General features: G+C 40.6%; 1 protein-coding gene and 2 long non-coding RNA genes across 14 annotated transcripts; 2 read left to right on the top strand and 1 right to left on the bottom strand.

Annotated features, from left to right (window-relative positions):
• Positions 1–68,153: 68,153 nt before the first annotated feature.
• Positions 68,154–179,533, bottom strand: SATB1 (SATB homeobox 1). 11 transcript variants are annotated; one of them, XM_089776642.1, is made up of 13 exons: positions 160,126–161,671; positions 157,176–157,411; positions 153,091–153,267; positions 152,292–152,418; positions 151,437–151,560; positions 129,743–129,854; positions 121,963–122,417; positions 109,945–110,157; positions 99,010–99,165; positions 77,757–77,840; positions 72,628–72,831; positions 72,009–72,104; positions 68,154–69,862 (listed from the first exon to the last, which is right to left on the bottom strand). In XM_089776642.1, the coding sequence occupies exons 2-13, from the start codon at positions 157,384–157,386 to the stop codon at positions 69,386–69,388; spliced, it is 2,436 nt and encodes an 811-aa protein (XP_089632768.1). In that variant the 5' UTR covers positions 157,387–157,411; positions 160,126–161,671; the 3' UTR covers positions 68,154–69,385. The 11 variants fall into 11 exon arrangements, with proteins under 11 accessions (XP_089632768.1, XP_075778206.2, XP_075778208.2 ...); XM_075922091.2 differs by lacking the exon at positions 77,757–77,840 and adding an exon at positions 157,960–158,105 and having other exon boundaries at positions 160,126–161,662; XM_075922093.2 differs by lacking the exons at positions 77,757–77,840; positions 160,126–161,671 and adding an exon at positions 179,399–179,533.
• LOC112545308 (uncharacterized) lies at positions 161,640–172,987 on the top strand. Its single transcript, XR_012901964.2, has 3 exons — positions 161,640–161,769; positions 167,351–167,466; positions 170,801–172,987. It is a non-coding gene; the product is annotated as an uncharacterized LOC112545308 (long non-coding RNA).
• LOC106731783 (uncharacterized) lies at positions 179,467–189,841 on the top strand. 2 transcript variants are annotated; one of them, XR_012901963.2, is made up of 5 exons: positions 179,467–179,602; positions 180,317–180,384; positions 182,908–183,137; positions 184,424–184,602; positions 186,974–189,840. It is a non-coding gene; the product is annotated as an uncharacterized LOC106731783 (long non-coding RNA). The 2 variants fall into 2 exon arrangements; XR_016348944.1 differs by lacking the exon at positions 179,467–179,602 and adding an exon at positions 179,905–180,039 and having other exon boundaries at positions 186,974–189,841.
• The last annotated feature ends 98,517 nt before the right edge of the window (positions 189,842–288,358 follow it).

The following is a 288,358-nucleotide window of genomic DNA, read 5'->3' as shown; positions in this document are numbered from 1 at the left end:
ATGGAGAGCTGTACTTATTATGTGGTGAAGTTTACAACATGGCTAAGGAATGCTCAGGAAGGGAAGGGTGGTATGCCAAAAAGCAAAGGGGTGGCAATATTACAGAACCAATCAAGCACGTTGCATCCAAGATCACTTTGAATTCTGAATTAGCATTCGTGGGTGGATTGTTACAGAACTATAACTGATGCAGATTGTAACTGACTCCATATATCATTCTTCCATTTGCATTATGTTGACATGGCTAAAAATAACTTAGTTCAGACATGAAAAGTTATTTTTCCCTATATTTTTTGTCATCCGTTTCTGGTGCAGATCTGGGATGGGCACAGAAAATGGATGAAATAATCATGGCAAAGTCTGAGAACAAACAGCAAGAACCTCACCTAGTGTAAACTGATTCGCACCAGGTGAGGATCATGCCCATAATATAGAATGATAAGCACAAGCTATGAGCTTGTGTGATACAGTAAATGACTTTAATTTAGGATGAAACACATAATCTGAGAGGCATTCATAATAAATGTAAAAACCCCTTAATATACACAAGATTTTTTATTTCTTTTAAATATTTTAAATACTTGTAATGCTACTGAATACATCTTATCCATAGGAATGTTAAATTCCCAATTGCTAGGCTATAAATACATTAATAACTTATATACCTGCTCCTTTTCTCTGTGTGTATTGTTCACTGAAAAAAAAGCCCTGTAGCAAACATGGAAGAAAATGCACTGTTTCTTAAATAGTAAATTTTTTTAAAATGAAGTTGTTGGGTTGCCTGTTTCCTACTTGGCTATTTATGTTAATGTGTTATCTGAAACGCAAGTGGATTTGGGTGACTCTATTGCACCAAAGACACAACAAGGATTTATAAAGCATCATCACAATAAGTAGAGAATATTGACAGTTATTAAAGCTGCCCCTGACTCAATTGCAACACTCCATAACTTAGCCACTTTCTACAGAAAGTAATCATATTACTACTGATCAGTTCTTTCTGACCAGAAACCTGAAAAAAGTTTGCTTATTGATTCACTTAGTTCAGTAATTTATGGTACACTAACATTGATATATGGTGGTCAAAATAAATTATATTTATCCCATGCTCAGTGATGAGGATGGGGGTTCAAGCTTGTGATCCTGAGAAATATTACATGCCTTACAGTAGATGATCCCCAATTTAATCTCAACCTGATTTAACATGACCAGATATTGCTGGTTAAAACAAGCACAAAGCAGCACTTCTGACCTTAGCCTATAGGACATTTTGTCCTGAAAAGTTTAGTGCATTCTGGGAGATCCTTGGTCTAAGATGGACAAAAGAAGAGGGAGAGGAGGAGGAGAAGCAAGGTACAGGAACACAAAAATTAAATGAAAGTGAGTAGGAAGGAAGGAAGGAAGGAAGGAAGGAAGGAAGGAAGGAAGGTCAAAAATAAAGGATAAAGTAGAGAAAGTGAAAGGAGGAGAAAGTGAAAGGGGGAAACATAAGGATTGGGGAAATAATTTTACTATAGCAGAATACAAAAGCTACTTATAACCATTTGATGTGACTCCTAAAATATTTAATCTCTCATATTGATCTCTCATATTTTCCCAGGTTACTTTGGGGATTCCTATGACTAATGGCATGCACAGAAGCGGTTAAGAAATTTCAGAGAGAAAGAAAGCAACAGTTATGCAACAACAGATCTTTCATGGGTGGACTGATAGATTGCAGAAAGTAACAAGCAAAATATTATTTAGCGGAGACTGCCAAAAGTCATGACTTTGGTCATTTACATTTGATATGTAATTTCCTACTCTTTTGAATGCTCTGGAGCTGAGCTGAACACATGTCAAGAGGTAGCATTCACAGGAAATAGAAATTTGTAATTGTCAGGACTCTTAATTCAAATACAGTTTTGGGGGTGCCTTTGCAGAGCTAAAAGAAAGTCAGCAACTATGTATGACCTTTCCAGTTATTTCCCATGGGACGTCCAATGGGCCTATACTAGTCCCAGATGTGCAAACCTTCACCAACCTTTCTCCAGTTTCACTTAAGAGAGCAAGTTGGATTTGAAAAAGAGTGTCAGGAGTAAAGGTCAATGCTTTATTTACGTGAGCTTTATATGCTAGACTTCTCCCTCCTGCTTTCACTTTCATTCCCCAGGGATCACTGCCTAAACCACTTCACATCCTGAAGTACTACTCTAGTGACAATATTCCTCCATCCACAAGCTTGGATCAAAGTATGTCATCTTTTACAAGAAATTTCATCAGGCCAAAGTATGCCACTAGCATTTCTTGTCTTTTGTGAGCTTTCCCCCACTGCCTGGCTCTACTTGGGATTCAATATAGAGTACTACAGAATGAAGACTGACTTTTGTTGCCATGCTCCAGCATAACAGCAGAGTTTAGGAGAAGGAACATTTTAGTAACTTATCTCGCAGGGAAGGATTGAGAAACTTAACTATTTAATATTTGTAAATCCTGAGAATAAAGATACAGGCAGTCCCCGGGTTACATGGATCCGACTTACATCGGATCCCTACTTACAAACGGGGTGAGGCAACCCCGCACTAGCTGCTTCCCCCCAGCAGACCAGGGAGACGCGAAGCTAGCCCCCCCCCCCCCCCCCGCAGAAGACCAGGGAGATGTGGAGCGGCTTTTCTCAGCAGACACCTTAGCTTGAGAATAAAAGACTGAGGGAAGTGAGGTGTGGGAGAATAAAACTGAGCTCTGGAGAAATGTTTGGCTAGAGTTTCCCCTACAATATGTACCAGTTCCGACTTATATACAAATTCAACTTAAGAACAAACCTACAGTCCCTATCTTGTACGTAACCCGGGGACTGCCTGTACTCTAACATAAGGACATATTATGACAGTTGAAAAAAACCCCTTCAATTCTGATTATAGAAAAGCCACTCCTTTTCATCATTCTAAATCTAAGGCATGACTGATAAAGAGGGAAACCTATGTCATAATCTATGTCATAACGTAATAGGAGTTACATGAGGCCCTTACAGAACCATCAATTTTCTCTTTGAGCTTCTGGTACCATTCTGTCAAGCTTCTTAACCTAACCCTTCGTGACAAATCTGAAGCTGTCTTGGGAAACATTTTCCAGTGATTGTAAACTCTTTGTGGCTTCTTTTCCTTCTGTAAATAACCATGCCTGACCTACAGTGTGGTGTAAATATGAAATACTGATGGGGAAAGAGGTGTGAGCACTGTGACACCTTTTGCACAAATATTCATATTTAAAAACAAATGTCCTTTGTCTGGGCTTGTGCGGCTTTTTCTCTGCCTTTCGAGCCACTGAGATTCAGCTATGCTCTCAGAAGGGGAAGTTTAAACTCCTGCATTAGAGTACTTGTAGATGGCACAAATTCTACATGGTGGGGAACAAAAGGGGCTCGCCTCTTGTGTTGGTCTTTGCCTGAACGTGTCTTTTGACAGAGAGTCTCTCCATCCTCTGCTGCATTGGCTACTTTTCTTCACTGAATACTGATGACCAGTAATGGCATTTAGGATTTTTTTATGGGGCACTGCTTAACAGGGCAGAAGGGCCGGGTTCCCAAAACACTTTGCAGGAGCCCTGGCACAGAGACATTTAAGTGAGCCAGACAACAGCATAACTGTCCCCTTCACAGCCAGGGCTAAGCAGAAACCTGCAATTACTTTGTGTGAATATGAGGAGACAAAATTAAATATAATCTTTACAACCAGGCCAGGAAAATTTTCTGTAGCTTAATGATGCCTTGGGTACAACCAGCTGCTAATCTACTGTTTCTCCCTTAGAAATTTAGCCTTCCTTTAATTCCTTACTATGAGGGTTATTTTCATTGAGCTTGATAACAAGAATAATACCATGTGACTCACATGTCCAATCATAGAGGATAGAGCTAGAGTTCTGAATCGAGTATCAAATACTTATACTGGGCTGTTTGTGATCACACCACTGAGTAAAAAAATTATCAACTGTTATTGAATGTTGAATAAATTCAAACAAACTACAATCTGTTCACAGATGTACCAGGAGCAGGAAGAGAGTGAATTAATTAAATAAATGGTCTGTTGCATATTATCAACTCAGTTGCAATAATAATAACACTACAAGTGCATATACAATATACATATACAGATGGATATGAATTCATTGATATACATGTATGTGATGTGTGTGCATATCTTTGATTTTAGGTATCTTTTCTCCACATCGTGAGAGCATCAAACATTATTTTAAAACATTTCAGAAATTACTATGACATATCCCTGTGTCTCTTTTTCTAATCATTTTAACACCGAGACCCTTTCTTGGACCTTGGACATTCACAATATTCCCACCTAGTCTCTTAAGAACCATTGTAGTGCAACATGCATATGTGCAGATGCTGAACAAGCCCTCATAAAATGACTATCATATCATTATTTTATGTTTAAACGTTTTTATTTCTCCAGAGAATTTAAAATATACAAATATGTGACTCCATGAAGAAATTATCCAAAAGAGATTATAAATACAGTGATAAATGTCAAAGTTCTCAAAACATTTCACTGGCTCCATCCTCAGAAGAAACTGTTTACATAGAAAACACACGTCAGTTTGTTTTATTATTGCTATTATGTGTTAAATGGTACAAATGCAATCTGTCTGCCTTACACGTAAACTATAGTCTCCAAATATCTTAGTCACCTCTAATAGCTGCAAGCAGGGCCAGTAGAATAATTTAGTGGAATATTTTGCATTCTCCCCACAGCAGGAAAGAGGTTTGCAGCTCACACAACTCTTATCAGATATAGGCTATAGCTAGCCTTCTCCCCCTTACCCCACCCGCCCCGAAGTAAGTACATTGTAATGGATCATCACTTCTGGCTCTGTTGATTGTAAGTGGTATTGGAGAATTTGTAGCTCAAAGTTCTGACCTATTATAATGCGTTTCTTTTGATTCTAGAAACAGGCAATTCAGTTCACTTGTTGGGAATAATGATACAAATTTTCTACATAACATTTATTCACTTCCACTGCTAGCAGCCATCAATGTCAGGTCCCAGTGATCCCTCCCACAGAAAAGTTCAAATTTCTTTCCTCCTACAAAAGGTAGGTTACTTCCATAAATGATTCTGAATCAGAGAAATTAACATAACAAATGCTAAGGCTCTTGTAAATGACAATTGGTCTGAATTTGACATAGTATGATTAAAATTCCCAGCAGGGGAGAAAGGTCCAATTGCATAGTATAATCTAGAATATGTGTGAAGTCATATGGATGCATAACTTATGAGCAGGAACATGAGGAATGGAAGATATTTTTCTTTGGTTCGTTTGGCGGAAGATGGCAGGTGATTCCTGCAACTAGGAAAAACAAGGTAAGCATTCATTTCCAAATTTCTCAACTCTCACAGTAAGCCCACAGCCAGAGATGTTTGTCTTTATTAATGGATGAAGGAGAGACACTGGTCTTCTTCAGTCTGCTGTTGTTTCTCTTCTTATACACCAAGAAAAGGAAAGAGAGGTGGAAGCTTACTGTATTTGTCTTTCATCTAGACAAACAAGGGAGAGGCATCCATAAAATATTGAAATGGGATCTGGGATCTGTAATCAGAAATTATTAAACTAGATTTTATCTTGCTTTTCCTAATCCCAGTTCCCTGATTGTGGGTTGCCAGGCCTCTGCATAGCTCAACCTGGAATAATTTAGAGACGCTCCTGGGTTGCTCTAAGTTATGCTGTCTATGGCACCAAAGTGTCATTAGACCAGAGGAGAATTACTGAAGAGCTCTAGCAAGCTGGCCAGAGTCTCCTCTTATTATGTGGGCTAAAAGGAGTAGTAGGAGAATGTAGAGAGTTCTGGCAGCACAAAGGAGACACTTTATTTTCAACAGTGAAAATATATTTCTTGGCTGCAGCTAACTGGACCCAATAGTCTAAGAACAGAGCTTTAGTTTTGGAAAGTGAAATCTTTAAACCTTGTTTTGCTTTTACTCCGCTCCCACCAAGTCTGCGTAAATTGAGGTCTATGGTTGATTGGCTGCAGTTTTCCCAAGATGAAGACAGGAATGTATAACACTCTGTTCCTAGAAATCCAGCATTTTGCAAGGATTTCCTGACATTGTCCTGACTTCAGCTTCAAAATGACTCTTCTATTCTCAACCTCGGGTTCCCATTTTTACTCTCATGTCCTATCCACTTGTATATGCTGAGAAAGAGCATCAGAATCACCACCAGGCAGCCAGCTGAGGCAGGACAAAGAACAGGAGCAAGAGCCATTGCTGGCAAGAAGAACAGCTGATACAGGGGTGACCTCTTGAAATGTCTGGCAATAGGAATGCTCCTGGGCAGGTAGTGCTTGAACACGTTGAAGAGACTGCTTCAGGGAGCCCATATGCCTGCCTCCAGACTAAGGATGGTAAGGACTAGTCGACTATCCCCCAACTATATCAGATAAAGGCAGCAAAGGGGGAGAAAAGAAGGGTACTTCAAAGTGGCAGCACCTGGGGTACCAGGCTCAGTGTGGCACTGCTGCTTTAAAATGCCACAGAAGCCTTTCAAAGGGGCAGTGCTGCAGGGAGCCCAGGATCAGCTGTGCAGCCCTGCCCCTTTGAAACACTGCTGCGGTGCTTCAAAGTGGCAGCGCTGTGTGGAGCTGGGGTCAGCTGGGGAGTCCTTAGCAAATGCTGGTCTCTGGGCAGCACTGCCCCTTTGAAATTCCGTGGGTGACATTTCAAAGGGGCAGCATCCCCCTATTGACTAATCGAATAGCCAATGAAAAAATGCATCAAGTATTCAATTAGTGCAGTGGTCCCCAATGTTTTGGGGCTGCCGGGCACCTGGCGACAGGGCCACGCATGCACTGCGTGTATGGGAGTGGGGCCGCTCACAGGCCACGTGACTGGGGGCGGGGCCAAGCATGCACCGCACACCCGGGCCGGCACCGGCATGTGCCGTGATCCCGGAGCCAGGGCCGGCACCGGCACGCGCCGTGACCCCGGGGCAGGGGCCGCCCATGCACCCGGGGCTGGCACCTGTCGCAAGCCCGGGGGCGGGGCCAGCCCAGATTCTCCGTGGGCGCACATAAATGGCCCGGCGGGCGCCATGGCGCCTGCAGGCACTGCGTTGGGAACCACTGAATTAGTGAATTACATTATACTTAACATCCTTACTCTGGACCTCTCCAGTGGATTGGTTGAATAGCTGTCACAAAAACTTCAGGTAATTGCCTCTGATGACTAATCACACTCTCTGGCTCAGGAATTACTCATCAAGCTTAAGCCTGCTGAGAGCCATTGCAGAATGCTCAGACAGAGAAATTTTACACTCTACCATGCTAGTTCCATTTAAGTTGTTCAGAGCTAAGCAGGAAGCAGAATTTTCATTTTGAGGGAAATTCTGTGATTCAAAATTCATTTAATTCCAAAGTGGAAAGTAAACAATGATTATATTGAAATCTCCTGGGACATGACATTTCTGAAAAAATATTGTGGTCAATCAATTTAGGCATATTTGATATGTTTATAATTTAGATAAAACATTTCCAAAGGAAAACTGATTTTGATACAAAACAGAAATGTTCCAAAATGTCGAAATGGAACATTTCAACCTCATCAAAATGTTTTTGAAATGCAATTCCAAAATGAAATGTCACTGAAATTGACATGTTCCTGTGGGAAGTTTCAGCTTAGGAGAAAAGACTAGCTCTACTTGCTGGCCAAATGGAAACAATTTTACTTTGGTGTCTTGCAAGCACCCCTGGATGTGCTTTGAAGAGAAAGGGACATAGGAAAAGGAAAGAGAGAAGCTACCAGAGACTCCATACAACAGTGTCACATACCACCATGTAGCAGAGGGACATCACTTCCTGTTACAAATTTTTGATATAAACCTTCTGGCACTAATGTAGGAAGTCCCCTTTAAATAATGAATATGTCGTGTTAGAGCTATGGCATTTACTATACTATGAATTCCAAAATGTCCATACTGGGAGATGGAAGAAAATAGATGTTTACCACAAAGACCAAGGCTTTCGACAAGTGAATTATACAGCACCAGCACTAGGAAAATTCCTGATGCTGCTTCAATCCTGTGTCATCTATATAAATGAGCATGTTTACTCCTAGAGACTTTGGAAGATAACTCTCCAGTCTCATCACCATGGTAGAGAGCCCCAGGCCAAATTCCATTGGCCTCTCCTGATATAGCACTCTTTTTTCCAGTACAGCCTTAGGAATGTGCTATTATTTGGATGCATGGAGATACCAAGATACCAAGAGCTGTTTTTAGGTCTTTTGCCCCCCTTCCCCAGGAAAACCTTTTGTAAACAATGACTTCCAAGTCCTTGATAATGCCCATGTAAAATAGCTGTGCATTCACAAACCTTCTGTTGATGGACTTGGGGACTGTAAAAGAGTTCTTATTCACTCTTTCTCTGCTCTGAAATTCTCAAAGACTGTGATGCTCAAGAGCACTTTAATGGATGTCCACTCCTATCCTGAATGCCCTTAATAGGCATTCCAGTAGGATTACTTAATCACAGTACTTCATAGATTTGCCTAGTAATGATTTGCTGATACATTGATATCACAAAGTTCAGTCATCTCTTGGGCCAAGTTTATACCTGAAATGACCTCAAGGGTGACTTAGCACAGTCTTAGGGCGACTGTAAGTTATACCAGCTACAGCTAGTTACTGCTACCACCCAAGTGTCAGTTGTGCACTCTGACAGCATACTCCTTCCCCACGCATGTCACACTCATTTTGTGATGGGAGGGGCCTGGCTGGAAGGATTTAAACTACCTAGGGATTCCCTAGTGTCAGAGGAAATCCTCAGCTGCCTTCATCACTCCTACCTAGATGCTCTCTTGCTGCCCTAACAATACAAAATGGATAAAACAGGGCTCAGGGATTAAGCACCATTTTTCAATCTAAAAATACCTAGGCCTCACCCATTTGGAGAGTCTAGCTCTAGTACAGTAGTTATTGAGAGAGACTCCATCTCCCAAAGTGAGCTGGGAAACTGGGATGCACACCTTTCTAGTTCTACTACTTTGTAACTAAAGGCTGTTGTTTTGTTTTGTTTGGCATACTGTCTCGCTTGCCAGTGTTCAGTGTGTCTGAGAGCTTTGTTTCAGTCCAGTGGCCATGACGGCAGGCTATAGGCAGTGCGCTGAAGCAAGGAGATATTGGTGAGATACAGCAAATATATTTTCAAAAGGGAGCAACAAGGCTTGCTGGTGGGTGCTCAGAAATGCAAAATGGCCTGTTCACTGGGCTTAAAGGCTACGTCTACACTGGCCCCTTTTCCGGAAGGGGCATGTAAATTTCACGAGTCGTCGTAGGGAAATCCGCGGGGGATTTAAATATCCCCCGCGGCATTTAAATAAAAATGTCCGCCGCTTTTTTCCGGCTTTTAAAAAAGCCGGAAAAGAGCGTCTAGACTGGCCCCGATCCTCCGGAAAAAGTGCCCTTTTCCGGAGGGTCTTATTCTTACTTCAAAGGGGCCAGTGTAGACGTAGCCTATGTGTATAACAATAGTGTCTGGAGGCCCCAACTTTTAGAGAGAATCCCACTGTGGCAGGTGTTATATATACATATATTAGGAGAAAATCTCTGATCTGAAGAACATACAGTTTAAATAAACAAAAGGTGATAAGTATTATCTTGGATTTTACAAATGGGAAATGGAAATACAGACTAGTGATTAAGTGACTTAGCCAAGGTCACAAGGGAAGTTTTTAGCAGAGCCAGGAACTAAACTCAGATCTCCCGAGTCTTGAGCCATAGTCCTTTTCCTTTTGCCCTGCTAATGTTACAGTAATGTATGATTACAAAATCTCAATTGTTTTGGATTCTATTTATTTGCTCTTTCAATCCATAAAGGCACTATCCCAGGCAGGTTCCCAGGTAGCTGAACTATACCTGTAGACATTCCTACCTCATATGCAAATCCTTCTGGAAGCCTAGAATCATTTGACTTATTAGGTTCCTGTCTCCTATACACAAACCATTCATCTAATTTACCTATATTCAGCTGTTTCTTTGTTTACTTAGTATGCTATATGTTCACTTTTAATAAATTCACCCTCCATACATGCCCTGAATAGGGTATGATTATGTGTTGTTCAGGGGCTTTTCCTTTGTTTATCTCCTATCAATCCTCTGGTGATATACATGCTAAAGTCTCCCATATATCAAGCAAAGACTATCTCTATGCTGTATAGTGTGTGTTGTTCCTAGTTCATTATCTTCCCTTGCTGTTTGTCAAGCCCCTTTACTCTATGACTCTCTGTTTCATCTCTTGCTGGCAAATGAGATACTGATCTGTTTTGCATTCTTTATGTACACCAAAAACAAACAAATTACGAGTGACACACACCACAGCAGGATTAGTGGGTCAGAGAATTAGCTTACATACTGCTTAGAATCATTGAAAGAATGACTTCATAAATCCTTGAAGGGAAAACTGGTCTCAGGCCAGATCTGGGGGATAACCTTTGGCTACATATTAGTTTAATACATAAGTTCAGTCAAACAGAAAGTCTCTGCTTAAAAAAGCCTCAGGAGAAAAGGAAAAATAGGGGCAGTAATAGCCCATTTCTTTCTAATGAAGCGTATATTCAAAATTCTTACATATGGGTGTTCAATGTTGGACAGTAGAACCCATATTTAAGCACGTATATAAGGTGTGAGTCCCCTTTTCATAGACTGTAATGGGCTTTGGATGAGGCTGTATGATTGTATTTGTCTTGTAGACAAACAAAAACTTGAATGTCTCTTGTTTGTAATCGCTCATACCTGCAGAGAACAAAATTTGCTCAAGTCAAGTCAGGAAGGAATAAAATAAACATAAAGGTCATGTGCGCTAACAAAAGCAAACAGCAGGCCCTCCAAAATAGCCTACAAAAACCGACTGTGAGCCATTTTTGAGATTTGGTGCTATTTTCACATAATACACACTTTCTGGGACTACTGTGGTAATTGCTACAAGAAAAATAATGTTAATGTGGTAGATAACTGAGCTGGATTGGAAGCCAGTGGTTAGATCATCCTACAATACCAATGACTTCACATAAAATCTAAATCCAACATTGCTTTTGCCAGTTTCCAATGATTGTTATTACTCTTATTTTAAGTCATATATTTGGTGACATATATGCCCTAGTGAGAATGAGATAGAATCAAGAGTGTTCAAAGTAAAGGATAGTTTCATGGTCTGTTCTGGGAACCTATTAATGGGCATGTATCATATTTAACAGAGTTGACTGATCTAGAAAGACAGAGATAAGTATAAGAGGGATATTGTTTTTGCATCCCTGTCCATCCTGGCTAAAAGTCATTGGTGGACCTATCTTCCATGAACTTACTTAGTTCTTCTTAGAACCCTGTTATAGTCTTGGCCTTCACAACATCATTTGGCAAAGAGTTCCACAGGTTGTCTATGCATAGTGTGAAGAAATACTTCCTTCTCTCCCTTTTTAAACTGCTGCCTATTAAATGTCCATTTGCTTTTAAAGATTTTTATTTCAGCCTTAATTCCTGACTCCCCCTTATCTACAGCTCTCTGGGTATGGCTAGACTACAATTTTATGTTGAAAAAAGGAACGCAAAATGCGCTCCATATTTTGTGCACCTTTTTCCGATTCTTTTGTCAGAAGATGCTTTTCCAACATTTGGCCCATTAGAAAAAAAAAACCCTCTTTTGAAAGCCCCCTTCTTCCTTGTAGAACAAGGAATACTGGGGCTTCCAAAATAGCACATTTGCTCTTCCGCAAAAAAACCCAGAAAAGCAAACACATTCCCTGGATGTGGCGGAGTTTTTTTGGTCGGTATCCTGAAAAACCCTGCAGTCTAGCCATAGCCTCTGTTACTTCACAGGGATGAGACTGGTCAAATGGCTTCCTCCAAATTAAAGCCATTCTGCATATTGGACTGTTCCACACAGCAGGGGAAAAGGGATATAATCCATTCACGTTGTCTAGCCTTTCAGACTAAAGTGAAATGAATGCTTGATGTAGCATTCATCCCACTGTTTATCAGGACCTCAAAAAGAGTATTGGTTGATACAACACTTTTGGAAATGCTGAAGGATATTGGGGAGATTCCCAAACCTGAGCCATTCTTTTTAGGTGACAAAACTGAGGAATTGTCCCAGATTGAGATGTCATTAGAGGAGGTTTTGGAACAAAATTGATAAACTTAACAGTAAAGAGACAATGGGACCAGATGGCATTCATCCAAGAGTTCTGAAAGGACTCAAATGTGAAATTGCAGAACTATTAACTGTGGTTTGTAATCTATCCTTTAAATCAGCTTCCATAGCTAATACTGGAAAATGGCTAACGTGACACCAATATTTAAAAAGGGCTCTAGAGGTGATCCTGGCAGTTACAACCCGGTAAGTCTAATGTCAGTACCAGACGAATAAGTTGAAACTATAGTAAAGAATAAAATTGTCATGCACATAGACGAACCTACGTGATTGGGGGAAAGTCAGCATGGTTTCTGTAAAGGGAAATCATGCCTTACTAGTCTACTAGAGTTCTTTGAGGGGTTTAACAATCATAAGAACATATATGAGAATGGCTGTACTGGGTCAGACCAAAGGTCCATCTAGCCCAGTGTGGCGGGGAAGCTGATCCCTGCACTACACCCAGCTGGCTGGCGGGTGCCGGCAGCAGAGAGGGGCCGGGAACGGCTGTAGCAGCGGGCAGGTGGCCCGCAGACGAGTCCCGACCCGGGAGACCCAGGATGGGGGCGAACGCAGGGGGAAAGGGAGCTGAAAGCCCCGACGACCAGCGGCGGCCCGGCAGCATCCGCTGCCGAAGGGAGCGTGGCAGCCACTGCAGACACCAGGGAGCAGGCTGCCTGCGCAGACGCAGGCGAGTGTAGGCGCCACCGGGAGGGCGCTAGGACCGATGGCGGGGGCTGGAGCACGGTGGGCGTAGGTGGGCGGGGTGCTGCCCGGGACGTCCAAAAGGTCAGATGGGGAAGCCAGAAGGGGGGGGAGAGCAGGAGCTGGCTGTGCTCTCAACCCCCACAGGCGGAGCCGGAGCCGGAGCCGGAGCCGGAGCCGGAGCGGACAGAGGGCAGAGGGAGCCCGGGGCCACGAGTGCCCCCGATGCCGCAGCAGCCGACAGAGCGGGACAGGCAGGGAGCCGGCGTAGCTGCCCACCGGCCAGCGCTTGACCGGGCCTGGCCCGGAGCCGGCCCATACCGGACCAAGCAGCCAGATGGAGGACTGCGGTGGCCCCGGCGAGTGGAGGAGGCTGGAGTGAGCCGGGGATTTAGGGAGAGAGACTAAAAGTCAGGGGGCCATAAGACAGGACGGTACGGACCTTGTCACACCCAGTAGCATGTCTGCTGAGAGTGGCCAGCACCAGGTGCCCCAGAGGGGGTGGACCGAAGACAATGATCAAGTGATTTGTCTCCTGCCATCCTTCTCCAGCCTCTGACAAACAGAGGCCAGGGACCCCATTTCTATCCCCTGGCTAATAGCCTTTTATGGACCTAACCTCCATGAAATTATCTAGCTTCTCTTTAAACTCTGTTATAGTCCTAGCCTTCACAGCCTCCTCTGGCAAGGAGTTCCATAGGTGGCTCCGCGCTGTGTGAAGAAGAACTTTCTTTTATTAGTTTTAAACCTGCTACCCATTAATTTCATTTGGTGTCCTTTAGTTCTTCTATTATGGGAACTAATAAATAACTTTTCTTTATTCGCCCTCTCCACACCACTCATGATTTTATATACCTCTATCATATAGACAAGGCGAATCCAGAGGATATAGTATACTTACATTTCCAGAAAGCCTTTGACAAGGTCCCTCACCAAAGCCTCTTAAGTAAAGTAATTTGTCATGTGATAAGAGGGAAGGTCCTTTCATGGATTGACAACTGGTTAAAAGACAGGAAACAAAGGATAGGAATGAATGGTAAGTTTTCTGAGTGGAGAGAGGTAACTAGTGGGGTTCACAATGGTCTGTCCTGAGACCAATCCTATTCAACTTATTTATCAATGATCAAGAGGAAGAGGTAAACAGTGAGGCGGCAACATTTGTAGATGATACCAAAGTGCTCAAGATAGTTAAGACCAAAGCAGACTGTGAAGAGCTTCAAAAAGATCTCACCAAACTAAGTGATTGGGCAACAAAATGGCAAATGAAATGTAATGTTGATCAATGTAAAGTAATGCACATTGGAAAAATTAATCCCAACTCTACATACAGTATGATAGGGACTAATTTAGCTACAACTACTCAGGAGAGAGATCTTAGAGACATTGTGAATAGTGAAAAAGCAACTAGAATGTTAGGAGTTATTTAAAAAGGGATAGAGAATATGACAGAGTATATCTTATTGCCTCTATATAAAATCTATGGTACGCCCACATCTTGAATACTGCGTACAGATGTGGTCGCCTCATCTCAAAAAAGATATGCTGGCATTAGAAAAGGTACAGAAAAGGGCAACCAAAATTATTAGGGGTTTGGAATGGGTTCCATATGAAGAGAAATTAAAAAGACTTGGACTTTTCAGCTCAGAAAAGAGAAGAATAAGAAGGGATATGACAGAGGTCCATAAAATCATGACTGGTGTGGAAAAAAGTGAATAAGGAAAAGTTATTTATTTCCACAATAGAAGAGCTAGGGGTCACCAAATGAAATTAATAGATGGCAGGTTAAAAATAAATAAAAGAAGTCTTTCTTCACTCAGTGCACAGTCAACCAGTGGAACTCCTTGCCAGAGGATGTGGTGAAGACTAGGACTTTAAAAGGGTTCAAAAAATATATAAATAGATTCATGGAGGTTAGGTGCAGCAATGGCTACTAGCCAGGATGAGTAGGAATGGTGTTGCTAGCCTCTATTTGTCTGGAAATGGACGACAGGAGAGGGATCATGTGATGATTACCTGTAGTGTTCCCTCCCTCTGGGACATCTGGTGTTGGCCATTGTCAGCAGACGGGATACTGGGCTAGATGGACTTTCGGTCTGACCCAGTATGGCCCTTCTTATGAAGCAATGACACCCATATGATCACCCATGTGAGCAGCACTTTTACTGAGAACAGGGACAACTGGGAGAAAGAGCTTTCATAGACATGGGGGAACTTCTAAGGGTACATCTAGACTACAGGCTTTTGTCTACAGAAGTTTTGTCAACAGATACTGTCGACATAACTTCTGTCGACAAAGAGCGTCTAGACTACATTCAGTTCTGTTGACAAAGCAAGCTGCTTTGTCGACATGGCAGTGTAGACGCAAAGGACAGTTTAGATGCAATAACGCTTTCTGTCGACAGAACTCTGTTGACAGAAGGCATTATTCCTCGTAAAATGAGGTTTACCAGCGTCGACAAAACTGCTGAGTTCTGTCGATGTTATGTTGACAGAACTCAGCGGTAGTGTAGATGCAGGTTTAGTTTTGTCGACAAAAGTCCACTTTTGTCGACAAAACCCTGTAGTCTAGACACACCCTAAGTGTTCTCTAGAATCTTTCTGCCCTCTAGCTGTCCGTTCTCTTTCATGTTCTATTAATTTTTTAAGAGAAATGATACAAATTCATCTGTTTTATTAATATTTTTCCTCACAGGAGAATCTGAAGGGAAAAGGATAAGATGTGATTAACAGTCTTCAATCATCTGATGGTTGCTGACATCAGGAATAGAGAGGAATGTTTTAGGGTTAGCATGATTAAGATTAAACGTAGGCTGAATGTCAGGAAAATCTTCCTGAAGGAATTTGCCTGTGCCATAGCCGACGGTCAGGGCTCCCTATATCTGTCCCTTAAGACTGGCTGAAGTTCTTTTAAATTGTGCTTGGTTCTGTTACAGCAACTGAAGGAGTCAGGTTAAAACTTAAACAGTTACAGGTTTATTAGAGAAGCTTATAAATCATATGGTTACAATGGCTATTGCTCTATTTCTTAACTACTAGCAAAATATAGATCTTAAAAATGGTTACAAAGAAGATAAAGATAGAAAAATAGAAATAATGGTACCAAGTAACAGCTTACTCTTTCTATGTGTACACTTAAGACAGAGGACCACATCCAGGTACAATTTTTACCCCCTTCTGTGCCTCTCGACTCCAGCATGTCAGGCCAGGGTCGGTCCCTCAATTCCTAGGTCCAAATACGAGGTGGACCTCAGGAGGTCAAACACCCATAGAACCTCAGGAGGTCAAACACCTAACCCGACCAGCAGGTATAGGGTAGAATGACACTCAAAGTGAGTGTGAGCTGGACCCATCTTTTATACTCATGGGGTCACGTATTTCTCTTTCTTGTCTGTCATGCCAAATGGGGCTGGTCTGTCTTTTGTGAGACCAGTTCTTACAAGGGAGTTGTGAACTTAATTTACACTTGTAAAAGAGATAACTAAATTGGAATTACTGGGGATTCTTTACTCAGTGGGAAATTTCTCTTCCAGGGACTGTGTGTGTTCGAATCAACATAGGTGCCAGCCGGGGGCAGTTCTCGCAGCCTCGAGGCCAGCTTACTGATTGATTTAATCGCTCTCTCTCTCTCCACATATCTGTGGGGTTTTTTCAGCTTCTCAGGATCAGATGAGCCAGCATAGACTATGATGATTTTATTGCTCCTTCTCTGTCCTGTATGCTTCAGGAAGGCAAATAAGATGGATGTGATGGGAGGGGAATGGGGTGTCTGTCTGGCTACAAGAGGAATGTTTTAGGGTTAGCATGATTAAGATTAAACGTAGGCTGAATGTCAGGAAAATCTTCCTAAAGGAATTTGCCTGTGCTATAGTTACCCAATGGAAGTGTTGAAACTCCCCTCACTGGGAATATGTAAAAGTGGGATGGACAATATACAGTGGAAAAGATAGCCCACAAAGTAGGGATTTTAAATGGTTAACTGGCCATTGCCAATAAACTCTGGAGGTGTCCTGCCATGTCAGGCCAGAGCAGCCCCTGTCACAGAGAGCCCAGTGGGACAAGCAGGAGGACCTTATGATTGTGGCAGGGCCAGTGGCCGAACCTCATGGCTGTGGCAGTGCTGGACAGCATGCCAGGTGGCAGGTGCTAGGTTAAAATGGTTAACTGGTTTAGTGCTATCATTTAACTGGTTAACTATGTTAACATCCCCGCTGCAAAGGCCCCTCATTTTAAGAGGTTCCACTCATTTTTGTTACAAAATTACTCACAGTCCACGCAAATGTAGTGTCCTCTCTAAACTTTACTGTTAGAAACATTTTTTTACATCAAAAACAAAGGTTCACATATCAGAGGTTAAAGAATTATCTTGACACAGGGATGATTTCTGCAACATTTAACCCCCCCCCACCACCACCATCACCCACCTCCAGAGAAACAAAGGTTAGGGTTACCATTCCTACCCATCCAGGCTAATAGCAATTGATGGACCTAACCTCCATGAATCTATATCTCTCTCTTTTGAACCCTGTTAAAGTCCTAGTCTTCACCACATCCTCTGGCAAGGAGTTCCACAGGTTGACTGTGCTCTGAGTGAAGAAAAACTTCCTTTTGTTTGTTTTAAACCTGCTGCCTATTAATTTCATTTGGTGACCCACTTTTTCCACACCAGTCATGATTTTATAGACCTCTATCATATCCCCCCTTAGTCTCCCCTTTTCCAAGCTGAAAAGTCCAAGTCTTTTTAATCTCTCTTCATAAGGGACCCATTCCAAACCCCTAATCATTTTTGTTGCCCTGTTCTGAACCTTTTCCAATGCTAATATTTCTTTTTTGAGATGAGGTGACCACATCTGTACGCAGTAGTCAAGATTTATATATATCTCCAAACTTTTTAAACATAAGATCACTTTTTGCATTTAAGTACAATCCAAGATCTACCTCAAACACAAATCCCCTTGCCCCATCTCCTTCATGCCCCTTCTCCAATGCTCCCCCCCCTGCTCATTCCATCCTCCCTCTCTTCCCCCACCCTCACTTTCACCAGGCAGGGGCAGTGGGTTGGGGTGCAGGCTCTGGTCTTGAATTAAGGGATTTGGAGGGGCTCTGAGCTGAGCTTTGGGCAGGTAGTTGGTGTGGGTTCTAGGTACAGGCTCTGAGAGGGCATTTGGAAGGTCTGCTTGGGGCTAGAGGTGCAGGAGGAGGTTCATGACTCGGGTACGGTTCCAGGATGTGGACACCAGCTGGGCACTGCTTACCTCAAATGACTCCTGGGTGCAGTGGGGCTAAGGCAAGCTTACCCCTGTCCTGGGCCTGCACCACTCCCAAAAGCAGCCAGCAAACTCCATCCCGAGTCCTGGAGATAGGATAGAAGGTGGGAGAGGGGGCACCTTGATATCAGTGTCCCTCTTCTCCCCCACCTGCCCTTCACAGAAAGCAGGAGGCTCCTGAGGGGACAATTCCAATGAAAAGGGCAGGAGATGCGCAGCAGTGGGGGGAGAAGGAACTGAAGAGCTGGCACTTGATAGCCTCTTGGCCAAACCAGTCAGGATCCCATGTTAGAGGCTCTAAGATCTACCAGGAGATCCCGAGCTACTGGTTGGTGACCTCTGATATAGAGGCAATAAGATATACTCTGTCATATTCTCTATCCCTTTTTAAATGACTCCTAACATTCTAGTTGCTTTTTTGACTGCCGCTGCATACTGAGTGGATGTTTTCAGAGAACTATCCACAATGACTCCAAGATCTTTCTCTTGTGTAGCTGTAGCTAAATTAGTCCCCATCATATTGTTTATATAGTTGGGATTAATTTTTCCAATGTGCATAACTTTACATTTATCAACATTAACTTTCATTTGCCATTTTGTTGCCCAGTCACTTAGTTTGGTGAGATCTTTTTGAAGCTCTTCACAGTCTGCTTTGTTCTTAACTATCTTGAGCACTTTGGTATCATCTACAAATTTTGCCAACTCATTGTGTACCCCTTTCTCTAGATCATTGATAAATAAATTGAATAGGATTGGTCCCAGAACAGACCATTGTGGACCCCACTAGTTACCTCTCTCCACTCAGAAAACTTACCATTCATTCCTACCCTTTGTTTCCTGTCTTTTAACCAGTTGTCAATATATGAAAGGACCTTCCCTTTATTCCATGACAACTTACTTTACTTAAGAGCCATGTTTTGTTAGTCTTTAAGGTGCTGCTAGACTATTTGTTGTTTTATAGTTTTATTTGTTAGTGGGAAGCCTATGAGTAAAGCAAATCCTATTATATCCACTTTATATATGGTTGACTGAGATGTGCCGAGGATCACATAGGTAGTCACTAAAACAATGTTTTCTTAAACCGTGTTCTGGGTAACACTGGTGTGCCACGAGGCAATCAGAGGTGTGCCACGGAGAACAATAGAGTTCAAAATGGCTGCCCTTAAAGAGGCAGTTGCCTTTTTTTCCCCCTCAACAAAAATCCTTGGTGTTCCTCATTAAAAAAAAATATATATTGTTTGGTGTTCCTCGGTATTAAAAAGTTTAAAAAACACTGCACCAAAGGAACCAAGAATCTTCATGCCTACTTCCCTGAGTTAAGCACTCAAAAACTCCTTACTCCCTGAAATCTACTATGGCAGAATCTTCACAAGTAACAGAGAGGTAAGAAAGAATTTCAATAAAAACAGAGAGTGAGAGAGAGAGAGCGAGCGTGTTTGCTAGCAGGCAGGTTCTTGCAAGCTGTATTTTTCAACATACCAGTAAATAACCCCTGAAAATGTCACTTGTATTTTCCTTGCAAGCATCTACTTGCAATGGTTTCTCAGTAGCACAGTGGTTTCTCTTAAACATTTAGCACGTCTTCGTATGCATGAAGGCAGGGAATATTTTCTCCACATAACCTAGATGATTTGAAGTTTTTGCTAAAATAACAAATTAGCACTCACCTGAGCCAAACCCACAAATATTTGTACAATGAAACAGCAAGCTTTGTAGTCAGGATCAGGGTGGGGGGAAGCATTGTGTGGCGCCAAGCAGATTTTTTTTGTCCTGCTAGATTAAGTTATATTAACCAATCTAAGGAACAGAGCAACCCTGAACATATCAAACGATAAATTAACACCCCGTTTTTTAGGAATGCTTAATTCATAGCTTTGATATTTGGAAAGACTGAAATGCTCTGGAGGTGACAAAAAATGGTGGCTCAGAACTAAAGGAATAGAGAGAATCTTGGGTGCCTCCTCATGCTTCCTACATCTTTCAGAGTTCTATCCATTGTAACCTATCCTTCCCTAAACAAGTCGTCATTCACTCTTTTGTAGCGCTTAATTCCTGTCTATAATAGGTAGGGAGTAAGAATACGTCTAGATTGCAGGCTTCTTTCGGAAGAAGCTTTTCCAGAAGAAATCTTCTGAAAAAACTTCTTCCGAAAGAGAGTGTCCACACTGCCAAAGTGCTTTTTCGAAAAATAGCATCCACACAGAATGGAAGCTCTCTTGATTTAAACTGTGATTGTTATGGACGGAGTGGCCACCAGGACATCTGTGCTTTTTCCTTTTTCTTCTTCTTCCAAAGGAACTTCCTCTTCCCCATCCACACATGCCGTTTTCCAAAAGAGCTCTTTCAGAAAAAGGCTTCTTCCTCGTAGAAAGAGGTTTACCAATGTTGGAAAAACCCCTCTGTTCTTTCGATTTTTTTTTCAAAAGAATGCGATTATAGTGTGGACGTAAGTGAAAATTTTTTTTTGGAAAAACAGTCATTTTCCTGAAAAAAACTCTGCAGTGTAGACATACTCTGGGAGAGGATACAAAGGGAAGAGTGATATGGGCAGTGTTGGTGGAGCAAAGTGAGAGCTGGGGGAGATGAAGACTAGAATGGACTAGTGAGCAGCCTTACAGATTAGGACATGATGCCAGTAGACAGCTTCAAAGAGAGGGTTACTACAGTAAGAGGAGCAGGTGAGAAAAAAGATCTTGGTGTCAGTATTTTGGGAAGACTAGAGAGGAGCATGGTAGAATCATGTCCTGTGTGAACATGGATTCCATGCTTCTTCCATAGTGCTATAAGAAACCCCCTTACAGTGAGCTCCTTGGTTGGGTTGGGAGTAGGGACAACATAGTGGTTCAACATGCATGTTAGAGCCATTTAGGAGTTGGTAAACTTACTGCAAAAGAAATATCTTCATCTGACAGGAGGGTTTTGATTTGGAGAAGTAACTTATTGGTTATCAAAAGGAAAAAAAATGCTATTGTTATGTGTCACATCTGGTCTATTGATTTATATAAATTATCCTCCTCATAACATAATAACTGGAGGACAAGTGTTTCCAGAGTTAATTTTAAAAGTATTTTATACATCTGACAATAACAGGGCATAAAAGATCATTGTTATAATGTGGAAAGTGTTGACACATTCTGAACAAGTATTCTGTTGTTATAATATATAATTTCAGCCTTTCCATTACTAGGGACATTTTCATAAAGAAATGGTCTTTATCACTTGAGAGATCATCTGCTCCTGCTGCTTATTCATCACTTGAAGCCATATAACACACAGTCCTCTGTGACATCATAATCATCTCCAGATCCACTAATTATGATGCCACACTCACAGGAGTGACTTCAAGTGAGAAATAAGCAGCAGGAGCAAATGAACTTGCTAAGTAACAAATAGTCTGTTTTCAGGCAAATGTCCTTAGTAATAAAATACAAGGAGGGAAGAAACCTACAGAAAATATGACAGATGGACAAAAATGTTCCTAAATGGAATGTTTTATAAAGTTTTCCACGAGTACCTCTGTAATAGCATACATGCTAACTAGATTTCCTGGGCCAAATTCTGTTTTAATTTACATCAGTGTAAAACAGGAAATTTTATTCATTTGAATTGGCAGGGAGCATAGAATGCAAAAGCTTACTCTCAACTTATCCTGGTTGTGTCTCCCATTGAAAATACTGAAAGATTCACAATGCACTTTTAACTTTAGATAGGACAGAATACAAGAAAATAGATTGTAGGTCATAATCCTTTAATGGCAGGCACTTTGGTATATAGATAGTGGAGATTTACCCCAATGGAGCTGAGAGCAGAATTTGCCCATCTCTTGCCAGCATCTGAACACAAACCTATAATTGCCCTTCATGGATAGAAGTAAGAGTGAAAACATCTTTTCACTAATGTCACAAAGGCAACTGTACCCTTTAAATGACAGCTCTGAAAGAGAAAATTAAAATGCTAATGGCCACTTTGGCAAGATAATGCTATAGAAAACTTCAACTTCCTCAATTTGATTTCAGCGTAAGAAAAAAAAATTGTGGAAACTGATGACTTGGTGAAGGAGTAGGTTTTTTTTTTACAAAAAAGTACATTCTATATTGAACACCAGATGTCCTAGGAGTGAATGCAGGGTTGTAATTCACTCTCAAGGCTCTGCTGCTGTTCATAAACTGCTCAAGCCCTTTATGACATCAGCAGAGTCCCTCAAGTGAATTACAGTCTTCCATTCATTTTGGGCCCATACATTATTGTATGTAACTGGCAGCCAAGATGCAGTTGGCTCAAGGCACTAACTGGTTTTGCAAGCAGACTTATAATGAAGGAGAAATGCATGTTCTCAACAGGAGAGATTTTTTTTTTTCTAAATGCCCCTTGCTATTTTGGTGGTGCTTTTTGAGGTAATTGAGGTTAGCACATTGCTTGTTGTGTTAGCTTTGGGATTTACTACCAGATAGGAAATAAGGTCTAATGATGAGGGGCATCTGAGTGCTATTAAATCACCAAGACAATGTGGAACCTCAGTTTTTTTCTGGCTGCACTGCATGTCATTGGTGGGAATGTCCGTTACTCCTTTGCAACATGATATGTGGAAGAGGCTTTCTATCCTGCAACAGATTAAAATGGGTCCAATGCCTCTGAGAAACAGACATTGCACTATTACTGGAGAGTGGCCCAGATGGTGGATATTTTGATACAAGTGAAACTTTAATATTTTCTCACAAAGATTTCAAGTGCAGTCTAAGTCCAACACACTTACAAACTTATTTTGTAGCACCTAGCCAAAAAGCTCCATTACTAGAATATAATGTCTTCACTAAAAACTGACTTGTTATGCTCGACTTCTCTAAAAACATTGTCAGGAAAGAGTGATGAGGTTCTCAATGTTTCTCATTCGGAGTTTGCTTCTTCTTTTTGTTAAGTGATATAAAACTGCAACTCTTTTTCATCTTTCTACACATCTGAGATACCATATGTTGGAAGAAGACTATTTCGGGAACTTGAATTCTGTCCAGAACTTGAATTCTCCATTTAGCAGGTATGCAAGATGCCTTCTACAATCTCTTGCAGAAAAATACTTTCTATTCCTAGTGGGAATATAAATAAAAAGCCACCATTTGCAGAGTGTGTGTGTGTGTGTGTGTGTGTGTGTGTGTGGCGGAGGAGGGAGGGGGAAGAGATAGGGAACATCTGCAAATGTGTGTTTTTCAGGAGCTGGTGAGTCTGCTTTTAAAAGCACCCAGCTGGAGCATGCTCATTGGAAGGAGTGGGAGGAGACTGGTGACTCAGCAGTACAACTGAACTGTTATTAAACTCTATTTTAAATGTGCAGGGGAAAGTTAAAATAAGGAATATTTAAAAGTTCAAATATCATTTTAAAGGACATTTCATTTATCAGGCTTTGCTCTGCTGTGTTGCAAAGCATTGTGGGAGGCTACCATGGAGGGTGTTGCACTAGTATTGATTGAATTGTTGTTAGGAATAAGCTATGGTGTGGTGTTAATGGTGTGGCAGGTGGCCTTAGGGCTTTATAAGTTAATTCTGGAGTACTTAAATTATCCTGGTTTTTAGCTAAAAATTTACCTGCAATTTATTGTCAACAGTAAATTAATTGAAATTATTAGAGCTGTACCAGGAATTAATTCTGCCCTATGCTCTCTGAGGAGGAGGAACTATCTCATGTTCCTTAATTGCTCCTTCTGGCTAATGCATTAGGTAGAAATGACTAACTGGAGAGGCAGTGTTCCCACTCGTCTGCTGGAGTAAAAGTTTGTGACATAATTCTTTCAGAGAAGTGGATTTGGTGAATACAATAATAGGTATGCCTGTATTTTTTTTTGGAACAAACAACTACATACTAGAAAATAACTCATGTGTCTTTACCAATTAAATGTGTTTTCTTTTGGATTTTTTTTTCTGAATTGTATGTTTCATACTCACTTTGCACAGGCAAAAAACTATATAAGATACCTGGGAGTTCGGATTCAATGTCTGAAAAAATCTTATTCTCCCAATTATATAAAATTGCTTTTGTAGGAACACTGCCTAAAGGACCCTAAAAACAAGAGCAGTGGTAATGGTTTAAGCACTGTGGGAAGTGGCTAGGAACCAAGGGACTGATGTTAGGCATGGTCTTATTTATCACTTTCCACTAACAGTCTGGAAGAGGAAATCAATGACATGTTAATAAAATTCACAGTCAGCTGTTAGTAAATGGGAGGAATTACAAATATCAATGAGAACAGAAATAATAGAAAGGGACATAAAGAAACTAGAATCATCAGCAAAAAAAGAGACTTAGAGTGTAGGGCTGAAAGGAACTTCAAGAGATCAAATAATTCAAAACATTGTTTGGTAATAATCTAAATAATTGAAATTCAATGGGAAGAAGTAATGGTAGAAGAAAGAGACACCGCCACAATATATTAGGTGTCTTTGAACTGCAATTATGTCTGCAAATAAGGGTGAGTGCTATGCTGGGCAATATATGCGGAGACATTATATTATAGAGCACAGAGGTAACAGCTCTTCAGAAACTAGAGTTTTTCTTCTCTTCTGAGCACCACATTGGCAGAAAGCTGCTGCCAAACTTAAGTGAGATCAGAGAAAATGAGGAGGAGGCTGAAGGATTTGACTTAGTGTGTGAGGAAGGAGCAAGAATTAAAACTATATGTTACATTTACAGCATGCACATGCACACACTCAAATTAGTAACATAAAATGCTCTAGCTGGAATGTTGTAATATTCTATTCTGTTATTTCCTAGAACTTAGAAAAATGACACACAAGAACCCACAAAACAGAGAGAGAAAGGCTGCTACTGCAAACAGAGTGGTACCACTAACCTTACCTTCCTCTTGACTAGCTGGCTGCCAACTGACTTAGATTGCAAACTTCTTTACAGAATCCCCTGTTCTACACACAGGACCAGGAAACCTGCTTCTCGTGCCCCCAGAGCCCAATTGATAGCTTGCAATTCCAACACAGTCCTCAATACACCACAGCATTTACATAGATTATTTGGCTAAAGGTCTACTATGATTGAGGGAGCCAACAAATATTTGAATGGTGTGGATATTGGATTTGAAGGGGAATTACTCAGGACAGCAGATAGCTTGGAATATAATTTAGCAATTAAGAGTGGAAAAACAGAAAAGTCTCCTGGGAGTAAGCCGTATTGAACTGGAGACCATTTGCCAATGGAATCAGTTTAAATTCCATTGCTAGGGATGCCCCAGTGCGATTGGACAAGGATTCATAAGGAACAACTCTGCATTAGCAAAAGGAAAGACTGAATATTCTAATAGGTCAGAGTCATCTTATCTTCTATGATTCTTCTGCCAATAACCACTTGTATAATGGAGGTGCTGAGAGTCATTAACCAGTCAACCTTGTGTATGGTGGAAATCACTTCAAGTGTGGGGGACAGAAGCACCCCCAGCATCACAAGTTCCAGCGCCTATGGTTAGCAAGCTAATATGAAGGTAATTTTTGTTTTAAAAAAAAAAAGACCTTGGAAATTGTGAATGCTCCCATTCCATCAATACCACCAACCTGTTTGTTAAAGTAATAATGTTCCCATTGGTCCCTATAGCTGTGTTTGCCATGCTATTATAGAGAGACCCACCTAGCCTGGTCTAATGCTGAGTGGGCTCCCAGGTACCTCCTTTATAAAACTGCTTCTGTGCTGACATCCCTGTGCAAGTCATTACTGCTTTTTTTCAACTTGGAGAGATACTTTCCTCTCAAACCAGTCATCTGCATGTTAAGCTGTATTTAGAACAAATAATTTTAAAGCAAAACAACAACAGAAACAACAAAAGGGCCATACTTATTTTTTTCTAGATTTTTATCAAACTGTTTGATGTTGTAGAGATTTCCAAACAATTAATGTGAAATTGGGGATTGTTGTTCCCATGATTTATTTACCATCTATAGAGAACTCAGCTGTGGTGCTGCTGTTGCTGCTGCTACTTTTCTTCCTCTGCATTTAGTGTTTGAAAAAAACCAGTAAACTCTTCTAAATGGCATGTTTTCAAAGGATTAAAGTCGGCAGGAATCAGGAGGCTAAAGCTAGAGCAGAGTGAAATGCCAAAATAGTCCCAAAATGTGTGCAAAAGGTGTCTGGCTTTGTGGTTTGTTTCAAACTCAAAACTCACATAGATTGGTGGTTAAAAGGATCACTACAGTATGCAAATTGGTCAGAAAAAGCTTTGGGCCATTTTGATCCAATGTGGTCTGGCTATTTACAGATCACAACTATACAACTTTTGTGAACATGAAATCCAGTAAAAACTGCAAGGAGCATCTGAGTCCTAGTGGACTGAGCACAAAGGTGGCATAGAGCCCAGTTGTCTGAGATCTGGTTCCTTAAAGCAACTCCAGATGCATAAAGGGGCACTAAACCATCAGGTCTAACTAGTGTGAAATGCCCCTTCTGCAGTTTCGCCAGATGACTCTAAATTCTATTGACACTATACAACTCCTTTTCAAACCCAGCTGGCTGGAGCACTGCTGCAGTCTGATTATTTTCAGCTGCAACAACAGTCCCTGCTAACTTTGTTTTGGGGGCAAGGCACAGAAAACGGGAAGGCACCATGTGTATCTCAGAAGGAACAGAGAATCAAGCTCCAGGATTTTTTGATTTTGCCATTGATTCACTATGTAGTCTCAGGTAAACCACTTAGTTCAAATGTTCAAACATGGCTTCTCTTGCCCTAGGAAAGGAGTCAAGGAAGTAGTGCCACAGAGATAGTTGATCTCTGCCACCATACGGTGCAGGGGAGATCTGCACAAGTATCAGAGGGACATTATACGATGCTGGTTTTCTCACCGCACATCTAAAGCTGAGCACCCCAAAAATTAAAGAACCCTGAATCAGAAGTCATTTGATCATTTAGGCCTTGGTTATCTCATCTGTAGAACTGGGATAAGGATTCTTACAGACCTTGCTGTTTATGGATGAAAAGTGCAATGTACCATGTAATTAATTAATATTCCTGATATTTATGTCTGTTTGAGTGTTTGGATTTGTCTGAGTGCATATCGTAAGAGGGAAATGTTTCCATGAACTCCTGGGAGGCAAAAGGACTGTGTTTCACAAAGCCCAAGTTAAAACCAACACAATTCCTTGAAATGCTCCCCTGTACGGTTTAACAAAAAGGAAACTTGTGCTTTTAATGCCACATCTAAGATGGCTTTAATTGATACATAATGTTTTTATTCCTTAGATTAAGTGAATTGCTATAATTTGCTTCACTAATCTCATATATGACTCACTGCCAGTGTGCTTGTTCTCTATAGTATGAGCCAAAGTTCTATCCCCCTCCCCGTGCTGCTGCTCCTCCAAGGTCTCCATGAGGCAACCTTGATTTTAAAAATATTCCCCAGCTAATATTAAATTGTTAATGCTACCGGTGCAATGAGACACATTCAGTTCTAAGGTTTATGCCTCCAAGCCAGTTATGGACAATTTAATTTAGTAGAGGGCCCTGGATGACACTCTGACTGATGGAACTAAACTTTATTGAAAAGTAAAAATGTTTAGTTAAACAAAGAGGCAAACAATTATCAATTACACAGGTCCTACGATTATGCTCACATTCAAAGATGCAATGAGTATCAATGGGTGATCAGGCCATAATAACAGAATAAAGGATAGCTGTGTAACACTGTAAATTAACAGTGCTCATTTGTTGTTAATGGAGCTCTCCCCAATTTAACAAGGCCACTCCTTTTATAACCCATTGTCATACTAATTAACATTAAACCTACCCTTTGCCATATTCACATGTCTGCCACCTTTTTACTGACTCTGTACATAACACATGGTGTTAATTAAGATCTGCACCAATGTTCTTCCCAGGCTATCAGTACAGATAGCATTGTAATAAAACATTTACCATTCTCAAAAACACTCATTGCAAACCCTGCTAAAACCAGTTATACCCAGAACCTAGCTGAGGCATGGCCCTAGGTCATGTCTTTGCTAACTTCAATTTTCCCATCTTACCATCTCCCCCTTATCTCTAATTTTTACTCATGCCAACAAACCTAATTTCCCATGCTCCGCTATGCTTGGTGTGACTTAATCAAAACCTCATATCGATTTAGTTCTTAACCTAACACATTCTATAGGCTGCACCTGACTGCAGAGCCTCTTCTGGCTCTTTCCAGTTCTCTGACAGCACCAATCAGCTACAGATCTGTAGCTGGTCCCACTTAGGCTGCCCCAGGGATCCCTCTTAGAAGATTAAATGCACAGGGCTGCTGTGGGATGATGTGGCCTCTCTGAGTACGTGTGCACTCTAACTGGAAGCTAGTCTCTCAGCCTGGGTAGACAGACTCACCCTAGCACATTGGAAATGGCAGTGCAGATGTTATGGCTCAGGTTCTCAAGTCTAGTGGGTCAGGGAGGCTTGAGAGTATGAGTTGCTGTGTCATATTCATGCATGAGCAGAGCCCTGCGTGGATATGAAATTCGTATCCACAGCCGCATTTGCAAAAATGAGTGGTGGAGATCCACGTCCAAATTCATGGATGCAGATACCTGTGGATATAAAGTGGATCTCTATGGTTTTGCAGGGCTCTAAGCATGACTCTGCCTACCTGGGCTGGTGACTCATTCCCAGCTGTAGGGCAGACATAATCTCTGGTTCCCATTCTGAGGCCTGCCATTCTCTGTCCTCCACCCACTGTTGTCTGCCTGGAACCCCCTGCTTTCCCAAAGTGCCCTATGGACATTATTTGGTGGAGGGGGTCCCAGGAAGGGGCTCAAGGGAGCAATGCCATGAAGTTGGTTGATTTTGGCCACCATGTTGAGTAGAGATCTGCAGACATATTGGAGGGGATAGAAACATTAGGAGAAAATGGCTGAGGATGGACAGGGTGGGAGAAGAACACAGATTTTTTTTAAGAGCACTTTTTCTCAACTAAAAATGTTAATATTTCTTACCACCAATATTTTGAGAATTCCACCAATCCTTATCTAAAGATACACTGTATGATTACATGGAAGGACCATGATGTAGCCTGAATTAATTCTAACAACAGCCATCATGGATAGAATCTTAGAAATAGTGATGCATAGATAAACAAACTGGGATATTATAAAAAAGTTGAAATAAGGAAAGTGTGAAGTTAGAGACTTGATTTATCTGAGGAAATCTAGTGCCAAGAATATTGTTATGGGCCTGGCTCCTAGAGGCAAGATTTGTTAGCAGAACTTGTCTCTAAATATTTATGCTCGGATAAATAATTGCTAAATAATTCCAGTTCTCAGCTGGAAATTCAGGATCAGGAGTAGCCTAAATTAGTAGTTCAGTAAGATGGTGTATTGGTGTTTTATAAAGCAGTTCTCTTACTTTGTGACACTTGTAACTTTCAGGATATAATTAATATCCTTTTATAAAGTGCTCTTGAAGGGCTGACATAAGGAATACTACTTTAAGAAGTATTTCTTTAAAACAAGTGAAGCACTTAAAGGCAAGATATTCAGTGTTATTTATCTGAGAATTATTAAATAACCTGGAGTTTTCAGCTGTAATTGTACGCCCAGCTTTGCATGACTTCTCTATTTTTGTCAGCTACAACTTCGGGTGTGGGAGATTATACTATTACTGTCATTATTTAGGCTTCTACCGTTTAGGGACAAGATTCCTCCCCTCCCCCCCAGTGCTCTTTTTACCACATTAGCTATTGCTTACTGTGCTCAAGATTAATGGTGGACCCCCTGTAAGGAGTTTTTTATGGAGATACTTTAGAAGAAATTACCTGTTATGAACATACAGGGAAGCAAGATTCTCATCACTCAATGCAGCTGGGAGACAGACATCTACAGTACAATAGTCTCACATTGTCCTCAACTCAGAACAATGTGGCAAAGGGGATTTTTTTCTGTGTTTGATGAAGAAATGCAGAAACATTTAAAGAGATGCTGTCAAGATTGTGAATAAAAATAACAAACTCAAATTTGACTGACCTTTCTCCCCTATTCCCCTGAAAGCTGATTACATGAAATACATGAACATGAGAATTCACGAAAACAAAGTGGTATTCCACAGAAGGAAGACTATGGAGAAAGAAATCCACAAAATTGCCTACTGGACCACACTATCAAAATGGTAGAAGAAGAAGGAAAACTGTTATGTGGTATCATGAAGAAGTCTGTCAAAAGGAAAATGAAAAGATATCCTGGTCAACTCAAGCAAGCAATAAAATCACAAGATTATTTACATTCTGGATTTTAAGGAATATCTGAGAGTTATCAGATATATGGGAAGTCTTTGGACGCTGTATCACACCAGTCTACAAAGCAGCAACTAGTCTTCTAAAGCAGATATATTTTGAATGTTTATGCAAAAGGAAATCCTTTTTACATTTTTAAATGCTCCTGATCTGCTTTAATCAATTAACACAACTTTAAATGCATTTGAATATCTCAGCTCTTTCTCATATCAATATAATGCTCAAATATTTTCTTTTTGAAGCCCAAGGTGATGAAAAATAGATTCATTTACTCTATTACTCCTTATAATTGTGGTTCCAAGACTTTTTTTTTCTATTGCTGAAGCCACAAGAAGACTTTATATGGCTCTAAAACTGCTGTTGGTTTTCATACCACAATACACAAGGGCATCTCTCTCCTTCAGGCTGCGATTGCTTGCAATCTGGAGATAAAGGCACACTTGATAAAACACTTTTAATGATGTTAATATTAATACTTTGGTAGAATACTTTATCTGCTAGTAATCGTTTTAAAGAGTGTGAGATTTTGTCATCTCATACATTTTAATAGAAAATTAGGTTTCTAATTAACAAGAAAAAATACACCTACCTGTTATTTCATTTTAGTTACACTGACATGTAATGGCTGCCAGTGGACTAATGTATATTTTGTACCATATGTAGCTCGATACTCATGGTGAATGCTTGATGCTCCAAGAACAGAACTGGAGTGTAAACTAATTAAAAACATAGGACTAGGTTGTAGCATTTAGTGACAGCCCATAGGAAGGTTCTGTACAGAGTTGCCCTTCCCCAAGGGAGGGCATAGAGAGACATTTTGTCTCAGAGCGGCAGAATGTCTCTCAGAACTCCCAGGCTTACAGACTGCTTGCCCATTGTTGCACATGCTTTGTAGGGGAGTGTTTATGTTCTGCTCTGATGATAGACGGTGAGTTCTATGGGCCCATGGTGCCTAGGCAACAGGAATATTCCTTGCCTGGGGCACTGCTCTAGCCTTCTACTCTTGCACGCTCTGCCGGTGCATCCCCCAGCCCCACTTGCTGCCCCAGGGTGATTTAAAACAGCCTGGGGCCCCCACTGCCACAACTGGCAGCTCAATGGAGCTAGAAAGGTTTCCAGTCCTCACTCCACACAGCTGCCAGCATGTCCCTGCAGCCTCTGGGCATCTGTGTGAGGCTCCTCTTGTGGGGAGTCCCAGGAGAAGTGCATGCAGGACACGTCTGCTCCCTCCCCCAAGGCACAGGAATGCACCAGGAGTGAGCGACTGGAAGCTACTCTAGCCCCATTGCACTACCAGTGTTGGTGGCAGGGACACCTAGGCTGTTTTAGGCTCCCAGGACTGGAGGATGCACAGGAGGGGGAGGAGGGTAGCAGCGCATGGAGACTCCCACTCCCTCAGGAGCCACTGCCAGAGTAGGGTGCCCCAGGTAAGCATGGCATCCTCTCCCCCACATGTTCTGGCATACCTTCCTCTCTCCCAGAGGCTACACCCCGATCCACCCCCCAGTGCCTGCACCCCCTCCAGCTCTAAAACTTCCTCTCAGAGTCTGCACCCTTTCACTCTCGTGCACCTCCACCCCCTGCCCTGGGCCAGAGCCTGGAACCCCCTCCCCCCCAATCCCTCCCAGAGCCGTAGGAATGCAGGGGAAGGAGTTTAAGTGGGGGAGGGGTACAAGCGCTGGGCATTCTGGCCACCACTCCCCAGCTCTGATGCACCTCAGAATGGCAATCAAAAAGACATCAAAATTGAGGCAAGATATGCAGGTAGGCTGTTAGGTCAGCAACATGCTGGAGCACATTAGGTCAACAACTGTCTGAACAAAGCAGAACAGGAGCTATGTATCAATGGGCTCTGAGAAACTGCATACACTCACCAATATGCGTACACCTCCCCCCCCCGCCCCTTAGCCTGGAACAGGAACACTGAGTTCAGGGAGCAGGAAGGCAACATACACCAAGGAGGAACGAGCAACAAGGAGGACCTCTGATTCGGATGGAGAAGGTAGGGTGATCAACTGGTTATCTAAGGTGTGTGTACACAAATGCGACAAGCCTGGGAAACAAACAAGAAGAATTAGAAGCCCTGGCCCAGTCAAAGAACTATGATTTGATTGGAATAACGGAGACTTGGTGGGATGACTCACATGACTGGAACACTTGCATGGAAGGGTATAAACTGTTCAGGAAGAACAGGTCGGGGAGAGAAGGAGGAGTAGATGCATTGTATGTAAGAGAGCAGTATGATTGCTCGGAGCTCCAGTATTTAGAGGGAGAAAAGACTGTTGAGAGTCTATGGGTTAAGTTTAGAGGTGGAAGCAACAGGGGTGATGTTGTAGCTGGAGTCTGCTATAGACCACCGGATCAGGTAGATGAGGTAGATGAGGCTTTATTTGAACAACTGAGAGAATCTTCCAGATTGTAGACCCTAGTTCTCATGGGGGACTTTAATCACCCTGACATCTGTTGGGAGACCAATACAGCAGAACACAGACAATCCAGGAAGTTTCTGAAGAATGCTGGGGAAAACTTCTTGGCACAAGTGCTGAAGGAACTGACCAGGGGCCATGCGCAGCTTGACCTGCTACTCACAAACAGGGAGGAATTAGTAGGGGAAGTAGAGGTGGGTGACAACCTGGGAAGCAGTGATCATGAGATGGTAGATTTCAGGATCCTGACCAAAGGAAGAAAAGAGAGTAGTAAAATACACACCTTGGACTTCAAAAAAGCAGATTTTGACTCCCTCCGAGATCTGATGGGCAGAATCCCCTGGGATGTTAACATGAAGGGGAAAGGAGTCCAGGACAGCTGGCAGTATTTTAAAGAAGCCTTATTAAAGGCACAGGAAGAAACCATCCCACTGTGCAGCAAGAAAAGCAAATATGGTAGGTGACCAGATTGGCTTACCGGGGACATCCTTGGTGAGCTTAAACACAAAAAGGAAGTTTACAAGAAGTGGAAACTTGGACAGTTGACTAGGGAGGAGAATGCATTGCTCGAGAATGCAGGGGAATTATCAGGAAGGTGAAAGTACAATTGGAATTGCAGCTGGCAAGGGCCTTCAACTTCCTGAAGGAGGTTCTAAAGAAGATGGAGAAAGGCTGTTCACAGTAGTGATGGATGGCAGAACAAGGAGCAATGGTCTCAAGTTACAGTGGGGGAGGTCTAGGTTGGATATTAGGAAAAACTACTTCACTAGGAGGGTGGTGAAGCTCTGGAATGGGTTCCTAGGGAGTGGTGGAATCTCCATCCCTAGAGGTTTTTAAGTCTCGGCTTGACAAAGCCCTGGCTGGGTTGATTTAGTTGGGATTGGTCCTGCCTTGGGCAGGAGGCTGGACTTGATGACCTCCTGATTCCAGTTCTATGATTCTATGATAATCACTGTTTCCTTAGTTGCCTGTAGCCAGCTAGCTCCCCTGAGTTCTGGCACCAAGTGATGACCTCAGCATCAAGGCCCCCATCCTTTTTGGAGCACCATTTGTCCTCAGGGGAGCAGAGAATGAGAGCACAGGGGCTGTAATTCTGCCTGGATTTTAGCTATGGGGTGGCACTATAACATGATAGATTATCCACCTCTCCGACCTTGTGAAGAACTGAATATGCCCCACATGGATGATGAAGGGGCTAGAGAGGCCCAGGTGGTAGGGCCCACCCCATTTCTGTGGCACTGTCAGTCATACATGATAAGGAGGAATGCTCTAAGAGGGAGGAAGCTGCAGCTGACAGTGGGGGAGAAGGAAGACTGGTTAAGCTCCAGAATGCAGGAACAGCTCCTCGGGCTGCAGGAACTCCTAGGGTACGTCTAGACTACATGTCTCTGTCGCCAGAGGCATGTAGATTAGGCTACCCGACATAGTAAAATGAAGCGGCGATTTAAATAATCGCCGCTTCATTTAAATTTACATGGCTGCCGTGCTGAGCCGACAAACAGCTGATCAGCTGTTTGTCGGCTCAGCGCGATAGTCTGGACGCATGGGTGTTGACATCAAAGGTATTTGTCGACCACCCAGGTAAACCTCATCCCAGGAGGCTTACCTGGGTGGTCGACAAATACCTTTGATGTCGACACCCGCGCGTCCAGACTATCGCGCTGAGCCGACAAACAGCTGATCAGCTGTTTGTCGGCTCAGCGCGGCAGCCATGTAAATTTAAATGAAGCGGCGATTATTTAAATCGCCACTTCATTTTACTATGTCGGGTAGCCTAATCTACATGCCTCTGGCGACAGAGGCATGTAGTCTAGACGTACCCTTAGGCAAAAGAGATTTCCCCTGATGCTGAGGAGTGTATAGTGGATTCCCAGGCTAAGACTGACCCAGCTAGAGTGATTTTTACCAACCCATGACTTGGGGACTATATTATTAGTAGCACTGCAGACTTGCCCTCTTCCCATGGGACTGCAAGGAGGAAGTATCCCTGGGTGTATGTGTGTATGTGGAGCGGGTGGTGTCTATCATTTTGATCTCTTAGCTGGAGAGACCTAAGCAGACTCACAAAGGGAAGAATCTCCTGCTCCCCTATAGTGAATAGTTGGGAAGTGAAGCTGGAGATGTGACCACCCCATGTAGATAACTGGGTGCGGTCAAATTCCCTCCATTCCCTGAGGGAGGAACTACCAAGGACTCTGTCACACACCCCTATCTCCTCTAGGGCCACATAAGGGCCTGGCAGATGCTAGCCCATAGAAAGTGCATTAACTATGGAAGGACATATTGCAGCAGAGTAATCTTGAGATAGCAAAGGCTCAGATAATGGTGACAGAATCAGTAATAGGAAGACATAAACACATAGGCTACATCTAGACTGGCATGATTTTCCGCAAATGCTTTTAACGGAAAAGTTTTTCCGTTAAAAGCATTTGTGGAAAAGAGCATCTAGACTGGCATGGACACTTTTGCGCAAAAGCACTTTTTGCGGAAAAGCATCCATGCCAATCTAGACGCGGTTTTGCGCAAGAAAGCCCCGATCGCCATTTTCGCCATTGGGGCTTTTTTGCGCAAAACGGTTCTCAGTTGTCTACACTGGCCCTCTTGCGCAAAAGCTTTTGCGCAAGAGGACTTTTTCCTAAAAGGGAGAGTCATTGTATTTGCAGAAGAACTCTAACAATCTTACATTAGATCGTCAGTGCTCTTGCGCAAATTCAAAACGGCCAGTGTAGACAGCTGGCAAGTTTTTCCACAAAAGCGAGTGCTTTTGCGGAAAAACTTGCCAGTCTAGACGCAGCCATAGAGTCAGGCTTTGAGCAACAATTAGAAAACTCCCTGATCAGGAAGTTCCCCTGCTAATTAAGCTTCCTGCAGTGACTGCTGCAACACCTCTTGGTGCTTTTTAGAATGTGTGGAGGAACTCAATAACAACTACAGGTTCTGCTCATTTCATGAAGTGCAGATCAAGGAGGGTGGTTAGCATCTGCCCCTCTCAGGTGCTATTCAGGCTCTAACAAAACACCCATGTTAGTGCTTGTGTTATCAATGGCGCCATTGGCAGTTAAAATATGCACCTTTATGACAGTGTGAATTAATTTTGGTCATGGTGGATACTCTGTAACTGACAGTTTTAAAATCTAGGGATAATGGTGAGAAATTCTGTGGCCTGTGTTATATAGGAGGTCAAACCAAATGATCCCAGTGGTCCCTTCGGGCCATGGAATATATGAAGTTGTAGGTTCTACAAACTCCTCTGGTTGTCCTTTTCCACTCACCAACATTATCATGTTGTCTTTGTTAGGCCTTAGCCAGCTTGACCTCAAAGTTCCTGACATGTCCAATCCACTGGAATAACTGTCTCAGAGGTGTAGAGCTGGGTGAATCAAACTCCATGTCCCCTCACGAACTCTCCTAGAAGTTAGAGACACATTGAAGGAGGAGGCTGGCAAAACAAATCTGCCTTGGTACCCTTCATGAAAATGCTTTGGCCTACTGAAGCAACTGCCCACCAGATTGCCCTCTCAAAGACAGATCCCTGGTAAAATCTACAGGTGCCACATGGTCTATGGTATCAAAGGCTTCTGCCACCAAAAAGATAGGATCATCAAGTGTGTAACATTTTCTAGAGTAGGCATGTTTCACCTATATGCAGGAAAGCTTTAGGAGAAATTCTGCCTCCAAGAGTAAATCCCTGCAGGATTACGGAAAACGCCTTAGTTTTCCCTGCAGAGTGCAGCGCTGCACTCCCCTTACATCGGACTAACTCAATGGAATAAATGAGCAGAATGAGTGGCACAAGGCCAGTTGTGTAAGTCAATCAGTGTAGATAGTGTGACACTCATAGGCCTAATCTACATTAATATCTGAGTCTGAAATTAGCTCTCGAAGGTTAAATTTATAAGCAATGTGTCCACACTACCATGCCAATTATTCCCATTATTCCATGGAATTCGAACTCTACAATCCCGCTTTTCATGAGGAATTATGCTATTCCTGAACTTGGAAGTCTGAAATAGAGTTAGTGTGGATTCTCCGGTGCTGCTAATTTGAACTAATTGGCCTCTGGGAGGCTTCCCTCAGCTCCGCAGTGTGCTTCCTGGGGCTCTAAGTCCGAGGTAGCGTGCCCACATTAACGAAGCCTGCCTCGGACTACATTAGATTCTTCCCCGTAGTGAGGACACAGAATTTAAATTTGTAAAATCACTTGCCCAGAAGTCTAGCTTAATAAATTCAAAATAATCTCCTAGTGTAGACCTGGCTTTAGAGCATAGCTGATTGTGGCTGCCATGTGAGAATAATCACTAAGCTTACCAGTGCAAAGTACTGCACCAGTGATGAGTTTCACTTAAACAGAGATAGCTTTGAACATTAAGATTTTTGACACAGATCTTAATATTGAACAGCTAGAGTTTAAGGAAGTTTTCATCCGGTCTATCTAGATTTATAGTGAGTGAGTACTTCACCATTCTGAACTCAGCATTTCATGTTGTGATAGTTGATGTGGGAGCTGTTGACCAGCCACTGTTAGAGCAATAAATTGACCAATTTCTTGGCAGTTTAGAAAACACAGCCTGAAAAAGTATATGTTTTAAATGTCCTTTGGTCTTTTGTCAGGTCATAAAACAAAAATCTTTATAATAGAAATAAGAATTAATTACCCAGGTTCGCCTCTACTTAGGTGGGCAAAGCTATCGTCTTCTTTCCTTGAAATGCTCTTCGTGTCTGTTCCAAAGATAGCAAGCCACTATGAAGCAGATAAAATAAACATTTGCATCTTCCCTCTTATTTCCAATTTATCTTAACCAAGTTCAAGCAGGTTCCCACTTTCCAGGTCTTCTTTATACAGTGTGATTACTTCCTCATCTGAAGGAATTGCCTCTGTTCCTGACAGCAGGAACAACTTTTTGGGGGAGGGAGAAGTTTCCACCCCTCACATCTGGAAGTATTTTAATCCATTTGTCACTATGCAGGGTTTCTGTACTGCATTACAAGTTGCCACCCTGAATCATACTTAGACTCCAGCTATAGAAGTCCTTACAACAAGGATATTTTGTAGCTGATAAAAAATAATGTTTGCGTTTCCCTATAAATAACTAAAAAATGTTGGGAAAGCTAGTATGTCTCACCCTCTAGTAACTATCAGCTCAAATATATTTCAGGTTCTTTTCCTCTCCTCCCCCCCTCCCAATTTGTCTTGTGTTCATCTGTATCAGATGTGCACTGGTCACAGAGCTTGTTTATACAGAGCCCTGCAATATGTATCAAGCTGTTAAGTGTCTCTGAATCATATTGGTTTTCTAATTATATGATTTCCATTAGTTGCAACCGTGGTTGGTTTGGAATCCTTCTGCATCTGCAGAGTTTGCTTTGTTTTGTTCTTTCTGAAGAGTAAACTGTAGATGTTGACTGTTTCTGGTAAATTCTTCATTATTGGTCCCAGTTGCATGTAATCTGGGGCCTGGGTGCACCTTCATGACAGCTTGAGTTATCCATCCCTTTTTCTCATCTAATGTGACATGAACAAAGCCATCAGGTTCTAGACCTGACAGCTCTCTGAGTAACAGCTGTAGTGTCAATAAGTTCTTTTAAGCCTTTTTATCCACTTTGCCTATTCTCCTCACGTCTAACCACTTTTTTGGAAATAGGTTCTTTTCCAAAGTTGGAGCAGTTTGTCTGAGTTTTCCCATCAGTAGTTGTATTTGGCAATATCTAGTAGTCACTATTAGCATTGATCTGTAATTCAGGAAAGCAAAGAATAGATCTTCCTACTGTAGGGTTTTCTTGACAGTATGTTCAGCTCTTTTAGCCTCTCCATTCACTTGTGGGTAATGTGGGCTGCTATTGAGCAATCAAATATGATCAAACCATATTTTGCTAAGAATGACTTCTGCAGTAAATTATGGTGAACTGTCCTTCCCTAATTATTCTGGAATACCAACATGAGCAAAAATGTACTTTGAGGGTTTTTTTTTGTATTAATGTGAGGTCTTTCAAATATTTTTGTCCCTATCCACATAATCCACAATATCAAAAAATAATTCACAATGATGAGGTAATGTCCTCTGAATTTACATAAATCTGCAGCCAGTCCCTCTGGTAAGGATGTTTTTTTACACTGTAAGGTTCAACATTGTCTCTTAAGTTGATTTGCACTGAGTCAGAAGACCAAAATAACCAAATCTTTCATCAGCTTCTTTTAATTTTCTCACAAGTCCATCATGGCTGCCAGGCTGTGGCTGAGACAGTTGTTGGCCTTTGGCCCTTTGATAGCATGAATTCTGAGGCTACGTCTACACTGGCAGCTTCTTGTGCAAGAACTGTTTTGCAAAAGAGTTCTTGTGCAAAAAGTCTTCCATGAGAGCACGTCTACACGAGCATGTGCTTTTGCGCAAGAGTGTCTATGGCAGTGTGAACACTCTCTTGTGCAAGAAAGCTCTGATGGCCATTTTAACCATCGGGGTTCCTTTAGCAAGAAATTCATGTTACCTGTCTACACTGCCCTGTTGCGCTAGAACTCTTGCGCAAGAGGGCTTATTCTTCGTGGGGAGAGGAATAACTCTTCCGGAAGAAGCCCTGTTCTCCGTCACTAGATTGTAAATTTACTTGTGCAAGAACGCACATGCAGTGTAGACACCCGGCAAGTTTTTGCGCAAGAAGTTGCAGGTATAGACATAGACTGAATGAATAACTTCAAATTGGTCCCTTTCATTGCTATTTATGCAAACCTATCTGTTCGTGTATTTAACTGTGATGCTCTTGAGTGCCTTTTCCAAAGGAAGAGCTGTGTGTGTGTCTGTCACCAACAGAAGCTGGTCCAATAAAAAATACTACTTCAGTTACCTTGTCTCTCTAATTTTTGTCTTTGTAAGTTGCTTTCTGTGGTAAATTGGTCCATGCAGTTCAGAATGACTCCAGGGCAAGAAGGAGCTGTGTCAGATGACTTTAACCAGCACCCTCATGACTGGGAGGGATTGAAGGTGATTGTAGGTTTCTTCTAAGACTACCATGATGTCAGCTTCTCAGTCAATTTTAAAGTCATTAATCTTGCCATGAATATTCAGCTTCCCTCTCCACGCAGGCTCTATGTCATCATAAATGAGAGATCTCAGAAACAATGGCTCTTGATTGTCTGTAATATGAGTCAGCGCCCTGACCGCTTTGCTGAGGCAAACAGCTGCAAAATGCCCATATTTCATGCATATATTACACCGTATGCTTCTAGCTGGACGTGCATCATCTCTTGGAGTATAACTTTTTTCCACCCCTTGTAAATATAGTCTGGAATTCGCCCCTCTTAGCTTGGGAGTTCTCTCCTTGCCTCAGGGTTTTTATGATGCCTTTAAATACTCAAGTGTCTGTTCATAGCTTCTAAACTAGTTTCAGGTTTTTCAAGTTGCTCCTGTCTTTTGTTCTGTTAGAGAGATAGCAAAAGCAGTCAGAACTAGTCAAACAGTGGTTAGGGTTAAAGCTCTCTTCAGTTGCAGCTGCTAGGAAAGATTTTTATCTGTTAGACCAATAAACAGCCTGTCTCTGATATCTTCATGGCTTGCATTCCCAAAATCATAATTTTCAGCCAATGTACATAGAACTTTCATAAAAAATTCTACCAATCCTCCCCTTGAATTGTCTGGTGAAAACATGCTCTTTTATAGACCACATTTCTCAGAGGTATAAAGTAGGCATCAAATATATCCAGAATGTTTTCATTGACATCTTTGTGTTTCTGTCGTCAGTAAAATCACAAGCTTGAAGGGGTGTTCTGCCTGCTTGCCCATAACATAAATTAGAGAAGATACATCTATATTTCCACTTTTTGGTGGTGTTTGCAATTTGAGGTTTTGCAAAATATGGTTTCTTGGATGTCCATTGAGAATGTTTGCCAAAGCTGATGTTCTTTGTAGCATTGAAGAGTGACATGTTGTTGAGATACTGCAACATTTTGGGTGTGTCTAGACTACATCCCTCTGTCAGCAGAGGAATGTAAATGAAGCACTTTGAAAGTGCAAATAAGCCGGGATTTAAAAATCCCATGCTTCATTTGCATAATCACGTAATGGCGCTCTTTCAAAAAAGCGCTATTTCAAAACTGAAACCGCAGTCTAGATGCAGTTCTTTTGAAAACAGGGCACTTTTTGGAAAGGTTTACAGGATCTTTCGAAAAAGTGCCCCATTTTCGAAAGAACAGCATCTAGTCTACGGTTTTAATTTTGAAATAGAGCTTTTTTGAAAGAGCGCCATTACATGATTATGCAAATAAAGCATGGGCTATTTAAATTCCAGCTTCATTTGCACTTTCGAAGTGCTTCATTTACATCCCTCTGCTGACAGAGGGATGTAGTCTAGACACAACCTTTGTTACTGGTTTCCTTCTATGTCTTTACTTAGTTTACTCCTGACACCATGTCATGTTCTTCTATTCCAGATATGGCCAGCTCACAGAGCTTGCTTATATATCCCTGATGTCTTCATCATAAGATCCTTTAGTGCTTTGCCAGATGCAAACCTTTGTTTAAATAAGATGTCATTCACCTAATGGCTACCACCTACTGGCTGAATTATGTGTAATACAATTTAGCATTTCATTATAAGGGGCTTCTCACATTTTTGTCTCATTTTCCAATTTAACTACAGCAGAACCTCAGAATTATGAACACCTTCTGAATTGCAATTGTTCATAAGTCTGATATGCTCAGAACTTTGAAGAAAACCTTATCAGTGTTCTTTCAAAAGTTTACAACTGAACATTGATTTAATACAGCTTTGAAACTTTACTATGCAGAAGAAAAATGTTGCTTTTAACCATTTTAATTTAAATGAAACTAATACAGAAACAAATTTAAACGAAATAAATACAGAAGGGCTTGTCTATATTTTTAAACGTCCCTTTTATTTTTAATAGTTTACATTTAACACACTACTGTGCTGTGTTTGTGTTGTTATTGTTGTTTTTCATCTCTGTGGCTGTCTGGTTGAATATTTCTGGTTCCAAATGAGGTCTCTGGTATTTGTAACTCTAAGATTCTACGTTTACTCAGAGTATATAATTTAGTGCTGCCTGTGAAGTGATATGGTGAACCTCAGGATTATTGTTCTGTTGCAAAATAAATATTATTATTTGTTCAGCGATTTCAGCCTTGGTCTATTTCAGGTGGTTTCGGGTGGTATAGGCCCAAGAAAACAGACTACATCAGACTTCCATTCTTTAGTGGGGATCTAGATAATATTTCTTGAAATTTACAGTAAACTCTGCAAAATAAACAATTAGCAGTTACCTTGGCCTGAATGAGGTATCCCCTAGTACTTTCAAGGAATGTAGAAATATAGTTGAAAAATAGAATTCTTTCTTGATGAATATCCAGCATCCGTGATATATTGCTCTCTTTTAATCTGCTTCTTCTGAGATTAGTTGAATAGGATGCCTCATATCCTCCTTCAGACAGAGAAATTATTTCTTAGTTAATTTATTATTTGGCTTGTTGTTCTGGCTATAATTGTTATTCCTTGGGTTTCTCCTGCCTTTGTCAACTCCCTCCTGCCAGTCATTTCCTGTCGAAAAAGGCTCCATTTGTTCTTTTATGTAATTTTGCTGTATGGCACCCTCAAAGGCTCAATTCTAAATAATCTTATTTCCAGGAATAATTGTTAATCACCTGAGTAGTCCATATAGCTTCAGTAAAATAGTTCATTTGTCTAAGGGCTACTTTCCCTGTGTCTTTTTCAATCTAATAATCCAAAATTTAAGCTTTTTTTTTAAAGTAAATATTATGATACTTGCACTAAAAATACTACCCAAACAACTGTTTTAATCAGTTTATAAAGTTATCAATCTAAACATGAAAAACTTCACACAGAAAATTGTCCCAAAACTTCAAGGAAATTTCATAAATGCTTCCACATATTTTTTGACGAATTCTAGCTATGGTATTTCTAAAGTGCATTTATTAGATAGCTCCTGTGTTTGTACAGTGCTTGATCTCATATATTTTGTAATACCTTACTCTTAATTTGGTTCTAGGAAAGATGCTAATCTGAAGCATGTTCTTCTCTATTAAGAGTACCATCATGCTTTATGACTTCTGTTAGTTGTCCAGGGATGAATTTTTATGCAGTTGTCTCTCTCCAGTCATAGGAAACTTTTTCAAGAGCTGTAAAAAGATGTCTGTGTCTAAAGGACCCACAGGGTTCTGTAGCTAGTAACTCTAAATCAAGTTGTTAATGCATTCTTAAAGGAAGTGAGTTCCAAGAAATGGTCCTCCTCTCTGATGTAAAACAGTAGCTCACCAACATAGAATAGTAGCTACAGATGTTCAGGGATCATCGCTAATTATATGAAAAGCTGGCAACCACTAGATTCTAAGTACCATATGTTGTTTCTCAAAAAAGTTATGCTGCTCCCATCCAAGAGGCTGCCACCACTGTCAAGAAGATAATATAAGAGGCAAGTGTCTCCATGGACCTGCACTGAAGCCAAGGATATATCTTTGAAGCTGCCACATTACAGACATATTCTAATGTTTGTGTGCCTAAGACCTAGACATGAGTACAGCAGCCCAAGTCAAAACCATAGTGGGAGTTATTTATCATTGTTTATGACAGCAGTCTCACTAATGAGTATCTGTGATAGACTATCTACTGTGAGAAAATACATAACATAGGTAAATCACAACTGTCTATTATTAATACACATATTATGTTTTTTCTACACTTACTGTTTAATAGAAGTGTTTTTAAATTTGCGGGACACCATTTTTGGCTAGCGGGAATTTCAGATATGTTGCAACAGAAGAATTTGAGCTTGAGAAATACAACAATTTGTTACTACAACAGTATGACCATCTTGTTCAGTGACTTGCTTGTGTTCATGTCTCATACTGCCTTGACCTTTCCAGTGCATTAATTTTATTAATTTATTTAGGTCATAGGCATAGAAATGTCCTGTCTGCAGATTATGCCGTCAGTCAAGGCTCTTTGACAACTATTTCTTCTTTATTCAGTAAATCAATCTATATTCTGTTTGCAGGAACAAGGGGCCAATTGGATTAGTCAGTCACAAAATTCCCATTTATTTCCATGGGGGCAGGATTTGTCTCCAAGAGAGATGCAAACTCAGACCCATGAGTACAAAGCCTCATAGCCTTACAGCTAACAAACAATATGCCAAACATATTACAAAGTATAATTATAATGAAGATTTCAAATGATCTAGTAGTAATTGTAGTAATTTATAGAATAGAAACTCTGTACAATATATACATGTACTTTAGCCATTTCTATTGTAGCTTAGATGCTTTATGTAGCTTATACTCAATATTTTTTCCTTATGTGAGATATTGTGTTGAAAAGTAAATGGCAGTGCTCAACTTCAGCAACTTCAGGAAAGAAAAAGCTAATACAAAAAAATACAAATAGGATTTTTCAAATGGTGCCCAACAAACCTAAATACATGATCTGATTTTCAGTTTCATTGCACTCCAGGGGAGCCGCTGTGGCCGTGCACACTTTTTCAATAAACTAATTTATTTAAATACCCATGTAAGAACACAGATGCTTAACTTTAGACACCCAGGTTTGAAAACGTAGGCCTGTTTTTTTATAATTCCCCTTTCACTTAAAAAGAATTTATTAATTTCATTAGGAAGGAAATGTTTCCGCTAGATTTAAATTAGAAAAAAAAGTATTAATAGCACTAACTAAATACTGTAAAAACAGCTACCTGGCTCCACTCCTAAATAGTAAGAAAAATAATAGGCCAACATGGAACGTTAGAATAATAAATACAATCACTAAGTCTCATCAAACAACATGGAATTTAGCACATCAAAAGTAAAACCTTTACCTATTATTAATTATGACAGTAATTTCTATCTCACAACATTTCACATAGCAACTGTTACCAAGAAAATCTGCATTTTGTACTAAAGGTACATCATCTTATGTGCTGGAGCTAAAGCAAGAGTTGTTACAGTTGCACCTTCATCAGCTGCTTAAAAGTACAATGTTCATTGTCCTGTTTACACAGCTAAGATCAAGAAAGTTTTAACTCTTGAATCCACATGTTATGCCTCCTGTAGGAAATATATTTGTGCACTCCTACAGTATGTTTTTATGATGGAATTCATTAGTAAGTAGTGCAATCAGTGTTTCAACTATTGTGAATATCAGTGTCTGAGGTTGCTCCACCACTGATATTCACAGCAGTGATGTCTTGGAGCATCTTTAGTTCAGGAATTGGAGAATATGTTGCACTGCCATAAGGTCATCTAATTCCACAGCATAGTCAGTGCCAAAATCAGAAATCACGTGGTGCAAGTTAAACATGGTTAGGCTCCCTTATACTCAGTTTGAATTCCTTTTACTCAGACTCTCAGGCTACGTCTACACTGCAGGCTTCTTGCAGAAGAACTGTTTAGCGCAAGAGTTCTTGTGCAAAAGGACTTCCACAAGAGTGCGTCCACACTGCCATGTGCTTTTGCGCAAGAGCATCCATGGCAGTGTGGACGTTCTCTTGCGCAAGAAAGTTCTGATGACATTGTTGGAGTGAGGGGCCTACCGGTGCCAGTTTCGTGCACGTCTGGCCCGCCACTCACTGTCCTGCCGCCCCAAAGGGGGTCGGTTTAGTCCTGGGGTCTCCCCCGCACTGGGGTCACAAGTACCCTGAGTCTCGCACGCTGGTGTCTCCACTGATGAGACAGGGCCCCAGCCCAGGGCCCTAAGGACAGGTTCGATCGAACCCATACAGCCGGTGAAGGTCTTAGCCCGCAACTCGCCGGCTCACCGGCCACACTTCCAGGCCCTGCCCTGGGCTGCTTCCTACCCTGCGGTCTGTCTCCTCTCCCTTCCTTCCTCCCCCTTCTTGCTGAATCCTCCTCCTTCCCCTCTGGAACTGGCGCCCTACCTCTCCCTGCTGGGTTCCTCCATCGCTTGCCCGGTAGCCTCCTTTTAAACCCTCCCACCCTGCTGATGTCACCCGCCGACCCTGTTGACACGGACGTGCCCCCCTCGCCATGCTGACGTCACCTGCAGGCCCCGCAGATGCATCCTGCTGCCGTGTTCTGCCCGTGTGGCTAACCCTGCCCCCACTGCTCCGCTGGGCCGCCGTGGCCGTGCATGGCGGACAAAGTCTCCGCGCCTCCCAGTCTGCCCCTACGAGCGCGAGGGTGACTGTTGGGTCAGTGCGGGGCAGATCCGCCTTGGAGGGGCATAAGCAGTCTGTCCATCACAGACATTTTAGCCATAGGGGTTTCTTGCGCAAGAAAATCATGTTGCCTGTCTACACTGCCTGCTTGTGGAAGAGCTCTTGTGCAAGAGGGCTTATTCCTCGTGAGGAGAGGAACAACTCTTCCGGAAGAAGCCCTGTTTTCCAACACTGTACTGTAAATTTACTTGCGCAAGAACGCATGTGCAGTGTAGACACCTGGCAAGATTTTGCACAAGAACAGCTGTTCTTGTGCGAAAAGCCTGCAGTGTAGATGTAGCCTCAGACTCTGAAAGACCCATTTTAACCCCTTTACTGGTATGTGAGGTTCTCCAAAGAAGGCTAGAAGAATGGCACTGGGGGGAGGAATTATCTCATATGCTTCAACTGATATCATCTTACACTCTTCTGTTAGTTGCTTTTCTTGCTAAACATCTTTTCTGGGCTCATGTTGTAAGTAAAGCAAATTAGACTAAATTCAGCATGGGTTGGAAGTTGGCAAGTGGGAGTCAGTGGATGTGAGTCTCAGTGAATAAGTAAATCTAGAGAGAGTCAGCATCAGTGTAACAATGAGCAAACATCAAAACACTTAAGAATGGATGCGTCTACACTGCACCTGCAGCTTGAAATGAGCTATGCAATTTTCAAGTTAATTTCAAAACAGAGCGCTATTCTGAAATGCCCCTTACTCCTCGTAGAACAAGGTGTAGAGGGACGTCTGAATTGTGAGCTCATTATACTGCAAAAGATGCAGAATAGCTATTTCGGGATACTTCCGGTATCCCGAAATAGCTCTGCCGTGTAGACGTAGCCAATGTGTTTATGCTTGTGAGGCACTCCAAGAAAATGCTGACAGGACCTTAAATGGACCTAGCTAGGCAGACACAGATGATGATAAGCCAGATGAAGGTGTAAGTTACTACAGTGTAGGCTGATGCCAACTCTCTGAATTTATCCCTCTGTTTGTGCAGCTAAATAACTCCTGAAATGTATGTTTATGCAGTTAAATTCAGTTAGGCTAATATTTTAAAGTTTCATTGTTAACTTTTTTTCACTGACCTTCCAGAGAGAATTTTCCTGGTTGTTAAGCAGCAATGTAGCTGCCTGTGTTACCACACGCTTATTTTCTGCTATGTGGATCCTTCTAATTAGTTCTGTAGAAACAGGATACATTTAGTTTTTCCACTTACTTTTTCTTATACACAGCCTGAGATCTTGGCTCCCCGTGTAAGTGTCATTCCACTGAATTTAAGATGAAACATTGATTTACACAGGTTAAAGTAGAAATTTTGTGTTTGGCCATATATATAGGTTGTGTGTGATGAGATAACCAGTGTAACCTGGGAATGGGTGCATAGTCACTTTGCATTTGACTTATGCATCACATGCCAAACTAGCTTCTCTTTATCTAGAGATGTTTTAGCTACTTCCATTAATTAGGCAATTAAACAAAGTTTAAAGGAAAAGCTACAACTTTTCTGTTTTTACTTACATTTTTATTGTTTTGTATGTTTGACAACAAGCCATCCATAATGCACGCATAGTAACAGGATAAGTAATACTTGCAACAGTGCTAAGTTTGTCAAGAAAATAGTTTCCTCTCAAGGCTAATGTCAAAGCATGTACAACAACTAAAGAAAGATTTGCTAATTGCACAACTTGTGCAGAGTTCTGTAATAAAGCCATCCTTAAAGCAGTCCCTTGGAGAAATTCTGCAGTGACTATTCAGTTCTCCTTCTCAATTGAAACTCCCACTGGAGGGTCCTTTGAAAATCAGATCTAACCTATTTAGGTGCATAGCTAGACATTTAAGTGCCTAATATTTAGATACTACATTTGAAAATGCTGAGCTTTACACACAAGGATCAAAGAGAGAGACACTGATGACTGGAAAGAGAGGAGCCTTGGAAATTCTGCTTTACCTACTTAGAGATTTGAAGTTTATGCAGCAGCTAAGAAATGAGAACGAAATGTTTCAGGGAATAACCAGAGGGCCCTGTTGAGCCTGTCACTCACTTAGTTACTATCTATCAGCCTAAGTTGGCACACGTTGTTTCCCTGGGGATTTGAGATTGTCTCTGGTTATCGGTGTGCAACATGTCTTACGAATTGGTCCCCTCTACTGAAACTTTCCATACTGAGGTGTTGCTATTCTGGGTTCATATATGTCTGTGTAAGGGGTCTGATTTCATAGCCTGCCTCCTGACCTATTTCTCAATAACTTCCCACCCCTTAGAAACTATCAGCTGAAAAGATTGTACCTACTGAAATTAGCCTTCTGCCTATATTGCAGAAGTAATGGTTTTTCCATTGAGTTTGACTGTAGCTTTACTGTCAGTGTCCTGAACTGGATATGTTGTGGAACCCCCTTCTGTGGTCTGGGATCAGGAGGCATTGCAATCATATACATTTCTCCCATAGCTCTTTGGCACTCAGTGTATCTACTGCACTGAGAGCCTTCATTGCTAAAGCACGCCCATTTGTTCTGGAGATCAAAATGTCCTTTCTGAAAAAAAGTGAGGGTCAGGTTAAGTAGCCTTTGGATTTTAAGAACATATGAATGGGCATATTGGGTCAGACCAAAGGTCCATCTAGTCCATGTCAGGCATTGGAAGCCTTACAGCAGGATTGCCTGGCTATATAGACTCTCTCCTCAAGCTCTATGCTACCAGCACTACCAGATATCTTTGAGATACCACTCCTGAAGAAACTACAATCCATTGGTGATCTTCCAGAAAACACCATTTTGGCCGCTATGCATGTAGACACCCTCTATGTCAACATTCTGCATAAAGATGGACTACAGGCTCTCAGGAACTGTATTCCTGATGATGTCATAGCACAGTTGGTTGCTGAACTTTGTGACTTTGTCCTCAGCCACAACCATTTCAGATTGGAGATGAAGTATATCTTCAAGTCAGAGGCACTGCTATGGGTATCTGCCTGGCCCCACTGGCTGGGGGGGAGGCTAAGGGATCAATTGTCTGAGGGCCAAGCAATTTGAAAAGAGCCTGGGCCTCCCAGCAGTGGCTAAAGCCCCAGGCCCTTTAGATCACCACTAGAGTTGGATGACACACTCTGGACAGCACTGAGGGCTGGCTGCCCCAGCTCTGCCCCTTCCACATGGGGCCCTGCCCTTTCCAGAAGCACAGAGTTGCCCTCTCACCTGGTCATTCTGTTGCCCCCTCTCCCCTGCCTGGGACCTTACAATATGCCAACATTTTTATGGCTGACTTAGAACAATGCTTCCTCAGCTCTTGTCCCCAAACACCCCTCTGCTACTTGCTCCACATTGATGACATTGTCATCATCTGGACCCAGAGGAAGGAGGCCCTTGAAAAATTCCATCAGGATTTCAACAATTTCCACCTCATCATCAGTCTGAGCTTGGACCAGTCCACACAAGAGATCTACTTCCTGGCCACTATGGTGCAAATAAGTGACAGTCACATAAACACCACCCTATACCAGCAACCTACTGACCACTATACTTACCTACACACCTCCAGCTTTCATCCAGAACACATCACACAATCCATTGTCAGCTGCCCAGCCCTAAGATACAATCACGTTTGTTTCAATCCCTCAGACAGAGACAAGTATCCACAGAATCTCTATCAAGCATTCTTAAAACTTAAATACTCACCTGGGGAAGTGAGGAAACAGATTGACAGAGCCAGGCATGCACCCAGAAGTCACCTACTACAGGACAGACCCAACAAAGGAAGCAACAGAACGCCACTGGTCATTACCTATAGCCCCCAGCTAAAATCTTTCCAATACATCATCAAGGATCTACAGCCCATCCTAGATGATGATCCCTCACTCTCAGAGACCTTGGGAGGCAGGCCAGTCCTCCCTTAGAAACAGCCCCCCCAACCTTAAATAAATACTCACCACCAACTACACATCACACAACAGAAACACTAACCCAGGAACCAACCCCTGCGACAAACGACGTTGTCAACTCTGTCCATATATCTACCCCTATAACAGCCTCTTAGGACCTAAAACATCAGCTGTACTATCAGGGGCTCATTCACCTGCCTATGTACTAATGTGATATATGCCATCATGTGTCAGCAATGCCACTCTGCCATGTATATTGGACAAATTGTGCTGTCACTACACAAAAGAGTAAATGGACACAAATCAGACATAAAGAATGGTAACATTTAAAAACCAATAGGAGAGCACTTTAGTCTCCATGGATACACAGTAATGGCTCGAAAGTTCCTAAACTTGAGCAGAAAAACCTCCAAAACCACACTACTACATGAAACTACTCAGCTGGAATTCATATGCAAACTTGACACCATCAGAAAGGATCTGAATAGAGACTGGGAATAGCTAGCTCATTACAAAAAATTACTTTCCCCTTTGGGTATCTGTCACATTACTGGATTTTAAGAGGAGCAGCCACTGTTGCACCCCTGGGGGTGTTTGCCCCAAAAGTTGGTACAAAGGGGGCCATGTAAGGTGTCAAACAAAAGCTTACTTTCTACTGATTCTGTATATACGCTTCATATATCTGTATAATGTCTGTGTGTGGAGTTATGAATATGTACTCTGTATGGAGACTGGAAATTTCTCTGTATGTGGTTGAGCAATGGGCTCAACCTATGGACATGCTAATTAGCAAGGCTCCAGGGACAATAGGTCTCTTAAGTACCAGAGACCCATCTATGAAGGAATCTAGGTGCCTGGTCAGAGACCATGTGACTCTCTCCAGCTCGGAAGAAGCCGGAGAGGGGTTGGGGAGGGTATAAATATGCCATGTTGCCGACTCCCTCTTGGTCTTTAGATCTGCTCCTGACCCTAGATGTGGCCTTGCAGGGAATCATGAGCCGGAAAGAACTGTGGACCCATCCTGACATAGGATGTACACCAAAGACTTTTAAGCCAGCAGTTATAACATCTCTGCTGCAAGCCTGCATCGAGAACTGGGAGATTCGATGCATGTAATGTATGATACTTTAACAACCTTACTCTTATGATTTTCTTTCTTGAGTAATAAACATTTAGATTTCAGATTCTAACGGATTGCTCAGCGTGATCTTGTGGGTAAGATCCAGAGGGTAAATTGACCTGTGATCTGTGGCTAGTTTCTTGGAACTGGACAGAACTTGTTTGGGGTACGTGAGATTGGGCTCTAAAACCGATCACCTGTGTATAAGGCCTGGGGCCATCTGGGGCACAGATATTGCTGGTTTTGCTCGTGAGGCTTCCGGATGGCCAGGCAGGCAGCTGAAGCACTCTGTGGGACTGGTTTGTGGCCTATTTGGGAACATCTCCAGTCTGGGGGCTGTAAGGAGCCCCAAATTTGAGCAATTCGCCCTGAACGGATGCCCTCAGCTGTGCCCAGACCAGGCCCAGTCCGTTACAATATCCTCACCTTCCTATCAACTGTTAGGCTATATCTAGACTTCAGGCTTCTTTCGGAAGAAGCTTTTCTGGAAGAGATCTTCTGAAAAAAACTTCTTCCAAGAGAGTGCATCCACACTACCAAAGCGCATCAAAAAAGCAATCTGCTTTTTCGAAAGATTGCGTCCACACTGAATAGATGCTACCTTGCATTTAAACTGTGATTAGCACCTGTGCTTTATCCTCTTTCCTCTTCTTCCAAAAGAATACCCTCTTCCCCCTTTACACTTGCCTTTTATCAAAAGAGGCTTCTTCCTCGTAGAAAGAGGATTACCAATGCTGGAAAACCTTTCTATTCTTTCAATTTTATTTCAAAAGAACGTGATTGCAGTGTGGACATAATTGAAGATTTTTCGAAAAAATAGCCTTTTTTCCGGAAAAACCCTCTGTAGTGTAGACATACCCTTAGAAGTGAGCCCTCATCCACTCTGATTAAATTAGCCTCATTAGCACTGATCTTCCACATGTGTATGCCTACCTCCGAACTGCCAATGATTGACTGGCTGCTGTCATTGCTCAAAAGCATGGCAATAAATAGAAATACTTGTGAAGTTGTCTAACAACAAAATAGTTGCTGACGTTTCTCTTCTTCTAACTCCTGGCACACTGATATTCCTCTCTGCTCTGCATTCTCTACACTTTAGGTTTTGTGTAGTTGTGCAGTCTTGTAAAGCACTACAGTCTATATAGCTCCCCCCCCCCTTTTTCTCTTTCAAGGAGACCTAATGACTGACGCCTCAGCAGGAGGTTGTGGTGTAGGTGGCACTGAGTTTGTCCAGAATGAAAGCCCCAGAAACAGGACTGAATGTCTGATTCTACAGACGTGTACTGGGATGTGAAGCTGCATGTCCTCAGTGGGAGTGCAAGCAGGTTTTGTTTTTTTAAGTCTACGCTACGACTACATAAACTCCCTGCCACACAGAGCCACACCTGATACTGGCAGCTGACGTGACAAAGGATTTTTAGGAAGGAAAAATATATATTTATAGGAAGCTCCCAAAGTATGTTACAGACTATGGCGCTCATCCTGTAACTGGTTCCACTTCTGTCTATGTATAGGATGAGGCCCCATGTATATAATCACATCATCCAAACTCTATGGCTGTGTCTACATTGGCAAGTTTTTGCACAAAAGCGACCGCTTTTGCGCAAAATCTTGCCACCTGTCTACACTGGCCACAAATATTTGTGCAAGTACACTGACGTTGTAATGTACAAAATCAGTGTTTCTTGCACAAATACTCTGATGCTCCCGCTCAGGGATAAGCCCTCTTGCACAAGTATTCTTGCGCAAGAGGCCTGTGTAAACAGCAACGTTAATTTCTTGCTCAAGAAAGCCCAATGGCTAAAATGGCCTTCGGAGCTTTCTTGAGCAAGAGAGCGTCTACACTAGCACGGATGCTTTTGCGCAAAAGCACATGCCAGTGTAGACGCTCTCTTGCGCAAATACTTTTAACGGAAAAACTTTTCCATTAAAAGTATTTGCACAAAATCATGCCAGTCTAGACGCAGCCTATCTCCTTTCTACATCTCTCCAGCTACACTAGTTAGTGTTGACGGGGCTGCAGCCGTGAGTGTCTTGCCCACTGTGGGGCACAGGGACATCGTGTGCTATGGGAATGGGGGCAGTTGCCACCATTCTGACTTTGTCCCCTCCTTGCCCACTGATGCTGCAATGTCTTCAGGCCTGTGGGGGGTGGAGGTTGGGGATGGGACAGTGTGTGTGTGTGTGTGGGTAGGCGGGGAGTTATTGTGGAGCAAGCTGAGCTGAGGCTCCTAAATGTTATATTCACAGTTCTGAACCTTTTCCACAGTGGCAGACAGGAAGCAGCAGTGCTGGTCTGGAGTTCAGAGCAGAGTGAGCTGGGTCCCAATCCCTGCTCTAGCCTGGCCTTCTCTATTCCCTGGAATAAGACTGGCCTGCCCCCTCCATGCCCTCCTTTGGGTTCAGACTGACTGTGAAAGAGTAGCTGTGGCCTTCAAGAGGGAGCTGGAAGTGAGGCTGCTGATACACATTTGCCCACTCCCGCTCCAACTGATTTTTTCTGAAATGATGCCGCTGTTGGATGTCTTGTGTCCAACACAGCCAGCTGAACCGTGTTCGGGGCCTGTATGCTGCTGCCAACTGCATATGGATGAGGTACTCTGTTGAAGAACTTGCCTTGCTTGGGATTTCACTCCTATTTCAGGAAATGGTGCTTCAAGAGCTAGTGGAGCACAACTGTGGCTGGATCATGTTGTGGAAGGGGAAGAATGGTGGGAAGTGGACCAGGAAGGAATAGAAGGTTCCTAGTGCCCAATCCATCCCTGCAGGCTCCAATCCCAGCCTACCCTGAAATGCTGAAGGTGAATGAAAATGCTGAGGTAAAATAATGGCCCTGATCACTTGTCCTCATTAAAGCTACCATAAGTGACACATAACGTAGCTATGGCTCCCTGGTTACATTTCAACTGGTAACTATTTTTCCTCTGCTACAAAACCCTTCAGGGAAGAGACCATCTTGCTGTTGTAGATTTATGCTTATTTCTATTAACGCTGGAGGCCCTTTCTTAACACCATTGCATCTTATCAACATTCTTCCTGTGACTTTCTCCATTTAGGGCTTGTGTTCATAACACTGCCTTATGGTACATGTGCTCCGTAATAAAACTCTAATATTGTGGGCAGATTAGCTGCAGAATAATAAGCTTCATTACAGCTGGCCGTGACTCCTGCTTTTTACTTTTATCAATGCATTAAAAGCTCTTCATCTGCAGTTATTACTTAGAGAGGGCACAGCAGCGATGCTGTCTGGTTGAGAAGGCACTTCCTTTGTAATAAGCCTGGTCCCCTACGCATTCCATGATTTGGTAGGTGCAGAGCTCACTGCAGCATCCACCCTCACCCTGAATTATGTGCCATCACCAAAGCTTTTGTTTTTAAAAATCCCCATCTTCCAGCCCTTCTTTCGGTAAAGAGACCATTAAAAATAGTCATCCAATGTAAAGCAATGCACTGATGTCTGCAGACACCTGGAATCAGTTTCTCAGTTCCTGGATCCCAAATAAGGAAGATGTCACAAGAGTCATTATACCAGGTTTACGCCCTTTGGGAATCAGCCATCTGCATAGACAGTGTTCTCAACAATGGGAGCTCATCTTTTGCCTTCAAGCACCTTTAAGTTCACTTTGTGCTGATTTACCAATGGATGAGGTTCTAGCGTAGGGTCTCTATTATAAGCACCCTTTTCCCAGGTGCTTACATTTTGTGTATAACTCTTTCAGTTTTCTACTGAGGATCTGAGCTTTTAAAATTGTCCTATACACTGGTATTTCTCATGCCCATCTCAAAGATGGATTTGTAACCATTTGAGGATCTCTGAATGTGAGTAAGGTGTGGGGCTTTTTTTTTTAAACTTGTGACTATTTTTTTCATGTACACCTTAAAACAGCTGAAAGTTAAAGTGACTCCAAAGTTGCTATAAATTTAAAGCCAACTGGAAAGCCCACTGAAGTCAATGAAAGTCTGAGTCGGTATCCGGCTTTTATCCCTCAGTGTTTAGTGCTTGTGTGGAAATTTGGAATAGAATTAAACTTATAACAATTAGAAAATTGCACCTCTGAAGCAGCTAATATGAACCACTGCTGAAGCCCAAAGGCTCATTAAAAAGATTTCCCAGCCTCCTCTTAAAATCCTGGTTATGTGCCTAAATCTGCTGCTAATTAGAATTATTGCATTTCTTTCATCTTTTATTTTATTCCTGGGTCAAACAGCGTTGTCGTCACTTCTGGCAACAATACTTTTCTTTCCAAAACATTGCTCTTATCCTGCAGTCTTTGGACAGCTTAAGAGCTGTTGCCATGTGCCAGTTTTACTGAAGCAAGATGCCCTTCATTTTTCAAACAGGTTTTTTGAGTTTATTCCAGTGTTACATGTACAAATCTGATTTTATGCCTTTAGCTAATTGAGTGCACGTGTTTCCATCAGACTTCACTTCAAATAGGTGTACAGAGTGCCTGCCAAACATATTGGGTGGAGGGGTGGGTTCATCACCAGCCTCGCCAACCATCACGTGATAACTTTTCTTCCACATGATGCTTGAACTTCAAGAGAGCGGAGAGCCAATGGGATTGAACCACTGACTTCAAGTAGCTTAATGACAGGTTGTTGTTCTTCTGTAGCTCAGGAAATGATTTGGTTGTTGATTGACAATCCTGTTCCAACAAGGGATGGATGGATATATATATATATATATATATATATATATATATATATATATATATATATATATATATCTTCTCTCTCTCTCTCTGGGTTATTTTTTAAAAATGTCCACCAGTGTGAAAGCAAGTCAGCAGCTCCCATTCTCCTGCAGCTAGTCATCTCTCCCAAAATGGATGAAACGGTCAAAGTGCAACATTTGGGGTGGGGATGTTGAGGGCATTGGTTAGGAGTGGTAGGTGCCTGGATGGATGTTGAAGGATAGGAGTCTAGGAGAAGGTGAAGGAGCTTGTCCACTAGTGCTTTCTACCTGTTATTTCTTGTACGTTTACTAATGTCAAACATTTTCCTCTCTTCATTTAAGAGATTTGTCCTACACTGCTCCTATAATCAACTAGCTGTGTGCTTGGCAAAGGACTTCTTCTTGTCAGTGCCCATGGGGCTAATACAGGACACAATTTACTCTGGGCACAGAACAGTGGTCGAGATAAAAATGGAAGGGTTAAATGTAGAGCAGCTATATTTGACTCAGGGCGGTTGCTTCCATTTTCTGGGAAAGGATGGGATCACTAAACCAACAGGACTCTGAGAGCATTGCCAGGCTCTCTGGACCCAGGCCTGAGCTGCATCCACATTGCAAAATGATGCATTTTGGGCCTGAGTCACAGTGGGACTCAGGCTCTGATGCTCCCCCTTCTACCTCACTCCCCAGATGGGCCCAACGGCCTGAGTCCTGAAGACTTACTGGTCTAAATAAGTTTTTTTTTTTGTATTAACAATAGAGGGTGTGGGCATAAGCCTGAGTCTGAGCCTGGGTTTGCACTGCAGTATAGACATCCCTTAGCTCTAGTGGCCTAAGTTATGGCAGCCTCTTCAAGCTGCCTGTTAGAACACCCCTGCACGGAATCTCTTCAGCACTGTGTGCTGTGGCTTCAGTCCTGGTAAGTGCTCTGTGCCAGGGCATTTCAAGGGGCTTAGGAGGCAGGCTTAACGCTCTGTCTGCAATACCTGAACCACAGAAATCTGTCCCTGGATGCACACAGGGTTTTTAGGGACCCTTTACGGCACTCCAGCAGCTTTATGAAGTACAAACAGGCAGGAGCAGAGGTGAGGACTTTAGAACTGAATATAGGTGAATATGAAATATATATATAAATATAATTAAGGAGGAAAAACAGCAAAAATAAATGTGATGGACATAGCATAAGAACCTGTAATGGCAGGAAGGCTAGTTACTCTTCTATTTCACAGGTAAAGTCACCCTTAAAAATCCATTTCTCCCATGCTGCCTGCAGTAAATCGAATTAAAGTTTTTAAGTTATCCTTGACGTTTACCCTTGTGTGTTCCCCCCAACACTGTCTATCTTTTTGACTGTCCTTAGACTGAGTTCTTGAGGCAAGAACCATCCCTATTTGAATGTATGTAAGCTCTTGGTGCCTCATGGAAGTTACTGCAAATAAATACTAAATAATAATGACTGGGGCTGGGTCCAGTGTTTGGCATTGAAAGTATTTCAGCTGAAAAAAAAAAAGCGTAAAGTTTAAATTGTATCTTTTGGTAGGAAAATGTCATTTCCAATAAAAGAACCCTTCCCCACCATTTTTCTGCAGGAAATTTTGAAACAAAAATTAAAAGCAAATACGCCCCATGCGGCACTTTAAATAAAAATGAAATGAACACTTTTATTTTGTTTTGAATATTTTTCAGTCATCTTCAAATTTCTCCTGGGAAAACCAACATTTTTCAACAAAAAAACTGAAAAGAAAGGGGTTTTATTGTTTGAAATTTCTCATCAGAAACATTTGGTTTTCTAAGCAGTTGTAATGATAACTACTTAACACCAAACCTATTTTATCACGTCACAGATAATATACATGTTTGTATCCAATACTAAGTGCAAGCCACAGAAAATTTGCCTCTGCAGCTTCCCGTGGAGTTTAGAAGCAGAGAGCTAACTGATGGGAAGCTCTCCACTTCCTAGATATCCCTGCAACTTATTGTTAAAGAATTGATGGGGAAGAGGGTGGTGGGCTTTTGCAGCAAGCTAGATTTCCCTCTGGTTGAATGAATCAGTGACGTGGGTGAGGTGTCAGCATCTGTATGCCTTTAGGGCTGTAGTGGCTTTTCTAGCCCCCAATATTTTGTGCTGGATACGGACCATTCACTAGAGTCTGGGCATAAAATAGGAAACTGTTTTCATCTGGCTTGGGGTAATAGTTTTCCAAGGTACAGTACAGCCAGTTTTTTTAACTCCTTTAAAGAACTTAGGTTTGGCTTTATTTGAACTATGCTTGGGTTTCATTTGATTTCAACTGCATAGCCTTCTCTGGGTAAAGATAAGACAGGACCACCCTGAGAAGCAGCCCATCCTTGCTGGAGACAAGAAAACAAACATTTCCCCAGTATAATCAATCTTACGGAGCAGATGGATGTAGTAATTAGAGCAAAAACAATTTTGCCAAGACTATTAAAATTTCTACAGTTTATCAGAAAGGGGGTGTGGCCACTGGTCAATAATTTTCTCATTATTGCAAAAACATCATTACTTGTTGACTAGTTTGTGGAAATGGAATGAACTATTTTTGGCTTTCGGACTTTGTTTGAAGCAATGAGACCAAGATTTGCAACCCAAAGGCTTAAACAAAATTGTGTATTTTTCTTAAATTCAAGGTAACTTAAGCCATAAAATAATGCATGGTTGTTTGAATGTGTATTTACGGTGTGCTCATCCGCAAGTTATTTAGATGCATATTACAAACATAAACTGCTGCCAACCAGCCAGATTCACCCTTTTTTCTCCCACTCATCTGCATTGATGAGATAAGTATCATAGCTCTGGGTCCAAATTATTAAAAGGCCACAGAGGAATCCAAAATTAAATCCAAACCCCAGAATTAAAATATTGCTTCCACTGCATAAGGCGGAATCTCTGCTATTCAAAAGCCGATATATCAGCTGAATAATGAACTGGCAAATCTAAAATATGGGTGGAATAAAATATGGGTGGAATTTTGGTATAAAAATAAATTACATGAGGAAGAGAGAGATTATGGACTATCGGTACATGGGATTCCAGATATTCATTTATTTTGTATCATTCTTAAGGTTACAATTTAGTCACGGATATTTTTAATAAAAGTCATGCGCAGGTGACAGGCAATAAACAAAAAGCCATGGCCGTTGCCTTGTCAATGAATTTCACTAAAAATACACCTAACTAAATCTTAGAGGGAGGAGTGCCCTGCTATTGCTCCCGGGTTGCTGCTTGGGGAAGCCTGGAGCTACCCTAGCAGCAGAGGGTGCAGCTGGCGCCAGGGCCAACTGAACAGTGGCCAGTGCTTGGCTACTCAGTGTGGCCCTGAGGACAGCTGCATGTCCACTGAAGATGATGTTCTGGAAAGTCAAGAAATCCATGAAAAGACTCACAGCCTTTATCCTAATGCCACTATGTAAACCCATGCTATGTGCAAACCTTGAATACTGCATGCAGTTATGGTCACCCCATCTAAAAAAAATTAATATTGAAAATAGTACTATTAGAATTGGAAAAAGTACAGAGAAGGGCAACCCAAATTATTAGGAGTATGGACAGCTTCCATACTAGGAGAAATTAAAAAGAGAAAGACAGTTCATCCTAGCAAAGAGATGACTAAGAGGAGGATATGACAGAAGTCCATAAAATCATGAATATTGCAGAGCATTGTATATTTCTTCCTCTAACAGAAAAACCAGGAGTCAGTCAATGAAATTAATAGGAATCTAATTTAAAACACACAAAAGGAAGTATTTCTTCACACAATGCAGTCAACCCCTGGTATTTATTGCCATGGAAAGTTGCAAAGGCCAAAAGAACAACTGGGTTCAAAAAAGAATTAGGTACGTTCATAGAGAATAGGTCCATCAATGGCTGGTAGCCGGGATGTACAGCCCCATGCTCGGGTGATTCCAAGATGCCAACAACCAGAAACTGGGGCTGGATGATGGGGCGGCTCACACAATAATTACCTTGTTTTGTTCATTCTCTCTGAAGCATCTGGCAGTGGCTATACTGTCAGTAGACAGGATATGGAAGGGTACTGGTTGGACCCAGTGTTCTCATTCTTATGTTCTTATTTGTTTATATTTTCCTTTGGGTTCCTTTTCCCACATTCTGTTTGTCTTTTTCTGCCATCCTTCCAGTTCCAAGGAATTCCTTTCCATCTGCATGTATTATTGATATTGCATTTTTTTGCTATTTTATTATTGCAGATTCCAATTCCTGTGCAAGTATTCAAATGCTAGGGTACAAAGACCTCAGTGATGCATATAACACAAAGAAAACACACTCAGCACACGTTGGCTAAGGGTGCTTATCCATATGCTGTTGTGTGAATGTAATTTTAAGAGTGCATAGTGAGCACAGCCATGTAAGAGAAGCTTCCACAGTTCCCTCCTTCCTCAAACAATGTCCCCATTCCTTGGGTTACAGTTCCCCACACTTTTAACTGCCTGGGAGGAAAACAGATAAGCCATTTATTTCTTGCATTTCAGAGCAATGGATCACCCAAATGAGGCTCGAAGCTGCTGCTGTCGATCTTCTAGGGTTTGAATTAGTGGTCTAATTAAGACAGCTAATTCAAAGTGAGAAGGGCACACCAGTTGATGCCGATGACCCTGCTTTCACAAGGAGTAAGGGAAGTTGAAAGAAGAATGTTCTCCCTTCGACTTCCTGCTGCATGGACAGCACCAAAAGCCAAGTTAATCTACTTCAACTTCAGTTATGCAATTGACACAGCTCAAGTTGAGTATCTTAATTCAACTTTGTCCCGCAGTGTAGACATACCCAGAGGGACCTCCCCATTGGGACTACCCTATGCTTCATCACTAAGAGTTAAATTACAATGGCTGAGAGCTAGGTCTTGCAAATAAACAGCAACCACTGCTACTGTCTGCAGGGGGAAGAATGGGTTTCTGAAACAGCCACATGGAGTCAAGCAATTCAGGGCTTAGTATGTTGTGGACGCTCCGCATACTGCAAACAACCTGTTGCCAGCAATGAAACAAATCTTACAACTATGTCACCAGATGGCTATTCATAACCATACAATGTGACAGACCAGATTTGCTCCTGTAGCTGGGCTCTCCTTGGTGCAGAACCTGAAGAACAGAGAAAGTGGCCTGAAACCAGAATTGCACAGCCCTGGTCCCAGGGCTAGTCAAGGACAAGGCCAGTCCCTGACATAAGTTAGAACAGCATGAATGCTGCTCCAGTTTATCATTGGCTGCCTATGACCCATAGCAGGGCTATTCCAGCTGCTAAGGATCAGCTTAATTTAGCTGCTTCCTGGTCACTTTGGCTATGTCTACACTGCACTATTCTTCCGGAAAAAGCTATGCGAATTGCGAACCACAATTTGTGTAGCTTTTTCCACTTCTTTTTTCAGAAGAGGCCTTCACTGGGCCAAAAGTCAGAAAAAAAACCTTTTTCAGAATATCCCTTCTTCCTCGTAAAACAAGGTTTACGGGGATGCTGAAAAAGCACGTCTGCTCTTCCGAAAATTTTTTTGGAAGAGCAGACGCGTTCCTTGGACTCTGCAGGATAGACATAGACTTCCTTTTTCCCTTGACACGTCTATGTGGGAGCTTAGAAGTGGCAGCACAGTGCATAGGGGGCATATATCCATCTTGGAGACATGTAGCAGAATCTTAATCCTTGTCACCATAAGTACTAATTGTTTGGATTACAGCGGCACATTTCCCCCAGTGTTTTCTGTATGAACCACTTTAAAGGGTTTATATCAGATGAAAGTTTGCTTTGAGTTGAAATATGGCATGCCAGGACTCAGAGCAGGTGCACATTTTTGTTGCCATTCTTAGAAATGAATCATTTTGTCAATATTTTTTGTTGCTTTCAGGAAAAAAAGGCAGGTATGTAATTAAAATAGTTTCCAAAACAGAATGCAAAAACCACTTGTTTACACATTGAACAGTAACAGCCCCCTCTTTCAGGTAAACCGCACATGGATTTACAGTTAGTATAAGGGACATGTTTATTAAATTGTAGATAGATTCTAATTCTTCCAAAGGCTAGATCAGGAATGGCACTAGCTTCTGCAGCACAAGGCACCTAGAAATATCTGTAACAAACTGCAGTAGCCTGTCACATAAACTATAATATCACCATATTAGTTCTTATTCAATATTCTGTATGTAATCATTTATATTTCCTTATGCAATCATTTTAAGACACACAGCCTATACTGAACTAATGTGAAAGCTATGACACAGCAACAGTCCAGGGCCCTTTTAAAGAGGAAAAGTGAAAAATGGGCTTCTCTAAGAACTGATCAATATTTTTCATCTGACAAATTTCAAGAAGGAAAAATTGTTTGCACTGTTTTAATTAACTAAATTAAGATGGACAAAAAGGCATTATCCTTCCCTTCCCCATTTTAATAGGAAAGGGAAGGAGCTAGTTCCTTCTCACCCTTCCAATTTTTTGTGTTTGTTTAGGGTTTGTGGATCAAAAAAGGGGGAACTTTCAACAAAAGCAAAAGTTTTTATTTAGGCTGAAAATTTATTTTTGAAGGAAAAATGTCAGCCAGTTATTGGTGAGAGCAGGCTTTCTTGCTTGGGCAGGCAGGTAGTTTGAAAGACATTGCTACCTTTTAGTTTTAGTAGGAGTGTTTGTGGCAGAGTTGTAGGAACTGAAGTTCTGAGGCTGCTGTAGGAATGTGGGCTTCTCTGACCTAAAGCTTCTTTCTGTGTGTGGAAACTGGCCTTACTTGCCATTGGATTTGTCCTACGTCATATTTTGTACCACACTGAGTGTTCTTTGGGGTTCTAAAATGTCCTTCCCCCTCACAGATGTACCATCTAGCGGTATATACAGCCTCTAGAACCTTTGTAACTAAATAACTGCTGTATATGGAACATGGCAGGAGCAGTGATGGGTCAATTTCTTCTCAAAGATACTGTACAGCATCTCACAGAATTGCACTAGCCAAAGAGAAGCTGTACACGACTAGTGTCCAACCTTTTTAGCTTGTGGACTAACCCTATTATTCCAACATGTCAAAGGCATATAAACTCTTAGGGAGAGTTTTTGTACCTTGTTTCACTTTATTTTCACAATGGCCAGCTGGTGCAATTTAGAGCAGCCCCCAGATTACACAAATCCATGTCCTTGCTGAGGTTGCGGCAGAGAATCAGAGTGCTGTAACTGGTTAGTAGTTTTCAATGTCACCTTTTACCCCTCCTGGGAGTCTGTGAGGGAGCAAAGCCAGCTTTTGCTAGGCCTCCCTAGTCTCGTAAGAGACAGTCAGGCCATGTCTACACTAGGAAACTATTTTGAAATTACTAAATTTGACTTAAGAACTCTCAATTTAGGAAATTCGAACTAGCGTGTCCTCGCTATGGTGAAGAATTGAAATTAGTCCGAGGCAAGTTCCGTTAATGTGGACACGTTACCTTGGATTTAGAGCCCCAGGAAGCAAGCTGGGGAGCTGTGGGAAACCTCCCACGAGCTAAGTTTGAATTAGTGGCACTGGCACGTCCACAGTAACGTTATTTCAAATTACTATTTCAGAATTAGTGTAACTCCTTGTGAAAAGCAGGAAATTCAGAGTTTGAATTCTGAGGGCTATTTCAAAATAATGGGCTTGGTAGAGTGGACGCACTGCTTGCAAATTCAAACTCGGGGGCGTTATTTCAGAATAAGGTCCTAGTCTAGACCAGTGCTCAAGCACCTATCCTGTTCTAGAACAAGAACAGCTCTTGCCTCCCTCTCCTGCGCAAAAACCCCAGCACAAAAACAGATCAGCAGAAAATATGCAAATGAGATAACGGCTTATGCAAATGGTCCCTCATTAGCATATTTTTTGCAGAGAAAACTTGCAGTGTTGACGTAGCCTAAGAGAGTCAGTTCCCCCTCTCATGTGTACTCCTGAAAGGGCCTGGACCAATCTGCATTTGTGCAATCAAAGATAGTACAAGGCTGGTACTATCCAAACAAAGTGGAGAAGGTGCAGGTAGAGCAAGTATAGAGTGCAGGCCCTGGTTCTGAGCCTCAAGTCCTGGAACAGGCTGTAGCAGAGATTCCAAGGCTCCAGGGATGTGACATCTGCCTGTGTGCTTTGTTTATGCCAAATAAAGTACTTTCATTGTTAAGCATTGTGTCCACACTGCTCTGCACTTTTTTTGAATGAACCGTGCACCATTCAGGGCAGAAGCCATAGCACAATATTCTGCCACTCAGCTTTGTTTTACCATGAACAACCAAATATTTTTTTCTGCATCTGTCACTACGGGAAACATGCCTGCCATGCAACATGTTTGAATTTTAAACTCTGTGGCGCAACATCCTGAGCAAATGGGGGAAGGTCCTTGGGGGAAGTGACAGAATAGGATTTTGAAAGGGGGTTTGGAGGCAGCAATTGAGGCTGATGGTTGCAGGATTTGATACTGCAGGGAAAGAAAACTTCATAGCTTTACTTGTCTGGCAAAACACCATTGTGAGCACATGAGGGGAAGGAGAAGGGGGTTAAAACCAAGCAGGCAGAGAGGGGATCCTAGCTCTACTCAACATGGCAGCAGACAGTGGCTACCCAGAAAAAAAGTGATTTGACCCACCCCTCTATAATCGTATGTAGAACAGAACATAATATGTGTACACCTCTCCAGTATTTTCAGGCTGGCTGCTGGTAGAGCTAGCCTCTGGTACAGTTTCAGTATGGCTGTCATATGAGGTACTTGTATAATTGGGCAGATAGTACCATTCTTGGCTGCCTAGAAAAAGTTCCTTTTTGTTTGGTTCCCATGATATATGTGGACCAACTTTGATTTCCATAGGGACAATGATACATGCTGGAAAACTGTAACTTGTAAAAATGCAGTCCAGTTCCCCATAGTATGGGCCAGTAGTGCAATCATTTCTGGAGGTCCTGTTCCTTTTCCATCTTTTCTGGCACTTCTGCCAGATCTCCTTTGCTTTGACTCTGCATTTGGATAGCTCAGGGAAGGATCCTCAACTTCATTGGCTCTGACAGAGCCTTGTAGTTGTCTGCATTTCTGTGACTCTTCTTGAGAAGGGATTGATTGTGCAGCTGTCCTATGAGGGACTATAATGGCTACACGATTCCAGGTGCGTGAACTCATGGCTATGATTGACTGACTGCCAACACTATAAGAAATATGACAAAAAAGCACTGGAGCAGCTAAGACCACACAAGCACAGACAGACTGAGGCAAATGTGAAGCAGTGCAGGGTGGACTAGCAGCAGCAAAGTAATTACAAATGGAGTCATCCACACTTTAAGTGAACAAACTCCCTGCAAAGTTTCTGTTCCAATGAAGATTAATGAGTGTTACCTGAGACATGAAATAACTGATGATAAAAAAAAAGTTGCAAGAGCATGGTTACTGTAAGGTGAACACTCTGAAGTAACATCTCAATGTGCCTATATCACCCTTCCACTGCGGGCATGCCAGGCATAGTAGAACATTATGTAAAATCATGCAGTGTGAAGCCTCTGCAATATTTGGATATACTACAGTGCCTTGTGTATGCTAAAAAACTCTTTAACACTTGGTGCTAGAGTAAGACTTTCTTGGTCCCTGATTTACAGTGACTGCTGTTTAGTGTGTGAATGTCACAACACAAGGGAAGATCAGTAGCAGTTATGACAAGGTATGCCATATTCTTTATGGGATATGCTTATGAATAGGGCATAACTGGAATATGTAAGATTCTTCATGTGAGATATCATTGGAAGGGTTGTAATCTACCAAATATGATTACCCACTTATATGCATGTATCATTCCAGTATCTGAAGTTAGAAATCTGGAGTATAAACCTGTATATTCATCAGGCTAAATGAGGGCTATTAGCAATGCTCAAAGAACTTAATAGTCCAGGACTCAGGACAATAGACTTGTAAGCCTGGGAGAAGGAGCTGTGGCGGCTCTTACCAAGACGTATGGCCATGTCACCTGATGCTGGAATCCATCTTGGATGCTGTATTTTTCCACTGGAAAGGAGAAAAACAAGTTTAAACAAGATGACAGTAGCCTATGCACAGGTGGGGAGTGACGTCCCCTAGGTTGTCAGTTTCCTGTAAGCCAAGAAGACTGCTGGAAACACGTAAGACTAAACTGGGGAAAGGATTGAGTTCAGGCTGGAAGGTGTTCCAGTCTGCGAAAGCAGCTTAGTAGAACTTAAAGAGTGAGATAGTACATGTAACTAATTTCTTTAGTGTATTAACCTTAGCTTGCATGTTCTGTTTTACTTTATTTAGTGACCTACATTGTGCTATGTGCTATCTCTTATGACCACTTAAATCCTACCTTCTATATTTAATAAAATCACTGTTTATTAATAAACCCAGTGTAAGTAATTATAACCAGGGGTGGGGTGAGGGAGGACAAGTCTGTGCATCTCTCTTTTTACATAGAAAAAGAGGGCAAATTTCACAGATCTCTAAACAGCATAAGATGGATTTATCTAGGCTTCAGCTCCCAGAGGGTACTGGGAAAAGGTCTCATACTGCTCTGCTTTCAGTTTGTGTCTGTGGCCTGGTGTGTGTGGCTCTGACCCTGTTGCAGCAGGCTAGTGAGTCTAATTCAAGATACAAGTGGCCAGTGTGTCAGAGAAAGCAGGGCTCAGTGGGTCTTGACACATCATGTAACAATCCTAAGGATTAAACAAAGACTGTGAATAGGTAATCAACTACAAAAGCAGTTTCTCCTCTCTTGGTGTTCACACCTCCACAGCAGCTGCTAGAAGTGAGCCTCACCCTTCCTGACTGAATTAACTTAATCTCTAGCCTTATTCTGGCCTGCATATTTATACCTGCCTCTGGAAATTTTCACTACATGCCTCTGATGAAGTGGGTCTTTGCCCACGAAAGCTTATGCTCCAATACATCTGTTAGTCTATAAGGTGCCACAGGAGTCCTTGTCACATGTTCTCAATAGTACTTTAATGTTAAAGCAGCTCAGCTACCCAAAAGATAGAGGGCAGGAGGAACATGGGGTAATGGGAAAAAGGCAGCTAGAAACAACAGCCTGCAAGAGCAGAGGCCCATTCATCAGCATACAGAAAACTCAAAAGGAGAATTTATTAACAGTAGGGAAAAGCAGTTAATAATCTTGTTGATGGTATTTGCTCTTATCCTTGTATTATGAGGTGTGGTATCTGCTGCCTAAAGCAAGGCATTAGAAATACATGCTAGTTAATCAAGTGGCAAGATATATGTTCCATAGCCAACTACCACTCCTGTTCTAAACACACCACAAAATTGTAAATTATGCAGCCATAGTCAGCACTACTGGTACACTTCACAGGCAGCTAAAGGCAGTTGAAGTTAGCCTTCACACTAATATATTCAAGGTCTGATTCTCATCCCACTAGGTCAACTCCATTGACTTATGAGAGTTATTCCTGATTTATACCAGTGAACATACTCAGAAAGTGACCTGATGCCAGCCTGCTGTATAGCAATTTGAACCAGTAAACATTTGCCCCAGCTTGAAACCAAGGGGAGTTCCACTAGTGTAAACAGTGGCTTCTGCTGGTCTATGCTAGTGGTTTGCAGAAATGCTGCTCGAGTGATTTCTGGCCACCAACTGCTATTGCTGTGTCCAATTTCCTTAGCGACAGCAGAATCACGTACCAAGAGACCAGGAATACGCAGATTGTTGTGTCTGACTCCTTTTAAGCATGCAGACAAACTGCTCTTTTGCTATCTACCCCATGTCTCTCTAAAGAATTACATCTAGAGCAAAGGGGAAATTTTCAATGGCCCAAATGACAGACTCCTAGTTACACTTCGGCAAATCAGATTTGGAGAGATTTCTAAAGTTTTGGTCATTTTAGAATGACTACACTGAATTTGTTAACTCACGTTAAAAATGGAACTCGCTGGGTTTTTTGCACTTTATTTTGGTTAATCAACTAGGTATAGTATTATGCTGCAACTTTCAACTGTGTGGTTTGAACTCCCCTCCCCAGTACAGATCATACAAGCGTAGGCATGAATTCAATGCTCTCTAATCATGACCGCTCTAACAACCATTTTATTAATGATAATTAAAAATGCTTTGCCTAGTAAGGGACTATTGTACACAAGGCCATTTATCCTATTTATTTTGTGACTATTTACGGTCTTTTTAAAGATTATACCTTAGTGTAAGGAACACTTAACATAATTCAAGTAGCATAAAATAAAATCAGCTGCATCTAGTATATGTGCATTACTGCCAGGAATTGTAAATATGTTTTTGCCTGATAGCCTCTTGACTCAGTAATATCCTGCTATCTCTGCTGGGCAGGCAAGTTTTTAACCAAGTAAAGACAGGTTATGATTTTCATAGTCCGACTATGTTTTCTTTTTAAAGTAGGTTACTATATTCAAATTTTAAGGCAATTTAAAAAAGCCTGTTTGTGATAGAAGATTACTTTTCAGTTAAAGTGGTGGCAAGAAGCTACAACATGCACTTAAAGCAGAGATATTTCTTTAGGATATACACATAAGCAGACAAACGCTGCCATATCATACCATACAAACAATTTTAATTGTGTAGTTACAGTCAATAACCACTCCTAGTCAGAACATTTCTGCATAAAGAAAATTGTGATACACTTATAAAAACAGCCAGCTGTAACAAAATAACTGGTGTTTTCATAGCAATAAACTCATAAAAAAGAAATACACCTTTATACAGAAAATTTATACAGCTGTAGCTTTAAAATTGATTGTAAACCAAAGGAAGACACATTGCAAACATCAATTATTTTCACATTAATTGCATAAGTTTCTAAGGTGATCTATTAGTTTTATTTACCTAAGCTTATTTGCATGATAGTAAAAATTGCATACAACAATAAGAGTGAAGCTTATAGTATGAATTGCTTGGATAACATAGAGCACTTTTTATAGGCAACTGTGTAAAGCACATTTTCTCTATTTAAAACTTTTAAGACACTTTGTTTTACTGCCCATCAAAATACATTTATAAATAGAAAAAAAATCAGTATGATAACAAGAGAAGCAATATTACATTTAACGGAAACTTCCAAAAAAATTAATTACAACATGATGCTGCAGGATCTACAAATAAATAACGAGGACTAAGTTGTGTTTCACATTTTCTTTTCATTTTTTTAAAATCATGTAACAATGGGAATGGAAAAAATACAGTGACCTTTATTTCCAAAACAAAAAACAAATCTGAATTACGGCAGTGCCATATAATACAAGGCATTTGTTGGCATATGTTATCTTTAAACTGCATTCCACAGTCTATAGTTCTTTTGTAACATACAATAGAGCAAAAGTAACAAACTCTTTTCTTTTTTTTTTAAATAAACGTGAGTTTCCAAAGACCAAGTGTGGAGTGTTACAGTAATAATAATAATAATAATAATAATAATAAAAAAAAGAAACAAATCACAAAAGTTGTAATGCTTGTCTGAAGGCTCCAGAATCAAAATCACTGGTATCATGCTTATTGGGTACACCACAGTGTATCCAGTGAACACAAATTAATATCAAACAATCCTCAACGCTTCATCTGTAGCTCTGCGAAGCAGTCTGTAAAACAGAGTAAAACATCTAGTGCAGTCTGCATTATCCTTTTTTTTTTTTTTCAAACTTTTGTGCAAGTTTTGGAAGATTCATTGACCAAACAATGAATATGAAAGGTTTCTGACAACGCAAGATGGATTTTTCATTTCATTATTGAATACCAGTGGCACTGTTGAATGAAAATAATACTTTTTAGATCAGTCTTTCAAATCAGCATTAATCTCTGTGTTCCCTTCTACTGATAAGTCTTCTTCTAGTTTCACTGAAAAAAGCGTATTTGTAGTTTTGTCTTGAATGCTGTCTTCTAAATCCTTAAGCAGCTCTTCCTCCTTGTATTCTGCAACATCCACCTCCAAACCAGAATTGTCCTTCAGCTTCCCATGGTGCTTGAGATAATACCGCTGGTTCTGAAAGAACTTGATAATGGTGTACTTGGGTAGGTCAAGCTGAGCCGAGAGAGTCTGGATAGCTTCTTCATCTGGATAGAGACCTACATCTTGTATGAAACTCTGTAGGATTCCCAGGGCTTCCACAGAAATCTTTGTTCGTGGTCGGGGTTTCTGACGATTTTCATCCTCAGATTCAGCTGGTGATGCCACTGTTGGTTGCCTTGGCGGTAGTCTGGGACCTGGTTGTTGTTGTTGCTGCTGCTGCTGCTGTTGCTGCTGCTGTTGCTGGAAGACAAAATAAATCGTTTGGTAAATGTATTTTGTTGATATTTGTATCCTACCCCCAAAATCCAGATACCTAAATATAATTTGCAAAGCTAAAAAGAATGGCCCTGGAGATCTGAAAAAAGACTCACCACTGCCACATCCAAGTGAATCAAAATTAAAATACAAATTAGTTCTCCTCTCTGTGAATAGGTGGTAAAGGAAGGGAAGGGGAAGAATACCAGTAAAACACTCAAAATACTGTTTAGATTAAGATTTGAAGATATGGTGGTAGAAAGTGCTACCTTGTACTTGACTCTTAAAATAAGTGTTAATAAGCTAGGCTAATTTGAATGTGGTGAGTTGTAGCCTATAGTGAACCTAGAATTCAACGTTAGAGTCTATACTAGACTTAAAAACGTGTTAGGATATATTAGCAATAATATTCTGATATGGCATTTTAAAACCTTAGTTAGATAAGGACAAGAAAATCAGGAGCTGGGAACAACTCGTCACCCTGACAGTAACTTTTTCTGTGATCCTGTATCCTACCTGTGTTCCAATTTCCCAATCTGCAAACTGGAAACAAACATACTTACTTACCTCAAATGAGTTCATATTTTTATAGTGTTAAGATAATAATGCAACTTATTTGGCATTTTGAAATTATTATAAGTGAACATCCAACATTCCAAAATGTCAAGCAATAAAATGACCCAGGATGTACATCACAGAGGAATGAGATAAAACAAATCATGATGTAAATAATTAACAAGAGTTTAAAATGAAGGTTTGGAAGCAAGGAATTCAAAGACTTTAAAAAGGTGATACACTGAGCCCTAGGGACAGAAATGTTTTTCTCATCACCGGCTGGAGCACAGCACAATATAAGTAAATGTTTAAATCAAAAGTGAATTCATCAGCCACTGCTTTTGTTGAGAATTATGTTTTTACAACACAAAAAGAATAGTTTTGTAAGATGTTTTGGATCAGCAAGTTTCTTGTCATATGGTGTAATTTATTGCTTTAAAAATAAACAGCAGACATATCTCCATTTTCTCCAATAGAATATTTAAATTTTTCGTATAAAATGGTAAATTTAGATATAGATTCTATAATTAGCACTCCAGTCCTGCTAATACGTATGTATATTCTTATCTTTATGCACCGTAATTCATTCCAAATAGACATATGCCCCTATTTAAACCACTTAACTTTATGCTTAAGTCTTTTCACAATCATGGCCTATGTACATCTTTCAGAGTAAGCATATATATTAATTGCCCAACTGATGCACCTACAAACAATTCCAGCATATAAAAACACATTACCTACCATACTGTAAATACATATACAAAATGCTCAATCTTGCAACCCTTACTCATAGTATAATGCAATTACTCATATGAGTAACGTTTGCAAAGATCAAGGACATAATTTTTTATCACAAAGCAAGCCAAGCTGAGCAAGCGGCGTAATATTAGAATATTTATACTGTGCATAAGCTTTTCCTTTTATCCCCTTAAGAACTAATGTTATTAAAAACAATATACATTTTCAAACAAATGTTGCTTTACTACTTGATTCAAATATTCTTCTAGCTTTTTTTGCTAAATCAAACAGTAAGTTTCTAGGCTTTCACAATTATTTTGGTACTCAATATCCTAAGGGATTGTCTTGTTCAGTTTGTTTTATCTTTAATACACACTCATGTTGTTTCTGGCTGCCGGATGACTCTATTCTTCAGACTTGTAAATATTTTTCCATATTGGTAATACAAATGATCCACTAAGCTTCAGTGGAGGTTGGGAAATCTGAAAGTTATGGGTATTTTTTGCTCTTTGGAGCAGTAGTTAAAGGCTGACACCAGATCTTTAATAAAAAGGCATTAAATAGTTTCATCAGTTCAAATGGACACAATGGAACTATTCTACTACATTTAGCATAATAGTCTATCTTGCTCAGAAGTTTATGAGCTATCTGGTTCATGTGTAAGGATGCAGTGGAGCAGAGGGAAAACTTTTCTTCCATAGGTGAATTCTGAGGCCTACCATGGCTAGTTCAGTGAGTGTATCTTTTCTAAGTATATCAATATACTGTTTCTTGGTTATCCGGGAGTGGGTCCTAAAACCCCCCTCCCTGACACATTTAACTTGTGCCAGCTCACCTGAGGAGCAGCACCCAGCCAAGGTCCAGTAGTCAGCAGGCCTGGTAAGAAAGCGCCTCTATGCTCTCCTTTCACAAGCGTGGTGGGAGAGGGGCTCTAAAGGAAAAACAAACAAACATTGACTCCTCCCAAGTTTCAACTGGGGTTAAATGGGATGAAGAATTAGATCTGGTCCCCCTCCCTCCAGTTCTGCTTGAAATGAATGATTCTTTTAAGGATTTGAGAGCACGGTACTTGGATTTTAAAAGACCATACTTAAAAATGATCAGTTCCTTCCATTTTGTGGGTTATGTAATTATCGGAACTGAACAGAGTAACACCATCTTTCTGACTTTCCAACAGACTACGTGAACCTAGCTATGAAAATCTAAGCGAAGTCATTAATTATTCCTTCTCCTCCGTTTGGATACACTTGACCCACCAGGTCTATGAGTTTAAAACAATGAAGTGTGTGTTCACACTCTCCATTTAATTGTGAAGGAAAAGAGCAGTGCACTGTTATCACTTACTAAGAAGCCTCTATTTAGTCTGGCAGGAAGAAAAGAAATACTAATTTCCTTTGCTGCATTTAAAGTGTTATTTACTTAGTGCTATATTGGATTGGCCAAGGTAAACTAACCTGAATCTGCTCTGCTGGAACATGGATAATGTGGGACGGTCTGTCACCATGGTGATGAACTGCATTGCTTTCTTGTTCATAAATGGCATCTCGTTCAGGCTGAGGAAGACTGAGGAACCTGCGGATCATTGAAAGATTCTCCCATAGGGTCCTGTTTTCTGGTGAGGGATCTTCCTTCCAACGTAACAATTCACAGAGCCACCCCTGGAAGATAACATCAAAATATTAGTTTTCCTTATTTAATAAGGGATAGATTCTGCTCTTGCTTATACTGGCTTTGGAAGTGTAAAAGAAAAGCTTAAAGTCATTAGGGATGTTAAATTTCGATTAACTAATCGAATAGTTGATGGGATTTCCATCAACTATTTGATTAGTCAATAAGAACTTCTACGTTCTGCCTTTGAAATGTACAAGAGCCCCCGCTGGGGACTCTTGTACATTTCAAAGTTGGCTGCTGCTGCGCCCCTGCCCCCTACCACTGAGCTGGAGCTGGGGGGAAGCAGCTTTTAAGCTGGCTCCCTCCAGCCCCCCCCTTTCTTTTCCCCCTTGCTGCCTCTTTGTGATAGAGGCCGGGGGGGAGGGGCGGAAGGGGAGAGGAGAGTCTAGTCGACTAGTGTGTTGACTATCCAATAAGCTTTTGCTTATCGGATAGTCAACTGGTCACTTACAATCCCTAAAAGTCATCATAAAATTGTTAGTCTTTAAGTTGCCACAGGACTCCTTGTTTTTCCTTTGGAGTGAATGGGAATTCTACAGGGGTAAAGGGCGGAATTTGTACTTTAACGTTGCCTAACCATCCCCGCCTACCCACCCACCCACAGAGTCAAATTACTTTCATTCATTCTAAAGGCCTCTGCTGAAATCTAAAGTAAACACCACTGTGTCAAGAATCTATGTTATGTTATTTTACAGGCTCATCACAAAATGGGAACTTTCTGCATTACATGTTTTCAGTAGTTTCACATAGTTGTTGGACATTAAGAAAAAAACTGATCAAGGCAGAATCCCTCATATACTGCAGATATATAGAGCTAGTGTTCTGTTTCATCTGATTCCAGTATGTTTTTTCTTCTATTTTCTGTTTTTGTAAGCCAATACCCATTTCAGGGTATTTAGAATATATTTTAGTAGCTGGTAGATGTCTATTGCTACTTTCCCCCCTAATTCTAGCATGACAATTTTTCTTATTCAGAGTAAAAATACTTCAAAATATGTCTTATGTGGAGATCTGCCTAGTGTAAATAATTATGATAAAGGAACTACCATAATGTCCTTTTAAGAGAGAGAAATCCTTTGAGGAGACATTGTAAGACTTTCAGATCATCATCCTCATTGCTATGTACAGAGGTGGCTCTGCAGGTGAACTTACCTCAGGTGATAACTTTTCTCTTTCAGGCCCTTTCCCTTTAAAACAGACTTTAAATTCAAACTCTTTTTTATATTTGATATTGTTGATTTAAAAGGGGGATATGCTCATAGACATTGAAAGGAACACGTCCTTTACACAATTTCTAGATTATAGCAATTATCTAAGATTGCACCCATTCCAATTCTCAAACATGTTCCAGGCAAACAGACTACCGCTATTTGTGTGTCGAAAGACTGTCCATGCCAAATTAGCAATTGCTACATTTGCTTCAGAAAGAGACACACAGTTTTATCTTGAAGAGTTAGCCACTGCTTTTTATGATACCTTAACATTAAATCTGGGGATACATTCAGCCTTTGTATTTGATGTTTGAAAGAAATAACAGAGATGAACTGGCTAATATAGTGCACAGCAATTTTTCATTTCTTTGTAACTGTCTTCACATTTTGCAAAGACAGAAAACATTACAAGTATATACCATTCATAATTATTTTTTAGCTCAAGGATTTTTTAAAAAATAGTTCTATGCAATTTTATTTCATAGTGCTGTAAAAAAAGAATATGATATTCTGTTGGACCAACAAATAATTCAGAAGTGTTTAGACTCTTTCTTCAGATATTCATGATTTATTCAAACCAGTTTATTATATTTTCCGTGGTTACACTAATAATGGAGATTTATGTTCTCTTGGTTCCATGCATACTTTGTCCAGAAGTTAATTAAAAAATATTAAAGAAAACAGTAGAGGTAAATAATTCAGTTCATCCCTGTTTTCTTTGGAGGGCTGAAACTTTCAAATACAGAGTCTTGTTCACAGGTGGCAGATTAAACAACAAATATGGAAGAAAATGTATGGAAATAATGAAAAATACATGCTTTAAATAAAAGTGGTGGTAGCACAGCTGTGAAACTGAGAACTTAAACAGGGCCAAGTCTAGATTTGTGTTCAATAAGTATATTGGGTAGAGAAGACAATGTATTAGAAAACTGTCTTTTGTGTAAAAAACAGGATAGAAATCCAACCTCTTGCTCAAAAGAGTGCTAGTGAGAAAGACTGGCCACTGTGGTGTCCAGTGTATCACCAGCTAAATAGTCTAGGAAGCTGATTAGGAATATAGACCTTTCCCTTAGCACATATGCCATGATGTCCAGCACATGCTAGATGGGGGTAGAATACAATTCCTTTTTTAAAGCAGAAAAGTGAACCCGATTCTGCATTTCTCCTAACAACCTTACATCATCCTAGTATATGAGGGACCACACATGCACTCAGCATCATGCTGCTCCTTCCAGTCTTCCACTTATTCCACGGACAGAGGAAAACTGTACATCAGTTAAACTGATGGGCAATACTGATTTGTTTACAAAGTTTCAACCCTAATATTAATAAAAATACTGAAAATTGTAATAAACCAATGAAAACTATCTTTCAAATGTTTGCAGCCTACAATGTTTCCCATTCCTGAAGCAGAAAATGGAACTGATATGGCCTATTTATATGATAGGAAATGAAAAAGAAAAATAATCAAGTGGTAGTCATCTAAAGGTGTAAGTAACACAAACAAGGACATTTTTTAACCTGAAAATGTCCATTAAAACACAGGCATATTCTATCTAACGAACATGCGAGCCACAGATGTTCTTTAGAAAAGATTCATCACAATTATGGTGGTTTAACAGATATTTCAGAAAGAGAGCTTTGATTCACTTAGCAAAATATTTTTTTCCTCATATTGTCACTTCAGTGTTTCTATACATACTAGATTGATTCTTATTTTTATTAATTACCCATGATGAACATAACATTTCCAGTAGTTTGCTATTAGCCTTTGCCCTAAAATAATACTTCTAGTTTATCTAAAAATAATTTGATGAATTGTAAATAGAAGCACATCTCTTTAGCCTTTCAAAAAATGCAGTGATTTTAAGACACTGAAATCAGATGCTTCTGACAAATTATTTAAACTTGCAGCCATAGACTGCTATTCTAACAAAAATATCGAATTTTTCCATGTTATTCCTCACATATTTAAAAAGGAGCAGATAGATATTTTGCTGCAACATCTGTGTGGCAATATGGAAATAACTAATTTGTTTCTTCTAAAATTACCAGGGGTTAAAAAAAAAATGGACTGAACACTACTATCTGTTTCTGAATACATTTATAAAGCCTGATTGTATTAATGTTTAAATGCAGCAGGGGGTAAATGGGCACTAACAGAAGTTGTATGGTCAAAATTCCACTTTTTAGACGTTTTTAACAGTCATTAGTATTTTACATATTTCCAGGTTCAGTGTTCTGTACCAGATAAAATACTTTGATTGCAAAATTCAACACTTTGAGAAAGGATATGTGAAATGATTGTATGGCATTTAGATAAACAATAGGATGGACTTTCAAAACCTATGACTTTTTTAATCTGTTTTTTCTTGGAGCAAAACATGAACCTATGTAGTTAATGTAGGTTTTAAATTTAGACATGAACCCAACAGAGTCAAATTCTGCCCTTCTATGATGGTATATATCTGGAGAATTCTACTGACTTTCATCAGAGTATTTCTTATTCACACCAGTGTAACAGGGCAGAATTTGGTTCAAAGCTTTTTTGTGTTTTATTGCTTCCCCAAATTATAGGACAATAAGGTAATTTGCAAAGGACTCACTACTCAAATCAGATCACAATTGTTCTTTAGTGTGTACAAAGAACAGTGAAGAAGCAGCCTTTAAAAATTAGGCCAATTAAAAAACAGCAAGCCTAAAAAAATAACCAAACATCCATGGGAACAACCTAAACTTTAAATATAGTACATTTGCCAGGCAATATTACGCTGAATATAAAGAAGGTATAAGACAAAATATAAACATTTAGCCACATGTAAATACATTTGTAGAACTTTCAGGATGTTACTACTTTTCAAACTGACAAAGTTTAATGTGACACCTTCTGTTCTAAAACCTTTGTTTCTATTCAAAATCACGCCTTTAGCTGCTATCAATCACTATGCTCTCCCTATTACTTAAAATACTAGCATGGGCCCTGGATAAGCTGAAAATGCCATGCAGATGAATTCTGAGATAATATGTTCAAACCTGTTATATACAACACAAATCCTGTAAAGTTATGTATTGTAAACCTACATTTATTGAGAACTAAAAGTCTTAAATCCATCTGCCACAAAGGAAATACTGTATTGCACTTTAGAGTAACCAAGAACCATCTGTAAAGGCCTTGCTACAATAAGCAAAATAAAAAAATGTTTTAAAAAAATACATTAAACCTAACTATTTAAAAATATAGGTCTTCTGATTGCTCTCTGTTAGGATTGTATTAAAGAAACACAAGACATTAGAAAGCAGAGAAACTGCCAAAATATTGTAGGAATAAGGGAAAGCAAACACAAAGATGATAATGACAAATACTGTTGTCTACAACTCACACCATTGTATTCTTATTTTAAAGAAAAATTCAGAAGTTCTAATTTCAATATCCCAGTGATGTCTGTTTGTGAACATTTTAATTGTACCACATTTAAATACAAATCCTGACCATCTCCTTTACTCTCGCCTCCTACCTTTCCAACATAACAATTTCTGGTTTTCATATTACTTTTTTTTTTTTGAAGTTGATACAAGTCAGTTCAACATGGAAGGGGTAAGTACCAATTCTTTTTAAAATCAAGAAGGATTGCCTTTCTGCGACCAATGAACATTTGTTATGCAAATCCCTCTCGATCTGTGGCATGCTAGGGGACAATCACCTTATGTTTGACTGTGCTGAACATAATCAGTATAAAAGGAAAGGAATTCAGTAAAGAACAACTAAACTTCTTTGTTTGGTAAATCTGTTAATGATAAATGTCAGATTTCTACTGTATTAACTAACTCGGAATCAAATACATATTAAAAATAGCTGTAATAAATACTAAATGGCAAAACGTGTGTGTGTGTGTGTGTGTGTGTGTGTGTGTGTATATATGAGGAAGGTTTTCTTTCATGTATTACATGCATGAGTATCTTGTTGAAATCTCTGGGATATATAGTATAAAATCTATATGATATGAGAAGAAATCAGCCTAAATAGAGAGGTATTTGATACAAAAGATTTTAGTGGAAAGCATGAATTACATTTCTGCATCCAGTACGAATAAGGATTAAGCACATAATCCATTAAACAGTACTTCTAAACAAAAAATTCAGTATTATAAACTAAACTACAGTAGGCATTTTGAATGAGCACATTTTCAGCAATAACTATAAAGCTAACAATTTATCATTCAGCAAATAATTTTCTACTTTTAAAAGAATCTGTAAGTGTTACTTATGCTAATGAAGACCGTTTTTAATCTGCCCACAAACATGCTAATAGAGGGCAATTTTTTTTTATTTACAAAGCTGAAGGCACTCAAGTGTAATTTCATAACAATGTTCTATAAACTGGGTAAAATGGGCTCTTAATCGTCTGAGCCACCAAAATCCTTCACCTTTAACACAAAGGCTTAAAGACAGAACAATAGATGTAAACTGATGAACTAAACTTTTAAGACTGACTTTCTCCCTTTGAATCATTCAACGTGTTTTACAAGTCTCATCTTTGTTAAAATAGATTGATTAATCATCATTGATACTTCCATTTCTTTTTGAGCTATGAGGATATAATCCCTGCAGAGAAAAGAAGAAACACATGGTGGAAAGTATTATTACAGTGAATATGTTTTCCTCGGGCTTTAACTTTTGAGTTCTTTTTTTGCAGGAAGGTTGCTTTTGGAAAAAGAAGTCATAATACTTTGAACAACAAGATACATAATGGTGGCAAAAGAGTACTGAAAGCATTTTAAATTATTTACTAGGTTAAAAGGGTGAAATGATACTTTAAATACATCAAATTTCATCATCTGGACCATTTTTTGGTGGCAAAGTGGTATTGATCTTTCCAAATGCTTAAAATTAACTATTTCCAGAAGGTCATTATTTGATTAAAGGCATTAAAGTTGAGGGCAAGAAATGATGCACTTTGTCTTCTTTCCCATTCAAATAATCATGTAATTTAATCAGAACTATCCCTTCATGTCCTGTAATAAAAATGTTTGTCTTAAGATATTGTTCTTTACCTAACATATTAACCTTTAAATGTTATGAAGTTCTTAAGAATAATCTTTGCTAGAGAAGATTCTTCCATAATGTAATCAAAGACTCCCCAACATTTAAATTGATAAGGATGAATTTCCTCTCTACATTGATTAGAAAATCCATTAAACCCTTCAACCGTGATTTCACAGTGTTCAGCAGAACCTAGATATTCAGAGTTCCGAATAACCAAATTTGTACATAGTGTTTTGAAACAAAAAAGTGTTATTACGTATATTGCTACAACATTAGTAAATATCATAAAAGTGAACTATAAACTTGAAAGTTATATAAAACATTTCAGTTTGCATGAATTTTGTATTTGAGAATTATGATATTATATTTTTAGTAAAAAGAACAAGTAGTCAAAAGTTAGAGTTAATCACAAATTCATTTCTGGGCTGAGACCATGTAAATTTTACTTGTTACTGGGTGAAATCCTATGGGTTTACGCAGGAGGTCACACTAGATGATCACAAATGCTTCCTTATGGACTGAAAATGTATGAATGTACCTTTGAAATTTTCTGACACCTGAAAGCCTATTTCCAAATAAAGGCAGTTCTAGCTGTAGTCCCATTAATGGTTTGATCTAGAAGGAGAAATTGGACAGTCTTCCTTGATACAAGCTTGTCTATGGTGCCCAGTGTCTAGGTCTTCCTCCTTGAATAAGACTTACCTTTTCTCTGCTAACTTTGAGAGAGGGAATGGAAAAGAGCACCTTCTCTTGAGATGGCTAGTTGGCTATGATGGAGCAAGGGATACATATCTGTCTGGTCACTTTATCGAGCTTCCTCATGCATAAGATTTGAATTATCTGCTGACGAAGATTTAAGCCTCGCCCTTGAGGCTATATCTATGCTGCACGCTTACTTTGAAAGAACTCATGCTATTTTGAAATAACAGAGTGCCTGTCTACAGAGCAAGCCCATTACTTGGAAGAAATAACCCTCATTTCATGACAAGTAAGGCAAGTCAAAGGAAAAATGTTCTTCCTTCAACTTCCTGATGTGTAGACAGCACTAAAAGTCGAGTTAAAGTACTTCAACTTCAGCTACGCAATTAACGTAGCTGAAGTTACATATCTTAACTCGATTTTAGCCTGCAGTGTAGATGTACCCTGAATTAGCTGCCCTAGTTTTCACCATCTAGCTCTTAGAATATATGGATCCACCCACTAAAACAGTAGGGATGTTTTCTTTACTGTTGATTTGAATTCACCATGGTTTCCTCTCCTTGCAAATGTGTATTTGACAAAGGAACAGCAAATTGTTTTAGCTTTGTATAAGAAATATTTTGTCTTTATCTTGTTCACCTTCTCCTTACGGATGCATCATGGTTTTGCCCATAACCATCTTCTCTCTAGTGGTAGAAATGTTTTTGAGGGCTCTCAGAAACGACTGATCAAGAGCTCATAGAAGGAGAATCTGGAGGGATTTTTTTCTTTTGCTCTTTGGGGGATGGTAGATATCTCCATCAGACATCTGGTCACTTTTCCTGTGTGTGTGTGTGGGCAAGGGTGGGTGGGTGGGGGTGTTAGCCCAAGAGCGGGGGGTGGAGAAGAGGCAGACAGAGGTGCATTTGAGTACTCTTTATTCTCCAAAGTAAATTGGAGGAAGTGCAGTGGAAATTCAAGAAACTGGTTTGGCACACTGGGATCCCTATCTTTAGAGATGAATTGGACTAAAGTAAAGGGGGAATTTGATCCTAGCCCTGGAGGCTTCTACTTGGTGAAGATGTTATTTACAGTCTTAAGAGCAGAGGAAAATAGCCCTTCCCTTGTGCAGGTATTTCTGAAGTCCTAGTAAGGGAAATGGGAAAGAAAAGCCACAATAAACTGTAGGTGCTGTGAACCTCTTCCCTTTGCAAAGTGAAAAAGTCCATTGAAATCACCATCACAAAGCTCCCTTCCTGCTCTCAGTAGAGGATGTTCACATAGTCACATCCAGTGTTTTTTTTTTTTTTGTTAAAAAAAAAAGTGCCAGTACTCTAAGACCCAGCTGCATTTTCATTGCAGAGGTGCCGGTACTCTCTGTTCTTTCCAGGTAAGCTCTGACTGGAGGCGCCGGTATTGCGTACTGGGTAGTACCATCACAAAAAAAGCACTGGTCACAGCACATATTGACTTTGGGTTTTCTCCACTTAGCCTGCTCTGACATGGGGGAACTAGAAGAGGAATTTGGCAAGTGGTCCTTGTTTGAGAAATAAAGCCCCTGAAACTTTAGCTCCTAGGGGAAAAAGTATGGCAAAAATGATTTTGCTTGTTGTGACCCTCAGTCCGCTTTAGAATACAGACAAGGAGTAAGAGGATGAAAAAATCTGTGGTGAGGGTAGAAAGGGGCCAGACTAATTCCTGGAAACTCATGAACAAGCCTAAACTAGTATACTGTATAGAACTTAAAGAAGAGTAATGTTACCCCAGTCCTCATTTGGGAAGTGTGGTCAGGACCCAGAAATGCACTATATGAAAATAAAATGTGGCTGCACAAGTGTAGAACCAGTAACACAAAAAGGATACATAATTTTTTAAAACTGATTAAAACTAGTTTTCTTTGTTTCATTTTTTAAAAATGTCTCATCTAAACAAGTCAAATTTGAAGTTTCTAGCATCTAAAGTATTTGAGTTATCCAAATCTGAACTACATTTTAATTATCTATTTTCTCATACTGTATTTTGCTCTGTCTGTACAGTCTCCTCCTTCTTCCCTGTATCTGCACACATTTGCAGCACTTGTTGCAGCACTGAATTTTCCAACTATTTTTTCCTTGCCGTAACAGCATGTCAGGAAAACCATAGGCTTATACCTCATGTTTTAAGACTTTGTGGACACAAATATATTTCACCTGTCATTCAGTATGGTTTGCAAAGGTATTTAAAGTTAAAAAAAAACATATATATAATCTTGTTGACCATCTGTTTATTTGCTTTATGAACCCATAACAGCCATATCCTCCCCTACTATACTTTGAGGCTTCGTCTACACTGGCATCCCTTCTGGAAAAGGGATGCTAATGTAGCACGTTGGAATAGGCAAATCCGCGGGGCATTTAAATATCCCCCGCGACATTTGCATTAACATGGCTGCCGCTTTTTTCCGGCTTGGGGGAAAAGCCGGAGAAAAGCGCCAGTCTAGACGTTATTCTCCGGAAAATAAAGCCTTTTCCGGAGGATTTCTTATTCCTACTTTCAAGTGGGCAAAATTCATTCATTTCTGATCCATCAGAACAGCTGTAATTCAGTGAATAGAGATTACTTTTCAGTATATTATATGACCTCCATTGATCCAGCTGAACAAGAATTCATGTTTCCTCTTGAGTGTAGGCCTTCAATAGAGCAGCGATGAGAGGTGTCACAATAAAAAGACCATCTTACAAATGTAATTTTAATAGAGACAACCTGAGGGTCTCTTCTCTGCTCTTTAACCTTTCTCCAGTCCAAAACTGGACTAAAGCTGTTTATTACATAAACAGACTGATTCTTTTACATCAGCTACTGGGATTTTTTCAAGACCTAAATCAGGACATTTAAACTGCTTGCATGGAAGTGTTAACGGCATCAATGCACATATTTTACAGCTTGAATGAATCACTAGAAGACTGATTCGTTACTTATTAACTCCTCAGTTGTACCAATCCATAGTTTAACTGGATCATTTCTGCCAAAAAGGCTGGTTTCTTTATCTCCTGTTTTGGCTTTTGTTGCCAGAGGTGAGTCTAAATGTGATCAGCTGTGATCAAATATAATAAATGCATCTGTATCGGTCAGTAAAACTGTTGGGTATGAGTATACAAATGTGTAGGGCTTGTGGGAAGAGAGGTAAGATTCAAAGTTAAAGGGACTCTTCTCAGCTAGGGAAGGATAAAGAAACTGATGTTTCTGTTTCCTGAGGTACTTAATCTATTAACCAGACACACCATCTTGCACTTGTAATCTCTTACTGCACCCTCCCTTCCATATGAAAACACCCCCCAACTAATATTGGTATATAACCATATTCTGTGGTACATAATGGTATACTTTCCCCCTAGTATTTATCAAAATACGCATGGGACTGGAGGGGAAATGTTTACATCTTCAAGACTGGTCCGCCAGAAACTTAGTAAAATGCCACCAAATAAGGATATGGAATATTTTTAAAAGTAGAAAATTCATTTACAGCCATCAAGTGAGAAAGAAAAGAAATAAGCTGCACATTATTAGCTAGTTGGCTATTGTCCTGATTCTGCAAGCTGCTTTGTGTAGGCAGACCCTTGTATTTACTTGGATTCATAAGGAAATCAGGGGAGCTCCACCAAGGCAAGACATCAGTCCTGTGGAGAAGAATCAAAGCCTACAGCTATCAGATATGTACACTCCATGAACACACACACTTATGGGCTAGAATTCAAGTTCTTTTTCTTAAATCCTCATTCTGTGCCTAAAAGTGGAATTATGCAACCCATTTTGTACTAAGCTAAAAAAGTAATCTAAATTAAGAGCTGCCCCCAAACTTAGCTCCCTATCTCTCAGCCTCCTCCACCTTTTTCTCCCTCTTCCAACTATATTTTTCTTCCCTTCAATACAAATAGCAATGATAGGCACAAGCCCTAATCAAAATATAATAAGCATTCTTTTGCAAATCTTACATAAAATGCAACTACATTCATATGTAAAAAGAGAGAAAAGAAAAAATGGATTATTAAAAAAGGTAGGTGATGCGTTATCTTTCTTTTCCTTCATTCTTTTTTCTTCCACACATACAATACAAATGGCAGTGTGAGCGCAAACTACATTGGACAAAAATGTGCTCAAAATCAAAACAAGGAAAAACTGCCAATTTGTTAATAAAGTCTGTTTTAGGTTGGAACATTACCCCTTGGAGTGCAGGGCTATACAATCGGTTACTGGGTTTCAAAAAGGGTGACTGGAAAATACAATCCCATATCCCTTACATACAGCGAAGAGAAAAGTTGCATTTAAATGGGCCTGATTTCACTGCAATGGCATGGCTTTCTTCCATATAACTGAAAAAACTAACAATATGCTTAGTAACCCATATATTTATTTTTTGACTGTGCAATGCATTTCTCTTTGGCTGCTATACCTATATTTGAGCTAAGCAACAGTCTGTGTTCAGCAGAAGGGGTCTGGCAATTTTTCCAAACCATTTTACATTAACAACTTACAATAATAAACACTTATTGTTAGCTTAAGTTACTTATTGAGGTTTAACATTTGCTTCTTTGGAAGTGCCTTTAGTAAACAGACCTTGGGGACAGAACAGCTACTTTCATAATAACTTACACGTTGTTCTTAAAAACAAACACAAACACCCTAAAACTAAAAAAGGCTCATAATCCCCTTCTGTCTAGAAATTCATTCTTGATCATAGAAAAATGAACTACAAATTACAGAACAAGTCCAGATTCCTCCAATTTTCAAAACATTTTTAACCATAACATTCAATGACTGAAATATCCAGTACGTTCATCACCCACAAAAAGTGCATGTCTCAAAATATATTTCCATTTATCACATGCCATATTTTTGACCCAACTGTCTATTTTTTTAAAGCTTCATAAATGCATATTTAAAATCAGACATTTGGAATCACAGAATACTAGAACTGGAAGTGAGCATGAGAGGTCAAGTCCAGTCCCCTGCCCTCACAGCAAGACCAAGCACCATCTAGATCATCCCTGATAGATGCCTATCTAACTTGCTCTTAAATATCTCCAGTGATGGAAATTCCACAACCTCCCTAGGCAATTTACTCCATTTTTTAAATACTCTGACAGTTAGGAAGCTTTTCCCAATGTCCAACCTAAACCTCCCTTGCTGCAATTTAAGCCCATTATTTCTTGTCCTATTTAAATATTCTGGAACAAAAATGGCCTCTATATACCCTTTTGGAACAAGGTATGTTCAGTGGCTTTCAGTTTCTGAATAAATGGTATGTAATGCTATTAAAATAGGACAATAGGGGGAACATTGGAAAAAAGAAAATATTCACCTGCTTTCTTGTTTAGGTTCTGCAGATACAGAAATCTTACTACAGACAAGGTTAGTGGGCCTTGACAAGTTCTCTATCTCAAGGCCCCTTAGAACTCCTTTAAAATGCACATATTAAGAGATGATAAAACTCCAAAGAGATGAGAAGGGGACAGTGATGAGAACATATCCCACATACAACAAAGAAAAGTCCTGTAGTAACACATAGTGACTTGGAGAGTGGAAAACTGGGCAAAAATGAAATAAGAGGAATAATCTGTTCTCTCATATTCAGGCTGGCCCAGGCATGGAAAGCCTATGATAATTGTTCCTCAGTGTTTCCAAGTATTTTGCTTCTGGTCTGTGAACCTTAATACAAGCTCGGAGGAAAGGCCCCTAAAAAAGGCTAATGCTTGGATCTTTATTTCCCTTTTGTAGCTAATGACACTGCCTACCAACTCGCACCATCACTTCTGGATGTATTCACAAATGCATCTTCTCTAATATTTCCACTGCTGAGTCACTCATCTGGTGTTGGTGATCCAGGTATGGTTTCTTTCTTACACTTTATTTCCACCCAATGGCATTTATTTGGTGTTGCATGCACAAGTGAATAGTCTGATAATAAATCTTAAAAATCAAGAGCAGGTAGGTGCTACTTGAAGGCTAATGAAGTGAATCAAGGTCAACTCCCTTCTTTTATTAAATCAAGGTAGCAAATCATTAAAGGTGAACTAAAAAAAACAAAAATGAAGTTACATTTGAGCTGGTTTTGTTTTGAATATAGTTGGAAGAAGTTCCTGTATCTACAAAACTCCCCATTACACACGCTCAACATGAATATCCTGATTCAGTAGGATACTCAAGCATGTGTCTAACTCTAAGACCTTGTCTGCACTAAAAGGAAGCTTGCCACTGCTGAGAACAACCTTCTGGAGTTTGATTTAGCAAATCTAGTTAAGACTTGCTAAATCAAACTCAGAGGGCTGCCCCACTGGAGTCCAGTACTCCTCTTTTGCAAGGAATAAGGGAAGCTGATGGGATTGTTTGCTCCCATCTACCTCCCACTGTGGGGACTCTGCTAAGCTCAGCTTAAGGTAAATCAACTCCAACTACATATTCTACGTACCTTAAGCCGAGCTACTAGGTCTATTGTAGACCTGGCCTAAGCATGTGAATTAATCCCACTTTAGTTATTGATGTTTCAATACCTTCCTTCACTGGGGCCTAAAGCTTTAGATAAGTCTACTGAGGACATAGTCCAAATATTTCTCCAACTTTAAGCCTATAAGGTTCCACTGATTTTTGTATTTGCCTCTCAAAGGCCACCCTCATTTAACCTGAGAAGTCAAAGAACATTATACTATACAAAATAAAGATTAATTGATCCCTGAATGTCACGTTGGATAAACATTTGTGAGCTGGTATTCCTACCCACCTACTGTGTAACTTGTATTAGTTTATTCATTGGAACAATTTGGATGTGTCTCATCCAAATTCTGCAATATGAACAAAGATCTACCCTCCAACTCCACCTATTCACTTTAATTCAGATCTATCAATCTCTATCAAATTGCTTCTCAAAATGCCAATACTATCACTTTCACGGAAATTCCCTCGCTGTATTAATATACTTATACAATCAAATTTATCAGTCTCATAAATAATTTCCCTGGTCACTACTTTCCCTCAAACTGTATAGAAAACAACAAGAGTTGAACAAATCCTCAGTTAAATCTAGTACTTAGTCATTATTTCTGGTCATTATTGATTAGGCTCACTAGCTCCTTAACTTCTTTTCAGAATATTTAGTTATATTTGCATCTAACCCTCAGTGTATCATTAACATTAGTATAGTATCATTAATACCAGTGTGGCTTTTTCTGTTTTTCATCTCTTTCTATCAAAATAATATACTAATACACTTATGAGCCTCTTTTTTCACATCTACTACGCGAAGGCCCAAAGTCACTGATGCGTGGTCAAAAGGGAGATAATGAAAAGAGTGATCCTGAACACATATACACTTTCTGAACTGAACTGACAGATTGCTGTGTTGCTTCCATCTCTAATATGGATGCAGCACCAACCTGTCTGATTATAAAATCAGCCATGCCTCTGACTAGGGCTGTTCTCTCTCTACTGCCTGATGCATGTGTATCTAGCAGAACAGTACGCACAATGCCAATCAGAGGCACTTTAAGAGGAGAGCTTCTGCTGTAATGAAATGAGGGCGATTGTGAGAATGTTTGCTGGGGTAGAGAATACTTGTACAAAATAAGCATGCACATCAGGTGGGGTGACATTCACAGGCAGGTTTGTGCACGTATGTGGCAAGAGGGGAACAGAAAGAGAGAGAGAGAGAGAGAAAGGCAGAGTTGGTTGTAAGGGTGGGTGTAAAAGAGAAACAGGGAAACATAATAACGTGAAGAGGACAGACATTACTGGGGAATTAGTCAAGGGTGACAAAAGGGAAACAAAACAGAAGGTGAGGATACAGAAAATAGGAAGAGACATTAAGAAAATTCATCCTGCCAGAAACAGCATCTCGTCAGTCAGACAGCAGGTGTTGCCTCGGGAAGAGCTGATTTATGCATTCGGAAGTGGGGAGCCAAAACTCTTTACCCAAACAGGAAAAAATTTAAAATATAACAACTAAAAAAACAACGGGGGGGGGGGGGGGGGGGAAAGGCGTCACACTTTTTTATTGGCATTAAGGGACCTTCAGATTGTATGATGTGTTTCAGCTATTTTCTGAGATGAGAGCAAGATCTCTGAACCTTTGTAGAAACCTTAAACAATTCAACCTCTCTCTGTTCTCTCTTCTCAGCTGAATCCTCCCCTTATCCTCCGCTTTACTCCATCACCAATTGAATTGTGAATTAGTTATATCGCCAGAACCTCCAACAGTTTTTTCACATGGATTCTTCTGATGCATCCACTGGGCCAAGTTCCTCATTGGTGCAGCCATTCTACACGACCCCCTTGGGGGATTCTAGTCATACAGCTGGCACATCTCATAGCTAGGATCATCTCATAGCTAGGTTATCCTTCAGTGATAGTCAGCATATAAGCTCCTTTATCACTGCCCATTCCTGCTATCTAAGTGGTGAGAATGGCTGGAAAAAAGGGGACATGGCTGAGACACCCACTGATTCCTAGCTGTGCTTTCAGCACTACTGCTGCCAGGAACAGCCCATATACATTATAGCAGCCCTCCAGCAGTTCTAATTCAGGTCAGACGGACTTGTCGTGTATGCTGAGTTATGTGAAACTTGGCTGGCCCTAAGATTCCACTCATTGTACAGCCTAGAAATTCTCCTCCACCCACCCATGTGGCTCATATTGAATATTTTACTCTGTGTCACAGCTCCTATACTACCCAAGCAATCACTCCACTACTAAATGAGATACATAGCCTAAATGAACCTCTAATTCAGGACAAATGTTCACCTAACTTAGAAGCAGTGTTTAAATGAGGATATGCTGGATGAAAATGGTATTGTGTATAATGCCACTCACCTTGAGAGTATACCCATACATCTACCAGTCACAGCTATCCAATGAGTCTATTCAGTTTAATTCCTATCCATTATATAAATTTCTTGTTATAAGAATTGTTTCAATCCTTATAAATAACATCTCAAAATTATATAACCGATTGCGAAATGGAACAAAATAGCCAAAAAGATCATTAGTTTTAAAATGTCCACTTAGAACTAATCTAACAATGGTGAAAACTTTAACTACATCAGTTTTTTTCAATCTAATTTGAAAATTGGGGGTTGACAAAAAAAATTCTGCTATCTTTCATTTTCTTGAAAACATTTGAGTTTTTCCATCAGAGTTTGCTTTTTTTTCTTTTGTCAAAGTTTTTGACACCTCAAAATCTAAACTGGAAATTTGCTAGCATCATCATTTGTAAAACATCATGTTAGAAGCACATATTTAAGAAAAGGCGAGCAGAGATTAAAAAGTAAGAATGAGAGATGAAAAGCATATTCTTGTCTCATTTGTGTATGTAAGCAAGGAGGATTTCCAATAAAAGTCTTGAGCAAATGACCTTAAGTAAAACTATCTTGAAAAATTAGACAAGGTCTGTTTTCCTAAACAGGCTTTGATTTCACCTTCTTTACACGGAAAACCACACCTTAAAAAAGGGGGGAGGGGAGGAAACAAAACAACAACAACAACAAAAAAAGGCCTGAAATTTTAGTTACACCACATGTGGTTTTCATTTGTGAAAAATGAACAAGCTGTTTGTGGTTAAACTGTCTAATCTGCTGTTATCAATCTAGCACTGCATTCAAGATTTACAGGATACATCAGCTTCTGTGCCACATTAGCTGTAAAAGGGAGAGGGGGTGGGAGGAAAAAGGAGGAGGAGAGAGTTTATCCTGAGGAATAATATTTCCAATGCAGCCACACTCACACTACATCTGGTTGTGCTGGTAGCGGCAGTTAAATTGAAATATTTCACAGCGTGTGTCAGAAACATGCAGAATGGTAATTATGACAGATCTGATTAAGCCTGAGTGCCACTAGCTCCCTGGCCAGCTCCGGTTGTGCAGGTGTGACCTTGTGCGTGCCTGCGTGTGTAAATAAAATTAATTACAAGCGAGAGGGCGAAGGCTTCAGTGACATCACAAAGCGGAGAAACTCCCAAGGGGGAGACCTAATGGAATATTTTCCCTCAGTCTAATAATACAGTTCATATTGACTTGAGGTAATTAGTGGGATCATTAAAGCAGTTTTCCCGGCGTATTTGGCTGCCTGATCAGATTAGTGAAAATGTTCTTCAGAACAAGCCCTGTGTGGTCTGCCAAAGGAGGAGGAAATAAAAAGCAACAAAGCATATTTTAGAATGATAAGCAGTGCTGGACTTTCAGCCCTGCAAAATGCTGTACTGATCTCAGGAGTCTAGAAATCCTACTGTCCTGACCATTTCAGTTCTTCCATATAACTTGCAAATGCTCCTGTTTCATGTAGGAAGGGGCTCATATCTGCAAACGTCTTCACTGTTTAAAACTAGATGCATGGCATCTTCATGGTTAGTTTTAAAATGACTAGGTTCAATAAAGGGGGTGGGGAGGGAAACCATATAAACAAAGCTTGATAAATATATTACACTGGTTTCAAAATTTTTAACATTTTGATGTCCTAATAGGCTTAGCATAGCAAAAAAAAGTTTAACAAAATAGGTCTTCCATTTTAACAGAACATAGAGCCCTGATGAAGAAATGGACCATTTGTTTAAAAACATTCTATTGAGCATGCTCTATCTCGCAAATGGAATAAGCCAAGCTCTGTCACAGATGGCAGGCTTTGACAGTTCCCATCCGTAGCGTCGATACTCGACAGTTCAGCACAAGATCAGTGACATTCTGTCTCATTAGAGCCACGCTAATTATCACAGCTAGTTTCAGGGGAAACCATGTGTTGCAATGGTCAATTTGAAGGAGTCTGTGCATCAACAAACTGGTAATAAGGATCAGACACCTTATTATATGACAGCATGCTGCCTATGATCTGATTTACTGAATCAGAGGTACTGAGGCAACAGTGAAGCCTGATGGGTTGTGGAAACAGCGTGTACACAATGCATGTCTGAAACCATGCTTATGAAAAGGAATTACGCAGAAATATTATACATAAAGATTCCAAAACTGTGAATTCATAATAATTAAGACATTCCCCCTTTATTACAGAAACCTACTGAGATGGTTAAAATACTGTCAGTTGATCTGATTATTTGTAATCAAATAAAATGAGAACAGTACATTTATGTTAAACTACGTTTTACTTGATACTTTGGTTTCATCAACTGCAATGAATAAGCTGAATGTTTCAGTGTCAGGAAACACTGTTCAATTTTTGGATAGGACTTTAGATTTTACAAAATGCTTCCCCCACATACGACAATTTCTCTGTACACATTCACACACCTAACTTCTAATTTTCAAAGGAATTCTCTCCCCCCACCTCTGGACAGAGTCATTCAACTAGGCACTGTACTTTGCTGCTGCTGTTTTCATGCTGTTCTGCAAAAGGCTAATGGAGGGCCGCATCCTGCAAGATACTGAGTACCTTGAACTCCCACAAATCTCTATGGATGTCTTGCCATAAAGGTGTTAAAGTTTAACTCAGGAATAACGTATGACAGATATTCAACTCGTACTTCTAGAGAAGCTCTCCTTTGATCTTGTACACAATATTTTCTGAAACTGCAGTAGATACTTAAAATTGGTTCAGGCTAATGTATTCAGACATACAGTGAGATAGCTATTTTATAACATTGTTTTAAAACGCATAATATTGCCTCATCCACAGTGGACAGGCATGTGCTGCTAACCTGAATCTGCTGAAAGCCACATGTACAGCAAGTTCAGAAACAGTGTTAGTCTATGCATAGATAAGGGCAGAGTTTTTTCATCTTTATTTGGTAGAGGCATTGAGCGATCCCCAAAGATCTGTGGAGTGGTCAGGCTAGTCCCTGTATAGCATATTGAAATGCTTTTCATTATTTTCACTTCATACATTTTCTTTGACTTAAAGAATTTTAGCGTTGTTTAGTTAATTTTATTTATTAAGCTTTTCTAGGGCAATCAGCACCACAGTGAACAGACCGCCTCAAACATTAAGGAGTTTATCCTCACAACATCCCTGTAATGTGAAGAATATTACTATTCCTGTTTCACAGATGGGAACTGAAGCACCATTAAATCAAAGAACTTGCCCAGGGTCACAGAAAGAGCTTGTGATGTAGCCAGAATAGAACCAAAATTTCCTGAGTTCCACCCAGTTTAAACGGCAGTCATGTTATTTCCCCATTTTACTATTGCCTACAGTCTCTCCAGAAATGTTTTTAAAAGGCTACTCATTTCTGAAGTGCTTGCTTTTGCTTCTGAGAAGAAAGACTGTGAAAGTGAGAGAATTTGGGCAGAGGAAAAGTTTAGGACTTTTTTTGCTTCTGCTATCCAACTTGGAAATTTCACTCTCCATGACCCCTTTTAGAGAGAATTCTATGACTTGCAATGCGATGTTTTGTGAAAGAAACAAAATTAGCCTTATCTGCCAAGTTTCACAGTGTCACTGAACACCATACGGTTTTATGGAGCAATTCTTGATAGCAGACAGAAGCCCATCACTCATTCCAGTACATACTTTTTCCCCTCTCCGTTCCTGCTGACACCTAATACTGTCCTGACTCCTGCTGCCCATGGCACAAGTACAACTGAGTAACCACAGTAGGGCAGTCCAAAAAAAGGAGACACATTATATGAGGTGTTTATGCTGCTAACATTTTCTAGCTACTGTAAATAACTACCTATAGGAGCAAAGATTTGAAGGAACCTCAAAATGAAAGACGTAACAGTACATTTTATTTTTATCTAGTGTCTTTTATATGCAGTATCCCTACACACGTGAGATAATCCACTGTAAGCTAGCGATGAAAAAAGTTCTAAAGTAAAGATTTAAAAACAGGAAATGAAAGTCACTTCTTGGTCTCCTTCAGAGAGAGTAAATTTCATATAGATGGGGCATGACAATTATAAGATCAAACCCACTCTGGAGACTCATTGCCTGCCCAAAGCAGGGACAAAGGTTTATCTGGGCAGAATATGAGCAGAAGGGGTGGTGTCTCCAAATATATACTCAAAGAGCCCCTCCTTCCCTTGCTCCCATACTGTGACAGGGATGTCCTGATGATAGAAGGTTTACCTTCCTATTAGAAACTATTCAACTAGATCATTACATATGTGGCAATGGCATTCTCTTGCCAGATAAACAATATATAATACTTGTTTAGCAAGAGAAACGGTTTTAAATGACTTTTTTATTAGCGAATATAGGTTAGTCTCTGTGTGTAAAAAAATAGATCAGAGATACAGAATTTATAAAACTACTGGTTAAAAAGATGAAAGTGAGATAATAGACATCAATGTTTCACTGTAAATCACTAGGTTTACAACAACATTAAAATTTCCATTAAAAGCAATGTTTTATATGTACCTGAAGTCTAATGGCCTATTCTGACAATATCTGTGTCAGGAAAAGCATGGTATTTCTTGTCAGAATCAATTTTAGTGCCACTGTTTAGCATGCCCTTCCCAAATTAACTCTTTCCAAGTCCATGTCACAAACCCCAAAATTCTGTCTGCCATTTCTATTTTTACCCTGTACCATAATCTTTAATATGCATAGGTTAAAAAGGAGGGAGCTGAGTTGCCACAAGGAGAAGTTGGACAGTTTGCATGAAATGCCACAACACAAAATAATCATGTTAACAGCCCAGAATAGAATTTATAGTATGTCCTTAACCACTGGTTCACCTCAAAGCGTATGCATGCAAACTTATCAATTTCAAAGGGGCTAACTGCCTAACCAACTGGAATGACAAACACAGACGGACAGGAAATTAGGCAACACAGTACAACACAATGCAAAAGAAAGGAGTCAAAATGATCTCTGACTATACCTGAATTTTAGAAGTACAGACATCTTTTCCTTCTATTTCAAAATTAAATCTCATAAATCAGAGTTCAATTCCCACCAATTTCAACAGCAAGATGATATTATTCAGTGGGAGCATCTCAAAATGAAAAGCCCAGAACCCTGCAGTATTGAGCGCGCAGAACATTATCTCCCCATTTATATTTTTTCTTCCAGTAGTAAGGCATCAGAGTCAGCCTAGTTCCTCCTAAATAACAGCATTAAATTATGATATATTAAGCATTTACAGTAACTGAAAGCAATACTTAAAGTATAGTACCCAGGTTTTTCACACCATGTTTCCTGAATGTAAAAATCCCCTCCAAATATGAACTGATGTCACCTGACTATTTTTCTTTCCCATTTCATTTTAACATATGCAGGTCATACCTTTTCAGGAAATGTCATAGAGGGAGGGGTACCTTAAGTCTCAGAGCTCTCCAGTGTTTTTGTGTGGAATAAAATTAGATGTACACATCTGCCACCACGAAGAAAAAATTCCATCTCTGGCTCCCATATGAAAACATTGTAACCAACTAGCAGTTACTGAACCATAGTACCTTAATGATTATTACCAAATCAACAGGTTCTGAAACAATAAAATTCAGAATTGTGCTTTCATGATTATTTAAATCAGATTATCACATTACAAGTTTAATATCTCAAGATGATTAAATCAGAAAAGTACTGTGTAGAGTGCAAATATACATGTAGAAGTTTCTTTTGTATTTTGTTCTGACCTATTTTGGGGCTGTTTTGTTTAAATTTGAGCAAACAATGTGGTTAACCTCACAAGAAGAGCACAAATTGGCATATATCACATGTTCAAAATGTTTCATATTTGCATAGTGTTTTCTGACTTTAGATCAGATTTTATTATTATACTCCAAACAATATAAAAAGGTAACTGTTTTTTACTCTGTAATATGCTTTTCTAGTTGGTTACAATTCCAAGAAATACAGGAAAGTTACTATGCCAATTACAAAATTCTAAACTGTTTAGCTCCTCACTATAAATGCATTTTTTAAAACTGTACATTCTGAATCCAATATTCATTGTTCAGATAATGCATTGATATGTCCTAAATAAAATTGATATAAATAGAAGATATTCAAGTAAAAACCTCAAAACCTGGAAATACGCCATCCCTCTCTACCTATCATCCAAATTTCAGTGATCATTTAGTCTTACTTGACAGACTCATATCTTCCAGAAGGCTTCTGAATAGTTTATATTATAAAAAACAAAAAAACAACACACACCCACACCCACACACCACCAAAAAAAAAAAAAAAAACCCACTTAAGAAATGCATATTCCCTCATCTAATCAACAGCATATTACTATTAATACCCTAATCTCTTCCACTTTTACTTACGTTCTTGCCTTAGTTTGTACGGTAAATTCTGCTGAAGTGGGATTCAATATTCATCTGTTTTGTAAACTAGTAAGTAGGGATGTCAAATTCTGATTAGTCGTTAAGGGCGCTTCCACCTTTGAAGTATAGCTTCAAAGGTGCAAGTGCTGTGGGGAGCATGGGACCAACGGGGGACTCAAGCAGTCCCCTGCTGACCCTGTGCTCCTCGTGGCATTTCAAAGCAGCAGTTCCGCGTGGAGCCCAGGGTCAGCTGGGGACTTCCCCAATGTGGTATTTCAAAGTGGCAGCACCACATGGAGCCTAGGTTCATGGGAGAGTCCCCAGCTGACTCTAGGCTCCATGCGGCGTTGTCGCTTTGAAATACTGCGAGGAGCCTGGCATCAGGCTCCACAAGTGCTTCAAAGTGGCAGCACCTTGTGGAGCCCAGCGTCAACGGGGGAGTCCCCAGTTGCTCCTGGGCTCCATGCGGCACAGCCGCTTTGAAACTCTGCGTGCCGCCCAGGCTCCCTGCTAGCCCTCGGATGCACACAACATTTCAAAATGGCAGTGCCGCATGGAGCCCAGGGACTGGCCGCAGGCTCCATGTGGCACTGCCGCTTTGAAGCAATCCTTCCTCTCCCCCCTTAGTGCCTCTTTCTGATAAAGGCAGCAAGGGGGGAGGAGGAGAGCGACTAGTCAACTATTCAAAAAGCATTTTCCCATATAGATTCCTAAGTTTTCAGAGGCCCGAATACAATACAGTAAAAACTGAATATGTACTTTAAGTCTGCCTAATCATAGACTTCCTTAGTTTCTCTTAATAGACACTTTGTTCTCTAATATAGGTCTGCAGCCTTCTAGGCCATGCAAGTCCCACACAGCCTACATACAACCTAAGATCTTGAGGAGAAAACTTATTTTGTTGTAAAGTGCCCTCCTATAAAGAATTATCTTTGCCCATTTCTGAAACTGCTTGAAGAAGGAGAGGTCATGTAAAGGCGATCCTTACTACCTGTGAGTCCCTACCTTGCATACTTAATCCAGTGTGTGTGAGTTTGCTGGAGTGAGAGGAGAGAATAAGTTCTGACCTTTGACCATTTAATACCCCCAATTAAACAAATATGTTACTTGCAAGCAGGAGTCAGAGAAGGAAGAAAGTTCCTGCTCCCTCCCAACCAATGGAGAGTGGTATCCTGTCCTAGCTCTAACAATATTCTTGTTGATGCTCGAGTAATGAAGCACCTCACAACAGTATCAGTTTCTTTTTGTTTGAAGATGAGGAAGATTTTGGTCCCAATACATTTCTCCTTTGCATAGTTGTCAAGCTTCATAATACAGCTATAAGCCTAGAAGCTGTAGGCCTGATTACACATTTTAATGGAGCTATGTGTAACTGGACGGGACTAACAGTCAACCAGCTAGGGAAGGCACTTCTTTCAAGATACTCATTGCATCTTGGGATATTATTGCCATGAGCTAATGTTTTGCCACATGGAGCAGTCCAGCTAAATAGAGCCTGTGATTCTGTCCCTAAGAGAACAGTCTTATGAGGCTGTTTTATATCTAAATTAAGTTGATGCAGTCTGAAACAGAGGGGAAATAACCCCCCAGAAAAAACCCACCTCTACAGTGTAAGCCAATGGTGGGCAAACTGTGGCCCACAGTCCACATGGCCCATCGAGTGCCCCACAAGACATTTTGTTTACTGTTGCGCACACACATAGGGTTGCCTTTCCGCTGGTTTCCATCCATCTAGTTTTTTCCTACCGGTACTACTAAAGCGATACTCATGTCAAACAAGGGCACATGAAAAGAGGTACATGCTAACTGCACATAATATTGACTGTGAGAGCCAAGAGCTCCCTCTATATCCAATCAAAGTGCTGCTACCGTTCAAATAGCACAACCTGCAAATTCTAGGTATGGAAGCGCAGTTAGCAAGACTACCCTATCCTGGGAGACCATGTTGGTTACAACAATCTTGTGCCCCACTGAGATGGAGGGCCACTGATGCAGTACCTGCCTACATCACTGGCACAAGAGAATGAGTTCATGGCCACTACTCTCTGTTATGTTTTGTACAAGTCTCAAACATTTAAATTAACATAAATAAGAATAATGCTGACTTTTTTTTGTCTCTATTACCACTTCTGGCCATTTGTGCATTTTTAAAAGCAAATAATGGAAGGGCTACCCTTCCTGAATAGTTTAGAATAGATAGATTTAAGCAAAAACACATGTAAATGTGAAAAGATTTTTTAAAAATTACATGGGCTTGTATATGAGAATCACACCATAATTCTGACCATAAGGCAAAAGAAGATAGATGATACAGAGATAAACAAAATGGACATTTCTCTAACCTATAGTTTTGATGTGTTAATAAAGACATCTGAAGAAGCACAAAAGGTTTGAAGCTGCTATAACATTCTATCGTAATTAGAAACATTGCAAGAGCCCTGTAATTTCCAATCAAAATTACAGTTATTTCTGATATACCAGCCATGATTCATGACAGAATTTTACATTCCATGGGAGATTATAGTGGCCTGATGTATGACATACTGAGTACAGTACTAACATAAACAATTCAATTTAATGTTTAAACTGCACTTGGTGTTTAGAATCCCACAATAAAAGAAACAGATTACTGTAGAAATTATCACTTTGACAGATTAGAAGGGGAGGCAGGCATGTGGCATATTTTTATACATAATATATTTTACAGTCCACAGCTTGAGTTTAATAATTTTGATACAACATTTTCAAAATAGTCCTTGAAGTAATTCAAGGGATATTTAACTTAAAGAACATCCATTCTCTACAATGAGATGGAACAAGTCCAAATGCATGCATTTCCAAACTCAAAGAAGAAAAATTCTAAAAGGAAAAAACAATGCACAGTACTGCACTGCAGGTCCAAATAAACATTCACAAACCTGATCACATTTTATCAGCAGCTCAATGGGCACTGAAAGACAGCAACCTTCTCTCAGAAGCAGTTTTGGGGAACTAAGACAATAACTAAACATTTAGCAGACAAACCAGCAACCAGTGATGTCCCTTCTCTTTCCTCAATGTTTTTCCAGTGTTGGTGTTACTGTATCATTCCTTTCCATTTGGCATCTGACCATCCTGCACTCTACTTTAGTTGTGAGCACATTCTCACTTGAGTCTTGGTTTTGAGCACATTGGTGGGTTTTCTGAAAGCATGTTACCTAGGATCATAATGCAGCAACTGTCTGAGACAATAATACTCACAGGACTGGAGTGTCTCATTTTCCCATCTTCCCTTCCTGGCGTAAAATTAACATAGTTGCCGGCATTAAACTTAATATTTTGTTTCATTTTAAGAACTTATTATAAAAATACACCTAACACCACAGGGTTAAATGGAATACAGTCTTTTCTGTGTGAGTACGGTTTCACGGGGGCCATAATTTATGTCAATCCAGGATTAATTTACATGGCTAGTTACCCATGTTTTAAATTTGTACATAATATTTCATAAAATAATTTGCATTTTGGTTTGGAATTGTGGACTTCTGACGCTGAGTTGCCACTTTTGTTTGAAAACAAAACAGGTATCTATATCCATACAGCTACACTGTGTCCCTGTTTCCCCAAACCTCATTTCTGACATTTCACTGCCAATAGCTGCACCAACCATACCCAAAACACCAAAAGCTTGAACACTCTAATTATAGCACCTGTTATTGCCAGATCTAGAGTCACCTGATCAACACTGGAGAAATAGAGAGCATACACCACTTACTCATTTACAGCCACTATGAAATTATGAAAGTTTACAATTTTGGCCCTCCAGGATCTAATCTTTCTGCAGACAACAAACCTATCTTGCTGTTGAGGGCAATATCTTCGGTAGCTGCTTTTTCCAATTCTAGCAAACAAAAGGTAGCCTTTAGTTACCTTAGGACTCTGCAATAAATGTAAATAGTTGTAATACTACATATTGCTAACCCAACAAATTATTGAATTCATACAGAAAACCACACAAAGACTGCAAAAAAATCATACAAATGGTTGGTAACTGTTGAATCCCTACCTGGCTTTTAGTTGCTGCAACCTTTGCAAATAGTGCTTGTGACACTTTTGCTCTCTTCATTTCCTGCTGAATCTCATCATATATGGAAGCATTAATGTTCATGGTATTATTTTCTGGTTTTCCATTCCTCTCCGTTGCAACAGCAGCTGTTTTTACCTAGAAAACATTTTATGAGATTGTCAGTTTTCATTATAAAAGGATGACTTTTTTCCCCCAGGTGGTGTCTCCCTCCTTTGGGCACTTATTCTTAGCCCTAATCATATTCTCTTTTTACTTTCAACCTTTCAGTATTTTATTATGATCAATTAGCCATGGCTCAGGCAAATGGGTGCAAATAAAATCCTATGCATCGTCACAGTGACTGTACCTAAAATAAGATAGTCACCATCAGCTGATCACTACAAATCACAATATCACCAAACAAGTTAGTTGGAAACAGCAACACAGAAGCTTGCAAATCCTGAAATGAGCTCCCCCCCCCAACAATTAAAGTAAAAAATGTAACTGCAGTGTAAAAGGATCATCAATGAAATAAAAATTCAGACAAATATCTTGCTGGGTGACCAGTGCAGCCAGTTTCAACATGCAAATGTAATACAGGTGTCACTTTAGATTTAACCTGCTCTTTCCATTTATATTTCTATTTATCTTCTATAAACAACAGTTTACACATTGGAATGGTCTCCTCACCCACGAAATGGAAATAAGGAGGACCTTCTCTAGCCAGCATCATGTCTGGATAGTTGTATTTTACTTGTGTATGCCTAAGCTGTTTTTACACCACTCCATACAAGGTGCACTATGCCTCTACAGAATAGGCAATATGGTATGGTACGGTACTTCTAACTTACAGAAGTCTGCAGAAATGTGGGGAAAATCTGGCCTCCCCACTTCAGGATATCATTGCTCCCTATGCTGGTAATGCTTTTCTCTCTCTTACTGGCCATAGCGTGATGGGGTCAGGAGGCTCCTATTGAGCCACGTGAAGATGAACCTTTAGACCACACAAAATCCCACTGAGGGCCCCCAGAGCTGAAAGAGGTCTGGTCAGATAAATCAACTTGCAGGGTCAAGGCCAATCAGCTTTATCTTGGCCTGTAAATCTCCCAAGGATGTGATGGGAGATGATGATGGCATACATTTAACCACCCTCTCCCCACTGCAGGAGCTCTTATGAATGGCAGAGTCCAAAAAGTTTGAGTGGAAGGGTTTCGATAGGCGGGGAATGCAATTTAGGTAAACTCCTTGGCCTCTGAACAAACAATGGTCAATTTTGTGGATAGTTCGTATTATGCACCCTCCAGGAGAGTCTGATATTCAACTTCAAATATGGCCCATAAGCTAAGAGCGTACATCAGCGCAGCACCACTGAGGATATGCCTACAAGGCTTCTCAGTCACAGTGCAGACACATGAGCTGCAACTGGAGATGCTATTACTAAGCACCATGAGTCTCAGCAATAAAAAAAGCATGCACGTGTTTGTACTTGCCTTCCACTCTGAGGCATGAGTGCCTCTCAGTATGAACTCAGTGTCTGATATTAGTATGGATGCACAAATGAAAGAAAATATGCTAAAAATGCCTCCTTTACAGCATAGCGTGTGCATTTTTATAATTAGAATTTAAATTGTACCTAGTGGGTGACAGATTGAGATGTTAGATGGGACAACAAGCTTGTGCTGTCTTTGTACAGTGGTGAATTTCATCCATTGACTTTCAAGTACCTGATGACCAGGCTGTGCCAACAACTGCTAAGAAACATCTGAGATGCCTGGCAACGCGTAGCATAAGCAGTAGTGTGAACATTCATGTCTCACACTGCCACATGAGAAAAGTCATGCCATGCTCTCACTGGGAGCCATTTGCATTGAACTGGGATGGAGCTGGAAGAGCATATGGATGTTCTGTAGCATTCAGAAAAGTTACGTGCACACGAGTAATCCTTTAGCATTTTGAAAAGAAGGATGGATACTAAAAGGCTATTTACAACTGAAACCATGTTAAATGTATTATTGCAGAAATCAGACTGAACTTTAAGACTAAACAACAAAAAGTGGATGGTTTTATAGCCTAAATAGCTACACCGAAATTCGGGTCTTCACTGTGACCATCCTTTCAAATCTTGTCAAGATAGTCTTCATACTTCTGAGGCATGCAAAAATTCATTGGAGTGGGATAAAATAAAGATGTCCTGCCTACTCTGCATGGACATTAAAGCTTCCATGGTGTGTTTTGTAAGAGGTCAAGGGTTGCCTCTGTGGGCTTGGTCACAATTTTCACTGTTCCACATCCTCAACTGAAAAGGTGGCTGCATAATGCAGTGATGCTTTAGGATACTACTGCAGACATTACTCAATCAGTGAAGTGTACTGCCACAAAAGAACCCCAGCAAAACCTGAGGGAAATACAGGGTGTAGATGGTTATGTGAATTATAAAGAATAAATGCTCAATGCTATTGTGATAGGAACAATTGAAAACCCTATTGCTAACAGCACAATATTGACTAAAGGCCTGATCCAAAGCCCACGGAAAGACTTCCACTGATTTCAGAAGACTCCATTTTTTATTGGTCAGTACGTGATCCATTGACAGATAACTAAAATACCATAGTAGCCCACATTAATGTCAGAAGAAAAGTAAACAACACTTCTCTATATAAAATGGACTGATTTTTGGGTTTCAAGAGAATTTTTATCCTCCAACAATCCTCATCCTTGCAAACTTGCATAATTGGTTGAGTGAAAAAATATTCGCCTGCCTCCCCAACAATTCTCTTAAAACGTCAGTTGTAGGCTACGGCTAGATTAGATGGACCATTGGTCTGCTTTGGTCTGATGAATACTAAGCAACACTGCTAATTAACCTTTTGGTGAATATTCACATAGAAAAATGATTTCATAATTTATATAAGCAATCTTCTGGTCTAATCTTAAAATGTGACATTCTATGAATGTATTCAGAAGAGAAAGGTTTCATTAGCTTCAGTTCTTTTTTGAGATAAGCTTCTGTGCTGGGGTTGCAACTGAACTTACTATCATTTTCATTCTGGATGGAAAATATGATGTGTGGGCAGAAAGGAAAGAGGATCTCCTTAGGAATAAGCTTTTATAAATTATCCACAACTTCCATTTTTTTTTAAAAAGATCAAGATCAATTTAATGTTAGTAGATACTAACTAATCATTTTGAATGGTGACCAAATTAGGTTTATACTTGATGAAGGTGAAAAATGTTCTATCACAATGTTTAATATCATAAGACTAACCTCCTTCTCCCCCATACATTAGTCATTTCAAAAATATTTGGAAAAAAACTTTGGCCTTCTCAACAACTAGTCTGCCAATATATCTATATCTCATCACATGAGATTGATTACAGTCATGAGAAGTTATGGAATCATTCACTTTTCCTAAACAAAGGACAAGCGATTGATGGAATAGTGAATCTGAACAGTTTTTCACAAATATAGAAGCTTCCTTCCCTTGCCTTCCCACGCCCCCCTCCCCCGGCAAAAATCGAAACAAAAATCTTTTCTAAAACATTCTCATAAGTACTGTTTTAGCTTAGGAAAAAAAATCTTCTTTAATCCTGGTTTAGCTTTTAATATTACATCGTACATTAAAATTCATGAAGTAGTTCATTCCAGGCAAAACAAACTACTTTTCAGTTCTGCTCTGGAAATAGCACAGGAGGTATAATAAATGCAGTTGCTTTCAGAACTGCTTTTATCAGGACAAGGTTTACTACATCATTATTATAGTGGCGCCTAGAAGCAGAGTTATAGTTAAGTGCCAGTGTTTCCATTAATTTTCCTCCAGGGTGGTTTTTGTAAGGGTAGAGTATTTCATTTAATATTTTGTCCATTTTAAATTTTAATAAAAATGAAACTGAGCAACAAACAAAGATTGTCAACATAAATCAGAGAGATCATTTTTTATTTTAAAGGTGGGCCAAAAAGTGCAAGTTTCACCAGTTGTTAAAAGTGTCCTAATTTTTTTCAGGCATGCCTAGCACCCACAGTTAGTTAATGGAACTAAAAGATACCAGTGCCTCCTAAAATTCAGGACCCTCTTTCTCTAACAAACAGAAACTGTTTTGTTCAGCCTCTCAACTTTCAAGTGTAAGCACTTAGGCTACACATCTAGACTCTTTTCCAGGAGAAATTTCTGAAAAAGTGGATGCATTCTTTTGTCATCCCTGTAAAAATCTCATTTTATGAGAAAGAAGGGCTGGCTCGAAAGGGTTTTTTTCCGAAATTTGGCACCGTGTAGATGCGCCAAATTTTGGAAAGCCTCTTTTAAAAGAAAAGTGGAAAAAAAGTTTGCAATTTGCATATCTTTTTCCAACTTTTCTTTGTAGTGCAGACATAGCCAGAGAGATAAGGGGGTGAAGTATTATCTTTTATTGGACTAACTTCTGCTGGTAAAAGGACAAGCTTTCAAGCTTCCATAGTGCTCTTCTTCAGGTCCGGAGAAGGAAACCAGGGCATTCAAGGTGAATTCAAGGTGGTACGGACTGCTGAGCATAAAACATAGATGGCTAGCAGGCAGCAGAGTGTTACAAATTGCTATAGTGGCCCTTGAACAGTGACCCTGTTATGTCTATGGTTTTTAGGGTGCAGTAGAGCTGTGAATTTAAGTTCCTAAGCTCATTTTTTTGAAGATGTCATACAGATTTTCTTTGAGAACAAGGAATGACAGAGGTCAGATATTGAGTGGTAGCCCACAGGTAACAGGGTGTTTTAGACTTCTTATTTGTCTCTGAGTTCATACAAGAGCACAGTAATTATCTGGTTTTACCCCTATAGTTACTATTGGGCATTAGATGCAAGCCCGTGTACTTAAATACACTACTCTGCTGGACACTAAACAGCATGGATTTAACAGAGACATTGATTATATGGCCTACTGCAACAACTTCAAATGCAACTTCACCTGCTGCCTACTAACTCTCCATTGTCATACCGCCGCACAGATATTAACTGCCAACTTCTTTTTAAGTTGTCTCCTTCACCATGTACACGCTTATGCTTAATTTGTTTCCACCTTGTAATTTTGTTCAAATGCTGTTTTCCTTCTCCAGACAGGAAGACCTCAATCAATCTTGAAACCATGTCCCTTTCAACAAAAGTTGTTCCAATAACAAAAAAATCTGAAACACTTAAGATAAGGCCTCATATTCCAAGATGAAAACATCTACAGCAATACTATGAAAGCGGCCTGTAGGTTTTGTTTTTTGGTACTCAAGTTGAGACTACTTTTGCCCTGATTTTCACAAGTATGAAGGAATCATGACTTCAAGAAGCTGGGAGTGCTTGTAACTTCTGAGAAAAAAAATCAATACAAAACACTGAGTCACATAAAATCTGAGGAGGCTTCTGAAAATGCCAGCCTTGTACATTAGACTTTACCCTTGATCTGCACTAAGAACGTTAAATTGTGGTTATCAGGCCAATCGCGTAGACAATACAGTTTGTATTGACTACACTATTAGTCAATAAGAACCGCTCTGCAGAGCTGCAGCGGGAGTAGCTCCAGAAGCCGGCTCGAGCCAGGACTGAGCAGTCCTGGCTCGTGCCAGCTCCAGGAGCCACCTGAGCTACAGCTGTGCATTTTAAATGTGATAAGGGCTGCCAGGCTCTCACTACATTTAAAATGCAGCGGCACAGCATCCTGGACCAGAGCGAGCCAGGACTGCTTGGTCCTGGCTTGCATAGAGTCCCGCAGCCTTTGTCCGCTGCTAACAGGGGCTACTGCTAGAGCAGCCTCCGTTCGCAGTGGCTAAGGCTGGCCATGGCCAGGGGCTTCTCCAGCACCAGCCCCTAGCTGCATCCAGCCTTGTCCGCTGTGAACAGAGGCTGATCTGGCAGCAACCCATGTTCGCAGCAGCCAGCGGTGGCTGCAACCAGTGGCTGCTGCTGGAGCAGTCCCTGCACATGGCCAGCCTTTGTCCATTGGAGAGCCTAGCTGGATCCCCGGAGCAGCCTCCCCAACTCCCCCTGCTGCCTCTGATAGATGCAGCAGGCCGGGGTGGGGGTAGGGGTGGAGGGTAAGGAAGAGTCTCCCTTTTAAACTGGCTCCCTCCAGCACTGAATCCTGTCCACTCTCCCTTGCTGCTTCTCATAGAGGCAGCAAGGGGGGAAGAGAGTAGTCGATACTCCAGTCGACTACTTGCGAACATCCCTAATCTGCACACACTCAATTTCACAAATGCTGATTGGGGGAAAAGGCAGTGTCTGGCCAAAAGTATCCTGATCCTCTCTGTAGAGCTCAGAATGACTTTCTGTTTTGAAAGAGAAATACGCAAACCCATAATGGCTGCAGGGTGGCTCAAACATACTGCAAAGGAAAACCTGCAGCTCAGGACAGCCAGGGATAGAGAAACATGACAATCAGCTAGGGTAGAATCTTGTAGGAACTCTGGTCTGATCACGCTCTCACTTTCTCAGCACAGCAAAATAAATAAATAAATCTAGAATCCTAGAGATCGTTCTTTTAGCTACACTAGGCAATAGGAAGCAGCCACTCAAGAAGCTGCACTTCGAGGAAGGAACACACCATGACACTGATCAGGATGGAATTTCCTGATGGAGTTGTGAATGAAGTACATTCACTGAAAATAATTAATGATGCATGTATGTGTTACCCCTACTTCCTCATTCTCATTTCCAAACAACTAATTTCTTCTTAGCCACTTATTCCTTTGGCTTGTCTTGGTACTGCCCACGCCCCACTTCTAAGGTGGTGCACGTCTGTTTCATAAGTCCAGGGATGTGCGATGGACAGGTCTGAAAATGAGTGGTGGAGCATGGGGCTCATGTGAGGAGCATTTTTAGAACTGAGAAGGTGCTGTGAACAGGACGTTGGACAGGGATGCAAGAGTTGTAGGTTCTGTTCCCTACTATGTGAACTTCAGCAAGTCATCTCCCCTCTCACGCTTTGCCTGTCTTATCTATTTAAACTGCAAATTTGTCTGGACACAGACCGTCTTATTACGTATCTAGTGCAATGGGATCACACTTTCAGTAAGGGTTTTTAAGAGCCACTGTTATAGGAGGATATTAATTAACACCACCACCTACACGAGCAGAAACTTACTCGCCAGAATACATAGAGTTCAACAACTCTCCAATACAAGCGCTTTGCCGCTGATATAACTTAGGCCACAGGTAATCTTCAAAAGTCTGATGGGGAGTATTCGGGGGGTTTATTATTCGAAGGAGGAAGAGCAGGGGTAAAGGATAGAAGAGCTCATAGGTTATCAAGAAAGAGGTGGAAATAATACAGATACCTTAGCTCAGTAACAACTAGTGAGCATGTGATACTAGTGAGAAACTCAGCATAGCTTTTCTTAGCTCAGGCATCAGGATTTGCACTTGGTGGGCTGCTGCACTACCATTAGAACATCAGGGTCCCAAATGGATTTTTGCATGCAATTTTATGCACAATTCACACCCCCAATGAGCTTGGCCATTAACTGTTAAGTCTTCTCTAACATTGGGCCGCCAGTTGGCAACAGAATAAATGCAGAAGAGATCCTTTGCAAGATGTTTATTTTCACATCCATCCCAAATAGATACTCACAATTGCAAAATAAACCTTCCTGTCTGGCACATTAACTCCCAATTTCATGATTTCATGTCTTAATTGTTTCAAATCTTACTAGTCTTAAAATTTAGTATCAAAATATGTTTGCTGCTGTGTAACTACGTTGTCAGGCTAAATGATCGGCTTTGCCTTTAAACAATAATCCAAGATGTTCATTGCTGAAGGAGCAAAATACTATCTAACTTTGTTTTGATAATTTGTCATAAATATGCTATAGTGATGATGTTATTAATTTCATTGAGTTTTATTTAGTAAAATTAAAACTGGACACAAATTTTCTGATGATAAATATTTAAGTCACTACTCTCATCCATCTGAGAGAGAGATCATAATTCTGGCACTTATACTACTATGAATTATTTTCTCCTACAACGTATAGGATTTATACAGTAATTCCCCATTTAACACTAGAGATACATTTCAGAAAATGATCGTGTTAAGTGAAAACGTGTTATGAGGGGTCAATTTTCCCATTGAAAATAATGGAAAAGGTGGGGGTTGCGTTTCAAGAAGTGGCGTCTCTTGGGACCGGGACATAAGGTTGGGGGAAAAAGAGGACTGGGTTACAGCAGGGAGGGGAGGTGTCTGGCTCTGAGGAAGGGAAGGAGAGGAGATGGGAAGGGGATTGGGTTGGGAGTATGCCCCTGTGACAGGTCTGCTGGGACCCACACTGCGTCCGGCGAGGGGGTTGGTCGCTGGGGAACGGTGTGGCGAGCGGCGAACCCTCCGCCGCTTTGCAGGGAGGCGGGGGAAGCCCTGAGCAGCCGCCAGCGATAGGCCGGCTGGGGAAACCCAGCAGACGGCCTGCAAACGGGGGCGGAGGAAAGGGGGCAAGGCATCCGGCAAGGGGAAGTCAGCGGGGAATGGCGCGGCAAGTGGCGAACCCTCCGTCACTTTGCAGGGAGGCGGGGGAAACCCCGCGCACCCACCGGCAACAGGCCGGCTGGGGAAACTGTGTTATTCCGGGGACGGTTGTGCAATTCAAAAAACGTTCCCTAAAAAAAAAAAATCGTGCTATTGCAAAAATGTGTTAAGTAGGCACGTGTTAAATGAGGAATTACTGTACTATTTTTCAAGGTAACCAACAGAATGTAGGACTTTTCATTTTTGAAGTTAGGATTCAGGACATCACCATATGGCTATGTCTAGATGGGCAAATTGAGGCAAGTTACTCCAGGGAGCGTTAGTAGCAGCCAGAATCACAACTTAGGTATTTCTCTGCCTTGATCGCTAGACTACATCTCTCCCTCAGGTAAAACCCCTGTATATTTTGTAAGGCAACAAAAAAAATATTACATTTAGAAAATGGTCTAATGATCATTTGTATAGGACACAAATACTAATCCATGGCAGCATTCTGACATTTTCTTCAATGAGAATCAATGATACATGTAACAAGTATATTCAGTGCCTTGCCCAATATAGATACTGAATAACTTGGTGATTAATAGTATGTGTTGTCTTCACAGCATTATTTTTAACTTTTTGAAAGATAAAAATAATGCAAAAAGGTTTCATAAGAATGCACGAGGTTGCTTATGTGAGTTTAAAACATAAAACAAATTCAAAGTTAAAGCTCATCTTTTCTTTCACTTAACAGTCTACTAGTTAGTATCACAGTTAACCCAATTCCTCAGATCATCAAATGGTCCAAGAGTACTTGAGACAAAGTGGCATGACCTTAGTATAAAAGGGATAAGCTAAGAATGGAGAACCTGCCTTTATCCTGAATCACCTGGCTTTTGGGAACAGGCAGGGGAATTAAACAGAAGTCAGATATTATTTTAACAGTTATCTGTATTTAACTATTCTTCCACTAAAACATTACTATGTAAATAGTGACCCTCATCCTTCATCTTTAATGGTATCTATAGGGGCCTACACAGACTCCATTAATGATAACAAAAATAGGCTAGAAACACAATCTGTTCTGTTACAGACATTTTCCCTCTCATGCAATACATTAGAGCAGATCAGAAACTACCTCTGCTCCATCCTTTCCTACAAATTATTTGTTAATCAATCAGGATTTTTAGTATTCACTAGCTAAAAATTTTACAAAAATATTCATCACAAAGTACACTATATTCAAAATGTGTACATCACACAGCAATAAGTGTGTGTATTGTCGTAATCAGTATTACTACCCATCAAAGGCATTACAACAGAATTCCCATGACCCAAAGCCCTGTTCAATACAATTACTTTGGTTTGTGAATACAGATACAGATCTATATCCTATAGATATTAGTAGAGCAGTGCAGATATCTGTATTTCTGTGTTATTCTATTCTAGCAGTAGTACAACTTTGAGCCAGAGCAACACAGGAAATTTCAGTAGACATGAAATCTTTCTTAGTAAGATTTCAACACAAAAACCAATTTTCTTTTGCAAAAAACACTGCATTCCTGTGGTCAAATCCTGCACTCACCAAAACTACTACCAATGCCATTTATGTAGGACAGAAAATATGGGTCTGTTGTTGCTGAGAATTCAAACTTCGGTCTCTGACAGACCTTCTAATGAGGAGTTCTTATTTGAAAAAGTGATTCCCCTGGATTTCAGAGAAGTCAGTAGGTGCTTCACTTGACTGAGGGCTGAATAAAGACTTATGGATGTTGCCATAGGGCTGCAATCTTTCAAAAGAACCTTATGCCTTCTTGGAGATGCTGAAGGGACTCCATTTGGACATAAAGGTTCAGTGGTACAAATCACTGGAAAGTTGGAAAAAGATCAAAATGTTGATGCACAGGAGAGAATTTCATGAAACGTTTCAGGAAATTTCCCACATTTTTCAGCTTCTTGAACCCATCTCTGCGTTAAGAACCTCTGATCAGGTCCTTAATGAGGCAATGCTGCTTGCTGAGTGGAATGACAGGAAATGTGGGTTTGCTCGTTTCCATTGAAGTCAGCAGGAACAGGATGAGATTCTCAATCCTAGATAAGTACCTACTTAAGCTGTTAAATATAACAGTCCAATATTTACAGAAGAAGTGAGGCAAAAGCACCAAATCAAAATCCAGGATTCTTCATAACTGGTACCACAAAAGTTATACTTTGGCTAGGAATATATTACCAATACTATATTATTTTGAAGTTAGAAGAAATATATACTATTTTTGCTGCAATGGTAAGTCCAGATTTTTAACAAATAGAGGCTACTGTATTTTTCCTAAATTTAGTGTGTGGCATGCATTAAAGTTAATAATTTGACTAGAATTTTAACTTAATTGTATTGAGACGCTTCTCTCTTTTTAAAATAAAGGCTGCCAGTGGGGCATTAAGAAGGCACAACAAGCAGATGTGAAAGACTGAAAAAGTGGTTTACTTGTGGAGGACGGCTTGGCGGTGTGCTTATGAGAGGTGCTGGGCCCATAGCAGAGGCTGCATTCAAGCTCCTTTCCCTTTCATCCTGGTAAATTCGATCTCGTTCAGCTTCTGGCAGCTGCAAGAAGTTCTGCATAGCCCGAAGGTTTACTAGTAAAGACTGTGAGGCGGTCTTAGGGTCTTCTTCCTTTCGGAGGATTTCTGAGAGCAAGCCCTGTAGCAAAAACGAACACTGAAGAATTAGCCCGCACAATCTTTTGTAAATGTGCTCTGCAAATCCTTTCCTAATCATTCCTTTTTCTTTTCCATGATGTTTAGAACATGAACAGTCAAAGGCATTCACACTGCATAGGAATATATTAATGACAATTTAGGTAGTGGAGAAGAGAGCCTCAATTGTATTCTTAATTTTATTAAGCATCTGTTTTACATACAACATAAACTGAATCTGCCTAATTGGTCTCCTTCCTTTTACTGGCTTAACTCGCCATGAAATCTTTCACAGTCAGACAATCACAAGAAGTTAAGAATAAATGAAATCCACACAGTACAACAGCATTAGATTGTGTAGTTCTCATGCCAGCTAGACAAAGACTGTAGCGAAGCATCAGTTCAATCTTGAGCAATGGAAAGCCATTTCTAGAAACTCAAGCAGCACTTTGAAAATAAGTGATATTTGAAAATTAATCTAAGTGGGTTAATAACGTTCTTAAAGCATTACTTAATTGATTAAGGCCCTTATTTAATATATATCAGTATGCCCCCCCCCCCACCCAAAATAATTAAAGGAAAAATCATAATCAATATTAACTGGAATATGAAGGAAATTACACTGACAAGATACAGTTTGCAACAGCTGTTGCACTTAGGAAACCAAGCCCCAGGATACCTATCCTCTTCAGAATAGTATAGGAGAATACTCAATGGGAAATGTTTTGTCACCCGAGTCCAGGGGTGTGTGCATGTGTGAGGTTAAAGTAGTTGATTAAGCTCATGCAATGGGGGTATGAAGAAAGGAAACTGGTGATACTTGTAATGTTTTAGCAGCTGGATGGATTTCTTAGAGGGGAATTTGGGGAGAATGCCATTTTTGCTTCAGGACAGGAAAGAAAAAAACCAGGCAATATAGACAATGAAACAGAGAAAGGCAATCTGAAGCGAAGATATCCTTTTTTCTAAAGCAAGGACAGGAGGAACAGTCTTGGACATTATGCTCCTATCTACGCTATGGAGCATGCTGATGTTGGTAAAACCAAAGAAGTTAGAGAAGGTCCTCCATGAAGAGCACAAGTCCTTTAAAGATGCAAATGTCAGCAGATGATGATTGAGGAGTCCTCAGTAGCACAGAAAGAAAACTTCTAGCACATGGAAGTAGAGGTGGGGGGAAAAGCAGGGCCTGTAGAAGCACCGCAGATCAGAAGCTAGTGCAGAAAACAGCTGTGTGCCTCTATAATTGCCTATCCCTCTGTCGTATTCTCCATGATTCACAGGAACTAGTGGCCGAATCCTCAGTTATTTGTGATGGGGGAAGAGGCAAATGCAAACCCATCCCATGAGTCCCAAGCCTAAGGAATAATTTGGAGAACAACCCACATGGAATTTTCTTCATCCCTACCCCAAACACTCTCATGGGCTTTCTTGCAAGTGGGGATGATCCAAAGCATAATTTGACAGTTTTTACTCAAGAACTGAACCAGCATAGAATAGCAGCGTTACAAGCAGAGGTGTTATAGGGAAAGCTGAAAATTACCCTTCCCTCATGTTTGGAGTCAATATTTTCTGAAATAATTTTCAACATTTGGAACACTTGACATTGGATACTTTTGGAGGACAAGATGGTCTGACCCAATATGGCTGTTCTTATGTTTACCATTCATATCTATCCATCCATTTACTAGATCTCTGGATGCTACAAAAAATGACCCAGTGCAAAGAATGCTAGTTAGAAATGGGTCCCTGTAATTTGTCAATAATTGTTCAATGACACTGAACTGCTATGTATAGAGAATACAAAGCCAGTTTCAGCACAGTCAGGCTACATCTAGACTACAAGCCTCTTTAGAAACAGGCTTTTTCTGCAACCACTAGACTGCAACCATTTCTTTCGAAAAAGTAAGCCACTTTTTCGGAAGAGCACACAGACAGTCTGGATGCTCTCTCTCGAAAAAGCCCAGTTTGCATTCAAGAATGCCTTTTTTTGAAACAGCACTTTTGAAAAAAGGTGTTCTTCCTTGTAAAACGAGGTTTTCCGCAGTTGAAAAAACTGCCACGTTCTTTCAATTTACTGTCAAAAGAATACGACAGCAGTATAGACGCAGGGGAAGTTTTTTCGAAAAAAAGGCCACTTTTTTTCGAAAAATACCTGTAGTTTAGACACACCCCTGGGCCTTTTTAATTTGCCAGGTGCAGAAATGGAGAACCATTGCTCACAACTACTATTAACAAGGGGTCAACTTGACTGGAGATGATGCAACTTATGAAGCGATAAGGATGACAAAACGGCAAGTCTTAGGCTTAGCCTAGAATAGACAACGTTTCTGAGTGCAGCTATAATTAGCAACATCTCCCTATGCAGACACAGATTAAAATGGCAAGAAAGGATATTTTTGCTGGTACAACCTATACCAGTTCCTTGAACAAACTATATTATACTGAAAAAATGCTTTTATGCCGATATAAATTCTAAAGATTTTGTTGATTAGAAATGGTAAACACACACACCTAATCAACATTATTATATTCACAAAAGTTTCAAGTGTAGCTCTGGCATTCCCCATAAGCTAGAAAAGGAAATGCTGACATGGGGGAGGGGTCCCTAGAATGACTTGAGACTGAAAATTCTAGTATATACACATGAATACAGAGGACTACAGAAGGTGCATCAACAGAATTGGGACGTACTATAGCATTATCTGCCTGCAATATATTTTGCTAGAGCTGGTAATGCTAGTCCTTCACTTTTCTGGATGCTAAAATTCAGCTAAAAATTGTATGACAAAATATGAACAGGTAAATCCCAATGAGCATTACTGTATGTCAAACCTAACACCCTGTCTAATATCAACATGGATAGATTTACCATCCACTTAGACCCAGACATGAAGTGATTTGCCAAGATACAATTTGTAGTGTGCTTTCCTGATACTATACTTCAGAGTGCATGATAACCAAATGCAGTTTTGCATGTTCAGCTTCACTCTGTCAGCCTGATTGTCCAATGCTCTCTCCCCCACCCTTGAATGGAAATGAATTTTCTTAAGACACCAAGTCTGTTTAAAAAAAAAAAAAAACTTTACAAGTCATCACAAGTATAATTCATTAGTAATTGCACAAAAATGTTCAATAAATATTATCAGTGCTTTCAAAAGCTAATTATGAATTCTTTAAAATGGGAGAGAAATGAAAGTGTCTGCCAATATGAACAAAAACATTGCCTGTCTGGTCCCCAGTTAGTCTCCTCTTTGAACGTAATCACTGATTCAAATAGATTTTATCAGCCTCATGGAACTTCAAAGCTCACAGAAGAAAAATGTGATTTGCTGAAACCTCCCCAAAATATGCAGAACGTCCTCGAATGTGATCTGTCTCCATTACAGCGTTCTTAAATCACATGTCCAGGTGGAAGATTATTTGCAAACTCCACCCACAAGTTTGGAATCCTGCCAAGTAAGTTATAAGCAGACACATTTATCTATGTCGCTTAGTAGCAAGAGGAGAGCTGTCATGATAGTGTAATAGCACCTTTTTACCTTTTATTCAATAGTGATACGGATAGTGTGCTTTTTCTTAAATTACACTATGAAGAATTATATGAACACAGCGGCAATTTCTGTTATACTTAAGCAGGCAAATTTCCCTCCATCACATAATTTACAGAACTCAAATTCAATAAAACATTACATGATGGTCCATTACTGTTATCAATTTTGAATAATCCATCTTCATTCTTCATTTTACTGGAAAATAAAGTGTGCCAAAGACAAAATGAAAAAAGAAAAAAGCCTAGGAAGGTGATCAGCGTAAACTTCAGATTTTGTTTTAAAAGGACAGTCTATACTTTACTGCACCCAAATGTTCTTCCTTTAAAACAGTAATTGCCCAGGATTAGCACATGCATAGTCTTAAATATCTAGAAGACTTCACATATTTTTGTCGTACTCTTATCATAAAAATGAATGGTTGATCAACACTTGGCTTCATTTCTCTGGGAAAATAATGGCACAATGAAAGCTGATATTTTAAACAAAATAAACACAGGTCGAATGAAGGTGAGGAAGAGACGGTACCCATCAAAAACTTTCAGATATGTTCAGATATATGTACCCAGTGCCTGGAAGACCGCTAATGTGATGCCAATAGTTAAAAAGGGCTCTAGAGGTGATCCTGGGAATTATAGACTGGTAAGCCTAACATCTGTAACCGGGCAAATTAGTTGGAACAATAGTAAAGAATACAATTGTCAGACACAGATAAACATAATTTGTTGAGGAAAAGTCAACATGCTTACTGTAAAGGGAAATCATGCCTTACTAATTGACTGGAGCTCTTGAGGGGGTCAACAAGCATGTGGACAAGGGGGATCCAGCGGATTAAGTGTACTTGGATTTCCAGAACACCTTTGACAAGATCCCTCACCAAAGGCTCTTAAGTAAAGTAAATTGTCATGGGATAAGAGGGAAGTTCCTCTAATGGATTGATAACTGGTTAAAAGACAGGAAACAAAGGGTAGGAACAGATGGTAAGTTTTCTGAATTCAGAAAGGTAACTAGTGGTGTCCTTCAAGAGTCTGTACTGGCACCAATCCTATTCAACCTATTTATAAATGATCAGGAGAAAGGGGTAAAAGGTTGAGGTGGCAAATTTGCAGAGGACACCAAACTGCTTAAGATAGTTAAGACCAAAGCAGACTGTGAAGAGCTTCAAAAAGATCTCACCAAACTAAGTGACTGGGCAACCAAATGGCAAATGAAATTAAATGTTGATAAATGTAAAGTTGAGAAAAAATAATCCCAACTCTACATACAATATGATGGGGACTAATTTAGCTACAACTACTTAAGAGACAGATTTTGGAGCCATCGTAGATAGTTCTCTGAAAACATCCACTCAATGCGCAGCGGCAATCAAAAAGCAAACAATATTAGGAATCATTAAAAAAGGGATAGAGAATAAGACAGAGAATATCTTATTGCCTCTATATAAAACCATGGTGCACCCACATCTCCAATACTGTGTACAGATGTGGTCATCTCATCTCAAAAAGAGATACAGAAAAGGGTAACAAAAGCAATTAGCGGTTTAGAACCAGTCCCATATGAAGAGAGATTAAAAAAGCTTGGACTTTTCATCTTAGAAAAGAGGAGACTAAGGGGGGGATATGATAGAGGTCTATAAAAACATGACTGGTACGGAAAAAGTGAATAAGGAAAAGTTATTTGCTTGTTCCCATAACATAAGAACTAGGGGCCACCAAACAAAACTAGCAAGTAGCAGGTTTAAAGCAAACAAAAGGAAGTTTTTCTTCACACAGAGCAGTCAACCTGTGGAACTCCTTGCCAGAGGATGTTGTGAAGACCAGGACTTTAACAAGGTTTAAAAAGGAACTATCTATATTCATGGAGGTTAGGTCCATCAATGGCTATTAGCCAGGATGGGTAGGAATGGTGTTCCCCGCCTGTTTGTCATAGCCTGGAAACGGATGACAGGAGACAGATCACTTGATGATTACCTGTACAGTTCATTGCCTCTGGGGCATCTGGCATGGCCACTTTTGGACGACAGGATACTGGGATAGATTGACCTTTGGTCTGACCCAGTATGGCCATTCTTAGGTTGTCATGGTCAATTTTTTTTTAAAAAAAGTCACTTGCTGTTCTTAAAAAGACAATAATGTACATTTGGGCATGGAAAAAGCAGCAAAGCAAGCCTCTCTTTATGCAAAGGGTTTTTGGTAGATGAAAACAATGTGTTTTGCAGTCATGTGGTACAACAAAACCTGAGTTTATGCAATGATTATTATGGTTGACTGTATATAAAGAGAAAGGAAACCCAAAGTTGTGGTCAAACCATAACTAACTAATAGCTCCTTTCTTGAAATGTATATTGATTGCTATACTATACACAATTCAATGTATGCCTTAAAGCAAAATGTGTCAGGCTTATTTTTCGGAACCTAACCTTTTCTGTGACCAATGTGTATATGTGTAGTGCTGCATTTTTTAAAAAAAGGGTTTTTAAATAAGACTATTGAAATGATTGTGCATCAATAGAGTTGCCAGGTGTCTGGTTTTGAACAAGACAGTCCAGTATTTGAGCTTTCTGTTCGGGAAATAAATTGAGAAAACATAAATGAGAAAATATAAATGTCCAGTATTTTCTAACTGAGATGTAATGTAGATTGTGATGTAATGTCAAGTGTGTCCAGTATTTTTGTTGAAAGCACCTAGCAACCCTATGTATCAATCTTTACATTTACTACATTGATTGGTTCTTGGGTGGAAATATTTTTCAAAAGGAGTAGGGATGGTAGCGTATAGTCGAGTAAATGATTAACCGATAAGCCCGGGCTAACAGGTTAATCCTATCGACTACACACACTCCCCTCCCCCCTTACTGCTTCTATATCTGAGACAGCGGGGGGTAGATGAGAGGGACTCGCTGTCCGTGAGGAGCTGGCTTTAAGTAGGCTCCCCACGAGCACCAGATCTACCTATCTTCTCCTGCACTGCTGCCTTGGATATAGGAGGCAGCAGTGTGGAGGGTGAGGGGGGTAGGCTGGAGCTGATATGTGCGGGGAGCTGGCTTTCAAGCAGGCTCCCTGTGCATGCCAGCTCCACAGACCCACCTGCAGCCCCTATTGCTGCTTCCTACAGAGACGGGGGAGGGGGGGGGGAAGGAAGGAGCCGGTACTGGGGGGAGCCGGCTTAAAAGCTACTGACAGAGACAGCAGCCTGTGGGGGGAGGGGCTTGGGAGGCTGCTGTGAAGCAACCTTAGTCCACCATGAGGCTGGGCCCACCATGTGCAGAGGCTGGTCCATGGCAGCAGCCCCCTCTGTAGGGGGTCTGAGCTTCCCATCCATATAGATACAATGCCTGTGAGACTACCCTATGCCATCCCTTATCCTTACTGCCAACGTAAAGGGTATGGCCAAAGTGCACTGCACCCCCGCAAACTCTAGCTAGTGAGTAGCCCGTTACAATGGTTTTAGACGTGAAACTTCTCTACATTACTCCACCCTTGCAAAGTTCAAGAAACTACAACTGACTGGCTTCTATCTCCCCCGTCTCATCTGTGCCCAGTGAGGGATTAAACCCCAACCTATGTATTTAAATGGGACTAACTAACTATACAAATGTGTGTTATCTGTAAGATGCACTTAGTTTAGATAAAGTATGAATACAATCTAGTCATCCATTTACAACTCACGATTGAAATACAGCTTGGCTTATTTTTGTGCACATATCTAGACAGCCACTCTTGGGATGAAATTCACACAAATCTCATTTAAATGAGCTTAACATGGGGCATTACAAAGAGCCAGTGGGATGTAATCTAGTGCGCTCTCAGACACTGGGTTGGAATGGTAATGTCTTCTTTTTCACATCCCCTTAATATGGGTTCCAAGCTACACAATAACTAGAACCTTAGACTTGTATTGCACTGAAGCCCACCTTAAGGATCTCTGAGAATATTCAAGCAATAGAAAGGGGTTTTGACTCCTTTGCTACTTTAAATCAATAAGGCAAATGATGTATTGCATAGGTGAACGGGTTAATTTTCATTCGATTATAGCTCTATCAACTATTCACTTTTTTAAAACTTAGCCAAACATGTATTCGTAACAGAGATCTATATATGTACCAAACTTTAAAGTTTGAAAAAGTTGTGTTTGATTAATCAAGAAAAAAATAAAAGCATCTTGTCAATTTCCGTATGCAAAAAACCTCAACACTGTCCTCTAAAAGTCATGTTCAGATAGTTTAAAAAAAGTTATAATTTGACCAGATTCCTCTCTCCTATGGACTAGGACTAAGCACAAGAAGTTCTAAGCATCTATACAGCACCCCAAACTCGAAATAAGATATGCAATTTGCGCGATGTAAATTGAGTAGCTTATTTAATCATTTAGCGCTGTCTACACAGTGCCAAATTCTGAAATAAAGTGCTATTTTGAATCATCCCTTATTCCTCATAGAATGAGGTTTACAGGGATGGCAAAATAGCACATCTGCTATATTTTGAAATAGTGGATGACCTCTGGTATCCCGAAATAACTTTCCTCTTAGGGTATGGCTACACAGCAAAGTTTTCCTGAAAGAAAATTCCCCAGAGAAATGAAGCCAAGTGTTGACCAACTATTCAAATAGTAAGACAAAAGAAATTCCTAAAGCATACTTGTATCAGTATGACAATGTATTACTGACAGAGTTCAAGTTTCAAGATAGGAAGTGCTGACACCTACAGCAACACATTTAACCACAATTAAAGTCCATCTTGAATGCCAGACGGTTATGCTGCAATAATCTCATTGTGTAAGTCATTTCCTTCTTTAATTTCTATACTGAAAATCAAGTTTCTTCTCTGATTTGGGGGTCATATCAGACTATCAGTTTTTACACAGAGCTTCAGTTGTTTTTGGTGAAATCTGCTTAAAAACTGATGGTATGAGCAATTTCAGAACAAGGTTTAAATATACCTATGACAGTTTTTAAAATGTCCCAGTTAAAGCTGGGTTAGTTTTTATCTCAGAGTTTAGTAGCTAAAATTTAACGTTTTCACTTTGTACTACTGAAAAATATAAAGAGCATCTTTACAATGTACTATACTGTGCATATATTGTATTCTGAAATAACCTCTGAAAGATGTAAAGCATCCAATTTTTGCCCCTAAGTCTAGTTAAAGAAAATACATTCTGCATATACTGATTAAAAATAAGCAGCATACTTGTTTATAAAATATGGGTTTGTATATACAAGGTAGACATCAAATGCAGCAGTGATCCTTTAACTTGTCTGTTTTACCTAAGACAATTAGTAGGGATGTTGACATGTAGATGACTACACGATTAACCAATAAGCCTGGGCTTATTAACCAGTAAGTAGGGGGAAAAGGCGGGAGCTGGTTGGTGCCTGTGGGGAGCCAGCTTTTAAACGAGCTCCCTACAAGCACCAGATCTGCCAGCCCTCCCACCCCCCAACTGCTGCCTCTGTATCAGAGGCAGCAGTGTGGAGGGTGAAGGAGGAAGGCGGGAATGGATAAACGTGGGGAGCCGGCTTTTAAACTGGCTCTCTGCGTGTGCTGGCTCTGCAGACCCAGCTTTCTCTCCCTCTCCCCGCTGCTTCCTACAGAGGCAGAGGGAGCGTGTGTATGGGGGGGGGGAAGCGAGGAGGAGGGACAGGCAGGAGCCGGTGCTTGTGGAAGCCCCCAGCTATTGTCTCTATCTATGGGGAGCTCTGATTCCATAGGGACGGGGGCTGCTATATCAGAGGCAGCAGCGTGGGATGACAGGGGGCTCCTTGGGAATGGTGCCAGGAGCAACATTGGCCACCCGCCCCAACTCTGGCGAGTATAAAGTAGTCCTGTAACTACTAAAATTTGATGCAGTTGCATGACTATTCAATTATACACTAACAGCTCTACTAACTAGCTAAGGCCCAAATCTTGCCAACTCTGTCTGTCTGTGTGAGTGTGTGGTACCATTGACTTGAATGGGGTTTTGAAGGCTTGTACCTCTCTCTCTGCAAGATGAGGTATCTAAAGTTCCCTCAATAGCTACATTGTTTTTATCATTTCCCACCTTTTCTATATCAAATACCAAAAGTACTATACATACACAGATAACGTAAAGGCACTTATTTATTTAATATGTAAGGCAATTTGTAAGATTCTAAGGACAGCTATTATTTGTTCACCCAAACAAGCTGGGTGAACACTGGAAGTGGAGAGAGAAGAAGAGATTCTCCTCTTCATTTGACTTTTAAAACAAGTTCACTGGGACTGTATTCGCTCTTATTTTGGACCATTTTGAATATATCCTACTGAGTTTATCAGCAGCAATATTCCTTGAAACAGTAAATTTTGAACAAATTTCTAATTTGTGAGAGTATTTGTACTAGAAACCTAATTCTGTGGTTATGCAAATCCAATCACAAAATAGAAATATACTGTACTATCTGAGCTCCGTGTATAATCAAAATTAACCAAATCTCAGCTTGAATTTCAAATATAAAATACTAACAACGAACCATTTGTATGCAATCTACAGCTTGAAAATTGTGTACAAAAATTAGCTAGCAAATTTTGAAATACTGTACCAATGAACTATTTTTGAGAGGTATAGATCTCAAGCTGCTCATCGGTTCAAACAGAAAGAGGAAAAATCTACAAAATAAATTATTCTCTGAAGAATAATTCACAGGCAAAATAACTGCCCCAGGCCACCATAACTGGAAGCTATTATTTATTTCAACAGGAAATAGTGCCAATAATTAGAAATGTTAAAGATTGTAAGTGTGTTAAGTAAAAACGCTTCAAAAATCCCCCCCACATAATTTCACACCCCTGAACTAACACATACCCTGAATTACCCAAAAACACTATTCCACATTATTTCAGCGTGATAAAGCCCAAGTCTAAAAATCTCAACTACTCTTAAGAATTCATGCTCAAGTAAAACTACAATAATACAAAATATACAATACAAAAGCTATATTTTATTTCAGGTAAAGGAGGTTTTTTTTCCCAAAATTCAGAATGATGGGAAATCATGGGTCGATATAAACCTAATTATAAGTAAATTTAAAGTATAATGTCTTTTTCCTTCTTAAATTATAAAAGAAAGACAAATAAAAAAAGTTTCAAGAAATGTTCTTTATGCAGATAAAATTGTTAATTACACACTAGACAGATAACTCTCCACTATGTTTTTAAAATATAAAAATCACAATCCCATTTAGCTATTTTTTCATTCTTTAAGGTAAAATATCATTAACGTGACCTATAAAAATTTTATTTTTTCTTATGCTTATTCGATATATTGGCATTTCTTTCATAGTGTGTCTTGTTTCAATTCAAGTCATATGGGATTCAGTTAAAATCTTATTATTTTATAAATTATAGCAGCATTAGGCTTTAAATCAAGTTTAAAAAGCTAACACATTTTAGTGTTTTATCAGATTTTCTAGGGCTAAAGTTTGTATGGCATGTGACAACTGCAGTACACACTGTGGTCTAGATACTGGTACTCAGAAGAATTAGTGTTTTAATATGAAATTTAATTTGAAAAAGTAGAAAATCAAAAAAGCAAATAGATATATAATAAAAATGTATGTGGCTTTTTGTCAAGGTATCTTTAAAATTTTTAGTAGTAGTCATAGAACAAATCTTAGCAGGAAAAGAAAATAGTAACAGCCAGTAGCATGCTGTGGAGGCTAAGTATAGCTAATGATAAAAGAGAGCCTGAGAATACATTCGGGATATGGAGCAGCACAGTCTGCACCATGTTGTGGTTAGTTTGTTCAGCATAGTACGATGTGAGATAGACACAGCGTTAATTGCACAGCTGCATCTTTACTACATGGAAAGGGATTCAGTGAGTGGCTTTGAGCTTGGCTCTAGATAGAGTTGCTAGGTTTCTCTAGTATTGAAACTTACTACTCATTCAAGAACAACAGCTAGAGCGAGAAAGGAACCATTAAAGCTGCTTAAAAATAGTGAGAATTTCCACACACTGTGCATAACTTAAGGAAAATGCAGGACAATGTAGCACTTTAAAAGTGCTACATTGTCCTGCATTTTGCTTCAGCTACCCCAGACTAACACGGCTACATTTCTATCACTATTCTACATAACTTAAGGGTTATCTATCATATCAACTTAGATACAGATGTAGTAGCGCAAGCTAGTACTGGTGGTTCCTTCACAGGAGGAAAAGTGGGGAGGAAATTAACAAGACGGAAATGGTGGCAAATACTGAAAAGAACAGAATCTTGCATTTAAAAAAAAAAAAAAAAGTCTGACCTGAGTTCTGTTAAAAGCCACACGTGCAAATACTGCCTGTGAGATTCCTGCTCTTTTCAATTCATCACGCACCCACTGGTAGATTTCGGAAGACACCTCTGTGTTGGTTGAGACCTGCTGCTCCAACGGTTTGTTCATGGATCTACTGACGGGAGGAGGGTGGTTCAAGTACTGTTGATTTAAGGACTGTTGGGCTAGAAGTCTGTTCACTGCATACTGCTGGTTCAGCAACTGAGCCATTACTAGCTGCTGATTTACCAACTGAGGGCTAATAGGAGTTGATACAAGTCCAGGGTGCAGGTTTGGAAGTGGGGTCCGAACAGATGGCTGACTACTATGAGAAAGCTGAACAGGGGATGGAGGCTGTTCGGCTGTGTTCCCTGGGACCGGTTGCTGACCAAAGTTGACATGGTTGGCACCTTGTTGGGATAGTTCAGAAAGGCTATCCATTTCAACTAGAGTGGAAAAAAAACATTTAGTTAGACAAAATACCACTAAATACAGATGAACTGAAAATAGTACACTAAATGTTCTTCATGAGACATGCTATAAATTAAAACTCTCTAGCAGAAGGTCACTTCATTTAGGTTTTTGCTTACTTTATTTTACATTACATAAGAAGTTTAGCAGCAACACCATTCCTGCCTAACTTTACATTTTTAGCCTTTCAAGAAAATGAAAGAATTCTCATGCATGCACACATACAGACAGTAGTACCCAAGATGAACTGGTGGGATTCAGTAAAACTATCTTATTTAGTCCAAGTATGACAAGGGGGATCCTTTCCTGAAGGGCCAGAGTAACATAACAGCCACCAAATTAAATACCACCATCACAACTGCAGTGAAGATAGACATTCATATTAATAGGAGTCTAAAAGCATTGTTAATAACTAAGGGCCAAAAGTCAGGAAGCAACAACTAAACAAAGAGAAGAGAAGGAGCAGAGAAGAGGGAATGGGAAGCAGTGATTCTTTGATCTAAAGGAACTCAGTCCTGGTCTACACTAGGGAGTTATTTTGAAATTACTTCCCTTTTTTCGAAACAAAAGGGAGCGTCCACATTACCAAGCCTGTTATTTCAAAATAATGGGCTTTTTATTTTGAAATAATTACCTAGTGTAGACATGCCCTCAGAGAGCCTCTTCCTCCCCTGTAAGCATCAGAGTGCACAACTCTGCATCCCGGCATGAAAAGGCTAGCAGTGGCTGTTACTTTTACAGAGCAGCCTCACTGGCATATGGACCCACTGACGGCTTATGTTGCACCATGAACATTTAACTCCTGAAGAATCTTCCCTACTGTATTAGCAGTTCCCAGACGAATGGAGAAGGGCAATCTAGACACCCCTGTACCCTGTTAATTCCTGGATAATGTATCCATTCTATGACCTCTTTGAAACTAGAATAATTTATGTTGAATTATGATATGGGACTGTACAAGCACACACAGCAGGATCAGGACAAAGACCACCTTAATCCCTCTCACTCTTCAGCCATGCTCAGGAATCTGGATGTGTGGGGAAAGCCAGGATGTTTTATCTTATAGTCTCCCAGGCATGTATCATTGTTTCAGTAGCTTGAAGCACTGCTTAACTTTTTTTTTTTAATGGCACCTTAAGAACATAAGAACAGCCGTACTGGGTCATACCAAAGGTCCATCTAGCCCAGTATCCTATCTGCCGACAGAGGCCAGCACCAGGTGCCCCAGAGAGGGTGGACCGAAGACAATGATCAAGCCATTTGTCTCCTGCCATCCTTCTCCAGCCTCTGACAAATAGAGGCCAGGGACACCAATTCTATCCCCTGGCTAATAGCCTTTTATGGACCTAACCTCCATGAAATTATCTAGCTTCTCTTTAAACTCTGTTGTAGTCCTAGCCTTCACAGCCTCCTCTGGCAAGGAGTTCCACAGGTTGACTACACGCTGTGTGAAGAAGAACTTTCTTTTATTAGCTTTAAACCGGATACCCATTAATTTCATTTGGTGTCCTCTAGTTCTTCTATTATGGGAACTAATAAATAACTTTTCTTTATCCGCCCTCTCCACACCACTCATGATTTTATATACCTCTATCATATCCCCCCCAAGTCTCCTCTTTTCTAAACAGAAAAGTCCCAGTCGCTTTAACCTCTCCTCATATGGGACCAATTCCAAACCCCTAATCATTTTAGTTGCCCTTTTCTGAACCCTTTCCAAGGCCAAAATATCTTTTTTGAGGTGAGGCGACCACATCTGTACACAGTATTCAAGATGTGGGCGTACCATAGTTTTATAAAGGGGCAGTAAGATATTCTGTGTCTTATTTTCTATCCCTTTCTTAATAATTCCTAGCATCCTATTTGCCTTTTTGACCGCCGCTGCACACTGTGGAAGTTTTCAGAGAACTATCCACGATAACTCCAAGATCTCTTTCCTGATTTGTCATAGCCAAATAAGCCCCCATCATACTGTATGTATAGTTGGGTTTATGTTTCCCGATGTGCATTACTTTACACTTATCCACATTAAATTTCATTTGCCATTTTGTTGCCCAATCACTCAGTTTGGTGAGCTCTTTTTGGAGTCCCTGACAGTCTGCTTCTGTCTTGAGTATCCTAAACAGTTTTGTATCATCCACAAACTTTACCACCTCACTGCTTACCCCTTTCTCCAGATCATTTATGAATAAGTTGAAAAGGATTGGTCCCAGGACTGACCCTTGGGGGACACCACTAGTTACCCCTCTCCATTCTGAAAATTTACCATTTATTCCTACCCTTTTTTTCCCCCTGTCTTTTAACCAGTTCTCTATCCAAGAAAGGACCTTCCCTCTTATCCCATGGCCATGTAATTTACATAAGAGCTTTTGGTGAGGGACCTTGTCAAAGGCTTTCTGAAAATCTAAGTATACGATATCTACTGGATCCCCCTTGTCTGCATGTTTGTTAACGCCTTCAAAGAACTCTAATAGATTAGTAAGACATGATTTCCCTTTACAGAAACCATGTTGACTTTTGTCCAACAAATTATGTTCTTCTACATGCCTCACAATTTTATTCTTTACTATTGTTACGACTAATTTGCCCGGTACTGAAGTTAGGCTTACCAGTCTAATTGCCAGGATCGCCTCTAAAGCCCTTTTTAAATATTGGTGTCACGTTAGCTATCTTCCAGTCATTAGGTACGGAAGCCAATTTAAAGGATAGGTTACAAACCACTGATAATAGTTCAGCAATTTCCCATTTGAGTTCTTTTAGAACTCTTGGATGAATGCCATACGGTCCCGGAGATTTGTTAACATTAAGTTTTTCTATTTGTTCCAAAACCTCCTCTAATGACACTTCAATCCATGACAGTTCCTCAGATTCATCACCCACAAAGGATGGTGCAGATTTGGGAATCTCCCCAACGTCCTCAGCCAAGAAGACTGAAGCAAAGAAATCATTTAGTTTCTCTGCAGTGGCTTTATCGTACTTGATTGCTCCTTTTATAGCTCGATCATCTAGGGGACCCACAGGTTTTTTAGCAGGCTTCCTGCTTCTAATGTACTTAAAACACATTTTGTTATTTCTTTTTGAGTTTTTGGCTAGCTGTTCCTCAAAATCTTTTTTTGCCTTTCATATTACATTTTTACACTTGATTTGACAGTGTTTATGTTCCTTTCTATTAATCTCACTAGGATTGGACTTCCACTTCTTAAAAAGATACCTTTTTGTCCCTCACTGCTTCTTTTACATGGTGGTTAAGCCACTGTGACTCTTTTTTAGGTCTCTTGCTATGTTTTTTAATTTGGGGTATACATTTAAGTTGGGCCTCTATTATGGGGTCTTTAAAAAGTTTCCATGTAACTTGCAGGGATTTGGCTCTAGTCATTGTGCCTTTTAATTTCTGTTTAACTAACCTCCTCATTTTTGTGTAATTTCCCTTTTTGAAATTAAATGCCAGGGTGCTGGACTGCTGAGGTGTTCTTCCCACCACAGGAATGTTAAATGTTATTATATTATAGTTTCTATTCCCAAGCGGTCCTGTAACAGTTCTCTCCTGGACCTGATCCTGCGCTCCACTCAGGACTAAATCGAGAATTACCTCTCCCCTTGTGGGTTCCTGCACCAGCTGCTCTAAGAAGCAGTCATTTAAGCCATTGAGAAATTTTATCTCTGCTTCTCTTCCTGAGGTGACATGTATCCAGTCAATATGTGGATAATTAAAATCCCCCATTATTATAGAGTTCTTTATTTTGGTAGCTTCTCTAATCTCCCTCAGCATTTCAATGTCAGTATCGCTGTCCTGGTCAGGTGGTCGGTAATATATCCCTACTGCTAATTTCTTATTATTGGAGCATGGAATTACTATCCATAGCAATTCTATAGAACATGTTGATTCATTTAATTTTTTTATTTCATTTGATTCTACATTATCTCACATACAGTGCCACCCCCGGCCTGCTCTATCCTTGTGATATATTTTATATTGGTATGATTGTGTCCCACAGATTTTCCTCATTCCACCAGGTTTCAGTGATGCCTATTATGTCAATCTCCTCCTTTAATACAAGGTACTCTAGTTCACCCATCTTATCAGTCAGACTCCTAGCATTTGTGTAGAAGCACTTTAAAAATTTGCCACTGCTTATTTGTCTGCCCTTCCCTGATGCACTGGATTCCTTTATATGCGGTTGTTTGTCTGCTCTGGCCCATGGTTTGTCCTCTCCCCTCCTCTCTTTCTGACTATATCTTAGAGAATCTCTATCAATGGATTCTCCTCTAAGAGAAGTCTCCCTCAGATTTATGTGCATCTCCGCACCAATCAGCTCTCCCCCATATCTTAGTTTAAAAACTGCTCTACAGCCTTTTTAATGTTTAGTGCCAGCAGCCTGGTTCCACCCTGGTTTAAGTGGAGCCTATCCTTCCTGTATAGGCTCCCCCTCTCCCAAAAGTGTCCCCAGTTCCTACTAAATCCAAACCCCTCTTTCCTACACCATTGTCTCATCCACGCATTGAGACTCTGAAGCTCTGCCTGCCTGCCTACCTGGCCCTGCGCGTGAAACTGGAAGCATTTCCGAGAATGCCACCATAGAGGTCCTGGATTTCAGTCTCTTTCCTAGCAGCCTAAATTTGGCCTCCAGGACATCTCTCCTACCCTTCCCTACGTCAATGGTACCTATATGTACCATGACCACCAGCTCCTCCCCAGCACTACACATAAGTCTATCTAGATGCCTCGAGAGAGCCGCAACCTTCGCACCAGGCAGGCAAGTGACCATACGGTTCTCCCGGTCATCACAAACACAACTATCTATGTTTCTAACGATCAAATCGCCCACTACTAACACCTGCCTCTTCCTAACAACTGGCATTCCCTCCCCCTCAGAGGTATCCTCAGTGCGAGAGGATACCACAACATCCTCTGGAAGGAGGATCCCAATTATGGGATGGTTTCCCGCTGCTCCCATTGAATCCTCTGTTCTGTTGAGACTTTCATCCTCCTTAAGAGCACTGGGGCTCTCAGACTGGAGGTGGGACAGTACTACAGTGTCCTGGAAAGTCTCGTCAACATATCTCTCTACCTCCCTTAGGGTATGTCTACACTACCACCCTAGTTCGAACTAGGGTGGTAATGTAGGCAACCAGAGTTGCAAATGAAGCCCGGGATCTGAATTTCCCGGGCTTCATTTGCATAAAGCCGGGCACCGCCATTTTTAAATGTCCGCTAGTGTGGACTCCGTGCCGCGCGGCTACACGCGGCACGGACTAGGTAGTTCTGACTAGGCTTCCTGGTTCGAACTACCGTTACTCCTCGTGAAAGCCTAGTCCGAACTACCTATGCAAATGAAGCCCGGGAAATTCAAATCCCAGGCTTCATTTGCAACTCCGGTTGCCTACATTACCACCCTAGTTCGAACTAGGGTGGTAGTGTAGACATACCCTTAGCTTCTCCAGTTCAGCCTTCCTCTGACACTTCCTCTGTATGAGCTAATGACACTTTTTATTCTAATGCCTAGCTCCTCAGTGGACAATTTAGGTTCCCTTACAGCTGAGTAAAATACATACTTAGACCTGGAAAAGTCCAGGTTAGATCAAGACTCATTTAGGTTTTATTAATAAGCCCTCTTTTCCCCATCCAAATTTTTGAAGCCAGATTTATTTAAAAAGCCAGATTTATTTGAAATAGATCCTTGTTCGAATGTGTTTCATTTACTGGCAATATTCCTAAAAGGGCAATAAATAAAAATATCAGTGTAAGAAACTAATCCCAGTTTACCAGAAGGGGAAAAATCATTTTCAATTTTCACAGTAATTAATGTTCCTCACCCATTAGTCAGCAGATCATCCTTCTGAAGAAGGGAATTTGTAGGAAGAAATCTGAATACATGGATTCCCCTCACACTATCAAGAGTGGTATCTAGAAGGGGTTCTTCTACAAAGAAGCCCCATGCCTCCTAACTCCAGTGAGAACCTATAGCTTTCTGTCATTCATAGAGCTCTCCCTCTAGTTTCAGTAGCTATTGGGATTTTTGAGGGGATGTAGTGTGAACCTCATGGCTGTGCTCTCCTTTCAGATAATGAGACCCATTAACCCTGGTTTGCCTTCTCTTCAATTTTGTTTCCTCTGTAGACTCAGAATTCACAGCAAGATTCCCTGTTGGGGTGGGAGGTAAAGACCATAAGGAGGGAGTGGTGCTGTAGAGATTGCAAATCCCCTTCTGTGAAGTGGAAAGACTGGCTCAAGGATCAGGCCCATCAACATCAACATAACACAATAGGCTTTGGATCAAGCCTTTACACAGACCTCAGAAGGCAATACAGCTTCAAACTCTACACATACTGAGACACCAGACATTGCTGAAGTTAACATTACACAGAAGCTACAAACAAGTATAGGGAAAACAGCCTTCTGTTTTCACTAACTGAAAGCAGAGATCAACCCAAGTGTACCATTCACTTGGAACAGTAATTCAAGCAATTACCACAAAAGTGATGCATTGTCTTCATTACTGCCTTAAGCTATAGAAGGCAAAGAACCCGTTTTGGCAGATGAATGGTTTTGCTTTAAATATTAAAAGCTAGAACATGCTCAAAATTCAAACAAAATTAAACTATTTTCTTCATTACAAAAACTGTTTGAAAATTATGTAGAAACTGATATAAAATGCCCAAATATATATTGATTAAAAAAAACCCATTTATTAACACATTAAAGAATTAATATATCACAAACTAATTTATTATAATCCTATAATATATATACACACGCACAATAGTCTTCTTATAATCAGCAAAAACTTGTCCCAAAAGCTATAACAAGGCCCTTGTCATAATGAACTGAAGTTACAACAAGATACAGTTTGTTAATTCGTAAGTTTCTTGCAGGAGGAGAGTGATGGAGACCAGATTAGTCTTTGTTACAGTAACTACAAAATTGCTTCTTTAAAATATAATTTTAGCTTTTTTGGGGGGGGGGGAGGGGAATCAATCTTTCACAGTTCTAAATAAAGATTTTTTTAAAAAAACAATTATTCTAGTCTGTGGTAGGTCTCAGAGATTTACAAAATGACAACTTTATATCTTATTCCAATTTTCCAAATGTCAGACAAGCCAAGACAGTTTGGCTGGTTTAATAACAAATACTTATTGAAATTAATTCTCTGATTATATGCATACTTCCCATGCTCTCAGAAAAAGTGTACTACACATTGACCTTGAAGAGCTCTAGCTTCTAAGACTGAGACAGACCTTGGCACACATGTAATGGTATGTAGCCGCTACAACCACTGCAACTTTTTTTTTTTTTTTTGCTTACCCATCATATCTTTTGCCTTCTTGAAATGTTTATACCACCTTCCAAATTCCTGACATTTTGCTGCTGAGACATTTGCATAGTAAGTGCTGTTCACAATGGAAGAAATCATACTCTGCATGAAAAGGGGGGGGGAAAAAATCATCTGTAACACACAGCAGCACAAATTGAGAAACAAATTATTTCAGTTGTTGAAACAATATGTTGAGAGTCTGAGCATCATACTGCATTTTTAATCCTTTAGTCCAGAGCTTCAATTCCTTAAAATCCATTAATCAAGCTTACAACCATATACCAAATACATTATAAACGAGAACAAAAAACAAATCCACTGAGAAAAGAATGAAGTTATCAACTTTAAGAAACTTAGACTACTAGAGATGGTGTTGTTTCAATAGATTAAGAAAAAGATTAAGAATTAAAATCCTAAATCCAGTCAAGTATCATTTATTAGTACTTCTACGGCTTTCAACGGCAATTGACCCATCCTAGACTGACAACACTGCTGAGGTTATGCCCATTCCCTTCATGTCAACCTATATGCAAGCCCAGAACTGCGAGACTCCTGGGGCCAAAGATAAAAGATATAATAATGTCTTTTGCACTGCAGAAAAGTGGTTTTAAGCAATGACGCACTCTTCTTAACCACACTGCAACTCCTTATAGAACAACATTTGAGAAACCAACTCTGTCAGTTTCAACTCTAGGTACTATGCTTTCAAGTTCTTCAATCTAGGACTTTGGATTAATTATAACACACACTTAATAGCAGACATTAATAAACTTAAGGATGTCTTGAGAAAAAAAGTTGGTTAGATAGAAAAATGTGCCAAATTTTAATCAAATTAATTTATAAAACCATTCAATAAAGTACTCTCTCACACACTGATGCACTACACTCAATATAGGCAATATGTTTTTGTGATAGGATGTCTGATCAACAAAAATCAGAGTGCAAATCCAATAGACCATGGATTTCAATAGTATTTAATGTGGAAAATAACTTCTATTAGCATACTAAAGGAACTGTCCAGCACATTTAGAAAACAATGACTCTCCAGAAGACAAAATCCTGATTATTAAGTTTCCTTTGCTTACCTATAGTTGTGCTATGGTGAAATCAACATTTAGCATGAAGCCTTTTGTTATATGAATTGCAATAACCAGTAGAAAAGCCAGTTTGGGGACAAAGGCAGTACATATTCCTCCAAGTCTGTCTACTACAAAATATTCCTAATCTAACACAGTATTATCGTGATTATTGATTCTACTTAAATCCATTATAAGCATTTGTTTTACAACATACTGTTCAGTAATGTGAATTTCTTAGACCCCAAAACAGTTATGCTGACATGTTAATAAGTCAAACATACGGAAACCCTGGTACAGAAGCCCTGTAATGAATGCATCGGACAGTTACTACTTTAGGAAAAAAACATGAGGATGGCTATAAATCACCAAAAATACATAGTCCAAGTGCTTCTTATTCCCTTTATATTAACCTAGAGTTTTTCAAGTCAACTAGAAATCTACTAAACAGTGTAAGGATTGATCACTAACTACAGCCCGAATCATCTTACACTAAGCTTAATTGAATCCAATTTCTATTTCCAGGACCAAGGCAATATTGCTAATGTTCAATACTAATAAAATAGTGGTTTTAGGTTCTCTTAATTTGGCCACGCCCCATGGGGATAGTGGCTGTATGACAACATTTATAAAAAAAAGTGATATGCGCATGCAAAACATGACTGAATGAACAGGTTATAGTGCATGTAAAATCTGCCTCAGTACATGCAAAATCAGTAACTGAACAGGATACTTTGTCTACAAAATTAACTATTTGCGTGTACATGTACAAATTTGGGGGGTGCAATTTAGTTTTTAATTTTTTAAAAATCTGTCTACTCTGATTTTTTTGGGGGGTGCTCGAATAGGAGACCGTTACCAAGTATTAAAAAGTGTCAATAATACCACTTTCAGGGTGCCTCCTGCCATTAAAGAGGTCTGCCTAAGATCTGCTATCCTCCTCTTTACTCAAATGTCATTCAGCTTCATCTCACAATGAAATTCTTATCTTATGCTTATGACATCACAGTCTGTTACCAAAGAAATATGATATCATCAGCTCAACACTGTGACTTTACTGTAGGACCAAACAAAAGGAACCAATATGCTGAGCAAAAACTCTTATGTTAACGTCATGAGTAAAATCCTTGTCCCTTTGAATCTAATGGCAAAACTACGACTGACTTCAATAGGATCACTATTTCACCCCACCTATCTGAGAATTAGCAAGCATGGCAAGAGAAACAGTGAAAGACACAAACAATGTAGTTGCGACGAGGAGTCCTGTGGCACCTTAGAGACTAATAGATTTATTGGAGCATAAGCTTTCGTGGTCAAAGACCCACTTCTTTGCCCACAAAAGCTTATGTTCCAATAAATCTATTAGTCCATAAGGTGCCACAGGAGTCCTCGTCACTTTTGCAGATTCAGACTAACATGGCTACCCCTCTGATACTAAATAATGTAGATGTATCTGAAGTATTCCCAGTCTATAAGTTCCTCTAACAGTGGACTCTTCAAGAACACTTCACATTAATATGCAAACTGTTAGGATTCATTTGCTAATTCACTTAAGGTAACAGTCTCAGAGGGGTGTCCGTGTCAGTGTGTAATTTAAAACAAGTGGTAACAATTATTTATTTAGGATGGATGGATAAAGCTTTAAGGTAACAGTTTTACTAGATTTGTAAAATGTTCATATCTTCCTACTCTATCAAGTACCTTCATCAAATCTTTTCTTCGCTGTTTCTATCCTTGATTTGTCTGCCCTTGTTGTCAGAAGCTCATGGTGTGTTTGTGTCTTGGAAGATATTCCCAATATCCTTGAGGGAACCACAGTCCTGATCTTAGGCACACTGAGATTTCTCTTTCCACCACAGGTCACACTACATGCAAAACCCCTCAAACTCTTGGCTGGCGCCTTGTATTCCTCTGTGATCTCACAGTCCACAAGTGTTAAAATTGATTGTCTTGTGGTCTGAGGCTGAACCATGTAAATTCCTTATCCAGATACACCCTATATAGAGGCTATAGCTGTAGATGCTTCCCAGGAACAGGGAAGAGGAGCTAGCACAATGTGCAGCCTGCATAAATCTCAGACATATTCAAATGCATCACAGTACTCACCCCCATGATCTGGCCACAGCTTTCACACTTTCTGTGAAAGAAAATTGATAAACTGTATAAGTTGGCCATAGATCTCAAAACCTTAGAGTACCTCCCACAACCGTATGCTTCAGACCAAGTTGCTTTTGGATACAAAGTCTCTCACACACACCAATCCACCACACACACACACGCCCTCCTAAAAGTACACTAGCAGTACTTACAATTCTGTTTTGAGATTCTGATGAAGATCTAATCTGAAATGATGCCACCTTGACAGAAACCCCACTACTACCCATCTGTCGCAGTCTGCGCTTTCTTTTTCAGCCAGATACATTATTTATAATTAAGTCTTCGGTAACTGTGATGAAATAGGACTAGAATTGGTCTACCATTTCTGCTTAGTTTTCCTTAGAACATAGTTTTAAAAACTGATTCTCATCCCCTGAAAAGATTAAATATCATAGATATAATAGACATGAAGTGTTCCTCAAGAAGTTTCAAGCACTCTCTAGAAAGTACTATTTTTTTAAAATGTCCACTGCTTTATAAAAACAAGTTGCCAGTGTCAGCCATTTTTTTATCCTAACAGCCAATACATGAGGGGTGCGTCTATACTGGCAAGATTTTGCACAAAAGTAGCTGCTTTTGCGGAAAATCTTGCCAGCTGTCTACACTGGCCGCTTGAATTTGCGCAAGAGCACTGACGTTTTAATGTAAGAATTCAGTGCTTCTTTCACAAATACTTTGACGCTCCCACTCAGGGATAAGCCCTCTTGCGCAAGAATACTTGTGCAAGAGGGCCAGTGTAGACCGGCACCTTAATTTTTTGCGCAAAAAAGCCCGATGGCTAAAATGATCATCGGAGCTTTCTTGCGCAAAAGCACGTCTATACTGGGCATGGATGCTTTTGTGCAAAAGCACTTTTTGTGCAAAAGCATCCGTGCCAATCTAGATGCTCTTTTGCGGAAATAATTTTAACGGAAAAACTTTTCCATTAAAAGTATTTCTGCAAAATCATGCCAGTCTAGATGCAGCTGAGGTGTTTCACTAGGCAAGAGAAACAATTATATATTTGATTCTGTCTGGTCATGGTAGCAGCCACCGTACGTACTTTCGAGGAAGTATTCCTTTACTGTTTCCTGTATCACTATTCACTAACCAGGTAAAAACAAAAACAAAACCTGATCGGTTATGACTAAGAGTCTATTTTTGCCCTTTTTGCAAAACAACAACAGTGTTAATCAGGTTAATTCAATCATCCAAACCAAAATGGTTCATGCTTTCCTGCCAAATCAACCAACCACAGCAAAATCTGTTATCAGTGATTGCTCAGCTTCCAGTCGAAAACATTGAAGCCACACAGTCCCAAAACTTCCCCCAAAATAACCTTAAACTTACTCTTAGATGGCAAGACTGAAGCATAGGAAACAACCTCATCAAAGGGTATTTGGGATGCAGTATTTGTACAGAACAAATACATGGTAACAGATTTAGCAGAGGGAACAAGAGACAACAGTTCTCTTACAATACTCTGAGCTAGATATTAGGGATTATTTGGTATGAAATGTCCCTGTCAAAGAGGTATCATAACCAAAACTTATTTAGGCCTTTCTGATTGTTTAACTGGAAGGGCAGGAGGTGGGAGAGAAGAGAATCATTTATGAAACTGGTTCATCAGTGTTTAAAGCTTTCAAGCTCTATCGGTGGAGGGGGTAAGGGCTGCAACAACTTATTTACACAATTATCTAAATACGATTAAACAGCTGATGGACAAATATTAAACTAGAAAATGTATAGTCATTTCAGCTTAATGTAATCCTCTTTCTGTAAACACCCAAGATGATTTTTTTTCAACCAGAACAGTCCTGACATCTCATAAGCCTAAGGGTGAATAGCAAGAGATTGTTTTTGATAGTTATAAATATTCAAAAGACATGCAGACCATCTGCTTTCATAATACAGGTAAAGCAAGACTGAAATGGTGACTGCTGTATAAAAATGGTTCTTTTAACAAAGTCTTCTTCTCCTCGCAAACTATAAAGACAGATGTCAAAAACTGTTTATACAGGGTAATCAGGAGCGTGCAAAATGTAATACTCCTTTTACACACAGTGCTTGCTAAAGAGATTTTTTTTCTTTTTCTTCCCATCTGTGTGTTGCAACACATTTCTACAAGTTAAAAACATTTTTTCAAACAGAGATCTCATGAATACCCAAAAACATGCTATCTGGTTTCTGAATGCTAATTATTTTCAACCAAGGAATCTGATTTTTTCTATAGGAAGGAATGTATGCTTTTGAAATGGAGTACTATAGTGATAGCAGACATTGCACACTGAACATTAAAACAAGTTCAATTCTGCACTTTTTCGACACTGGCTATTTTCAACAACCTTGTCTTGCATGTAATCTGCATCTGTTAAATTTGGTTTGCCATAAATGGAACACATTTATTCTCTCCCTTTTCAATGGAATTTTATTTATGTTTTGCCATTTATCAAGCTCTTCAATATAAAGCCTTATAACAATGTAATGATTTTTGTCAAGTGGAAAGTAAAAGATATATCTGCCAAGCAGAATATGAATAGTACTGCCCATAAACCCCTACAGTCAATTTTCAGAATTGAAACACTAATCTTGACAGTAACCTTTTAATGTATTATATTAATGGTACAGAAGCGTTAAGCACCTTTTTTTATAATTCTCAATAAAACGAACATTGACTGAACAATCTGTCAAAGTACTGGCTCCAATTTTTTTTTTAAATTCAACTTTTAGAGTTCTATCTATTTTCGCTTCCATAAATTCACCACTTTAGATCTCTAGATATTTGGCAAGGAAAGATACTTCCTATTGTCACTATAATCTGCCTAACAAATATTCAAACTGTGAATCTCCATTTCAGTACTTAGATAACGTTTAAATGGTGCTGAATTTAAGAACAGAGTATAGCTCTGGATATGGGAGAGGTATTAAAGAGGAGGTACTATGCATATCTCAATATGTGCTTTACCCAAAGGAACAAAAGCCATCAACAGGGGATAACAATAAGGAAGTTTAAGATCATGTTTACATATTACTTAATGAATACAACAATTGTGCATCTAGGCCCAATCATGTAAATACATTATCAGAAATAGTCCTTGGCTCCAAGATCTATCACATCATTTGAGATTATGCTATTCCACACACTTGGGAAGGTGCAACTTGGTGCCTGATGTACTGACATCCAGATAATAATTCTGTCTCTTTAAAATTAGTTTTACAACTGCAAAACATCCATACACCATAAGTTGTTTTTAGGACATGGACATGTTAAAATGGGCTGGGTTAACAGACACATGCACCCCCCCTTAGATTCTTTAGTACCTTGAAATATAAGTGACACAGGGGTTTGCTTTGTCATTCCCTCTATAAATATGTTGAAGAAAAAAAATAGATGGACAGAGATACATTCCTGATGGTGAGAAACCTGTCCGTGCCTTTGGCAGTGCATATGGATGAAGATTTGACTCCTGTACTGTTGCCAAAGTCATGAAAACTACAGTGATCTGTAGGACTAGTGCTGGCCATATAAATAAAAAATTGCATAAAGGCGGTCCTAAAAATTATCAAATGAGGTTTTAAAAAAAATAAAGTACCACCTTTGCCTTCTGCATCCCTTCCTACATCATACAAGTAATTTAATTTAGATTAGCTCCTCCCCCTTTCCCATTGCTGCTAAAGGCTGTCTTATTACAGAGAGAATGGAAAATTACCTCCATTATTAGTAGGTTGTGGCAGTCCTTGTTTTTAGTCAAGTAATCTGAAGTGTAGTTTCCATTCTAAGAATTAACTACAGATTCTTGTACTGCTGTCTTCTTGCAATGTGAAGATTGGAAATTTAAATGACAGAGAAGCCATCTCCCCTTCTCCTAATGGATATAAATAAAGCCGAGGGAAAAAAAAAGTCTGCTTTCCAAGATACCAGCCTCATATCCACAGAGGCTAAAGGTTCAAAAATAAAAATAGAGGGGTGGAAGGAAATGCTAGTTCACAGATAATGGGAATACTGAAAATGGCAGAAATCCAAAGGACACCAACATTTTTTAAAGAAAATGGTGATTTTTGTCATCTTATTTTGGGGATCCTAGTTGGGCACCCCAAAATAATTGACTTTCAGAAAGGAGCAAGCACCACCCTTTGAAAATCATCCCTTCCCCTTTAAAATGTTTCAAGTTGGGCACCCATACTCTGAGATACCAAAATATCAAGAGTTAATCTTAAAATTACTGCCCACTACCTAAAGTATTAGGGCTCCAAATAGCAAAGGCTTGAATTTTAAGCATCCTGCTGACTAGACTCTTCCTGAAGTCAAGCTGGATAAAAATCTAAAAAATGACTAAAATAGTGGCAATAGAAGACAGGTTCCTAGCTTTATCTTACTGAATGAAAATGGCCTTGGGTATTTAGAAGTAGAGTCTGTTTCATATGAGAAGACTTAACTTCAGTGTTCACCTTCCAGTAACTTCAACTTTTGAGTTTCTGGGCTGGCTTCCAGCAGCGCAACCCATGAAAGGAGCATATGACTAGGGAAAGGGGCTTGAGCTACTATTTATTTCCAATCAGGAACCCTGGTTTTCAAATGCCACTCTGCCTCAATTAAGATTAAATGTGTTGTTTGTCTGCATAGTGCTCTCAGGTCTTCAGAAATGAGAGAAGAAGAAGAAGAAAAAAAGAGGGAACAAACTGAAAACTCTGGGTTATGGATACTGAAAACACATCTATTGCTAGAGCTAGAAGACACTGGTATAAATGGAAGGCTTGGGGCATCTGGTTTCCACAACAAAAAGCTGTCCATAGAATTTCACCTATCGACTTTGGAATCTTCCCCAACAACTCACCATTAAACTACAGATTTCCACAAAGACATATAATTGTAATTTTAAGACTTCAAGAGCGGGTAAATTTGTAACATCATCTCTTGATAATCTGCTCCACTGGTTAACTACCCTTAAAAACTTGTCTTATTTCCCAGTTTGAATTTAGTTGGTTGGAAAAAAGAAAAGGCCACTAATATGCTATCATTGCCATATGAAGTTTCAGGGGCTGAGTGTAAGTTACCTCTTAACCTTCTCTCTTCAAAAATCAAAATAGATGCATTAAGAGACTAAAAGGAGTTAATCTAAGACGTGTTTACCAGACCACCAATCCTTTTTACAGCTCTACTCTCAACTACTTCCAATTTTTCATGCCCTTTTAAAAGTATGCACATCAGAGGTGCGTGCAATATTCCAGGAGAGGTCTAACTGATACCATATAAAATGAGAATATCAGCTCCTTACTCCTGCAAGATACTTGTATGTTGATAGATCCAAGCTGTGAAAGCAGGGACTGCTGAGTGTGTCTAAAATGGGGCCACATTTCCCTTCAGCACCTCTTGGGACCCAAAACTGAATGGGAGACACTCACCCATTCTCTGAGGGCACTCAGAGCCAAATGGTTGCTTCTCCCTGCCACCAGGCCTTGCAGAAAAACTGGGAGGAGGAACCAGCCACCCAAAGGAGTTGTAGAAGCAACTGCAGAAGCAGGGACCTTTGGACATTCAGAGAAGTTTCAGCAGGACTTTCTCTGCCTTGTCCTGATTGGCTATTTCCTCCCAAATCTCCCTTTCTCTCTCTCAACTTCTCTTCTGATCTGCCTTTATACTCTCTTCCCCACTGTGCTGTTTCTGCCCACCTTTCCCTTCAATGTTCCCTCTCCCTTCAACTTTCTTTCCATTTACCTTGTCTTCTCCTAACTAGATCCAATTTTGGATCATGTCACTATCACATAGTTGACTCTGCTTGTGGCTTACAAACCTTTCTTTCTCGATCCTGTGTGTCCGACATCTTTAATTTTCTCTGTAGCAGGTATCATCTATAATTCTGTATTGGTACAGTGCCTAAAACAATAAGGAACCCTCTCATGACTTGGGGTTTATTGCCATGACCCATGGTAAACTTTATTATTATTAATTATGTTAGAGCGATAAGGTGTGTCAGAAAATATCTTCTGCTAGAAGAACAAGCTTCCAACTGCATGCGGAGCTATTCAAATCTCTTCTTTACTTAAGCTTGAAAGCGTGTTGCTTTCATGAATAGAAGATGTCCAATAAAAGACACTCTCGCCCTCAACTTGCCCCTCTGATATCCAGGAAGCAATATGGCTACAATACTGCATAAAATAATTAAGTTAGGCTTTTTGCCACAGCACTACATTAGGAGCTTGTGTTCAGTTTAGCGATAATGACCCCAAATCAAACAATACCCCATTCAAGTATGTATATTTAGCTCTATTAAGGAAACATGGAAGAATAAAGTCCACTTGGGCAGAAAGGGCAGAGTTAAAGTGCGCCAGTTACAAGGGATCTTTCCCATCTGTGTTACTGGCTTTAGTGATGAAAGTTTTCACAAAAAGTTCACCTAGTCTGGAAAAACAAAACCAGACAGGACACAGGAAACATTGAGACACACCTCATTGTTTTTTGATAACCACTTGCCAGAGTGACATGCATATTGATCAACTGTTGATTCCAAAAGTCCCATGGCTCTGCAGCAACAATTACTTCCTAGAGAGAATCTACTATTTTAATTCCTTGAATACCCTTTTAACAGACAGTGTGGCTACATCTACACTGGCCCCTTCTCCGGAACAGGCATGCTAATTTACAACTCTGGAATAGGGAAATCCGTGGGGGATTTAAATAAACATGGCCGCCGCTTTTTTTCCCGGCTTGGGGAAAAGCCGGAAAAGAGCGTCTAGACTGGCGCGATCCTCCGGAATAAAGCCCTTTTCCGGAGGATCTCTTATTCCTACTTGCAAGGTAAGTAAGTAGGAATAAGAGATCCTCCGGAAAAGGGCTTTATTCCGGAGGATCGCGCCAGTCTAGACGCTCTTTTCCGGCTTTTCCCCAAGCCGGAAAAAAGCGGCGGCCATGTTTATTTAAATCCCGCGGGGGATATTTAAATCCCCCGCGGATTTCCCTATTCCAGAGTTGTAAATTAGCATGCCTCTTCCGGAGAAGGGGCCAGTGTAGACGTAGCCTGTGGGTTTCATCATACACTTGGCATCTTTTCTTTTGGATGAACAAAGATTAGGGAATAAGCCCCTGACAACTTTTGGAGTCCTCAGTACTGCAAAATATATTTGAGTTTATTGGAAGGGGCATTCAGAGAACATCCATGAGAACAGAGCTGTGTTTAGGCCATCTACTTTTAGAGAATATTTTGATACGTGGGAAAACAGTTTTGGAGAGGGAGATAGAATTTTGAACATTAGACCTTTACACGATACACTTTTCCATGCTAAGCACTAGTCAAGCTGAGAGAGTGCTTTATTCCTCCTTGACCCAGAATAGATGTTAGTAGTAAGGGTCTTAGCAGAAGTTTCACACTCTCATCACGGAGTACATTTTTCCTGTTGATAATCTCTTTTAGAGCTACCAAATCTTTAAGAGATGGATCCTTTTTAGCAAGCTACGCCACATCAAGATCACAGAAAAGAAATAACTTTGCAAGCTTGTAAATGTTTTGAGGCTCTGGGTATATTATGTTTAGCGTATTCTCTAAACTCCCATACATGGTGGAGACCTTTTATATCTTCTCACCCTTGGGGAACACAGATTTCTTTAGATTGTTTATTCTAAGAATTGGAGGAAGACAGGTCTCAGGCTGCTGGCAGGTGTTTGAGGTTTGATTACAGTTCTCAGGACTAAAAAACCTGTCTTCAGATCAATGTTGCAAGGCATCAAAGGAATTTGATACTATTTTTTTCCTACAGAGGAGTCATGCAAGGAAGTAGATGGAGACCTCACCTTTCCCTAATATGTATTTTGAGGAGTCCAAGAGGGAAGAAAAGAGGAAACTACACATCCCTTTTTATTTAAAAAAAAATAAGCTTTATAAAAGAGGTTTTGTAGATATCAGAACCTTTAAAAAAAAAAAACCTCTCTCACCCTCTCAAATAATCTTCAGTGTGCATTCAAGTCAGAGTTGAAATCAATCTGACAAGGAAGGAAGTATTTGGTCTGTCAAAATCAGAGTGCTTATCTCTCTATGTAGCCACTCAAGAATTGGGTCTCACTGTGCTTTCATTCCTGTCAGGTGTAAAGGATTATTATGAGTCCAATTCTTCTTTTTTTTTTCTCCACGAGACTGTCAACAATGCATACCAGCACAGCACTCTGCATGAGGACCAGAATATGCTGTTAATACACTTGAGTCACTTCTATATGCTGGGAACATTTTATAGGGGGGGAAAAATTATATCAAACATTTGTGACAACTCCCCTTCTTCCCCCAGCCATGTTTACCTGTAGTCAGGGCAAAATGGACATGGTTATGGCAGCATGATGAAAAAAACCCATGTGATAAGTCAGATTAATTTTGTCCACTTGCCTTTTGAAGAGGACTTAAGTTGTCAGCCCAGATAAGAGTTTTTTAATGGACAGAAATAAAGCTTTATTTGAATTCCTTAAACTGACAAGTCACAATACACTAATTCATTACTGAATTTGGAAAAATACTTTATCACTCGCAACTACTAAGGGTACGCAACATAGAGGACGAAACTGGTATTAGTGTAGAATATGGAACTGACCTGCACTAACAAAGCTGTGAGTTGAAGAACATGTAAGTCATATATCTGTGCAATACCTTGCTCTAATCAGTGCTATCTTGTTTTTATTTAAAAAAAAAAAAAAGCCAAGGGACATATACATTAAGTTAAGGGAGTAACTGTTGACTAACATAACTGTATCAGAGACCATATATTTCTTCATTGTTAATGAAATTCAGTTAAAAGTGGAGGAAGTGAGAAAGAAAATACTGTTAGTAATGTGTTTTACATAAGAACACAATATAGAAAGGGAAGTGCAATTAAATCTTAATGTGGACTTTTTTATTTTTAGTTTATCATCTGGTTTACATTTTGAGCGCCTTCACAGACAGTAAATTATGCTGGCATTTCTTAGGGAATAACTGCCATGTTAATTTTGTTTAATAAAATAACTGACATAGAAAAGGGGAGAAACAAGCAAGAAGAGACACCCAACCCCCACTCCTTATCTTTAGCTAAGTATTCAAATGCTTTCTATAAGAATTGTCCGTGGTCCAACTCCAGCACCATGTAATAACACAATACATTACAACACAATACAATACAATCTTGGATTTCTGTAGCGCCCTTCATGCAAGCATCCCAGGGTGCTTTACAATCATTATGAGTTAAAATTAAAACTGGAGCACATACAATTCCTAATAGAATCATTTTAAGAATGCTAAACAGAACAAATAACTTTTAAGTCTAGATTTAAAAGTCCCAACTGTCAGAGCGTTCCTTACTTCAATTGGCAATGAGTTCCAAAGCTAGAGAGCAAAGCGACTAAAGGCTCTCTTATGTTATGTTAAAGGATCTCTGATGTTGTTTATACTCTTATAGTACTCACAAGCAACCAGTTTCCAATAAAAGAAAAATTGTATGTGTTATTTTCAAATCTTGTTTTAAAAGAAAGCTGGGGGAGTAGCTGGGGAATAACCTTCTAGTGAAAGTTAAGAAAAATCAGGGTTCATATTCAGACACTTCTATAGACACAATATGCTTAAGTGGTGCATTAAGAAACGGCACAAGAAAGCATTTATAATAAAATGCAGTTCTTGAGCAGTATATTATTTACTGTCACTAAATATGCTACAAAGATATGTATATGTGACACTTTAAAACAATAGTTATTGTACATGGCCTCCGTCAAGACTCTCATTGAAGTGAAAGTGAAATAAACTGAGTTCAGTTTTCTAATATATATACACAAGACATCTTCCCCGCCCCGCCCCCCCCCCCGAAATTAGCAGTGTTCCTTGTTTTACTCCTTCCACTTCCCTAAAACTTCACAGCCATATTATGCAGACATCCTTCACACGGGTACAGGCTGAAAACCACATAAATATAGATCAGAATTGGCCACTACTTGAAGAATGGGAAGAAGCACAGAAACAATATCACATGCCAACAAGCCATAGAACTTTTCCTCGGAGATTAGTAGAACCCCGCAAATCCATGCATAGCTGCTTTATATCCTTGGTACCCACATCCAAGGATGTAGATGCAGATATCTGCATCTCATTTTTGTGGATATGGATGCAAATTATGTATCCGTGCAGGGCTCTGCAATGTTAGGGTGAAAGGTGAGTAAAAGGCTGCTGCCTACAACTATTTATCAGCATTTATCTTTTGTGAATCAATAGTGTGAAGTGTCATGTATTACCCTTGCATGAACACACCCTTCCAAGATAGGAGTCCCTATACCAATGTGGAAGCAGATGCACATGGGGATCCCAGACAGAAGGTCCCTTCATCACTATACTAACGGGACCCTTTTATATCAGAGCCTACATTAATTTGATAAGGGACATTGCTGTCCCCAGTCAGTCAACCCAGGTACAGAAATGGACTTCTAGGCAACTTCATAACTTTTCTTTCTGAGAAGGATGATTTGACCCTTAATTACAATGTTTCAGATATGAATATGTTTCTACCTCTTCACAGCAATTCTATTTTCTTTCTATTAAAATTTTAAACTCAAAGGAAATTGTTTTATGTTGCGCACAGAAACATCTATGCATATTGTAAATATTCAAAAACAAACATTAAATCAATGTGGAGTCTGATTTAAACTAAAAAAAAAAAAAAAAAAACCATAGAAACACTTTGTCCTTAGGGCCCCTAATTACCTTGTTTAGTCCCAAGACTGGATCTTCATTTCAAAATGATCATTCCCTTTTGCATCCAGTCAATGCATGTTGCCTCCTCTACAGCCTGCAAAGTGGAGGTCTGACAGGAGGCAAATAGAGGTGATTGGCAATAGGGCTGAGGGAGATGGATTTACAGTCCAAGCAAAATGCTGCATGTCATGCTCTAAGACTATGTCCATACTGCAGGTATTTGTTGGCAGAGTGTATGCTAATGAAGCGCTCATTAGCATTTGTCGTGCTGTTATTTGCATATCTCTGCTGATGCTTTTTGCGGAAGAGGTTTTTGCGCAAAAACAAGCTGTGTAGAAAGGTCTGTTTTGCGCAAAACCCACCTTTTGCGCAAGATCTCTTATGCCTCATAAAAGGAGGTATACAGGATCTTGCGCAGAAGTTTTTTTTTGCGCAAGATGGACTGATATGCGCTGCTTGTTTTTGTGCAAAAACCTCTTGCGCAAAAAGCATCAGCAGAGATATGCAAATGACAGCGCAACAAATGCTAATGAGCGTGTCATTAGCATACTCTCTGCCGACAAATACCTGCAGTGTAGACGTAGCCATATTGCCCCGTGCACACCCTCCTGACTTGGTTTTGATATCTAGAGCACATGAATGCAGTCCAGAAGTCTATACGTAGGAGCTAGAGTGCTATATGCAGCCTGTGGTTGGAGTGGTTAATTCCCCAACCCCTTCACATTTTTCACAGCTTGTCTCCTCTCAGACACTCACCATGCTGTTTGTGCACGTGACAAAGGGATAGCGAATACACTACTCGCTCCCCTCTCCCCATGGGCTTATTGGCTGTATTTGCTGGACCAGCGTGGTTGTGAATAATGCACACATTTTACGTAAGTGCATATGTGCATGTGCACGCGCGCGCGTGTGCCTAGAAAATTAGTAGATTTAAGCCTGGATTATGTACATATCAGGAGGATTATGGAAAATTAGGGATGGTCAGCATCTGACAGATCCTTCGCCTCTCTGCAAAATGTTGTCACAAGGTGTGCCACTGATAGAGGCTTCTGTCCCACTGACATTTGCCCTCTATAACTAGATTAAGAGCAGTACCCATTTCACCTAAGCTACTGTACATACAACCTAGTATTTGCACTGTTTCTGTATCAGTATTGGTCCCAGGATATTACAGAGTCAAGGCAAGTGAGGTAATAGCTTGAAAGCTTGTCTTCTATCAACAGATGTTGGTCCAATAAAAGCTAACCGAGTTGCTCTTTAACTTTCAGACATTACTGTCCTTGAAGCTAAAGGCTCTGTATCCCATTAAAAATATCCAGGCCATAGAGATGACAGAAAAGATATAAAAAACAATAAAACTATTTAGCAATGTTAAACAACTCCCACCCCATAAACCAGATACCAAGTCAGAGTATATACTTAAGAAGTATAAAAACACAAAATGTTTTAAGTCAGTTTTTCTTTCACTAACCTGCCAAAATCTGAGTCCAGGCCCTCAAGGTTTTTGTTTCATATGCAATAATCAAGGACATCTTTAAAATCTAGAGCAATGTAAAGAACATAGCTCTCTGTTCTGTTTTAGATGCTAGCGATACCATAAACAGTTGCAAAAGAAACAGAAATCTGAAGAACTGAGCTCAGATTTACGCAGATAAAGTTAAAAAGGAGGAATCCATCTTTCAGTTCATTATTGAAAATAATATTAGTTTACACAAACAAGCATTATGGTCAACCCAAATCCTGGTCCCACTGAAGTCAGAAGCTAAACTTCCCATAGGTTCACTGGATCAGGATATTGTGGTTAATTATTTGCAAAGTTTCTCAGCATTTTAAAACAAAACATTACCTGTTCATTTTTAGTTTAATAAAAAGGGGGACCTTTTAATGCCTATTATTTACTGAGATGGATAGAACATCTACTAGTTTTTAAGATACTTAATTCCTGCGCCCACCGAACACAAGATCTTCATAGCTATACAATTACTTGGCATTTTAGTAGCTGGATATTATTAGGCAACATTCTGCTGCCAGATATTTGAGTAAAAGAACTCTTAAGGAAGAGCTGCTTAACTGTCTTGGTCTTCCTAAATGAAAAACGAATCTACTTCCTTTCTTCCTCCACTTCCCAGCCTCTGCAGCAGCTGGATTCCATTGCTCCAGCCACTTCAATAGAGAGGGGGACAGAACTCACTCTCTACTACTCTCCCACACACCCCTTGTCTACTGCAGGGAGTGACACAAGATCCCTGAAGATACCTGGGTGAATCTGGAAGCGAATTATTGGATGTCCCTCGGAAGGCTGAGATAAAAGGGAGAGGATCAGCTAGCCAAAGCCTGAAACTGTCAGATGTTGAGACTGAGGTGATATCAGCCAGAAAACCATAAATTATATGTTGCCCAGAGAACTCCTACATTCTGATTGTAACTGAGAACAGTCATTTCCCTCCAAAAGTGAGGAACTGTAAACATTTTGTGATACTACATATTTGGGCTTAGAATAAACATGAAAGAGAAAGCAGTCTAATACACTGGTATTTTGTGGAAAACCAGAGTTCTGAAGTGGGCAGGATATAGGCATATGCTAATCTCAGTAAAGACTATTTAATGCTGGTGAAAGAAACATCTCCTAATCACTTCAGTCCCAGATCCTGCAAAATGATTTGAGTAGGCAAACCCTGGCACTAGGCAAGAACCTCTCTAACCCTGCATGGGCCCACATGCAACAGTTGGCAGGTTCAGGGTTTGACATTTGAACAAAAGGGAAATGTGATTTTATATGCACACTGTGTTTGTGTGAAGTATATACAATACAGTGATACAGTAGAAAGGTTTGATCAAAATGCATTTGCAACAACTACATTAATTCCAGCTATTAAAATGCTATGTACCATTTTGCATGCGCCGCATATTTTATGAAAATATAACTTTGGAAATGCTTCTGAATGTGTGCACATTTGTTTTTACTTTGTTTCCTATCACCTAATAAGTCAGTTCCAGAAGAGAAACTAGAAAGGTTTCTATGAAAAAGGGCAGGGGGAAGGGAGGGAAGAAGCCAAACTCACTCCACTGATATGTAAATAATACAAGTCCTAAATAATATTAATTTGCATAAAAATATGACATATGAAGAGATCCCAGATGTTTCTAGAGCTAAAAGCAAATACTGCTTGTTCACTACAGAAGTGGGAATCTCCCCCTTTTTTAATTATATAAAGCTCCTTTACTAAATCCCTGAAAGGTTGAGAGATATCAAGCATTAACTCTGATACTGATAGCAGAACTGATATTGCTTATCCTGATCCGTAGGCCAGTGTAATCTGACAGTCTGGGAAGAGAAATTCCATGTTCGCAGAAGAAAGAAGCCCTCATTTTCCTCAACTATTTTTATGGCAGGTTCGTATAACATAATTCACAAGGGCAGCAGCTGGTGGCTATCTGAATTGTTTCAGAGGCTTGAAATGCTAGTAGTAGTCCGAGAGGAAACTGATAAGTTGGCAGGGCTCAGGTGAAGTGCTTGGCGGGCGTGACAACAGCCAAGCACTTCGTATAACCACACACACCCATTGCAACAATGGCCATGTGACAAACACATTTTCAAGATCATGTTCAAATACTCATTATAAACACCTCTGTGGGTAGGAAATTAGTTATCCTCATCACACAAAAGGGAAACTAAATGCAAGTCATATGCCCATCAATATGCAATGAGAACTATGGAGAGAACTCAGGAGCCCCTGTTTCGCAGCCTTAGGGCATGACTCAGGCCAACAGTTCATGTTGCCACTCTAACAGATCAGCTTATCTAAGAAAAAAAGTTGGGGGTAGTGAGCAAAAAATTATGAAAGCCTGGTGAGTAAAACATGAAAAGTTTCTTGCATGGCATGAACATATTCTGCTAGTCTATGGTAGTGTTTCTCAACCAGTGGTATGAGTACCCTTAGGGGTACTCGAGAGAAGTCTGGGGGGAGAAGAGGGTACATCAACAACTGAAATTTGGAGAAAACTGAATTTTTGTTTTAAGTTTTACAGCGCTTTATTATTTTCGTAATTTTTACACCCAAAAATTTCAACACCCACCCAGCTACGATTAAGTTGTTTTAAACAAATGTGTTGCAATGGTAGAAAAAAGTTCTGTGTATCTGAAAACTGTAGGTACTGGGGGTACTTTTTTTTAAGGGTTACTTTATTTAAAAAAAAAGATTGAGAAACACTGGTCTATGGCAAGTGAGAAAGAAGATAGGTGAGCTAACATCTACTGAGCTAGCTTCTGTTAGTGAGATTAGCTTTCGAGCTTACATAGAGCTCTTCAATCTTGTCAATCTTACTAACAAAAGCTGGTCCAATTAAAAAAAAAAGTAGTGGTGTTAGTCCCAGAATATTAGAAAAACAGGGTGTGGGAGGTACAACTTTGTATAGTCGGATTTGGCCAAACTTACTGGCCCTCTGAGTTGCTACAATAATCTTCAGCAGTTCAGACGCAGGAGCATACTCGCTACTGCTGAAGCCCTGAGGCCCTGCAGGGCTTATACCCTGAAGCCTTCTTTCCTGCTGAAATGCCTATCTCACTATATCCACCTGCAATCTAGAAGCGTGTCCTCATTCCCAGGATGCTAGGCAGAGTATGGGGGAGGGGAGCACAGAGGGCTTGTGAGCCATGCTGCAGTGGTATAAGACCTGCCTGTAGCTTACAAGTCACAATATAGTCTATGGTAATGACATTCACGAACCTAGGGAACTGAACGCAAATACCCAGTGGCTTAAAATTCACCATCTGAAGTTAGTAGCTGTTCTTTTTGCTTGCCTGCTTATGGCCAGATTTTGAGAACTATCTCTGATCTCTTAAGTATTTAATTGAATAGTAATTTAGGTTCAAGATCCTATCCACCCACAAAACATGATTTATGTCAATGAAAATTCCTTACAATCAAGGCCAGTATAGTAAGTGAAACTTGGCCTCCTTGGAAGAGTGGGAAATCAGGAGTAAGTCACAACATTCTCAAAGCAAGATAGTGACAGTAACTTTGAAACAGATATGCATTCCGTCCTTTTCACCAAAACAACAGTGTCACTATGTCATTTTGTGGTAGAAAATGCAGGAAAAAGGTACGAAGAAACATGAGGGCAACTCTTCATCCCTAGATGCCCTCAGTTATAGCAAATGATCAAGCAAATCCATGGCAAAGTAGAAAAGATAATAAAAAGAGGAAAAAGAATCAAGAAATAGAGCCTAATAACTTGGGGGTAAAACTGCATCACAAGCACAGCTTATATTTGACTTCAGATTATCAACCGTCCATAACGACGTCAGCATTTTCTAAGAAATATAGTTGGTTAAGGGTTTTTTGCAGCAAAGAACAGTTTGCATTCTGAATGAAATTATGTACAAATACTCAAGATTGACTGACTGAAGTAAACAGCTTTTAGTTAAGGACATCACTCTCTGAAGCTTTCAATTCTCAAATTGTACATTGGCAATGCTGTATATTCACATCTTACATAGTATATGAAAAAAGCTTCCATGCCTATACAAAATGTGTCTTGGCAAGGACAGCTTGACAGACAAAATCTGATTATTTTTGAGTTATTTTTGTTTTAATAAACTAGATGATTGTGTTAAAAAGCTATAATTAGCTGTCTATATGGTTGTTTGCTTTGATGCCACAGACATCTCCACTATGCCAGAGTAAGCATATAGTGGGAAGATACCTCTGCATTGTTCACATGGAGCTGATCCCAGGGGAGAGGAGGTTTCTAAGCTTTTTTACACTCTTCTTTCTTATCTCCAGACTGCAAACACATCAGTTTTGAAGCACTCCCAATTTCAATTGATTTAAGAAACAGTGAATGTCCAATGTTGCTCATAAACCAGTGTTTCCTACATAAGGAAGTAATATACAATTCATTATACCAGTCTGAATGTTTAACCATTTCTAGACAATTTAAGGGGAAATGAGCAGGTCAAAGATTTAGGTACCAAGAGTCTGATTCAAAACTTACTCAAAAGGAATGGAAAATTTACATGGAATTTTAAAAGGACTGATTCAAAGTCCATCACAGCTCATTTTTACAAGACTCAAAACTATATATTTATATTTTTAAACCTTATAATGGAATCAATTTTTTAAAACAAAAAAGAAACCTGCTTGTTTTCAATCTTTGTAACTAAATGTTACAACACTGGGCTACATCAAAAGGTAATGAAAGCAAAATCTGCAATAAAATGAAACCAAGAGCAGACATCTCTTTCTCCAAGCTGAAAGAAATGCAAACAGTAAATAATGATCAGGAGGAAAGTTAGGGTTTCGCAATTCTTTATTTTAATAATTCCATTTGTCATTGTTTAGGACCTTTGAATGTGATGTTTTACCTGACATTACTCTTCTAAATCATTGTTACTCAGAGGACACTGAATTTGCTACATTTAGTTGAAGGAAGTATTTATAGTATCCTCCCCAAAAATGTTACGATGTATTTCCTTTTATGTCTACTTTACTTCATATTATATTATTGTATCACACACGGACAAGTTGCAATAAAAATGTTCCAAAATGTAAATTAAATATTCTGTCTCCAGACAATCTTCTTTGCTTTCCATCAGTATCAAATTAAAATATAAAGCTGGTGAACCAAAGTAGAGCGAATCCTAAATTATCTGCAGTTTCTATGAGCCAGCAGTGCAAGAGCTTGCACGCTTGTATAGTAGGTACGTAAAAGATAGCTTTGCAAACATATTACTAGAATGGTTTGCAACCAGTGAAGATAATTTTGATTATTTCCACTCCAAAAATTCCTATATCGGAGCCACATCATTGAAGACAATGTTACTATAGGAAAAAAGAGTGATGGGAAAACAGTCTTTGCTAATATTCTATATATAGATATCTTGTCTAAATGAATTAAGGGCCCTGTTTCTCAAAAACTCCACAATTCTGAGAAAAGGAAGTAAACACTTTTAAAAACAACCTTTCTTCCTTCCCTCCACCCACATTGACCAATATCTCTGATTTATAAACAGAATTTCTGTCTGAAGTCTCACCTGTAGCACAACAAAATACATTTGAAAATTAAAAGGGAGCAATAAATCTGTTGTTTCCCCCCTCATCACCACCAGACACCGTACAATAAAGACGAATAAATTTTCCTACAAGTCAATTTAAATCAATGGCAAAAGAACAATGCAAAGCAGCTTCAAGGTAAGCAGCAATTCAGTACGTAGTAATGGGTAAATATAAAATGTCATCCTTGTTAAATGTATTTTGATTAGTTCTAATAACAGACTAATTTTTTTTCGTTGTTTGTAACCATCACCACCATACCATCGAAGAGGATTTCTTCCCCTCGCCCATACAGTGAGGCAAACAGACTGCATATGAATTAGCATTTAAAAACTACTATAGGTTATGTAACAAGCATTTAAATTCAGTAGTACTTTTGACAGCAGTAAGTAAAGACCTTTTTAATAACTTCAACACGTGCTTGAAAAAAGTAGTTACATCAAAGCAGTTCAAAAGACTGAAGACAAAAATCAGTAAAAATCCAGTTTAATCTGAGACTATCCTAGTGCATCCAGTGCAGTGAAGAGAGTCACTATTTTCTCTTGGGGAAATGATGAAAGACAATATAAAAGATGAATTCAGCATATTTTAAAAGCTTACAAACTGATCAAATTAATTTTATTTTGTCAGATTCACTTTTCAGATACTACTTGGGACAGTCTATAGAAATCTCAAATTAGTGTTGCCTACAGTGCTTCATTATTTATTACATGTTATGCTAAGTACCTGTGAAAGGGGACACTCCTTGGCCAATGAACTCTGGTTCATATCCTTCAATAAGTCCTTCAGAGCATTTCTTACTGTTGTGTGAGACCACTGTTCAGGAGGCAAGTCTTCTAGTTTAGGGCAACTATTTGAGACATAGATTAGAAAAGGGATTATTACAAGATTGCATCCTGCTGCAGAACATTCCTTTAAGACAGACAGATTTCATTTTGCGCATCAAGCAGATGCATCTGGAGATTGCTCTCGGTCTCCTGATTGTTCCGATTAGTTAATTACTTTATACAACACATCTGCTGTATTGATGCATGAATTATACATCAGCTGCATGTGGCGACTATTTTTTCATGTTACTTCTACCTTCCTGCTCTGATGCGCTTGGTAAAACAATTTAAGGTGTAATGCTTTCTCACAACTGATCATGAAAAGCATTAATATATTAACCATTTTTTTCTTTTTTGTTATTGTGAAATTTAAGAACCTAGACAGTAACAATAAGTGTGAGTAAGTCACTCTTTTACAAAATGCACAGATGGTACTGTTCATGATATGCAAAAATATTTTTCTCTTAAGTAAACTTTATGTAAAATGCCTTCTTGTAATGCATCATTTAATTGACTAAAATGTAATATACTTTTAATGAGATATGCAGAGAAAAATCTATGTTTCAGAGCTATATACTTAAAAGTTTTCCAGAGCAATATATTGTAACAAAATTATAGTGACTAAAAGGAATGTAGATAAGCCTTTGAACTTTAAGCACACAGCACAGTGGGAATCAAAAACAAGTGATATTACTAACTGTAACAGTAGACAAATAGTTGTCCATGTCCAAGGACTGGCATGTGTGTGACTCACCTGTGTAACTGGATTTTCAGTGTGACCACATGATATACATCTTGCAGCATATCTGCTACTGTAGCATCAGGGGCATCTGTCACATAGGAGAGTGGAACTGGATTCCACTTTCCAACCTGGATTAGCCCTGTGCCAGACAGAGAAAGTAAATTATTTAAATAAATGTACTTTATCAAACTTTAAACAATACCTGTGATTTTAAGCAGAGCCACGCTCATTTATTTCAAGACAAGCACAAATAAATTGCAAGTCATATCTTCATGCTATGAAATTATATAAATGTAATATAGAAAATTATTTAAAATATCTTCCAAACAAAACTAAATGTGTAGAACCACTTTTAATTAAGTTTCTGACAGTTCAATGAGGCAGTCTTCATACACATTATATAGGATTTTATAAATGGAAAATCTCAGTGCTGAAAAATACCCCACAATTCACAAAACCCATCAGTAACAGAATAAAAGAAACAGAGCTAGATATTTAGTCATAAATGCAAGTTGACTCTCAACAGTCCATCTGCTCAAATATGCTTTACACTTCCTTGTGGATTCTCAGTGGAGCAGATTATTAAGGTCAATAAGCATACTAATGATTCAGTTGAAGTCATTTTTTAAAAATTATAATCTACCTCAACATTCCATGAGCAAAACATATGTTAACTAAATAAAAATACATTAAGCAAAAATTTGAGAGAGACGATCTACAAGGAATAAAACAATGATTACACTGCATCGCTGAAAAAAACCCCTATATTTTCCCCATAAAATAAACAGTACAGTGTAGTAATCATATTTACCTTTTGCTTGGGCAGCAGAGCTATGAGAATATCCAAGTGATAGCAATGCCATTTCAATCAGTTGGTTGAATAGCATGTCCTTCCTTACCAACACAAATTCTGCATGCTCCTCCTTACAGTCATACTCAATGGAATTTTCATAATGTTCCACTACACAAAAAACTGGAAGCATAGTTCCTATTTAAAAAGGTAAAATATACAATATTAACTGGTATTATTGTAGGGGTAAGGAAGAAATCTAGTGCTACATGACTAAAAGCCTTGCAAACTTACAAACGAATGTCTAGGGGTATCCTGTATTTGGGAAAAACATCATTCCCCTCCCCCCAAAGAAAGTACTCTAAAATAAATATTATTTCCATAGAAAGTATTAATACAAATATAGCCCTACCACTACTTGATTTGCTACTGAACACAATTACCTGCCTGGAGAAATAAATAATAAGGCTGACAGGGAAAAAAATAAGTTGTTTGTCTCTGTCCTGTCTGATTTGTTGTGAGTAGAATGCAGCGTGAGAACCTAAATACATACTGCAGAGGTCTTCAGAGTAAGCCATCCTATTGGCATTTACATAATTTTGTCCATTAATGGTAAAACTTTTCTAATTGTGCCAAAATATTTAATTACACTGGTTTTAAAAATGTCACCTTTGTCTTTTGTCAAACCTCCATGCTAAAAAATTGTATCAGGAAACAAAGCAAAACTTACTGCTAATTGATGCAGCATTCAGAGTCTGGGTGTAACCAGATCACTACCAAACTGCAATTCCAATACTTGTATTTTTAAGAAACAACAATCATTTTAATCCCGTTTCAAATTTACTAGCAGTTAATACATTTTTGGAACATGTATTTTGCTGTTTCAGGCCATATAATTCTAGTTTTATTATAGATAGGATTTATATGGCCAAAAGTCATTTTCTTGTTTTTATTACTAAAAAAAAAAAATTGTTTTAGTACTTGAAGTTAAATGTTTCCTGCACACCTTTTGCTTAATTCAGTGCAATCTTCTACACCATGACCAGAAGATTATACTGCTGGGAAGAGCCCAGAAACACATACTGCTGGGAAGAAGCAGTCTTCTGGACATGAGAATTCTGGATTTCTTTAAAATTGTATTCATTTTATACAAAAAAGCAGGGTACTACAAAAAGACCTTTGAACTGCAGCCCCCAGCTTGGCTTTGGTGATATCGCATAATAGCAAAACACCTTTTGGCTTGTGACATGCAGAATCAGGATCCTTAATGAGAGGAAGCAAAATGGTTAAAAAGCAGATGCAGAAGAACTAGCTTATGGCAGATTGCCAGAGGGGTATCATTTTTAGTATAAATGATGACAAGGGTTACTTTAACAGGGCACCCAGGATCTCCAATTAGTCCTGCAATGTTAATGCCTCTGCAGCACTGCCCTCTAGACTTATAGAGTACGTCTACACTGCAATTAAACATCCATGGCTGGACCATGTCAGCTGGCTTTCTAACCTGCAAAGGTGCAGAAAAGATACTACAGTTGAAAAACTAATTTATTGCTGATAATATATGCTTTAAAACCCCCTTTGTTCATCTGTACTCCTGCTTGTAACAAAAGATTAAATTTAAAAGATTCCTTTTGAGCATATATATATTTAAACTACATCTACAATAAGCTGCTCACCAGAGAGTCAGTCTCTGGGAAACAAATCCCTTCAGGCTCATTTGGAAAAGCTCACACACTCAGCCCGGTTTGTCCAATAGGCTCAGCATGAAAGACAAGACTAAATGCTTGCCAACATTTATGCAGTTGGAGGGGTGGAGGGAGAGATACAGAGTTGCATGGAGGGGGTTCTGTTTTTGTAGTTAAATGACAGAATAAGACAAGTCAGGAAGACAAGATAAAAAAATAGCACATGTAAATGTAAACTGACAGTTTCTTCATTGGTTTTATCTGAGCTTTGTCGAGATATCCAAAAACATCAAAACAAAAACAAAAACCAAACCCCCCCCCCCCCCACACACACACACACTTCACTTGGGAGTATGTCTTTTCTCTCTCTCACAGTTCAAGTTTTGACCTATCACTACCTGACAAAAATGATCACTGTTAAATACCTAGAGGAAAATAAAGCCTGATGTAAATTTTGCATATGAAATACATAATATTGTTTCAAAAACCAACAAAAGGCAGGGAGTGAAATACTGTATTTGGTTTCTTCATTTTCCCTCTTTCCCCTACCTCTTGTAGTCTAATTTTTGTAGAACTATTACAATAAATACATATGTACTGATATTTCATTGTATGTACAAATGTTGTCCCACAAGTTGCAGCGCTCCTAAAAATGTACTACTGTAAACCATGATAGGACCACTTGACCAGATTTTGAATTAAATTATAGATATCAAAAGGTATATCCTGGAGGTGTGAAACATGTATCATCTGATTACAAATCAAACTGTTAAACCTTCTAGCAACTATTACTAATGTCCTTCTGCTAATGTGAAAAACGCTACGCAGAAGAGTACAATCTTAGCTGGCTGATCACTCTTGCTATTTTTTGGCAAGACATTCAAGTACAGCAACTTTATAACCTTCTAGTATTAAAGGGGAGAGCACTGGTCAGTGCTAAAAATATAACATGAGTTAAACATGAAGGCAGTGTTAGAGCTTTTGCTGAAGGTTTATGAGTCTGTGTAAACAGCACGTCTGCCATAAGGAGTAGTGAAGTCTGTAGAATCCTTGTCTAAAACTGTCCTGGCATTAAAGTTTGCTGTGCAAATATCACATAATACCAGAGACAGCTGAAATCTCCTATTTAGGAATTTATGGAACTTATATGTTTGCAGGCGTCAGAAAGTCCTTTTTATATAGCCCCAGTGCTTCACAGTACAATATTAATGCACTCTGTTTGGAAAGCCATAATAAATTATATTTTTAATGCTCTTACCCTGGCTTTCTTAAGATGCATACATTCTTGGCAAACAATCAATAAATAGGGTAATCATGAGCAGAGGCCAAAGAATTTGCTGAAGTGCTGTTTTTCCATTTTTAATAGATAAAGATCTAACAATACGGACTGCTGTGTCTGTTCATTTCGGGATCAATATATTCTTTGTTTTCGCCAAACCGAGGAAAAAATAAATGATTGTATGATAAATGTTATGCATCAGACACAATGAAATTCCACTGTCTTCTAACTTTATGTGTTTAATGGTCTTGGCTGCATTTTACACTTTGCTTAGCAAATACAAGAAAAATCTGAATTATAAACATATAGTAATTATACTGAGAAAAAGTAGAGGTCATTTTTAAACAAATGCCAAATCACATACAGCATGTTTTAATTTAAATTAGCAAATCTGTAGTATAAAGTCAAAAGATGTTTTGATATAGAAGATTAATATATTATGCAGAATTCTGAAGTATTTTAATACCAACAAAAGCCACACACACACACACACACCAATCAATGATTCTAAACATGCCTTTTCCTTGTGAGAATGTCTAATTACAGCAAACCAACCACTGAAAAATATGACACCCAAGATGTTCATTGTCAATAATGAATTGTACTTAAGAAAATAAACTAAAGATTGACATCATAAATTACTTTTCCAGTGTGATACCTAGTGATTTAAACTCTCTTCTTTAAACAACTTGCAACTGTTAATGAAATACAATTGACCGTTCCAAGCTTTGGACTATCATTAAGAGCAAAGGCAAGAATTGGGTTTTGGGAATTCTGTGCATTTTTTTATTTATTCCAGTGCTGATTAACAGAACAAACGCACTAGAGTTTATTATATTAACTGTCCTTGGTAGAATTCAGTTTATTATATTAACTGAATTTGGTAGAATGAGGGCAACTAATCTTAAGACCTCAACAAAAATAAGACTCCACCCTGGGAATCAAGATGCTCCACCCAAACATGAAGCTTACATTTCCCAAATGTGATTTACATCAGAACTAGGAATAAAATATTTTTAGAATTGTGATTCGGCACTGAAATGTAAATAACATTTGTGAATAGTATGTTTCCACACCTAAATGGCAATGAATCTATTAATAAATTTAATATTTATCTGATGCAGAATTATTAAAAATATTACCTTTTCTAATATTTGTTTTCATCAGGTGTCCAGAGTGTTTTAAAGGCACTCCTTGCATTTTAGTTCCTGTACTTCCAAGTCTTCCTCTTCCTAACGGGCTCCCATTCTGTTCCAAACGCGCAATTTTGGCTGGTGGACCCTTTGGATCGCTTATATTGTTAGACATTTCTGAATGTTCTTTCCCCTGAGTTGCCTCGTTCAAATGATCCATACTCAGTCCCGCCTCTAAAGATCACCTGCCATGATTTAAAAAAAAATGTATATATACACATGTTGTACACGTGTGCGTGTGTGTAGACAGTTAACACATGCACAGAGATACATATGTATGGTAAGCTCAGCCATGAGAAGTAAATTAATATTTTAAAAGAAGACATAAGATGGCTTTAAAGAATATTGACTTTATCCTCAGATAATGTTCCCATTCTCCAAAGACTGAATGATTTGGTAAAAATATATTGAATGTCACCCTCAGAATACTAACACAACTATGTAACCTAGGTAGTAATTTGAATTACTAAGGAGAATTAAATAGGTGGAGGTAGTTACCAAGTTATAGAGTCCAATCTGTCCTCTGGCTACAAACCTCACAAGTTTTGTTGTAAACCATGGAAGCATTTGTTTAAAAAAAACCACTATGAAGTGCTTTCTCTCTGTTAGCAAATAAATGCAAGTACAACAATGAAAAGAAGACTGAAACTTTAGGTAACCATGCAACAGATTTATTAGCAACATGAAATACTGTAAATGTACATCTTCTCCCTAGAAATACAATCTTAATTACCTTATAATTTTGATCAGGTTGGGTTTTGTTTTCTGCATTCTTCCAAGCTGTTTTATATTATGATTTATCAACTTTTGAAAACTTAAAATATGCAGATAATTTTAAAGATAATCAAGTTTTAAATATTAGGTCATAAATGGGGTCTTCTAAAATTCAAAACAAAACAGAGGAGGTATAAACAACTCTCAAATATCACATGCCGAAAGACCACCAATTCCTGTGGAACTCTTTCAAAAACCCTCCAACACAGAGACACCTTTGCCAATGCAAAAGTTGTGCGGATACAGATATTCAAAGTTTAATAAAAAGAAGAGAATTTTTATATCATCAATTTAAAATGGGTATTTTAGCATGTTCTTATTTCTCTTCTAAAAACTTGAAGAAAAAAAATACACATTTCAGCTAAATGACTGGATCATTAAAATCCCTAGTGTAAGACCCAGAGTAAGCTTTAGTGATTTTAGACACACACACGCACACACACCACACACAAATTTATTTTATCACTATAAAACAATTGGTTACTGAAAACAGATACTTATGTGGCAGTGATTTTATTCTGGATTAATATCATAGTTATTTAAGATCTTTTTGCTGACTGAGAAAGCTATGGTCACACTGTCAATTACATTATATAGATAATGTAATCACAAAGAACAGGTGACTACACATTCATTTTATGAACTAGTATTTACATTACTGAGTGCAAACACTAATACTAGGGGAGTCATATTTAGAAAGACTTGCATGAATCTGATAATTGCTACTTTCTTTCAGTTGCCTAGTAATTCAACACATTTTGTACATTTTTCATTGCAAAGCCATTTAGGTCTGGATTTCTTGGGAGACACCATATATTCCAATGATAATTCTGTAAACAATTCCATCGTGTTTGAACACAGACTGATTTGTCCTACTAACCTCCAGTTCTCCCCCCAAAAAACAGAAACCAAAACTCAAACTGGATGTTTACTTGCAACCTTAAGAATGCTGATTGAATAACTGTAAAGTTTAGAAAATAATTGTTATTTATTCTTATGCTGTAGGGTGACATGCTAAGTACTAAAGGTTTACCATATATCGTGGTCTCATCTGTTTTTGGTTAGGAGTCTCATTAAACAATAAATGTGCCTATTTTATCCACTTTTTAAAATTAAGATTACTCTATCATTTCATTAACTGCAGTCTAACCAAAAAGGGCAGACTTCAAATTATGGACATCTACCTATGTTTCCTTACAATACTGCTTTACTATAAGGTTGCTGTTCTGAAACTAGTCTTTCTTGAGAATAAGAGGATTCACTTAAACCCTTACAGAAGAAAATCCCTGTCACTTCTAGCAACTTAAAAAGCAGACCACAACTCCAAAAAAAGGATTCAGTCATCATCAGCAGCGTAGTACTACATCATATACAGTGAATAAAAATGATAGATCATAATTTAATTAGTGTATTGACTGCTACCAAGACACCAAATAGGTCATTCCAATTTGGCCTTAGAATACCCACCCATAGGCTTAATTTAACCACTTAGTCATCTTGTAAAAAGCTTTAAATTACAAAGAAAAATTACATGCACATAAAATACCTAATTTACTCATTTAAACTCCATGCCCAAGGCTAAAGTTCACTGAAATCTCAGTTTGGAATAGTGATGAGCAACAATCAGCATGGCCTGGCCAAAATGACAGCACTAGTAACCATTATCTCTACAGATGGCAGGCAGAGAGTTTATTCAGGTTTCATATTTAGACTTCCTTTACATTAACATTAGCTACAAGTTTCCATCTCAGACATTATATAAAATCACAGTTTCGACATATAGTTTCTAAAAGATCATGGGGCAGACACTCATCAACTAATTTATGAATGAATTCATTATAATAATTCCTATTCCAGAAACAAGGAGTCACCATTACTTTATTTCTTTAACTCCTCATGTATTAGCCCCCTCCCCTTTTCATCAGCCCTCCTCTTCCCTCTCCCCAATAAAACCCCATAATCACATTTAAAGCAGGCTCTGTTCTTATCCATTCCATATATCTGTCACAATCCAGGCCAAGCTTTCACTGTGACCTTTTAAAGAGACAAAGAAGCAAAGTACTATCTAGAAACAGAAACACTGCAGTTTTCTGAGTGAAATTAGCAAAACCAACCCGAAACTCACCACTTCAAAACTTGACAGCATATAAAAAACAAAAACAAAGGAGGTTTCCTTTGCAGCCCGAGCTCTTGAAGAGGAAGAAGTTCAAGACTGATGTTGTCTAGATCCTTTAAAAAAATGCACACACACACACACACACACACCCCCCCCCCAAAGAACAAAAAGCCACCAGTCCTTAAAGCTACTTCCCCACAAATTCTACTATGCTCCCCCCCCCTTATTTTGTTATTTTCCTCTATACAGGGGAGAAACAAAAATAAATAGCAAGAAGCAAAGTAGCCATGAGCAAAATGGTAATGGCCAAAAATATTTAATATGTTGAAGAGAACAGAGTTTTCAGGGTTTGGAAAGTGAAGAAGTCAGTGAAGATAAAAATTAAACAGGTAAGTGTAACGCTAAAATTAAAAAAATAAAGATTTAAATAGAGGGGGGCTGACTTGAGACTACCTATCCTTTCAAAAATTTCATCAATGAGGACAAGAGCAAGTGGGGGTGGGAGGAGAGGAAGCTTTCCTAACCAGAATGAAGAGTAGAAAGTCTACTTCTAGGCTGTCACACTATTATTCTCCAACAAGCATACGGAAGAACAGCGCACACAAAAATCAATCTGCTCCTCTCCCCCAAAACCACTAACAGCCCCTAAACTTTCTGCATGAATCAGTAATAGGGGTTTAGGGGTACTGTAGAGATAACAGCAGGAAAAGGCACCAAAATGCCACTTTTAAATTCGTCTTCCCGGACTGTTAAAAGAAAACAAAACAAAATAGAGAGAGAGAGAGAGAGAGAGAGAGAACCTGTCTCTTCTTATGTACCCGGGGCTGTTGTGAGAAAGAGAAAGAGGAGGAGGAAGGAAACGCGCACACAAGACACCACTATCACCAAAAGTAGAGAGATTTCACTCCCACCGAGTCCACCACGGGTGTGTGAGAGAGAGAGAGACAGAGAGATTTAAAAATAAAAATAAAAAAAGAGTGTTAAAAACAGACAACTCCACGGAGAGTTACTGCAAATGGCAAAGGAAAAACAAAGGTTGCAAAGAAAAACAAAAAACAAATCCTGGCTTTGAGGCTTGTTTCCCCTTGGCTGCCTGGCTATTTATTTAGGCCGATTTGGCGGCTGTGGCTGGATGTTACATGGATGTGTGTGTGTGTATGTGTGTGTGTGTGTCCCCGGACGGAGCTGCTTCGCTTTCCTCGCTCTCTCCCCCACCCCCCGTGTTTCTGTCCCCATTAAATTATTAGTTGACTCATCACTCCTCCTCCTCCTGCTGCTGCCGCCGCCGCCGCCGCCGTCCCCTGCTCAGAGCCTCCTCTCCGCTAGCGCTTGCTGCCGCTGCCGCGGCTTCTTCTTCCTCCTCCTCATTTTAATACAACAACCACCGCCGAGGCCAGCCGCCTTTTTGCAGCCCGGGACTAGGAGGAAGGACGCAGCCTCCCTGCTGCTGCCCGGAGCCCTTCCCCGGCGGCCCCGGATCATCCGACGCGTCCTGGGAGAGAGAGAGAGAGACAGAGAGAAAGTGGCAGAGGAGGAGGAGGCGGCGGCGGCAGCGGGTGGGGGCGACCGGAGGAGGGCAGCGAGCAGGGGTGGAAATGGGAACCGGAGTGAGAAGTAGGATGGAGGGGGATTAGAAACCAGAGATCCAAAGAGGTGAGTGGGGGAGTGAAGGGGGGGGGGGAGCGAAAGGGGTGCGATTTCCGGCCCAGGGCGCGCAGGAATTTGTAATCAGCTTGATTAGGGTGAGGCGGCTCTGCATTGATTACACACAATAGCCAGAATAAGAGGGGGCCGCGCGGCGCAGGCAGAGCGGCCGCGCCTGCAAAGCCACCTTCGCTACGCAGCAGGAAGGACGAGTCGCGGGGAGCCCAGCCGGGGGAGGGGGAGAGAGAGAAGAAAGAAACAAAGCGGGGGTGGGGAAGGCTGAACAATATCCAGACAACATGCCAAGATGTACGTAATAGTCCACACCCCTCCCTCTCCGCTGTCCTGGTGCCAAGCAGCCAACACGCGGCGAGGGACGGGCCCCGAGGGGATTGCGCACCGGAACCACAGGAGCGCGGGGACGAGGTATTTCTTGCAGGTGACGCTGCTCCGGCTGCCAAGCCAGGCAGCTACAGAGGCACCCTCCAGTGAGCAGAGGCTTCGCCAAAGAAAGTGCGCGCAGGGGCTGGAGCGATGAGGAGACCGAGAGGCGGTGAAGAGGCAGGGTGGAGAGATGCAGCCTGGAAAGCAGGTGCATGGTGCACACCAGTAGCAGGAGCATATGGCAGGCAGCTTACAAATCGAGATGGAGAATACAGAGTCCAGCATGGGTGAACCCTTGCAGAAAAAATAGTTCCCCTCTACCTCGAGTGAAAGAGCTTTTGTTCCTGACAAGGAACAAACTGGAAAAAAAGTTAGTGGCTATGTAGTGATGGGTGCACTCAGATTACTAGGAGAGTGAAGAGGAATGCTCTGACTTAATATTGCTTCACTTTAATCGAGGCTTGCCCAGCCCTTGAAAAGCGAACATGAAATATGCTCCTCTCAGAAGTAGTTGCAGTCTGGAAGCATACCAGAGAAGAAATGAACTCATCTAACAAATGAATGGAAAGAAATAATTTCTCTTTTATATTATCCCAGATGAAAGATCCACCAGGCATACTTTAAAAGACAGTAAGAGGCAGGTGGTGGAACTATTCAAATTGTACATGGAACCATAGTCAGTTGCATGATAATCTAGTTAAGTTTTACCTCCTGGATGATGGTAATGGACATATAGGTAACATTAAGAATCAAACAACCCTATATCACATATTATATTAAATCACAATATACTGGAAATAGTATCTCATCTGAAGAAGTGAGTTTTGCCAATGAAAGTTCATGATACTAGTCTCTAAGGTGTCACAGGACTACTTTTTTAAAGTTACAGACTAACAGGCCTACCCCTCTGAGACCTGATCAAAATGCAGTATAAGACAGTTGTAGCTACTAAGTCCAAAGCCATCCACAATGCAAACTACTAAAAATGGTAAATTATTTACAAAATAAATTGGTAATGTAAAGAGATTTTTTTCCCATGATGCACCGGGGGAAGAGCGAACTAACTAGATAGACTTGAAAGCAACAAGTTTGCACAAGCAATGAGAAACAGTATCAATACATGAGTTTAATTTTAAATAACACAAATTTAGAAATACTGCATATAAGTGAAGTGAAGAAAAAATTAACTGATTCATTAAAATATGTACCCAACTTCAGAAACAGCACTTTAGGGTAATGTTATGAAAAAATGTATTAAAGAGGCGGAGAAGCTGTAAAACAAGGAAGAGTTATTTTTTAACTAGGCAACAGGAAGCTAATATTAATCACAACATAGTAACTGCAAACTACAATAGAATTTCTGAACAAAGAAAATACAAATCAAATGCTGTGAAGAGTAAAAAAAATATCACCACATATATGTTGCTATAATAAAAGTAAGGCATCTAAAATAGACAACAAAATAAGCTGACAGCTCTTGAAATTAATGCAAGCAACACATAGGGCACACAGAAAAAGAAAATGGAAATAGGGTGAAATACATAAAATATATTCAGCAATGCACAAAATAATTACGGAAGCAAAGAAAGGCAATGCTTGAAAATGAATATAATATTCAAAGACATGAAAGTGTACCCAAAATTGTACCCATGTGCTTCATAAGGTTATTAAAATTACTAAAAGAGCATGCTTTACAATGAAAAAAAGAAAAAATGCAGATGACACTTTCTGTAACAGATGAGAAAGGGATTACCATCTTGCAGATTGTTTATATAGAAACATCTTTTTCCGCCACATAGATTGAAATTATTTTAGTCTTTTTGAGAGAGACTGTTTTGGGTAAAAATGCAAACACTTGAAAAATGTCATTTAAATAGTTGAGCCTAAATTTTCTGGAAATGGTGGAGAATACAACTGGATCAGTTCTCACATTTTCAGAATAAATAGTACTAAAGTTTAGCAGATGAAAAAGACTGACCACTGGAGTACACTAAAGAACAGAGGAGATGTTGAAAAATGAGAACACATCAAATGAGAATACGTCAAATGACAACACATATATACTTCGCCTTTATATCATCAAGAATAAGGGAAGTGCAAAACTTAGGGAAAGACAGATGTAGTTTAATAAATAGCTATTAACAAATCCTTGGAACTAGGATCATGGCTATAACACCTTGTAAATTGATCACCAGATGAGATTAAAACAATTTTAAGACAAAATTAAAATGTGTTTTAAAAATACATTAGCCTCAATATTAAAATACATGTAAAAAAACCCTTAAAATGCACAAGATTAATAATTTTCTGTTTTAAAACAGCAACAGTAAATTTGAAGTGTGCGAAAGTAAAAATCTGATAAAATTTTAACACAGGAGCCTAAATGATATGGTTATGGATACTAACCAAACTGACAAATATTCTGTGAATTATATAATAATGAATGTGTGTCTGGGGCTTGAGATAAATGGTTTTGAAAAATAACTGCTGTGAAATTGCATATGTGTACATATACCCAATAAATGCCATACCACACTAACATACTTAATTATTGTACATCACCTACCCCCTTAACACACTAATTACAGGCTCTGAACTTTGACTAGTGAAATACTTTCCCTGGTTTAAAATACCAATGCCACATTTGGTAGTGAAGATCAAAAATTGCTAACACTTTGTAAAAACATGTAAATGTAAACAGATCGCTTAAGTATATCAACTTTTAATATAATGCCCTACTGGAAAGAGGCAAAAGATACATAAATACAGTGGATTGTATGCAGTTAGTAGTCTAAATGTACAACTGCACTTTTCAGATTAGTTGAACGTCAAGTGAAGAGGTAAATACTTATATTAAATTTGCTTCATTATAGTAATCAGAAGTCAAAATTTCAAATTAGAATGTGTCTTCCCAAAGTTGTATAGGGGCACAAGGAAAGTTTGTATCCCATTTTTGAACTCTGGAATGAAGTGAAGTGCCTTTGTTAGTACCTGGATTACAGAATGAATGCCTTTAGAGTGGAGTGTTGCTATAGTTCTTTCTAAGGATTTATTCTGATCTTCTCTTTATTCAAGGTAAGTTGGTATAGATCTGCACGCTTAGAGTCAAAATCTGGAACTTGGTAGGATGGTTCATGTATAAAGCAAACAGGACACAACCTGGAAGCATCACAAAATTGGCTATAGAGACTGCTCCTTTAGTTTTAGATTTTTGTACAAATCTGATTGTGGTTGGATTTTCCACATTTGCATTTCTGAGAACGATGAGGCACTAGCATGGCTCAAGTAATGACCTGTGTTGGAAGTAGTGCAGAGAGGCTGCACTGCAGCAGCCATCAATAGGGAAATTCTGGCTGGTTCCCAGAGTGTTACATCAGAATGGCAGCTCCTTCTCTGTTTCAAGAGAGGAAGTGTGCACTCTTCCATGCCTGGACAGTTCTGCTGCTTAGTATGGGAAGAGAGAATACTAAGTCCTGGCTTTCAAGAAACTAGCATCCATGGTCACTAGAATGGCTCCCCACTTGCAGGAGCTTGTATGCAATGCTTCTCAGAGGTAAGGGAAACAAGAGGTGGGAAGGCCACTGCACTTCCCTTCACACTATCCCTTGTGCTCCTGTGCAGAGGTGGGCACAGTCGAGTCAATGGTGTTTAACTCGTACCTACGACCATGCATATTTTATACCTTTATATTAACATGTGCTCAAATCTGGTTGTTTAATGCAGTTACTTCTCCACTGGATGTAGCCCTGAATTGCACATTAGAAATGAAAAATCACTGTCTGAAACTACAGTCCAAACAGTTTCCCTGACCTGACTACCACAAACACAAATTACGTATTGTGTGTGTGGCCAATACGTACTGCAACATTTTGGAATTAGGGTTGCAGCAGTTGGTATCATCTCTCTCAAAGAATTGAAAAGTGTGTGTGAAACATGCATTTTGATCAGTGTGGACAGTATGTGTCAAAAAGTAGAAATGCTGTAGGTTTTGTTTAACTGAGAAGCATATCACAAAATGTTATAGGGTCCCTTCTCATTTTTATCTGTTTTTTCACATATGATATTCTGAAACATTGTATAAAATGACTTTCACGTATAATAGCAAACTATCCAACTTCAATTAATTGCTTATTAATTGAACTAAATTATCCTTACTATATCTATTGGAAGTGAAAAACCTACATATGATTCACTTATTCATTTATGTACTCAAAATTCCCTAGAAAATATCAGCTCCCGCTACATGATGCCCCGTAGTGTTGTATTTTACATTTAGATGTTTCAGTTAGTTTACAAATGTATAAAATCACACGCAGGCAGACATCCATCTCTCCCACTGCCTACCTACCTAATGAGGCCCATGTTTATTCCTGCAAATGTGTTCCACAATATATTTTAATCAAGGAACGTTCTTTTGATAAAATGGATAAGATTATGCAAATACAATTTAGGGCTAAATCTACTTTTACTCATACCACTACATGTCTTTGCATATATGCACTCGATAGTCATATTTTCGTTTGGATTGTGATAATTGCATGATTGGGAAAAACACATACTTTAGTTGATGTGACCAGTCTCATCATTTAGGTTTGACTATAGCTGCCACAAGTCACATCAAGGCAAATCACTGTGAGAAAATTATGGCGTAAGTACAAACATATCACATTTTTGTAAATTAAGAGAGGGGACTGGATGGCTAAGGAGACGAATAATGGTAAAACATGGAGTCTTTCACCTTTAGGTTGCCAATTCAAATCCAAGTTAGTTGCAATGCTAGTGGACAGGGGTACACATCACAAAAAAGCCCACAAAATTAGTACTAATGGGCACTCTTGTTGGCTCTCAGAAGAGAAATCTTGGACAGAATTGGTATGCAAACTAAAAACCCTAAAAATGGTCCTACTAGAAGATGCTTTTTGTTGGAGTAGTGTGGGAAAGCGGACCTTGTTGCTGCTCAATCTATGCCCTTTGTATAGACAAATAAGGAATTGAGTGTAACTAATTTACATCACCCTATATAAGAATGCTTTTATGGCACTGGGTTTGCAAAGAGTGGGCCAAATTTTAAAAGAGACCTCCATAGATCTGTCTCCTTCATAATTCTACATACCACATTCCCATTACTACAGGGCAACTACAATAATTACTTGCATGGAAATTTGTAATAAGAAATTATTTAAAATACTCTTTTAATGTAATTTAGCAGCTTGAAGCAAAGAGGAAAGCCAGCATCATATGATCTGCCTGGTCTTTTACCTTGCAAGCATTCCACAGATCACCAGTAGCCCTCAGGTCACAGTTTGAAGGCACTGTTTTAAGGTAACTTTTTCAAAATACATCTCCAGGAAAGAAATTTAATTTTGAGGGGTGCTCTCTGTTAAAAGTCTGATTTTCCCAGACACTAGATAATTAGTAGGCAAGGGATGGGGGTGGAGGGTTGGAATTGCAAACAATTATGTCAAAAGACTTGGTTAATAAGCAGTGTTATTTTAAGGACATGTTCAAGCAGCACCTGTATTCTTTTTGGAGCTTGTTGGGATGCTGTAAACATTACAGTGAATATTATAGAAGAGCTTAATATCACAGATGTAAGCAACTATCAACAAAAACACTCAGATCTTTTTATTCACTAAAGTCAGAGTTAAACTGGTATTTCCAAACTATTTTGCAACACAGTTGAGTGTTATTTTTTCGAACTACTGAATTTCTCTCTTGATCTTAAGTAAACATTGAGCTAATAAAGAAAGAGGCTTCCAAGCAACACAGAAGTTTAATCCAACACTTTTGAGTAAGAATGAGATTTTCACACAGTCCAAGCAAAGCTGCATATTATTACAATGCAAAACAGCCCCTGCCACTACAGTTATCACTACACAAGGACCATTCAAATACTATTAGCAAGACGTTTGATGCTTGCTCTGATGATTTCCAAATGCAGAAATTTGTTATGCAGAAGCTTGCTTCATCAACAATAAAACAATCTTTTTTTTCCCCAGATTTCATTGTGCTAATAATTCTCTTTCTTGAAAATCTACTGATAATTCTTGTTGGCTGGAAACAGACAGGGAAGAGTTTAGGTCTAAAAAAAATTGTTAGAACTGGTTGATGACTTGAACTATGTCAAACTTTCAGTATGAAACCCAAAACCACATGCAATGTACTGGTTTCAAGTTTCATTAACTCAAAACTCTGCCCAAGTTCTGCCACACTTTTTCTAAGGTTCAAAAAAAGTGAAAGGGTGCACCTAATTTTGATCAAACATGGATGGGGTCAATATTAGGTTGGATCTAAAATCCATTCAAAATATGTGCTTTTAGTTCAAACAAGGTAATGTGATGATTTCAACTGAATTTGCTTTGAATTTTGAAGTTTGCTCCAATTGAGAGCTCAGAAAATTTCACAAAACAAAATCTGAAGAAAAAATGTTGCACTACGTGAAATAGTTTTGAAAAGCTCCATTGACAAACAATGATCACACACCATTATCTGGCAATATGGAGGTACTAACATAAAGGGTGTTCTTTTTACAATATCCAGTGCCACTATCCTATATGTAATTTATAGAAGTACACAGGAACATAATACAAGAGCAATAAAGGAACCTAACATTAAAGCAAGCAACCTTAAAATATTACTTTGTCAGTATAAGCTTCCAGAACACTGGACTTAGCCAAATAAAAAGAATAACTAAAATAATGGAATCAGAACACTTAATAATGAAAGAAACGTGGTATTACAATACTTTTAATGTTTTTTACTCACCAAAACAGTGCTTCCTAGTTCCTGGTAAAAATTATGGTAAAGACTTGGTTGAGCAATTGATTCAGGTAATGAATTCATAACCTGAATAGAAATTCAGGTGAGAGTAATTAGAGATGGGATCCCACCAAAAAAATGAGTATTTTTAGGGTCTGTGGTTAGAAGTCAGGTAATAGATGGGAAAGTTTATACATACAAAGCCCTCAGCATAAGAAAAGAAATAAAACAAACACATCCCTCTAAATGAATACAATATTTTGGGGAAAATAAGTTTATATTTTAGTTGATATCTTTACAGTTCTTTAAAGAAATATGAAAACTGGTGTGCATTAACTTCCACCATCAAGCATCAATAGTTAAAACACATTTATTATTCATTTTATTATTTCTTATCAGTGTCTATATTTAATCCCTTCCATAGTACACAGTGATATACTATGTTTTGTGTTCAGTTTTCTTAAATCTCCCTTTATGATTTTTCCCATTTATAGAGATAGATAGCACCTTTGTGCAAAATTTTGAAATACATTACTCAAGAAAAATACGGAGGGTACTTTTTGTGTTATCTTCCAGTTCTTTATAATTTTATTGGTACAGTGTATAGCTGTAGAATTTATCTGCGCTATTCATGAAGGATCTGCAGTTTCATATGTGGGTGGAACCAGATATGGAAAGATGCTTTTTCATTTGGACATCATCTTTCAAACTATTTAAGACTGGTGTAAGTGAGTGCAGTCACACAGAAATACCTTCAGTACCAAGTTGCCCCTGTTTTACATAGCTATTTATTACAAGTTATATTTCTCCCAAATATTGTGTCACACAGTACATCACATAGTGCAGAATAAACATTTGTTTCTGATATACAGAATATCTTCATATACAAGCATACACCAATCTACTAGCATCACCAAATTGTGCTTTAAAAGGATTACATCACTCAACACCAAAATTTAAGTCTCCTTTTATATAATTTTCTGTTAAAATAGCTTTTGGGGGAAAAGCACACAATATTTATCAATTCTTTCATTTGCTACCAGCTTGTTGCCATTGTCAGAATGCAGCAAAGTGGTATGTCTTTTCTGTTTTATTTAGATGCGTGTAAATCTTTCCATGTACAAAAGGAATGTTACTGCCAGTCCATACTGGACTCTCAAAAATAAGGAATAAAAATAGTATTCTGTACTATCAAATGACTCAGAGAAATGTAAGGATGTCTGAAGTATATGCCTATTTAAGTATTATAACAATATGAGCACGTTTGTATGTATATGTAATACACGGCCAGATTCTATCCTGTTGCATCTATGTCATGTTGCTGAGGGTCACGGGCGTAGTTGAAGCCAGAATATGGCTCATTCAACTTAGTGTATTATGTTGACACAATTTTAAGACTAAATGACATTATGTAATTTATATCTAGTTAAAATGCCAGTTTCATGAGAGGATAATTTAACCCGAGTCAGAGCAGAAACCCCTGCAGTCAAAAAATTAAGAACAGTAAGTTAAGAACAAGAAAAAATGAGTTTATGCTAAGAAAAAAATACAAAGATGCATGAAAAGCACTATGCTATGTTAGATGTTTAACTATACATAAGAGACAGGTGTCACAAAAACAAACAAAAAAATCATGAAGTCAAAGAGAAACTTTAACTCACCAAGTTTCCATCTGTTAAATCTGAATCTATGCATAATTGATTATCAATGACTGATAAGTTCTTCTTTTTCTAGCCTAACACTCCACTACAGTAAACAGTTTTTGAAAAACAATAAGAACAGAATAAGGATTTTTAATGAAAAATTACATGTCAGTTAATAATACAGCTGACCTGTGTTTGACAATTTTAATCACGTGAATATTAAATATTAATAACCTAATCTGTTATTGTTACAGTATGGCTAAAAGCTGCTCCATGCTTAAAGAAAGAGGAAAACGTAGGAATATATAACAGTGGGGGAAAAGATACAGAAAGATGAGAAGCAGAGACATAAGGAAAATGTGTCAACAATAAACAAGAGGAAATGAGAAAGAAGAAAAAGATGAAGGTGGAAACTAATCTCTGTGTGTCATTATGACTGCCAGAGTACTGGCAAAGCTGCAGCATCCTTTTATTTCAATTTTAATCATTTCTGAATTTTAATACCCTGCTCCTTTTGTAATTCTCCTGGCATTCCCCATATGCATCCAGCCCAGCCAAAACACCAGTGTAAATTAAATGGCACACAACCACACTACTGATGTAGCTTTCCCAGAAGAACCAATCGAATGACCAAAAGCAGAAAAAGGTATGTCTACCTTGTGTGTCTGTGGATGGCTAGCCAATTAACTGACTTAATGTTCCCCTCTTTCTGTAATTTTGAAAAGAAGGGCAGTGGTTAAGTAACCTAGTAAAACAGAATCATTAAAAAAAAAAAAAATAAAGCAAGCCAGTAGTAATACAATAATCAGTGACCATCAGGGCCTGGAAAAATGAGTTTGCTCTCACTGGCACTAAGGAGCATCACATGATTATTTAATTACAGCTCTAATTTTTGTCTCGTGGATGGCAACATATCAACAATTAATAGGGCAAATAGAGGAGACTGCATTTTTAAAGAGACAGAACCAATATGAAATACTGCATGTCAAACAGTAAAATGCTGCTTGAGGAATATCTTTCTTTGTACCATACAAATAACTCTGCTTAACTATGGAAGAAATATATTAAAACTATCAACTCTGCTAGTATAACTTTATTAGGTGGTATCTGAAAGCATTTTTCAGAATAATAAAAAATAATAAGCACCTTTATAACTATCCTACTAATAACACAACCAGTGAAAGGTTTAAAAGAGAAAAAGCCTGCTACAGGATAAATCACCCAAATAGAACATTTAATAGGATTCCAAGTTCAATAAGTGAAAATGTTGTTCAAGTGAACACATCCTTTATGTCTTTAGAAAAAACCACTACAGTATTCTGCAGTCACCAAATAATTCCAACCTTCATTAAGTCAAATTAGCTATTACAACTTCAGTGGGACAGAATGACTTCAATGGATTTTCTAACACACAGGACTAACTGATTTATTTGGGCATAAGCTTTTGTGGGCAAAAACCCGCTTTGTCAGATGCCACGTCAGAATTAGGTTAAGTTAGCAATACTGCTGTGGTTAGATCTATTCCTGCAAAATACAGTAGTGTTGATTTTGTTTTGTTTTTAATCATAGAAAACATAAATGATGTAAGCACCCATTTTACCCTCAGTTACACATGTGCAGTTCCCATTATGCCTGACTCTATAAGTCTTCTCAGTGCAAAATGGCCATTGGAAACCATGGGAGTTCTGAATGTGGAACGCTTAATTATGGGGATCAGTGTAATCAGTGTAAACTGGACACACGGGAAAAACTGGCACTATATAAATATATTATCTTGCCTCTGGTTATGGTCATTTTTATAGAATGTAGTAGGCCAAATCATCGGTCACAAATAATTTTTTTACATAGAATGTATTTAAGACAATAATAGTATTTAAGAGCTAATGCTGGAAAAGAAGATTCCACATGTTAAACAAAAACTAATGAGCAAACAAAGAACAACCTACCATACTACAATTAGATTATTTTTGAAGTCTGTATACTCAATATGCAACTAAAATAGGTTTTAATTTCTAAAAAACGCTTGTGAATATATTTGATTTCTGTGGGCAAAGACACAGAAATTGTTTCCATGAACAAGGCTGGAAAGAAAATGAAACTGATAAACACCAATTTTTAAGTATATTTTATTTAAGTAAAAGTGTTTATAAATTTAAAAGAAATGACATGTTCCTACAGAAAAATTTGTGATATTGAAGGTGGCTAAAAGTCCTGAAAATTCTGGATTGAAGGTCTGAATCTATACTCTTAAAACAAGTGTTGGCAAGTCAGAGCCTGTATGTAAGAGTATATATAATTCTTTTCATGTGATAGTTCATATATAGATAACATGTCTCACAAAGACTGTAATTAAATGTCTAGTGCACTAGTGATGCTAATAAGCATATGGTATTTATATTACAATGAATCCTTAGAAAATAAAACTGTCTTTTTAAGATGTTTTTAATTATTCTTGGGACTTTTGATACCAATCAAGAGAACCAACTTATGAATCAAAACAGTCATAGTTTAAATACACTTTCCACCACTGTTCCCCATATAAAACTTATTTGCTTATACTTTAATTATAAACTTTTTAACACTCAGGTTGAAATTACATGTTTTTGCTTGCTGTTGCTATACGCATGAATATAAACTACTACATAAAACAGTATTAGAATTCGAAACACTGAAATCTATTCTGTTCAAAACTTATTTTTCACTGCAAATGGTTATACTCTAGTTACTGACAGGCATATTAAAATACTTAAAAGTAAAATCTTTTTAGTTTGGATCACGGAGTAACATGACTGCTTTTGCTCAGAGATTACTTATGGGGGCAATCATAATGGGAACTTATACAGTATAGAGTTTTTCATCCAAGTATATCAGAGTGCTATGCAAATAGAAACTAACTAAGCCTTATAATACCAATCATACAAATAGGCATTATCATATCAGTTTTGTGGGATAGGGAAAATAAAAGTCTTATTTGCAAAGAAACTGAGAACCTACAGTTTCCAGTGATTTCAGCTGAAGTGGTGAACTCTCAATTCATGTGAAAATCAGGCCCCAGTTGTGCAATTTTCAAAATCACTTAAGTACTTAACTCCCATTATTTAGGTACTGTGATTTGTCTAAGGACACAGTTTGAGTCAGTAGCAGAGATGCAAATGGAACCAAGGAATATTGACATGTTACTCTGTCTACCAGGAAAGGATTAAGGGATGATCCTTAAAGTGCAGTCCCAATAGTCTGTTGTGTCCCCCAACACAATACACAAATTACTACTGCTGGCCAAGAACTTACTACCAAAACAGGAGCCTGACTAAAGTGGATGCACTCTGGGTTTAAAGGTCCTGCCTGAACACCTCAGTTCATGTCATAATATGAGCAAAGGTAAAAGTCCAACTCAGCTGATATATGTGGTACACACTAACATCTCTCTGAAAAGAACAATTTTCAGTTCCACATAATCTTAATCCATGTATGTAGTTCATGAAAGAATCATGACACTGATGAAAAGGGTTTATTTCATGAACCATTGTTATCAAAGCACAGTTGCGGCAAAATAACTGAAATGGTATACATAGGCCAATATCAAAAAAAGAAACGTTATACTATCACATGGTATCCTCAATTCTTACATGTATAGACACAATCCGTATATATTTACTCTGGAACAGAATAACTGATTTCAGAAAAAGTATTTTTAAAAATAAACAGTAAAAGGTATAGTTAGCATACATTCTGTGGAACTAAGCATTGTTTATGTTTTGTTCGTACTATATAGGTAAGATCTAATAGTAATCTCCCACCAGTTATATGCAAATCTAACACCATTGCCTTAAACTGCATTACTCCTGATTTTCATCAACATGAGAGAAGAGAAGAGAATTAGGCCCAACAAGTTTTAAAAGACGTTTACTATTCAGAACAGCACTTAAGAATGAAAAGTATGTTATCAAACTAGAATAATTTTAAGGAGAATCACTTTGTATAACTGATCTGAATCAATATTCTACACATGGGCCACAATCTAGCTTTAATCTTTGTTCAGAATTTCATCCAGTGTTTCAGTGATCTGTACAAGGCCCCGATGGAGGGCTTGTAGAAACGATAAAAAAGTAAACATTTTCTAACCAGTAAACAGATACTACTTATATGTGATACCAAAAAATGCTAACTGTTGATCAACAGATACTTTTTAAAAATGGCCATTGTATATCCTTTTGTTGCAACAATCACAAATGGTGGTACATTATTGATGAAAATTAGAGTTGTTAGTACCACACATATGGAAGTGGACGTATACTTTTAATTTAATATTAAATGTAGTAAGTTTATAACTTGTTTTGAACCTCAGTGGCAAAGATTTTATGCGGAATGTCCTGACTGCCATTATATTCTCTCTCTCTCTTCAAAGTGGAAGCTATTTTTACTAATGTTATCAGCCAGAAACAAAGATTAAAATAACATAAAGGGCTTTTCTGAGGTAGGAAATAGACTTTAAGAATTTGTGCAATTTACATAAAAATGCTACAAGTTCTTATTTAACAATCAAACTGGAAAATCGGTTTGTTTGGTTTTTTTGTTAAATAATGTACAGCAACATTGGAAAAAATAAAGTTTAAAAATGCATTACATTGCATCGCGAAAAAGTTGCACAACATCTGTCTTTCAGTTATTGACAAAATGTCCCTGTCCTTACTGCAGTTGCCCGAAAATATAATCTCAGTGTTTTGGTAGGCATATATTCTTAAGGAATGTTTTCACCGTTTGAAAAAACTTAGGAACACTAGATAAAACTGAATACTGTTTCTTTAAAACTGGCTTCTGCATGCCACAGAAAAGAAGATGGAATCATATTTTTTTTAAAAGTTCCTCATGGTGTGGAATGACAACAAACTTCTTTTTCAAACAAGGAAGAGTCAGCTGCCATGGATAACACCACAGGTAGATATTAAAATGGAGACAAAACCATTATTTAGTGGCGAGAGCAATATAAATACATACACTAACCTATAAACTGGTATTTACTTCAGGAAAGTAAGTAATATTTTTCCTCCGATTTGCTGTGTTGTCAGTTTAATGCAGTGTAAATAAACAGTAGGTGCATGATAGCTTTAAGTAGAAAGTGTTCACTCCACAAGAGAAGCCGATTACTAAAGCCTCATGCCCATTATGGCAAAAATAGAACTTCCATTTTAACAGAAAAATATGTCCTCTCATGCTAAGTGATTTGTAGCTTTTCTATTAAATCAGTGTCAAAATTCTATGAAATATGCTATGCTAACAACTTTACCAAAAAGATTCATTTTGGTATCTGTATGTTTGAATAATGAAAAAAGTAAAATTCTTCTGTAATTTTATTATCCCGCTCCAAATGAAAACTTCAAATCATCATCCTAGTATAATAAAAAAAATTAAAATGATATATAGAACTACCTACACTTTCAGTTTTTTTCTCCTGGTGTTCCCTCATTGAAAAAAAAAAAAAAAAAAAACGCCAACAACAAAATTTCCGCTTTAGAAAAAGCAATGATTTCTAAGGAAATTGCATATACACTCTACATCTATTAACATAAATTAAAAAGAAACTAAAATGTTCCTTTTATGTTTAAAACTGTTCTAACAGGAAAGTTGTGGTTTCACTAGATATTTAATAAATATATCTAGAGACAGCAATGGCAGGTATGCATTAACAGGGGGGTAGAATTCCGCAGTAGTATCTATGCTAAAACAGAACAGCCCTTGGAAACATTTGTTAAACCACATTTTCCCAATTTTAAGAGAGATTTAAGTAGCCTAGAATGTTGTGTTATCATCTATAACAATTTATCTGTAGTCTAGGTACAAAATATTAATAAATTGATCAATATATGAAATTATTAAAACTTGGTAATCTGTCTCCGTCCTGGAATACAACTAGAAAGCATAACAAGGATTTCACATTAGTCTTATGATATTCAGTTACAAAACTGGCAAACAGCTATAGTTCAACAAATATATTACCTGACTGAAATCAAATTTTCCTTTAATTCAACAGATCAAGTTAGATTTTTCAAAAAATAATAAGGCTAAACTCTAATTGATGATTGCAAAAATGGAAGTAATATGCATGTAATGCCTTCTCCAACCAAAATATTAATGCAATACAAGTTGTGGTTATCTATGACTTGATTACATGTCAGAGAAAAACTTCTGTGGTTTGAAAGGGCACACCTGCCTACATCCCTTTGGAATTTTGTATTAGAGAATTATGGTGCTTTGAAGACAGCACCTTGTATTTAGTTTAGTACTATTTGTAACCACAAGATCTCTATAATAATACAGGGACAGGTGCTTATCAGGTGACCTTATGGGCCTACATTGCAAACGGTAACCTGTTCAGATAAAAATGATTATTACAATCTTTGGCTAATTAGGGAGATTCTCTCTTTCTTCTTACTCTGCAAATCAACATGTACCATTAACAAATCACAGATTGACTTTGCCTGTTTTATATTTCTCTCTCAGAAATAAGTATCAAGGGGACTTATCCTTAGATAGGTCTTGTTAAAAGAACAGAAGACAAGGAGGAATGCTTGTGGAGTAACTTAGCTATTTAACAGTTCAAGAACAAAGAATATAAAAAAAGAAACTAACTTTTTAAAAATGCATGAACAAAAAACATTCCACTTAAATATTTTTGTCCCAGTAAACTCATTTTGCATACAAAGAACTATTATTTATTACACATTTGCACTTGTGGGGAAAAGGAGGAATGCACTGATTCTAGAAAGAAAATACTATACAAGCTTTTTGGAGACTTCCCTCTATGTTCTTGTTTTACTTAGATTACTGTTTTTCCAGGGAAAAGAGGAATTCCTTGAAGTCAGTTGTTTCTTTTACATTAGCTGTTGGTATTCAGGACGGGGTACAACTGCAGACAATGATTTTATTTTTGTTATAGAGCCTTGTAATGTATGTGGGCTATCAATTGATATGTATATACACAAAACATATGTATGCATACATACGCTATCTTTTTACATTCACTTTTTACTGTACATGTTTACACATTTGTGTATAAAATATTTCCACTTGATAAGGGAGATATTAAAATCTGAAATAGGAAATGTGTATATAAAGTGTATACATAATATTAACACTGTAAGTGTATACGATGCACATTACAGCCACTGTACTATATTCAAGTCTTTACACAGTATGCATACAGTTCAACTTTCTTTATAAAATAATGCACCAGAATTAATATCGTTATATCTGGTGATTGCTTGAAAGACTTGAAGAGATAGGGAAATATCCAATCCAATCCCTGTATTAACTAACATTACAATTTTACACTTATTGTAACCTTTTCTAACAATGTGAGAAAAACAGAGTAAATATATTAAATTTGTTTCACAACAGATGCTTAGGTTGTTAATATTTAAGATGCTTATTCATGCTATTCCTGTCTGCACATTTGTCAAAAATGTAAGCTTGAATGCTAATGTTTGCCAGCAGACTGAAGCAGACAAATATATACTAATGTACTATACCAAATGATATGAAGTAGAAATAAAGGGCTGCTGCTAAATCCTGCTGCTAACCCTAGTACTGTCTACTACTAGAACCTTAGAGCTGTTGAATCTGAAATTGTGAATTATTTCCATAGGACAATTACATTAGGTTTGACTGAATAAAACTGATTATTGGCTTTTTCCATTTTTTTCTTCATTTTGGGTGAAAAGCTGTTGTAAAATATTTTAACCCAAGTTTTCAATGGGATAATAAGGGTTTCTCTGTCAGTAACCTAAGCACTTTAGATTTCTGGGACTAGCAGTATAAAACTTGGAAACTTGCAGGTGTCTGTCATTGGTTCTTCACCCTAGAACTAATCAAAGATTTCACCAAAAATGTGATTATTAGAGGAAGTTTTCTGTTGGACTTTTAAAAATATCTAAGGTATAAAATACTTGATTTGAATTATTTTCCTTTGAACTAAATGAACCTTATATAGATTGCAAAACGTCGTTTCAAATGAGGCTCTGGGGTCTTTTAAACTTTGGCAGTATCTCGGTGGGACGCTTTGGCTAACGTACTTAAAACTACCAACTTAGGGGGGATTGTCTAAGTGCCTGTTCCCCTGTGGGCCCTTCGCTGCCTCTTCATGGACCAAACCAGATCTGAAATGGAGAACGCCAGGGGAAGGAGGTGCAGAGGAGAAGAGATAGCGTACCTGGGCTTACTGTGCTTCCTCACCACTAAGGTCACTGACACGCCAGCTGCCACGACGCGTGCTGCGAGGAGAAACCTTCCCCTCTCAGAGATCACTGCCAAAGTTGATCTTTTCCGCCTCTCTCCTCCCCCTTCCCCCATGAAGCCTCGCAACACACGGTCTTCAACAACTTTGCGTTTCAGGTTAAACACGTCGGCCAAGTGCCCCTCAACACAACCCAGCCCACGCACGTTTAACAAATGCATCTTCGCAGCGCGCCAAACCCAGGCAACCTGTCGCCAAGGCGGCTGGCACCTCCCGAGCCCAGCGCGTTCTCAGGGGAACGTGGGGGGAAGTTTGCCAAACTTTCAGGGAACTTGCCTTTAGGGGAAGGGGGCTACCGGGCCAGTGACTTCGGCTCTGCCCCTCCGCAGGGGTTCAGCAGCCGGAGCCGAGGCAAGACTCCCCCCGCCCCCACGCACACCCCGCGTTTATGGCACGCAGCCCTGCCAAGGCAGCAGGTGTGTGGAGCCCGGCTCGGGAAGGGCTTCCCCTCCACGCTCCCGAGCAGTGCTCCGACCCACAACGTGACTTAATAAAAGACCCGAGGCGCGCTGGGGGGGGGGGGGGCGGGAAACCAGAGAAGGAGGAAAAGAGACCTACTCACTCATGAGAGCGCCGCGGGCGAGGCTGGGCGACACCTTCAGCTTCCCAGGCGGCGGCGAAGTTAATCGCGCTGAAGTTCAAGTTGTCTGTTCCCCCATCGGGAGTGGGCGTCTAGAGGACGGAGAGGCGGAGGGGGGGAGCCACGCACGCCCGCCCGCCCCCGTTGCCGAGCAGCTCCTCAGGAGCAGCCGGGGTCGGCAACAAGGTACCAGCGCGGGGCCGGCGTGTGCCCGGCTTCCTCTCTCTGGAGCCCTTGGGCGGGGAAGGACGCCGGGCGCAGGCTCCAGCGAGCGAGCGGAGCTCGGCCGGAGGCTCCGCACCCGTGCGCCGTGTCTCGCTGCCTCTCTCCCCCTGGCGGACGCTGCTCGCGCCTGTGCCGGAGCCGAGCTGAGCCGCGGCGGCTGCTGCTGCTGCTGCCCTCCCCGGGTGCGCGGTGGCGGCAGAGCCGGGCTAGGGCGGGGAGAGGCTGAGCGCCGGCGTAGAGCGGAGCCGGGAGCCGCAGCCGCGGGAGCCGGGTGTGCGTCTGGCGCTTGCTCGGTCCCCTTCTTCTGGCCGGTGTGTTTTGGGGCTGAGTTGGGGAGAGTGGTTTGTGTGCGCGCGTGTCTCTGCCTCCCCCCGGCTCGCGGTGGAGGAGGAAGTCAGGTGAGAGACAGATAATCCCCTCCCAGCCCCTGTGCGATGGGTAGGAGCTAATCACTGTTGTTGTTGGGCTGCTGCTGGTTGTTGTTTTTAATGCTATTATCTTGCCTCCCCCCCCCTTCCCTCCCATCCGCTCCTGGAGAGCAGCGCCCCTCACAGGAGCACCGATCACCCCCCCCCCCCCACGCGCGTACACACACACACTCTCTTTTTCCTTCCCTCCCCCCTCCCTCCGACTCATTTATTTCAATATTTATACCCCCACATGCTTGGCTGTCAGCTGCTGCTGGCTTCGTGCGAGTGAAAGGATGAGCGAGCAGGGGAGTTTCCGAAAAGGATCTGACAAAGGTGATCAATATTTTAAGGGTCAGATCGCAATTGGGACCGGAGAAGATGGGAAAGCTCAGGGCTCCCTCCCTCTTTCCAGATGGGCCGCGTGCGCGATCCTCTGCCCCGGCCGCCGAGACCCGGGGTGGGGAAAGAACAAGCTGGCGCAGATAAAGTTAATGGAAAGTGTGTGCACGGTGAAGTGACTCTGCAATCTGTATTGAATATGACAGCAGGCAACTTGTATTGACTTTAGATAAAGGAGGAGGGGGGGGTGTTGGATTTTTTAGTTTGTGTGGATGTGTGTTTGTTTTTGCAACCATTCCACTTGTCAGACTCATGCACGGTGTCAGTTTGTAACTAGCTGGAGCTACTTATTCTGTGTCTCTGTGCTTTTTAGAAGCTGCCCTTAATTCTGTAGTTCTTTCATAGCATGCTTTATCTTGCCAAAAGTGCCCTTAAATAATTGTATTTCTGACTTTTCTTCATTAGTGTTATTACCACTTGGAGAGCCTTTAGACTTGCAGTCCTTCCTTAGTTGCTGCACAGTTTGTAAGTAAAGTTCCTGGAAAGTGAACCTGGCAGCGAATTCAGTTTTTCCTGAAAGCCAAGACTGTTCGTTTCTTTTCCTCTAGAAGCTTATGAACATTAGGGATACTGAATATCAATTCAGTCACATTCTTCAGTCTTCAGCAGATTTGATATCTCAGTTCCTAGAGCAAATGAAAATCCTCTAGACAGTTTTATATGCATTTTGAAATAAGAAACCTTGACATTGTTAAGCTGATACACCGTTCATTAATAAGTCATTGCTATTCTACTGTGTTTATTGGCATGAAAAGCTGCTCCTTTGTGGCACAATTTTTGAATAATTATTAATCCACAGAGAATTTCTGAAGCCCAAATGTCACATGATAGTAATAAAATAATAATGAATAATATTGACCTTGCCAGCAGGGAGAACTCTTTTAGGACATTCCCATGCCTATAAGACGTGTTGGGGCAAAATCAGCCCTGGTGTGACTTCAGTGGAGTTACAAGGATGAATTTGGCCTACTAGCTGAGCCTTCAAGTAATGTCATTCCCTTTCCAAGAGTATCAAACTCTGGCTTTTGTTAAATAGAAATGCTGAAGGCTCTGCCCAGTTCTGGCCTTCCTATCTAAGAATATCTAGCTTTTTAAAGCATATTCAGACTTCTCTGCCTGTGACTATGCTATCCCAACACAATTTTAGACTTGTTAACAATTTTAGGCATTACAGAAAAATAGCGTGTTGAAGCAAAGAACCCTTCACACATGTCCATTTAAACACTTCTTGGAGCTGCCTACCAGATGAGCTCCTAGCATTCAGAGTGTGGCATATTTTCTCTTGTCAAATATTTTGCTTTGCTTATATCAGTCACTTTTAACTTGCTGGTCAATGGTTCTTAATAAAATATAGTGTTTCGCTTTTTCAAAGTCATGATAAATAATTAATTCTCAACTCCCCAGTGAGCTATTTCAGTAAGTGATATTATCCCCAATTTACAGGTGGGAGAAGGAAGAAAGAAGATTGATTAAGCAATTTGCCTGAGGCCACACATTGAGTTAGATATTGAGATGGGTCTAGAACTCAGGAGTTAGTGGTTCCTCCTAATCCTGTATAAAGACAACACTGCCTCCTAAATACCAAAAGATGATTCATGGAAAATATTACTTTACAAGACATTTCTAGAGTTATATGCATATAATCTTTTTGTTGTTTTAGAAACAGATATTTGCATAAAAACAAAAGGCAATGTAAAAGTGTGACAGGGTGTTCGCCCTGCACTGGCCCTTTAAGGGCAAACCCCAGCCTGAAGCAGGGCTGGGGAGTTTAGCCCCAGCTGGGGCTGCATTAGGGGATGAGGGCCCAGCTGGGGGCTATATAAGAACCTGGGCCGCAGCTCCCAGGAGGAAGGTCAGTGAGGGCCTGGCTGCTGGGGAAGCAGGAGGCTCGCTGGAGCTGGAGCTGGAGCTGGAGCTGGAGCTGGAGCTGGAGCTGGAGCTGGAGCTGGAGCTGGAGCTGGAGCTGGAGCTCGAGCTGGAGCTCGAGCTGGAGCTGGAGCTCGAGCTGGAGCTGGAGCTGGAGCTGGAGCTGGAGCTGGAGCTGGAGCTGGAGCTGGAGCTGGAGCTCGAGCTGGAGCTCGAGCTCGAGCTCGAGCTGGAGCTCGAGCTCGAGCTGGAGCTCGAGCTCGAGCTGGAGCTCGAGCTCGAGCTCGAGCTCGAGCTCGAGCTCGAGCTCGAGCTGGAGCTCGAGCCAAACAAACCCCCAGACTGCAGGGCCTGCATAATGGCCCGGTAGATAAACAACAACCCCTGGAAGGGGGGCTCAGAGACGGACTTGGGCACTGCCGAAGGGCAGTGTGGTGAAGAGGACGACACGGCCTGGAGGAAAGAGGGGAACCCCCACCAGAGGGAAGGTACTCTGCCAGCAGAAGGAGCTGATTCCGGAGGCAGACGGCAGACCCCCGCTACGGTGGTGAGTGGATCCCCTCACAAAATGCTTATCTTTTTATTTCACAGGTGACAACTACTCACCTTTTCCAGAAACATGGTGATATCTGATTTTTGCAGCAGGACCCAAATTCCATAACCAGAGAGTTCTCTCTGAACACAAGAAAACAATTGACATCAAAATTACAGAAATAAATGAAATAGAATTTCTCCCAGAGCCTACGCTTCCGAGAACATGGATCTCAACCTTAAATGTGGCCATGCAGGGCCATGAAAATGGTTAATAAACAAGCTGCCCTGTATGTTGGACTGTGTTTTGTTTTTCTTTGGACTGTATTTTGTTTGTTTCTTCAATATGGGTTCAAAATACAGAAAGGGTTCCTTAGTGATTCTGTTACAGGGCATTCCTGCTATAAGTCTCCCCGGTATATGTTGGTTCTGCACTAGCATTGTTGACTCTTGTAGGAACTCTTCTGTTTCAAGTCCTCTAGATCCCTGCTCTTCTATCTCTCAAACAAAAAAACCAATTTGTGCAAACAGAAGTCAGTCGTGGGAAAAAAATTCCCTGCTTTAAGTCCTTTGTCTACTCATCCACTTTTCTCAACATACCTTGGACATATAGCGGAGATTCCCTGTACCTGAAAAGAGAAGACCCAGGTGTGGGGAAAACATGATCCAAAGCACACTTGATCTTGTAATGAAAGATTGCTCTATGTTGGATTATTTTAAACAATATAATGGCCTTTGACTGCAGTACAATATTATGGCTAGCATAATGTTGCTAATCTGTAGGCAACAAGAGGTATCTATTGACTTTAAATATATAATATGTTAGGGCTCCTTCAATGTTTTCAGCATAAATGTTTACAATGTTTCACAACACTGAAAAACATACAGGTCCGCAGCGAGTTTCACAGAGCTTTCTTTCATATCAGTGAAACGAGAACATATCACATGCTTTTTGACTGCTATCATGATGAGACTGTGCCATCATACTACTATTTTACAGTATGACAGAGCACAGATGGCATGCCTGAAAAGCAGGTGTACAATATAACTTTCATTTAACTGACAAACAGAAATTTCCTCTCACGGTATGTATAAGCAATGTCCATTCTCTGTTTGCTTTCATATAAGAATGAACAGAAAGTTCTTCTCCTCTTGCTCATCCCTGAAATCTGCAGGTTTCAGAAGAGACTCTGCAAGTCAGTGTTCATATATATTTATCAGTTTACTAATGTTGAGAGCTATATTATCTTTTGAAATGTCAGAGTGATGCTAGGGAAACAGGAGCAGTTCTGTTTAAGTAACATGAATGTTATTAGAATAAGATCTGCCACAGATTAAAATGGCATATGAATCCTATCTTAATCCATTCATTAGTTTATGGATTCAGAGTCTTCCAGGGAGTGTCACAAATCCATATGATAGCCCTTCCTGGGTGTTAGATTTTTTTCATATAGATATTAAAAATATATAAGTATTCAGAGTTTCCTATTGACCAAACTTCTAAAGGGAATTGTGGGTATAAAGTTTTCAAGATAACTGGCATTAACAAAAATATTGCTATTTCTTCCTGTGTCAGACACTGTTTTTGCCATCTCCACCCATTTTTGGTCAGACATGCCCTATTTTGGGGTTCTACTATAATAAATCTGAAGGACATACTGATTTACAGATGTCTGTATGTGCAAGAGAAACCAGCAGATCCTCAGTGAAGACGCCATTGTCAGCTGCTTAACGGGATATATAAATACAATCAAGGTTGGTCTGACGGTAGCATCTGGTTATTAGCATCCACATAGATTTTGGGAGCAGTAAAATATTTTTTCACTGGCAGGATCCTGAAATGAGACCATCAAAAGTCATAAGAAATATCTTAATTTATAAGTATACTCAAGATACAAGTTGAACTCTGGATTATAAAGAAGGCCACGCTATCCAGCATTATAGATGTTCAGTATAATTTTAAGTCCAAACATCGCTCCATAGTACTGCTAAGCAAATTTCTCTCAAAGAACAACTCTCAGGCTGCGTCTCCACTGGCATGATTTTGCACAAATACTTTTAACGAAAAAGTTTTTCCCTTAAAAGTATTTGCGCAAGAGAGCATCTATACTGGCATGTGCCTTTGTGCAAAAGATTTGCTTTTGTGCAAAAGCATCCGTGCCAGTGTAGACGCTCTCTTGCGCAAGAAAGCTCTGATAGCCATTTTAGCCATCGGGCTTTCGTGCTCAAGATATTGATGTTACCTGTCTACACTGGCCTCTTGCGCAAGAACACTTGCGCAAGAGGACTTATCCCTGAGCGGGAGCGTCAGAGTAGTTGTGCAAGAACCACTGATTTCATACAGTAGAACATCAGTGTTCTTGCGCAAATACTCACGGCCAGTGTAGACAGGCAGCAAGATTTTGCGCAAAAGCAGTCGCTTTTGTGCAAAATCTTGCCCATGCAGACACAGCCTCAGTAATGTGCAAGCTGATCCTGAATCAAATGAATTGCTTGAATCATTCCCAAGCAATTTGTGCCTAATAGAAATATGATTCTTTTCCCAGATCCTAAAGTACGAGTGAGGCCAGAGTAGAGAAACACTAGCTCAAGATATCTGTTTTGTGATTCCTTGCTCTCACTGTGATTTGATTTAAACTCAGCATACCAGAAACTGAAAATAACACATTGTGCTTTTCCTTTGGCATCTAAGAATAAATGCGGCGAGGAGTCCTATGGCACGTTATAGACTAACTGAAGTGTTGGAGCATAAGCTTTCGTGGGCAAAGACCCACTTCGTCAGATGCATGTAGTGGGAAGTATAAATATGCTGGCCAGAATCAGGCTGGAGATGACGAGGTGGATCCAATCAAGGAGGATGAGGCCCACTTCTAGTAGCTGATCTGGAGGTGTGAATTCCAAGAGAGGAGAAGCTGCTTTTGTAGTTAGCAAGCCAGTCACAGTCTTTCAAAGAGAAACTGCTGAGCTACAGTTCATCTTCAAGTTTGACACAATCAACTCTGGATTAAACAAAAACTGTGAATGGCTCGCTAACTACAAAAGCAGTTTCTCCTCTCTTGGAATTCACACCTCCAGATCAGCTACTAGAAGTGTGGGCCTCATCCTCCTTGATTGGATCCACCTCGTCATCTCCAGCCTAATTCTGGCCAGCATATTTATACTTTCCACTACATGCATCTGACGAAGTGGGTCTTTGCCCATGAAAGCTTATGCTCCAACACTTCAGTTAGTCTATAACGTGCCATAGGACTCCTCGCCGCTTTTGCAGATTCAGACTAACGGCTACTCCTCTGATACTTAAAAATAAATGGCTGCTCTTGGGCTTTTTTGACCATGTTTAGAACTTCTGAAATAATGTACTATATATCTAAGAGTGTGTGCACCTGTATGTCCATCTAGACATCTGTGAGTCCATTTGTTCAAGAACACCTCCTAAATGGTAAAATCTAGGATCACCAAATTTGGTATATGGCTTCTTTTTGTAACTTAAAGCAAAGTCAGGGTTTGGTTGTGCCAAGACAATGGGATGTGTGTGTAATGTGATCCTTTCTCATCAAATGGAAAGGGAAGGGTGCGATAGCAGGGACAGCTATACTTACTAATGACACGGGGCAGCAAGCTTAGGGCACAGTTATATCCCAGAATGACCGTAGTGTGGGCAGCAAGTACTCCATCCCCTGAAAGCAATCACCAGCCAGCCAGTGCAGCCCTAGGCTGGCCCCAGGGAACAGCCAGGGGGGAGGGCTGTGCAATCCCTGCTGACATGAGTTGGCTTCAGGTTGCAGCTGGCAGATGGTCCTAGCTGGCCTGGGGGGAGGGGAGGGGAGCGCCCTGGACTCCTGGACTTGCCACATCCCCAGCTTCTTGCTCTGAAGTACCCAAGCAACGTCACATAAACCTCTTAGTGCAAACATATTATTCAATATCAACACTTATCCATAGCTGTTTTGATAGCTTAATGAAGTGGTAAGACAATGACCACTCCCAGTAAGAGTATTGAACATATAAACAGGACAGTACAGGTTCAGTTCTAAGGATTGTTATCTACTATAGCTTAGCCTTCTCTGACTGGTCTACATGAACTACTAAATATTAGAACTCATGCATTTTTTTTTCTTCCTACTAGTGCATCAGTGGAAGGGACTTCAGGTGACTCTCACTGGGATTTCAGCTTTTGCTGTTGTCCTTTTACTATACTGGAATCTGCTGGAGTGATCTTATTGGACCAGCTATTCTGAAGTGGGGATGATGAACACTAACCTCAACTGGAATTATATCTCTCTGGAAAGCCCATTCAGTGAGAGATCTAACATTTTCCTTTAAGGAGGTTAGTTATTCCTCTTCCAAATGGTGTTAGTTTCCACTAATCATTCTTTTCCAAGAGAACCATATTTCCTTTCCTTGATTCTATACATCTCCTTGGTCCATCAACAGCCCCAAACAATAACCTCCTTTTGGTCAACATCTCTACTACAGAACATGCTTCTGATTTGCTTAGAAAGACAGTCGCATCTTGCAGACTGCCTCTTCAATCTTCTGCTGAAAGAAGATAGATCCACCTGCTGCAGGTTCATAAACAAAACACATTCAACTCCTATTCGTTTGTTCTGAGTGCCTCCTCGGCCTGCTGTCAATTTGAATCTTTTATCAAAGAAATGGATTAAGTTGTGCTGATATGTCTGTGTCTCTTCACTTGGTGCCTGATCTATCTTAGCTGCTTAAATGACTGGCCTCCCTTTCAACTTAACGTCATGTGGAATAGATACAGATTTACATTTATGCATTTTTTTTTTAAATCACATGATTCTGCTAGCCCTGTTTGTAGAACTACTTATATATTTCTCAACTGATACTTAAACTCATTTAGATAATACTAGTCTGAATATGTAACTAGAAGGCACAAGGTGTGTCACTAGAATTTCATAACTGGGTTTGGAAGAGGAGAAGAAATACTGGAAATTCAGCTTTTTTCTCACTTACATGCCAAGTCCTAAGCACATGAATGGCTCTCTATGCCATAAGTGGTGACATCTTAAACACTAAAACACTGCTGTGCTTGGAGTTGGCTAGAGAACCCCCACTAGGCTTTAGGGACAGTTCTTTGATAAAGATGAACCAATGTATTGCCTATGTTCATCATTCAAAGTTTTAAATCAAACTTGCCTGAGCCTAGCAAATGTACTTCGCAAGACCGGCAGTGGGAAGAAATTAATCAATGTCAAAATAAACATTTTATTCAACAATATGAAGGATATTTTATTGAATAGCATACATTAATTGTCAGGGCATTTTTAGTTTAGGGGTCCTTAATTTTACAACTTGCTTCCCAACTATTTGCTTGAATTCATGGAACCATAAGCTGAGCTGGACATGTAATTATGGTATGTAGTGTTATGGTATGTAGTGTAATAGTAAATGAGTCTCAGTGATGACAATGATCAAGTTAAGTATATACATTTTAAATATTGTTAGGTATGCAGAGGCTACATGATGGGTACTTTCCTACATTAATAAAAATGAGAGATTTTGATGAGTACAAAGATGTTTCAGTCAATATTTGTCACTAAATCTTGAAAGTCAACATCTGTTTGTTCATATAATATGTACACTGAAGTTTGTTTAATATTTGCTAGTAACCATTCTGTTAAGTTTTAGAAACTTTATTGAAAAATAATGTTATTCACATTAAGCTCTCCAAAACCTTTTTTGAGACATCTACCCATCCTTACAACTAGTTTCTTTCTGTGCCAAGAGTTGGGCTTCATGAAGCATATGAACATGAGTGTGTGTGTAAAGCAATCTTCTCTTGGTGAGAAACGTATTTCACCTGGCCAGTGTAACTGTTTGGGTATTTTGTGTATTTGAACTTAAACAACTTGACTGTATCTATAGAGACTTCCTGTGCACTTGTTATTTATTGGCTTGTCAAAGAATCATGTTTTCCTGCTAAACATAAATATTTTTAAACAATTAACTGTTCTTTACAAAATTAAGTGTGATTTATAAAAGGCTGCAGTGTCAAAAGGCAGTAGCAAATGCTGCTCGTGTATGCCACATGATTTTTGTGTTCCTTTCATACATGAAAAAACAATGTACTTGATTTGATGTGTGTTATACTGTCAATTGTATTTAGCGGTGTTCTGAGAACTGCACCAGAGAGTGGGCCAAAATGTAAAACATTTAAAATAAAAATTCTTGATTTGCTGACATTCTGTATTGTGATGAGCTAGCAAAGCAATACCCTCATTTTGGTTTGGGACAGGTGGATGGCATGCCTAAAGATATGGTTCAGTAAAAAACAGATATAGAACCAAAAGCCTATAAACAGCCAAGTTCATAGTTTTCTTGACTTTTAAAATTTGTTTTATAGGTTTCCAAAACTAGGGGGGAAATATTGCAGTGCTTTCAGAATGCAACTACTGCATCCTATGCGTACTGTTTTGGCTTGTCCACAACACATCTGATTAGTTCTGCTGAGCCAGGGAGAGGGACCACGGACTACATAAACTTGTTGAAGGTGTCTGCAGTGCTTTGCAGCATTGTGCACATATCAGGGAGTGAAAAAGGAATCTTGGGGAAGGGTTTATTATGGACTCCTCTTACTCCCACTCTCAACCTGAAGTGCTAGGACAGGGAGAAGACTATTATAGCCATTCCCCTTTTGCCTTGCATCCTGCAGTATGGAATATTCCAAATCCCATGGACTGTCACCAGCAAATTATCTGACTGCTCTGGCCGTGCACTGGAATACAGATTTTGTCCGTAATTAGCATCTATAGTTAATCAAACAACTCATAGACTTTAAGGTCAGAAGGGACCATTATAATCATCTAGTCTGACCCCCTGCACAGTGCAGGCCACAGAATCTCACCCACTCTCTCCTGGAATAATCTTCTCACCTATATCTCAGATATTGAAGCCTTCAACTAGTTTAAAGACCCCAAGATACAGAGAATCCTCCACCTATGATCTGTGCCCCATGCTATAGAGGCAGGCAAAAAACCTCCAGGGCCTCTGCCAATCTATCCTGGAGGAAAATTCCTGCCGGACCCCAAATATGGCTATCAGCTGAAACCTGAGTATGTGGGCAAGACCCACCAGCCAGACACCCAGGAAAAGTTCTCTATAGTAACTCCTATCATTCCTCCATTGGCCTATTTACCACTGATAATGAAAGGTCAATTAGTTACCAAGATCATGTAATCTCATCAAACCATCCCCTTCATAAACCCATAGCTTAATCTTGAAGCCAGATAGGTCTTTTGCCCCCACTACTTCCCTTGGAAGGCTGTTCCAGAACTTCACTCCTCTAATGGTTAGAAACCTTCATCTAATTTCAAATCTAAACTTCTTACTAGCCAGCTTATATCCATTTGTTCTTGTGTCCACATTGGTATTAAGCTTAAATAATTCTTCTCCCTCCCTGGTATTTATCCCTCTAATATATTTAAAGAGAGCAATCATATCTTGCCTCAGTCTTCTTTTGGTTAAGGTAAACAAGCCAAGCTCCCTGAGTCTCCTTTCATAAGACAGGTTTTCCATTCCTCGGGTCAACCTAGTGGCCCTTCTTTGTACCTGTTACAGTTTGAATTCATCCTTCATATGAACTGAGAAATATGAACTGCAGATTTTCTGGTTTCTGTATAGACAATTGCTCTAAACAAAGGGAATGAAGGACTTAGAATATATACTCTATGCCTTGTTCATGGCAGTTGTGACATCTCTCACAAACTGGCAAGTCCTGCAGCTCAGATTTCTCAGGATCTTCAGGTTTTTAAGGTAACACATTTTAAAACAGTGTAGATCTATGTAACCTTTTGGGCTCTTTGTTCTACTTCAAAGACTATACTCTTTTCTTATGAAAAACCTAGTGGCACAAGAGAAAGTTCCAGTGGGTGCATTTCTTGCAATGCTCACTTGTAACTGAAGTTTCTGTCTTGCAATCATTGCCATGATTATAGTAATCAGCGGCTTCATTTGTGTTTCAGTGTCAGTACAATTCAGACTTCTATATTCATTAAAATGGCACAATTACAACATTGGGTTTCATTTGCTTTTAAAAAGTAAGGTTAAGCAATGTTTGTTATTGAGTAAGTTCTCTGGCTCAGAAAAGTACTATGATGGAATAATTAAGATATATTTTCTTAGGTGCATTTGCAGTGATCATGTCATATGTTAAACTAACATAACTGTGAGGCTTTAAAAGAGTAATGTTAAGAAAAACTGTGTTCAGTAATTGTTTTTCCAACCATGTGGTCCAAAGCTTTGTATGGTAGAGTCATTGGAAGTTCAGGAGAGGCAAGTGTACTGGGCATGAACTTTTTAAAGATCTCATTAGTTGGCAGTATTCCTGCATGTTCTAAGTTGTTGAGCTACTTCTCTAGAAAGAGACTGGTTATTGTAATTGTTGCATCCAACTCATCAAATGATCAGGAGCAAACTGCACAGTGAGCTATGCGAAACCTGAAATTTATGCATTTTTTTATTTTTATCAGATGGTTACTGGTTCTGTAGATGTAAACATCTATGTTTATTTCATACTACAGAACAGAATTCAGCAGTCACTGCTCCTCAGTGCATGTGTTTTATTTGTACTGTTCTGTAAAGACATCTTGGGGTTTCACATTACCACATAGTAAAGAGTTATGTAAATTTCTAAAATAATTAAAATCTTCCACAAAGCTTTATTCTTTTAAAATAATTCTTTTTCTTTTAAATCTAGGAGTTTTTGAAAATCTCAGATTGCTATCCAAGACCACCAATGTTTTAAATTCACAGGAAAGGTACTGAACAAAATTACAGCTGTTCAAGCTTCCCTATAATGAGCCACTTTTAAACTCTACTGTAGAAGAACCAATTCTATGGGGTTAGACCTTTCAGTCTCTGTGCCTATTCAACCCATGGATAACCTTTGAGCAAGACTCCCTGTTGCTTGTAAAAGTGGCATTGGATTTATATATGAATATTAGTCCAGTAGTAATTGGATTATGAACACCAACCCACTACCTAACTGCCTCTGATCAGTTGTCTTACAGTAATAACTGTCAACCACTAATGATATCTGCCTTATTTGACCTGGTGACTTGCATGTAAAATATTCCATATTACATTACCAACCTTTCTGAGTACAAGCCACCAAGTCTCACACAGTGCTTTAGTTTGGACTACCAGCGAAGAGTATCAAAAGCCAATAGATGTTGAATCATTTTTAGAGCTGAAATAATTAGATTTTTCAGTCTTAGAAAGCACTAGAGTAACAAAAGAAGGCAGCATAACTGCTGACTATGCTAACCCAATATCAGCAGTGTGTCCAATAACCAAGAATGAAGTGGCAAATATGAATATGGCAGTGTGAGATGTTAAAAACTAGGCAGTCAAACTATTGCATTGGTAGTCATATAATTACAGAAAAACAGGGCTAGAAAGGACCTCAAAAAGTCATTAAGTACAGCCCTCTGGACTGAGGAGGACCAAGTAATTCTAGATGGTGCTTGGTCCTGCCATGAGTGCAGGGGACTGAACTTGATGATCTCCCAAGTTTCCTTTCAGTTCTATGATTCATTGACTGCCTCCTTCTTCTTTTTCATGGCGTTCTTTTCACTGACGTGGGATTTACCATCCCTGACAGGAATATGTTCATTCTTAATAGTCTCCAATACTGGGGATTGTACAACCTCCCTTGGAAGCTTATTCCAGAGTTTAACTACCCTCATGCTTAGAAAGTTTCCTCCCTAATTTCTAACCTAAATCTCCCTTGCTCCAGGTTAAGCAAGTTGTTCCTGTCACACCATCATTGGAAATGCAGAATGATTGATCACTATCTTCTTTATAACAGGTGTTAATGTATTTGAAGACTATCATCAGGCCCCAACTCAGTCTTCTTTTATCAAGACTAAGCATGCCCATTTTTTAAAACTTTCCTCATAGTTCAGGTTTTCCAATCATGTTTGTTGCTTTCTTCTGGATTCTCCAACTTGTCTACATCTTTCCTAAAGTATGAAGCTTAGAACTGAAAACATTACCTGTAGCTCAGGCCTTCCTAGTGCTGAGTAGGATGGGGCAAATATCTCCATGTCTTACAAATAACACTCCTGTTAATACGGTGCAGAAAGATATTAGCCTGTTTTGCAATTGAATCAAATTGTTAACTCAGATTCAATTTGTGACCCACTATAACTCTGAGATTCTTTTCACAGTACTACCTCCTAGCCAGTTATTTCCCATTTTGTGTTTGTATGTTTGATTTTTCCTTCCTAAGTGAACTACTTTGTTCTTACCATTATTGAATTTCATCTTGTTGAATCCAGACCAATCCTCCAATTTGTCTTTAAATTCTACTACTGTCCTCCAAAATGTTTGCAACCCCACCCACCTTAGTGTCATCTGCAAATTTTATAAGCACAGTCTCCACTGTTTGAGAAGTTGTGCACCCACTTTCATAGTAATTTACTCTAGACCACATTTCTCTCTTTTGCTTATGAGAATGTCACGTTAATTCCTTTCTAAACTCAAGGAAACTACTTCCACCTTATCCATTAGTCCAGTAACCCTGTCAAAGAAGTATGTTAGGTTGCTTTGGCATGATTTTTCCTCTGAAATCTATTGTGGATATTCATTATAATCCTATCATCCTCCAGGTGATTACAAACTGATTGTTTATAATTTGAACCACTATCCAGGTATCAAAAGTTAGGCTATTTGGTTTATAATTATCTGGGTCCTCTTTTTCCCCCTTAAATATAGTGACTGTATTATGTTTTGCCTTTTCCAGTCTTCTGGGACCTCACCCATCATCCTTCAGGAATTCTGAGATAATCATTAATGGTTCCAAAATTGCTTCATCGTGCTCTTTCCTCTTCCCTTCATAAGTTAGTCTCTGACCACCAGCACCAACATCTGCTCCTCTCAAGTGCAGTGGGTAATAACCTCCTAGCTTTGGGAGGTGAATGACTCCTTGTCCTCAGCCATTGAGGTCTGCTCCTCATCTCCTGTTGCCAGTATGGCATGTTGGCTCTTCAACTCTTTGGGTAGGGAAGTAGGCTGGGGAGTAGAGCATTGCCTGCTGCCTGAGGTAGTCAGCAATCAGTCTCCTTGCAAAAAAGCCACTTCCTCTTCTAGCACTGCTGCAGCACCTGTACTTGGTTAACATCCTGCAGGTATTTTCATTTGATGGAGCATCAATGAAGTCTCAGACTCACAGTGTTAGGAGGGACTGCCAGGATCCACTAGAGATATATGATTTATTGAGTCTAAACTATCCAGGACAGACTGTCATCTAGCCCTTTTATGAAAACCTCCAATGAAGGAGTTTCCATGACCTCCCTAGGCGATCTATTCTTTTCTTGCAGTTAGGAAGTTTTTTCATGAGAATTAATACAAATCTGCTATGCTGTGTTTTGAACCTCTTGTCCTACCCACTGTGACAAGAGAAAATAACTTTCCTCCATCTTTATTAAGGCAGCCGTTCAAGTATTTGAAGACCACTATCATGCTCCCCTTAATCTTTTCCAAATTAAACATATCCAGTTCTTTCAGCCTTTTCTCACATGGCTTGCAGTCTAGCCCTTTGATCATCTTTGTTGCTTGCCTCTGGATCCTTTTCAGTTTTTCTAGATCCTTCTTGTACATTGGTGATCAAAATTGGACAGAGTACGCTAGTTGAGGCCTAACCAGTGCTGAACAGAGGAGTACTAACACCTCCCGTGATGTCCATGCTATACCTCTGTTAATGCAACCTAAAATTGCATTTGCTTTTTTGGTAACAGCATCACATTGCTGACTCATGCTGTGGTTGTAAACTACCACAACTGCCAGATCTTTTTCAGTAGTACTGCTGCCAGGATATTTAACCTTCCATGCATGTGATTTTTTTTTCTTCCCAAAATGTAGCACCTTACATTTGTGTTAGATGATTTTCTGTAGCCCCGTTCTCCAATTTATACAGATCCCTTTGATTTTTGGCTCTGTCCTCCAAAGTGTTTGCAACACCACATGCTCCCAGCTGCTATGCAGATAAGACACATCCCCCTGCAGCTCTCTCAACCTGATTTCTGAGGCACTTCACCATCCACATGCCTCTCACACACAGGGCTGGACCGAGCCATTCTGGCACCCCGGGCAGACAGTTTAATTGCGCTCCGGGTTGGGAGAGGGCGCATGCGCGGCCCCACCCCCCCCTGGTGCATGGGGGAAGGCACGTGGAGCTGGCGGCAGCAGGACGCATGTGCCCAGCCCAGCCCGGCTACTGCCACTGGTGTGTGGCCCGGGGTGGACCAAGCCTGGCCATGCAGGTCCCCGCAGCCGCGTGGGGAAGGGTGCTGCTGGCTAGCGATGTGGGGGTTAACGCAGCCCCCACCCCAGGCAACCGCTGCAGGGTGCCACTGGGAGCTGCTTACAGTTGCCATCAGGTGCCCCCCATAGGTTGGCGCCCCAGGCAGCTGCCCGGCTAGCCCATGCCTTAATCTGGCCCTGCTCACACAGAATGGTCTCCCCTTGCCTGGCTTTCATCAGTGGGAATATATGCAGAGCACATTTCCAGCCGATCTGTGCCTGGGTGGCAGCCTGGGAGGACCCCACATGTGCAGCAGGAGGAAGAGTTAGCAATGGTTTAGTGATATACCATTTTCCTCCCATGGTGGGTTCTTCTTTATAGAGTACCTGCAAGTTAAGGAAATAAACAGCAACACATAACCCCACACTTGCCTCCCTCCACTACCAAATTCAGTTGGTCACAAGTGCCAACTTTCTGCTTTCCCTGGCGGTACTTCTCCTTGTTCAGCTCCAGGCCCATCACCACTCTGCCTCTTTCCCTAAAGTCCCACACTCACCCTGCCTCTTCCTGCCTACAGTCTCTCCCCTGAGGCTCTGCCCTTGTCCCACCTTTTCTCACCTCTACTCTGCCTCTTCCCACTCCTCCTCCTGCCCTTTTCCCCCAGTGATTCCTGCCTGGCACCCAACAGTTGATTGGCAGCAGGTGGGAGTCCGTGAGGGAGAGGAGGGAGGAACTGATTGATGGGGCTTGCCAAACAGCTGATTGGTGGACAGAGCCGTCCCATCCACAGGATGATTCAGAGTAGCAGCCTCTGGCCCTGTGTCTTGGGAGGCCTGCAGCAGCTGCCTCAACCATCCTATGGATGGGTCCCAGGGTGGCCAGAGGGATTACCTGGAATTGGAGTGAGCTGATGTGGTGGCAGCAAGGATTGGGCCCCACCGCACTCACTGTGGTGATGGGAACTGGAGCAACCCAGTCACCTGCTCTGCTCTGTCTGTCACCTTCGCCCAGCCCACTCTGCTCAGCTTGATTGTGAAGCCAAGTGGGACAGGCTGGGAGAAAATGGCAGAGTAGGCTGCTGGGTCTCTCTGGGTCCTGCTGCCATGGTGCGTGTGGGAGAGGGGGATGACCCCCGCTGACACCCCACATCAAACCCCCTCCAGTAATCCCCAGCTCATGTTGATGGTGGAGGGAACTTGGAGGATGGGGTGGAGCAGGGTCAAGGCTTGGGGGAAGGAATGGGATGATGGTAGAATGGCAGGGAGGGGACGGGCCTGTTGGCAGGTGGCTGGTGTGCAGGGTTACCATATTTGAACTTTCAAAAAAGAGGACACTCACACAGAATTAATGTATTTATATACTATACTATATATATATATATACACACTAGCCAATTAGCCTGTCATAAGACGGGATTTTCAGGTCTCTTTTCCACGTTGGTCGTCTCTCGCTCCATGTCTTTTTTTCTCTCTCTCCTCTTCCTACTGCCTCCCCCTCTCTCTCTCAGCTCTCCTCTGCCTTCTGCCTCTCTCTCCGTCTCTCTCTTTCTCTTCTCTCCCTCTTGCCTCTCACTATCTCGCCGCTCTCCTCTGTCTCTGTCGGGGATGCACATGTCCAGGCCCCCCATTGGCATGTACGTCACTGCCCCGCCCCCCTTCGTGGCGCTCGGCTGACTTCTGCGCTGCTCAGTCGTGCCGCTGAGCAGGAGCAAGCAATGCAAACGGCCTCTCTCTTTCTCTCTTCTCCTCCTCCTACTGCCTCGCTCTCTCTCTCTCTCTCAGCTCTTGTCCGCCTTCTGCCTCTCTCTCTTCTCCCCCTCCCGCCTCTCACTCTGTGTTTCTCTTCTCCTCCTCCTGCTGTGTCTCTCTCACTCTCTCTCTCGCTGTCCTCCGCCTCCTCCATTTTCCTCTCTGTCTCCTCCGCATCCTCTGTGTCTGCTCCGCTTTCCTCCTTTTGAATCCGGCGCCCTTTCCTGACATCAGAGATGCACGCTCGTCCAGGCCCTGCCCCGTGGCTGTTCCCTCTGGGCGGTGCTATTGCCTCCTGCCATGGCACTCAGCTGACTTCTGCACCACTCAGCCGGGCCACTGCGCAGGAGCAAGTGGCTTAAGTGGCCATTTGGGGTCCGCGCTCCCCATGTAGCTTGCTCCCACGTGACGGCCCAGCTGAGTGGCGCAGAAGTCAGCCGAGCGCCACGGTGGGAGGCAACAGCGCTGCCCAGAGGGAATAGCCGGCGTTTCAGCGTTACAGAGTCACAGACATTGGGCTTATATATATATATACACACACACACACACACACACGGCTTCACTATATAACACATTAATACACGTGAGTTGGTAGATACTGATACAGATACACTGCCTCTCAGGAGTGTCCTCTTTTTTTGAAAGTACAAATATGGTAGCCCTACTGGTGTGTGCTGTGCACTCACTTTTTTTCCCCCCCATGGAAAGCCAGTGCCTATGAGCTGGCTAACTGGTTCCAGGGAGCCTTTGTTTCACCAGCCACATTGTTTACCATCTTTAGTATCATCAGTCATGTCCGAAGCATAGTAGGGAAATGATAATATCTGCTGGTGGGATTCATAAACTTGGTCAATTGTACAAGGGTCTCACATATTATGGAGCTAAAATCATAATGGAAAATCTGCAGATCCCTCTCTTTTTATGCAGAAAGATATCACTGCACTTTAACAGTAATTAATTTTATTTATCTTTGCTAAACCACATGTGTAAGTGATATCGTTACATACATGCAAAAAAACCGCTAGTTTTTTATTGCCTGAAAAAATTTTATGTCATGAGGAAGGACAAAACAGAGGTTGGGAACAAAGTAAACCAGTTGGATCGCACATGCAAATGATGCATCCTGGTTGAACCCACAATAGAACAGAGATTTCCTTGAAATTTTGCAACATCTGTTCTGATTGCTTCTGCTAATCTTTGCTTCTGGATTGTGCAGGGTGTTGTTTTAAGTATTTAATATGTATGTAACCCCCTTTTTCCTCCCTGGGTTACTCAGGAGCAGGTCACACTCACAGGTGTGCCTGGGCACCTGATGGTTTTAACATAAAAGGAGATCCTGAGTAACCCAGTGGTGATGTTGTTTAGTTGGGGAAACCTTATCCACCCTTTTGCTGCAGTCCCTTGCTCATAAAGAACATATAATGGCGGTGCCTCCACCTGGCTGGCCCTGTACTCCAGGAATAAACTTATTCCAGCAATAAACTGGATTTAACTCCAGAACAACAATTACAAATCATAAATAATATACATCTAATAGATTGCATTAGAATGAACAACCTTAACTTAAAGAAACAGGATTTAACAAATTAATAGTGAATAACATCAATTAACAAAGTACACAAGTAAAATGAACTTATCTAGCTGCCATTTGCACTATCAACATTTATCCCACCCCAGAGCGTGCACACCCCTGGACTCAGAGTCCCAGACTCTTGTTTGCATGGGCATGCTTGAAGGAACTGCAGCTGTAATGGAGATTCTCTACAGGTAGTGAGTATGTGGGTCCAAGCTATGCAGCAGCTCTGGTTCACAGGGTTGGCCTCTCTGCCTCTCTTTGAACCCAGAGTTAGTCTGTATCTCTGAGGTCTGTCCCAGGCAGCATTTTCCCAAAGATGCCCAGTTACTCACAGTTTCCTGTTTGCTGGATACAGAGTAGCTTCTAGCCACAAGTACAGCCAAAGGGCCTCCCCTTTAGGGCAATCAAAAGCAGTCTGCTAGATCCCAGTTCCAAAGGCTCGCTGTCCCAGTCTGTAACTGCAACATACCAGCTCCTGAACTGGCTCAAACTCCTCCACAGCAGCCTGGCTCCCTTTCTGCTCCAAAAACAGAGGGAAGAGTCCACAGACTGCTGAGTCTTCCTTCACACACGTGGAGAGACTCAGCTCTCCCAAACAAAAGTCACTTTCTTCCTGGTTTCCTCCAGGGCTCATGGGAATTGTAGTCTCTGGGACTAGATTGCAGCTCACAGGATCTTCCCAGAGAATAAGCAGAGGCACCTTTAGTAAGGGGACTACATATACGTTTGGCTGAGGAATGATTTTTAATTTTCACTTTTTTCCTCTGTTTATATCATTGAAGTTTTGAAAGAGACACTGCATTGGTCTATCCGTCATACATTCATTAAAAGATCAGGCAAGCAGTTATAGAACAAATATGAGTTTAAGCAAAATGTCACTAATTTAATGTATAGTTTTCCTAACTTAATTTACGATAATACAGTGCAATAGTCAAATCAGGGTTCTAATTGTAATAATATCAATATAACATCAGTTCAGTTTATCTAGTTCGCCAATTACTATAATAAGTAATTTCATCAAATGATAATGAACAATTTAAGGAAAACAATTCTCTTAAGGTCTTGCAGGAAGGTTAAGAGTAGATGTTGTTCTCTCTGATTTAAGCCATTTAGCTCACAGTCTGTTTAAGGTAGAGGCCAATTCTTTTCTTCATCTTAAAGAAGTGCTGCTCTTATAATGATTTGGTGGTAACTTTTTCCTTTGGCTGTTCTCTCCCTGTATGCTTCATTGTTCACAGAAGTCGCTTAGCTTTTGTTTACTTCATCTATTTGCCCCTTTTTAACACAATGGCTGTTAAAATGGCTGTTAAAAATTAACAGTTTCAACATATTCTTCTGTCAGTCTTGCACAGATACAGAATGATTTCTAGAAACCCACACCTTCATCAGCTTTAGGATAACTTTCATTTAACCCAGAGTTACCTTGCTTTTTAGAAAATGGATTTATGTGATTTAGTGTCTAGTTTGGGGAACTGTTTGTTATGAACCACACAAATGGGCACTGGAGCAATTTGAGAATCTTCAAATTACTCTGCAGAGGGATTTGTCCTCTCAAAGTCTTTAAGTTATATAATTGGTCTTAGTGTGGACTTTAGTTGATATTTACTTGCACTTCTATCAGTGATAGGAAGGCCTTAAAGCTTTTCAAATGCAGAAGGGGGTCCAGTCTCTTCTCACTGTTGTAAACGTCAGGGTTGGCTTAGCCAATGGTTAGAATCTTCCATCTCTCTTTCTTTGGATGGCAAGTCCAGGGAAGACAGTAGGCTACAACTTCATATGTCCGTGGTGATGCAAGAGACTCTTCCCCCTCCCCCCACTTCCTTTCACACAGTTAGGATGTTTTGGTAGGGATCAATATGCCCTTACTGTGCCTGAGTGGTGACCTCAATATATTCACAAGCCAATAAGGTGTTACAGCCTGGGACATGTAATCTGACATGGGCGAATAACCTAGCATCTTGATCTTGAAGTTAAATTGAGTAATCCAGGTTAGTATGTACATATTTTGCAACAATTCATTATAATCACAGTGTAAATGTCTCTTGGAAATAGGATACAAAAAAGCGCCATGCGATAAGGGGTTGATAGGCAAACTTCTTCCTAGGCCCAAGACATAAATGTCTTAATTAATTAAATGTAATTAATGACTCATCAACATTTGCATGTCCACATAGTCTCTCACATCCTTATGACAAGAAGTTAGTTATAATACTGAGAAAGCAACTCTGAGAACTAGGGGGCAGAGTCTAGGGCAGATGAATGACTTTTAATAACCTTTTGCGTCAGAAGGGCAGCTGTGTTAGTCTGTAACTTAAAAAAATGTAAACAACCATGGTCCTGTAGCAAATTAGAGACTAACAAAAATATATAAACGGTATCATGAGCGTTCATGGGTTGTCATCTGAAGAAGTGGGTTGTGCCCACTGACGCTCATGGTACTGTTTATATATTTTTGTTAATCTCTAACATGCTACAGGACCATAGTTGTGTTTTAACCTTTTGCTTGTAAGTCAGACAGCAGTTTTGGACATCTTCAGGTAATGCCAACTTTCATTAAACATTTTTGACCTACTAAAGTTAATTAGCCCTAAATCCAAATGTGGCCTATGTTCCTTGCAACTGACTCACGAGAGAGAAACTAGTTTTATTCATCTGCTTTTGAATATACTTTTTAAAACACAAAGAGGATCTCCATAAGACCGATTTCTGATGAAGACACTCAGAACTGAAATACTACTCTGATTCATCCTGATATTGCTCTGGTGCACCTTCAAGACCATGATTTGCTCACCTACCTTGAAGGAACGCTCTCTGCCATGTTTATCATACGAGGACTTCTGCTCTTGCTGAGCATTCTGTTTTGTTGAGCAAGAGCTAAAGAGTCTCTGATGGTGTTTTGCAAGTTGCCTACAAAATCTACAATTTTAGTTCTTGGAGACGGGGTAGCCCCCTCCTGTTGCTGCTTCACTAGTTGCAATGGCCCCTTAACCTCATGGCCATAAACAAGTTCAAAGGGAGCTATCCCAAACTGGGATGAGGTACATCTCTGTAGGCAAACAGTAATGGCTGCAACTCCAGGTCCCTATCATTGGAGTGTTCATTTACGAATTTGCGAATTATAGCTCCCAAAGTTCCATTAAATCTCTCCACCAGCCCATTTGTCTGGTGGTGGTAAGGGGTGGCAACCAAGTGGTTTACCCCATGAGTTTCCCAAAAAAGTTCCATGATTCCTGCCCGGAAGTTAGTTCCTGAGTCTGTAAGGATCTCTGAGGGCCAACCTACCTTGGGAAAAATATCTGTTAGTGCCTGGCACAAGCTCTTGGCTGCGGTGTTCCCTAGAGCTACTGCTTCAGGCCATGAGGAGGCAAAATATATGACAGTCAGGATATATTGTTTTCCTCTGGGTGTCTTTCTAAGGAAAGGACCCAGAATATCCACAGCCGCAGGCTAGAATGGAACCTCTATTATGGGGAGTGGCTGGAGAGGTGCCTTGCCCCAGTCTTGGGACTCTCCTACCTGTTAGCACACCTTACAAGACTGGACATAACTAGACACATCCTTACTCATTCCCTCCCAGTGGAATGACTTTCCCAATCAGTCTTTGGTTCTGTTTACCCCAGCATGGCCAGTAGGGTGATTGTGGGCTAAGCTCAAGAGCTTTTCCCTGTACTTAGTTGGAACTACCAACTGTTTGTGAGGATGCCAGTCCTCCTTGTGCCCACCAGAAAGATTCTCTTCGTATAAAAGTTCTCTTTCTGCCATAGACCTGGACATGTTAGAAGAGCTGAGAGGCAGTGGCTCACTCTGGGTTCCCATCTGAGCTCCCTTGAGGCTCTCATCTGCTTCATGCTCTGCCTGGAACTGCTCCCTTGATGCTGAAGACATCAGCTCCCTGCTGGGTTGTATGCTTGGGGTTGCTTGTTCTGGAAGTGATGCGGGTGTCTCTTCTGGTGGTGAACCGTTCTTGGCTGGTATACTGGGTTGCGTTGCAGACTCCGGTGTTGTCTCTTGTGCAATTGCCGCTATAGGCTTGGTGGTGCCCTCTGCTGTTGGGTCCGATCCAATTCTGGCTCTTGGGCTGTGTAATGGGGAGTCCTGGTCCCGCACTATAAATCAATATGGGTATGTCTACACTAGCCACCCTAGTTCGAACTAGGGTGGTTAATGTAGGCAACCGGAGTTGCAAATGAAGCCCGGGATTTGAATTTCCCAGGCTTCATTTGCATATTGCCGGGCGCCGCCATTTTTAAATGTCCGCTAGTTCGGACTCCATGCCCGCGGCTACACGCGGCACGAACTAGGTAATTCGGATTAGGCTTCCTAGTCCGAACTACTGGTACACCTCGTTCCACTGTCAATAGGGCCCTGGGCTGGGACCTTTGCATGGCAGGCATCTGGGCCTGAGGATTCTTGGTGTGACCCCGGTGTAATGAACAGCGCTCTGCTGATGCTTTTGCGGTTGTTGGCTTTCACATGCCCTAGCTCATTTTATTTAAAACATCACCCAGCTTGCTTGTCGCTGGAGCGAGTTGGATTGCTAGAGAATGGAGTGGTGGGTTGAAATGGTGTTTTGGCTTTCCTTGTGGTGCAAAACATTCCTCTCTGCAAGGTAGGCCCTTGGATTGCCCCCAGTGGTGGGATGCCATCTCTGAATGCCCCTTCTGATAATCTCTTTACTGGCTGTCAATTTTGTTTTCCTTCATTACCTCCATCCACTTGGCTCCTGTTTCTCCTTCCTCTGTTATGTCTTTAAGCTTCCTATCTCAGCTGAATCTCTGGAGCTCCTGCGAAGGGCATCTAGGAGCTGTTCCATTTGCATCAAGAGAGCTAGCTCTTCCATAGTCTTAGCATTTGCTCTTGATACCCTGGCATCACAGTTCCTTCTAATCTCATAGGCAATTTGGGGCACTCTCATACCGGGTTTCTACCTTAAGGCTCTGAAGTGGCGATAGGCATGTTTGGTGGTGAGCCTCATCCTAATTCTGACTTTTTGTTTAAAAAGTTCACAGTCATTCATGTTTTCCCTGGGCCTTTCAACTGCCACTTCTGTTGGGGGTCCACTGAGTTGTGATCTCAGCCCCACCATGTACTGGCCTTGGGGGATGCTATACCCAATGCAGGCTCTTTCAAAACTTTCTAAGAAAGCCTCTACATCATCTCCTACCCAGTACATTGGGTATTTCCTGGACTGGGAGCATTAGTTGGAGCAGGGTGGTTAGTTAGTGTAGTTGGATTGCCCAGCTGCTTAGCTTTCTCCATTTCAACTGCTAACTGCCTCATTTCCACTTCCACTTGCTTTTGCTTCTCCTCAGCTTCTAACAACATCATTTCCACTTCTCTGTCCTTTTCCAACCACTTCATCTGCAGTAAGAATTCCGTCTCGGCTTGAGTTAGAGATCTGCCTGCCTTATGGACATTCTCCCACCCTGAAGACGGGGTGGGAGAGAGGTATGGGTGTTACCTCCTGCTCCTGAACAGAGACATCCTCCTGTTCCCCTCCTTGGGGTATGAGTCTTCCCTGGAGGGGGACATCTTGCCCTGATCTGAGGCTGTTTTCACCTCAGTATGTCACTAGGAAGGGTTGATTGCTTCAGGGCTAATTTGCCCAACCGAAAGTGCATGCACTGGGCTGCTTCCCTGCCCTACTCTATCCTAGCTATCCAGTTGCCCTGAAAGCTAGTAAAAAAACAACAACAATAAACAAAGAACTGTTTTATTTGGACTAGCTGACTGTGAAGATTTAACCTTCTGGGTGCCTTTTCTCCCCCAGGCAGCAAAAGAGAAAAAAAGTCTCAAAGCTTCCATCCAGCAAAACAGGAAAAAAAGCGTCCTTTAAAAATCCTGAGGTCTGTGTTTCTTGTTCAAAATGAACCCACGACTCTGCCCCCATGTCAGGGCTGTTCCCCACTCTGGCACGACAAATGCAGAATGTGGGGGCCCGCAAGAGACCTTAAAAATAGGTCCTTGCCTCCTATAGGCTTCTGCTTAAAAACTCCCCAAGGCCACAAATTTCCAGGCCTTGGGAGGCAGCTGCCACCACCAAGTGAAACAAAAGATACCCCTTTCTTGAAACCAGCAAGGAAGCACTTGAACTTCCAGAGGGTATCCAAAGCTCTTTTATCACAAGAGAGCTTGGAAAAAAGAGAAAACAAACTGCAGTCTCTGCTAGCTGACTTGTCAGTCTTAGGCATGCATACATAGACACAGACTTGTTTCCTTCCAGAACACAATCAAATCATCACCTTAAAAAAAGGTGATTTTATTAACACAAACAAAAAGATATACTTAATAAAGCATACTTGATTGCTAGGTATTACAGAGAAACTGAGGGAAGAGCAGATTAAAACAGAGGAAAAATGATATCTCTGGGCACAACTTAAAAAGTGAATGTAGGGGAGGGGAGGGGAGAGGTGAGGTAGGGTGGGGAGTGAGAGCACACAGATTTTACACAGAGAAGTTTTACCAAACAGCAAAATAAAGAAAAATAACCTGATCACAATTAAATATATATTTTTCCTCTACTCATGATCCATACTTGAAGGCTCAGTTCACCCCCATATCCAATATTTTTATAGGCATGGTAATTCTGATCACTGCATCTGCTCCTTCCAGTCTTTAATTTATAATTCCCACACAAAAACAGCAGGCAAGGTATGTGTATGCAATTCAAATTTCAGCACTGTATTTCATTGGTTCTTCTGGCTCCCTGCTAGCTACCTAAATGTAACCCTTTAGTCACCGGATGTTGTCCAGCACTACTCCTATCCACCACAGGGTTAATTCTACTAAAGTTGATAGCTGTGATTCCTATGTATATCAAGGCTCTTTCACATAGAGAAAGTGATGTAAAGGAGCTTGAGTGTGAATGAAAATCACACCATAGAACTTTTTCTGTTTTACACTAGGGTAACTGACAAAAAATTGGTACTCAGACTGTATTGAATGTAACTATGTATTTTAGGCCACATATTCCTTAAGGTGTGCTAAAGAAGTGAATGTGAACCCAATAAATGTCCTTCCTTCCTCTCCTGCCACTCTTGCATCTGTCAACTCATCTGTGGAGAAGCAGTGGAGAAGAGGCTGGATTTACTCCCTATGAAATTAAGATTTTAAATCATAACCCATGCAATTTGCCAGGGCCTTGACTGAAGGCAGATTTTGGTTCTTATTGTCTCTTATGCTAAATATTGATCCTGTCCAATAAACATTTATGAGTCTACTAAATTGGATACATTATGAATAAATCTAGCTGAAAATACTAGGCATAGCAGAATAAAAATGCTATTTCTTTTTGTTTAACTCCTCTCCTCAGGTTATATTTTTATTTTTTAGAGATCCTCGTAATTAACTTAAATGGGCTCTTGTTTTGTGCCCCAGCTATGTGTTTTGTTTTGTTTTTTTGCTAGGCTAATGTATACGAGCCCACTCAGGATTTTTCTACCACCCACAACCTTGTTTTATAATCAAAGGGGAGGTAAAAGGAAAAGCAGCAATGCTAATAGGCTTTCCCATGCAGTCTCTCTGGAAATAGTCTTTTTATAAATGTCTTGAACTTGACCTCTTTGAAAGGCACAAAGGTCCAACACACGTTTTTAAAGTTATATTTAAATATATATTTTTTAAATTCCTTGAAGACATTTTAATACTGTGAAATCTGGCCCTCAAAACACAAAGCATAAATCTTTCAGGATAGTCATACAGTAAAAGTGATATGTGAAGCAGATCATTTTAGGAACCACCCTAAAACAGTTCTGTCGCTTTGCTTTGCATGCCATTTTATAGATACCTTCTCTGCACACTATCAAAATTATCAAACACAATCCAATGAATACTATTATGATTTCATCACTTTGGCATTTAAACTTGCAAATACAATTTAGCAATAAATTAAGAGGGAGAAAAGTTTTGCCTGCCACACCCTCATTATAAAAATGTTTTTGGGAGCCAGACATTCAGGGTATTAGAAAGATTTACAATAACTGTGTAAGTAGCTACAATAAACTTGTGAGCAAGAGTGTTATAACACAGATTTTCGTGCTGAGGTTTTGTACTTAATCTTACCAATGCAAAATAAATATACTTTTTCCTCAGTGAATCTGTACACTAACTACTAGTAAAGTTGATAGGAATTCTGTTAAGATAGGACTATCCATACATCTTAGTTCTTGCATTTTGTCTGGTTTGGATGTGTTCTCATTGAAAGTGTTGACTTGACAGTCCTGGATGCCAATGTCCACTGTCCATGAAAATGGGTACACCTAGCAGCAGCAGTGCAAGCTTCCCCACTGCTCCTCATCTCTTAAGAAAGTAAGTCAGTGCTTAGTCTGTTTTTCTGAGACTGCCAATTACAGCATTTGGGGTGGTGAAATTTTGTAGTGTGGATGCTTACTTGGAACTGAACTCTTAGGTGGTAGCAACTGTCAGTTGCATAGAGTTACTAACTTGGGCAAAACTTGAACTAATTACCTGGAGATGAGGGGCTCTATAGATCATCACCAATACAATGTCTTGCTGTCTGATGTGCTTTAAAATAGGTATATCGACACGCAAGAGTTATTCATATTTTCTCTTAATCTTCTAACTGTATTCAACTGGGCAATTGTCCTTAGATCCAGATCCTGAGCCATGTCAAAGCTCAGCTTTTTGTAAGTGAGGAGGAGAGAAGACATGGAGCAGTTAAGTTACCTTTGGTTTTCACCTCTTATCTCTAGTGCTGAAATTTCACCAAGTTTCAGTGACCCCTCCCGTGCAGTTGGAGTTGCTGAAATGCCATGTTGCCTCCCACTCCTATTATGTAAGTCTCCTCACTGCTGGGGAAACTGAGAAAGGGGACTTAATAGCAGGGAGTCCTTAATTACTCCATTGAGACCTGATCTAAATCCCATTGAAATCAATGGAAGGGCTCTCAGTGAGTGTTGGGTCAGGCCCTTGGGGCAGCCACTGGGTGTAGCACAAAGACTAGAATTGGATCTGTCTGCTAGTGTGAAATGTTCCTGAACATGCTTCTAGAAACCATATCAAGGAGAATGTCTGCTCAGACATAGTGAGAGTCAGATTCTGAGCTCCGTTGCACTAGTGTCCATTGCCTGACTCAGGCAAGTAGAATTTACAGGACTAGCATTGAAGACTTTAAGTCACAAAGGGAGCATGAAAGAAGGGTAGAGGTATAAAAGCTAGTGGAACATCTTAAGAGAGACAGGCCTATCATCTTCCTTAATCAATATTCTCTGTAACTAACTGATAACATACTCAGAGTGATTCACTGCTCAATATGATTTTCTGCCCTAGGCAAAACTTTAGAGTAGTGCCCCCTGCTAGCCACTATATCAGAGGTTCTCAAGTAGGGGAGTGTATCGGATATAGGGGTGGTGGTGGTGGAGAGCGGTGCTTCATAGTTATGACAGAAGAGGGGAGGGAACAAGTTCCAGGTTGCAGAACCACTTATGTTTGGTTGGGTCCAGGCCTGGGCAAAATACCCTCCATGGGCTGGATCCAGCCCGTAAAGCTGCCAGATCCAGCCTGCAGACACAGTGGGGAGCCTCAGGCGCAGACTCACTGCCTGTCCCCCGCATGCTGCTGAGAAAAGTGGCCGTTACAGGGTTCTATTTGAGCAGCTGTGAGCCCGGGGGGAAGTGGGGAGGCTTCAGGTTCTGCTCCCACTTCCAGCACAATCCCATTGGGTGGTTTTCCCTTAGGCTCATAGTGGTTCAAAAGCCACGTGACCCCTGAAGGTAAGTCTCCCAGCCAGAACCTAACTCTGGCAACTCGACCCTTTCCCCCCTACCACACATAATCAAAAACCTCTGCCCCGCTCCTGTGCACATATCCCCTCCAAGATTCTGTACCCCAAACCCCAGTCCCAGGTCATAACTCAAACCCCTTTACTCCAGTTCCCTGCCCCAAGCTACAATCTCCCCTTGCCCAAGGTCACAACCCAGATCCTGGCATCCTAATGCCCTGCCCCAGGTCACAACTGCCTTCTTTACCCAAACTCCTTCCCAGATTCCACACCCTTTCCTGCACCCCAGTTGCTTACTGTAAGCTCCCTTCTGCACCCAACCTCCATCCCAGACCCTGCACCTCCTCCAAGAGTGCAGCTCTTCACCACTTTCCACATTCTTGGAGTGGCCTCCCATGAAAAATTATTGCCCTCCCCTTTCGGGCCAAATTGCCACCTCAGATAGTTGCTTAGTTTGCTTATAGCTAGAGCAGCCCCTGACTAAGCTTCGAGACCGTCTAGCTTTACACTTCATTATGCTTTAGTCTAGCTCTGTTTGGATTTTATAGAATGCTTAGTTTGTTTTCACCTGCACCAAATAAATGTTATTTTTATTTACTTTTAGATAAACAGCAGGAGTGCAACTCTTATTGTGTTCCCCAGAGAGATGGAAACTCATTGCCTTGTAACCATAAAAAAGGTAGAATCAGGAGAGGAGACTATCTGAGCCTCTGGCCTAAGGCAAGAGAACATTGATTCTCCTCCTGAAACAGTGTTTTTAGATAGCTGGCAGGGGCCACTGTGAGAAGTAGGAGACCTGAAGAACCTAAGCTGTGCTAGGTGTGGTTATGTTATGTATTTTTCAGAACACATTTCCTTGTGTCTGCATACAGTAATGGAAAAGACAGCACCATGATCACTCACATCCAGGCAGCAACATTAGTTTGATTGAAGTGTGATGCTATGACAGAAAAATTAGTCCATTCCCCATCTAGGTTATTCAACTCATGCTTTGAAATATCTGTAAAGATATTGGACATGAGCATGTGGTACTTACGTAGGTGCGTAACAGCTGAAAAGTCCCACCAAAGTCAAGAGGAATTTTTCTGAGTTCGGATTGGCCCTTCCTGAGTTTTGTTGCTTGTTACCCATTCAAGACTGTTCATTATTTGCTGATCATTGACTTGCTGTTGCCAAATTAACTTCTTTTTTAGAGAAGTCTTTGCATGGCATTTTTTTAATTTTAACAGATTAAAAGCAAATCTCATTTCTTAAATAGCTATTTTGGTGTTGCATATCTCAGTCTGCAGTGGAATAGAATAATACAAAAGAAATAAGAATCTGGGTTTATCCTTTTTTTTTGGGAAAGTTTTGAACAAGTTAAAACAAATCTAAACTGTATTCACAGTAAATGATACTAATTAAAATGTTGAGGCTGCATTTAAAAAGAAATGAAAAGCACTATTTAGAGCCTTATCTTTTGCAATTTGAATGTTTTTTTTTTCATGCTCAGCTTTACGTATTCATGGAAGTATTATGCTTTCTACTGTTTCCCTGGTAAATGCTGTCGCTATTTGGCATTTTATGGGGTGTGGTTTAAACAACAGATGGAGTTGATAACTTTATAAAAGATAATATAGAATGTTTTAAAAGTCCCTCAAAATGCTGGTGTACATACAGATTCAATAGCAGCATTTGCAGTTCACAATCTACCTTGCCATCTACCTTTACATAAACCTGATTCATAAGGGAGTCGGCTCAATTTAACAAATCAAGAGTCTCATAATGCACAAGGGTCTCCACTGCAAATTAACCATTATCAGTACAAAGACACATTGTGTGTCTGAAACAATATTTGCAGTCAGGTTTCTTTTAAAAGTGTTAACGGGCAGGGGAGTCGGAGGAATGAAGGTCCAGACTGTGAAAAGGGGAGATAACATGAGAACTGCATGATGTTTGCACCTCCTTTAAACATCAAAAAGGGGACAGTCTACCCACTGTACTGGCCCATGGAGCTAGCCTGGCTTGGGTGAGAGCATACACTGAATCCTTTTGAAAGGTATCATCTTTCCATTTCAGGAATGAAGGAGTAGGAAGGCAAGAGTAATACGACCCAGTTCCCTAGGCACAGGACAACATGGGTTTTCAGAAATACAGCCCACACCCTCATTTGACAAAGCAGTGGCAGGGAAACTCCTAGCCAGGAGCATTGGGGTCACTCTCCTCTTCTGCCTAGCCAGAGAAGCAGGGCTAACAACATTTTGCGAGTCTGGTACTTGCCATGGAAGCCAAAGTCTGCCTGCTTTGCTTTGGGAAAACTAACCCCCTTCTCCCAATTTGGTAGGTGGTGTGGGGGTGAGTATCCCAGTCCTTGTTGGTTCCAGCTAGCTCAGCAGCACTACAGTATGTTTTCCTGTGAATTGCTATGGTTCTCAATTACTTTGTCAGGAGAAATAAGGTATTTGTATGGCAAAGCAGTTATATGTGAGGTGCAATGTTCCCTCTAAGCTGTGCAGTGGCACAGCTTCACAGGTGATTAATCAGCTCCACCCAGTCAGAGGCTCAGGGCTCTGTGCAGCTTAGAGGGAACAATGGTGAGGTGCAGGATCAGGCCTGTAATGGCTCCTCTTTTGACCTGATCTTTTCTGAAGTGGTCAATGAGCAATTATAACAATTATGCAATAATTTAATAAGTACAAAGCAACCTTGGAATGCATATTTTATGGGAGATTAAATGAACACTTCTAAAAGATATACATTTTAAAACCATTATACCTTTATTTAGTATTTTACTTAAACTGATTTCACTTTATTTTTGCAAATGTCATGGACTAGATTCAGCCTTGAGTTATGTATAGTTTTGCCAGAATAATACAGAACATAGGACTTCTCTGTAGAGGTAAATCAGCATTGAGAAAAGTTGTGGATGTGAGGTGCCTGTCACTGGTCAACACAGCCCTAAAGTGAATTGTAGTGCTGGGCCTGCACCACATGAAATGGACTTATCTGGCATGTTCTTCAAGAAGGACCTGTGAACAAGAAGGACCTTCTGGTTACCTCTCTCTGGTTCTTATTGTCCTCTCCCCAGTGAAAATGCTGAGCGAGGGCAGAAGTGCACATACAGCCTGCCTTTCACATCCTGGGCACAGAAGACAACAATGCTACCTGTCACCACCTATCACAAGATTTCTGCCAGGTGAAAAAAGTGGTACTCATGTGAGCTCTATCCTCAAACTAAGCTCCACTGCAATGAGATGTGTTCACACTAAACATATGACATATGATCTTGTGTACCCCATACAGCTCTGTAGGCTCCCCTCTCTAGGGTTCACATGACACCCAACAGGCTTGCTGAGCTGGTCTCCCTTTGCGGTATAGTATGGGAGGAACCAGATACCCCACTGGTCTCCTGTGGGTTATCCTTGACTGAGGGAAAATATGGTGGGGGGTACTCTGCCAAGCTTTGACCACTCGTGGCACCATATTGAGATGTCTCTCAAAGTAGACTGTGCAGATTTTAACTCTCACCTTTCTCACATGCTTTGAACATCAGTGTTATAGCTTACATCAATCAATGATGAGCACAGAAGTCAGATCTTCAGACTTCCAGTCTCATGTTCTGAGCACCAGATCACTCCTCCAATTATCACACTTTATCAGACTGTAGCTGTGATCACCTCCTTGATTATGAAAAGAGACATTTAAAATGTGCACTATTTTCTTTCTTGACTTTTTTCACTTGATGCTATCTCCTTCAGTCTGCAAATCTGTGACCTGTGAGCATAGACTAAAACCCTTTTTTTGTCACTTGTTACTTATATTCTGGTAGGGGCAAAGGATTACCTGTCACTTTGATTACCTAGATGACTGGACACTCTCACAATTCAAGGACTCTGAAACTACATATAGCTTCAAATGACATGAATGTCTTTCCCTTCAAGTCTGTGCCTGGCTTCGTTCCTGAATGTAATTTTGGGTCACTATGCAGAGTATGTTCACTTTCTAACACTTTCCAAGATGTAGGACACAGAGTCAGTCTCTAACATCTCTGGTTTCCCTGTTGCATTGGTTATGGATAATACACACCGGCTACGTCTACACTGGCATGATTTTCCGAAAATGCTTTTAACGGAAAACTTTTCCGTTAAAAGCATTTTCGGAAAAGCACGTCTAGATTGGCAGGATGCTTTTTGCAGAAAGCATCCGTGGCCAATCTAGACGCGGTTTTCCGCAAAAAAGCCCCGATCACCATTTTCGCGATCGGGGCTTTTTTGCGGAAAACAGTACTATGCTGTCTACACTGGCCCTTTTGCGCAAAAGTCTTTCAGAAAAAGACTTTTGCCCGAACGGGAGCAGCATAGTATTTCCGGAAAAGCACTGATGATTTTACATGAGATCGTCAGTGCTTTTCTGGAAATTCAAGCGGCCAGTGTAGATAGCTGGCAAGTTTTTCCACAAAAGCAGATGATTTTGCGGAAAAACTTGCCAGTCTAGACACAGCCACCAAGTAATCATAGCCCCCTGGAGGGGAACACAACTCAAATATCCTGCTGTTGAGAGATCTGATTTTCATTCATAGAAGCTTTCAAGAACTGAAAGTAGTAAATCCTGTTTCCATGTGAAAACTGACTGCCTCTACTGATTGAGGTTACTTCAAAAGCCCAACCATCTCATTTTTAAAGGTAGGATTTCAGTCCGAACCACTGGAAAGTGAATGGCCAAATGTGATACATCATCTTTTACTGGACACACACAAATTGAGAAACAGCCATCTCCATTCTTCAGATCCGCTATTCCCTTTGTTTCAGTAATACCTGACTTGTTTTGAATTTTTTCCTCATCCAAAATGTTTATGTAAATCTACTGACCCAAAGTTAATGAAGTCAATAAAGCTGCTGTGGATTATCAGCCATGTAACTGAAAGTGGAATTGACCTGGTATAGTGCCGGGTGGTAGTTATTTACAAAAATGTATCTTGCTTGATAGAATGTACGCAACTCCATTTTATTCCTAATTATTCCTAATGTTTCACCTCTGCTACTGAGCTGTGTCAGAAAATAAAAATAAGCCACCATTGTGCGTAAGGTATAAACAGAATCTATTTAAATGTCACTCTGTTCTTACAGCCCCAACAAAAAGTCCCTTAAGGTTTAGTTTTCTCAAAAGTCTGTGAACTTTACGTAAGAGTCAAGGTGCTGTCATCCCCTTATGATTCATAAAGAAACACTCTTAGTTTACACAGGCACATAAACTGCCATAAGTGGAGTTTACAAATGCTTTGAAAGGTGGTAGAGAAATCAAATGTAATAATGAAAGCATTTGGTTTTCCCATAAAAGTACTACAGTAGAACCTCAGAGTTATGAACACCTCAGGTAGAGGGGTTGTTCATAACTTTGAACTGTTTGTAATGCTGAACAAAACATTACAATGGTTTTCAATGGTTTATAATTGAACATTCACTTAATATACTTTTGAAACTTTACTATGCAGAAGAAAAATGCTGCATTCACTTTTTATTCATTTACCACACAGTACTGTACTGTATTTGGGTTTTTTGTTGTTGTTAATGTTATCTGCTCTTCCAAGTGAGATGTATAGTTGATCAGTCAGTTTATAACTTTGGTGTTTGTAACTCTGAGGGGAGAAAATATATGTATAGGATTTTAGCTTATATTGTTGGTTGTGGGAGTGGTGGTTTCTGGAGCTCTTTAAATTTAGGTACTAATTTTTTTTCCCCATAGCATTTGGACGTCAGCTTCACCAAATGCTACAGAAAACATACAAGATACGTACCCAGTCCTGCAAACATTTGTTCATGTGCTGAACTTTACACACATAAATAGTCCCATTACACACATGTACAGTTAAGAATGTACATACTTTTTATACCTTTTTTTGCAGAATTTGGATTCATCATAACTAAAGCTAATAGTTACTGCACCGTAGCCAGTGCAATACAGATACATAGACATTTAGATATAACCATTTGCTGCAGGGCCAGTTTGGATAAATATTCAAAGAGTAAAACTTTCAGAAGCACCTCAGTGACTTCTCACCTTATGGTGTAATAACACACACTTTTTTTTACAGTAATTTTGAATGATAGTATGGGGACTTACACCGGAAATCATGGCTTACTTTGAACCTCCTACCCTTTCGTCATCTATATCTTAAAATAAGTAGACTCTGTTTTCAGTCTCTTGTCAAGACTTGTAACTTGTCTGCAATAACAAAGTTAACTAGCAACAGCAGTCAGTGCTCAGTTGTTGCATGAAAGTAAAGCACTGACAAATTGAAAACTATAATGAGAATGACTGCATAATGAATATGCCCAGCTTCTTATCAGTTTTACATTAGAAGCTGCAGTCATTTTAAGTAGCCTTGTGTTAACCATCCTTTGTCCCGTGAAATAGGGGCTCCTTTTAAACCTACCATATGCTGTAAAATAGTAACAGTAAATTATTCTGTAACTCTGGGGTTCTCATGATATGATTCAATGTGATTTTTGCTGCTTGGTGTATTCCAATTGACAACTTCCTAACTTATTACTTAACAGTAAATAAGATTGAATATGAATAACAACTGTGCCTCATAAATGAAAATGTAAACTATGAGATTTAATAGTAGTTTTAATTCGAGAACAATCAAATCTTCTAACAATAGATATTCTGCTATGTTTCTTTTATTTTTGTTGTGTTTTAACTTTTAAACTATGCTCATACAATTGTTTACTAATAACATTTTGAAAACCACTTTCTAACTATGAACTTTCCTAAAGTAAGCTTTGTGGCACTATTCTTTAAATCACACCTAGGGTTCCATGAACTAGAGCAATACCTTTAATTTTTTTATTACATATTTTTAAGAACAGCAAGAGGTAAAACAGTGGGACAATGTGTTAATTCTTCACCTGTGAAACTACAAGTCTAAATCTTGCAATTTCTATTTAAAAGTGAAGTGAAATTGGTAGCTTTGTTCCACTCCACAGTGTATTTTAGTTCAGAACACAAAACAGCACTATGAGATATTGGGTACAATAGGCAGCCTCTGGCAATCAAAAACACATCTCTTAGCAAGCAGAGATGTCAGTCAGGAGTGAAGTAGATCGACAACGTTGTGAAAGGAGGTTTGCACAGTGATTGTCAATGCTGGGAAGATGCAGTCAGTGTTATTCTTCGGATGTTTCGTAAGCATTACTAAAAATATTTTATTTTTTCCATCCATTTGCCAAAAACCAAACTAACCTTGTGCAACTCAGTTCTGGACTTCTGGGAGACACAGCACACTGAAGCAAGGCTCAGGCATATGAAGGCAAATGTGGCTTTAAAGCCACCTTGTGACTGCTGGATTCTGAGCGTGCTTTGCAGCTGAAATGGCCTTTGGTATGAATTAGGCAGCCCAGGAAGCTGCTGTCCACCACAATTGCTAGACCATCTGTGGATGACTGCAACCCAGAAGTGCCCCAAATTTCCATTCTGCATTGTGTTATGAAATTCCTACTCTCAGCCTTGTCCTTGACATTCACCCTATACCAGGGCTTGTGAGGGAGGCTTCACAGGCCATTCTTATGCAGTACTTGAGCAAGGGGAATTCTTCCCTGCAAGCTGCAGATCTTTTCATGGTCCTTTCATATCAGAATACAGGGGCCAGAAGGTAGAGCAGAATGCCTCCCAATAAGAAAACCATTTACGGCATGGACTGTAAGAACTAGGTGCTGCTTACTATGTCAGTTACAGTTGTTAAAGCTAAGTCCATATAACTAGGCCTTATACACCGGTGTCAGTTTGTGAGAGAAGGGGCCCTTGAATGAACAGCGGGAAGGGAGAAGCAGCATGTAGGTCTCCCACAATAGCAGTCCCTGCACCTCCTTGGGGAGCAAAAGCTGGGGGAAAGACCAAGCCTAAGACCCTCTTCATCAGCCTGGAAAAGCTGGGTCTGGATAGGTAGGGAACAACCTAGAAGAGATTTCTTACCTGCTACGGAGCTGATGTACCTGCTTTATAACTGATAAGTTATAAGTTTTAAATACTAAATGGCAGTGGTTGGAAGGACAATAGTGCCCAGGATTCACATCATAAGTATATCAGAAAAAAAATTCTGAATGAATTCTGAATGAATGCAGGCCTACTTCATTATAAACTTTTTCTTTTTTAAAAAATCAGCACTTTCAAGGAGAAGATTCTTTATTTTAGTAGAAAAAAAAATCTCCATATATTTCCTGTAAAATGGTGAGCTTCTTTTTCAAATGGGAGCTGAAGTTTATCAGAACCTCTCAAAAATCGGTTCTAACTTTCTAGCAAGTCTGCAAAGAAATAATCAATCAACAGGAAAGGATTAAGGCATCCTGAAGCCCTAAGAGTAGCATTATGAATCTTCCTCTTATTGCTCCACCACATGCTATGCCTGCCTAGTTGGAGTGGTGCCTGAGGGGTGTGGAGCCTAAATGGTCGCTTGTGCCACTTGCTCCCACCTGGCTGAGCGGCGCAGAAGTCAGCTGAGCACCATGGCGGGAAGCGAAGGGGGGGCGGGGCGGTGATGTTCATGACCAGGGGGCAGGGCCTGGAGCTGCTGTCACGCCATACGTCACCACCCTGCCCCCCTTCGCCTCCCGCCGAGGTGCTCTGCTGACTTCTGCGCCACTGAGCCAGGCCACCGCGGGGGAGCAAGCAGCACAAGCGGCCGTTTGGGCCTCACACTCCCCATGCAGCATGGGCCACCCAGAGGGAACAGCCAGCATTTCAGCAACAGCTCTGCCCAGAGGGAACAGCCAGCATTTCAGCAACAGCTCTGCCCAGAGGGAACAGCCAGCATTTCAGGCAACAGCGCCCCCCAGAGGGAACAGCCAGCATTTCAGTGTTACAGACTCTCAGACACTAGGATACTATATATATAATGAGTAACAGCTGCCTCTCTCCACCCCCTGCTCAGGAGCAGCCATGGAGTGATCTCCCAATCTCAGAGGCAGGGCAGAGAGCTATTTACCAAACAGTCAGCATGAATGTGCTTGAGTGAATCAGATGCTTTAAACTGTAGAAAAATGATAAGAAAAGCAAAGGGACATAAGGAGAAATCCATGGCCATCAGAATTTAAACAAGGAAGGAGTTTTAAATAATATATTTTTTAAACAAAAAGAATCCTGACAATGGCATTGGATCACTACTAGATGGAAATGATGGGATTATCAATAATGTAGAAAAGGCAAGTGTGCTCAATACATATTTCTGTTCTGTATTTGGTGAGAAAATAGATTATATAGTATGATATGGTGATAATAACACTCCTTCCCTTTCACTAGTATCTATGGAGGTTCATTAAAGGTACTGAAGGTAGACATTTTTAAATCAGTAGGTCCAGATAGCTTGATTGTAAGAGTTTTGAAAGAGATGGCTGAGCAACTTGTTGAACCATTCATGTTGATATTTTTCTATAAGCCTTGGACCCCTGTGCAAATTCCAGAAGACTGGAAGAAGTGTGGCAATTTTAAAAAAGGTAAACAGGATAATCTAGGCAATTATAGGCCCGTCAGAGGTCCCAGGCAAGATAATGGAGCAGCTGATATGCAATTGGATTAATAAAAAATTAAAGGAGGTTCATGTAAGTAATACAAATCAATCTGTGTTTATGGAAAATAGTTTGATGCCACTAATTTGATGCCTTTTTTGGTGAGATTACAAGTTGATAAAGATAATATTGTTGAAGTAATATACTTAGACTTCTTCTTTGAGTGGTGTCCCCATGGGTGCTCCACTGAAGGTGTCGGGCTCGTCCCAGCACCGCAAACGGAGAGTTTTTGCCAGCAGTAGCCCCCTCCGGAGGACTGCGCATGCGCAGAAGTGCCTCGTGCCGTTCGCGCTCTTTTCTGCGTTGAGCGGTCCGACGCGCCAGTTCCTCCTAACTGTCCACGGTCGCAGACGGAGTTAGAACACGCTCCTCCTTTTCTGAGGAGAATTAAGATTATTATTAAGATTATTAGTATTACTAGTTCTATTCCCAGTTAGCCCCTCCCCCGTATTATTAGCTTTATCTAGTTAGTGAGTTAATTGTTTAAAAAAAAAAAAGTTAAAGTTAGAATTAACGGCCTTCCTAGGCCTCTACCAACCGGCCCCTCTAGTGCCGTGGTCATGCCTGGATCTCCGGGCTTCAAGAAGTGCGCCTTTTGCGCTGACCCTATGCCTGCCTCGGACGGCCACTCCCGCTTCATCTGCTGTCTGGGAGAAGGCCATATCCCACAAAAATGCAGTCACTGCTCGAAGCTGACTGCTAGGGCAAGGCGTGACAGAGAAATGCACCTGAAGATGTTGCTTTTTAATAAGGCGCTCCAACCTCCGTCAACTGAGCAACAGGAGGCTTCAGTCCCACGTAAGTCTCGGGACGGAAAAAGCTCCGCTCCCTCTAGGAGCGTAAGTGCAGGAGAAGCACAGAGCTCATTGGGCTTCTCTCCCAGACAGGGAGCGGATAAGGCACCTAAAGCCCGCAGTACATCGGCGCCTAGTCCCACGCTTTCTGTACCACCGGCACCGACAGTGCGTCCGGAGTCGGCACCGTCATCTACGGCACCGAGCCTCCACGCGGCACTGCTTGCCATCACGGCGCCCACGGCACTGGGGCATCGACCAGCACCGTCGAAGCACCTGCCGGCGATGGTGGAGTCGGCACCGGCGGGCGGCACCGCACCATCAGCTAAAACGGCACAGATAGCCAGCCCGGTGCCGAGAGGTCAAGAGGCGCGCCGATCTGTCCCAGCGCCGAGAAAGCAATCGGTGTCGAGACCAGCCCAGCCTCATTCAAAGACTGGGGAGCAACCCACACGTCAGAGCGAACACCAGCACAGCTCTGTCGCACCAACCTCTGCGGAGCCTGCTCCCGCGGCCCAACAAATTAGTGCATCAGGAGGGGATACGGCACCGCCATCCCCAACCTCGGTGCCAAGGTCACCACACCTCTCCAATTCTGTCTCAATCATATCGGTCCAGGACAGCCCAGTCTCAATGGCTCCTCCACCTAAGAGTATTTCAACTAAGGCACAGAGGAAAACACACCATGTCCGTATGCCCTCCTCCAGCCTGGGCAGAGCAGTCTTCTCTCCTGAGCCTTCTCTCTCACCTCGTCATAGGGGACGACATTTCTGCAGTCATTTTCCCTCTCAACACTACCGGCAATTCTCGAGGCAATCCTTCTCACCTCGCTACCGCTACTCATACTATTCGAGGTCTCCATCTCACTATTCCTGTTGATCACGATCTCCACGATCACCCTCCTGCGCGTATTATCACCATCGCAGGAGCGCCACCTCACGTTCACCTGTCTACTCGCACCACGATTATCACTGCCGGCGAGACACCTCACACTATCGTGACCGCTCACGCTCCCCCACAAGGCTCTCACAACCCTCGCCTCTGCAAGAGCGTCGATCATATTCACCACAGCCAGAAACCCAAGACTCCATCCCACCGGCGCAGCGCCCTCCAATGCCCACCAGTGATGCTTCCCATGGAGGCACTCCTCAATCCCTGGTATCAGACCAACAGCCTACAGGTTCCTCGACAGACCTCTCCTCCTCCTCCCCAGATGATGCAGTTTTTAATGATGAGCCCTCTCTGGGGGATGATTATAAACAATTTCATGAGCTTATTAAAACGGTCGCCTATTCACAGAATCTACATGCTTCGGAAGCACCTCAGAAGCAGCACGCGCTCCTTAGGAACCTTCAACAATCCAGCAAATCAAAGCTGGCCCTTCCTTTTGATGCGGCAATCCTTGAAATCTCCAATGACATCTGGCAGATGCCAGCATCCACACCTCCTACAAACAAGCACACGGATAGGAAATACTTTATTGATGCAAAGGATGCGGAATTTCTTTTCACCCATCCCGCCCCCAACTCTATCGTCGTTAAAGCTGCCCAACAAAAGGCGAAGTCTACACAATCTAGAAATTCGGCAGCGGACAAGGAAGCGAAGCGTCTAGACCTCCTCGGCAGGAAGGTCTATTCGTCTGCTACGGCCACCCTGAGGATGGCCAACTACTCCGCCCAGCTCGCTAACCACAATTTCGACAACTACTCTAAGCTGGCTCCCCTCCTACATCATTTACCGGAGTCCAAGAGAGAGGTACTAAAATCCATCGTGCAGGAGGGCTATACAGCGGCCCGCACCGCACTCCAGATCTCTCTCGATATTGCTGATTCCGCTTCCAGCACCACGGCGACGTCTATCGTCATGCGACGTGCCTCTTGGCTACACCTGGCATCCGTACCCAAAGACCTACAACCCAAGGTGGAGGACACTTCCCTTTGACCATGCCTCGTTGTTCGCACAGAACACCGATCAAGTGTTCCATTCGGGAAAGGATTCCCGAACTACATTGAGAACCCTTGGCATGTATACCCCGCCTTTCAGACGCAAGAGAGCTTGGCCCTACAACAGGCAGAGGCCCTCCTCCTCCTATACTGCCCAACGCTTTAGACCATATGAGCAACACAGGCAGAGGCAGCGCCCTCAGCGACAGCGCCAACTACCCAATAAGCCGCACAACCAGCAACAACCTCGACAGCAGGTTTGACGCCCTTGTCGAGGGACTGCGCGCCATACCCTTGTTGGAACCCTACCCGCAGGTAACCAAGTTATTCCAGTACCGCCTGAGGCCCTACTACTGTCGTTGGTTCGCCATCACCATGGACCGTTGGGTCAGGGAGATAGTCACTTCTGGCCTCGCTATCCCCTTCAACACCCTCCCCCCCTCCAACCCTCCATCCCCGTCCCTTTTCAGGGACCCCTCTCACGACCTTCTACTGCGCCAGGAGGTCTCGCGCCTACTTACTACCGGGGCAGTGGAGGAGGTTCCTTCCCACTTCAGAGGCAAAGGCTTCTACTCCCGGTACTTTCTCACGCGAAAGAAGTCTGGCAGCTGGAGACCAATTTTAGACCTGTGTGGCCTCAACCGCTACCTACGGAAGCAAAAATTCAAAATGGTTACTCTGGGTTCCATCATACCATCACTACATCAAGGGGATTGGTTTGCGTCCCTCGATCTCCAAGACGCGTACTTTCATATCTCCATCCATCCGGTACACAGGAGATTTCTATGTTTTACCCTAGGCACCGACCACTACCAATATGCCGTACTTCCTTTCGGTCTTTCTGCGGCTCCCAGGGTATTCTCAAAGACCCTAGCAGTTGTAGCCGCATACCTCCAACGCACTGGCATCACCATCTTCCCCTATCTCGACGATTGTCTACTCAGGGCCCCTTCCATGCAACAGATCGGAACGGCAGTTACCATCGCGAAAGACATCTTCGAAGCTCTAGGACTGGTAATCAACGTACCAAAATTGTCTCTGATTCCATTCCAGTCCATCGAGTTCATTGGGGCCAGGATAGACTCTATAACCGCCAAGGCGTACTTACCCACGGACAGAGCCCATGCCATCCGAGACCTAGTGAATGTCCTGCGCACCACTCCGGCGGTTTCGCTCCTCACATGCATGAAGTTATTAGGTCACATGGCTTCTACGACGTATGTCGTCGCACATTCGCGTCTCCGCATGCGGTGTCTGCAGCACTGGCTCCAGATGGTATACACTCCCGGCATCACCGATATACACAAGCTGGCATCCATCCCCGCTCGTGTCAAAGACTCACTGACATGGTGGCTCGATCCGACCAAGGTACTTGTCGGTGTCCCATTCCGCGCTCCAGCTCCATCTCTACAAATTACCACCAACGCATCCCTCGTGGGCTGGGGTGCTCACATGCTACAACATCAGGTCCAAGGTCTATGGTCTTACCAAGAAGTCCTACTCCACATAAACTTTCTGGAGCTCAGAGCAGTGTTCAATGCATGCCGTCACTTTGTTCAAGGTGCCTCAGTACAGATTCTTACGGACAACATCTGCACCGTATACTATATCAATTGCCAGGGCGGAGCCAGATCCAGAACCCTGTGTGCAGAATCAATACGCCTTTGGAACTGGCCAATTCACCACGGCATCATGCTCAAAGCTGCTTACCTACCGGGCAAGAGCAATACCATTGCGGACACACTGAGCAGATCTTTCCACTCCCAACACGAATGGGAGCTCTGTGGCCTCTTCCAATTATGGGGTCACCCGCAAGTGGACCTCTATGCCACTCGAGACAACAAGAAATGCCGTTCTTACTGCTCGAGAGCTGGCATAGGCAGCGGATCGATAGGAGATGCCTTTCTGCTTCATTGGGGGAAGTACCGTCTTCTATACGCCTTTCCCCCAATTCCCCTCATTCCTCGGGTGATAGAGAAGATACTGGCAGACACAGCAACAGTAATCATGGTCGCTCCTTTTTGGCCCCGCCAGACTTGGCTGCCGAAACTTATGCACATGTCGAGCTCTCAGCCGCTCCAGCTCCCGCGGCAGCCCAACCTCCTCTCCCAGCAGCACGGCACCCTTCTCCACCCCAGTGTCAACTGGCTGCACCTAACAGCATGGCTCCTGACTGGCTCCAAGGACCGTAATCAACCTGTTCTCAAGCAGTCAGAGAAGTCCTCATACAAAGCAGGCGCCAATCCACCAGGAGATCCTACCACTACAAGTGGCAGCGCTTCCACACGTGGTGCCACTCACAGGACACGGACCCTCGAAGTGCACCTATACAATCAATCCTGGACTATATGCTCTACTTACGCTCACAGAGCTTGGCGATAACTTCACTTAAGGTTCATCTGGCTGCAATCTCAGCTTTCCATTCTCCCGTAGACGGATCTTCTGTCTTTGCACATCCACTAGTGAAGAGGTTCATGAAGGGAATTACCAACCTTTACCCAACATACAGGCCCACTCCTGAGACCTGGGACCTTGCCTTGGTGTTGGACACTCTTACTCGGCCACCATTTGAACCGCTGGCAACTTGTGACTTGCAGACTATCACCACTAAGGTCACCTTTCTCCTGGCAATCACGTCGGCTCGCCACGTTTCTGAACTTACAGCACTTTCTGCCGATCCTCCGTATACATTATTCACCCAACAGGGGGTCACATTGCGCTGTCACCCAGCCTTCTTGCCAAAAGTCAATTCACCATTCCACGTCAACGAGCCCATGGTTTTTCCCATTTTCTTTCCAAAACCACACGCTAACTCCGAGGAGGCATGCTGGCACACACTAGACATCAGGAGAGCGCTCGCATTCTACTTGGACAGAACGCGCTCTTTTCGAAAGTCCTCACGCCTACTACTATCCTTGGCAACACGTTCTAAAGGCCAACAGATCTCCTCGCAACGCATCTCCTCACATATTGTGAATTGCATCACTCGCTGTTACACCATCCGCGGCAGACCGCTGCCCTGTAGACCAAAAGCACACTCGACTAGGAGCATGTCCACTTCCATTGCATTCCTGAAGAACGTTCCCCTGCGGGACATATGCCGTGCAGCTACTTGGTCGTCTTCATCCACGTTTGCTAGGCATTATGCCCTGGATCGCTTCAGGGCTACAGACATAGCAGTCGCTCAAGCAGTTCTCTCTTCTGTGCACAGATAATTCCGAAGCACGACGTCTCTGTTTGGGCTACTGCTTCCTACTCACCTTCAGTGGAGCACCCACGGGGACATCACTCGAAGAAGAAGAAACTGTTACTCACCTTGTGCAGTAACATCTCTTCTTCGAGATGTGTATCCCCGTGGGTGCTCCACAACCTGCCCTCCTCCCTGCTTCGGAACTCTTACGTTTGTATCTTACAGATGTTCCGGCTAGGAGGAACTGGCGCGTCGGACTGCTCAACGCAGAAAAGAGCGTGAATGGCGCGAGGCACTTCTGCGCATGCACGGTCCTCTGGAGAGAGCTACTGCTGGCAAAAACTCTCCATTTGCAGCACTGGGACGAGCCCAACACCTTCAGTGGAGCACCCACGGGGACACACATCTCGAAGAACAGATGTTATTGCACAAGGTGAGAAACAGTTTCTTCTGTAAGGTGTTTGACTTGATATCACATGACATCTTGATTAAAAAACAAGAATGATATAAAATTAACATAGCACATGTTAAATGCATTAAAATTGGCTAACTGATAGGTCTTAAAATGAGAGAGACAAGGCAGGTGAGATAATATATTTTATTGGACCAACTTTTATTGGAAAAGAGAAAGACAACCTTTTGAGCTGCACAACTCTCTTTGCTTCTGTGAAAGCGATCAGATAAATACAAAGAGGAACTAATTGTCAAATTCAGGAGTTAACACAAGTTGTAAGGGACCATATAAAATGAAGTGAGACACTAACATCTGCACAGTCATAAGCCAAAGGAGGGTTAGTGGGATACATATTGTGGCAGGACATAAAGCCAAATTCCCTATTGAGTCCATGATTAGTAGTGTCTAGCATAATTACGAATTTAAGCTCTTCTTTTCAAGGTGTTGTATAGGTTTCCTTTGAGCACAGGGATCAAGAGGATATGGAGTAACTGTTTTGTGAAGAGTGTTTGCTAATAGGTAATTGGGTGTTTTTGTCTTTTATAATCTTTCTGTGTGATTTCATTTCCAGAACTCAGATTGTCTGGTTTCACCCACATGGCTGTTGTTGAGGCACTTTGAGTTGGATGAAGTACACTACATGTTGTGACAAACGTGTGAGACCTATAGATTTTGGAAAGTGGGATGTGGAGGGTATTAATCATTGTACTCATGGAGGTGAGTTAGCAGATTTTGCATCTGTTGTTATGGCGCAGGGCCTCATGCTGCCTTGAGTTGGTGAGCTTGCTTCTGAAGATGAGGCTGGTGAAGGTGTGGGGTTTTGTTTTTGAAGCCCAGAAGAGGAGGTTTAGAAAAGAGTTCTTTCAAGATATAATTGTAATTATAAATTCCAGTGTGGGGCTGGAGGTAACAACTAGGACTGAGAAGATTTCAGGGTTTTATTTTTTCTGTATTGAGCAGCCTTTCTTGGGGTATTTGGGTCATCCACTTCATGATACACTGTACTTCTCAGGTGAAGTATCTGTTTGATAAAGTGGGTTTAAGTGTGTAAAGATGTGTATTCTGGACTTTTTCATTAGACCACCTTCTGTGGTATCTGAGTGGGTGGCTGTAAATAACAGATTTTTTGGTGTGTCTGGTGTGATTACTGCATCTGAGGAGGTAACTGTGATGATCCATGGATTTCCTGCATATTGTCTGTACAGTTCCATTATTGAGGTTAATCATGCTGTTTGGGAGATTGATGTCCAGGTGTGGAAGAATTCTATAGAAAATTGTGGTTGTGGTTTTTGAAGTTGTGGAGGAAAACTATTAGGAAATTTATGTAATCTATCCAGAGGATGAAATGAGAATCACAGTAGATTCTCCCTGCGACCTGATCTATTGGGGCAGGCCATCAGTCTGCCGTCAGTGAAGGGTCCACCCAAGCAAAATGGATTTTTCAGTACAGGTCAGATTGCAGACTAGGGCCAATCTTCATCTTCCTATTTCATTCTCAACTCTGTCCATGAGGAAAAATGACCACTATTTTCCTTGCTACTGGGTTTAGGTTTATATGAATGCAGTTTTCTGGATTTTTGTCAAATTTTACTCCTTGAATAGAAATGATACCTTTGCTTCTCTCCCACACATCAGCCTTAATTCCTTCCTTTTCAGTAATTAAAGAAGTTGGTGGCATTGGCTTGGCTCGGAACTCTGGAAAAATGTTGAATAAAACAGATGAAGGGGTTGAAGGGACAGTATTAATTTACTCATTACTCCTTCAAAAGTTATTAAATACGGAAGCTATGTTCAAGAATAATTTTCCCCTTAAAGAGCTGACAGTGCTAGTTAAGCATTTCACACAGGAATATCTTTATTAAGAGGAATGAACTTTATTAAAGGTTGTAGTTACCTTCTCTGTCAGTTGACTTACTATCAGTGACATAGTGAAGGACGGTAGGGGGGGCAGTTGCCCCTGGGTGCCACGCTAGCGGGCACCAATTTAGCTGCCAAAAGTTATGTTGACAGCCAGACAATGAAGGGAAGGATGCCGGCTGGACAGCGGAGGAAAGGCTGGCGCTAGGACCTCACAGGTGCCAGCCACTTCCGCACCTGCAGGAAATTGAAACTGAGTGCAAAGCGCCTGGTGGGGACAGCACACAGAGCAGGGTTTCAGGCTGAGCAGCGGCTGGAGCCCCACGCCCTTTAGAATCACCATGGAAGTGCTGCAAGGCATGCTCCAGAGCCCCATGCCATGTGCTCTGGCCAGCTCTGAGGGCCCATTGTGGGGGTGCAAATTTTGCCTTTACCCCCAAGCACATAACACCCTTGCCACACCACTGATTACCATATTGACAAGTTCAGTACAAATTCTTGTGTTTCTCCTCATGCTTGGGAAAAGCTTCCTGTAAACTAATTATTCACATGCAAAACCTAGAAAAATCAGTTTTGCTCTGAGGCCTGCATAAAGCTTGACAACTATTAGGCTACTGGTGTGAGGAGACCACTGCTGAATAATATTGTGTAGGCTTTGGCTATGTCTAGACCACAGTACTTTTCTGGGTGTTACAAGGAGGAGCGAGAAAAAATATTCTCTTTGGCCTCTGATGATAGGTCAAGAAGCAATGGGCTTAAATTGCAGCAAAGGAGGTTTAGATTGGACATTAGAAAAAACTTCCTAACTGTCAGGGTGGTTAAACACTGGAATAAATTGCCTAGGGTGGTTGTGGAATCTCTATCACTGGAGATATTTCAGAGCAGATTGTATAGATACCTATCAGGGATGATGGTGACTGGTCCTGCTGTGAGGGCAGGGGACTGAATTTAGGATAGCCTGGTGTCCAGTTTTGAACCAGACAGTCCGGTATTTGAGCTTTCTGTCCAGGAAACAAATTGAGGAAATACCGGACATATAAATGTCTGGTATTTTCTAATTAAGTTTTATTGTTATCATGAGTATCAGTATATAGTTGCTGTGTGAGCGTGTCTACCAGCCAGGCAGTATGCAGCTACGCAGTAGAGACAAGAGGAGGGGGCGGGATGGAATCCCCGGGGCTGGACTTACCCACACGTCCTACGGGGACCAGGGTGGGAAGCAGGGCAGACTGGAAGAGGGTTGGTGGGAAGCGGGATGGGCAGCACCCCAGGATCTGTGTGCGCCCGGGTCAGCTCTGCTCCCCGCCAGCCAGTTCCCCCCCAGCCAGCCCCACTCCCCCGATCCCCTCCCAGCCAGCCCTGCTTCCCACCGGCCGGTTTCTTCCCCCGATCTCCCCCAGCCAGTCCTGCTCCCTGCTAACCAGTCTGTTACCCCAGCCAGCCCTGCTTCCCGCCGGCCAGTTCCTTCCTCCAGTCTCCCCCGGCTAGCCCCACTCCCTGCTGGCCAGTCTGTCCATCCCCCTCGCCCCCGATCTCCACCGGACAGCCCCGCTCCCGCCAACCCCCTCCCGGCCTGCCCTGCTTCCCACCAGCTGGTTTCCCTCTGGCCTACTCGGCTCCCCCCACAATCCTCCAAACCAGCCCTGCTTCCTGCTGAGTGGTCCCGTCCTTCTCCCCTCCCCCCACAGTCAGCCCCGATCCACCTAACCCCTTCCCGACCAGCTCCACCCCACTACCCTCCCCTCCCAAACGGTCCCCTCTCCCCCCTTCCCATTCTGAGATTATGTGTGTCCAGCATTTTTTTGAAAGCCATCTGGTAACCCTAACTGAACTCGATGACCTCTTGAGGTCCCTTCCAGTTCTAGTATTCTATGATTCTATGACAATAGTGTCCTGGTCCATGACTAAAGCTCCTAGGTGCTACAGTAACACAAATGAATACATATTTAATCTTAGTGGGAGTTAGGGAGAAATCTGCATGACCCTTTAACTTTTCCTTAACTATATACTAATAGTCAAAAGGGGATTTATAGCTGATTAACTATAGATGTCATAAAATTAAGCATTTTAAAACAAGACAAGAGCAAAGTTAACCTCATGTAAAGTTTATCTTTATTAGACTTTTAAAATGGTTCTTACTGTCTTAGCTTTCTTTTGAGAGGGGTGGAAAGACATAAAGCCAGGTATTTTCCAGTTGGAATTTAGAAAAATATAAATGCAAAGCTTTGTAGTGCAGACAAGTTCGAAATCAATGACAGAAAGTAGTAGCAGGAACCACATCAGTGAAGGCCGTGCTTCAGCTTAAGCAGAGCAGGGGAAACAAAGCAAATGTGATATGAAGAAACAGATGAGAAAATTGCCCTCAAGCTTCCTAAGCAGCAAAGATTGAAAAGGAGTTTTAAACAGCTGCTCCACAACTGCATTCCCCTGCACAGGAAGTAATGCTGCAGTGAATAGCAGAGAGTTGCAGTCCTCAAGGCAGGTCAAAGTCCTATAATTTTTGCAGAGACTACCTTGTCTGTCAGGGCACAGATAAAGTCAAACTCCTGGTGATTTATTCCACCAGCTTCTATTCTCCTTTTCTTTCTGAGATGTCTCTCTGAGAAACTGTTTCCAGTTTAAATAGCATAATATGCATTATTGTGAAAGTGAGAGAATTACAATAGACTAACTATAATGCAAGCACTTCAGCAACCAAAGTGCCATTGCCCAAATCTATTTCATCGAAGGAATAGTCACAGGACCTAGCTATTGTTCTTTTGGATTGCAAGAGAACTGGCTTTGACAGCTCTCCCTACAAAGCATTTAAACAGGCGTTTATTGCTAGGTAATCTGCTTCCTTCCCAGTGTTGCTTGTTTCTCTTAAATGATGCACACTTCTGCATTTCTATTATTTAGTGGTTTTTGAATGATCTGTTTAAACTACGTTGAGACAGCCTTAGCAAGCAGTATCAGCAGGGTAAATATATTTTTCCTTGCCCGTATTCTCATTATTACAAGCATTCTTTCTTTCTCTAAATCAGCAATCTTGCAGTTTTTTTAAAAGTATCCTGCCAATATAGTTGTCACTTTAAGGTGCCAGCTTTTAGCCCTCACTCAAAATCTGTTTCACTTATTCTCCATGAATTTGGAATCAGCCTCAGATGGTTTTGCTCATTGTACACATTTTCACATATCTAATTATATGTTACCATATACATACAGTCGATCTGTGCAAATGTAGTAAAGATGTACTAGTTCAAGTTGAAATTATGGGCCTGATACAGGAACGACTGGGTGAAATTCTATGGCCTATGTTATGCTGGAGATCATTTAAGATGATCATAACGGTCACTTCTGGCTTTAAAAATCTATGATCTGAAGGAGCATAATGTGTTTCATTATTCTATTTAATTATTTAGAATTTCATAAGATGATTAATCAATGTTTGCCCTATATATTTCAAAGACATTGCATGGGGAGGATAAAAAATATTCTACAAAGGCTCTAGAAGGATGATACTTCAGCTTTAGGATCGTCTGAAGGGGAAAAAAACAGGAATAATGTGTGACATAGAAAGACAAGGCTAATCTATATAGCTGCATAGAACCAATTTTTTATTTGTTCTGTAAATTGATCATGAAGGTCTATGAAGATGTTCATGAAATTCAAGATTCAAATGAACATAGTCCCAAGTCAGTGGACTTATATCACCTATACACTAAACATACATATCCTTAATTCAAAAGTTTCATAAGAATGTTGTGATTTTGGAAGCCTTTTATTATTTTCTCTGTGTCATCATTGAAAGTCCTGACCTGAAAGCAATAAAACTAAGCATCGCTTCATAATTACATATTTTTTAACTGTAAGGGAAAAATGTATTTACATTGAGTAATAGTTTCCTTCATGAGTAATCTCCAAAGAGACTACTCAACAGGCAAGTTGCAAGGTGCTAGTTGATCGTAAGTAAAGGTGACAGTGCAAAAGAAAGGGTATGTCTTCATGGCAGGCTATTGCTCTTGTTTTGCTGCTGTCCTTTTGTCCATCTATGCACAGTGACCTCTAACTTGGTTTAGCGATGCTTTCAACCTTGGCTCACATGTGGGTTAGAGGCTGGTTTCACTCAGGCTGGTTACCTGCCCACTTCTCAGTGAGAGGATGTTTACCCTGTGCAGATCTAAAAGGGATTAATCTCAGTGGGAGCTGTGGAGGTGAGTCTTCCAAGCAGCCTAGAGAGGTTGCTTTGGCTGCAGCCAAATGAGGACAGGCTGCAGGGAGCAACCTATCAGGCACAGAGGTGGTTGGTTGCTGCTGGGAGCTCAAGAACTCAGCACTGTGGGGTCTCAGGCTCAGAGTGCTGTGGCCTCATAAGCAGAGCAGCTGCCGGTGGAAACCAGGGGAGATGGAGCTTCTGACTGGCTCCTAGTGTAACACTGACTGGCAGAACCAAATCGGGGATCTCTGGAGCTCAGCTTGCACTAAAAGCCAGTTGGCTCTCAGCTAATGCTGTAGAGGTCACTCATTCTTTCTCCCTGTAAATGGTCTAAGTGCCCCCTACGTAGGACAGCGAACTACACTCAGAAGGGGTGTGAGTTATACTAGGACTGATATGCCGAGACCCTAAGGTGAAGGTGCTGGGGCCACAGGGAAGTGGCCCAGGGAAACATAATGAGCAGCTAGAGGAGACACAACACCTGGCTTCCATCTACAGAGTCCCTGGGCTTGGACTCAGTGCAGGCTCACCAACAAGGTGGGGGGCAAAGAGGGTAATTGCCCCAGGGCCCAGTGATTTTAAAGGGCCTGGAGCTCCAGCCACTGCTGTCACAGTAGCAGCAGCTGGAGCCCCAGGCCTTTTAAAATCACCATGGAAGTGCTGCATGGCATGCTCCAGAGCCCCAAGCCATGTGCTCTGGCCAGCTCGGGGAGGGGAGGGGCGACTTGTCCATCCAGGTGGTGCTGGGGACTGGCCGCTCCAGCTCTGCCCCTTCACCTGAGTTCTGCCTCTTCCAGGAGTAGGAAGCTGGGCTTTCTTCCACATTGCCCAGGGGCTTAGCAATCCTGTCAGCTTCCCTGACCCAGAGTGAAGTCCCCTTCGCTTGCCACTAGGGTGTGGCTGCACTATGAGAGTGCGATACACTGGAAGGATGAGGCAAGAAGAAGGCCCTGTGATTGCTACCAGAGAGGCTGCAGACAATTGCAGTGATGGCATGCCAGCCAGTACAGGGGGGAGAGTGTCAGCCTTGAGCTAATCCTCATAGAGACCAGGAGGAAGTGCCAGTCAGTCAGCCAATGGGAGATGCAAGATTATGTTGGGGGCAGGGTCAGCACATGAATCCCCTCCCCCCTGGAGTGCATGGTGTGCAGAGACTCATATGGCCCCCACAACTGGTTGGGGACGCGAAAGACAGGGTGCCTTCCCAAGAGTCCTCCTGGGCCGTGGGATGGTGACAGGCCAGATTTGAAGGTTTGGTGGGCCAGATCTGGCCTGCAGGCTATATTGTGTCCACCCCTGTGGTAAATGTAGGTGAAATTGTATTATTTTTTTTGAACTGCTGCTGACATGCTGCTGACAATGGTATCTCTATGTTCTCTTTCTCCAAGGTAGAAGGTACAAATACAGGTCATCCTCGCTATAAGTCCAAGATATGTTCCAAAAAACTTGGACTTATAGTGAAACAACTTAAAGCAAGGAATTTTTTCCCATCGCTGACTTCCATTTGCGCAAATTGGTTTTTTGCGTGACTTAAGAACAAGGAATGGGAGGACATATAAGGCATCAGTTTCTACAAGTGTCAATGATTTTAGTGAGGAAAGGATGTATACTGAGGTGACTTATAGCAAGGATGCCCTTGTATATATTTAATTCATCACCATTAGAAAATAGATTTTCGTGCAATTCACCACCACTGAGTGTAGGGATCTGATTGGACAGCGCCAAATTACAAAATAAGCTACTTTGAAATAAGATTGAAATAAGATACACAATTTGCATAGCTCAAATTGCATATCTTATTTCAAGCTATGGTGCAGTGTAGACGCACCCTGAGATTGTAAACTCAGGCAGGATACTTGCACTGTAACTACATTATATAAAATACTGTTAATAAGAATAACAGGTAGAGTGTGAGTTCTTTTGGTCAAGGATTGTCTTTTTTGATGTACTTATACAGCATTTAAGAGAATGGTGTCCTAGTTTTGACTGTGGCCTCTGGACACTACCAAAACACAAAACCCCCCAACAACTGAAATCTAATATTCAAGATAATACTACTTCAAGTCCAGAGACCTAAGGGGAGTCCCACAACAATGATAAAAGAGTCTTAAGTAGTGAGGTGACCAACATTTTAAAAAATATATCGGAACATAAAGCTTTTGCTGAGCAAATGATAAACTTACATGCTATTGCAGAATGACTATCAGTTCTTGTCTCAGAAACTCTGGCTGTGGCTTTTTCAAAGAATTCATCTAACTGAACCGCCAAGAATAGCTCATTTCAGGAATCACGATCAATGAACTCAGTTGAACCAGCTCAGCTGCCACCTATACCTCCAAACAGCTGCACCATTCATTGCAGACGTAGTGCCTTCTGCGTTGCCCATCGCACCTCTTCAAAAAATGGGGAAAAGAACTGTTACAGCTTCAGAGAAGTTCACAGAAAGGTTGACACCAAAGATGTGTTTTTCCTTTCTTGATGTGCTAATTTTCTTTTCACATTTATAAACAGCGGCTGGTATAAATTTTGGCAGGATTGCGCTTCTGGGTTTATTTGCATCGTTAATGACAGTTAAGTAAAGTTCTTCCAAGAAGTTCAGATCATTTGTGGTTAGAGGACATTGACATAACAGCTTAAAGAGCTTTGTTATTGCAAGATTTCTTTTTCCATCTAGAACAATTTTTTACTAAATGAAAATGTCATTAACTAGACAAAATCTTTAATAACTGTATGATTAATTCTATTATTTGATTTTTATATGTATATTTCTCGATTTTTAAAGAAATATGCCAAGAAACAAGGTTGCAAACCAGACTAGTGCTTACCTATAGTGATCATCCGTAAAAAAAGAAATTGTCACTTGTCTCTGTAACTGAATATAATTGCAATATTTTCATTATTCACTAGATAATCCCTATACCACCACTGAGAGTGCCATGAATATTACAATAATGTTATTTAAAGGAAAACTGGAACATTTTAAAACAATGGGCCAAATTCAGAGAACATGAATGGTGTTTGGAATGTAAATTACACATTGGTAATGGTTGTGAATGCAAGTGATTTTGGTTAATTAAGGAAATCTAAAGAAGTCCAAATACATTGAAAAATACCCAAAGACAGTGTAACAAACTTCTTCAGGTCTGAAAGCAGGTGTAAATAACACCAGCTTAGACTCACCTTTGAATTTGACCCAACCACTGCACATCCACTGCTGTGTAAATTCACAAAGCCAGCTATCACAGGCTGTCAGTTTGTTAAATGTTTTAATTAAAGGGATTCTGTCAAGGTATTTCTCATGATTAAGATAATATTATATATAAAAAACTAGGGATGGGTGAACTCATTTTACCTAATTACAAATCCATCCAGGCATAATTTTTGCACATGAAATTTTACTTTTTTTTTTTTTGGTTCTGTTTTGTAGAAGCTGAAAAGGGAGCAGTCAGAATAAAATCCAGGGATACAGTAAGGTAAAGAATAGAGCCAAGAAAGCAAGAAATCTTGGGAAACAAATCTGCACACAATATGAAAACTTGTGTGGAAGTGAGGAGACAGAAATATCCCAATGAAATTATATATACACAACATGTAGGACCAGCATGCACACTTACTTGGGGGCCGTCTCCTGTCTCTTGTTTCTCAAAAGAGGCTAACTATTCTCTTGGTACGTCTACACTTGCTCCCTAGTTCGAACTAGGGATGCAAATGTAGGTGACCGAAATTGCTAATGAAGCAGGGATTTAAATATCCTGCACTTTATTAGCATGCTCTTGCTGTCGCGTTACTCTGCTCAATGGCTGTTTCGAAAGTGAAAGTGCACGCCGGGACGCGTTAGTTCAAACCAAACCCTTTGGTTCGAACTAATGTTACTCCTCAAAAAATGATGAGTAACGTTAGTTCGAACCAAGGGATTTGTTCAAAAAATGAGGAGTAACGTTAGTTTGAACCAAGGGGTTTGGTTCGAACTAATGCGTCCTGGCGTGCACTTTCACTTTCGAAACAGCCATTGAGCAGAGTAACGCGACAGCAAGAGCATGCTAATAAAGTGCAGGATATTTAAATCCCTGCTTCATTAGCAATTTCTGTCACCTACATTTCCACCCCTAGTTCGAACTAGGGAGCAAGTGTAGACGTACTCTTGGAAAAGAAATAAATTTAAATTACCGCCCCCCCCACAAAAAAGTGGCAAATTCAAATTAAACTTGCATATCCTGAAAATCATCATAATGATTTTATAAAAGGTTCAGAATCCTTAAGATTCTCAGTTTGCAAGGCCCTAATCATAATTCCCTGAGAAATGTAAACTGATATTTTTTCAGCTACTGAAAGCTTTTTTCCCATCATCCATGGTATATACATACATGCTGGAGTGTTATTGTAATATATTTGAGTTTAGGTCTCTCTGATTAAATGAACACTATGACTGAAGAGCTGATTTTAAAAATAGATTTTATATCAAACAATAATCAACTCAACAGACAGAAATATGAATTAAATGGACATCAATTAACAAGGTATGTCGGCATGGAACTGTGTACTTTGAAAAGCCTGTCTGTTAATTTGAAAGCTAAATAATTATTTTATGTTTCTTGATTATATGCCTTTATATCACAGGTAATCTTAACTGGACAGGTCATGTTGATGCAATACATTAGAATGACATCTAGATTTCCACAAAAATCTCAGTGTGGTATACAAAGAAGAAAATTTCAGGTATAAGTCCATGATACCTAATACCATTTTAGCAGGGTTAAAATATCACTGTGATCTGGACATGCAACTTCTACAACACAGTTACTAGAGAGTGAGAATTGGCACAGATGTACATGGAGGGTGTTGCTTGCCACTTCACAGAGAGCCCTGTGTGAGAAATCAAGTTGCCTCTCCCTGAGGCGGATTATAAAAATGGCTCCCAGTGAGTGGTTATATATCTTTAGGCTTAGTGCGGGGTGTCAGTATTTTTTGAGCACAGGGCATTGATGCAGTTTGCACTTAACATCATGCAGTTCATCATTTCCAGGGATCAACATTTCTTGTGGCAATGGATATATTTTGTGTTCTTCATTGGGTTTTTTAATAAGAAGCTACTGCTTCTTTCAGTCTAGTTGTTCATGTAAATCATTGAACGAGGCTAGACCGCCTTAGTTCTGAATCTTGTATATGGAAGTACACGTAACTATGACACCTCAAGAGGAATCTTGGGAAGGAATTATGACTCAAAACCACAATTCATTTCCAGCTATCCCTTTGCATCAGGGAGGAATATCTATTTATGGTATTTATCTATTTATGGTAAGTAAATAGAAGTATCTATTTATGGTATGTATTTGCACCCCCTCCCCATTACCACTGTATCTGAGTGCCTCAAACTTTAATGTTTCTACCCTCTCAACACTCCTGTGAGGTAGTGAAGTACTGTTAACATTTTACAGCTGGGGATCTGAGGCATGAGAACACTGAGAGAATTACCCAAGGTTACAGAAAATGTCTGTAGTCAAGCAAGGACTTGAACCCATATCGACAAGTTACAGACTAGAGCCCTAACTACACATTCTATTTACCACAGCTTTGAAAAAAAAGTTACTTACTTCTCCCCTCCTCCTGCCAGCTCAGTTGAGTTGAGGGAGGAATTACCATTCCTGTCATTCCTCTCAATCCTTTCTCTGCTCACCTGTTTTGGGAACTGGAGTGTTGAATATGCTCTCTGCTCCTTTACCATTCCCCTGCTAAGAACCATGATGTCTGTACCTCTAGTGCAGTTGAACAATGGAGCAAACTTGTGGGTCTTTTCCCCCTGAATGTCTATGTTAGGGTCAGTCACAATCTGGCCCACTGTGTGAAAGAGCACATCTACTGTGGCAAATTTTGGAGGAGGTGGCCAACATGTGCATCCATTTCAAATTACCAACTATACACCTACTTCAGTCACTTTCCTTGTATGCTCTGGAGCTGTTGCTTGGAGAATTTTTGTTTTTGTTTTGTTTTGTTTTGTTTTGTTTGTTTAGGGAGCTATTTTTCATAGGTCAGTGCTGGAAAAACAGGTTCCATTGGGTACTTGATTTTAACACTCTGGAAGTGCAAATTATGTGAATTTTCCATTTCCTTAAGCTCTCAGTTTTTACCAAGATGGTAGCAAGCTGACTGCAAATGTTCTGATGACGTTGGCTCTGGAAGGAACAGGTTGGTTTGTTTCCTTTTCACATGTTTCTTTGATAGAAGATTTCAGATTTACCCTCTGGAAACAGACCTAAAAACCAAAAATCCAGGAGCTCCAGCCTAGTCTCTTTGGCTCATGTCCCTTTCCTAAGCACAAGACCTACATACAATTACCTGTCTTTTTGGTTGAAGCAGACAGAGTCACAAATCCTGCAGCCTTTACTCAGACAAAACTTCCTTTGGCTTTTACTTAACATATCTTAATCTAAAGAGTGGGTATATTTGCCCATGAATATTTGTCAGTATTTTAAGAATTTATCATAATGTAAAATGTAATGTCCTTTTAATATACTTACACTTCTGAACATGAAGTCACAGTTTTCATTTACAAATATCTTTTTCCTATGGCCAGTTCCCACTCAGGCAAATCTTCCATTGAAGAGCATGGTGTATTGTGAGTGGCATGTGCATGAACATAAAATGGTGGAAAGGTAAAATGGTGGAAAGGTAAGCAAGTAGCTTCCACCTCTCTTATGCAGGTATATCTGGCCCATGAAAAACTGCAGTACCCATACTCTCACAAGCATAAAGAGTTCTGTTGGTCGCGAGTAGGAGTAAGGAAATGAGATTGGGAGGAGGTTAGGTCAGGTCACAGACTGGCTCCATTCCTATGAGATGTCCTGCAGAGCTAAGCCAATATGCTAGGGGAGAATCCTGTGCACAAGGAGCAGCATGGCAAAAGACTGTGGGTTTTTTGTGACAAGTCTGCACTGTCTCTTTTCCCAGGACTGCAGCTAAATAGCCATACTCTGCTGAACTGCAGTCAGGTACAGAGTGATTTTTATCTTTGCACCATTTTGGTAGTAGCTCTTCCTGCGTCACTACCTCAGTCTTCTTCCTTCTGTTTGAGTTACATTAGCTTACATTAAATTGCACCGCCATTAATATCACCAATGGGTCTGTCTGCTCTGTGAAGACATCAACAAAGAAGATAGTCAATACTGAACGGAAGGGAGGTGGGAAAGACAGTTCTGACTATTTCACCTCTTCATAAATTAAATGAGCTGGAAGAATGTCACAGAAAGGGGTAAATGGAGGGAATGGAGAGAACTAACAAGGCTGAAAAGTGTGTGTAAGCTTAAAAATACCCTGTCATGTGCTGGTTTTCATCTACTTGTCATTCTCTTCACATGCCACAAGATGGCTCAGTTCAGAATGGCCTGAGCATAAACTGAATTCCCAGAGGCTTCAGGAGGTGAGGAAAACATTGGTGTTTCTTGTTCTATCACATTTCATAGGCGCTGCCTCATCTCTTCTTACTGCATTGCAGGCACACCCCTTTGGCAAATTATAAACTATACTAAGAAAATAGGAAGACTCAACTGAAACTGTGCTGTGATTTAGGCCTGTGCTCAGACTAAACACTCTGTAGCCTTACAAAGCCAGAGAATTATCAGCAGTGCTCTTGTAGTTCTACACGGAAATAGCTGATTAATTTGTAGGCAAATACATACATGCCTTGGTTTTAAAAATAAACAGTGAGCAGTAGAAAAAGGGTGGGGTGAGCAAGTAGCCAAATGAAAAACATTTCAAAGATTTTTATTAGCCTAGAAAGTTAGTATCAAACTTTTTTCTCACCCTTTGAGACAGAATATTTCTGAAAAGAAAATTCTGCTCACATTATGGAAAGGGTATGTCATGGGGTTTGACTGTCATTGAGGTTGAAATGAACTTTGTCACCCTGTTTAAATATTTAAAAACTGCAAAATCTCCTGGTACAGGCAAATACATCATGAAGTGCTAAAAAAAATACATCTGCCTTTGAGATTAAGAATTCATATCCCACCCCCCCACACACCGTATCATTTCACTTTGTTCCCACAACCCATGAATTGTCCGAAGGATAGTATAGGGCAAGAAATATTTCACCAGAGAAGTGGCTCCATTATGCTATTGGAAACTGAGTCTTGTGTGTCTGACGTTCTCAAGGTCAGTTTAGACTTATAGTTTCAACTAATCCATTAGCTTTACTGATTTCCAAAAGCTTGTGCATAGTATTGGTATGTAAGAGTGGCTTTTCTTACCAATACCAACAGGGTAGCTGACAGCCTATGCAGGCCCCTGGGCAAGGTGGCGTGGGGTGGACTCTGTGTCAGCAAGGTGTGGGACCTTGGGCAGAAGGGGTCAGTCAGCTCTCAGCAATGCCTGGAGCATGACAGCCCTCAGAGACGCACAGAGTGCATGGCATAGTGCTCTGGTGGTGATTTAAAGGTCTCGGAGCTCTGACTGCCACAGTAGCAGTGGCAGTAGCCAAGAATCCTGGGCCCCTTTGAATGGCCAGGCCCTGGGAAAACTGCCCCCTTTGCCTCCCTCCCCCGCCTGGTCTGTGAGTCTGGATACCAATCGCGTTGATGTTCCATTTCATATTGCGGTTATATTTTTGACCGAAGATTTAATAGATTTTAAAGTTATGTAAGGGGACGTTTTCTATTTTCTCTTGCACATTTGTTCCCATTTCCCTGCACAAATACAGGATTTCCCCTACCACTACTCCCCATTTGTAAAAATAAAGATTTGTCTTGATTCCATCAAATGTCAGCTCCTTTCAGGATTTCTACACATTATTTCACAACCTGATTTACTTCCCTGTGTAACAGGGAGCTTGGAGGGCTGGGCTTCCTAGTGGTTGGAGGAATTGATTTCCATCCTCCTGCTTGATGAAGGTACCTCAGTCTTTAAGTGAGGGGAGTTAAGGAGCTCTAGGCTCTCCTACTCCATCCGTCCCAGCTCAGGGCACTATGTAAGTCAACCCCTAAGTAGGGAAACTCCAATCAGTCTAAGTCCAATCAGTCAGCAGTCTATTTTCTGCTGTTGTCTTTTCAGTATGGGGCATCGCCCTATAATCCAAGTCACTTATTTCTAGTGGTGCCCACTTGTAGACTTTAAGCGGTGCCCTGCTGCAGTCCCAGGTTCCTCCAGGCAGGACAGCTGTAAATTTCACCAGGCCATAACCCCATACATTCTCCAAGGTTTCAGTCGCCTATTTTTGTCTTTGTCTGGGTGCTCCTAGGCCTTTTCTTCAGTCTCTTTCGGCCAGGGAGATGGTGCTTGTTCCCTGGTGACTCCCTTGTCTGGCAGGCTAGTGACCGTTCCCCTCAGGTAGGGGGGTATCTAGCGCCTGTGTCTTTGCCAGTCAGCTCCAAATTGAGCCAGGTTCCCTCCTTTTCTCTCTCTTCTCTGCCTGGCATTGGTTACTAGCTGTGCTCAGAGCTTCTCTTTAACTCATTACATGCTGACAGGCAGTTTCTCTGCTTCATCAGAAGGTTAAACACTGGAATAAATTGCCTAGGGAAGTTGTGGAATCTCCATCTCTGGAGATATTTAAAAGATAAATATCCATCAGGGATGGTCTAGACCAGTGGTCACCAACCAGTAGATTGGAATCTACTGGTAGATCTTGGAGCCCCGACAAGTGATCCTGACTGGTTTGGCCAAGAGGCTATCAAGTACTTCAACTGCCCCTTCCCTTACTGCTGTGATCTCCTGCCCTTCTTAGAGCTTGCCTCCTCTCCCCCAGGAGACTCCTGCTTTCTGTGCAGAGCAGGGTAGGGAGAGGAGAGGGCATTGATGTCAGGGTGCCCCTTTCCCACTCTGTATTCTGTCTCTACAAAATGGAGGGGGGGGGGCACAACAACAGGGCTTGGGATGGAGGGAGTTTGCTGGCTGCTTTGGAGAGTGGTGCAGGGCCTGGGCAGGGGTAGGCCTGGGCAGGGGTGAGCCTGCTTTAGCCCCACTGCATCACCACCCAGAAGCCACCTGGGGTAAGCAGTATTCAACTGGAGCCAGCTCTGAAACCTTGCCCCAGTCATGAATCCTCTTTTGCATCCCAAGCCTCTGCCCTAGCCCTGAGCTCCCTGGACCCAAATTCCCTTACAGATCCTGTACCTTGAACCCCCTCCATCACCCCAATCCCCTGCCCTAGGTTCAGCTCAGAGCCCCTCTCACCCTCCAAATCCCTTAGCCCAAGACCAGAGCCTCTGCCTCAACCCTCTGCCTCTGTCTGGTGAAAGGAACAAAGGATGCGGGGAGGGAGGGAAGGAAGATGGAGTGAGCAGAGGTCGGGCCTCAGAGAAGGGGCACAAAGGAGGTGGGGCAAGGGTATTTGGCTTGAGGTAGATCCTGGATTGCACTTACATTCAAAAAGTGATCTTGTGCTTAAAAAGGTTGGAGACCAATGGTCTAGACAATACTGGGTCCTGCCATGAGAGCAGGGGACTGGAGTCGATGACCTCTCGAGGTTCCTTCCTGTCCTAGTATTCTATGATTCTATCACATACCGTTAAAAGTATTCCTAATGTAATATTGCCAACCCCATGTTCGAAAGTCAGGAGCCCAGTCCCCAAAAGATCATAAGATTAAAACAAATACCTATATTCTGTTTCATTACTTTCTAGATTTAGAGCCATTAGGATGCAATGAGCTCGCATGTTAATTTTTTTCTTCACTTGACACTTTTCTTTAAGAAAATGAAGGCTGAAATTCTCATGTAATCACATGTTAGAGTTACATAAATCATCAAATATTATAAGAATTGAGGTAAGAGCATCAGAAATGGCAACAGTGTATCTTGTTTTGCCACACTTTTCTGTCTGCTTTGGGTTGACGGCACTTATGTCCAGTTGAAACTGGGTCTTACGCCAGTGTTGTTTAATGAAACACTTTCTTCTCCTCACAGTATGTTTTGGAACAAAAAACAGGACTATGTAGCACTTTAAAGACTAACAAGATGGTTTATTAGGTGATGAGCTTTTGTGGGCCATACCCACTTCCTCAGATCAAATTGTGGAAGAAAATAGGCATGACCATATACACCAAAGGGATACAATAAAAAAAAAAGTGAACACATAGAAAAAGGACAAATCAAATTTCAGAACAGAGGGGAGATGGGGGGAGGGGAGGTAAATGTCTGTGAGCTAATGATATTAGAGGTGACAACTGGGGAAGCTATCTTTGTAATGGGTAAGATAATTAGTGTCTTTGTTAAGACCCAGGCGTAAAGTGTCAAATTTAAGCATGAATGACAGTTCAGAGGTTTCTCTTTCAAGTCTTGTGTTAAAATGTCTTTGAAGCAGTATGCAGGTAATCAAGTCATTGAGACAATGCCCTTTCTGGTTGAAATGGCAAGAAACTGTTTTTTCTTTGTGATACTGTCTGATATCCGTTTTGTGTGCATTGATTCTTTGGCGAAGCATCTGAGACGTTTGTCCAATGTACATAGCAGACGGACACTGTCGGCACATTATGACATAAATTGTATTTCTGGATGAGCAGGAATATGTGTTCTTGATCTTATAACTGAATTGGTTAGGTCCAATAATGGTGTCAGCAGAGTAAATATGTGGACAAAGCTGGCAACGGGGTTTGTTGCAAGGAAAAGTTCCAGGGTTGGTATTAGTGTGGTATGTCCTGTGGTTGTTGGTAAGAATCATCCTGAGGTTAGGTGGTTGTCTGTAGGAGACTATGGGTCTGTCTCCCAGAGCCTCTCGGAGTGTAGTATCCTGTTCTAGTATAGGTTGTAGTTTATTGATAATGTGTTGGACGGGTTTAAGTTGGGGGCTGTAGGTGATGACAAGTGGTGTTCTATTGTTGGTTTTCTTGGGCCTTTCTTGAAGTAGATGGTTTCTGGGTATTCGTCTGGCCCTTTCAATTTGTCTTTTTATTTCTCTAGGTGGGTAATTGAGGTTTATAAATGCTTGGTAGAGATCCTGAAGTTTCTCTACAGATGTTTCACCTCTAATATCATTAGCTCACAGACATTTACCTTCCCCCCACTCATTCCCCCTCTGTTCTGAAATTTGATTTGTCCTTTTTATATATGTTCACTTTTTTTATTGTATCCCTTTGGTATGTATGGTCATGCCTATTTTCTTCCACAATTTGATCTGAGGAAGTGGGTCTGGCCCACGAAAGCTCATCACCTAATAAACCATCTTGTTAGTCTTTAAAGTGCTACATAGTCCTATTTTTTGTTTCAGCTAGACCAGACTAACACGGCTACATCTCTATTAGTATGTTTTGGGACAGAGATTTATTAAGACAATACTGGGCTACAGAGTTCCCCCGTTTTTAGTTGTATTCAAAGTGCTGATTTAATTTAGAATACAAGTATTCTTTAAAACCTGCACCTTAATATATTCTTGTTTATGCTGTGGTGCAGTTGAGGAGATTTCACTGGCACAGAGTGAAAGAAGAAAGTGGTAAAGAAGAAACAGACTGAACTTTAAAAATGAAGGGTCAGTTTCCTAGAAGGAGTTTGGTAATGTGTTGTACTGCAGCATCCAGTTTGTTTTCAGTCAGTTCTGCTAAGTTCTCAAAGACAGACTCAGGAAGAGCAGAGGCCTGTTAAGTGACAGAGGGTAGCAGATTCAGCTGAAATGGAAGCAGATGGAGAGATCATTTATAATTTTATCATAGGACCTAACTGTACTCAGAAGGGGAGTAGCACAGAAGTGGTGCTCCATTCAGATTTCCCCCATCATAGGAGTAGGGAGTTGAGAGTGTGGTCAATAGCCTCCAGGACCCCTTCTATCTCTTCTCCAGGACCCCATTCTCTGTAGTGTTTGAAACCCATGCTCTGGAAGGGACAGGAGGGTAATGGCTAAGGTTAGTTCATATAATCCCCAAGGACAGTGGTGGAAATGCTACCAGGAAATCATTGTAGCCTAATAATAACAGAAAACCACAATTATGCCCTTTAAATGCCTGAGATTTCCATAGCAGTGTTCAGATAAATTATATTTTCTGTTAGCTTTTAGGATTTTGTTTACAAATGTATCAAGTAATGATAGCACTTCCCTCTAGAGAGAGGAGACTTCTCAGGACATGCTCTGCATTTCACAGCACGAAGGCCCTATAGGCCTAATCCTAAAAAGTGCCAAGCCTCCTGCAACTCCTGTTGAAATTAATGGCATGAGGCATTAAGAAAATTATATCACTGCACGTTTCCTTTCTAATTTGCTTATTTGGAGTCTGAGACAATATCAAATCATACTCCGTGTTTGATCTCCTTCATGGTTTCCAGCTGTATGACATCACTTCTCACTTATCTCAGATTTGTTCAAGCTAAGCCAAAAAACAGAGCCTGGATCTGAACTTTAAACCTTTTATTAAAACCAAACATCTCCTTTAATGAATGACTTCAATTTGTATTTCTCTTACATTTGTTCTACTGAGAAATGAACAAGAATTCAAGAGTTAAGGCCAAAGCTAAAACATGAATTAGAGAAAATAGTAAACAAAATGAACACACCTACATCTTGAGCCCACATACTCTGTCTTTTATTATATAAATAGTCCATACCTAAGTAAGTATTCCCAAATGGATTGGATTTTCTTAAATTAATGGAGCTTATCATGATCTGTATATAGGATTGCATGATTGAGTGCCATTTATTTTGCCCAGAAAGACTTGATTTGCATGTGTGGGTAACTGTGGGTTTTGCACATACTCAGAAAAACTGGAGGCTCTTTAAAAATCTGAACAAGTGGTTTAAGTTATCTAACACAATTAATTTTTCCTGTTCATGAATCTATATCTGGTATAGTTTTATGGTTCATGAATCCAGCTATTCACATATAATTACGTGTGTTTTATGCTGTTATTAATCTCTGTTTGTCTATGTGGTATGTGAAAACCTCCCAAATTTATAGAAAGTCTATTAAAAAAAAGTATAATTTTCTGTTTTGCTTTCCAGTCAACAGAGTAGATTTTGTCTATTTGCACTTATTTGTTTTTTGTTTTGGAAAGCTTCAAGGAAAGAGATGATGTAATAGATTGGGACACACTGCTGTAGTGCCCCCTACTGGTCACCTTGGGAATTAGCTTAGGCCTCAGCAGGGCTCCCCTTTCTGGCCAGCGTCTCACCTGATGTCTCTTTGCAGTCTGCATCATCTGCTCTGTGCCCACATCACTCCCAGGATCACAGCATCCTCTTCAGGACACTGCCCTCTGACACTGCCAACCAGACTGGTCTGCCACCCCTCTTCTGGGGGTATCAGTCTTCAATCTGTACACCTGCCACTGTGGCCAACTGCGGCCTCAGTCTAGCCCCTCCCCTTGGGGCAAGTCACAGTCTGTCCATGTCACACACTAATGTTGGCTAGATGTGATGCAAGAGGAAGGGGGGCGGGTCCCAGCCCAGGGATCCTCTGGCAGCAGCTTTGTCCTATTCCCTGAGTTACTTCCCTTGTGACCCTTGCACCTCCTTGGTCCTTGTGTCAAGGCCAGCAGCCTGGCAGTTTATCAGGCTGTGGAGACTCTCTCTGTAGCTCCCCTAAGCCTGCCCAGCATTGCTCTCTCTAAAGTGCTTCTCTGGGAACCAGTCCTCCACCTTCCTCAGTCAAGACCCAACTGCTCCTTATAACCAGGGCCAACCCAGCAAAGTGCTCTCTCATTACCTCCCTTTAAGCCCCTCTCTGATTGGCCAAGACTTTGTGCAGGCTCCCTCCTGCCTGCTTTAATCCCTTCTGGCCAGGATGGGGCAGACATCCTGCTATGGATGGGATTGCATGTTGCTGTGAGGTTCATGGTCATTGTGAGTTCTTCTGGAAGTGAGTTCGAAGAATGTGGTCAGCTGCTCTGTCTCCTGTACTCCTGAGTTTCAATTTTAAGACTGGCAGATCCCTTGTTCTTATGGAATGTGGCTGGCATGAAAGGTTGTGATCACAGAGCCAGCTACAGTTTAGCTACATATAACTTCAAAGATGAGGGCCAAGACTGGAGTTTGACCTTAAATTCAATAGCAAATCAGCAAAGAGAGCGGAACAATGAAGTGACGTGTTCTCAACAGCTGATGGTATTCAGCAGATGGGTGTTGTGATCTGAACTAGTATTTTTAAGGCTGGCGGTTTCATACCTAGATACAAGAACAACAGTAATACAGCGTGGAGGTCATGAACACATGAATCACTGTGACCAATTCTAAGATGATAGCATTGATTGGAAAGAGCATTTCTGATGACAATGGCTGTTTTGAATTTCTGAATCTAAGAGAAGTCAAAGTGAATACTGAGATTTTTAATGATCTGAGGGCAGGTACTTTGGCCATTGAGATGGTGAGATCTTCAAAGTGCTTTCTTCTGATCACCTTTGCTGCCTACTCTAATGTGACTCTGTCAGTGCAGTAGTGCCTGATAGAGAAGATTAAGGAAGCAGGGAGCATCTGGGAGAAGGGAGAAAAGGAAAGTTCAGCAAAAAGGCAGGGTGAAAGGAAAAAAGAAAAGACCTAATAATTAAAGGAGACAAATTATGAAAAGAAAAATATAAAAAAAATATGTAGATGGGCATAAGATAGAGATATGGAAGAAGAGAGGGAAGTGTTAGGTGAAATAATTTAGTTTGATTTATTTATATTTATACAGTTTATTTTATTTGCTGGAAGACAACAAGATCTGAAAAGTAAGAGAGACCAATTTAAGCCTAGGGTGGAGCTCATAGGCTACTTGCAACCTGGGAGGGGAATTTTCAAGTCAACTGTAGCCCAGAGTGGGAGATAAGTATTTTTAGGGTTAGTCTGGTCTAGGAGAGAAGATCATACTAGCACTTTCATTTTTCAGTTTAGACACTGGTGTGTGTGTAATTTTATACACAAGCCCCCCCCCCCCCTCCAGAGTAATGAAATAGATAGCATGAAACGAACTTAATTACAAATTTTCATGATTTCTGAATCATCTGGGTTTGAGCATGTATATGTGTCTGTGAGTCTGTGTTTATTTATGTACTAGAAGATTAACCCGACATTGCTCAGGTCCTTAACTCAAATAAGTTTTCTTTTTCTTCCTTTAAATCATTGTTTTGGGGTGGGGCTGGGGATGAGGGGTTAAGTATGCAGGTTGCCCTGGGGAGAGAGGACAGCCCAGCTCTTTCTCATCCCAGCAGTTTGGGGCAAGGTGGGAAGCAACTGTCCATGGCTGCTACAGCTCCAGTGGGCACAGCTGGGGGAGAAGTGTATGTTCCCCTCCCCCAAAGGAGGACAGACAGATACATAAAATCTCTGAAATATATAGTAGATATGTCTCCTTTCTCCACTATTGCGCCCTGCTGGGGTTATAGCTGCCTTAGGTTGGGGTACGTCTACACTTGCTCTCTATCTCGAGATAGGGATGCAAATGTAGCCGACCAAAATTGCTAATGAAGCGGTGATTTAAATATCTTTGGTTCAAAATGAGGAGTTTGACTCGAACTAACGCATCCTGGAGCGCACTTCCTGGTTCGAATCAGCTGGCAATCGGAATAGCGCGCAGGCGAGATTATGCTAATGAAGCGTGGGATATTTAAATCCCCACTTCATTAGCAATTTTGGTCAGCTACATTTGCATCCCTATCTCGAGATAGGGAGCAAGTGTAGACGTACCCTTGGATATTAGGAAAAACTATTTCATTAGGAGGATGGTGAAGCACTGGAATGGGTTGCCTAGGGAGGAGGTGGATTCTCCATCCCTACAGATTTTTAAGTCCTGGCTTGGCAAATCCCTGGCTGGATGATTTAGTTAGGGTTGGTCCTGCTTTGGGTAGGGGGCTGGACTCTATGATCTCCTAAGGTCTCTTTCAGTCCAAGGTTTAGATGATTCTATGGTCCCCATCTCTGGCCCCTTGCTTGCCCTGCTGTGGTCATTTTGCATTCCTGCCAGATCCCACCCTTTCCATTTTATGAGAAACAATTGCATTCCAAGCACATCCAATTAGTGTGGCACAACCAGACCTTGACCTTCCTTTAAGTTATGATAGGAGGAAGCTTCATACCAAATTTTATGACCCTAGCTCTTACTGTTTAGGAGGTATTCTTGAACAAATAGACTCATGAATGGACAGACAGGCAGATGCACATTTCTAAACTATGTAGTAAGACAAATATATTAAACATTTCTCACTGGAGATTCCATTTCCTGGAAGAAGCATTCCCAGAGAGTAGCTATCAGTGGTTCACAAGCAAGCTGGAAGGCTGATCAAATGGGATCCTGCAGAGATTGAACCTGGATCCAGTTTGGGTCAGTATCTTCATCAAGGATAGATAATGGCATAGATAGTGCATTTATAGAGTCTGTGGATTATAACAAGCCGGGTGGGGTTGCAAGTACTTTGGAGAATAGGATTAAAATTCAAAATGATGTGGACAAATTGGAGAAATGGTCTGAAGGGAAAAGAATTAAATAAAAAAATGGCAAAGTACTCCATTTAGAAAACAACAATCAACTGCACACATGCAAAATGGGAAACAACTGCCTAGACTGGAGTACTGCAGAAAGGGATCTAGGGTCAGAGCAGACCACAGGCTAAATATGAGTAAACATTGTAATATGGTTGCAAGAAAAACAAATATCGTTCTGGGATGCATTAGCAACAGTCTCGTAAGCAAGACATGTAGTAATTCTTCTGTTCTGTTCCATATTGATTAGGCCTCAAATGGAGTATTGTGTCTAGGTTAAGGCACCACATTTCAGAAAAGATGCGGACAAATTGGAGGATGTCCAATTCTTTCAATCTTTTCTTATAGGTTATTTTTTCTAGACCTTAACAAAAATTAGTTACAGTCTGGAAAACTTAACCTATAAGAAAAGATAGAAAGAATTGTGTTTGTTTAGTCAATGGAAGACAAGCGTAAGAAGGGACATAGTAACAGTTTTCCAGTACATAAAAAGGTGTTACAAGAAAGAGAAAAATTGTTCTTGTTAACCTCTGAGGAGGTTAACCAAGGGAAGTTTAGGTTGGATATTAAGAAACTTCCTAACTGACAGGGTAGATAGGTACTGGAATAAATTGCCTAGGATGGTTTGAATATCCATCATCAGATATTTTTAAGAGCAAGCTAAACAATCACCCATCAGGGATGGCCTACATAATACTCAGTGCAGAGATTGAACTATAAGACCTCTCAAGGACTTTTCCAGACTTATCATTCTTTGATGTATCTATGTACCACGAATAACCCTAAATTAATTCAGTGTGTGCTTTGAGGTTTTAAAGCACAGAAGTAAAAAAAAAATTCAAGTTATTATTTAGAGCAACTTTAAGATACCACTTCCTGTTCAGGCACAGTGTATGGTTTTGTTGTTATAACCTATTACATTTGGGATCTGTCTGTGTATAGGCAGCTGGGCTGTGTTTGAACGTTTGTGCATTTAAAATACTTTGCATTTTCATATCATGTTACATTTAATTTAGATTTTACAGAAAATAGAAAAAGAAATAAATAAATAAAGATCTGTATTTGACTGAACAGCAATCAGCACGTTTGGATTAAATCACAGTTCCAGAGTGTGGGAATTTTTTCAAAGGAGTTGATGTAGGATGGGGATTGGCACACAGCATAGAATTTATCTGGCATGCTGGTCCTTTGCTGATGTTATCTTTATAGTAGTAAAATTCAAGTAGTTTTGAAGACATAGTATGATTTGGGTTGGTCTGTGAAGAGTTCTAAGGATAAAGGTGTGTCACTGTATAACTATCTCTGTATGCATGTTTTGTTGTCTCACATATGTATGTACCTATCTTGAGGTTTTACACCAAGCCATTCTGAGAATACAGAAAACATCTGAGGAATTTTCCTAAAGTGTAAAAAAACAATAGTTTTCTCTGTGTTTAGAAGATCTCGCAAATAGCTGTATGCACTTGCTTTGCCTTTCCATCAAAATGCTCTTTAGGCACTGCCTGAGGGCCAAATCTTACTCACCTCACACCAATAGTTGTAACTAGATCTACTGGGATAAATGTCACAAGTAAAATGTGGCCATTTGACTTTTGTATTGTTTTATAGAGTGTTCCAGTGGTGAGGATACTTAATTGTTTTTGTCCACAGCCCCCCTGCCCAACCTGTTTGGTGGTGGTTTGTGTCTTCCAGCGCCATCTAGTCTCTATTAAATAACACAGGGTAATTTTAACAGAGATACTGATATGTCATGAATTGAAACATCATTAATCCAGACAAAGGAAGATTTGAACTACTTGAAATTAATTGTGTTTGATCAAATTACTATTATTTAATGAGAGCCAGTACAAGCTTCAAAAGGTGTGAATGATTCTGAATCTGCTGCAGTTTATAGCAAGAATACCCCTGACTTCAGGGGGAGTAGGAATATGACCATAGACCTTATTTTGAGGAACCAATTGTCAAACTAGACTGACAGTACAAATTAGGCATACAAAATACCATAAGTTTCCTTAGACCCCAACTCACATGCTTAAATTTAAGCATGTGAATAATCTTGTTTTACTCAAGGGGCTTGAAGCGCTATTTGAAGCTAAGCACACATTTATGTGCTCTGCTGAATCAGGGCCTAGGGGACCAAACTTGGTGCAGTTCCTTTCCTAAGGGGAAAAAGTTTCAGAAATATGTGTAATGGAAGTGAAAGGCAGCATAAGGATTTGAATAGTGGAATCCTGGCTTCCTTAACCATAGAGAGGAAGATGATTTTTAGTTAAAATAAATTCATAATATGGTATTAAAGTGCTGCTATTGTGTTAAGAATTGAACCAGGAGGTAAATTAGATCTTATTCATACACATCCAGATGTGGGGTAGTTGATCAGCCATCTTTAGTGTTTGCTGATTCTTCCTGACAGTTTTTCTCTTAAAAATATGAAATAAATATTACATAAATAGTGAATGTTGTACTGTGGCTTTATAAAGCAATAGGACCCAAGCCGTTTTGACATCATTGGAAATTTTTCCTGAATGCAGACTTCAGAATGGATTTAGCAGAACCAGGATTTAGCCCTTAGTTTCTATCTAGCTCTATAGCGTTATGCTTTGTGGCCTCCCCTGATTACTATTCAGAGATTTGATAAGTCCTACAAAGATCCAGAAACGGGAACTGTCTCCAGCAGAATGTCTCTTATCCTTACCCACCCCACTTGCTTTGGCTATATTCCAGAGTTCAGGGTGTTGGTCCAGTTTCCTCATCTGAAATGGCATACATTCAAAGATCTCCCTCTAACATGGAGATGGAAGGGAATGGGGAAAAGAAGAAGGAGGAGGAAACCATGAATTCTATCTTCCTGATTGATTGTGAACTTTTTTTCAATTTCAAATTTAACCAAAAGCATCCTTCCTGGCCTTTGGGCGCTACGGAGGAGTTAAAGTATGGACAGACCACAGACAGAAGACCGCTCAAACAGAATGCAGAAGGAAAAGCAGCAAGGGAGGCAGACAGCCAGTGTCACTGATGCATGAAAAACTGAGGCCTAAAAAGTTTTAGGAAAGGTATAATTGGCTGAAAATAGGGGCTCATAACAAAAAGTCCCTTTTCAACTATGCAAGTAATAATTGTACTGGTAACTTGTTTCCGTGATGGAAACATTCTGTTCATTGCACAAGTGCACAAGGAAATTTATCTGTAAATACAGTTTTTTAAAAAAGAGAAAAGTATTTACATGGCTATAGGTGTACAGGCATGGAAATAGAGATATTAATCTGGTGTTCATGCATGCACTGTACATCTTTATACTAGAGTTGCAGCATAAATGACCCCATTAAATCCTGTTATTTTCCTAATCCAATAAGTGCTTAATCTCATTGCAAGTGTTGGAAATAATTATTCATTTATACACTTGTTTTTGACACACATTTGATGTCAACAAGGAGTATGCCTTTGACTAATCAGTTAAAAGAGCGGGTGGATAAAATAATGAATGAGGATCAAAACTATGTTGTTCATAGAAAGATTATTGTTAGCTTTCCTTAGGTCTGAGATGTTATTGCATATACAGAAAGAGCCTTTTTTTACACCTATTGGAAAAACTTAATGAGTCATATTCTCTCCTACACTAAGATTCACTCAGGAAAAAAAGAGGAGAAGTAGGGTGCCAGGGAGACATAACCAGTTTGTATAAATCTCTGGCTGCCCCAGCAGGGCCTCCTAGGTTGCTCTAATTTACAACATTGCCTAGTTTTTAAAGAACCACAGAGCGGTGAGTTAGTGTAGCAAAGTTCTACCCTCTTACCACCCACTCCAACATGCAACATGTCCTACCAGGTTGGGGTGAGGCTAGTAGGTATAGGAGCCAGATTTACATCTTTTACATCTGTTGAGAATTCCCCTTCAATGGAGGAATGTTTAGCCTGGCCGCTACAATGAGATTTCAGCTCCTTTGCATTGCTCAAACAGCACAAACCAGGACAGAGGCAGAAAATCTGTCCTGGCAATTACCTTTAGCTGCACTGAGATTCAGGAATGCATCTTGCTGCTCTTTCCAAGTTTTGCACTATGATGTATTTTTAGGTGAATTCAGACCAATTTTACAATTTTTCCCAGAATGCCTCCTCTCCCCAGTTTGTGGGATTTGAATACCTGTTGGAAAGAATTGTTGTGGACTTTAAGATCATTCTTTGAAACTACTATCCCATCCCTCCAGTCTCTTAGGATCCAGTCCGCTGAGGTGCTTAGTATCTCCTGTGAAGAGCTGAGCACACTCAATTCCCACTGATTCACCATTATGGTGTGACATGATCATACCATCTTGAGCAGGTTTGGTATCATTTTCAGTAAAGGGCAGCGTCACATGTATACCATATAGGAAGGCAGACATATAGACAGTATTAGATACAAGTACAGATGGCTTCATCCTAATTTGGCCCTTTGTTAATCATCTTTACAGATGGAGACAGATACATGTGGGTATGTAATTAAGCAGCTGTACTCTACCTTGTTAGAAGTACAGAAAAAATGTAAGATGTTTTGCTGCCTCTTCTATACAGCAGAACAAAATGCAGCCATAAAACCCAGCTCCATTTAAGAAATGAAACATTTAGAAGGCTAAGGATCACTTCACACTGGATCAGCATGAAGCTATTTTTAACATGCTTGTTTCTGTAGTGGAGATATACTGTATCAGGAAACTTCACAGTTCTGAATGGCACTCAGATTCACTATTATACCTGCATAGAATGGTTGCATAGTGTTAGTAATGTAGGCTGTAATGTAATACATGTAGGAACATTGGCAAGCTCTATTACCCCTACAGATGTTTTCCTTTGCACAGCTTTGCTTTTTTGCATCAGAGATTATTTCTGTACATATATTTTAAAACATAAGAATGGCCATACTGGATCAGATCAAAGGTCCATCTAGCCCAATATCCTGTCTCCTGACAATTGCCAATGCCAGGTGCCCCAGAAGGAATGAACAGAACAGGTAATCATCAAGTCATTGATCCCCTGCCACCCATTCCCAACTCCTAGCAAACAGAGCCTAGGGACACCATCCCTGCCCATCCTGGTTAATAGCCATCAATAGATCTATCCTCCATGAATTTACCTAGTTCTTTTTTGAACCCTATTATATTTTTGGCTTTCACAACATCCTCTGGCAAGGAGTTCCACAGGTTTCATTATACATTGTGTGAAAAAAATACTTCCTTTTGTTTGTTTTAAATCTGTTGCCTACTAATTTCATTGTGACCCCTAGTTCTTATGTTATGAGGAATAAATAGCACTTCCTTATCTATTTTCTGTACACCAGTCATGATTTTACAGACCTCTATCATATCCTCCTTAGCTGAAATGTCTGAGTCATGTTAATCTTGCCTCATATGGTGGTAATTCCATACCCCTAATCATTGTTGTAACCCTTTTCTGAGCCATTTCCAAGTCTAGTATATCTTTTTTGAGATGAGGTGACCATATCTGCACCCATTATCCAAGATATGGGCATACCATCGATATATACAGAAGCAATATGAAGCAATTTTCTGTTTTGCTTTCTAACCCTTTCTTAATTATCCTAAACATTCTGTTGATTTTTTGACTTCTGCATTTACACACATTTTTACAATGTTGGTTAGCTATATGTGTGGCTGAGATTTACCTATGCTACATGCAAGCTGTGGCTGTACTCTACCCCAAAAGTTGACAGTGGGAAAATGAGGGGTGGGTTGGTTCAGAAGCTACAATGAGAGTGTTTCAAGGGCACTGTCTGAGGTTTCATTTAGTAAGTAGTTTAATCTATGTGTAACCAGCGCAGCCCATCTCAAATCAGATAGATTTGAGATAAGCCCAAGTCTCGGACAACTTATAACTAGCCAAAGAAAACTGATATATCTCATTGGTAGGGCCCTGCCAAATTCGTGGCCATGAAAAACATGTTGGGCAAGGTGAAATCTTGTCTCCCCCCATAAAATCTGGTCATTTGTGTACTTTTACCCTATACTATACAGATTTATTGGGGCAGACCCAGCAATTCTTGATTTAGGGATATCCTGACCCAAAAGGGAGTTGTGGAGGCAGGGGGTTGCAAGATTATTTTAGAGGGCTTGCAGTATTGCCACCCTTAATTCTGTGCTGCCTTCAGAGCTGGGCAGCTAGAGAATGGCAGCCGCTGACTGTGGTCTTAGCTCTGCAGGCAGTAGTGCAGAAGTAAGGGCGTCAATATGATACCAGGCCATCCTTAACTTCTGTGCTGCTGCTGGCAGTGGCTCTGCCTTCAGAGCTTGGCTCCTGACCAACAGCCACCTCTCTAAAGCTGTCCATCTCTGAAGGCAAAGCTGCTGCTAGTAGTAATACGGAAGTAAGGGTAAGCAGTACTGCAACCATCTCTACGATGACCTTGAGACCATCACACAACTACTTTTGGGGTCTAGGTCCCTTACAATTGCAACACCATGAAATTTGTGAAATAGCTGAAGTAATGATATTTATGGAGATTGCCTATCTCCAAGAGCTGGAAGGGACCTTGAAAGGTCATCAAGTCCAGTCCTCTGCCTTCACAGCAGAACCAAGTACCATCCCTGACAAATTTTTGCCCCAAATCCCTAGGGCCGTGTCCAGACTCAGGGGTTTTTTCGGGAAAAGTAGCCTTTTCCCGAAAAAACTTCCCCTGCGTCCAGACTCAAGCCGCATTCTTTCAAAATTATTTCGAAAGAACGCGGCTTTTCTTTTGATGGCGGTAAACCTCGTTTCACGAGGAAGAACGCCTTTCTTCGAAAGTTCCTCTTTCGAAGGAAGGCGTTCTTCAATGTAAAGAGGCCGTCTTCGAAAGAGAGCATCCAGACTCGCTGGGTGCTCTCTTTCGAAAAAGCGGATTTCTCTTTCGAAAGATCTGCCTGCAGTCTAGACATAGGCTGGCAGCAGAACCTTGGACTCAGATTCCATAGTTTTTTAGTCCAGTTCTTATAGGAATTTCTTCCTATGCCAGTCTATGGAAATTGCTGCATCATGCTGATGTCTCCAGGGTGGCTGCCAGGTGCTCGTCAGTGATCTCATCGGGTGGACCTCCAGTACTTGGTTTTCTCCACTTGACACCTTTTGGTTGCACTGGCACCTAACGCCTTCTTCAGCCCTTTGTTGCTGTATTCTCAGACTGGCACCTCTCAGAACCATTCATTCATCGTCCAAGCACTCTCTCATACAGTCATACAGTATTTTGTATAATAATAAAAGTTGTAGTTACAAAAGTATTGCTTAAAACATTCTCTGAGTGCTGAGTAAAGTTACAATGTTTTAAAGAGAACAGGCGTCAATTATGTAACAATGCCCTTAGTCAATTACAGGGCTTGGCTCCCATAGCAGAGTTAGTGGCTTGACAATGCATTGTTACAATGTATCTCTGCAATGTCAATTTCAAGCAGCCCCTTGCACAAGCTTGAGCATGCCCTGGAGCACAGAGCCCCCCTCTGTTTTTGGCTACATAGGATTATATTTTTAACAGTTCTAAGTTACATGACCTCATACATTATATTCTAAAGGGGCAATAATAATAATAAATCTAAACATTTAACAATCTTAACAAATAATAATAATATTAAGAAGAATTAATAATAAATCTAAAACACTTTAAGTTATGGGGAACAAATTATGGGGAGTCACTTCCATTTGGGGGAATCATATTTTTAATACATTGATATGTTATCCCTACACAAGCACTGGTCCCACCTGATTCACCTGTGATTCCAGACCACCCAATCATTTTTAGATAGAGTCTCTTTATGAATAGTTGTCAAGATTTTAAAAAGATTTTCAAATAACTATTTTCCAAATAAAGGTGATGTTTAAGATATCCTAGTCATCAAGCTACAATTGATTTGGGGATAAATTTTCAGGACTGCAGTCTTTTGTGTGCACAGTTCAGACCTGCTCCCTTTCCCCCCCCATGTGCAATTTAATTATGGATGGAAATCCAAGTAAGTGTACCATTCACTAACAGTCCGTGAAAGTCGGGTGCGTAGAAATGCAACTAGTAAATGTGCAAATTCTTATGCAGGTATAAATATGAGGCAATAAGTTTTGCTGGTCTAAATTTGCACCTGTAGACAAGAAGGCAAAGCAAGAAATACTCCATTTTGGGTGACTTAGCCAATGACAAAGGGGGAGTCAATGCCAGATCCATAATTAAAATGGAGAAACCCGTTACTCTTCCACTTGCGTAGTCTATTAACATTGCTTTGTATTATTGATCTGCCCTTTCTTGTGGTCAAAGGCAGTACTAGCTTCTTAGCCAAGAAGAAATTTCATCTGCAGGCAAGGAACCAGGTGGGGGCTTGCAATCATCTTAGTGCCATTGTCTGAACCCTAGGTACCAATAATAGCTGTTAAATGATCCGGGACCCCACCTAAAACACAGCCACACATTTTCATAAATCTAAAGGCCTCTTCTGAGGGAAAGTAGAGAGAATGAAGACCATGAATAACCTAGGATATTTAGGAAAATTTACAGTGAATAACTTCCCTGGTGTTTGGTTTGCATCAATAAAAATATCTCTTCAAGAAAAAGAGCAAGAAACTAACTTAAAAAATCCCCACAGGAATAAGATTAGCCATGACATTTACAGAGTCCTAGATAATTAGCGGGAGGGCGGCAGTCATGAGTTTTGTGGGTCCCAAAGGCTGGTTATATGAGAGATTATATTAAACATTTTGAGACCTGCATGATCCATTCTGCATTAGAGAAGATTTACAAGATCCTCAGAGTATGCTTGAAACATTTGACTGAGAATCAATCTGTGGACTTTTTACTTTTTTTGGTGCAGATTCTCAAGGGCATGATTAAGGAATCAACACTAGAGATTAATGGAAAAATAAAGAAATTGAAGAAGAAATGAAGACAGACTATATTATGGACTTTTTCCTGCAGTCCCACGATGTCTCCAAAATTAAGTGATTTTGGCAGATAATTTCTGCTCTGAAGCATGTGGATAGCCAGAAGGCTATTAAGCAAGAATGATGCTGTAATATAAGCATTGAGGATTCTTATAAAGTGTATCTTTTTCTCATTCAAAGTATATGATGAAAAATGATGTGTCCAGAGTGTTAACAAATTATAACAAAGTATGAATTCTCCTTATATGTAATACTTACAATCTCTTCATCATAGTAAGTCATGGTTGGAAATTTTTTTATCTTTCATTTCCTATTTATAGTTTTAGAATTAATTCTGAATATATCTTTTATCTAATCATGGATAATTAGAATAGGTTGACTGTTTGAACAGTATGCATCTAGTCAGCTAGACCTTCTCATGGTGTGTGTAAAATGCATCAATATGAATGCAGAATTCTGACGGTGTCATGTTTTACATTCACTTTGCACTGACATAAGAGGCTTCACAAGATGGAAGACAACAGAGAAATTAGACTCCATCTTTGTGTGTGATGTATGACGGGGTAAGCAATAAAATAGGGGCAGTTCTCTAGCGTTAGCCCCTGGCAGGCTGCCGCCACTCTATCCACCTGTGCCTCCGCAAGTAATGGAGCTTGCAGCTCCTGTTGACCACGGATCACCATTCTGAACCAATGGGAGCTGCAGGAAGCAGTGCAGACTGGGAAACCGCTTCCAACAACTCCTATTGGCCAGCAGGAACAATGATCTGCAGCCAATGGTAGCTGCATTTGCTTGTACCCATGGAAGCGCAGGTAAATATAGTGGTGGTGGCATGCAAGAGATTAACCCTGGTGAACTGGATCCAGCCTGTGGGCCAGTATTTGCCCACCCTTCATGTATGCAAGTCTCTGTGTGTATGTGTATACACACAATGTGTAAATATGTATATAAATAATATGGAGAATGTATACACACACATTTTAGATATGAACTATTTGCAGCGGGTAGTCTGTCCAAAGAATTTCACCTTTTATTTTTCTGTGAATTATTTGCAAATAGATTTAATTTTTATTAATGTGTTCATAATTCAATGCAATTCAGTAAATGTTTCCTGCAAACAAATTGCAGCCTATGGATTACTCAAGAATTGTGATTACTACTGTGTGATTGGTCACCTTGGACATGGTACTGATTCTGCTCTCTGCTTGGATAAGTGGAAATATGATGACATCGTAAAGAGTATGCTCATTCACTGTCTTTTGATTCTGTTGGAAAGAGCGTTGGAGCAGTTTTTGCGTTAAGGAAAAGTGAGGCTGGCACTACAGACAGTTTTTCAGGTGTTTAACACTTTTTCTTTCCAGGCCACTTCAACCAGGGTTCAGTATACACCAGGGCTACTCAACACAGCCCATTTGTTTGTGGCCCCCGGTGTAGTTTGTGTTTACATGGGGCTCAGCATGAAGCCTGCAGGTGGGAGCCAAAACAAAAAAGTAGTCAATATAATGGTCTTCTGTTGACATGTGTTTTAGTAGTTAAATTCCTAGACTGTCATTGCTCATTAAAAGTGCTGTCATATGGGTGGAAACTGAGTAAATATTGCATTTTATTAGTATCAGCAGAACTGACTTAAATTGGGCCTGTGTGTTGTGTAGTCATGCTGGCATACAACCATATAACTATTATAACCATATGACTATTTTCTTTGACTATTTTCTTCCACTATTTGATCTGAGGAAGTGGGTCTGGCCCACGAAAGCTCATCATTTAATAAACCATCTTGTTAGTCTTTAAAGTGCTACATAGTCCTGTATTTTGTTTCAGCTACACCAGACTAACACGGCTACATTTCTATCACTATTCTACAGACTGGTCCTTATAACTGCATTTGTGCCCAGGATCTGGCCTTGGATTTTTTAAAAAACACATTCTCTTCTTATGGTGCTGCTGATGTTAGGCACTTCATAGAAGTATTTCACATGCATTTCCTGAATGTAATAGTTTACCCTTTTCTGTCACCATTAGTAATGAGCATTAATACTTAGGTGCAAGAAGCCTATATGGGTTTGTTTGGTGTTAGGTTGGAAGAAAAAGGCAAGACTTTAACTGCATAATAAGTGACTAAGGATTGGGCTAGGATTTATGGAACATTTTGACAATTTGTTTGGTTAATTAAGTCTTGGCAGTTATATTTGTATCCACCTTTACTAATCATCAGCACACTCAGGGTACATCTACACAGCAACATTATTTCAAAATAACTTAGTCCACATCTCCACTGCAGGCAGTTATTTTGAAATCATGTTGAAATACTGTCAAGCTGGAGGACTTCTTACTCTGACTCCTGTGATCCTCATTGTATGAGGAGTAAGGGAAATCAGAGGAAGAGTGCTCTATTTCAAAATAAATGCTGTGTAGACACTCCCAATTTTGAAATAAGCTATTTTGAAATGAGCTATGCAATTGACATAGCTCAATTTGCATAGCTTACTTCAAGTTAAGTCCTGCTGTGTATACGCCCCCACAATAGGGTTGCCAGATGGTTTCAACAAAAATACCGGACACAGCTGACATTCCATCACAACCTACATTCCATCTGATTTAGAAAATACCGGACATTTCTATTTTCTCAATTTGTTTCCCGAACAGAAAGCTCAAATACTGGACTGTTCGGTTCAAAACTGGACACCTGGCAACCCTAACCCATAAAGTGATCAAGAGAGAGAACTGGGGGGAGAAAGGTCTGGTGAAAAATTACCTTTAGTTCCTTGCAGAAACATAGAAAAACACTAACATGAGCAATGTCAGGATGACTTTTTCTTTACAGTTTGAATCTTATGCTAGTGTCAGTCAGATCATGGTGACCTGTAGTACAGAAATACCACACTTTTGTGGACAAGTATATTCAGAATTATTCACTTTTTAAAAGCCTAGTTCATATGGTAATAGATGGGTAGCATTTGTGACCTGCACTTCATGTTTAGAATGCTTAATGAAAAGGTTTACTTTGTAAAAGGTTAACTATTTTTCTACACTAAGTTTTTAAAGGAAAACTAGTTTTGCCCCTAATGAATAAAATGCATATCTTTGCTCATGTGTGTGGGGGGGTTTTTTTTTAATAAAATTCAGTCATATCTTTCATTACATTAAGACAGAGGGATTCCAGTTAGTGGAGACCTACACGTGGCAATTAGAATTATTGTATATGTCTCCTGCATATTGGCACAGCCAATATTCATGCCATCAAACTTACATTTTATGAGAAGCCGGTGTACCAAGCAAGTTTCCAAAAGGAGTTGTTTTCCTGTGTCTGAGCCAGTAGGAGCTAGGTGCTAAACTTGTTTCCGCTTGACATTGCTCCATGCATATTTGTTAAGGCAGAACATTCTACCTTTTCACCTTTCCAATAGTGGGTGTGAAACATAAGCCTCTAGGTGTTTCCTGGTTGGCAAGAATTCAACACTATTAAAACTACTAGTAGAATAAATGTTTTAGCAGCAGAATTATCTTCTCTTACTGGTTTGGAATTTTTTAGTAATTATTACAAGTGTGTTTTAAGTACGCTCACTGATTGTAATCAGTTGTATTCCCAGAGTTTATATATATCAAGGTTTGTCTCCCACAGAATAATAAAATGATAGCCTAACCTAGTGCAGAGTGATGAAACACTGAAGACTGATGTTATAACTACTAGCAGTAGTTCATCTTGTAGGACATTCCTGCATTATGACTGTGATTCAAAATTCATTGAAATCAGTTTAAAACTTTCCATAAACTTCAGCAGACTTTGGACCAGGTCCCAAACTGTCTTCTTTGGAAGTAATCTCATTACTGGTATTATTAACAATGTATACATCTTCCAAGGTGTGAATGGTACAGATGTTTTTCCTCTCCCAAGGAGTTTAGTGTTAAAGTAATATGATAGGGCCAGATTCTTTACTTATATTTCCCCTGCTTTATTCAAGGAAACATCAGTCAGCTTCCATGAGTACTGGAGTCAATGAGACCATTCAGATGAGTAACTGCTTATCTATGAGAGTAAATGATTCACAAATGGGCCTTAGGAAAGAAGTCAGGTCTGGGAAGATGCACGGAGATCTACAAAAATGATAATTTCATTATTAGTTATTAGATTAACAAGTTCTAATTAAAATAAAAACTGACCCAGAGCAACACCTTAAACTCAACCTGAACCAAGTGGGACATACCTCTGTCCCTCTTTTTGTCCCAGATGAACAACATCTTACAGGTTGTAGAGTTTCCATTATGGACAGTAAAAGTCGATATCTTCCATTGTTTGTGCTATTGTTGTTACTCTGAGTATTTTCCCCAGATCTGAAGAAGAGCACTGTATAGCTTACATGCTTGTTTTTTCAACCAACAGAAGTTGGTCCAATAAAAGCTATTACCTCACTTGCCTTCTCTATTTACATCTCACATAAATTTAGTGCCTTATCGCTTTTATTGTTGAAAATTTACATTAAGAGAGGAGACTCGAGAAAGTAAGAGTATAGAGAGAGTCATTTACACTAAAGGAATGCAGCATTTTACATTTCCTGCAAGGATAATTTTCTGTGTCCCTCTTTTAAGGTATCTGTTACACCTGGTATCCTACATTTGGGCCTCTGCAGGTTGAAGTCGTGGAATTGGAATGTCTCTGAGCCTGATAAAGTGGGTTTTGTTTTGTTTTGTTTTGGAGGTGAGGGATTACAACATGTCCTTCTAAATTTCCTAGTTTATTGAGGACTGGAACCAGACATATCAAAAGACTGTTCAAAGGGTAAATAGTGTTTGTGAATGTGTCAGACTGAGCAAGTAACAACAATTTTGAAACAAATGAAAGATTAGATTTTTAATAGCAACGCTGATGGACCTCTAAATGTAACAACACTGCTGGATGCTAGCATTCTATGGGCAAGTATCAGATAGGATTTCGCATCATAACAGCTACTCATAAAACACCTAATAGCCTTGTCTAGGAGATAGGGTTTATAAATATGAACAGTTAGTGTTTGAAAGTTCTTTATTCAAAAAGACGCAGCAACAAAGCTATCTAATAGAAGCATCGTCTTCTCACTTTCAAACTCAGAAAGTAATTTCTCTAAAGCAAAACTGACATCAAATGCTTTTTTTCAGATAAAGGTTCTACAAACTAGAAAGATCCTTTAGGAGAAACTTTAAAAACTAGGAAGCACAAAAAGCGCATAGGTCGAGAATCAAATTTTAGTCTGTAATCTGTATTCACACTTTCAGCATTTCAATCTCATGCGCCTGAGCTGACCTTGAGAAAGTCATGTCTTCAGGAAAGGGATGTTATGCTATTGTCACCATTTACCCACCTCTCTAAACCCTTGGTATCAGCCAAAGTTCAAAGGAATCAAACAGTTCACCCGACCCTTTCAGAAAAAGCAGTGGCAACATTAGGGCTGTGTCCAGACTCAGAGGTTTTTTCGAAAAAGGTAGCCTTTTTTCGAAAAAACTTCACCTGCGTCTAGACTGCAGCTGCGTTCTTTCAAAATTAAATCGAAAGAACGCGGCTTTTCTTTCGACGGCGGTAAACCTAATTCCACGAGGAAGAACGCCTTTTTTCGAAAGTGCTCTTTCGAAAAAAGGCGTTCTTGAAAGCAAACAGGGCTTTTTAGAAAGAGAGCATCCAGACTCACTTGCTGCTTTCTTTCAAAAGAGTGGCTTGCTTTTTCGAAAGTTCCACGTGCAGTCTAGACGCTCTCTTTCAAAAGAGGCTTGCAGTCTAGACATAGCCTAGGGCTACAGGGCAGCACTGAATGGAGAAGAATGGGCATCAATAAGCAGTAATATGTGAAGCAAAGAGTGTTTAGTGGTCAGTGATTCTGGTGCTTCCAGAGGTTTAAAATACTGTGTTATGATAAAAAAAAGAGTTTACTTATTGGGTATATTGTATTTGTAAATATGGGCCTTTTGCTTTTTCTGGGCCTGACAAATTGCCTCAAATTAACTAATATATGAGTCAGGGTAAATTATACCTATGCTTCTGTTAATTTCATACCTGAAAATATCTCAGGGTGAGTGTAAACAGCACCCTTACCTCGAAATAAGCGACACAATTTGCACTATGCAAATTGCGTAGCTTATTTCAATGTTATTTCAAAATTTGGTGCTGTCTACACAGCGCCAACTTTTGAAATTAGGTTCTTTTCCAAAACGTCTCTTATCCCTTGTACAATGAGGTTTACAGGGACGTTGGAATAGTGAGCCCATTGTATTTTGATATAACGGGCTTCCTCTTAAGACACAGAATAGCTATTTCGGGACACAGAGGTCCTAATAGTTCCACTGTGTAGAGGTAGCCTCAGATATTTACAATGCAGGAATACATAGTATCTGTAAAGTAAGAGAAATGAACAAGTCACAAAAGCACACCAAGATGTTGACAGACTCCTTTGAATATCACTTCAGCTATTTTTGCCATGTGAGGAATGTAAATACTAAATGCATTACATGCCAAAGTCCTAGAATTCTAGTAATTTATCAAGAAGTTACTCCAAAGTGCCAGTGTAGTTCATTTGCCAATATAGGAAAATGAAATGAGGACCAATGATTTTGTGGACATCTGACATGTCTTGTGAAATATGGACTTTACATTAGTGTAACACTCATGACATGATTATTTTTAGTTTATTAAAAACACTCAAACCAAAGTAAAATGTTATAGATATGTTTTAAAAAGCAGCGAGATTCCAATCTCAGTAACACTGGTGTAAATCCATTGTGTTTGAAGAAGTTGTTCCAGATTTGCACTGATGTCATTGAGATCTGAATCTGACTCTGGAGTGCCATAAAAGTGACTCAACAAGCTGAATTGTTGCTCCAAATAGTAGCTATCAAATGCATCTTGCCTTTGCGTAAATGACTAATATAATTAGCTTATAACATCACCATAGGCATTGGCAAAAGTAATCATCATTACTATCCATTGTGTTCACAACATCTGAACCATTCATTTGGAAGGCTGCAGAACAGAAACTTCTCTCCATCTCAGGAGAACTTTGCCCCCTCCCCCCCATAGCTCATTTTCCATAGGGGCCTGTTTTCTATGCCTCCCCATCTTCCTGCCCATTCTTAAACTGCAAGCTAACCGTAATTACCATTGTTCCTATTTGCATTGTCTTTTTTAAGGGACCGAGGCAGGAATCGGGAAACATACTTTTTTACAAATCAAAAACTCCTTAGTACACAAAATCGAGTCTTGCATGGTCAGCCCAATTGAACACCTGCAGAAATAAGCACACAAAAGGTGTTTTGTTTTGCCCTCAGTTTCACTCATGCAGGTTGTATGGGTATAACCAATGCAGAATTTGATCTGTGGTGTGGCAGAAAGTGTGCATTGGTACAATTTGATTTTTCACTTTTCTTACACAGTTTATGTAGTGCATTAGCCATGAAAGAATGAAGGTATGGTTTTAATGTGTCATCATCAGCAGAATATTGATAACTTACCTGTAATTGAAGTTTTTTTTAAAGCACCATAACTACTAAGATCGAGGCAGCAATATGATAATATTGTCTAGCACTATAGAGATGTTAAAAGATGCCAGTTTCCCTGGCTCTGTTGTAAAGAACATACATCACACACTTTTTAATTAAATAGGAATTTTGTTATAAACTCAGCTTTTGAGTTGGTTCTGTCCATGATGATCAGATAAGGCTTGACCCTCCAAGTTTTTGCTTGGCTTCTGATCCTGAACGATGCTTAAGCATATGCCTTCGTGTTTTCCTGGATTGAAGCCAACATGGTGAGCACTTGCAGGATTAAGTCCATGCACCGTCTTCTGTGATATATTGAAAATTGAGATCTATCACTTTAGATTCTCATGGGGTGCTGGTCCTGTGTAGACAGACAGACCCCCGCCCTCCCTCACATCCATCTTATTTGCCTCTCTGAGGTTCCTGAAGCATACAGGACAGAGAAGGAGCAATAAAATCAGCATAGTCTATGCTGGCTCATCTGATCCTGAGAAGCTGAAAACATAGATATGAGGAGAGAGCGATTAAGGCAATAAGCTGACCTTGAGGCTGCGAGAACTGCCCCGGCTGGCACCCATGTTGATACGATCACACACAATCTCTGGGAGAGGAATCTCCCACTGAGAAAAGAATCCCCAGTACTTCCAATTTAGTTCTCTCTCTTACAAGTGTAAATTAAGTTCACAACTCCCTTGTAAGAACTGGTCTCACAAAAGACAGACCAGCACTATTTGGCATCACAGAAAAGAAAGAGAAATACGTGACCCCATGGGTATAAAGATGGGTCCAGCAGCACAGTCACTTTGAATGTCAATCTACCATTTACCTGCTGGTCGGGTTAGGTGTTTTGACCTCCCGAGGTTCCACAGGGATGCCCACCTCGTATTTTCGTCTTTCCTAGGAATTGAGGGACTGGCCCTCGTCTGACACGCTGGAGTCGAGAGGCATAGAAAGGGGTAAAAATTGTAACTGGATGTGGTCCTCTGTCTTAAGTGTACACATAGACTTAGAGCTCTTTAAAGATTAAGCTGTTACTTGGTACCATTATTTCTATTTTCTATCTTTATTTTCTTTGTAACCATTTTTAAGATCTATATTTGCTAGCAGTTAAGAAATAGAGCAATAGCCATTGTAACCATATGATTTATAAGCTTCCTTAATAAACCTCTAACTGTTTAAGCTTTAACCTGACTCCTTCAGTTGCTGTAACAGAACCAAGCACAATTTAAAAGAACTTCAGCCGGTCATAAGGGACAGGTATAGGAAGAGCTTGGGCGTTTGGATTGTGTCACTCCCAGGTGACAGATCTGTTGGGGCATCTCTCAGTCTTTCCTAGACTGCCCGCTGCGAAGGGATCTTATAATCTAGCAGCTAAAATCTGAGATGTAATAGGCTCTTCCTATAAGCCCAGGGCATCTGTTAGCCTGTTGGCTGCCTTCTGCGATGGGACCCCGGTCCTAGCAGTAAAGTCACGGACGTTAAACCTTTTTCTCGGTAACACACACACACACACACCCTGCCCTGACCGTTAGCTGACATCCTGCTTACAGGAATGGGACTCTATAGGGAAATTGTAATTCTAGCAGAGGGTCTAGCAGCAGTCTGCAGAGAGCCAGACTAGAGTAAGGTCAGGTGAGTGGTACCTCTGTACTTCAAGGAACAATTGCTTTGTCTTGCTGTCTTGTGTGTCAGAGTTCTTAATTCCAAGAAATAAAGTAGTGGTATGTTGCAACCTTCCATCAAGAGTATCCCCTGCTTCCCACCCAGTTTCTGTGTTTGTATGTCATGAACATAACATCCTCATCCTAATTCTTAGTATCTTATATGAAACAGATTATATTTCCTCATGTTGGATAACACCTTATTCCATGCATAGTCTTATTGAAGTCAGTGCAATTATTAATGGAGTAAGGTGCTGCACAGCATGAATAAAGGTACCAGAATCTGTTCCTTTATACTCTTAAAAAAAAGTGAAAGAGGATGTTTCTGTCCAATTCCACTGGAAACTTCTCCCAGTGCCAGCTTTACAACCCTTCACTTCTGCTTTGCTCGTCCTTTGATTTTTCTTAGCAGAAGTGCATGGTGGATTTCTGCTAAGCAGCAAACCTTTTCAGAATATCCGATTCCCATAGAATCCAGTCCTAGTAATCATTCAAATGATTTTGCAAATAGTCTCTTGTTCTTTTAGAAGACACACTTGACTGGACAGTTAGACATTAAGCTTCTTTGTGTAAGATCAGGAGGTGCCCTTCTTTCTATTGTTTATAGGACACATGGCTTGATTATACAGTCACTGAGGCAGTGCTTTTTATGAATAATGGAAACACTGTGCAATACTATTGGTTTATTGCTAATTTGTGTAAAAACAAAGGTTTAAAAAACACCTGGCATAACTGCTGAAGTTTGAACAGGCCATGCAAATTGCAATAAAATAAATTTGAACTTAAATAGTTCTATAAAAATCTATGAAGCCATTAAATATATATATATTTTAAAAACCAACAAAAAGCCCAAGGCCCAAGAATTCCAAAAATGGGTGTTCAAACCTGGGTAACTAAATCATTATTCAGACGAGGAACTGGGAGCAGATCTTTCAAAGAGCTCAGCATCTGGAGTCTGAGAAGAGCTCACTAACCTTTTAAGTGGTCAGATTTTCAAAAGTGCTTGTGACAGGGTGCCTGCCCTGCACTGGCCCTTTAAGACCAGGACTCAGGCCCTGAGCCAGGGCTAGAAAGAAAGAGGCCAGCTGGAGCGGTTTAGGGCCAGAGAGAGCCCAGCTGGCAACTATCTAGGGCAGCACAATTGGCTTGTGGAAGCCAGCTGAACCCATTAGGGGAGTGAGAGCCCAACTGGCAGGTATATATAGAGAAGCACAGGTTACTTAGGGAAGGCAGTGGAGGGCTGACTGCAGAGGAAGCAGGAGCTCCTTGGAGGGAGATTGTAGCCAGCTGGGCAAGTCCAGGGGAAGGAAGCCCGGGGATCCAGGTAGGAAGTGGCCCAGGGCAGGAGCGGGAGCCGCCCCTCCCGGCCTGGGAACCTCGGTGCGTTTTGGCTGGATGGCCCCGCTGAGGGAGTGACCTGGTACATGGTCGCTCACAGGGCCCTGGGCTGGGACCTGGTGGAGTAGGGTGGGCCCGGGTCCCCCTACCTGGGGTAAGTCCTGCTACAACGATAATCTGTTTTGTGGACTTGGCCTTGCTTAAAGGGCCAGTTATAAACTGCTTTGTGCCTATGATGAGCAACCCAAACAGACTGTAACTTGCCCTGCGAGGGGCTATATGAGGACAGTCAGGGGCACTGAGGCACACAGGGGGTGTGCACCCCTGACAGAGCTTAACATCCTGCAGTTCCCATAATCCCCCCAGTGGGAACTACCAGACACTGAGCACTCTGCAAAATTGAGCTCTCCATTTATTCTACCGTTAGGCATCCATTTTCTTTTAAATCGTGGCCAGGATTTTTGATGAACATTTATTATACAAGATATGGGCCAGATCTTTGGCCCTTTTCTGGCTGCTTTCCATTCTTGTAACACAGGGCTGGCTAAGCCACTTCTGGGATCCTGCTCCTGCTCAGGTGGTACTGAGCAACTCTAGTAGCTCTACACAATGGTAGTCCTGGCCCCCTGGTGAAGGAGGTGTGGCCAATACATCCTGTTGCCTTAGTGATCCCCAGCTGCCAGAATCCCTATACAGGCCATTGGCAGCCAGCTCCATGTAAAATAACCTGCTGTAATTTGTGCTGAGCTATCTGCGCAGATCTCAGGCAGTGGTCAGGGAACAGTGATGGTGGGGAGAGGGCCATGCACAAATTGCACTTGTGTACTCCATCTGTGCTTATTATTTTTTTTAACTACAGCTCAACAGACATAACAATGTCCAAAGCGGCTACTGAATACTTTCCACCTATCAGGACTATATCATTCCATATGCATAGATTTACAAATGTCAAGTTGGGATAAGGGTTTAGAGCAGTGATTCCCAAACTTTTTGGCATCACGCCCCCCTTTTTGATTTTTGAGAAACCCTCACACCCCCCCTCCCAAAAAATAGTAGAAAAACTTGGGGTGGGATTGATGGGGTGTGTATGTGGCTGGGCTGCCTCGCGCCCCCCTTGGAATTTCTTCAGGCCCCCTCAGGGGGGCATGCCCTTCAGTTTGGGAACCCATGGTTTAGAGCTTTAAAATGTGCAAGCTTTGTGGCCTACTATTTTAGAACCCAACAAACAACTACTTTCATTCTGGTTTTTTCTCCCGACAGTCTTTTTCAAAGTGTCACAATAGAAAACGGACATTAAAAACGTACCTATTAATCTGCCTTAAAAAAACACATCAAGATCCTTATAATACTATACTCTCTTTATGGCTCTGACAAAGAATGGAAGGATTTGAAACCTGCATAAAACATGCCCATAGAGCTGCACTGTTGTAAATTAATTCATTTGTAACATATTTTACTGGGATTTATCTCTGTTCATATAGAATGATGTATTTTCCCCCAAGAACAATCAAGATAAAAACTGAAGATTGTGGTTTGTGTTAGAGTGGTTAAGCATGGATAAGAGTATTTCTCTTTGTGAAAGACGAAACAAGTAAAAGAAGAGCCTAAAAACAACAAAGGCACTCTTTCACAGTGGGGAATATATTTGATGACCTACAGTAAATGTTATAAATACTTGAAAATGCTTATATATACAGGTGTCACTTTGTAGTGTATATTTTCTGTTCAATTCCAACACAAACACACAAGGCAAGCACCAGGCTAGGGGAATGTTGTATAACTGCAAGATTATGCAGATGATGAGAATGTATCATTGTCAGTAATTACTGTCAAACAAGGGAAAGATGTTGGGTACCTTGTTAAGTGACATGACCTCCATATGCCATCATTTGTTATATCTAGGCCTAGTGCTATTGGAAGTACTGTAATAGGCAGGACGATATGGAGGCCAAATGCTCACGACACAGTAGAAGCACACCAGCACTGTGTTACAGCTGGCTCTGCCTTAATAAAAGGAGCTCAAACAGAAGTTCTGGGTTTGAAGCAGAAAAATCAGAGTGAGCTTCTATGGCTTGTGTTAGAATTGAGACTAGATGATCACAATGGGCCTTATAATCTCTGAATCCAGTGTCTTGCCCTCTAAGGACTGATTGGTGGCATTTTGCCACTGACCTGAGTAGGGAGCAGTGCAGCTACCCCACCTTATGGGGAGTTCAGGGAAGAATTGGACAATCATTTACCAAGTGGCTTGGTCAGCCCTCTGGACACAGGATGCAGATTGTTTTCCCCATGTGGCTGGTGTGCTTATAGGCCAGTGTGGAAAAGCAAGACCCTGTCCCCTTGTTCACCTATCTCTCTAGGACACACTAGACTTTGATTCTGCAACCTGATTTCTGAGGTTCATTGGAGACAGAAGTTGAAGCTAATTGAAAAGATTGAGCATGGCAGAATGAGAAGAAAACATTCAAAAAACAAATCTGTTTGTATGGCAGTGTACATTACTGTATTCTCAGTGCTATTCATTTAGGCATTGATCCTGCAGTTGGATCTATGTGGATGAATCACTGAATATGCTTGGAGTCCCTTGAAATCAGTGGGGCTCCATGAAGGCATTTGCTAGTACAAAATAGCTGGGGAAGGGGAGGTCTGGATCAGAGACTTAACTTTCCAAAAGTGTGCATTAATTCTGGAGAAGCGGGCTTCAATTTTTTACACCCATCCTGATACCTTGATTTTGCAGGGGTTTAAGCTGTGAATGCCCCATACCTGTGGAAATCAAGGTATAGGTGTCAAGTTGGACTCTCATAAGAACGACCATACTGGGTCAGACCAAATGTCCATCTAACCCAGTATCCAGTCTTCTGACAGTGGCCAATGCCAGAGACCCCCACAGGGAGTAAACAGAACAGGTAATCATCAAGTAATCCCTCCCCTGTCATCCTTTTCTAACCTCTGACAAAGAGAGGCTACGTGTACCATTCCCACCTATCCTGGCTAATAAGTACTGATGGACCTAACCTCCATAAATTTATCTAATATTTTTTAAACCATGTTAAAATCCTGGTCTTCACAACATCCTCTGACAAGGAGTTCCACAGGTTGACTCTGCACTGCATGAAGAAATACTTCCTTTTGTTTGTTTTAAACCTGCTAACTATCAATTTCATTGGTGACCCCTAGTTCTTATGTTCTGGGAACAAGTAAATAACTTGTGAACTTTGAATAAAATACTCAAAGGGAGTAGACACTTTGGGGAATTTTAGCCTTCCAATTTAATTTGATAAACACCTCATTTGTGATTGATCCCCTGCTTTTTAGCCAGAGATGCAGTTTTTAGTGGGCCCTGGGGTACAATATTTGTAATTTCAATAAGCTTCTTTCACCAAAGATGATTCTTCACAGAAGTCCATAAGTAACACATTATTGCAGTACTTCTTCCAAGACAGTCACTTCCTATTCTTTATGTGTGAGGAAGGAGCAATCCATTTAAGTGGAGTACTTTGCATTTGTCCATATTAAATAGGATGAAGTTTAATAAGGACAAATGCAAAGTACTCCACTTAGGAAGGAACAATCTGTTTTACATATTCAGAATGGGAAGTGACTGTCTAGGAAGGAGTATGACAGAAAGGAATTTAGAGGTTATAGTGGACCACAAGCTAAATGAGTCAACAGTGTGACACTATTGCAAAAAAAAAAAAGAAAACATGATTCTGGGATGCATTAATAGGAGTGTTGTGAGCAAGACATGAGAAGTCATTCTTCTGCTCGACTCTGCACTGATTAAGCCTCAGTTGGAGTATTGTGTCCAGTTCTGGGTACCGCATTTCAAGAAAATTGGGGAGAAATTGGAGAAGGTCCAGAAAAGAGCAACAAAAATGGTTAAACATCTAGAAAACATGAGCTATGAGGGAAGGTTGATGGAACTGGGCTTGTTTAATTTGGAAAAGAGAAGACCGAGAGGGGACATGATAGCAGTTTTCAGGTATCTAAAAGGGTGGCACAGAGAGAAGGGGGAAAAATTGTTCTCCTTGGCTTCTGATGATAGGACAAGAAGCAATGGGCTTAAACTGCAGCAAGGGAGGTTTAGGTTGGACATTGGGGGTATGACTACACTACAGAGTTTTTTAGGAAAAACAATTGTTTTTCCAAAAAAACTTCAATTACGTCCACACTGCAATCACGTTCTTTCGAAAGAAAATCGAAAGAACAGAGGGTTTTTCTGGCATTGGTAATTCCTTTCTATGATGGGGAAGAGGGAGTTCTTTCAGAAGAAGAGGAAAGAGGAAAAAGCACAGGTGCCCTGGTGGCCACTCTGTCCATAATAATCACCTGGGCTTGACAAACGGTGGCGAAAACCACTTGCCAGCCCCGTACTGCACATAAGCAAGAGCCGCATTGCGTATGCGCGTGCGGCTGAAATCTACTCCCCACGGATGAGTAGATTGTATAGTTTGTTGAGCCCTGGTAATCACAGTTTAAATGTGAGATGGCATCCATGCTGAATGGATGCTATCTCTCGAAAAAGCAGATCACTTTTTTCGATGTGGAGTACTTTTTTTTTTTTTTTTTTTTTTTTTGGCAGTGTGGACACGCTCTTTCAGAAGAAGTTTTTTTTGGAAGATATCTTCTGGAAAAGCTTCTTCCAAAAGAAGCCTGTAGTCTAGACCCGGGGTTCCCAAACTTTTTGACACGGGGACCAGTAAATCCATTCACGAGCTTTTGGAGGGCTAGTAACATTCATTTGCATATTCATTAAGCAAATGATGAATATTCAGATAAGTTGTTTCTGATCCTCCCAAAGGCCCCAGTGCCAGCATTAGCAAAGCTTTTGATAGTCACCCACAATATTCTTGCCATCACTTAAGGGAATATGAATTGGATAAATGGACTGTAAGATGGATAGAAACCTGGCTAGATCAGGGTTTCCCAAACTTTTTACTTTAGCTGGATCCCATTTTTTTTTAGTACTGTTTTTTGCAGCCCAAAAATATAAACACATATTTAAAAAAAAAAAAATGAAAAATGAATAAATTTTCAGTTTTCACTCGGCTGCATCCTCCACCCAGCCTGGGCCAGGGCTTGGGGGACCTGACGCTGCATGGGCACTCCAGGAGATGGGAGCAGGAGCAGACTGGGATAGGGTATCTGGCTAGGAGGGAGGGTGCAAGAAAGGGTAGGGTTGCCAGATGTTCGGTATTGTACCAGACAATCTGGTATTTGAGTGTTATGTCAGAGAAACAAATTGAGAAATTACCAGACATATAAAATGTCTGGTATCTTCTAATTAAGTAAGTTTTATTATAATTAGGTGTATCAGTCCTTAGCTGCGAACTGCCTGGTTGGTAGATGTGCTCACGCTGTCTGAGTGTGTCTATCTGCCAGGCAGTTTGCAACAACTCGAGGGAGGGCATGTGGTGGGGAGAGGGAGCAAAATGGAATCCCCAGGCAGACTCACTCCTCTGCCAAGGTCTGTAGGGTCTGCATGTGCCCAGGTCAGTCCCGCTCCCCCCCTTCTCCTCCCGATCTCCCAGTCAAGCCCTGCTTCTGGCAGCCAGTTCCCCCTGCCTCCCACCAATCTCTCCAGTCAGCCCTGCTCCCCCAACGACCCCCCCAACCATCCCAGCTGCCCCCATCCAGCCCTGCTTCCCACAGCTGATTCTCCTCTCTTCTTCCTCCTGTTCTCCCCTGGCCAGGCCCCCCGCCCCCGTCCAGCCCTGGTTCCGCCGCCTGCACTCCCCGATTTCTGCTGGACAGCCCCACTGCCCCCAACCTTGCTTCTGCCCCCTGCCAGCCCCCCTCATCTCTGCAGGACAGTCCTGCTGCCCCCAAACCTGATTCTGCCACCCGCTCTCCCCCTCCCCCTCATCTCCAGGGGACAGTCCAGTTGCCTCCAACCCTGCTTCTGCTGGCTGCCTGCCCGGATCTCCATGGGACAGCGCTGCTGCCTCCTACCCTGCTTCTGCTGCTCGCTCCCCTGGATCTCCGCGGGACATCACTGCTGCCTCCAACCCTGCTTCTGCTGCCCGCCGCCCATCCACCTGGATCTCCACGGGTCAGCCCTGCTACCCCTAACCCTGCTTCCACCGGCCACCCACCCGCCTGCCCTGATCTTCGCGGGACCGCCCCACTGCCTCCAACCCTTCTTCCCTCCCCCCACCTCCTCCCAGCCCGCTCTGCTCCTCTACCGGCAGCCACACTGAGGCCTGGTATTTTTTTCCCATGGCCTGGTACCGGGCTGCGGCCCATAGTTTGGGAAACGCTGGTCTAGACGTAGCCTGAGAATCTTCCTAACTGTCGGGATGATTAAACACTGGAATAAATTGCCTAGGGAGGTTGTAGAATTTCCATCACTGCAGTTATTTAAAAGTAGGGTAGACATTTATCGGGTATGATCTAGAACAGTGGTTCTCAAACGTTTTGGGCTCCGGAGCCTTTTACATGTGTAAAAATTTTTTGCGGAGCCCCAGTGGTCCACTGATTGTATGTGTTGTGCTTATGCGGATGTTTCCAGTTTGTCAACCTCGCGGAGCCCCTGGAGATGTAGGGCTCTGCGGAGCACAGTTTGAGAAACACTGATCTAGAATGATGGTGCTTGGTCCTTCTGTGAGGGCAGGGGACTGGAGTCAATGACCTCTTGAGGTCCCTTCCAGTTATAGTGTTCTATGATTCTATGCGATTTTTTAAATAATGTATATAACATGTCAGCAATGAACATATCCAAGATGTCACAGGCTATTTCTTTATTTTGCTTTCTGCAGTTAGCGTTAGTCTAGAGACTTTGAAAGTATAAATAAACAATATTTATAGGATTCAGTATTTGATAAAGGTTGGCTTTATTCATAGTATTTAAAAACATAATCTCCATTTGTAATCTGAAAAACACTTCAAATTCATTTTTCAAAGTTTAGTCAGAATTAAACTCCAATCCACATGAAACATTCCATTTAAAGAAAGTATATTTTCCTTCAAAGCTAGGGCAGGTCAACAATCAGGATCCCATTTTTTTGGAAATAATTTTTTAAATTCTTATATTTATCAGGTTTATGATTATCATGTCTGATTTTTTTTTTTAATCCAAAATAACAGGACAATTTCAATTTTACATTCCTCTCTCTCTCCCCCTGGCAATTCTCTATTTTGTGTGTACTTTCCTACTTGCATCACTGTCCCCGCAGGTGCAATATAAAGCAGGATTGGGGCCTATCTAGAAAATTGTTGAGATCTTGCAACTCCAGTGAGTACTGAGGTAAAACAACAGCACTAGAGTCTGGGCCTTAAGTCAGGAACAATTATCTTGTATTAGCAGTCAAATGTGACAAAATGAAGAACTTTAATTAAAACCTAGCAATGGCAAAGTCAATGCCAAAGCTTCTATTGTCTTCAGCGGGGCCAGGATTTCACCTAATAATGACAGACATTTATACTAATCAAGAATAATGGAATAATGGGAATTGAAAGTCTGTTTAAAGAAACCTACCAGGAGAATAGGAAGGAGGATTGGAATGTTTGAATATGAGGATGGGCAGTTTGGGGTTTATTGATTGTTAGAGGTAAGGGAGAGAAGCTGACTGTAATCTTTTGGGGGCAGAATTTGAGATTCTATCAGGGTATCAGAAAGAAGTCTGGGAACCTTAAACAGCTGCAAAAAGTGCAAAGAGTCTTTCACCATTGCAGAAATTCAGCAATCAAGTGTTTACAAAGCTTAATTTTCAATTCATTAAATGAGATCCTGGATTCAGTGTGGGCTGTTTCAATTAGGCCTGTACAAATAGACAAAATTAATGGGTCAAATAAGTAATTAATGATGTCAATATATCAATCAGATTTTCTAATATGTGTCTAATTTAAGAAAGGGAAAATAATCTAATAATTAATTGGAAAACTGTTATGACGCTTCAGTTGATTTGGATCAGAAATTTTTTTAGAAAATAGAGAATAATTACCAATAATTAGAAAACAATCTCACTTTTAGAACTCCAATGAGAAGATGAAAATTAAATAGAAAAAAAATCTCATTTTTTTATCATTGTAAGGGGATTGGGAAAGTCATAAAAACAACAGCAGACCTTTGTCATGAAAAATAATGCTATCCTGGCAGTGCTCCTTCACTGTTAAGATATGTCTTCTCTGCTCAGTTAGCCTAGCTGATCTGTGCCTTGGCCTCAGCACTCATGTTAGGTTAGCCTGGGCATGCACACACCCACTGTAGAGATTTACCCAAGTTACTCATTGGGTTCTTATGGCTTCTGCATGTGTATGTGTATGCGGGGGGAGTATATCCCATGGTGCTTTGTGCTCAGAAAATCTATGATTCTTCCCAGTCAATGAAGTCAGTTGTGAGAGAATAGGTCAGTCTTTCCTTAGGTCTGGGTGGAGGAGGGGAGAGAATTATGGGAAGGCATTGAAGGACTATTCACACTTACATTATTTTTGCCTGAATCTTCACTGCAAAGCAGGTGGGTTTCAGCCTGAAGTGAAAGGTGTCTGGGTGCTAACCTCTTCAGCTAGGAAAGCCAGCTCAACCTGAAAGCACTTCCAAACCTGGGCCAGAGGCTTTTCTGCGTGGGTGGCATAGGGCTTGGAAGGAACTCCTTTCCACCCAAAACATCATTCCATTTTAAGAAAGAACATTTTCTTTCAAAACTAGAGCAGGTCAACAATCAGAAACCCAAGGAAGAACCAAGATTAACTGTGAAGTGCATATAAGATGAGTAAGTAGAAATCAGTGACATTACTTATGGCGATAAGCATGGGACTGGCCCCTAAGACTGCATTTAAAGATTCTGAACACAGTCTCTCCTCAACTTAAAGATTTATATGAAGATACTAAAAATGTTATGGTGAGAACTATATATCATTTCCTTCTCCCAGCGATATACAGCAGAAAAAGGAAATACTTGATGTCCCCACCCCCACTTATGGATGGGAAAGAAAGGGCACAACTGTCCTTGGGCCTGGCGATTCAAAAGGGCCCATGGCTCCTGGCTGCCATTGATGCAATAGTGGCGATGATGATTGGGAGCCCCAGCCTTCTAAAACGCCACCAGAACCCCGGATAGCATGCTCCGGATGGTGCTAAGGCCTGGTTGGGAATGGCAGGATGACATGGTCTGGATGGCACTGAGGGCTGGCTGCCCACTGTTCCACTCCATCCACCCAAGGTCCACCTCTTCTGTGAGCGCACAGCATCCCCCTCATCCAACTTGCCCAAGGGCCTGGTAATTCTGTCATCCCCACTGGATACCCTTACTGGCTCCTCATTAGTTCCTCATTTTGCTATCAGATATTTGTATTTCAAAACCAAAGGAAGGTGACAATCAAAGTGGCAGGACATACAATGGAGAAGAGGAAGAAGTACCATCAGGGCAAGGGCTGTGATTGAGGTTATTCTGAGATTTTATCTGGGACCAAGAAAGTTTTTATTTTGAGGACATGTTTTGAGGTTTTTTGCATGTCCTTAGCATTGAATGAAAGTGAGGTTTGTATATAGATCACAGGGTAGGTACAAGAGTCATGAACAAAGAAGTAATTATATATTTTATGTTTATTGTTATTGAACAAATTACAGAGGGAGTTGGGATATTTTATTTGTGAAAACACAGTTCTTAACTCACAAAAACAAGTTGGGTTCTTAACACTGGACTGGATTCACTTATATTAGCACAGGGGAGATGCAAATCATATTGCTGATTTATTTACTTCATTTACTACCTTTAGCTTGGGAATTACATCTACTCACTCACTTCCTCACTAGGCTGGTTCTAAGAGCCCTGTTTTTACTCCATCATTGGGGTTACTCAGGGGGTAAGGAATTTGGCCCACTCTGCATATCCAAAACAGAAACTGATTCTCCAAAACCTATCAACATAAAAAGGTGTAACGATCCCTAACTTGCAAGGACAACTAGCAAGTGATGCACATGCACAATCATATGCACAAGAATCACAACAATATACGTAAGTGTCAGAGGTAGAGTGCTGCCGGCTACTGCTTACTTTAGTTGGGATCATAAAACTGAAAAATAGGGAATAGCCAGCTGGTTCTAAGGTTCTGACTGAGGAGAAAAAGAGGAATTAATGTAGCCTACTAAATGATATCTGCTCGATCTTAACCTACTAATTGATAGCTGTTTTATTTTATGTTTTAAAAAAAAAAGAACAAATGGTCTGTTAGCACTTTATAGACTAACAAAACACGTATATGGTATCATGAGCTTTCGGGGGCATAGCCCACTTCTTCAGATCGGATTTTTCATCTGAAGAAGTGGGCTGTGCCCACAAAAGCTCATGATACCATCTATGTGTTTTGTTAGTCTATAAAGTGCTACCAGACAATTTGTTGTTTTTTTCTGTACAGACTAACTTGACTACACCCTGAAGCTTATTACAGCCGCTCCCCGAGTTACGAACAAGTTACGGACCAACACTTGGCAGAGTTACATGGCAACCATGCTGTTTGTAAGCGCTGATCACCGTTCATAACTCGGATCTGCATTTACGACTGCTTTGGTCGTAAGTGCGGATGGTCATAAGTGGAGGTGGTTGTAACTCGGGGAGCAGCTGTATATGTTGTCTTTATATAGTTTTGAATAGGCTGGTAATGCAAGGTGCCTGCAGAATTAATTTTCTGTGAGATTGCTTATAGCTGAAGTATAGTAGTTAGGTAATATTTGGGGTTGTTCTTGTGATTTTTCCATAAGATGTGTGAGGCAAGAGTTTGTGGTTGGCAATAGGCTATGTTTTAATTCTGCTTGGAATTTGCAAATAAAATCTGCTAACTTGGTGATAACTGTCATTTTGAATTTCCTGTGCAATTGGCGCCAGCTGTTTAAGCCCAAATCGCAACTCGCCGCCTTTTCTTAGGGGTTCTGGGAGGTCATTCAAGAAAGCATCAGTCATGTCTAATGAATATACATGTGTTCCCCAAATGTTTTCTCCAATTAAAGATGGTACCCTCAGAAATCTTAGGGTCCCAGGCCCAACTATGGACGAGGGGTTGAACACCCAGGACATTTTGGTGCCAAAAGGGGTATTTAGGCCTAGGGATCTGGGAAGTCGTGGCTGCTGCTTTAGCCATTGCTGACAGAGCCCACTCTGGAGTGTTTTATCTTTTCAGGACAGAAACCAAATACATATATCTATTCTATCTCTTTACTGCTGTCTTGCTTCTTTAATTCTACTTAAGTTTGCTTTTAGGAATTTCACTCCCACCAGCTCCAAGGCCTTCCAGGTGAAGGGAGGCCACCCTTCCCCATCCAACCTTGGGGGTATTAAGATCTTGTGGTTAGGAAATATTGTTATATGATTACTCTTTGTACACTTATATAAGTTTTAATTTGATTGTATTAATGACATCTGGGGAAGGAATCCAAGTGATTTGTGTTTTTGCCGCTGTATTCGTTGTGGTAACTATCATTATCTTTCCTTTAGCAATAAAATTGTTTTCTGTTTCATTTCCTGAGTTAAGGTGTGATTGCTGTCAGTCCTCAGGAGGGGGAATCTTATGGTTCCACTGCACTGTAATCTGGGATAGAGGATGAACTTAGATTTTTCTGGATAAACTTAAAAAACAACAAATGGTCTGCTAGCATTTGTTGTTTTTTAAGTTTATGCTGTACAGACTAACATGGCTACACCCTGAAGCTTGTTAGATTTTTCTGGTCAGATTGGCGAGCCTTACCCATTCCAATTTTACTAAAACTCCTTCCCAGGCTACACTATCAAAGCTTATAAATGGAAGGAATATTGGATGACCATCTCAACTTCACCATCTCAACTTCACAAATGACAGCTTTCATATAGTTATTTTTAAGTTAAAATATGAAATAACTCTTATCACTAGAAGGCAACTAAAGCCTTCACACACACACTACAGAAAGGTACATCATGAATGTTAGGAATCTGTGAAGTGCACTGTTTATCATTTTGTCCAAAAAGCTTTGCTTGGACTAGTACCTGCCAGTACAGACAGCTTTCTTCTAAGCTCTGATCCACCCTTTTGCATTTGAAAAGAAATAGCTTTCTCCTCTGGCCAAGACAAGCTTAACCTGTTTGAACTTCCTTCTACTCTCTTGTGTAGTTTTCTGGCCTAATGCAAGATATCAGGTGTGTCTGAGCTCTGCTTCACCAGAGTTCCCCTCATCTTTGCTTTATCCATCCGCTGTTGGGTATTTACCTCAGATCACCCCACAACTGTTGCTAAGTAAGCAATTATTTTAGCATTCTCGCGGTGTTCTAAATTGTCACTAACTAAAGGATTTTTATTTAAAGATTATGGTTAAAAGAAGATGCCATAACTATAGCTCAATGAGGAGGAAACACATTAAGAAATGTGTTTAAGGAAATGTATTAGGAAAAAAAAGAGAACCAGATATTTCAAATAAAATACACAATGAAGAGATTCTTACTTAAAAACTTATTGCATATTTTTTCCATCTATTCTTTTATTTTTACTCTTCATTTTGTTTGTCCTATATGGAAGTCATTCCAGCAAACCATTTGATTTTTAATAGCCAAAAGAAAAACAATATTTTGTGTTCTTCTTGGTATGTTGCCCACAGCTTGTACTCAAAGATCTTCATTCTTAGTTTTGTGCTGACATAGATCGATTCTGGTGAACAAACAGAAATGTTTTGGCATGATAATGCACTTCACAGGTTGAATTTCTAGTTGTTAAACAAAAATGGCCATGTTAATTTCAACTTCATTTAACACAGAGGGGAAAAAATCAATATGGAGAGAAAAAATCATTTTCAAGCCTCTAAGAGGGTGTTATAAACAATAGAGAGGAAGAAAGCTAAAAACCTATAACAAGTTACTTGACAGGGTCCTTTTAAAATAAAGAGAATATCTTAATCTGAAGTTAGCTTCTAATTTTAGATTTAGTGTGTTTGTGTGTGGGAGGGAGGGGTTTCTTTCAGTTCACTAAATTGTTTCCATTTTAATGGTTCACTAAATTGTATCTAGTGTATATATTATAGCAGATATATTTGAAAAGGTCTTTACTGAGTCTTGGGAATACATATATCGCTATAGTAAAGGAAGATGCAAAGGGATAAGATGTGACCGTTAGTCACTGGCCTGCTTAGAAGGAAGCATGCATCACACCAGGGCACAGAATGACCTAAATAGTCCCATCTCTACAATACATCCCTTTCCAGGCACCCCATAGAAGCACAGATTTCCTTATCCTTATAGTGACTAATACATTTACTCTCATAAAATCAGTGAGATCTTCATGAAATACAGTGCTACTCATCGTGAATTGGAGTGGTGCAATATAGCTCAGAATGAATAATTCTGTGCTATCTGAGTGAGGGGCCTGTAGTTGTGAAAGGCCCTTATAGGGATCACAGGATGGGAGGGGAATCTGCTTGTGGATTGCCCCAGTAATTTCTGGCACAGTCGGGCCCTAATAAATGCACTGAAACAAGCTACTTTCTGTGGGTTCTGAAGGGTCTTGTCAATAGCAGATGCACCCGACTCTTTATTGTTAACAAGCACTTGGCTGGGCTATGTACTTCTATATTCATTGCCACATTGAAACCTATTTTTTTAAGGGCAGTTGTTCCATCCACAGATAGGAGTGAGCAATCATTTTATCTGGCAGCAAGATCCAAGGTACACACTAAGTCTGCTTAAGATTTGACTATGATGGGCTCTGTATTGGTCCCTAGATGACACACATCCTGTGGCTGGCTGGCTGGCTGAGTACATAAAGGATTGTTAATAATTGGCATGCTATGTAATTTGTAAACCAGAATATAGATGGCTCGTATCCTTATGAACATTATATCTTGTCTTGGTCTCTCTTTTATTGTTCTCCTACCAACTTTATTTTTCTATTTGTTCCCCTTCTTCTGAACTGGGAAAAAATAGTTAGCATTTTACATTAGTCACACACAAATTAATCATTATTAAAAGTGATTAATAAAAATTGATTTTTAAAATGTGGTTTAACCCTTGCACTTCCATGTGTTATGGCTTTCAGAATAGCATCTACCATGCTGCCTGACATAACTGGGTTCCCACTGGAATTCATTCATTCATTGGTGGTCCCTCAGTTTGAGGGTGATCTCTACCACAGATTTACATATGGGTCCTGAGATGGTTCAGGAGTCCGTTTCTGGAACCACTAATTTGCCTACAGTAGGGACACACATTTCACGGCAGGCCAGCTGCTTGGTGGCAGGAAGTTCTTTCAGCTTTCTCCCTTCTCTCTCTCTTTTCAGCTACCTCTCGAAGTGGACCACTGACTGATGGAGGACATGGCACCATTGGGCTTGCTCCTCCCAGCTAGTAATGTCCTCATCGGTTTTCTTAAGATACACTTCCAGTGTATCTATGGCTATGTCTACACCACACTGATATTCTCTGTCTTATTCTCTATCCCTTTATTAATGATTCCTAACATTCTTTTTGGTTTTTTGACTGACACTGCACACTAAGTGTACATCTAGACTGCAAGGATCTATCAGAAAAAGATACGCAAAATGCGCTCCACATTGTCAGAAGAGGCTTTTCTGAAATTTGGCCCATCTACATTGGGCCAAATTTCGGAAAAGCCTCTTCTTTCGGAAGAGCCCTTCTTCCTTGTGGAGTAGGAAGATAGGGCTTCTGAAAAAACACGTCTGCTCTTCTGCAAAAAAAAGTGGAAGAGCAGAAGCATTCCCTGACTGCTGGTATCCTGGGAAAAACCCTGTACTGTAGACATAGCCTTTGTTTCCTCTGACCACTCTGGGATCTCTGCCCATGGAAGAGCTGTGAGTAGACAACTTGCTTTGGGAGGGAAGTCTAGCATCTGAGCACAATGTCCAGCCCAGTGATGTTGGTGCATGATTATCATTGCTTCAATGCTGGTGCCAATGGCTTCAGCAAAGAAACTGTCATTAATGCAGGGATCTTGCCACTTGATATGAAGGACATTCTAGAGCCGGCGTGTCAAACTCGAAGCCTGCCGAAGGCCGCACAAACAAAAACTGATGGCTTTCAGGGCCACCAAAGAAAAAGTACTTCTATTGGAAAGTTGTTGTTATTGTTGTTATTATTATTATTATTATTTATTATTATTATAAATTATGTTTTAGGTATATTTTATAATATTTTTTTCAGGTCTTGTTTGAATATCATACAATGATTTGATGTGTAAAATTGTTATTTGCATCCATGAAGACTTTGAGTTTAAGGTGCTTCAGCTTCCCCTGCTCTAACCCAAGGCCCTCCCCCTCCCACAGAGCCAAGCACTCCCCAGTTGCCCCGCCCTAACCCAGTGCCTCACCCTCCCCCAGAGTCAGGCACTCCCAGCCCCTCCCCCCCGCTCTAACCCAATCCCCTTCCTCTCCCCCAGAATCACACTCCCCCCCCCTGCTCTAACCCAATTCCCCTCCCCTCCCCCCGAGCCAGGCACCCCCAACCCCTCCTCTGCTCTAACCCAATGCCTGGGTCATGGCACCACTGCCACCGCTGCGCTTCTTCCTCCACGTGCTGGGACACATGCACAGCGCGGCCGTCCATAAGCAGTCCTGGCATGTGGCTCAGAACCTGCAGGAAATGCATTTCTTTAATCAAAGAGCCACGGGTTGGCCACCCCTGTTATAAACAATGTAACCGGGTAGGCTACACTTAGATAATTTAAAAAGTTGTAGTCGTGGACTGCAAAATAAAGTCGATTGGGCCCATGTTTGACATGATTGTTCTGGAGCAAGGAGAGTGGGTAAAGCTGCTGCTTGGGGAAGCAAGCTCCAGAGTTTGTGGCCCCATCTCTACTCCACCCTTGCTCTGTCCAGACCCTGCCCCCACTCTGACCGTGTCCCCACTACTACCCTCCGCATCCCTGCCCTTCTCTGCTCACCCCTTCCAGCCAAATCCCTGAACCCAAATGCAGCAAATTACATAAGAAAACACTGTCTTCTACGATTTCTAAAGAAAACAGAGCATGTTTTCCATTGCATGCCAGGTTGTGAAGACTAGACATGCTGAAGATACCTAATAAAACCACTGAGTTTGGGAATAAAAAGTGTCAGCCACAGGTTCTTTGATATACCCTGAGATTTGTCGGAGATTTATTTGCAAAAGCTTAGTAGCAAGGACAAGTCAGCTGTCCTGCTGAATACAATATTAAATATTATGAAATACAAGATGCAGTTCTTTTCTGTTTTTACATTTTCTTAATCAGTATTTCTAAGATTTTATATTTTAAATGTACTCTTAAGCCTTCATAAAGTAATCATTCCAGATTACTACATATTTAATGCACTGAAACAAAGGCATTATTTTAAATTAATCAGTCAGAGTGGTTTAGTGTGTTCAGAACAAAGTTCATTGCTTTTAGAAAAAGGGAACACTAATTTATTTTGTGTGATCTCTGCAACAATAGAAATGTTTATGAAATGTCACCATATGTTTATGCTAAAATATGTTTCCAAAGATTTCAAGCATAACAAAGGATTTTATATCCTACCAAGGTACTGATTTAGGTAGAAGGCGCTCTTAAAACTAGTTCATCAAATACTAAAGAAAGAGAAACTCATTTGTCCAGCTATCTGGAAGAAGAGAAATGTTGTCTCTTTAAGAGCTTTCTTCAGCAGGGGTGGAAGGAGAGCCGGAATGGACATACAGGGCAGGAAGACTTTGGAAGCACATTTCTGTAGTATGGTAATTAAAATTAAAATGTATATTTTAGATAAGGGTAATTTAGATAAATGTTGAATTTATTTAAAAAATTATGTCTGAAGATCCAAGCATCTAAGGATAAAGCTGAACTCAGATTGTGCATCTAAAATTCCATGCAAGGATTTTTTTTATAGATGAGATTTTATAATCTTCAGCAACAAAATTATGAAATATTTAAAGCAATTTTTAAACTAAGGTGCGGTAGCTATATTACAGCAATGGACAACTGTTTTTTGTCAATACATTCAGAAACTGACAATATCTACCTCAGAGTTGGCACATGCCTGTTAAATGGCTTCATTACCACTTAATAGCTCTTTCACAGGTTCAGTGTTATGCTAATAGGTCTGAAAAGCTGGAAGGCTTTTCACTTTAAAATTAATAGATCCACTGTGGGGTGGGGGAAGGATGGGGAGACTCATCAGGTTGCAACAACCTGCTATGGGAGCCAGAAAGGAACATCAGGAAGAGGGGAGAGCTTAAGCACTAACACCCTAGGAAGACTTTGCCTTCCCTTGCCTCTTATACCCTTGCCCATGTTCCAGAGGCATCATTAATGGTACCTCTCCAGACTCTTGAGGTGCTGTTGATAGGTCACCCAGGTTTTGCATCCCTGAAGGCGTTTAAGAACAACAATTGTTTTTTTTTTTTTTTTTAAAGACCTGTATCTCGGTGTCCTGCTGTCGGTCACGTTCCATGAAAATGCTTCAGACCATTTCCCAAAGAACACAATTGCACACTGGATCCTGTGCTGGATCTCACTATATTTATTTATTTATTTATTTTGTTATGAGACATTTTGCTACCAAGGTAGCAAAAGTGCTCAAATGTATCCAAAGTCTGATTTGTGATTGATAGTGGTCATTCTCAGTGTTCATGAAGATGACACAGTTATCAGCAAATGGAAGACTGATGCCCTGAAGACTGTAGACTTGGAGCAAAGGCATCAAAGATGAAAAAGACATTGAATGCTGAAAGTCAACTCCAATGGGGAGCTGATCTTTAATGAGGACCAAAATGACTGCTCTAAAGATGGAGAACAGGGTTGGGGCATCTTTGCTTAACTCCAGTTTTGATGATGAAAGGTTCTGTCTAAAGGTCATTACAGAGAGCCATGGCAGTCATCAGATCATGGAGAAGGGCTTAGTGCCTCAATAAATTTGGAGGGCAGCCAAATCGGGCCAGCACCTTCCACAGGGGTTTACATGTAACCTCTGGTCTATATGAGGGAGTTACTTCAAAATAATTCTCTTTATTTTGAAATAACACGTGGAGTGTCCACACTACTAGGCCTGTTATTTCAAAATAACAGACTGGTTGTTTTGAAATCTGTACTCCTAGTGTAGATATGCCCTAATAGAGTCAGAGGCCTCTGAGAAATTCATTAAGGCCATGTACAAGTCCTGGTTTTCCTCCCTAGACTTTTCATGGATTTGATGGGCTACAAAGATCATGTCAGTTGTCCTGGGGGATGGTCTAAAATGCATGGAGATTTTAGCAATATTTCCTCAGCAAGGATAAGCAATTGGTTTAAGAGATAAGAATTTTCCCTGCTACAGGTAGCTAGGTAATGCATCAATACTCTGACTGGTCTCCTTTCTTAAAGACTGTAACAATGCTACCTTATCTTAAGTCTTCTTGAATTGTCTCATTTTACCACATAGAGTTTGTGGACCTTTCTCACCAGTTCTTCACCTTCAAACTGGTGAACTTCAGCTGATATGTCATCTTGCCATGCTGCCTTGTTGTACTTGGTTTGCATAATGGCTCCTGTTACTTATTTGAGGGTGGGAGGTCAGGAAGAGATTGTTTTGTAGGTTGTTGAGGTATAGATTCAATAATGGCATCAGAGACAGTTGATTCACGGTTCAGGAGTTAGTCAAAACACTCTTTTCATTATGAAAATTTCTGTAAGGGATCAAAGACTGCCAGTCTCTTAACATGAGCTGAGTCCATTGGCTATGTCACCCACCATCACAAAAATTGGTTTGATAAGAATGATGCTAAGATTCAGGGCCTGCTTTGCCAGAAAAATAAAAGCATGTGGCAAAATGACTTACCACACCAGCAGAAGAAAGAGTCATACAAGAAACTTAAGGCTGAAGCCCAAAGGAAGATCTGTGATGTAAAAAATAAGTGGTCGTGAGGAAAGGCCAATGAGCCTGAACTTTATGGTGATAAATACAACACGGGCCACTTTTTTCACATAATAAGGGCTATTTATGGTCAATGCTTCCATAGACACACACCTGTCTAAGGAGGGTCAACATATTTTAAAGACGGTGAGAAGGACCACTGGAATAAGGACCATGCAACCCAGCTCTTCAAAGTTCAGAGGAACAGCTACACTCCACCCCTCCACCTAGCATGTTGGCAGCCACTTACCTAGGACCCAGGAAGTCAGCACTACCATGAGGTTCTGCCCCTGAGATCCTGTTGGCAGATTCGCAGAGAAGCTATTGGAATTCTGGCCCTATTTTAAGCAGTAGCAGGAACAGGAAGCTGTCTGAACAGCTGGGTTCCTTCCTGTTCTGGACTGTGTGCCTCCTGCTCCTATGATTTCCTGGCATCCTGACCCAGTGTGATTTCTGACATCTGATTCATAGTTCTGATATCCCGTTTATTTCCTTCTTCTGAACCCCTGATTCTGACTCAGCCTGATTCTGTCATGCTTCTGATCTTCCAGGTTCCTGATCAAGTTAATTCTTGATTCTTGTTTCTGGCTCTGACCACTAGGTCTGGCTACCCATGATCCAGCCATGGCATCACGTCACTTCTGATTTGCTAACATTCCAGTGAGATACTGGCATGTCAAAGAAATAGAGTGGCATTTTGGCACAGTACAGATGCTACTGTAAGGAGGACCAGCACTAAAAGGCTTTATAGATGGAATAATGGAGATCTTACAAAGACTTAAGGATGGTAGGATGCAAAATGATTTATACAGGCCTTTCTGCAACTTTACAATGACCTGGACAAGGGGTCTACAACTCCCAGCATGTAGTCTAGTCCTGTCAATTGCACTATCCAAGCCTGGACTCCCAAAGACTTGGGGGGGGGGGGGCCCTGCCCTGCCCATTATTGGCCCTTAAGCCATGCTGGCTTCTAAGTCCTGCCCCTTCCTGCCATCATCCTGCCCTCTCCCCCGCTCACCATGGCTCCCTGTCCCCCAAGCATGCAGCTTTGGGCATCACCACAGGGCTGGTCCTGCGCAGCAGTTGTGTCCTCTCTCCCCCCACACTCCCCTTCAGCAGGGAGTTTGAGACCCCTACAGAACCCCGTTTGATGAAAAACTAGCTTTTAATAATAATGTATTACTGTGAATAAATCATTTATTAGTAGCTATAAATGCAGCATGTATTTAATATGTTTAATATTTAATATTGAATGGCTTCTGGTTTTATCCTTAAGACCGTTTTTTTGCTTTTGTTTTTCTTCCTTGGCTTTATCACATTTCCAATGATTCTGGGTTTATGGAGACTCTGGTGGAATTTCATGGCCTTTGCTGGAAGCTGATCCATTTCTATCCTCAGTCTCAATGCTAATGAAGGATAAGAAAAGTGTGCAAATAAACTTGGATTTTAATGTAAGTCTCTTCCCCCATTTTTCTGGGGCTTGCACATGAGTCCCCCGTCCTGACACCTGGCTTTTCAGCGTGCTGCTTGTTGACTGCTGTGTACTCTGTAATTATATCAAATCTGCTCTAGGAGCCTTTCTTCCCTGCAAAGCGGCATTTCTGTGAATGACATTTCCAAAGCACTCCTCAATCTTGTGATTTATGAAGGTAATACATCATCCGAGCATGGTGCTTTAATGATCTTTTCATCAAAAGATAGTACCATACAAACAGTAGCAAAGGGGGCTGGGGAGGGTGTGCTGTTTAATTGTAGGATAAAAGGTATGCCAGGAAACAAGATGCTCTGAAACACTAAATCTGTTTGCCTCCAGGTATAACTGGCATCCTGGCACCTTCTTTTCACAAATGTGTTAGTACATTGCATAGGCCTTCTTACCTGGTCGCTAAGATCTCAGTCTCCTTGACAACAAAACTTTTCAAAGACTATATGAAAAAATGTTTTCTTCAGCCCTGGAGCTATTTTAATGCTCTAAAATGTCAGAGAAAAGATCCTTCAGTCCCAAGAGCAAGGATGGTGTGGTGATGGAGTAGGGAAAGGATATTTAAGAAGATGTTTACAAAATAATTCAGAGCAGCTCAATAGGCATGCCTTTAAAAAAAAGAAATAAAGGGCTCTGAAATTAAACATAGGAGCTGGTGACTGAGAAGCTTTTCTCCCTCGAAGCTCGTTAGTTGTCAGTGAGAGATAAGTGTGTCTTGCTCTAGTTCCCAGGGGATGATTGTCTACTGCACTTCTCACCTTTTTGCCATGCTTGTATAAGAAAGAATAAGGAATTGTGTTAGTATTGGAGATAAAACCACCCTCCAAGTTATGTTGAGACACCAGCATGTGAATTATAGTTACCAGTGCAACTAGATGTTAGGTAGGCCATAGGTTTCATAACACTTTTCAAATGTTACCTTTTTTCATTTTAAGAGTATTTGTACTACTTTGTAATTATGTTGGCACCACTCCCACAGTTGGGTATTTAATTCAGCTCCTAGGGGCACTGCAGTTACCCCAAGGCCAGGGTTCAGTCAGAATCAACACAGAAGTGACTGTATTCAAGACTGGGTCTACTCTCTCAGGGCACAGGTGCACCACTGATGCCCATTGCCTTTCCCAACACTGGTCTCTTGTAACTTGTAACAAAAAGCTTGTCTTTCTC

The sequence above is a fragment of the Pelodiscus sinensis genome, chromosome 2 (assembly GCF_052426305.1).
Source record: "Pelodiscus sinensis isolate ZL-2025 chromosome 2, ASM5242630v1, whole genome shotgun sequence".
Classification (NCBI taxonomy): Eukaryota; Metazoa; Chordata; order Testudines; family Trionychidae; genus Pelodiscus; species Pelodiscus sinensis.
This window is presented reverse-complemented; position numbering and strand designations above follow the sequence as displayed.

Bases quoted from the DNA above. Each gene is read 5' to 3' on its own strand.
- SATB1 (XM_089776642.1), bottom strand. From the start codon at position 157,386: ATGGATCATTTGAACGAGGCAACTCAGGGGAAAGAACATTCAGAAATG. The intron at 99,166-109,944 runs GTAAACCACTTT...AATGTTTTCTAG, and splicing joins CGCCAAGCCGTCCTCCACAA to GTAAAAACAGCTGCTGTTGC. The intron at 72,832-77,756 runs GTGATTGTCCCC...GTTATCTTCCAG, and splicing joins TCAGCACAGTCAAACATAAG to GGGTGGCTCTGTGAATTGTT.